We start from the raw sequence: 266695 nt of genomic DNA, 5'->3' as shown, positions 1-266695 counted from the left end.
GGTTTATTGAACACGATTCATTTCACTGATTCGACTCGAAGCTAGGTTTTCTACAGCAGCAAGCACTCGGGATTAACTACTGCGTTGTTGTTTTTTGGGATAGGTACTGTTTATCTATATATTTTTGATAAGTTACACTAGTTAAGAAAATTAGGGGTTTTTGCAATGCCACCATCTCAGCATTTTTGCAAACGTTGATCGAATCATCTAGATCGAGTCCTTCAAAATAATCATCTCAACGATTCATTTGAATATAACTAGATCCGTCTTTACTCTTCCTCTCTTCTGGGCACATGCTTCATTTCTGCAGTAGGTTTTATTTTAGGATATCTGTGATGTATAGCCTGGTGTGAATATTCTGGGATTTTTTTGTACAATTGTACTGCACCAATCTTTCTGTCTTATGTTGGCTATTATAAATACATTTATTCATATACTTCACTAAAACATGCAGAAATATATTTATTTTCTTATAAAAAGTATAGACCGGCTCATGTCTGTATTTATAATCCATTATTAATTATGGTTTCTTTCTGCTGGTTTCTTGCTGCTTATTAACTAGTTTAAAAATTGACCCAGTCTAAAAAAAACTATTTAAAAAATATTTAAAACTATTTATTTTTAACTATAAAAACATATTGTTTATTAAGGAGTCAATTTTTTATCAAGCAAATATTTTACTGGATCATCTGAAAATAGAAACTAAAACAAAGCAGACTAGACATGATCGCTTCTTACTCAATAATCTACCAATCCAGAATATACTCACATTATAGGATTAATCAGTACTAGTATAACTTCTGATCCATTTAATTAACTGAATATGCTAAAGATTTAAAACAAACTAATATGCCAAAATTGATAACCTGACCCACAAAAACATAGATCAACAAATGATCATACCTGACCAAAGACAAAAACCCTGTAAGGTTTGTAATCTTAACGAATCAATCCTGTTACAGACAATAAACAGAGCAGAGCATTATTATAAAAGCAAGCAGAGCACTTTAGACATCAGCATATTCTTCTCCATCAGATGAAGAGCACACAGCATTATACGCATGACATCACACATTTATAATTTATAAAGAATGACTTTCAGGAAAAACCGGAATGGATTTCCTGTTGGTCGGGTCTTTTATTGTCTCATGACTACAGGTGCATCCACATGGATTCTGTTTGTTTAATAACATGAACATGTGCTGTTGGTTCTGGACACTCCACAGAAATAATCTCACTTTAATATTTCAATTATTTATCCTCAGATATCTTCTTAAAGGGGACATATCATCAAAATCTGATTAGAAAAAGATCAACCCAGTAACTTAGTTTTGGTAAACCATTCTCTGCAAGCATGTGAAAAATAGCTCATTGAAATTTGGCTTCTTTTGTGATGTCATAAGGGGACCTTATTATAATAATCCCACCCCTTAATCTGCACTATCCAAGTGTCAATTTTAACATGTTATAATAAATGATCTGTGAGGTATTTTGAGCAAAAACTTCACATAAGTACTCTGGGGACACCTTATTTTGCATCTTAAAAAACTCTTTTGAAATGTCCTATTTAAGCCAGTTGAGCTTTTGCAGCCCTGATATTGTATCTCAGTGGGTTTTATGACCATTGTTCACTCTTTCTTTGACCTTTAAATTTAAGATGACTGTTTTCGTCTTTAAGACTTTTATGTAAATGTCCTCTCTGCACATGAAATGTTTAGTAGAGACATCTCAAGAGAAAACCTCATTAATGTGTAATTGTGTAGTTCAAATGTGATGTCAAAACAGATGTGAAAGTTTAGAGTTTGGTCTTTTGAACCGGTGAAGAAGTTTTGATTGTTGATTCAAAGTAACAACAGAGACGTAAATTCTGTATAAATTCATGTTTGGAGCTCTGAGAGTTTCTCTGTAATGGGATTCCCCTCAGCTCAGTCTGTGGGAACGTTCATCTCTGGGGTCCTACTGGACGGAGAGTCTCTCTCTTTCTTTCTTTCTCTTTCTCTCTCACATCTGTTCTCTCTCAGTTCAGTAGGTTTGCTGTCCCTGCCGAGGGGAACAGCGGCCCCGCTGCTCTCTGGAATGTGCCGGACCCCGCCGACTCCCCGCATCAACAATCTGTGACACTGAAAGAGAAAGCAAAGATTTAAAGAAATAACACCTCAACAGTTTTCTCAAAGTCACCCTCAAACATGTTGATAACACAAACGTGCATTTTTTTATCTTCTGTGGAGGAGTTTTTTTGAAGTTTTGGTGCACAAAGCAGAAGTTTAGAAAGAAAACAGAGAAAAATGTTCTCAAAGCATCAGACTATATCAAAGTATTCATTTAAAGACCTGGTAAAATTCTTTTGTGTTTTCAAAGTCACACAGATTTAAAGAAAGTTTGTAAATAATGAAAGAAATCATTCAAAGTCAGACAAAGAGTTGAGCATTATAGTGATGATGAGGTTTGAACGCAGCTGTATAAGATCATCTTGCAGTTGAAGGCCGGTCAGTTAAGAGTCACAGTCAGGACGGCGGAAATCTCTAAAGGTTATGACAAACACCAGATGTGCTGTCCTGACAAACACTACACTATAATCATTCATTCATATGAGAAACTATACAGCATGAAGTCATTTCACATCCCAATGATGCTCAAATGTGACATCTGTTTGTATTTCACAACAATTCATTTTTTATAATATGATAGCCAAAGCTAAACCACCCGTGAGGTACTAGTACTCTTTTATCACCGCATAAAGTTATTAAAGACCAGGTTCAGTATTCTTGTCCAAGAAAAGTTTGTATTGTTGTACTTAACTTCCAAGCTTGGTTCAGTTTATGTCTTAAAGAATCGTTTTTAAAAATCCAATGGAAAAAAAGAGCTTTTGAAGAAATGGGTGGACACCGTTCCATAATATTTATGTGCACACAATGCACACGCCTCTCATACTGACACAACAACATCAATAGAAAGAAAACCGCCAGAGAAAGATGTGGTGTGTGAATGTCTAGATAACACTGTGTGTTTCCTCTGAGGTCCTGTAGAGTAAACAAGGTGTGTCAACATGAACACATGGAGCTTTCCAGCTAAAGATCAGAAGTATGTAGATGTATTACATAATCTTTTTACAAAGGGTTTAAAAAGTGAAACATGTGGCTGGTCTGATCATATATCCGTCAGAATAAATGAGATTGTCTGGTTGGTCAAGGGAGCTTAAAGCTGGAACTGCAAAGGCAAAATAATAATAATAAAAGACATTACATGGAGCATATATTATATATATATTTAAAACAGCTGATTTTCATTTGAAACCACTGTTGACTTCAAGCCCTACAGTTATTGATATATACGGTTTAGCAATAATAAATTGCCCCAGTCTTCCCCTCTCAGTCATTATATACCCCATTAGTCATATGAAGTTATTTTTCTACCTGTTCTTCCATAGTGTGTCTCGTCTCCATATAAGCGATGGGTTCATTAAGGAATCTGACGTTTGTCCTGATGAATTTGGCGTTCAGAGGATGTGGGCTGTTGTGGCTTTTTAACAGCTCATACTCTTCTGGATCTCTTGTAGGATATTTGTAGTTATGATAGACATCAGCTGGATCCAGATGATCTGGCAAAGTTTCATCAAATATTCTGAAGGTGTTGGAGCTGGAAAAGAAAACATTAGGAAATTGATCTTTCAAGGTTAAAATGTGAATCTCTAGAAGAAGAAACAGAATAACAGTAATAGACGTTACTCACTGGAAGGATCCTAAAACCTTCTTCTTTCGAGGAAAACATATTTCTGCTCGCTGGTACATTTGCTTTTCCATTAAATAAAAGCAAAAGTTTCTCTACACTCAGTGTGAGCTGTAGTTTCTAACAGTTGCCTGGCAACATGACAACAGGTCATGTGACATCACTACATGTGACATCACATTCAACTTTGCAAAATAAAAATAATCAAAAAAATCAACATGCCAAGTTTGCATTTTAAAACTACCATATGAATGTTTATGAATATTGGATAATCATTTTTTGTGTAATGGACTCATCATAAAGTCATCATCTGTTTAGTTTCAAGTTTGTTTTACATTACAAGTATACTGGTCATTAAATTAAATTAAATTAAATAAATGAAAAAATCACGAGCAACATCGTTTGCAAGAGATATTATCTAATGCTTAAATGTGACGATTAAATGTTTAGCAGGTCAATTTTAAATCTAATAAAGACCTTGACAAACATGTTTAAAGAGAAGAACCCCGATCCAATTATTTTAACCCTTAAGTCTATTAAGTCACTGAGGAACCTAAAAACACTCAGAATCAAACCCATTTTAACTACAATAACATCATCAATTCAGCTATACTCTTAAAATTAAAGCTTTAAGGAAACTTAAAAGTGTTTTAGCTGATTCTTAGATTCATGAACTTTGCAAATCAGGCAGGCAGATAAAAACTGAACTCACTAAGAATTTGGTTACTTAAATGACACCTACACAACTTCACACAGATGTCCTATCTATAGATCTTTACATGGACTATAAACATGACCCACAAACATCTGATAACCAAGAAAATAATGATTGTGAAGCGTTTTGCTTAAAGGTGCCAAAGAATGCATTGTAATAATCTGTTCAATTCTTCTCTGATATCTACACAGAAGCTTTGTCACTTTATTAAGTGCAAAAATCATCCAGAAACAGTTTTATGTCCATTTACAACCCTATAGGATTTGTCTTTAGAATGAATGTTTTATTACTACCTTTTTTGAAAGAGTCATGAATAATAATGTTGAGCTCTGTTCTGATTGGCTGTTTCTCAGAGCAGCTCCTTCAGTAGCTCTGTGTGTGTGTGTGTGTGTGTGTGTGTGTGTGTGTGTGTGTGTGTGTGCGTAAACAGATCTTATAATGTTTGAGTCTGTATCAGATTTTGAGAAATAATTAATTGTTTGGAGATTGTTAATGGATGTTTCTGAATGGTAAGTTTGTGTTTTTTCAGTATGGACCTGCAAAACGTAACTGTAACATCAATAGTAGAACTTCAGCCTAAACGCTAACATATAGCATTAACTAGCATATGGCGCTAACTCAACAGTCACAACTTTGTTTTTAACATGTAACAACATTGTAATTAATGTAATGTTTGGGGTGTACATCTTTTCCAGCGGTCTTTTACATGCATGAGGTTTACATAAGGAGGACGAAACAATTGTGTTTGAGGCTCATGATATCATAATCAGAACTCTTATTTTTGTTCTTGTGCTATTTTTCTTTAAAATGAAAGACTCACTTTGATATGTGAAATGTGACTGAAGTGTCTAAATAGATTTTAGGGGACGGTTCACTGTAAACTCATCATGGGTATATGAGAGCTGCAGCTTTGACACAATGCATTGAACAAACACACCGAGATCTCAAACAAAGAGTCCATCAGAGGACCGGATCTTAACTCTTCACAGTCTATCAGTGCTGATATTGTCATTTCATACTGATTCTAGATCAACTTTTTTTCACTCTTTTAGAATGCTGAGGCTGGGATTTGAGTATAGCACACTGATTCTAGGTCAGTCTGAAAGTATAGCATCTATTCACAGACACACTAACCCCAAACTAAGCCTCTGATCTAATCTCACAACTGTCAGCTAAGAGGATTCCTGTCTCACTAACCAGAGCACATGCAGATTTACTGAAGTGATGCATTCTGGGAATAAAAGGGACCTAGAGGAGAACGCATTCGTGCCTCTGGGGGAAGACATTCAGTCTGAGACACATTTTAAGGGCAGATTTGACTAGATTATTTTCAATGGATCATTGCAAATGCAGTTTTTATGACCAGAGAAAGTGAAATAAACTCGACAGCATAAAACTGATTCCTGGTACAGACGCCACCTTAAGAGACATCTGTGAGGGTGGATGGGTTTGCCATGGAAACAGAACCATGATGAGGGTAGAGGAGGCCTGGGATTGGTCGATTATCTGTAAAATGAACATCTTCTGAAAGGGATAATGTTACAAAATCACATGATAGCTAAAAATCACATTCAGAGAGACCAACATAATTATATTACTGAATCTCAAATGGATATTTGGAAAAAAATCTGTTGAATATTTTCGTGCATTGATGAGCTTTATTGGACATATATAACAGAATATTTGTTAATTACTGTTATGAACTCTGTCTGTGTACCCTGTCTTGAACTCTTATTTTGAAGTCATGTCTGTGTCGTCCATGTCTGTAGTTCTTTGTAGTTCTTTTGTTCATTGGTCCGTGTGATGATTGTTCCCCAGGTGTGTCTTGTTTTCCCTGATTACTCTGTGTATTTAAGCCTAGTGTTTCCAGTGTCTGAGGTCGATCGTTATTTGATGTTATGGTGTTTTCGTGTTCCGTGTTCTTGGTTCCTTGTTGGACTTCCTGATATGTTTTTGCTTGTTTGTTATTATTTTTAATAAACCACACTGCATTTGGATCCGCTCCTGTCTTACCTGGATTTACACGTAACAGAACGATCGACCATTAAGGATCCAGCAGCAATTCCTCGCTCCCCTGTGTATTTTCCCTCGTGCTTCCAAGGTTTCCCTGTGTTTGGTCCGACCCCGCTCACAAGATGACTTCCGCCGTGTCTGAGCCGGTGCACAAGTCACCAGGTTATCCGGTTCATCCAGTGAAAGCCCGGGTCGGCCGCTTAATCTCCAGTGTGTTGGATTACCCGCTGATCACTGTCCGAGCGACCAGAATCCCTGGACCGCTCGTTCTCTCGAGTGAATCTTCGCCGAGTGAATCCCCGAGTGAATCCCCGAGTGAGTCCTCGAGTTTGTCTTCGAGTGCGTCCTCGAGTGAATCCCCGAGTGAATCCCCGAGTGAGTCTTTCCCGAGTGAATCCCCGAGTGAATCTTTCCCGAGTGAATCTCCGAGTGAATCTTTCCCGAGTGAATCTTCCCTGTGTAAATCTCTGAGTGAATCTTCCCTGTGTAAATCCCTGAGTGAATCCTCCCGGAGCAGATCCCCGAGTGACTCATCGGCCAGCAGGTGTGTTACATCACATGAGACAGCTACAGAGCTCTTGAAACTGTTTGTGCCCATTGATTCACTGAAGGCCTCGGAGCTCCCCGAACTTTTTAATCTGTGTGAATCATCAATGTTAGCACTGGCATTGTGCTATGTTTTTTCAGTGTGTGGCTCACCAGTTCAATGGCAGATCAACCAGACTCATGAACACGAGTCCTCTGAGCCGAGTGAATCTCCCGAGTCCTCTGAGCCGAGTGAATCTCCCGAGTCCTCTGAGCCGAGTGAATCTCCCGAGTCCTCTGAGCCGAGTGAACCTCCCGAGTCCTCTGAGCCGAGTGAATCTCCCGAGTCCTCTGAGCCGAGTGAATCTCCCGAGTCCTCTGAGCCGAGTGAATCTCCCGAGTCCTCTGAGCCGAGTGAATCTCCCGAGTCCCCCGATTCCCATGAATCTTCTGAGTTCCCCGAGTCTTCTGATTCTCCTGAGCCGAGTGAGTCTTCAGTGTCTTCTGATTCCCCTGAGTCTAGTGAGTCTTCTGATTCCCCTGAGTCTAGTGAGTCTTCTGATTCCCCTGAGCCGAGTGAGTCTTCTGATTCCCCTGAGCCGAGTGAGTCTTCTGATTCCCCTGAGCCGAGTGAGTCTTCTGATTCCCCTGAGCCGAGTGAGTCTTCTGATTCCCCTGAGCCGAGTGAGTCTTCTGATTCCCCTGAGCCGAGTGAGTCTTCTGATTCCCCTGAGCCGAGTGAGTCTTCTGATTCCCCTGAGCCGAGTGAGTCTTCTGATTCCCCTGAGCCGAGTGAGTCATCTGATTCTTCTGAGCCGAGTGAGTCATCTGATTCTTCTGAGCCGAGTGAGTCATCTGAGTCATCTGAGCCGAGTGAGTCATCTGAGTCATCTGAGCCGAGTGAGTCATCTGAGTCATCTGAGCCGAGTGAGTCATCTGAGCCGAGTGAGTCATCTGAGCCGAGTGAGTCATCTGAGCCGAGTGAGTCATCTGAGCCGAGTGAGTCATCTGAGCCCCATTGGTCAGCTAGTGTGGTCACCGCGATGCCCCAGAGACTCTTTGTTGTCACCAAGACTATGGCCAGTGCTGAACTCTCTGCATGTCCTAAGAAGACTGTTCCCAAGCTCTTTGCCCTCACTGTCTGGTCTGAGATGTCTATATTTGAACTTACTGCCCTGTCTAATCAGGCCCAGAGGGCCTCTCTCTGTTCTCTTCTACCCAGGTTCATAATACCACCAGCACCACCCTGGTATCCAGTCCCTCTCTGGTCTCCGGCTCCGCCCTGGCGTCCCGCCCTGCCGGCTCCGCCCTGGCTTCCCGCCCTGCCGGCTCCGCCCTGGGTTCCCGCCCTGCCGGCTCCGCCCTGGGTTCCCGCCCTGCCGGCTCCGCCCTGGGTTCCCGCTCTGCCGGCTCCGCCCTGGTTGCCAGTTCTGCCGGCTCCTCCTTGGTCCCTGTCTCCGCCTGCGGCTCCTCCTTGGTCCCTGTCTACGCCTGCGGCTCCTCCTTGGTCCCTGTCTCCGCCTGCGGCTCCTCCTTGGTCCCTGTCTCCGCCTGCGGCTCCTCCTTGGTCCCTGTCTCCGCCTGCGGCTCCTCCTTGGTCCCTGTCTCCGCCTGCGGCTCCTCCTTGGTCCCTGTCTCCGCCTGCGGCTCCTCCTTGGTCCCTGTCTCCGCCCGCGGCTCCTCCTTGGTCCCTGTCTCCGCCCGCGGCTCCTCCTTGGTCCCTGTCTCCGCCCGCGGCTCCTCCTTGGTCCCTGTCTCCGCCCGCGGCTCCGCCCTGGCTCCAGCCTCCGCCCGCGGCTCCGCCCTGGCTCCAGCCTCCGCCCGCGGCTCCGCCCTGGCTCCAGCCTCCGCCCGCGGCTCCGCCCTGGCTCCAGCCTCCGCCCGCGGCTCCGCCCTGGCTCCAGCCTCCGCCCGCGGCTCCGCCCTGGCTCCAGCCTCCGCCCGCGGCTCCGCCCTGGCTCCAGCCTCCGCCCGCGGCTCCGCCCTGGCTCCAGCCTCCGCCCGCGGCTCCGCCCTGGCTCCAGCCTCCGCCCGCGGCTCCGCCCTGGCTCCAGCCTCCGCCCGCGGCTCCGCCTTGGTCCCTGTCTTTGCCTACGGCTCCGCCCTGGCCCTTGGACTTTCATGGCCTTGGCCCACCATCCCTCCCCCGGGTCCACCTCCATGCCACCGCCCTCCTAGACTGTTGTACTTTGGGGTTTTCTGGGGGGCGTCTGGAAGCCGCCCTTTGAGGGGGGGCTATGTTATGAACTCTGTCTGTGTACCCTGTCTTGTACTCTTATTTTGAAGTCATGTCTGTGTCATCCATGTCTGTAGTTCTTTGTAGTTCTTTTGTTCATTGGTCCGTGTGATGATTGTTCTCCAGGTGTGTCTTGTTTTCCCTGATTACTCTGTGTATTTAAGCCTAGTGTTTCCAGTGTCTGAGGTCGATCGTTATTTGATGTTATGGTGTTTTCGTGTTCCGTGTTCTTGGTTCCTTGTTGGACTTCCTGATATGTTTTTGCTTGTTTGTTATTATTTTTAATAAACCTCACTGCTTTTGGATCCGCATCCTGTCTTACCTGGATTTACACGTAACAGATACATTATGGGGCGGTTTCCCGGACCAGGATTAGCTTAATCCAGGACTACGCCTTAACTTAATTAGGAAATATAACTGAACAAACATGCCTTACTAAAAGCGTTACCTGTGTGCATTTTGAGGTAAAACAAAGAGCACTGATGTATTTTAAGATATGTTAGTGAAAGATGTTTTCAGTTTGGAGAGCTCTTAAAAGTGTTTATGTCTAGGACTAGGCTAATCCCTGTCCGGGAAACCGCCCCTATATGTATATTTCAGGATGAGTTTGAGCAAATGACTCAAATGAAAGAATACTGGCAACTCTTCCATATTTGTGTTTTGTTTGGAGTAAATAATTACATTAATATTTAGAAAAATATACTAATATACATACAGGATAAATTATAGTCAGGTTTAATTCAAGTGGTCTGTTAAACACTGACTTTGTTTGTCGCTCCAGACTCGAACTGAAGTGTTCAGTCTTAACTCAACAAACTGGGTGGGTTTTAGTAGCGAGTGCCAAATCCATGAATCTCCAGTTTGGAGATGTCTCTCTCATTGGAGAACTCGGCACGGTGGATTCGAGAACTCGGACTGCCCACTTTACTGAGCCAATACTTCCTGTAGATGAGAAAGACAAAACAGACCAAAGAATAAGTTCATTTGATAATGAGTCACGGTTTGACATTTATTCATTTGTCAAATTATTAGACGCTCTTAAAGAAACAGTACACCCAAAAATGATCTATCACAGTCTAAACCATATGACTTTCTGTGTTGTGTGGAGCAGAATTTAAATACAATTAATTATAAAGTGGCAAGTGCAAAAAGCACAAATATCATAAACACTTTACATGCTCTATCCTCTAATGTTAACTAACGGAACAACCCAAATTAAAATAGTTTCCTCCACAGCACCAACTTTGACATCTACATTTAAAAGAGAAATGTTCAGTTTTGTGCAAACGATTGCTTACAGAAACGACATCACTTCTGTTTCTAAGTAGAAGAGGACAAATACTCCTTCATTTTCATTCTTTTTCAAAAACAAGGGCGTGGCAAACATGGACACGCGCACACACACACACATGAATGCACGCACACAAACACACACATGCGCACACACGCATGCATGCACGCAGACACACACACACACACACACACACATACACATACACTTTCTCTCTCTCTCTCTCTCTCTGAGTGAACTTGGACAGACAAAATCTCTCCTGTAATATTCCTGAGAGAGCTCTAAATGCATTACTCTTCCCTATGGAGCGCCACGTTGATCTCATATTGGATAAGAGAGTGGAGTCAGAGCATCTGCATGACTGACCAATATTCAGCTCTGTAATGGGGCTTCCTGGAAGAGGAGGAGTTTGTCAAAGACAACACACAAAATCTCTTCAGCAACAGTAAATAAACAGCCCCTATATGATAAAGCAGTCAGTTCAGATTGTGTTTTGAGCTGCTGGACTGACAGCTTACAGATGAGTTTAGGTTATCTGGGGTTATCAGGAACCAAAGCCAGAAATCACTGCAGAAAATAAAGCGGTTTGTTTTGGAGCTGTGTTGTAGGAGTTATTTCACTCATTAAATGGGTGCGGTTCACAGAAATCCAACACTGCAACAGAATAAAGAGCACAGACTGTATCGCATTAGTTTTTAGATGCAATAAAATACACATTCCACTTTTATTAGACAAATATTACACTACCGGGTTACTTCTCACCTTTCTATCCAACAATTCTTTTGCAGCAGACTTTTCCTAAATAAAAACCGAAACCTAACCAAAAGTGACACCATTTGGACCCTTTTACCAATAAATAATTTTACACAAATTGTTGTGTTGACAGCGTCTGGTTAAGCTCGACCTGTTAACCCCACTAACACCGTTATAAAAAGAAATAATCAAACCTATACAAATCTGTAAATATAAAGTCATCAAGCTAACATTTCCTCCCAAACTAAAGAAGTGAGACAGAATATAAAACACAGAGGTCTTTCTGTTATTCCCAAAATCCTCTCTCATACTGTCCAGCTCTTCTCATACACACTCCAGGCTTTGTAGTTTTCATTGTTTGTATTATTAAGGAAAGGAGTTTCTCTCTTTAACCCCCGGTGAGGAAGTCAGATAACATTCACACATTGTGATAGGAAGGAATGTCATTTCCATAATAAACCAGAATAACAATCCACTAGACGCTCTCGCCTGATCCGGGTTAACACCAAGAACATCATGTTATTAGATTTATACTAAAACTCCAGGATCAGTAGTTTATACATGGATAAATGACGATGCATTTTTGTCTGTGATTGATCAGGTTTTCATTTTAATCTCATGTATAAAGTCATAAGGAAGCTGTGTTAGTGTAATGAGCACTGTTCTGGTTGTGATGCTCTTGTGTTGAAAGGGTGGAGCAGTGAGGAGAGGCGAGAGGATGTCTGGGGACGCTCCTTTGTGATCTACAGTCTCAGCAACATCACTAACACAGCCCAACCCAAAACACAAACACACACACACATGAAAGTGACACTCTTAACTACACAAACAAACCAACAAGTGCATGCATACAATGAAAATGACAGAATTAAACTGTTATTAAAACAAACTGGTGACACAAAGGAAGATAACAATGAGGAAAATAAGGAATGTGGAAAGACACTGAAGAGGGCGGAGCCTGTAGGGTTGCCATCCGCCTGTTTAAATATTTAATGAGCAAACACTTTTCTGTTCATTCTCATCTTCTGCTCACCAGCTGGAATGTGAGAGAGGAGTTTATCTGTACACACACACACACACACACACACACACACACACACACACACACACACACACACACACACACACACACACACACACACACACAACAACGAGAGTTTCTAGGTTGTATATCTAAAGTAAATAGGACATGAGTCTCACTGGAGAGAAAAGCTAAAAATGTCTTAAAGGGCATCTGTCACCGACTCTGCAGTGTGCAGATATTCAACTTCAAATGAAAGGGATTAGTTGTCACAGAGGAAAGCAGTAACAGTAACTATATGTTTAGGTTCATTTACAAGTGCACAATTTCTTTTAAAGGGACATTTCACAAAACATTTTAAAGATGTCAAATAAATCTTTGGTGTCCTCAGAGTACACATGTGAAGTTTTAGCAAAAAAAAAAAAACCATATAGATAATTTAGCATGTATACATTTCCACTTTGTAGGTGTGAGCAGAAATGTGCTGTTTTTTTTGACATTGACATTTGACAAATACAAATGAGTTGATCTCTACAATAAAAGTGTTGTGGTTGGATAGTGCAGATTAAGGGGCGGTATTATTATAATAAGATCCCCTTTTGACATCACAAACTGTTTTTTCCTTAACAATAAATGTCTACAAAGAGAGTTTATGTTTAGAAGTATACACTTTCATATTAACCCCGGGGAAAATTCAATGTGAGAAACTTTGCTTCGTACAAATACATTTCAGAGTGTAAAAAAAATCCGTAGAAATTGCAGCTGGGTTGTCGGTAATTTACCGTAAATTTAAATTGATGTTATTTACTGGCAACATTTTGTTCAAAGTTAAATGAACATTTAACATTTACAAGTCTTTGTCTTTACAGAGTAAAACTAAAAAAAACCAGCATCAAGCAAAACATTCTGGGAAACAAAATCTGAAGCAAAAAAAAAAAAAACAGAAAAAGGTTGATGATGATTTCTTGTTCACAGAATGCTTTGCATTAGGCTATAGTTTTATTCTGTAAAGACAAAGACTTGTTAATATTTAAAATTTGTTTAACTTTGAACAAACTCTTGCCAGTAAATAACATAAATTTAAATCTACGGTAAATTACCGGTAACCAGCCGCAATAACATTTCTACGGGATCTTTTTACAGTGTAGGGTTTGTGATTTTAAAGCAGTTTTTGTCTGTATGAATAAGAAATTAAACAAATGCATGTCAGCTAATACTACTTCTCCTCTCTAAAACAAACACACACACACACACACACACACACACACACACACACACTCGCGCACACACAAACATACACACACACGCACGCACACACACACACACACACACACACACAAACACACACACACGCACACACACACACGCACACACACACACACACACACGCACACACACGCGCACACAAACACACACACACACACACGCACGCACGCACGCACGCACGCACGCACGCACACACACACACACACACACACACACAAACACGCACGCACGCACGCACACACACACACACACACACACACACACACACACACACACACACACACACACACAAGCGCACACAAACACACAGCTGTGATTACATAAGTTGTACGAAGTAGAAATAACTTCATGTGAAACATTCCTGCTGTGTTTACTTTAGCTGTGATGTATTGTGAGTTTGAGGAAATGTCCCTGAGGGTAACTCATATCTACTGTCTACAGTTTTATTCAAGTACACACACATGATCTTTATGCAACCAAATACATTTCAAGCAGGACTTTGCTACATTGTTATTTATTTCAACGACTAGCAACCACAAAACATCTACATTTAGTTATTTTGCATTTGCATTAAAAATGCTAAACTCATCTTGTAAACTGGATGAAATAATAAGTCAGAATAGAGTTTATGTGTAAGATCATTTTTTGGTTTATTCATTATGCTAGAAATGGGAGGTGTGCTCTACTGTACTGTATACACATACTCTACATTCTACACATCTACTGTAAATACTGCAGACTAACATTAGGACAGACAGCCGGGCTGGATGCTCTCATTCTCTGTGTGAAGGTGTGCCTCATATATATGACTGTGATGTCATCAACCCAACGCCCCTGTGCAGTATCCCACCCTGAGTGACATCATGACATCATCAATCCAGGACCCGCCCAGCCTGAGGGACTGCAGACTTGTGAACACCCACAGACACACACACGCACGCACGCACGCACACACACACACACACACACACACACACACACACACACACACACACACACACACACACACACACACACACACACACAGGTTTTCTCTCCAACTACTGCACACAAAAGCACTCCAGCTCACTCCCAGGCACCACAACAAAAGCTTTTAACGCACAAAAGGCTTTTGAGTGCTGAATCAGCACTGCTTGTGCACAATCTGTTCTGTTGTCTACATTCATCACAGCGCAGGTGAATGTGGGCTTTGCTCTTGAACAGATGTGTGAGTTTACATTTACACGCTCTTGAACACTGTGACAATCAGATCATTCTAGACTCTTCCATGACATAAAGACTGAAGCTCGGGCGCCATCTGCTGGTTAAAAGAGGAACTGCACAAGTTAATGTTATTGAAGCTTGTTCATATCAAAAGTTATGGGAATTAAAAACTCTCTATCAATCACTTAGGAGTGGTTTCCTGTACAGAGATTATCTTAAAACAGGACTAGACCTTAAAATATAACTAATTTGAACAAACATGCATACAAACATTACTTGTGTGCATTTTGAGGCAAAACAAAGAGCACTGATGTATTAAGATATTTAAGTTGTTTTCAGTTTGGACAGCTCCTACATTATTTTAGTCTAGGACTAGTCTAATCCCTGTCTGGGAAACCGCCACCTAGAGCTGTTAAAGGATAAATCATGATTAATCGCATACAAAATAAAAGGTTGCATAATATGTGTAATTATTTTGTATATATAAATACACACTTGCATGTATGTATTAAAGGAACATATATATATATATATATATATATATATATATATATATATATATATATATATATATTAAAATTCTTAAATCTATAGATGTATGTGTGTATTTGAATATTTAATAATGAATATTTAATAATTAAACACAACACACACAAATATATCATGCAAACACAAACTTTTATTTTTGGATCACGATTAATCTTAATCTTTTGACATCCCTAGTTATGGAAAGCATGCACTTTCTAAATAAAAACACACTTACATTTCTTTGACTTTCTCAGGGGGACCCTGAACCTGTCCGATCACAGTACCCTGTCTCGTGTTCTTCACCCAGCCGGTCACTCCTAACTTCCTGCCCTCTTCTTCTGTATACTGAAGTCAAACACATTAAACATTTATTAGCTTGTAGATTTTTTTTAATCTACTTCTTTCCCTACTAAGCAAAATGAAATGCTCCCTTACTTAAGTTGCTTCGCATAAAAACATTTGTTAAATGAATAAATGTAAATGGTGATAGCACAGTAAAGGGTCAGATGATGTCATGGTATTGGTGATGATTATCCACCATAAAGAGTACTTATTTATGGTTTTATTATCTTGGCAGGTTAAAAACCAACTGTCAAGTTCAACCACTTTCTGAGTGTGCTTTACCCAGAAGTTTCTTACCATTCTGAAACAAACACCTGAAACAAAGGAAAGATATTTTAGCGCAAATTTACATTTTATTGATTTGTTTAGAAAAACTACTAACTACATTTCTACTTGTTATTCACATTTATCATGCATGGCATTAAGAACAATCAAAAACCTACATTGCTTAGTGCAAAGAAGTTTACGATTAAAAATAAACATTAGGATCATGTGCGGCTATTTTTGGAGGAGGGGAGTGAAAAAGGTCTGCAAAGCGTTTGCAAACCTTGTCCATACCCACCCTGAACATTCCCGAATATCTCAAAATCTACAGAAACGTATTTTTCCCCGGTCTTTGAAGACATGACAAACACTATGACAGCAGTGAGAAACGAGAGAGAGATCCAGCAGATGTTTAAGTGACCGACAGTCATAAATAAACGCGAATAATGTCGCCTCTGATGAAAAAATAACACCACTCATCAAAACAGTTCATAAAGTGACGTACTCTGGTCACGTGACATCTGTTATTTTTCTCAGCGTACGTTAAAGTTGACCAATCAATGACAGCGAAAAGATTTAATCTTTTTTTTATTTATATTGCTTTGGCTGTGTTTATATTATTAAGACAAATGTAGACATTAATGAATAATGGATACACACGACAACACGTTAAGTGTTTAAATGCTTTTAATAAACCAAAAACACGTATTTAGATTTGCAGTGCGCCGCCTAGAGGAGAAGCGGGATTGTGGTGGATTAAATCTCGCGAGAGTTTATAAAGCATGACGCGCAGGCGCAGCAGCAGAATTCATGAAATTATGATCAAATGAGATTTATTAAACATATTTCAGTAATAGATTTGTTAAAATCTCTTTGAATTTTACAAATTATAAAGCTATGATTAAACAACAATAGTAAAAATCATTTGTCAATAAGATATTTTAATATTAAGCAATAATATGACATCAAAGTACTTTAAAACAAACTATTTAATCTCTCTTCAGAATAATTTAAACCAAACAAGATTACAGAAATAAGCAAAAATAATGAGCTTCTGAAATGTGCCAACACACACAATCTCTCTTCTCACATCCTGATGAGATTTTAATATGATTCACATCTTTATCTTACTTGGCACAGTTTTCTCTTATAATCTGGTATGTTTATGATTGGACATAACAGATTAGATTAGACAAAAACATTCACATTTTATTAAAGATATTTTTCTTTGCATACAACAAGGGTTTAAATATATTTTGACAGACTAATCCTTTCAGTAAACCAATGACATTTGTATCTGACAGACTTTAGACTCAACACATGCCAGGTTATGTGTTTTTAACAGGTTTTAACATGTCATATATTCACAACAGGAAAACGGATTACTTTTTGCATGCTTTAAAAATCACAAATCAAAGGTCAAGGTTAATGCCAATAGGATACTTTTTTTTATTTAGGCCTATATTTAATCTAAAATTCATTTAAAAACAAAACAAAATGACAAGACTGCTTTTGATTAAATATGAGAGGAACATTTTGCCTAAAATTCTCTTACAAGCTCAGACTGTTATACTGTAGTTACTTACAAGGCACCGTGAGGAACGGACCTATGATGAAATATCAAGAACTTTGTTTGTGAAGGTTTTTAACTGAATCACCAAATGTCCTTTACATTATGTATTTGGGTGATTCTCACGAAACCATTGAAACACCACGGCACTAATGATTTTAGCTTTAAAATGTGTAATATAGTAACATTAAAAAGCATCAGAATTAACACAATACTGTGTTCTACCTTGCACAATGTGTGATTTCAACATAAGAATTTATAATTGTAAATTTTATCTCATTTTCTGCTGAAATTCTCATTACCGCAATGTGTCCGGCTGTGTTTGAACATGCGTTATGTTGTAATGTAATCAAATTAACACAAAAATATTAAGAAAAAAAATGAAAGGATGTTTTGCTAGACTACTGTAGATGACAGAAAAAATATTTACTGAATATTCATGTATAATAATAATGAACAAAATTTAGGAAAATTATGTGTCCATGCCTGATGTTCTCATCCTCCGCAACACTTTTTGAGAACAGTTTAAGCACACATACAGAATTTTAATAAAGTTTGATTTTGAGTGACCAAGCACATGGACCAGTTACTTCAAGATGGCTACCAGGTAAGATCATTTTTTTACAGTTAATTTTAAATATTGTCTTGTCAGAATGCTTACACGACAATTTGATTATCATTACCGCAACAGATGCTTATTAAATGTTAATTTAATTAATAGAAGCATAATACTTTGATTTTAAATGCATGTGCAGAATCTCCAAATTATGTTCTTTCAGGTTAGTCATGCAATTTTGAAAATATGTCAGTGTTGATGTTTTCTGACTGTTGCGTTAATGAGATTTTTTAGGACTAATTTTTTAAATTATGTTACAAAAAGTGTTAAATGATAAGTAAAAGTTTTTAAATTAATGTTCCCATTTACTCCAGACTCTGTTTTTCAATGTCTGGTGGGGAAAAAGTAAATTTAAGCAATTTTTACATTTTCATGCTTGACATTTTTAAAACCAAGTTTTCGTGAGAATCACCCATTTCTCCACATAATATCTGATTCTGATATCAAACTGCAATGTTAAAAGACTTTACAACACGCTCTCTTTTACTTTGGATTTTCAACACAGCTGTGCAGATTTACAGGCCAGTGATTAAGCAGCAACACACACACACACACACACACACACACACACACACACACACGCACGCACGCGCGCGCGCACACACACAATTTTGTTGATTTGTTCTGAGGCAGTAATGCCCACCATAGAGACCCATAATCCACAGATCAGAATGATAACAGTACAAGTATAAAACAAACACACATACACACACATACAAACACACACATACAAAAGTTTAAATGCGTTTATGGAATAAAGTGGAATCATCAGTCACATAGTTCACACATTTGTCCTCAGATAAATAAAAAAAATGAGCTGCTGGTAATGATTATAATCACTTCAGATTAACCAGTTAATAATTTTAATCTGACTGATTCTGGTCTTCAATGATCTGTTACTGTTTGTGTTTCTCTCAAACTGTTTTGGTTAAAACTCTCTGTGATTTAAAGGCTTTGTAAAATCCACCGCAAACATGCCCCAGTTTTTTTTGTAAGTCTGACGTTTCATTAGGGCTGTTGGATTTGTCCGGTTTATAAAGTGATATAGAGCACACGTGTGCTAATAACTTATATCATCTTCTAATGCTTGTATGTATAATATCCTTTCATTAAATTCATAATACTTTGCTGCAGCATATCAAAAATCCAAATAGCAGCATATTTTTTTATTTATCATTCATAAAACCTGTTATCCTTTATAGTGTATACACATCTTTATATGGTTTTATTCGTAAGCAATCTGTTAGCATTAAACTAATCCAGAGATCAGACGCCTGTTCCTCAAGAGCCAGATAAATAAACTCAGACAACTGAACATATTTAGTGGACAGAAAAACCAAATGTTTTAGTTTGCTAAGTTATTAAGGACTGAATGCATATAAACAACTTTAGCAGTACAATATATACCCAAGTTAGTTAAAAATGAACCCTGAAGCATTCAACAGTAACAACAGTAAAACAGTAATAATCCTTTTAAATCACAGTTAACAAACTATTTTAGATTTTAAGGGCTGGGAACTTTGTTTAATGAAAAACTTTTTAAGTAAGGACAATGAAGAATCTTTTTTAAAAACATGTTTAGGTTAATTTTATTCATTTAAGATATGCAATAATAAATGATCTCCTATGAAATAGTAATGATAATTTACAGTGTTCACATTTCTCCTTTATTTAACAAAATTTTAGTGTTGTCACAGAAAGCAAACATATAAAATGTGCAGTATATGAAACAGGGTTCAAACATGTTGTGAAGTACACATCAAACAGATATCAAGTTTATTACTGTATCTTGTTTAGGACTGTTCCTAATTTATAATGCAATACAGACAGACAGACAGATGTGAAGAAAAATATGTGAATGTTATGTTATAAATGACAACAACACCAGCAAACACACACAGTTCATCTGTTTATCCTCATTTACAAAGAAACTCACACTGATCTTTAAACAGTTCTCAGATTGAAGCTGTAACATCTCTAAGATAAAAACAAATGAGAAGAAGAAAGGGAAAAACTTAAACAGAGATCATTTTTCTTGAAGTGGGAAATATTTATACCTTTAATTGGATATGTGATCATTATTTCAGCAACTCATACTCTGATGTCACATGTTAAAAATGCACATGTTTACACACACACACACACACACACACACACACACACACGCACGCACGCACGCACGCACGCACGCACGCACGCACGCACACACAAACACACACACATACGCACGTATGCACACACACACACACACACACACACACACACACACACACACACACACACACACACACACACACACACACACACACACACACACACACACATTTTAACAGTTAGCAGGTTGTATTGTACGCAGTCTTTGAGTATTTTATTTTTGAAGGACCATTAATGTGAAGCTCCTACTGGGAAATGTTGGTATCAGAACAAATGAGCATCTGAAATCCAGGACAGGTCCACAGAGGGGGTTTATATCGCCTGAAGATCTTCTGGTACCTTCACTGTGATGTACTGTGAACTTTCACTGAACTCTGTGTGTGTCCTTCTCATGTACATGTGTGTGTTTGTGTCTGATTTGGCATTAAATCATTTGGCAAATGGTTTCAAACAAAGCCTGAGGATGGGCTTGCATGGACATAAACATCTACATGTAGGCCTGTATATGTGTGTGTGTGTGTGTGTGGGGGGGGTGTTTATGGTCATTATAAACTGCAAGTTTAACCATGGCTGACCTTGATCCTCTGTTTAACCCCCCAAAAAAACAAATAATTAATATCATTTTGTGTTTTTCCATGTGCAGTACTGAGTAGGAAAGACATTACAGGTAAGATTATAAAGAAATGGGCGTGGTTTATATTTAGCCACCAAGATGTTTCTGTTACAAATGTTTTCCTATAATTAATCTGATCTATCTAAAGGTTATAAACAATAGAAAAACAATAAACCATGAATCACTTAACCAATCCACAGAAACACTATAACTATAGTAAGTTATGAAATAAAGTTTGATTTATAGAAGATCAAATTCGTTCAGATTTGACAGAAGTTTGAAAAATGAAGGTTAATGTAAGAATTCGGTTATATTAAAGTTTAAGTTAGTGACCTGACAGCGTCTGTGGTCGCGCACTCCTCCTTTACCATAAATAAAAAATATTTTATTTTTATTTTATTTATTTTTTGCAGAATAAAGGTCAAAATTTTACCTCTTTGATTTGAAAGATTAATTCGGTTTTAAAACGACCGAGACAGCTAATGTAAAATCGACTTTTTCAAGACGTAGGCTATTTAATTTAATATAATATTAATTATTGAAAAAACAATATTAGATCAAAACTAATATGAATAAATGTAGGACAATTTTAATTAATATTGATATAAGTATTTCACCGACCAGACACAGATATGATATATAGCACACTATAATAAATAATAATAGATTAATTGTATAAACTGTTTCACATTGCTTTTTTATTACCCTATATATAAATGAACACATTCAATATCCTAGACATATGTCTTTTGTTTGTTATTATATATAACAAATATTATTTATCTTATCAAACTTTTCATTGTTGATTTTAATTATTTTTTTAGTTTATTTGGTATTAACTTTATTGATATTTACACTGTTTTATTCTACCCAGCACGTAAGCATGACGTTCAAAACAATTAACCACAAACAAATTAAAACTATGCCCCCCAAACCAACGTAATACTTAATATCAACTAACATGACTGCAAAAACGTGAGTGAACAAACTGGAAAATTGTTTTAATTTAAAAATGAGATTACAGCAGAATCCTCCTGACACAATCTGTAAATAAGTTCCGATTAACTAAACAATAAAAACAACAAGTGCTTATATGTTACAATCTGACAATTTTATAATGTTTATAATTACAGTTTTTTCGATTGCTAAACGACAGTGGGCACAACTGGAGTCACATGTGCAAAACTCTAACTACAGTCTGCACAGCAGCAGTTCATGTGGACCAAACTCTAGTTCGTTTTTCATTGCTTGAACACAGTTTTCAAAACTTTACACACTTATCCCATGACTTTAACACAACCTGCACAACACTGTGGATTTACAGCACTTTGTTCAAATGCTAACACACTGCTGTCAAAACTGTGAACCACACATTCAAAATATAATTGATTTCAGCCTTGTGCCTTTCAAACACTGATGATTGCAATTTCATATAAATATAAATTCCAATTTCATATATATATTTAATATATATAAAATATTAGCTTTCATGTACTTTTAGTTTCTACCCTTTTTTCTCATTACTGTAATTTCGTAACTTACTCCAGACTACTGAAGCAAACTGCTAATTTTCATTTACCTTGTAGCTCCAGTTGTGCTCACTGTCGTTTAGCAATCGAAAAAAACTGTAAATATAGCCTATAATCGTTCTTCCTTTGCGCAAATCAATTTCCTGCAAATACATACATGTACACGTTCACTGCAGAACTCTTTAGTTCTGTAAATATTTGCAGTAAATGTCAACATTGAATAAATGTCAACAATATAAGAAACTGAACGTCATTTCCAAAGTAAAAAATCATTAGGCAACGCTGGTTTAGAGGTCAGTAAAAAAATACAGATAAAACCAGCAGAAGTTCTGAACGGGGATCAGTTATGTTTTGACCCCTGAGGGGCCACTTGAAGAGCCCTTAACTCAGCCATGCACTGCAGAATCTCCATATAGGAACATGCTAGACATATATTGAACATTCAGCATTTTATTTTGTATTATTTACGTCTTTTCTTATTGCACATCTCAAATGTTGTCAGAAACTTTTAGAAGTTTAATGATTGTCCATTCATGATAAAATTATTAAATCAAGTCAAAATCTTAATTCTATCGCTTTTTAAAATGAGTTTATCATTAATGATCGGTATACGCTCATTTTTAGTGTATCAAGATCATCTGTGTAAATAACTCGTCCCTCCCATTCAGTTTACGCGATCTGTGACGCACAAGAGACGCATTAGTGGACTACTGTAAGCGACTCCCCACTGTCCGCGCATTATTATGGACCGAGTGGCGCTTTGATGGATTGATCACAGCAAAACAGCGGGCTCGTCTGAGACTGTACAGTTTCCAGCAAATCAAGAGCTCCTCCTACAATGAGTTAGTAAGACTGAGTCGTGCTTAATCACTAATTTCTGAAGACCACCTCTGCGCGTCATGCACGCAATGTCTCCATCGTTGCGCGTTTGACCTAAGCTGTTTTAAAGCAAGAAACTGGTCTTTTTGTTTGTTTTTGCCCGGCATGGGAGATCACAGTGAGCCGACCATGGTGCAGAAGTCGACATCGTTTAGCATCAAAAGTCTCCTGCTCCCATCCAAGTTTGACAGCCCGAACGCGGATGAGGGCACAGAGAGGCGCAGCAGCCCGTCTGCGGTACAGGATCTAGACAAGCCTACGGAACCAGCTCAAATGGACCTTGCACTTCTCGAAAAGGACCAGAGAGACACAGACACCCCGGAGCAGCCCTCTAAAAAGGGGAAAAACGGGAAATTTGACAAGCCGCCGTTCAGCTACAATGCGCTCATCATGATGGCCATTAGACAAAGTGCAGAAAAGAGACTGACTTTAAACGGCATCTACGAGTTCATCATGAAAAATTTCCCGTATTATCGAGAACACAAGCAGGGCTGGCAGAACTCCATTCGGCACAATCTGAGTCTCAATAAATGCTTCGTCAAAGTGCCACGACATTACGATGACCCGGGGAAAGGAAACTATTGGATGCTGGATCCATCCAGTGATGATGTTTTCATCGGTGGCACCACAGGCAAATTGCGGCGCCGTTCGGCGACATCCAGGGGCAAGTTGGTGATGAAAAGAGGGCTACGTTTTGCGCCCCTCGGTCTCGGGTTGGGTGAACGCCCGAGTAACCCGTTATACTGGCAGCTATCTCCGTTCTTACCATTGCATCATTCGCACTATAACGGATCCACGCACGGATTTCTAAACCAAGGACACGCTTACGGATCTTTACTTCCCGGCGTCGAGCCTCTTAGTAACGGGGAAATGTCTCGCCCTATTCTGGGAGCCTCTACCGGGAGTCTCAACCTGCCAAACGGATACGGTGTTTCACCGCCGTCAGTGGCTGCTGGATTATTATCAGGGCACAATGGGTACTTTGTACCGGGAGCGCAGCAGCAGCAGACTTTGCCGAGCGCACCGGGTTACGGCATCTCCAGCTCTCCGTCCTCTTTGCTGTCCGATTCCCTAAGAACTAGTTTACCGTCCTTCACATCATCTGTTTCGGGTGGACTTTTGTCTCAACATAAACGGGTTGCGCCCAATACTTTCCTCAGCTGAGCGTTACGCGTTCTCTCCAAAATATCCAAAAATTATAAGCATTCAAAACCTCGCTACGAAACATGCAAGCTTTCCCTTTCCTGAGGACTATTAGTCTGTCTGTATTTTTCTTTGTCTATTTAAGATCTCACATCATTTTTAATGGTAGTATGGTGTTATGCCAAAGGCATTAACTGTATGTGTTTGTTTTTCTTTTTATAAGTATTATTTATAGCTCGACGATTTATTTGTTATTGATGTTTTTGTATTTATTAAAAAATGTCGAATATGTTTTTAATCCCTTGGTACTGTGGGATACAGTTTTTATTAGATGGATGGCACATATTATTCGTTTAGTATAATTTTATTTAAGATATACTGTTCCAAAACTGTGAATGCGCCTTAATATATGAAATCAGGGTTTGACATGGAGAGTGTTTGGATTGACTCAGGTGTGCGTTCTGACAATGATAATTTATTATAGTCGTAATAAAAATAATAGAATCCTGAAATATGGTCAAAATAATCCTTTATGCAATGTTTATATATTTCTATATCTGTGAACGAGGACCTTGCCTTCAGAGTTATGTAATGAACCACTATAGCTACTGAATTAAGCTTTTTCATTAAAAGCACTGTTTTAAATTAATTTAGAGTTGGTCTATGTGCTGTCATTTACAAATCTGTGTTTTGGCCACTTCTGATGTGTACACTTTCTATTTACTCAGATTACAGTATTTTATTACAGAATGTTTGTGAGGATTTTTAAATTGAACACTGGGTGTATATTCGGTATTGCCTGTTTATAAAATACCACACGACCCCCCCTCACATCTCTAATTGTCATAGTCATTTATTGTGTGTCATTTGTACTAGTTTTGTTTATTTCTTGTATAAATTGCCTGAACTTGGGTTCAGAACGAAAAAATAAAGTATTGAAATATTTCTGTATGAAAGCAAAAAACGTGATTTGTAGCCACAAATACAGCAATGAATTTAAGAGAAGACAACAACTATATTCATGGAGATCTGTCGTGTAAATGCCCGAATCATTTTTCCTGAGCAACACAATAATAACACAAACCGACAACAACACGAACTGATCGCTTAATCTTTGATTAATAGACAACAAATGACAAATCATTTTCATAACTACACATAAGCACAAATTTCACATATACATATATTAGCTATGTTAAGCATTATATAACTTTATACTTTTTGTATTAATGAAAGTAGGCCTGTTTCACATATAACAGAATACATTAACCTAAATAATAACATAAAGATTTAAATGTCTGGATATAATTGAGATTTAATCAATTAAACCAAAGCACAGCGTCACGAGGATTTTTGTATTATAATAAATGAATAATGTAGGCCAACTTACTGTATAGATGCTGCTGAAACATCACATGCACGTTCCGCTGAAAAAACCTCAAGAATCCAACAGACGTGAGAACTTAAGACACCTGCAAAGAACCATGGACCCAAATATTAATGAGCTCTAGGACAGGGGGACAATCTGAGGGAGGGGACTTACTGACCAAACTTACTGAAGAAGAAATTAATGCTTTGTTATTTATATATTCAACACATTGCATTGCGGACTATGTTGTCTATTGTGGAAAAAACATATTTTCACGATCAAATTATTTAGGCTATTTAAATAACTTCATTTCAACTTATTTTGGCACCAAATAACTCTAAGTTTTGATGAAGTAATTTTCCATATAAGTTTCCATATAATACAATAATAATATACTATTTATGCTAATGTTAGCCTGTATAAATAAGTTGCTGCGTCCGTGAATAATTTATTATGAGATTCTTTAAACGAAATCTACGAGTTTAAATTTTAAATTCAATAGGCCTTCTGCCTTTAAACACAAAGGAAATAAATAAAAATAACGTTTTATAATAATTTACATTTAGCCTACCCCGTTTTTAATAAAAAAAGAAGCCTTTAACGTACTTTTACAAAAAGCAAATTGAATTAATAATTAGGCTAATACATTACATTAATCAGTAATATAATAAGCTATAGTATTTTTGTCTTTAATTTTCTTTTTCCTTCGATATCTCATATTTAAGCCTCGAATATTTGTGTCAAAATTCGAGGTTTGTGCTGCTGAGTTATTTGTGTTATAATTCAGATGTGCAGAAACACGTCAGAACAGGTTTGTAATGTTATATGGCACAATGTAGGAATGTAGTAACTCCTTCAACATTTGCTTTATCATGAAAATATTAAAATGAATGGGAAGAATTATTAAAGTCTTTGTTTAAGTAGTCTGTAACAATATCCTCTCAATTTGTTAACAAGGTGGTCAGTAACTTGAATAATCTGCTCTTTTGTTAACATCTCTCTAGCTGTTCTTAGAGGAAAACTCATCTCCACTCCACAGAGGTCAATATAAGACAATGAAAGGCTTGAATGCTTATTCTTTTCAGGTCACTGATAACAAAACAGTTCCTAATTTGCAATGACCGTTCGTTCCTCTGAGAAGCAGAGAAGTTTCACGAGGACAAATACACCTGCTGAGTGAATTCAGACTTTAACTGTCTGAGATCTGATTAAAGACCATCACGAGGATTTTAATTAACACTAAAACATCAGTGTATTCAGAAAACCTTGCTTTCTAGCAAGCCTGAGGTCATGACACAAATTATAAGTAGAAAATCCAAACCGATTAGACACAGAACAGAAAAGCTTACAGGGAAATGAACGCATTGCTGAAAAAATTGCAAAGCTTAATAGAGTCCATTTAGAAACAATGCAGTGATGTTTGATGACAGCTACACAGGTGAATAATGTGCTTATACAAGGTCAGATCTGTACAATTCCCAGCAGCCCTGAAGGCTAGAGATCAACACAGATGATATTCATAAAACAGACAAGAATTGTCTAAACATATCACATCAATATCAGTCAACACTCATCAGAAATCTTCTGTTTCTTTACTGACATAAAAATAGAAAGTAAAAAAAGATGATCTGAGATAATTCAAATAAAATACATACTGTAAGAGGTCATAGGTTATACTGAAAGACAAAAATATTAATATTGCATATCATGTTTATGTAAAATGTTTACGTGTCATACTAAAAATAACAAGGTGATGTAAAACTTCAAGCCTTAAAATTCTCCTGAGCTGAAAAACTGAAGAGATAATCATTCAAAATCAATAAACAGAAATTTCACAATATAAACAATTTGTCAACATGATTCAAGACAACAGGAGCAAATGCTTTCTACACACTATACTGTATGTGGGGTCTTAGATTTATACTGAACAGCATTTACTACAAGCCTGTTTTACAGCAGGCGCCATTTTGTGTGGCGTTCACACACATGACATCAGAAAGACACAATCCTCTGGTGAAGATGCTTTAGGAGTTAGATCTCTGTTGTTTTAACTTCAAAGCATTTCACGCTCTGTTACTCATGAGGTATAAATAGCCCAGAGTCAAGGATACTCCTTTACCAAACCTCATGACCCTTTAATCTACTGAACTACCTCAAAGCACCATCAATTCTTTCTCACATTTTTCACACTTTTTCCTCTTTTCTCTTTATTAGGATTTTTTTCCAGGCTATCACACAAATGAAAACATCATCAGATACTCATGCTGTGTTTCTGGGTCAAACACACTGAGGTGTGTGATGGGGTTACACAAATTTGATATTTCATAAGATTATTCCATTCTTACATGAATTTAATTTTAATTTAATTTAATACTTCTATTTCTATCTAGCCCAACATGGTCTTTCAGTAATATGCAAAAATATAATCGAATTAAACTTACCAATTTAACAATTATTTAAGTGTTGAGCATCATTTGAAAAATTTATATTAAAATAAATCAGTATAACAAAATAACAATAATTGCAAATTATTAACTAAAATTAAAAAGACAATGAAAGCTGAGTAAGCTAATTTACAGTTTATAGTCATATATAAAAATTATATTTGTATGCTTTCATGTTGGTTTGAAATTGAACCACTAAACCACTAAAACTAATAAAACTGGACCCTACTGACACTTTACAAAAAAAACAGAAATCAATAGGAAAGACTTTATATATTTTTATGTCTGCCATATAAGTGAAAGTGTGTGTTCAGTAATGGTCTCTAGAGGTCATGACGTGTTTGATGAGTTGTGAATGAATCAGGGTAATGATTAGGGCTGTCTGATCTTTAAAGAGTCTGACTGTGAGGGTGGATGGGCTTCTGTGTTCGTAATGGAGGTGAATGGGTTAAACAAACACTAAAAACGGCGCAGGTTAGTGCAGGATGCTGGAGAAACCCGAGGAACGATTGTGTCAGCTTGGCAGATTTCTTTGGAGTCTTAAATCTGTGCAGTGCTAACAGTGAGTAAATGTGTGACACATCACTGTGATCAAAAGAGTTTATCCTAAACTACAAGCTATGAACACAAGAGTCTGACCTCAGTAATGAGTCGAAAACCTTCTGCTGCCATTACATTAACATCTAACAACACAGTCCATGGGGCCGGTTGCATAAACATAGCCGTGACATTAAGAAGGCGTCTTAAGAATGATTCTGACTAACTAGCAATTAGTTAGGGCTAATCAGTCTTATTATTTGGATTTAAATTAGACCAATCTACCTTTGTATGTAACATACTTAAAACAGTTATGATCAGTCTTGAAGAAAAAAATTCATGACTAACTTTTAAGACTAGTCTTAAAGTTTTATGCAACCAGCCACAGCACATATCAACAAAACTTCATTCATTCTCATTAGTCACAGATCACAGTAAACATATTTACACCAGTTAAACCCTTAAAGCACATTAAAGCATAACCTGTAGTAGCCTATATTATACCATATAGAAGACCTCGAAATGAAATGTTTACATGTTTTGTGTGAAGGGGGGTTTCTCTCTCTTATTCAGCAGAATTTGCCCCTTCACCTTCAGTCATTAACATATATTTAATCTGACAGCCGTGGTCTGAACAGAGCTGATCTTGTTCAGTTAGTGCACCACCTCCCTCCCCCCCCCCCAAAAAAAAAAAATTCCCACAATAACTAAAGTCTTAAACATTAATGTCAGATTGCCATGAGCAGATTAATATTTAATATGACTTAATGTGCAGATTTAAAGTGGAACTAAATATAGAGAAAATAATGTTTGTGGTGCAAGAGCCCAAGTGTATACTGGATATACATTTGATTTAAGAAACACAGTTTTATGGTCTTATGTTGAACTACTAGATGTTTGGGTAAAGTAAACATGTGATACTAACAGCATTATAGAATGAAAAGTAAATTTTTTTCAACATTAAATAAACAATAAAACAGTAATGTGCATTGGGACATGTGGTGAGGATTTTATCCTTCAGAAATTGAATAAAGCATAAAAACTATCCCAGAATAAAGTCAGATTATTGAAAAAGAGGCATTTTTGATTTTAATGAGCAGAAAGTAAATATATGCTTTGTTTACAACACTCTGTGTATTATGTATTTTTCTGAGCATGAACCAAGTGAGTTTTACCTCCATGTGTGGCAAAAAAATTGTTGCATTGTAGTCAAAACTTCTCATTAACGCAAATCTAACAACAACAAACAATCACCCAAGACTAAAATAACTAAGTACTCAAAACTAATAATTCAAATCATTAACAGCATTCTGAGTTTCTTTCCATCACACTATTACATTAGCAGTCTGTCTGTGATTGATGACAGATATTCTCCCTCTAGAGGTCAGTGTGTGAAACTACAACCTACTCTCTCCACAACTGACTTGGGTCATGTCAAGTCAAAAGGGGACTAAGCAACCAGACACAATACTATCACTGCAGTGACTAAATGTAAAAATCTCTTAAAATACCACAATCACACAGTGATCATCACATCACATGTCTAACTGTTGTCCACTGACCTCCAGACTTAAACTAAAATAACAACCACATGCAAAGCATTCTGGGAACCAAATGCGAAGGAAAAAAACTGAAAAAGGTTGCTGAGGATTTCTGATTCCCAGAATGCTTTGCACGAGGCTGTTATTTTATACTTTTATTCTGTAAAGACTTCATGTTAATAACATCAATTTAAATCTACAGTAAGTTACTGGCAAACAGCTGCATAACTACAGCAAAATTTTACAGTGGTGTTACAGAGTATTTCTGTGCCGAATGCACTTCGGCAGGGTTCGTACAAGTTTCTGAAACTTTTTTTCTATTACTGGTCAAGCTGACGTTTCAGGGGGTTTATATACGTATCACATCTTTATATGGGCACTTCCCCCGGAAAACCCCGCCCACCCGTCAATCAGCAGGAGACGCTAGAACTTGCAAACATCATATCACGCAACACAGCTTTGTTTCTTTTACAAAACTCAACAATGGCACAAAAGAAGAAGTGTGTTTTTGGATGTAAGGAGAAGAAATCCAGACTTATGGAAACAATGGATATAGTTTATTATCCGCGGTAGCAGCGGAGTTTTGCGTGTGTGTTTGATGCGCTGGATTTTCCAAACCGGGTCATGAGTTGCATGCGGTAAGTAAGACTTCTGTCTTATGTTGGAAATAGGCGCGTGCATTATATAAATGACACGAACATGTAGTGAATCATAAGTTAAACAGTGTTGTATAGTGTTGCATGACTCGCTCCTCCCGCAGTAGTAACTCCTCCTTCTTCATTTTTTCGTACGTTATCGGAAAGATTCGGTAAAGCTAATCTTTCTTTTATAAATCTGATTAAACTAAAGACTCTTCTGAGATATAAAGGATGTAATACTATTCCATTCAATTCAATTTTATTTATATAGCGCTTTTCACAATAGTTAATTGTTTCAAAGCAGCTTTACATTAATACTACTCTATAGGTACTCCAGATTAACATCAGAAATGCAGAAACAGCTTGTGTTATGTGAGCTTTAAGAAAACGCTGTTGAGTGGATGGATGTCAGGATTGCACAGGCTTTAGGTCACAGTCTGATGTGCTGTTTGTTTCTATCAAGTAAAGCTGCTGTCTAAACAGTCCTGCTTGTTTTTGGCGTGTAGCCCTGTGTTTGTTTGTACTGTATGTGTTTGGGTTCAGCTCAAGGGCTCAAACGCGTGTGGCCACACAAAGCCAGATTGAGTGCCATTAGGTGGCATAAACTCTGATGTAATCGGCCTGTTATCTAAAGTGAAAACATCGATGGATCGGAGGAATGCTGCTGGGTTTGGGCTTTGTGAGGACAATTGAATGAACAACAGGGAGATTAAGGTTTTAGAATAAAGAGTGAAATTAATATTGTTTTTTTTTCATATAATTATTTATCAACATAGTCTGACACATGACCTCATTTTGTATGAGACTAAATTAAAGACTTAAACTCAGACCTAGTCATTAAAGTGAACCTCCAGATCAGAATGTTGGTGAATAAGCTAAACTTTGACATGAAGTGACCCCGGGCTGAATGGGAATGAAGGGGTTAAATTGAGCTGAGAACATCCTGACCTACATCCATTCACCTCCTTTGTTGGTGTTAATCTTACCCGTTCTCAGTATGAGACTGAAGTCTGAAGTTATCAAACCATTAACCAATGCGTCCATTTAGAAATGATTCAGGATTTCCACGCACACTCATTTGTCATTTTGGGAATACGACTTTAACATGTAAGAAAAGTCCAGCCGGAACAGCAGTTGATGGATTATGTTGTAATGTTGGGACAACAGCCGTGGGTGCACAACACAAAAGGAGAATATGTCTAACCCCGTATTAACTCGATGAGAAACGACAATCGACTGTAATTGGCTGCTGATAGAGTTGGCTTTTAATGTTGTATTTTAAGAGAATGACGTGATGTCAGGTGTGTGCTTTCATTTAACAGATGAATAAAAGTTTATTCTCAATGCTGATGGTAAACATACAGGTTTTAAGTAATATACATGTTATCTAATATAATCTCTATAATAAATAGAAAATCTTATTCCCTGTGTCATTTCACTTTATTTATTATGACTCAACTTGTAAACTTAAATGTTCTGATTTCTTTGTATGAATTCAATATTTGGCTTGATGGATGCATCTGGTGGAAATTTTGTGTGAATAGCCCACTTAGAAATCCCCTTACTGATAAAAAATGCTGAGGTGTCAAATACTTATCTTCCCCGCTGTATACTGTCAATATAATCAAATTTAAATGTGTGTTTTTATGCCAAAATACTTTCTACTCTCCTAACTTTATTTGTAAAAAACAACTACAGTATATGAAAGACATTTATATGCTTTTTTCTTCATAAAAAAAGAAACGTTAACACTGTTGCCCTTAGGGTTGCAAAGGGGCTGAACGTTTCTGGTAATTTTTTAAATATTTCAAATATCCTTCAGAAATGCTTTTTTTAAAAGTAAATTTAAGTTCGCCGTTAAACGCAATTCTACAATTTTGTCAAATTCCCAGATTATTCCCATAAATTCCCATACATTTCAGTTAATTCCAATGGAAAGTTTCCAGCCATGAAAATTCACAATATTTTGCTAGTTCTCCTATCAAGCCAGCGTTATGAGTCTGTTTGAACGACCAACAGTAGATGTGAAAAGTTTGTTTAAAAACTACTTCAAATATCATTCACAATAAGACCAGGAATATATAAACAGGTCAGTTTTGATGTTGATGTGAATTCATGAGCCATTAGTTTACAATAATCCCATCAGCTCAGTTGAGAATTATGATGAGAATTGTTTTTTGGCTTTCACGTAAAGCAGAGAGTGACAGGTGCTGAAATCAAAGCTATTTCACAGACACAGAGATCTCTTCACCGTGTGGATAACTGGACTTTCTCATGCCAGACTGACCCACGGCTCTTTCTGGATAAACACGTCTAACCTCCTCAGCATCAATGTGCACCGCATCCTTTTATAGGCCGAGTCAGACGCTCAACTAGAGAGAAGAAAACTCATCTGCCAACAGACATTTGCCTTGGAGACGACTGCGTTTCGCTTTTTTGTCTTTGCCTCGGACCGCTTGACTCCTAACTAATCCGCCCCGCTGTCGTAGGCTGTGTCGCTTGACAATGTCGGTACACAGTGTACAATTGTTTTATAGCCTGCCTACTAGACTTATTTTGCTTATGTAATATTTACAACAGCGAGAGAGCCACCCACAGTAAAGTCAAACTCTCTCCCTCACCGAATGTCAAAGCTCTCGGTGGTGCCTGCTGGGTAATTTTACTCATGAGCTCCAGCCAAGCAAGAAACATCCACAAACACTCGCTCGTGTACCAAAACACAGGCCGTCAGATGCCCTTAAAAACACAGTTCACTGCTTTGTGCTGTGACAATGTAGCTGCGCTTTTATTCAACACTAATAACGCAGTCTGACACGAGTACAAAACAATAAATCTGATAAGATAATTGGATCAGAGAGTAAATGTTTTCTAGTTGTTAAGAACATTTTTAAAAATGTATAGGTAAAATATTTACATTGTAAACTAACCTATAAAACCAAATCCAGAGTTTAATATTTTTGTAAACAGGACTTCAGGTGGACATAAAAATTACTTAAAGCAAAGTCTGGCAACTTCTGTGTGCAACATCAGACAGTAAATCAGTCAGTACATCTCCCATCTGAGGCTGAAACAAACATGAAAGATTTATATAAAAAACAGAGACATAAATAATCAACACCTTGCATGTATAAACTCCACCATCTCGCCAAACCAGCAGACATTTACAAACTTCCAGTGTTAATGTAGGTCAAGTGGTCTTGTTAAGGGCTGATCCACTGGTTCTCCTGAGATCTTCAGACACAAACACACTTTATTCAGCTGTCAACACAAACACAAAAAAAACCTCAAGTTTCTCCTGCAGAAAGACCGACGGCAGTTTGACTGGTGTACGACAGGAGCCATCTACCAAATACATTTCACTGCACGTGTCTCACATGTTCACAACTGAAAACCCCAAAAGAGTTCATTAGGAACATAAACGCTAATGGAGAACCAATGTCTCTGTCAGGGCTTTGATTTAAAGAAATAGTGCACTTAACTTTATTTTCTCACCCACCTTTTTACAATTATTTACATTACGCTGTTATTTGCTGTTGTCAAGCACAACAGTAAATGAGAATTAAAACTGAATATGAATATACAAAGATATATGAATATGACAAAACAGAATATTTAAAAAGTAGTCCAAGCCACTTGAACACTGTTTAAGTCTTTTAAACAGACCAAAATAATTCACTAATAATCTTCCATTTCACATCCACATTTAAACAATTGTGTCACTCCATCACCATCACAATAAATATTGTATTGTGTTTAACTGTGTGGTTTCTTGTTGTACACTAAATGTGCTTCACAATGTCAATGCAGAATCGTTTCATCCAAATGGTTCTCTAAAGACCCTTTAACATCCTTCCTAAGATTATAAAAAGCTAAGAGAAAATGGTTCTTCTATGGCATCGCTGTAAAAAACCTTATATTGTGTTTACCTGTACTTTGTTTAACAGTATTGATTTTCAGGTTTGTAGTGATCAAATGTGAAACTCAATAATCTCTCTGAATTCAGGACATGAAGAGTGGAGTCATGCAGGTGATGAATGATGAAGATTATCAGTGGAAACTGACATGGTCTTTATGAAGCTGTTAGTGTCACTGTATGTAAAGGTTCATCAAAAATTCCTACTTTGGTGATCAACAATAAACATATGCAGGTTCAGAACGACATGAGGGTAAATGAATCATGAAAGCGGTTTGATTTTGGGCTGAATTATTCCTTCAAACAGAAGCTCCAGCGCTTGGTTTCCTTTAACACCCTGAGGGCTTTTAGTGCCCTAAAAGCTTTTAGGTTCAGTTCAAGACTTCATAAAGAAGGTGTAACTCAAGCTTATTACAAACAGTGAGTGTATGTAAAGAGATGTCATGGTACTGTAGAGATGATAAAGGCCCGATGACAACTGCCAGTATCTGAGAGGCATTAAACGCTGGGATGAGGATTAGTATTGAATTTGGAGAATATCAAGTTTAAACCATCGGACCGCTCCCCTTCCATGAGTGTCACGCTCGACTGCATGAAGTCTGAGACTCCAGATGTGAACGCTTTCATAATGACACTTCAGCTTTTCTGAACTGTCGCTCTGATGTCATGAAAATGTAATTGCATAATAAGTCAATCTAGTTGTGGCAGACACATCTTCTTTTCTTCTATGACAAACCGAGGAACAAAAAGCTCTTGGTTTATCTTGGCAAAGTTTCTTTTTATTGTAAGTATAATGGGAAATCCAACAAAACGAGGAGGAGTTTAGTAAACTGTACTTTATGTGTACAATGATAACCTCTATAACTTCTCCATGCATTTAATATCACAATTGTGCTTTATGTGCTGCTGTGTCAAAAAGATGTGTAAACAACTGCATAGCAGGACAAATACATTTAAAAACACATCTCTCATAAATGACATTATTCTATTCATGTTGGTCTTTTACAAAGAAATACTTCAAGTATAAAGTATGGATACGTTTTACAAATATTTTATTGTGAATCAAAGAGCCACACAAATCAAAAATCAAAACTGACCTGTACTGCAGTGTGTCAGGTAGCTGTCCATCAATGTAAACAATGTGCAAATAGTTGAACCAAAAAGTGCACCATTAATAAGGTTATTGGCTTCTAAAGTAGGGAGTCGACTCTGAATCGCTGAAACGAGTCGTCATATGGATTGAATCTCCTGCCTGACTTTATCCACATAATACCAACACTTTGCATAATAATCTCCGCCTACAGCCTGGCATGCGGGACAAATGAAAACTACGACCTGCCCACAGCTAGTTAGTGTGTAAACATCATATCAAGCTATGTTTTCAGTTTGTGTTGTTTTCACTACCAAAGGATGAAGATATATGAAGAATCAGTGGTTAAAATTACTAGACGTTTGGCAATGAAAGATGGTTCAGTACCATGGGGTTTAGGCAGACTGAGTCGTTGAACGTCTTCACACAAATTGTTTGGGGATCTCTGAGAAATGGGGTAATTTTAATTTTAGATTTTGAGAAAATTACAGTGTTTTTTGACCTTGCATTCATTTAAACCTGTTGTCCGGGACTTATAAACAGTGATAGGACGCTAAAAATTGGCATCTTACTGGCTCTTTAAATAAAAAAACAATAAAAATCAATTGTTTTACTCTAGAGGAGCTGGAAAATAAGCCTATTTTTTTTTCAAAAGTCCCTTTAAGCAATTGTGATACCTCGCAACTGATCACACAGACGTACAAAAATAGACATTCTGACATTGAAGACAAAAAGACAATAACTGGCTTGTTTTTCAGAAATATATCAAATATTAGTTTTATGTTAAAGTTTGTTTTACACTTTCAAACAATCAGCACAATACAGTCAGGGAGCGCAATAAAACTTATCTGCACTGTAAAAAAATTCCGCAGAAATTACAATGTTATTGCAGCTGGGTTGCCGGTAATTTACCGTAGATTTACATTTATGTTATGTACTTGCAAGAATTTGTTCAAAATTTTAAATATTAACAAGTCTTTATCTTTACAGAATAAAACTATACAATAAAAGCCTCGTGCAAAGCATTCTGGGAACCAGAAGTCATCATCAACCTTTTTTTGTTTTTTGCTTCAGATTTTGTTTCCCAGAATGTTTGCTTGATGGTGTTTTTTTAGTTTTACTCTATAAAGACAAAGACTTGTAAATGTTTAATGTTCATTTAACTATTAACAAAATGTTGTCAGTTAAAAACATAAATTTAAATCTACGATAAATTACCGGCAACCCAGCTGCAATTTCTACTGAATTTTTTTACAGTGTGGCAAAAAATACTGTGCATTAAAATGTTTAATAAATATTTTTAAGTAGACTACACATGATTTCTGACTTGTTTTCAAAGATGTGAAAGATCAGATTCTGTCTATAGAAAGTAAATGTTGAAGTACTCGGCTCATAAATGTACGCTGGAGTTTTTGAGACACGTCAGCTCCATCATTCCTCCTCTGTACTCAGGTTCTCTCATCTTGGCATTGTATTGCCAACAAAGCTCATGGATGATAAATTGTTAAAGATTTCCTCTTGCCACAGGGAGATTCAGTCCGAAGCGGAGCTGTCAAACATTGTGGAGGGCAGACGGCCGTGAGGAGCGAGCGCTGTCTGCTTCTGCTCTTATCTGAAGGGCATCACGCGTGCTGGTCAAATGAGGGCACACACACACACACACACACACACACACACACACACACACACACACACACACACACACACACACACACACACACACACACACACACACACACACACACACACACACACACACACACACACACACACACAGCTGTATGTAGATGATGATGAGGTTACAGAGTACCACACGAGGATAATAATGTCCACTGTCCTTATAACCAGTTGAGATTTCTTTAATGTTTTTCCTCACTTTAGATAAAAGTTTCTTCTAAATGTGATTCTCTGATATTTATCTCACATGTGGATAGCACGCAGGTAATGTGAAAGACTATAGATGCATCTATTTGCATGTAATAGTGATTTAGTTCTGCAGTGCAGATGTGTTTGTATTATTGGCTGTAAATACTGGACATGTTTTTGTTGTGGCAGATTAAAGCAGATCTTTATCTGATCATAAAGCTCAACAGGATCTTATTCTCATCTGTGTTGTCAATGAGAAGTGTAGACATTTTGTTTCTGATGCAGAACTGCCTGTATGACATGTTTTAATCATAATTTGAGTTATTATATTGAAATATTTTACTCTTTTGGTTTTACTCCAGATTTATATGTGCGATGTCCTAACACATACAGCCTGTTACATAATAAAAGTTGAGACATTTGGATGAATGTTTTATATTGTGAACGGCGTAATGGTCCTGCAGTTGTTTAATTCATGACCTGGTCACATGCTATCATTTCATTAATGTTTGTTTGAGTTGTGTAAATGAATTTGTTAAAAGTGTCAGTGTTAGATGTTGGTGTTATATAAAGACTTGATGAAGTCAGTGACCTGAAGGACAAACACTTGCTCGTTTTCGTCTGGAGTTATCTGTGGCAACAATTACAAGTCTGAAGAGAATGAAAGGCTTTTGAGTTCCAGAAAAGAAATCTCCTTCAGTGAATCTGGAAAAGACTAGAAAAGAAGAGGATTATTCTGCACTAACCGTGTCTCTGTGTTAAAATAAAGATGAACACATCTCACAAGAGGATTTGTTATGTAAACTCTCTGTGCTTCGCTCCAGGGTTACGACATAGACAACGCCGCTGTCTCTTTCCTCATTCGTTGGTAATGGCAGTGAGGCAGATGGTGTGAGTCCATGTGACGACTCGTTCCCCTCCTCTGCTCGGTGTTCAGCCCACAGTCGTGTTTTTTAGGGGTGACTGCGTCTGGTTTCGGTTTTTTCCCTGCGCTGTCTTTTTTAGTGTACCAGGGGGGTTTGTTGGGTTTTAAAGCTGGCCTGAATCCTTGAGTTCAGCTGGATCTGAGCAGGAGTTAACACTAAAGATGTCTTTATCTGAGTTTGCTGGTATTAACAAATTGAATTAATAACTTTAATATTTCTCTGTACTTCCTAAACTCCAGAAAGGACCACGGCTGCAGCACATCATAACTTTACCTACTCTTAGTACTGCAGTTGAAGTTATTTTGATAACACTTGGTGTCTGTTATGCTTTTTATTTATAATAGTACATGATTTAAATAAACTGTTTTGGGTAGGACTGTATTGGTGTCTTAAAATATATTTTAAATGTTATATTGTTACTAAACTTTTCCATACATTTCTGTCCATTACATTGCATAATATACATGTACACTCACCTAAAGGATTATGAGGAACACCTGTTCAATTTCTCATTAATGCAATTATCTAATCAACCAATCACATGGCAGTTGCTTCAATGCATTTAGGGGTGTGGTCCTGGTCAAGACAACCTCCTGAACTCCAAACTGAATCTCAGAATGGGAAAGAAAGGGGATTTAAGCAGTTTTGAGCGTGGCATGGTTGTTGGTGCCAGACGGGCCGGTCTGAGTATTTCACAATCTGCCCAGTTGCTGGGATTTTCATGCACAACAATTTCTAGGGTTTACAAAGAATGGTGTGAAAAGGGAAAAACATCCAGTATGTGTCAGTCCTGTGGGTGAAATTGCCTTGTTGATGCTAGAGGTCAGAGGAGAATGGACCGACTGATTCAAGCTGATAGAAGAGCAACTTTGACTGAAATAACCACTCATTACAACCGAGGTATGCAGCAAAGCATTTGTGAAGCCACAACACACACAAACTTGAGGTGGATGAGCTACAACAGCAGAAGATTCCACCGGGTACAACTCATCTCCACTACAAATAGGAAAAAGAGGCTACAATTTGCACGAGCTCACCAAAATTGGACAGTTGAAGACTGGAAAAATGTTGCCTGGTCTGATGAGTCTCGATTTCTATTGAGACATTCAGATGGTAGAGTCAGAATTTCACTGTACTAGTTCACTGTACTAAAATGGCCCCCACAGTCACCAGATCTCAATAGAGCATCTTTGGGATGTGGTGGAACGGGAGCTTCGGGCCCTGGATGTGCATCCCACAAATCCCATCAACTGCAAGATGCTATCCTATCAATTTATTTATTTTATTTTTTTGGTATAAAAAGGTTTGTGTTTAGGGTAAGGTTTTGGGGTTAGGGTGGTACTGACAGTCTGTCCAGACAGGCCTGGTGAAAGGTAACATGTGTTCTTTGTTCCCAAACAGAGACGTATTGTCATGACACCAGATACATGCATTAATCTCTCATCTGTGTGGTGTGTGATTGTTTGAATAAAGGGACTTTGAAGATTGTTGAGCTCAACTAAGATTGGCTTTGACTGTCAGGTCAAACTCATGACATGAGATCACTGTTAATGGAACAAGCAGGTTTGACCTCTCACTTCACACTAGACACCACACAAGTTATGAAAGAGCAGCAGGAACATTTGTGTTATCCCCTCAGTACAGTCACAAATACAGACAGACCCCACGGACCTGAACCCACACACGCGCACACACACACACACACACACACACACACACACACACACGCATACACACACACACACACACACACACACACACACACACACGCGCACGCACACACACACACACAAAGGGGGGGGGGGCACAAAAACCTGAGGCCACTGCGAGCTGCAGCAGCCGCTTGTTTGTTTTCTACAATTTTAAATGTGCTTTGATGCTTGAATGACAAATCACTGTTACATACACTCCACTTAACACACAGAGAGAGAGAGACAGAGAGAGAGAGAGAGAGAGAGAGAGAAAGAGAGAGAGAGAGAGAGAAAGAGAGAGAGAGAGAGTTACATAACCCATATTTACTTTCCTAAGTTGACATCTGAATGTTTTTTAAAACATAAATGTTTTAAGCATTTTTTTACTTTACCGTTACAGCTAAAATTAAGTAATTTATGGAAATATTACAATAAATTGTACCTATAAACACAGATTTTAAAGTGATAGTTCACCCAAAAAATTAAAATTCTGTCATCATTTTCTAATCTTCATGTTGTTGTAAACCTGTAAGTAGGCCTGTCACAATGATTAAATAATCGTCTCATCGTGATTGTTTGACCTCATTGTGATGATTTCAGATCACCGCAATGATTGCACATCTCTCTAAAAAACACAAGGGGGAGCTGCAGCGCCTGTATAAACGAGACTGTATAAAATTCCGCTCCTTAACTGACAGTGCAATGCGAAACATTGCAAAGCCATTAAATACATGTGTACTAATTGTTCTAATATGACCTTAGTAGGATTGGCTTAGTTGGATTTAATGCCTCTTCTGGTATAGTCAGTTTATTTTGATTGCGTTTTTATTTTCAGTTATTTTTCAGACACATTATTGTGTTTATTTCTTATAAAGAATGTTCAGTTTTGAAATATATATTTGTGTGAAAAACAAGGAAAAACATTTATGAGAATTAAATCTAAAAAATAATAATAAATAAAACAATTAATTATCATAATTTATTAAACAATTAACCGTCAGCCAAATTTCTTAATCGTGACCTGTAAGAATTTCTTTATTCTGATGAATACAAAAGAAGATATTTTGATAAATGATGGTAAGCACACAGTTGATTGTAACAATTGACTTCCATAGTAGGAAAAACAAATATAATTAAATATCATTTATTAAAATATGTTCATCATCATTTATCAAAATACTTCGATAATATTTGTTTTCCTACCATGAAGGTCAATCAAGCTGTGTCCTTACCATCATTTATCATAATATCTTCTTTTGTGTTCATCAGAAAAAAGAAATTCATACAGGTTTACAACAACATGAGGATGAGAAAATAATGACAGAATTTTCATTTTAAAGTGAACTATCCCTTTAAACCAGTGTTTTTAAACCAACTTTTTTTTAGCCCAAGGACCACTTTATCTTCCAATTTTTTTCTGAGGACCACCTAACAGAATCCCACTCAACACACCCCCAAAAAACAACAAAAAAGGAATTAGGATAAGCTAAATTTAAGTTTAATATGCAACTGTTTCAAGTCAAAAACTAATTTTTTAAACAGAAATGCAATGCTATGGTCAGAAATTAATAGATTAATTTGATTTCATTTGAAAAAGTTAATGTGAAATGAGTTGCAGCTTAATATGAACAACAAACTGCACATATGAAAAAACTGCAATTAAACATACTATAACAGCCTAGATCCCACTTAATGTCATTCCAAAGAGCCATTAGTTTAAAACTGATGTGGTGGGTATATAAACTCTATGGCAACAATAAAGTGCTGAAAAAAAAAGTTCCCCTTAATGTCCAAAATCACTGAAATTACAGAGATTTTACACATGAAACAAAAAGTAGTTCATTACAAAAGTAACAGATCTGTGGATTTTGGCTGCTTTCAGTTGACGCTTGATTTTTTCTTTTGACAGCTCTTTGGTTTAGCCACCGATTCATTTTTACGTTATTAAAACAGAATGGCAAGAACTGATATCACAGTTTCACAAGTTTCCGCAGACCACACTTAAAGAATTACTGCTTTAAACACACAGTGCAGTTAATGTTGTGTTCTTCTTCCACCAGATGGCATTTATTCCTGGGGCTGATATAAAAGAATCAATAACTAATTCATTATTAGTTGATGAGTTTCTCTGTGTAAGTATAAAGCATATATATACACTGTAAGAATGAATGAACAGCTTTACTAAGACCACACAGGAGTCCTGCCAAAACCGATCTGTGTTTGTATTTGAGCTGTGACCTCTTTCTCAGAGCGAGAGACTCTGTTATTTGGCCGTGGGTTTTGTTTTGATCTCTCTCAGCTTGTATGTACTGACAGATCTCAGAGGATTATGAGCTCTGTGTACTGCTGTAGCCCTGCATTACAGCTCCTAACCTTTACATCGCTTGATATCAAACAAACACGGGCCTGAGCTTTCCTAGAAAGGTCTTTAGATCTGCTGGTCATCTCAGCTCAATGTGTGTGTATATGTGCGTGGAGTCATTGTGTTTTTGTGTGAAATATTGCAAACAAACGGTTTCCTCCATCTGGGATTTTGACTGGTAATCTGTTGGTTAAAGCTTTAAGTGTCCTGTCACAACTGATTTAGTTGATGGTAAACTTTGTTTGCACACAGATGTGCCAGCACCCTCACAGCCAAAGACAGGAGCTTAATCCACTCCCGCCCCTCTGTCACGTCTCTATTGATTTATCAGTAACTCTTTATTGTCTACACTTACAGTACAAAGATGCTGATAGTTTAATGTTTGTTTCATAACAGTTTTCAGTTGACTGCTGTGATTGTCCTCTTATAATCCTGCTTCTCCAGAGCTGTCAACCTTCTTCAGATCTAAAGCCAATGAAAGCCAAAACATTAATGCAGAAATAAAATATATATTCATGTTTTACATGCTCTCTTAAAACATGAATGTTAACCGCACATGTTTTAGGAACACAACTGTGTGTGTGTGCGCGTGTGTGTCTGTGTGTGTGTGTGTCGGCATATAAATGTGTTTATGTTCATCTGAATTAGTGCCTGTTTGCACGCTTGACCTGAGCAGCAGATAACACATCGAATCAGCAACACACGGCATGTGTGGAAACAACAGCTTTAGCCCTGCAGCCATAAACACAGAGATAGACTGAGAGAAAGACAGACGGACAAATGAATAGACAAAAGGGTTAGACAGAGAGACAGACAGAGAGGTTGACAATGAGACAGCAGGAATGTAAAGTGATTGTATTATAGATAAAAGAAATCAATTATGATTACAATAATATGTAAAACTATGCAAACTCTCACAATTGTGTGTCTCTCTATATTTCTGTGTGTGTTTATATGAGCTCATCCTCATTCATGAGTAAATATATTTGAATAAATGTTTATTTAAAGTCCTTCAAATCAAAATATCACATCACTGATTCATCCATTATGTGTACTTATGCTGTCCATTTGGGCTCATTTCAGAGATTTTAACATTTATAAGTTGATGTGTCCTTTGTTCATTTGTTTTTGGATTTTTCACTAAGAACATAACCGTAATTATGTGTTATTTACATAATATTTTTTAGTTTGGGATGTTACGACCATTTACCATGCAGCTGCTTCACAGAAAGTTATTCAAAATTGTCAAAACTTCAATGTAAAACTGCAATTGCAATAGAAAGATGATTAATCGTCATTTATGATTTTTGTCATAATCTTATACTGTCTGTAATCTCTCCTGGAGCATAAACTGCAGCTCTAACGACCTCTAGTGGTGACCAGTGACACTGCAATGATGGGTGCTGGCATTAACTAGCAAAGCTAATAAAAGCTTACAGAAAAATAAAAATGTATTGAGGTATATGCTTAATTATATATGTTTACAAGAATTCCTCACTGTAAGACTATAAGGATGTTGTCATTGAATTGTCATAATTCTGATCACTTTAAAAAAGTGCAATTACTATAGCAGACAATAAACACACAGTAGGCAGTTCATTACAATGTTTATAAATGATTGATCAGTAAGTGTGTGGATCAAACACATGACCTTTTGTGCTGCTAATGCTACAGGAACACTAAAAGTAACAAAACATATCTAACTTGCAGTAGAAGTAAGTCCATATGTCCATAACTTAAAAAGTTACACTGCAAGGTTTATTATTTAGGGATAGAGGTTTGTTTAAATCACAGCCAGTGATAGTGTCTGTTATAAACCTGATTTTACTACAAACCTCTTGTTTTCTCATAAACTCTGCTCTGTCCTGTGGATGTTTTCACAAAAACAGTGAGAGGCAAAAACACACAAATTAATCTTGTCACAACATGATGGATATCAATAATAGATGACAGGTCATGTAGGGTGCTAATGGTGTGTGTGTGTGTGTGTCTGTGTGTGTGTGTGTCTGTGTGTGTGTCTGTGTGTGTGTGTGTGTGTGTGTGTGTGCCTGGTAATTATCACGTTGTGGGAACCAATTGTCCCCACAAAGATAGGAATACCTGTATTTTGTGACCTTGTGGGGACATTTTGATGTCCCCATGAGGAAACAAGCTTATCAATCAAACAGGATGATGTTTCTTGAAAATGTGAAGTAGTAGAAGGGTTTCTGTGATGGTTGGGGTTAGGGAATGGGGTAGGTAAGGGGAATATAATATACAGTTTGTACGGTATAAAATCCATTACGTCTATGGAATGTCGCCACAAAACATGGAAACCAGAATGTGTGTGTGTGTGTGTGTGTGTGTGTGTGTGTATGCGCCCCTACAGACAAGCAGCTTATTTAAAACAACTCTTAAAAAACAACAGACACAAACATGTGCATGCTACCAATGATGTTCTAGTTAGTGGGATTTGCTAATGAAAGCATCACTCTTAATCATGCTCAAACAGTATAAAACTAGCTCAAATCATATAATTTAGGAATGTATAATTCGTTTATAATAATTAGGAAGAGCTGTACTGTTACTGTTCAAAGCAATGAAATATATATCATGTCCTCCTAGCGAATTTAAGACTGAAGGAAGAACTTAAGCAACACCAACAACAACCTAACAAAAACATGCAAACATATTAACATATTAACAATGCGTGAGCAAAAGGGCAGCAAGAGATAGCAGAATAGGTGAAAATAATGCTAAAGTGCATGTTGCAATACTGAATGATTGGAATTACCTAAATTTATGTGTAGTCAAAGTTTTAGGTTGATGCAGATGGCAGAGAGACTGGCGAGACAAAAAGAGGATTGCTTACTTTTCTCAGAAACAATGTAAAACAGGTATGTTGCTTAATGCTTGTATAACTTTATGTGTTATCAAATATTTATGATTTAAATTAATTTTACAAACATGCATTAATTATTATTTAGCAAGTTGCATTTTTCCTCAATGACTTTTAATTTAAAATATACTACAGTACTGAATGATTACCGTATTTATTCTGACAAAAGTGAGACACAAAGCTCATCTATCTGCATGCACACTTACTGTATATTCAGATAATATCACTGAGGGTTTAATGCATCATTCTTCTATTCTTTTGTAGATTACATTTTCTTCTTTGGCTTAATTCACAAACTAAACATTAAACAGCAGGTGAAAGTTCAGCTCTTATAGGCTTTTGTCTAATGTATCGCTCTTAATCCACCTTTAAAGTGGTGGTTCTGCTCATTCAATCCCATGAGCCTCTGCTTAAAACCCACAAATGTCAAAGCAGGAAACTCTGGAAACGTCTGTCTGTTCAACCCAACACATCTCTCACACCTAAAGGTGAACGGGTTACAGCGTGTTTACCCTACACTTAAAGTCTTATTCATCTGCTACCTAAATATACCAAACTAACTGAAGTCTTAATGAGCTTAAAAATCACCCCCCCCCTCCATACCCACATACCCCCGACTTCACCCCAAGTTCATCCAGCGTTCACACAGAATCTCTCACTTCATCAAATATTCATTTATTAAACCACTTTGACTGTGTTGAGGAGTAGACTGTATTAATATTACAGATTATATCTTGAAATGACAGAATGTGGAAAAATGTCTAAATATAAAAACTTATAATGATATTTTCTTATCAATGTGTCTGTTAGTTCTTAAGCACCAGTAAATAACTGTCTATAAGATCTTTGTGAAACTTTTGTGTGATATTTAATTTTTTTTATATAAAATATCAATAATATGAAAAAAATGTTTAGCACATGAGATGTACAGTACAATCACTCGCACAATGATTGAATGAAAAACAAAGAACTTAACCCCAATGAAGGCAGAGATGATCACCATTAAATACACATCACAAATCTGAATGTATAAACTCACACCTGCTCCATCAACTAAAGCTGTGTTTGTGCTTCATATTCACTCACTCACATTCAATTACAAGGCAACCTTTCAAAAGACCATTCAAGCAGAAAGAGAGAGAGAGAGAGAGAGAGAGAAAGAGAGAGAGAGAGAGAGAGAGAGAGAGAGTCTGTGGTTGGTGTTTCTAGTTAGGGTCAAGTTTTGCACCTTCTGTAAGTTTAATAAGTCTTTTCTACAATCACTAACCCTACACAACCATAAACAACAGTTAAACACCATTAACAAATGTAAACTGACAGTAGGTTTGCTGGAGTGTGTGTTCATGTTTTATTAATGAACTAATGCAATTACACACTAATGCACCAACAGAATTCACCAGGGTGGGCTCACATAAACACACACATGCACGCACACACACATACACATGCACATTACACATATGCACACACATATACACACATAAACACGTGACAGATAGAGATAGTGTGTGTGTGTGTGTGTGTGTGTGTGTGTATCAGGCGTTTGACCTGCTTTCACATGGCTGAACACAGCTGTACAAACTCTACAGACAACAGCAGACTGAGGAGCACACAACACACACACACACACACACACACACACACACACACACACACACACACACAAAACACACACATTTTGGATGTTTTATTCATCCGCAGACATCAGAACAGACGGAGCGGAAACAGCGACTGTGTTTGTTTCTAAATAGAGCGTGTTTATCAAGAGGGTCCTAAGTAAACAAACAGCATGAGAAGAAGAGAAGAGAAAGAGAGAGAGAAAGAGAGAGAAAGACCGAGAGAGAGTCTGACCATCTCAGCTTCTGGGCAATTTGACATATAAAAATTAAAGTCACACAGGAGGTATTATAGCATAAGAAGATCACTGTTTAAATTCAACCCTTCAGTCAAACTGTGGCTGAAGATCTTTGACAGCATCATCAAACCAATTCTTTTGTATAGATGTGAAATCTGGGGGCCCAAATTTAAATTAAAATATGAGTTCTGGGACAAAAACCCTGTTGAAATTTTCCACCTTGAGCTCCAAGTCTCAGCTGCTGGGCAGAACCGGGAAGATTTCCTCTCTTAAGTGAATTCCAGAAGAGAGCCGTAAAGTTCTGGTTCTATCTGTCAGACACGTCGCCTGAAAACTACCATCACAGTGCTTTTAAATACTTTTGAACAGAGTCTTATTTCAACCATTTTGTTGCGGTGATTGGGGACAGGTGGGAATAGAAACGCTTACCTCCAAAGTAGGGAATGAGAGTTTGAGAAACACTGCGATCAAACCCAGGACCTTTTCTGCTTTTAACACAACAAAAATTACATTGAGAACTATCTAGAACTTTGGTGTCTTTGCAAATCTTAGCACAGTATGAATCATGCGTTTATGACTCCAGTGAAGTTCAGTACTTTCAGTGTGAGATGAGATTTCATATGAATTATGGGTAAGATGCTGTGTTTTTAATCATTTAACATAGTCTCAACATAAAAAGTTAAAAGATGCACTGTGTCAACATATCACTCACCCCCCCCCCCCCCAAAAAAAAAACCCCACACTAAGTGACTCTCAAGACGGGCCAACCAGACGTTACATAACACCTGTCTGAGCCAGAGATCACAGATGAACCCCTCCCTCTCCTCCAAACATCACTCATTGGTGCATGTTGTAGAAATGATGGAGGGTCACACACAGGGGAGTCTTTTCTTCTCAGTTATCCGCTGTGACCAGGATCATAATCATAATTTGGACCGCGCAACGACAGACATGAAGCTCTCTCTCATATAGGCCACACACTCCTGAAACACTGTGTACCGCCATCAGCTTACATCACATCCAGCACTCAACTAACACTGAATAAAATAATACAAAAGAGGAAATCATAATGACTGTCACAAAGATGTTTAATTTGTTGTGAGAATATTCCTCTCTGATCTCATAAAAATTCATACACGTTTTATGAGTTGGCTAATTTGTATGAATTTGTACAATGTGAATCGTATAAGAACATATAATTATCATTAAAAATAAAATTATGAAACCCCGCCCCTAACTCCAAAGTCACAGGGCTGAAAGCAAATTGTACAAAAACGTATGAATGTGATCATAAAATATATAAAAATTCCCACAACATAAGGTACCAGTATTCACTGCATTTACACTATAAACTATAACATTTTAGGTATGTTTGATTTCTCTTTGAAAGTTTAGAAGAGATCTTGGTTTAAAAACAGATTTCTGCAGTCACGCAAAGCTAAAAACAGAGAGCAGACAGAAATAACCTCCTGACATTCACCTCAGGAAAATGGGATGATATGACCTTTAAAATTCACCTGGAGCACAAACACACGAGAACAAGGTGACGGTACATGTGTACAAACAGAAGCTCTCGGTCTATCAACATAAAGACTTCAGACATTTATGACCTACATGAGCAATCAGACAAGACGCTTCAGTTCCTCTCAACAGATCAGCACCAACACCAACACAATACCAAAACCATTCACATCTTTAATATCAAACATCTACCATTCTTGTGTTATTCAGGCTCATTGAAAAGAACTGGGGATCACAAAAATTTGAATTTAATGTCTCTCAGACAGAAGGTCTATTTATTATTATTATTATGCAATAATCCTGTCTGACCTCATTCAGTGATGTTTAATCTGAATTTAAATGTGAAATCATCAGAACACTGTAAACACACAAAACAAATTAAAAATAAACACACATACTGTATATGCAGGAGAAGATTCGAATGTCGAGGTAATGGTCAGAAAGTGTGTCACTGGGACAGCACCTTACACTTAAAGAGTTTGCATCATGGGTACTGTTGGAAACCTTTTTTAGTAAAGACTAGGACATCAATTAAAATGAAGAGACAAGTTAAATAAAACAAAATTCGTTTTAAAGAAGCAAACAAAACTTGAACGTAAAAATTATGTCTGACCAACTCAATTTCTCCCAATCCATTACAAGTTAATGCCATATATATGCAATTTAAAAATACAGTCTGTCTTTCGTAAAAATGAAACAAAACATAAACAACATTACAACTATATTCAAACACAACAATACTCAAACTATAAAACAGACATTCTCTATTAGGATACATGTTAGAAAACAATTTTACATAGAGTTTATAATAGTTGATTGCACTAAGTTCACTATTTAGGGCAAAACCTCCATTTAACTGAATAAAATCACTTTCACTTCAAAAATAATGCGCTTTCACGTTAAAACCAGCTGTTTGCGTGTGTTTTTATAAAACACTGTCGACCTTCATTTACAGCACAACCCCGAGATCTCAAACTAAAACAGAGTCTGCAGCGTTTACAAACCATTCTGTTTATTAGGGTTAAAAACGGTGGAGTAGTCTAAATGAAAGACGTAAGCGTAGGAAAAGTAATGCATTTTAAAACCTAAACGCATTTATGTAAACATGGCCTGACTTACAGTAGCCCTATTGAATGTATGTACACATTTTAAGGGGGCAGTGCCCTAAATGGAAAATAAAACACTTAACTTTAAACAAAGCATTGAAAGGAACTAACACCACCACTCCAAATCCTTCAGTGTCATCAACATTACAGCCTCACACAGAGACCATTTCATTATCATAAAAATAGGTTCACACCTTACACTGTAAAATGTTGCTTGATCTTAAAAAGTCAACTACAATCGGTAACACCTAAAAAGTGAAAACTAACGTCACATCTTAGACAGGAACTTGCAGGAATCCACCTTTTCTTATCAGTTAGTTGGCTATTTTACTTGGTTTAGTCCTAGGTTGAATTGACTTGCAGAACCAAGTTGTTTTAACTTCATGCTGCATATTTTAGTCACCACTAAACACAGAGTTCAGGATGAGATGTAGATGCGTGAGAGACAGTGATGGTATATGTGATGGTATAACCCAGCCAAATCTTAATCCTCTGGATCAGAGAAATATTAACTACTTATAATCTAAGAATTACTGATGACTTTTCCTCTTTTACTGGGACACAAGACAGTGTTTTAACATCACACACTTTACCTGACGGGTGCAAATCCAAAAATTTTTAAAGAAAGTCACCACATCAACGAAATTCAAACCAGATTAAACTCAAGTCTGCCACCATCATTTAACTCCAGATTGAATTGAAATACACCAGTAAACTTCATTATGGTATTTTCTCTCAATAATCTGGGTATACTATGGTAAAGGCCACGCTGGTCTGGTTCTGTAGCAGATGGACAGTTGGTTTTTAGCTTAAAGCTGCTTATCTGGAATGATGGTCCTGTAGACACTCACTGTTTCTATCAACAGATGGAAAATACCCTGATAATTCCCAAAGAAGGGATTAAACTCAATGCATGCCTACATGAAGCCATCACACACTGATGTATAGATGTGCAATGCTAAAGTTGGAGCAACCTTTTAAAGGAGACATATTATTAAAATCAGACTTTTTCCATGTTTACGTGCTATAGCAGGGGTGGGCATCGAGGGCCACAGTCCTGCAGAGTTTAGCTTCAACCTTAATCGAACAGACCTGAATGTCATTTCCAAACAGTCCTGAAGACTTCAATTAGAATTTTCAGCTGTGTTTGATTAGGGTTGGAGCTAAACTCTGCAGGGACACTGGCCCTCAGGACCAGGAGTTGCCCACCCCTGTGCTATAGTAACCTAGAAAATGTGATAAAGATCAACTCAGTAACTTAGTTTTGATAAACCATTCTCTGCAATGTGAAAAAAATAGCTCATTGAAATGTGGCTCCCCTTGTGATGTCAGAAGGGGATCTTATAATAATAATACGCCCCTTAATCTGCACTATCCAACCACAGCACTGCCATTTAATGCAGAGATCAGCTCGTTTGCATTTTAAAGGACACACCCCAAAACGGCACATTTTTGCTCAAACCTACAAAGTGGCAATTTTAACATCTTATAATAAATTATCTGTGGGGTATTTTGAGCTTCAACTTCATATACGGACTCTGAGGATTTGACATCTTAAAATCTTGTGAAATGTCCCCTTTAATAAAAACAAAGTTTAAGTTGGGCTGATATAGAGCTCCTCATCTATAGTCAAGCAAACCCTGTGACCGCTGTTTAAAATATAATCAATTATATTATTTAATAATTCATTTTCACGGTTTCTGTGATTTCATTTTCATGGCCGTGTTGAAACAATGTAACATTGTAAAAAAATCCCTATACAGTAAATGAATTTGATTTGAAAAATAGGACATTTGAGAAAAGTTTGGCTAACCTGCTTATTGAGCAAAAATATTATAATTGATTTATTTATGTTATATGGAGTACATACAGTAACAGCTCCACACAACCAGATATATCATTCTAATAGTAGATCTTTATTGGCAATCATGACATGGGTTACTTGATTAAATCAGTTATTGTTAGTAATAATGTGGGCTGTAACTGAATGAAGACATTTAATGCTCTTTGTGTATCTCTTTAGAATGATACTACAGTATAAGAATACAAACTACTGCAGGAATCCCAACACCTCCCCCCCCAAAAAACTACATATTGACTTTCTTACACTACACTGACATCTAGTGGACACTGCATGCACGAACAAAATCCAGATTTTCAACTGGTTTGCTTAAATGCCATGTCACTTCTTAATCCACTTTCAGTACTTTCAAGACTATGAACAGTTTCTTGCATACAGCATCACACAATCATCACCACATTTATGACAACTTTATACAAATATTCAGTTATTATTATTATCATTAAATATATTGAGCTATTAGTGCAGGCTATAAAGATTGTTATGATAGGCAGGTGACAATAAATCTGAAATGCAATTGTCCAGTAAATCCATTAAATTTTTAATTCTAGTTTTATTTCATTCAATAACAATTCTTCATCCTGTTTTAGCAACACAAATTTTTGGTTTAATGCAATCATATCTAAGGATCACCACATACCACAGACAAGCCTGTCTGACCTGAACTTACACTAAAACTGCTTAGATCACGGTTACACAGCAAACAACCCACTAACAATCATGATCAATCACAAAGCTCAAGTACTTCAATCTTATATAACTTCATTATTAAGCAGGAAGGGTGGGACAAAGATAACAAACTAAAGCTGTCATGTGATCAGTTAGCTAACATGGGTGTCAACATTACAAAACATGACCAAATTTATCAAATCTATCGCTAAAACCTGTTTGTGCTGACGCATTCTCACTAAAAGATGTCATAATATTTAGGAACTGGCTTTTGATGGATAATGTAAGTAAATGTGAAATTCAGATACAAAAATGATATGATCACATAGGTCAAAATTACTATTTAATAGTCTATAATATTTAGTGTATCTGAAGATTGAATGATGATGAGAATATAAAAATCTTCTGCATTAGTTATGACCAACATATCTTCACCTAAAGGGACACTCCACTTTAATAAAAAGGGGAAAATATGCTCATTTTCAGAGTTTTTTTTAACCTTTTTGGAATCCTTTCAGCCGATCTCCGGGTCTGGCGGTGCCACTTTTGGCGTAGTTTGGCGTGATCCATTGATTCTGATCAGACCATTAGCATTGTGCTAATATAAAATAGTCCCCTGCTATTGAAAGTTACCAAGGGGACTATTTTCGGGCAGTGCGTAATATCACTACGCCTCCTGCAATATGTTACAGCAGCAAAGTCCTTGACTATTACGCCAGAATGAGAGTATAGTTTTTAGACATATCTGCCTAGAAAATCACAACTTTTAATTTAATTCAATGAATTTTAATCAAGTTTTAAATAGGAAAAATGTTGAAACTCTTTGGTTATTTTTAGCGTGATGCTAATGGTCTAATCAGAATCAATGGATTATGCTAAGCTATGCTAAAAGTGTTACACCAGACCAGGAGAGAGATCAGCTGAATGGATTCAAAAACGAGAAAAATCAAATGCTTAACTCTAGGGGAGCTGGAAAATTAGCATATTTTCAAAAAAGTGGAGTGTCCCTTTAACTTTGTACATTCTTAAATTAAACAGATCTTTTCACAAAATAATATAATCTTTAAAAAAAACTCACTTATTAATATGAAGAGTTTGTGTTAAATCTTCAAGTCAAAAATGTATATATTTCACAATCTACTCAAATTTGCATTATCAAAAAATATTTTTTAAGTTTTGATCACTTTACAAAAATCTGAAATATTTGGGTGTATGATGAGAAACTGAGGTGGTCTTAAAATCGACTTAGACCTGTGGCCGGTTGCATAAAACTTAAAGACTAGTCTTAAAAGTTAGTCATGAATTTTTTTCTTCAAGATTGATCATAACTGTTTTAAGTATGTTACATAGAAAGGTAGATTTGTCTAATTTAAATCCAAATAATAAGACTGATTAGCCCTAACTAATTGCTAGTTAGTCAGAATCATTCTTAAGACGCAGTCTTAATGTCACGCCTATGTTTATGCAACCGGCCCCTGGTTTCACAGACAAGGCTTAGTTATAAAGCCAGGAGTAGACTTTAGTTAAATGAAATGTTTAAGGTTAGAAAAAGATGTTAGTGTGTAACTTGAGACAAATCAATAGCACTGGCTTATTTTATGATCTGTCGGTGCAAGTTCATTTTAGTTGAAACAGCTTAAACATGTGTTTTAGTCTAGGACTAACCTTAAGCCTTGTCTGTGGTTCGATTTTTAAGCAGGATATATTTGTTTAGCAAGTTAAACGTAATTTGTGAGAATTGTCCAATAAATTGTTTAAATCTCAGCACACATGAAGTAGAGAAAGTTTATAACAATTACAAATGAAAAAAAGTAAAGTTCTTATTAAATGATGAAAAAAGTTTTTACGAGCATCTGATTGATTTCATTCAGTGACATTCGTGGCCATTCAACAGCTCGGCTACATGGACTGCCAACAAACTAAACATGACCTTTAATCCATGCCAAAACTAGCTTTTCAAGAAACCTGGTCTGCATAGTCATGCTGTGAATGTCTTTATCACACACGCACACATACACACACTGTACACACTGTATACACACACACACACACACACACACACACACACACACACACACACACACACACAAAGAATAACAGTCAGGCTGAAGCCAAACCCACCGGGCCTCTAGAAATGCATGATTCTCACGCAAGCTCCTCATATGGGTGGAGTTTCTTTTCACACTTCCTGCTACACAACATAAAAGCTCTCTTTGTGAGTCCATCTGAGCATTTCTACAGTGAGCACCGGGACCTTTAGTCTGCTGCAAATATGAGTCAAACAGAACCTGAAAACTCAATGAAGTCCAGAATGGAGCGGGCAAAACAGATGAAGGATGAAGATAAACTTTACAAGAAAGATGGAATTCTGTACTCCACGATCCTGAGTCCACCAGAAACCCTGGAGAAGTTAAAAGACCTGGAAGCCAGAGAAGATGACATTATTCTGGTGGCATATCCTAAATGTGGTGAGTAAAACCAAAGAGGTTATAATGCTTGTTCATTTTTTACAAAACAATCACTTTGTTTGTGCAAACTTTGCTGTACTAACCCAACAACAGATCTGAACTGAAGAGATCAGATTACACATTAGCTAACATCTGTATAACATCTACTCACTATCTGCAGTCATAAACTTTACTTCATAACAACACTAACCTACTTTTGAAAACAAAACTAATTTTACTACAAAATAACCTCACATAACCTGATGGCCTACATTGAATCACACAGATCTTCTCTTAAACAATAATCACTGATTGTCACCGTATACAATAATGGAGAGGAAAAATGAAGCAATTCTGTAAATCACAGCTGCTACACAAACATTACACACATCTCTCATGAACACACAAACTGTAAGAATCTGTGTGTATAAAGACTCAATTACACTGAATGTGATACGATTGTTTGCATAGATGGCACTCAGTGTGCTAAATGCAATCATTTATACAATAATGCTGATAACTTCATTTCAATAAGAATGATTTTACACAGAAACTCACACATGACTCCCAAAAATAAAGGGATTTGCATGCAATGCCAGAGAGGAACCATTTTAGTTCCCCAAAAAAACTTTTTTTTTTTTTAAGTTCTTATAGGTAAATTTCTTTATCTTTAACATGTGTCACCTTATGTGCAACACATCAGTGGATCTAAAGGATCTTTATGGAAACAAGGGAACTTTTTATTTTAAAGAGTATACATGACTGAAACTAAATGTTTATTTTGCTTGCGTCAAGAATAACATCGTTCATAAGTTTGTACGGTCTGGCAGTGTTTTTATGACTTAAAGGTGCAGTGTGTAATTTTTAGAAGACAGAATTGCAATATAATATACAAAACTATATTATCAAAGGTGTATTAAGACCTTTCATAATGAACCGTTATGTTTTTATAACCTTAGAATGAGATGTTTTTATCTACATACAAAGAGGGTCCCCTTACATGGAAGTCGCCATTTTGGGCCGCCATGTTTCTACAGAAGCCCTTGATGGACATTTTTTTACGTTTGTCCGGTGGTGGCTACAGTAGCTTCTCTATCTGTTCCAAAAGCGAGGGGTGAGCAGTGGACTGAGCCGTTGGTTGCAATTCACAACCTCACCACTAGATGCCGCTAAAATTTACACACTGCACCTTTAAAGGTTGCTGTATCTTGCAGTACAGTATTTTACACTGACATTTTTACGTCTTGTCTATTTGTCACGCTGTTCCTGTATATTTTGTCTCTGGACAGGATTCAACTGGATGGTGGGAGTCTTGCGCAAAATCGTGAATGCCTCCACTGGTAAAAATGAGGCACCGCCCGACAGACCACCACTGGTCGAGTTTCTACCTCCAGATGTTCAACAGGTCAGTAATCACTAGATTAGTTTCACTAAAACTCACACCTTGAACAAAAGAATGACAAAGAATCAGAAACATCGGAGCTTGTGTGGTTTCAATAGATTCACTGTTTGTCTTGCAGAAACTATCAGAAATGCCTCCACGAAGACTTCTGGGAACTCATCTGCATCCAGACGACATCCCTGCCTCTTTCTTTACCAAAAAACCAAAGGTCAGTAACAATAACTGCACTTTGTAGCACAATACAAAGGTTACCCAAACATTAGATAGCAAATCTAATACAATAGCTGCATATATCAGCAATGACAGAGCCACGTACACCCATGACAAACACTGAATTATATGAGCTGATTTATTACTCTTATACAAGTCATTCAAAGGTTATGCATCAATTACATTTTTTATATTTGCATATAATTACTAATTACAAGAGGATGGGTCAAACCCTGTATAAACTACAGCAAAACACATTGCTGATAAACTCTATGAAACATTCAGAAAAAATGTTTTAAACTTTAAAACAGACACAGTTGGAAACTTTTTTTTAGCAAAGGTCGGGAGACTTTTCAGGAGGATTTTATTGAGCAGTAGTTTTTTTATTGCAGATAGTTATGCTCAAATCAGAGCATAATGTACCATTACAGTCATCAAGTCTGACAGGTTAAAGTCTACATGCATTACATTTAAAGCCATTTGGAGGAGGCAGCAGTCCCTTCAGATGAAAACAATGCCTTCAGATTACAATATAAAAATGAAAGAAAAGGCAGCTGTAAACGCTTCCCAGATCACTATTCAATTTCAACAAAACACAATTATGGCGATCAGTGTTTGCATTTAATCAGCTCATTGCATTTTAAACGACACACCCATTTTGCTCACACCTACAAAGCGGCAATTTTAACATCTTATAATAAATGATCTGTGGGGTATTTGAGCTAAAACTTACACATACACACTCTGGGGACACCAAATATTTATTTGACATCTTAAAAAAGTCTTGTAAAATGTCACCTTTAAAATGACCATAAATGTTTAGAAAGCAAAGATATATATATATATATACACAAAACCTCAAATATTGTTGTTCCTATGATACAGAAGTTATTATTCCTAAACTCACTATTAACGAAAATGTTACTTTTTTTAGGCTAAGCAAGCATTAGCCATGGATTTACAGTACAAGCATAGCAGAATCTTTGAAGAATCAATTGCCAATGAATTCATTATAAAATGCAAATTATTTTCTTTTTTTGCACAAACCTAATTGAATAAACATCAATCAGTCTGACATTTATTAAACATCATGCATTTTATCTACATGTTATGTTTCCAGATTCTGGTGGTGTTCAGAAACCCAAAAGACACGCTGGTCTCCTTCTTTCATTTCATGAACAAAAACCCGATGCTGCCCAGCGCTGAACCATGGGATAAGTTTTTCTCAGAGTTCATGTCTGGTGAAGGTCAGTGAAACTTTGACAAAGTCAATTATAATTTAGACATTAATCACAGAGACTCACATGTTTCTGTTCTCTAGTTCCATGGGGATCGTATTTTGATCACGCTCTTGCCTGGGAAAAACGAATAGACGATCCAAACGTGATGATTGTGACGTACGAGGAACTCAAACAGGTGGGTCAGACTTTTGAAAATCATGAGACCAAAATCTCTAAATGTAACTTTCTTCATGTCATTGCATTTGACGATTCAACATGCAGAATTTACCCACGGAAGTGAAGAAGATCTCCGAGTTCTTCAGTTTTCCACTGACCCAGGAACAGGTCAACAGTATCGCTGAGCAAAGCACCTTCAATGCAATGCTGGAAAACTCAAACAAGTCTCACAGCAACATGGGCTCCATCTTCTTCAGAAAGGGTGAGGTGCCATCAGATATAATAAACAAACACAAAGACAGGAGACTGTAGTGCTCAGATGTTCATTTTTCTCAGTTCAAGAGATGCAACTGAATACTTTTGAGTTTGTTGACGTATACAGTAAACGTTTGCTCATTGTTGTCTGCAGTTAAAGGGATTTATCCTGATTTTCCCGCTGTGTGTTTATTCAGGTGAGGTTGGTGACTGGAAGAATCATTTCTCCGAGGCTCAGAGTAAAGAGATGGATGAGGTCTTCCGATCTAAACTAGCTGGAACTAAACTAGGAGCTCAAATGAAGTACGACCTCTACTGCCAATAAATGTGAAGATGCAACGCGTCCTTTACAAATAATGACAAAGTCTTCTCATAAACAGTATCACAGGGATTATTACAGTATACTGTCACTTATACAGGCAGCTGATCATTCATGTATTTCATCATTTTGCTGTTGTGTTTACAATTTCTTTTTTAACTCACTTTGCCATTAAACCTCACAATATGAATGTGTTAATATTTACTAAAAAATAAGAATAATACTTAATTCTTCTGAAAAAATAATCTAACACTAGTTGGTGCACAAGTTCATAAAACAACTGCATTTCTCTTTATAATGAATATATATTTGCTTTCTCTGCCATTTTATTTTAGAAAATGTAATGCTTCTCAGTTAATGGATCACAGGTCTATTCTGATAAGGTCATGGACCGCTGGGGAAAACAATACTAACTAAATAATATGAAGATCTCAGATGCAAAAGCTGCTAAACACCACCTCTGTCAAAAATGAGATGATGATATTAACTGATGCTTTTAGCACACATTATACTTTCATTAAATACTTTCACTTCAAATCCACTTATCGTGGCCTCAGGTCATTCAGAAATAATCCATGAAGATTCTGAAATTAAACTTAATTTACTCAGAGGGTTTTGTATCTGAACTCTTCATATAATTGTGAATTTAGTTAAAAAATAGCCTAAATAACCTTTAAACGTACTGTAGGAAAATCTCTTCCCATATCATTTATTGCATACCGAGTTCATTTATCTGCCACATTACAAACTAATAACATATATTTTATGCAGTAAACAAAGACATCTTCTGTAAATAAATGAAGTAACTCATTTGAGTATCTCAATGCATTCATGACACAATATAGTTTAGTCTATGTGCTATAATGAGTATAGTGTACAGTAGTCATGTTGTTTGACATCGCTGTGGTCCATCTCAGCTCTGAAATCTAATGAAGTTTAATTACAGCACAGCGTTGAACCCGAGAACAGGAGATGAACTTTACATGAACGCCATCCTGGAACAACCAAACATCCAAAGAGCTTTTCATGACGAAAACAAAACAATCAGTTAGGAAATACAAAAAAATGCTAAGATCCGACAGACATCAATCTTTAAACTTTAATCCAATTTCACAACTATAGAATAATGAACAGAATGCCATGTAGAAAACACCGGTTATAATGCACTCATCTCACATATCATACGGTTGAACTACAGTTGATCTGAAAATGTTTTTACTTTTATAGGTGAAATAGCCAACAGTGTGAGAGATACAAGATGTGTTTTATAGCTACTGAGAGATAACAAATGAATCAATGATTCAGACAGATTCATATTCACTAACTTCATACTGATGCAAACAGCACTGATTCAATCTGTACACATGACATGAGAGTTATTCCAGTAATAAGACATCCAGTCATCTCCAATCAAAACCACTGAAAGAAAACAGTCCTTCCAGTTTTTAGAAATAAAAGATGCTGTACGTCATTCATTATACACTGTAGGGAAATGCACCATGGGGTTAGGGCAACTTGGTTGAGCAAGTCAATTCAACCTACTATTTTACACTTAAAATTCTGCTGGGTTATTTTATAATATAAAATGTAGGATTTTTGTCAATTAAACATACATTTTTATGTTACTTTACCTTAAAAAATGAAGTTAAACAATTTCAACTTGTTTTATAAGTTATGTCAACTCATCACAGGTCAAAACCTAAAATAGTAAGTTAAATTGACTTGCAAAACTAAGTTGTTTTAACTTCATGCTGCATTTTGTTTACAGTGTGTGTAAATATTGGACTTATGAAGAGGGTTATAAATAAAGCTATCCTTGGTTGTTTTAACTCATGGTTGGGTTAACAACAACAACCCATCATAGGTTAATTTAACCCAACATATATAACTCAATATTTACCCAACCAGTAGAATTTAGAGTCAACTTGTAGTTAGTTGACATAACTTATAAAAAGAAGTTGAAATTGTTTAACATAACTGATCTCATTATTTCAAAAAGAACACATGAAGAAACCACGATGACTATCTACGGAACTTACAGATGTTTAAATGGAGCAGAACAGATGTGTAATCTTTCTCAACAACACCCACCGAAATATTCTGAAATGTAAATATTAGGGGGAAAATGTATGAAGGACGTATGAATAAAATAAAAGTTGAATTGAAATACCAACATACATTATGGTAAGAGAGCATTGACATTGCAAGTCATTAATTGGACTAAATAGTTCCTGCGTCATTCATTCTGTGAGCCACAGTGCTTCCCGATCCACAATTTAAAACTCCTGACATGGACGAGAGACCTCCTGAATCACTGCATGACAAACACATTTCTCTGATGCTGATTCATAATAAACATCACTGATGTCAAACCATAAGACAGGTCCTGTTACAAATAAACATAAGAAATTATTGGTAATAAGATTTCAATTTTAGGAGAACCCCATATGTGGGAAAACGAATTAGCACTGAAATAGCTCGTCAGGCCTCGTCTGTGTCTCGTATATCAAACTCTTATCATTTATTGGGCAGGGATTAGGAGCCCTACAGAGAAATGTGTTGTACTGTAGAGGAGCCATCCTGAAAATAAGCAGCGACACAGATTCATATGTCATCTGAACTGACCTTTTCACAACCGATCCACCAATCCAGTCACTGAGATGAGAGTTTACTGTAACATTTATCACACAGTTCAGATGGGATAAAAACAGCCTCAAGCTCAAGATTTCCTCATGTATGTTTTATTTTAATTTCATGCTAATATTTAAAGGCTGCAGTGGTAATGTGAGTCATCAGCTCTTTAATGTATGAATGCCATGCTAGTCAACTAGCGGCCCGCGGGTAAAACGCGGCCCTCCAATCATCTTTGTTTGATTTAAAATCAGCGTGGTTACTTTAACCTCACCACTTTTGAGCTTTGGATGCATAAAAAATGTGCAACTACACCACATGTGACACACTGACCAGAAGTGATGTATTTCACTGTGTTCCAATCAAAACACTGTGTGCAAGGTGAAAATTATGAATCCTTTTGTGTTTAACTTAAGCAGTAACTCTTTAATCCTTTAGAAACTATTGATTACTGATAAGTAAATTATGAAGTATAAATATATTCGTAGATTAAAGGCTCTTAAATGAGCTTCTCTCTCATGTTGGCACAGATTTACAATTAAACCGAAATTTCATTACGACTGCCACTAAGGGGCGAACTCTGACAGTCATGTCCGAATGTAGTGTACAATGGAAATATATTAAAAAATTAAAAAAGAAAACAGTGCAATTTTAATCATTAGAAGAAGACTGACTGTATGTTGTGAATACTTGAAATAAAACAATTTATAAAAGTTAAACAGTTATAAACAAATAAAGTTTTGGAGTGTTGCATTACAGTTAGTGCTATATAAAAATTCACTGTTTTTATGCAATGTTCATAGTTGAACTATTAACATTTGGCTCATGCAATGTTAAACTACTATATATATAAACCTTTAGCTGTTACTCGTGGGTTCTTCTTTACTTCATTGAGTATTCTGCATGGTGTCTTAGGAGTCATCTTGACTGTGCGCCCACTTCTAGGAAGGGTAGCTATTTAACTGTCTCCATTTATAGACAATTTGTCTAAGATGGAGGTCTAAACATTTTGAGATTGTTTTGTATCCCTTTTCAGCCCTATGGAGTGCAACATCTCTTGATCAGATATCTTTATAAGAGCATGGTTCAGAAGAGCTGATGCTTCTTCAGGACAGCAATCTTAAAATGTGTGAGTGTCTTAATATCAATCAAAGCTGCACTAAACCACACATTTAAACTCATTTTATTAATTGGACACCAGTTTGCCAGCTTCTGACAAAAAAAAGCTTTCAATAAAGTAATTAGTCCATGGGCTCACCTACATTTTCCTCCAGCACTGTGAATGTTTAATGGGTGTTTCCAAAAAAGACACAAGAAACTGGAATTATTTATGTCTTGTGAGCTTGCACATTGTTTTTGTTTATTGTTGTGACCAAGATGAGGATCAGATAACATTTTATGGCAAACCACTGTAGAAAACCAGTTCATTCCTAGAGGTTCACATACTTTTTCTTGCCACTGTATAGACCGTTTCAGCAGTAACAACATAAACAAGCGGCTGCACGTAACTTCCGGTAAACTCCGATAATAATAAATAACAACAAAGTCCTTTAAACGTAGTTTATTTATATAACAAGCAAAAAAACAACACATAGATTACCTAGGAAACCAAAACATTTGTTATTTTCGACGAGGCATTTGTTCAAAAGATCAGTTTAGCAACTAGTCAGACCCAAAAAAACGAAACCGGAAGTAAGGTTCGGATCCAGACGTGTATCACGTGCGTCCGATGAAACCGTCTATATAATATACACTCACCTAAAAGATTATTAGGAACACCTGTTCAATTTCTCATTAAAGCAATTATCTAATCATCCAATCACATGGCAGTTACTTCAATGCATTTAGGGGTGTGGTCCTGGTCAAGACAATCTCCTGAACTCCAATTGAATGTCAGAATGGGAAAGAAAGGTGATTTAAGCAATTTTGAGCGTGGCATGGTTGTTGGTGCCAGACGGGCCGGTCTGAGTATTTCACATACTCATTCATTCATTTTTCTGAGTATCTGCTCAGTTACTGGGATTTTTACGCACAACCATTTCTAGGGTTTACAAAGAATGGTGTTAAACGGGAAAAACATCCAGTATGCGACAGTCCTGTGGGTGAAAATGCCTTGTTGATGCTAGAGGTCAGAGGAGAATGGGCCGACTGATTCAAGCTGATAGAAGAGCAACTTTAACTGAAATAACCACTCGTTACAACCGAGGTATGAAGCAAAGCATTTGTGAAGCCACAACACGCACAACCATGAGGTGGATGGGCTACAACAGCAGAAGACCCCACCGGGTACCACTCATCTCCACTACAAATAGAAAAAAAGAGGATACAATTTGCACAAGCTCACCAAAATTGGACAGTTAATGACTGGAAAAATGTTGCCTGGTCTGATGAGTCTCGATTTCTGTTGAGACATTCAGATGGTAGAGTCAGAATTTGGCGTAAACAGATTGAGAACATGGATCCATCATGTCTTGTTACCACTGTGCAGGCTGGTGGTGGTGGTGTAATGCATTGTTTCTGACCTTGTCCATCCCTTTATGACCACCATGTACCCATCCTCTGATGGCTACTTCCAGCAGGATAATGCACCATGTCACAAAATTCAAATAATTTCAAATTGGTTTCATGAACACAATAACAAAAGGTAAAAGTAGGGGTAGAAGTTTGGCCCACATCATATTTACAATTTTAAAATCTGGCCATCGAAGAAGAGTAGTTGAAGACCTCTGGATTAAAATTCAGCAAATTGTATGATGGTGACATAGCGTCAAAGATCTGCAGACATTACAGAGAAGAAACTTTAAATAATTTTAAATAGCTAAAAATCCTCTTAGACTTCATGATGTATTTTTGATAAAAACAGGTTAAACTAAGCTTGGGTCATTAAAGGAGCTTCTTAATAAGTGGCTAATTTCCATCTCTGGTTTCTTTATGATTATAATGCAGAGATCTGTTCTGACTGTCCTTCAGATACACCCGCAGGAAATGAGACCCTCAGGAGTCCAATTACACAACATACAGACCTCCATTACACAACACATGTCACATGATGACAACCAGCTGAACACCTGAAATCAATATACACTTGACTGATGATTTCAGAATTAAACTTTGCCCATCGCTGGACATGAACATAACAACATTTTACAGACTTGCATTTTGTGATCAGCATCATGTAATCTAGAGACCTGAGATTGTCTCTTCTTATACTTTGGTCAGTATCTGATACCCATAATACCCACATAATCAATCATAAAGTAACACAAAACAACATTCAGGATACACTCTTAAAAAAGGAAAAAAAAACACTCATAAAGGTTCTTCACAATGGTGCCAGAAGAACCATTTTTGGTTCCTCAAAGAAGCATCAAAGGACCATTTTATAATCTAAAGAACCTTTTTAAGTACAAATAACTTTTTTTTGAAGCAAAGCTTCCTCAGGTGTTAAAGGTTATGGCACCATTCAGCCTGAAATGGTTCTCCTATGACATCACAATTACTTTTTAGAAACCACATAGCAATGACACACCTCTTAGATTTTCTTTTCAAAAGCTAAACATATATTCATTTTGTATGTATGGGTTATGTTTATGTATTTATTGATTATGCTTTAGCTGTATATTTTTATATTGTAGTTGAACTGAATGAACTTTAGTAACGCTGTACGCTGAATACAGTGTGTGTGCAGAAATATTCTGCAGTAATATTAGATTAGCAGACCTGCAGAATTCTGTAATATGATTGACTGATGCTTCTATAATGACCCGCTGACATCACGTCATACATCTCAATCTAATGAAGATCCTAAATTACACTCAGAGACCTCAGCTCTCAAATATAAGCATTTACCGGATTCAACGTTTCAAACATCATCACCTACACTTTCACGTGAAGAGTAACAAGTTATACTCAAGTTAAAGTTACTGTGTGAAAACTTTGATCCAAAAATATCAGAAACAAATACACCTGAAAGGAAACAAGTGTTTTATATAGCAACGGTTTTGAAAAAGAATTTATGTGATTGATTTGTAAATGTAGATGGACAAGAATATTTCTAAAATGCATAAGAACAATCTATAGCATCATACTAAAGTACAAGAAAGTACCGTACATTTACAGTAATCCTTTCAGATTTTACAAACAATGTACCAACACAGCTGTATATCGGAAATGACTATAACATCATCTTACTGGTCAAGGGTAGATATAAAACAATAAAATCCATTAATAACATAACACTAAACTAAGATACACAGTCAAATGTTTGTTATTTTTTATACGCGTCTTATCCTAATGAGCAATTTGAACTTGTTTTTCTAAGTTAAAGTGTAGTTTACATCTAAAATTTTTGAAATGACAATTGAATTAAACTTAAAAATGTAAGACAGCTAATAATGATTTCCATCCATGTAAAGTGGATTTCAGTTTAACCAGCAGATGACCAAGCGCATATCCTGCTGGGATCATCATGACGCAGGTCAGACCACACAAGAATTCAGTCCATCTGAATAATCAGGTGTATAAAAGTCCGAGGTTAGAGAAGAGAGATTGAGACGTCCCACCGACTGAAGCGAGAGGATCTGAACGACAGTATTTCTACAGGTGTCAGTATCCTCAGCTCTCTACAGTGAGTATTTTATTCAATAAATCATATTATTTAATATATATATGTGCACTATATGTGCAGTGCTTTTATGTTTTCCTGAATGCATGTTATATGTTTGTATATCTAAAAGACTAAAATGTGTGTAGTATAATCTGCCCAGCCCAGTCTCACGAAGTTTCGTTGTATGGTCACGTGTTTTTTTGATTCTTTTTTCGTGCTATTGTCGCGAGGTTTCGTGTTTTTTCGTGGTCGTGTAGCGAGTTCCTGTTTTCGTGTGATTGTCACGTGTTGGTTGCTCGACTGTTTTGTTGCTTCGGTTTAGGGTTAGATTTACATAAAATGACATCCCTAACCAAACCCAACTCTAACCCTAACGCCAGGCGACATATAAAAAAATAAATCAGGAAAAATAGTATAGATCAATATATTAAGTGACATTCTAATGCAAGCACCAAATCTAACCCTAAACCGAAGCGACAATGGTTTAAAAATAGGACAAAACAGTCGAGTAACCAATACGTGATAATCACACGAAAACAGGAACTCGCCAAACGACAACGAAAAAACACGAAATTTCGTGATAATAGCACGAAAAAAGAATCAAAAAAATACGTGACTATATCACGAAACTTTGTGAGACTGGGTAGCAGCCGCCTGTGTTATTTGCTAACTGCCCAGAAGGAAAGAAGAAACATTCTGATAGTGATAAGAGCTGATAGCAAAGAAACTTCATCTAGAAATTGTTTGTTTGTTTTTATTGATTTACACATCCGCAGAAAGCCATGAGTTCACCGAGCAGCTGTCAAATACTTCTCCTGGTTGCGATCTGCAGTGTTTTCTGCAGCAGGACTTTTGCATTGCCTGCAATTTCGGCATATTCTGACATCAGGTAAGACTAACACATAACATACAGTTCTTATCTACCATCATTTTACTCAATGAACTGCCTCGTTTTTATTATTCACAAAAGTTTTTATTTGCATTAATACTGTAGTTTAGTTTAAAATCACATTTACCCTTAAAAACACAAGAATTCAAATGAATTCAGAGCATTTAGTGCCGGTTTCTATATAAGTGCCTTTATTTATAATTAATTATAAGTAACATATTGCAATTTATATATAAATATATTATTTACTATACCTTATTGTATTTAACTATAAATAAATAATGTCAACTTTTCACATATTGTTTAAAAAAATCACTGATCAGGTCTGATAAAAGTCCTGGTTAACTTGAGTTTAAGTATGGTAAAAATTGATGACGAGTGGTGAGTTTTTAGAAAATAATGCCCACCCAAGGTGGTAATGTGGCACAAAGCAAAGCCATTACACCTCGTGTGTACATTATTGTCAAATAATTTAAAGAACCGGAGTCAATTATTCCTCTTATACCACGCTTACCACAAACATTGATCTGGTGATTATTTTAAGACATTTGACAGGTCAGGTATGCGCTTATCGAAAAATAACACATACCTGTGGTACATTTCTCAACCAATCAGAATAATGTATTTAACAGCCCGTGGTATAATTAATTATAGTAAACATAATGCAATTTATATAGCATATACTGTTAAATATAATTTTATGTAGTTTATATGTATACCTATATTATTTACTATACTTTATTGTATTTAACTATATAAGTACTGTAAACTTTTCATAATATGCTTGATAAAATCACTGATCAGTCCTGGTTAACTTGAGTTTATAGTTTTTAATAATATTTTACATGATTCATTTGATCTAGATCAGAAACTCTGGATGAAGATGGGCAAGATGATTGGACAAGCGATCCATCACTACAGGATTTAGAGACGTATAAACTCTTATATGAAATCGCAAACACAGTTGAGAGGTACAAAGAAGCATCAAATGTGTTTTTACTACATTATACCCTACCAACAAAAATGATAAATCTACTCAGAACAAAAGCAAATCATTTGATTATCTGCAAGCTTTTTTGTTTAATCAACTTGGATAAAGTCATTTTAACTTACTATTCTTTATCTTGACTAGAGATGAGTTGTTATAACTTATAATAGGTCAACTTGATTTAATAAGTTGTAGCAACTCATCTCTCAACTCATCTAAATTTTCTTGTAAATCGGAGTTCATTGAACAAAACATTTAAGGCAGCAAAGAATTTGTATGTTTTAAATAAAAATATTTGAAAGTGCAAAATTTATTCTCAAGGTAAATTTTTTTCCAGACCATCGAGACACGCTGACGGGTTGTTCACGAGCGGATACAGCAAACTCCTCGGCCAACTCTCCGCTAAAGAATATCTGGAGTCTCTGCTGGCAAAGAGAGTCAGGTAACGTACATGGTCAGATCTGGATTAAACTAAAACATGTCCATCTCTTCTTATTTATAGAAATTATATTTAGCAGAAATAATTTTTGCATTATTTTCATGCCAATTAAACTCATTAATGCTAAAACAAATAACTGTGTGTACTAAACCGTCTATGTGCTGAATATCATTAGTGGATATAATATTTTGATTTAATAAAGTTTTTCATTATGAGATGGCAGAAGCTTATTAAAGTGTGATGATGTCATTTCCTGTCTGTACGCCACAGTGATGAACTGGGTGTGGAGCAGATGCCAGTCAAACGTCATTCAGACGCCGTCTTCACAGACAACTACAGTCGATACCGTAAACAGATGGCAGCCAAGAAATACCTCAACTCAGTGTTAGCAGGGAAAAGAAGGCAAGCGATAATATGACTGTTGTTCATACGCTGTGTTACCTGTGCTATTATTGCTTCAATCATCTGACTTACAGTTAACAACACATTAACCCTTTCTGATGATGCTAGCAACTGCACAACAGATCACAGAAACTTACAGAGTACTTATACATTAAATACCTTGGCAACTACATAGCAACATGATAAAAATCATTGAATACACCTCATCACCATGGCAACAACATCCGCCAAGCATCACTCACATCTGTAATGATGTGATTGAATATAATCCTTTAGTAATGATCTGATCTCTCCTGTAGGTGATGTGTACTCAGACTCTTAACCATGTAAGTGCACTTAACTTTCATGTGCACTTGAACCAAGTTATCATGACAATGTTTTAGTGGCTCTTCTGTTACCTGATGTTGTTGTTTTATTTTTACATCTGTAGGTGAAGGACCGCACTGTTTGAAGCCTCTAGCTGATATTATATACTCCAGCTTACAAACCTCACACATTATACAGATATAAAACACTCAACATAATGTTCATGAAACACTCGGATAAATATAATTCTTACATTTCTTCTTTTTGTTGTTGTTGATGGGTTATGCTGTCCTGTCTAAAATTATTGATAACTGAAATCTAACAATAAAAATAATTTGTAAAAACAATTTTGTGTGTAGCCATGTTTCTTTCTGATGGGTGATTTAACCCTGTAGAAACCAGGAACATCTTCACAATATAATGAGATGAGTGACAGGCCTATATAATCATACCCCCACCCCACCAGAACAATAATAAATGAACTGTACTTAAAAAAAGAAGTTGTTTCAAAGAAAAAATACTTTAAAATTAAATATTTACGTTGAAATAACTCACTTTTTTAGGTGTTACCAATTGAAATATTTTTGAAGTTGATCCAGAAGGCTTGTTTAGAATTTGTTTTGTGTATAATGTGTTTATGTGAAACTTTTTAAGGCCATCTTGGCCAGGATGAAGAGATTTCGTTAATCTCAATGGGACCTTCCTTATTTATTTATAAAATAAATAAAAATCCAACCTAACAGTGTATGCTTTAAAAAAACATTTAGGTTTTAATTGTAATAGTTTAAGAATTAATCATGAAACTGACAGCGGCGATCTGAATCAAATCTAATCTCTATTGAGTCACTACACATGACATAAAAATGCAATATTATTATATTCTGAGCTGTCATGATTGTTACTCTTATTATTAAGAAGTCAGAATTTAGATCAGATACTACTTTTTCGACATGTCCCCGCAACCTGTGTAAGGTGCAGCCTTTTGCCCCCCCCAAACCCTCAAAAGAAGATTCACTTCATATAACAATATTGAATGATACAAACATATCAAATGATACAATGTAGTGCTGTCAGTTAATAGCCTTAATTTTTTTGAGGTTTAATTACACAGAAGAATTCATGATAAATGTATGTATTTTATCAAATCTCACAGAGTTTTATTCAATCATAGTTGCAGTAGCAGCCACCTGCCAGCAGAGAGCAAACAATATCACCAAACATGTAACAGTCCAATACTGATAGTTATATACTGTTAACTAGACAATAACTAAACCTCACACAACCCGAGATGATGCCACACAGAGAAATCTGACAGATAAGACTTCTCTTCTAATCTTATAAATAAAGTGAGATGAGATATAACAGTAAGTCATGATTTTCCCGAATGCCACAGTCTCATGAGTCTTGGCTAAATAAGTTCTTGTCATTACTGTGATGATGTTTATTGTTAATCTGTATATGAAAGCGTTTCACAGATGGGTGTATTCTGTACAGATGGGTGAGGTTATCAAAACAGCTTTCACATTCTGCCAAATGTGAGTCCAAAAGTCCATCATAGAGATTTAGGCCATTTTGACTTTGGTCAGTAAGCCACCAACTAAAAACCAGCAGGAACATCACACATCTTACCTTGCAACCATCAAGAACACACTAGCAACAACCACATAAACATAGCTGTACAACTAAAACTACTCAACTACACACAATGAGATGATTTTCTAAAAACAATACAATAAAACAAATCTTAATAAAGCAATTCTATTTACAAACAATCCTGTGCAGGTGAAGTAATGATATCTGAATGACACAAACATCATATCTCCAGGTTGTGTGTATGTGACAGTATAAAGCTCTGCGCATGTTGACCTTTGACCCTGCAGTGGTCAGTGTACATTCACTCCTACAGGATCCCACAGATAAGAGTCCTCAACTAGTACTGCAGGTCTTTGAACTTCAGCTGTTGAGTTAGAGAACACATCAGTCACAGGTAAGACTATACCACTGCTTTCTGTTCCTGTAGTACATTGATCACAAATGTATCCACTATTATGTAGTTTATGTTTTAAAAGACTTTTTTGGCACAGGCTGACTTTTTGAAATATTGGTTTATTACGGAAAGAAAAAGCAGGTTTTTTGTAATATACATTTATTCTTTATAACTTATTCATATTTTAATATTATTTTAATGTTTATGCAAATGTGATCAAAATGGTTGCATTTTAATGTCTGTTTAACCATTAGGCTCAAAATGCAGTTTTTTCTCACCTAAGAAAGAAAGTCAGTCACATTAAAGTGTTACGTTTGTTAGCGTGCTGTTAAACACACAATAATCTAATGGAGTTTTGGAGAGCAGATATTGAACGACAGATAACAAAAAAGGAGTCAAACTTATAATCAGTTGTTTTTTAAAGCATATTCCAGATGTGGATCATATATAGTAGGGTTAGAGTAAATCTGGTGTGTAATGATGTTAGTCATAAATGATGAATCAATAGTAAGAATGGATGATAATCCGTCATTAGGATCTGTTAATGATTATCTATCTAAACTATCAGTCAAACAAACAGCATTGCATTGCATCACATCATACATATTGATTTATTCATTAGCCTTTTTTAGTTAAACATTTCCTTTCTCTAATGCCAGCTTTCTGACGTTTATGTTTTCATTTATATTAATATTTGCTTCTTTGAGATTTCCTGGCAAGCCTTTCTTAAGCTTAAAACATTTGACATTTTGTTCAAATAAATGATTTTGTTGTAATTTTGTTTAAAAATAGATCTTGACTGGTATTTCTGCATCACAAAGACAGATTGGTTTTATTGCAAGAGCTAGAAAAATGTGACATCAGGGTGACAAAAGCAGACACGTAGGAGCAGAAAGCATTACGTAAGAGTGAACGCGCTGCTCGAGCTTCATGTTCACTGAGATCAGACGTCTCAGTTAGTACAACGTGAAAACTTTTTCAATCGGTTTAAACCTTTACAACTAACACTCAGAGGAAACACATATTTGACACTTTGTGAAATCTGCTTGTGCTGAAGGTAAGATCACTGACTTTCCCTGTTTGAACGAACAGTCGAGCGTGTTTCAGATATATTGTGATACTGGTTATCATCAAAAAAGTGCTGATGGTTTATTGCAGAAATATTTATAACATATATAATTTGAAACGTTAATTTTTGCTTTTTGCATTGTGACATTACTTCAAATGTCATTTTAGCACACTATCGCAATCATAAGCTTCATTTTCTTTGATTTTTGAGTGAAATATTCTTTAAATCAGATCTGTCATGAGGGAAGGTCAAGGATGCTGTTTTTTCCTGCTAGTTTCCATGTTTGATGAAATAAAGTTTTTAAAAGGCACTCTCTCATATATCAGTGCAGTCTGTGTCAATAAGAGTTAAATCTATTGTGAGAAAATGATGAGCATCAGCTCTTTCTCAACACATTTGCCTAAACAAACATTCTGGAAAATACACCGAAAATGCATCTGGGAGTTTGATTTTTAGTTCATTCACACTGCCAATGATTTTCTGGAATCTGAGAGTGCATTCACACACATACCGTAAGTAAGCAATAAGGTACGAGAGGCTGTGCTGTATCGTGAATAAGTAACGGCTGAAGGGCGTTGTTAGGCACGACGTGAAGCGGAGTGCCTGCAACCCCTTCAGCCGTTACTTATTCACGATACAGCACTTGCCTCGAGTACCTTATTGCTTTTATAAAACGGTTACCACACAATATTAAAGTAAAAAAAAATTAGTGCAACTTTCATGAAGTTAAATCTATAAAAGCATTCCTTCCGCTAGAAAAAATAGTCCCTGACTGCGAACAACAACAACATGAAAGCTCAAATAAAAACAACAAACTGTTCTCAGACTTTAGCCGTTTCTCAATACCAAGTACGCCAAGTTCGGACTTGTGTCCTTCCTAGTTCGGACTTGCAAGTTCAGACTCGGAAGAACGAACTTCTGACGCGAAATGCATTCTGGGAAACTTCGCTGTCATAAGTCCACACAAGTCTCCTCTGATGCATCCTCGATAAAATGGGCGGATCAAGAACACATTCGGGGATTTTATGTGAACTTGGGCTTGATGCGAACTTTGAATTGGAACAGTACTTGGGCCGCGACTGATAATGTTTCACAAGTCCACAAGAACGCAAGTACAGACAAGAACGCATATTGAGAAACTGCTTTTGTCTCATTATATGTTTATGTGTTGCTAAGGGTGTTGCTAAGGGCGTTGCTAAGGGCGCAGTGATATTAAATAGAACCGTTGGGTGAAGCGGTCATAGCAGTGTTTTATCGCGAATAAAGCACACCTATTGACCAATCAGAATCAAGGATTGGAACTAACCGTTTTATAAAAAACCCGTAAATACACCTGACATATTTAAAGGGACAGTAAGTAGGGTTTTAAGTGTTTTATTAATCAAAATCAATGTCTTTATTCATAAATATGTCCTTGTTGGTGTCAAATGACGTCTTTCAGTGATCTGACTTTTCTTTGTAAGCTTAGAATTTCTCCGCTTTACTTACATTGAACGGGTAAGTCCAAGGAGGCTTCCATGTCGTTCCGCTATATTGATAAACTATAATAGCAGAGAGGGACCTACCAACGCGTTTCCACAACATGTTTTCATTCAGAACACGTCAACCAGCTGAAACGGACAAGGAGATCAGTGATTACATAACAGCTACAGTAGTTGCAACACGCATTTGGAAAAGCGAGGCGCAAGAGAGCACTGTTCATTTGAATGCAAAATACAATTTCACCACTAGATGGGGTAAATCCTACTTATTGTCCCTTTAAAGTCCTGCACTTGCTAGTTTTTTCCAGAGTGTCTGAAGTTTGCTTATTTTATGATAAGACTTAAAGGGAGCGTGTGATGCTCTGTTCTTTCATGTTGGTGAATGATCTCAGCTTCAGTGCTGATATTGATGAGCTCCCTAATCTCTGCTTCGGTCCAGTTTGCCGACATTTCTCATCGTGAATGTTAATGTGCATTTAAAACCCCCATTTTAAAAAGCTGAACCATAACTTCATTGTGTCGATGACATGTGCGTCCTTACTATGACACGCCCCTTACGCCATTGTTTCTGCCTCTTGTTTAAACAGAGGGCTTTCCAGGAATGTTATAGATCCTCTTTATGGGAGTGATCCCAGAACATTTACAGGACGTGTTTGCGTTCACACAGAAGCCCGTCTGCCCATTTAACGTGGTATTTTCTGGGACCAAAGTGCTGTGTGAATGAGGTTTAATGTGTTTTTAAATGTTATTTTGAGGTGTTGACACACCGTTCTTCTGGTTTTAACAATGAAGCCCCTGATAGCATCTCCTCCAGCGTTTTGACAGCTGACTGTGAAATAACAGAGAGATGAACTGACTCAGCATCACACCTCATATTTTCTCCACATCTTAAATGTTTCCTGAACTTCATTTCACTCATCACTCGACTATTTTTATACTTTAGCTGTGAATGGTGCAGAATGAGCAGGAATGTTAAGACTCTTCCTGAAGTTTTCCAGAGGAAATGACCTCTTTCATACCTCACTTATCAGACATCTTAGTTATGTGTGACCCAAATTATTCATACTTTATTGTTTAACCTGAAAATCATTAAAGTCTTGACATTCAAAATGTGATTTATTTCTTAAAAACATTTTTAAGGTTAATATATAAAGTAATGACATCAGTGGCATTATGACAAGACTGTTCGACTTGCATATCTAGTACTGTATATCACAACATCCTATCTTTACTAGTGTAGACTTTGCACACTTCTTCTGGGTACTGAAACATCCCGCTTCATTAGATCGCTGATATTCTCCCTTCATTTGCATCAAAATAGGGTGATTATTAACAGACTGAACCTGCTGAGACACAATAAATTGGCGTGCGGATGTTGAAACTGGCCCTAAAGTGCAATAAAGAAAATGCATTACAAAAAATACTGCTTAGTTTTTTTAGATTGAGCAACAAAAATATTGCATATTAAATAATGGTCTTAAAACACGTTTGACTTGATATATCACATGCTATCACGACTATTCACATCTTTTAAAATAGACTTTCTGTAGCAAGGTTTCACAACAGATTTCCCAGAAGGTTTAAACAATGCATAGTTGATTATGTCGGACTTCCTTCATTAAATCACGGTGAGGAATGAATCTCATAATTTAGGGTGGTGTCCAGCCCTCGAATGGATGTTTAGATCTGTTTTCTCTATTTAACTCTCTTTCCCTCTCCTCAATCAAAAAACAAGAGGATCTGCAAATAACATTCATGAAAAACTTTAAAGGAAGTTCAGTCAGTCATGTGAAGAAGAATTCATGCATCATTAAGGAAATAACAATCAATTTAATAATAGTATCATTCAGAAACAACTATTAATATAGAAATTGTATCATTTGCATGTGTTTCTATACCTTGCAAGTGTTAATATCCAAGCCATTTAAAACAATTTAAGCGTGAGAAGATGTTAAAGTGAGCTGTTTTCTGTGCGCACACACATACTCAAATAGACGCACACTCATAGCACCCACATGGAGACACAAGTTTCAAAAAGAACGCAAACACAGCATCTCTATGCCCTCGACAGGACACACAAACAAAATCATCTCTCTAAGCGAATTCACGCGTTTTAGACCATAAAACATTTTTTGTTACATACAGCAAACATCTCCTCACTATCTGCTTGCTGCCTGTCCGCTGATCAAACTGTAAAAAAGGCAATCTCTGTAGACAGCACAGGCTCCACAAACTGCAATAAAAACAAAGTGGCCAAACCTACAAACAGAAACCATAACAAAGTGTTCCAGCCAATAGACCTTTCTCACAACTTCCGTATTTATGACCGGAAATACGCAATCGTCGCGGAAATCTACTTCCTTCGCAGTCAAGGCAATGTAAAAAGCTGTATCTGTTCCATTAATTCCCTGTTGATGGTGAAGTTAGACAGAAGTGGATTCAGGCTATCCAGCGAGATTAAGGACCTAACTTCACCATAAGAAAGGGGAGCACTTATGCATGCAGCAGACAGTTCACTAAAGACGACTATATTTTAGGGCTCACTGGTCGCCGCTTGCAACCAAATGCTGTCTCTACCCTTTTTTCTTGGAACGAGTTCACCCCGACACACAAACATACAATCACAGACATTACCAGACAAAAATCTTAACTAATAATGATAGCTTCCGGCTAACGTTATTGTTGCTACACACAAGACGTTCACTTGGACGATCATAGGCAGTAATTGAAGGTAATTGGTACCATAATGCTTCATTCAAAGCAGACTATAATGTTTTAGTAAGGTAGTCTATATCATCTACTATACATACATTATGTGTAAGTGGACACGCTAATAATGTGTCATTAGTAACAGTTAGACTTGCTCTCTACTTACCTAGAAATGTATGGACAAATTCTTCATGGAAAAAGTTTCCCTCCATTAGTCGTGTCACATCGGCAAATGTAATATTTGGCAAATCCGTTAACGAAGTTGTGTAGACTCTTTGATCCATTTTAAACTTGCCCAGGTTTATGTTTTTCTAGCGTGTTTACGCTTGACAGGAACTCCGCTTTCACGACGATTACGTATTTCCGGTTACTGTGAGAAAGGTCTATAAACGACAAGAAGGGTTTGGGGGTGGGGGTTGGGCGCGTTCATGAAAGTACGGAGGGGAGGGGGAGGGGGAGGGGGAGGGGGAAGGGGGAGGGGAGTGGGAGGGGGAGGAGTTATCTACACTCCGTTTGTTTCAAAACAGTTCAAACATCAACAAAAAGTGACGTCACACAGATTCACTTAGAGCGCCTTTAATACCACAGTCTTTGTCACAGTATTCCCATTAAATCAGTCGGTTATGTCTTAAAGTGAACGCAAACAGTTCAGAAAGAAATCAGGTGTGTGTCAGTATATGGATCCGTGCTTATTCAGTCTTAAAGTGGCACAATACCTGAAGAAATCCGCTTATGTTTGTGTCATTATGTTAATTAAACAACAAAATGACAATCATCTCATCTCATATTAATGGTTTCATCGGACACATGTGCGCTGACGCGCTACACGTCTGGATCTGAACTTTACTTCCGGTTACTTCTCTTGAACAAATACCTCGTCGAAATAGCAAATGTTTTGGTTTCCTAGGTAATCTATGTGTTGTTTTTTGCTTGTTATATAAATAAACTACGTTTAAAGAACTTTGTTGTTATTTATTCTTAGCGGAGTTTACCGGAAGTTACGTGTGGACCACGACAGCCGCTTGTTTATGTTGTTACTGCTGAAACGGTCTATTGAGAGTGAGGAGCTGTCGTCATGGTACAGAGCCCCTCCCCCTTTCCACCATGTTGGCAGGATTCCGGCAGCAGAACATGATTGTTTACGTGTGTTCTTAGCTCCGTAGTAGAGTAGTTTTTCGCAATTCTACACTGTTTTACCATGCCCCGCAGTTACTGCTGCGTTAAAAACTGCTCCAGTACCTCACATGATACATATGGAAAACATACGAACAATGGAATACAGTTTTTTAGGTTACCGAAATGAAGACACCATTATGCATAACAAAGACATCTCAAGCAATGGCATATTTGCATTAAAAATTTCATAATTGAACGAACGACACTTGCAATTGTCATAAACATGCATAAAACATCCTTTATATTCATGGCATGTGTCATGTCATAAATAATTATGAAGGTTTTATGTCAGTCTTATGCACACCCCTTCAAGTAAAGTGTTACCCACACTGTTAATGGCTTTAATCTTTAATCATTTACATCTTGCAATCACACATTTAACGACCATAGGCACTTTGCAGCCCCCAACACAAAAACCTGGTAAAGTTACAACAGTGGCATTGGGCTAAAATCAAATTACAACTAAATACCTAAACATTCTACATCAAAACATGTTGGAAACGTTTGTGTACATTGAACATCTCGTTACAATCTCGTGTTTAGAAACCGTCGCAGTTAATTACTTTGTCATTTTGGTCAAGAAGTGTCGGCTAAATGCAATGTAATTACAATACACAAACGCGTGTGAAGAAACTTAAGTTACCTCTGCCAGTACAACGCTGTTTGTGAGCTTGTTCCTGTAAGGTCCCTTTCTTTCGCCTTATCTTTTTGCATTGCTTTATTCCTTTTTCTTTATCGTATTTGTAGATCGTCTCTGTCCTGCCGAAATAATACATTAAAGGAATAGTCTACTCATTTTCAATATTAAAATATTTTATTACCTTAACTAAGAACTGTTGAATCATCCCTCTGTCATCTGTGTGTGTGCACGTAAGCGCTGGAGCGCGCTGCGACGCTACGATAGCATTTAGCTTAGCCCCATTCATTCAATGGTACCATTTAGAGATAAAGTTAGAAGTGACCAAACACATCAACGTTTTTCCTATTTAAGACGAGTAGTTATACGAGCGAGTTTGGTGGTACAAAATAAAATGTAGCGCTTTTCTAAGCGGATTTAAAAGAGTAACTATATTTTATGGCGTAATAGCACTTTTGGGAGTACTTTGACTCGCCTGAAAAGTCCGCTCCCCTTCTCACTCTCATAATGGGAGAGGGAGGGTGTTACTGCGCCGAGTCGAAGTACTCACAAAAGTGCTATTACACCATAAAATAGAGCTCCTCTAAGCTTAAATCCGCTTAGAAAAGCGCTACGTTTTATTTTGTACCACCAAACTTGCTCGTATAACTACTCATCTTAAACAGGAAAAACGTTGATGTGTTTGGCCACTTCCAACTTCATCTCCAAATGGCACCATTGAATGAACGGGGCCAAGCCAAACGCCATCGCAGCGCCGCAGCGCGCCCCAGCGCCCACGCGCACACACACAGACGACAGAGGGACGACCCAACAGCTCCCAGCCAAGGTAACAACACATTTCAACATTGAAAATGAGTAGACTATTCCTTTAAGAGCTTTGGAAGTCGCGCCTCTGTGAAGTTGCCTCTGGCAACCGACAGCGTCTCCTACCATCATGGCCGACCGGCCCAAACTCCGCCCAAATCGGCACGTGACTCCTCACTCTCAATAGCTTTAAAAAGATGAATTATATTTAATTTATAGAATGAAGAAGACAGTGTTATGATTTATTTGATTCTACTTCTATTTTGCTGATCCAAAAATGATTTGATCATGACTCAAAATACTTCATATAACATTTCACTACTATATTGTAAAATTATGTCTTACATGAGTTATATAATACAAACACCAACTATCAGCATCATCATAGTAACACATGTGTGGTAAATCAGTGTCAATTAAGGGATTAAATGTAAGAGAAAAGCGCAGTGATGTGGGTCAACAAGTATATAACAAGTTCAGTCGGTCACTGGCATGCTGCTTTAGTTTCTGTAATGATGGTAGAATCAGGGCTGAATAATTAAAGATGATCACCCTAATGAAAATTAACTATGGGTTTTACTACAGCAAAAACATGGTTCCTACAGTTACAAAATAACCATGATTTGCTACTGTACACAAACATACTATGGTTAAACCATGGTTACTGAGTTAAAATCATAGTGAAGTGAAGCATTTGCCAATGTAGGTCTTGCTCAAGGGCATCAGTCACAACTGGATACAAACTCAACTCTCTAACCACTAGGCTACGACTGCCATGGTTTTGCTAGCCAAAAAAAGAACATGGTAACTACAAAAACCAAGGTTAGTTTTCGTAAGGACAGAAAGCCTGAAGTCAGTGTCAGAGAGTTTGGAGGCACTGGTGGATGACTTACTGCTGGGTCTTATTTTAATGTCAGATATTACAACACAAAACAATACTAACACTATTCATCTGCTCATCCAGTATTCCTATATGAGAAATTCATTTGATTTGTCTTTAAATGTGGGACTCAATCCCGAGGGTTTAAACTTAACCACTCCTGCAGTAAATGGACAAAATAAAGGACATTGAAATAGGAGGAGGAGTTTGGCTGAAGGAGGGCGTTAGAGGGGCGGGTTTAGGTTTAAAGTTTATGGGATGATTGACAGGTCTGAATGACGAGTCTTCTCCCAAACTTACATGTAACTTATAACTTTATTGTAAAATCATGTTTCATTTTCGTAAGGATAGAAAATATATATTGTGGTTTGTATTGTTATAGGCACACGTGTGCCACCAGAGAGCAGCAGTTGACCCAAAGAAGTCATGAAGTCTTCAATTGAACTGTTTAAAATAAAATGTAAAGCCCTTTCAATGTAACCTTAAATCATCTTTAACCAAACGTTTAGCAGCTCCTTATGTCTTTATGAGTTTTGTATGGGTTTTTAAATTGTGAACTAAAAATCGCGTTAAAACGTGCTAAACAAATAAATAAATTGAAGTTCTTCATGAGCTCAGCTGAACTTTCATCCGAAGTAAGTTAATAAAACATTATAATATTTAAACGCCATTCAGACTGTGCATGAAAGCTTCTGAACATAATAAGAGATTACGATGAATCAGATTATTACTCACCTGTGTTTATAAATATCGTTGCATCTTCCACAAGAATCCTCAGATTGCCGACTGATGTCATTTTTTCATTGCGTGTGGCGAAACCATAGACAGCAAAAGGCGAAACGCTTAATATAAATGACGTCATCTAATCGTTTACGGCAGGTGGGATTCTGGGATTTGTAGGCCCCCATAAACGGTGCATTTGTAGTACGTTTACTATCTTTCTTTGAAACTTATTAAAGTCATTTTAATGCATTTGGTTGTTTGTCTGTTTTAAAACATCATGTACTGTAAAAAAACATTATATGAATAAAAATGACTTGACTGAGTCTCAAGATACATAAATGATCTCCGCCAGTTTTGTGAAAGTGAAAAAGTTCCTTCAGGTTTATAATAACTACAGACTAATGGTATCTGTAATTATGAATTTGTATTTAAATACAATGAGGTGTATTTCTGTTAAGTGAGTCAGTGAGAAATACTTGATCCATAAATTATTGGATGTGTGGCTGCCCTACTGAAAAATCCATCCAGCAAAGACAAGCATAAGCTGGTAGCTGGTTTAGCTGGTTTAAGGTGGCAGTAGCTGGTCTAAGCTGGTCCTTCCAGCCTGGCAAAGCTGGTCAAGTGGGTGAGCAGGTCTTCCAGCCTGACATGCTAAGTCCAACTAGACCAGCTTAAAAGGTGACCAAAACACAGCTAGACCAGCTTATAAAGTGACCAAAACATAGCTAGACTGGCTTAATAATTGACCAAAACACAGACCAGCTTGCTACACCAGCAATACCAGCTAAAACCAAGCTGGGAGACCAGCTAAAACCAGCTCACCAGCTTATATTGGTCTTAGCTGGATTTTTCAGTAGGGTGGTCAATCTGAAATCATCTCTTCATCTGGCTGCAAAACAATGCCATGTCTTGTTTTAAATATTTGCGAGACTATACAGCTGTGTATCATAGATACTAAATGACCACTAAAGATAGTTTATAAAGACCTTTACTGAACTCAAAAGCATTATTTATTTCATGACCTCTGTCTGTGAAACGGCCCACTTCCTATATTTGTGAAATGTCTCATGATAGTTTTGTGTGCTTCAGCATTTTCAAGACTCGCAGGTTTCGTTGGTGGTTTCACCAGTGAGATGGGTAATAGACTAACTCTTTTGTTTCATAATTTTTCATGTGTGCTGTCAAGTTTTAAACATATTGATTCTATAGTTCATAATCAATATTCAGCTGAATATAATCATCTACACAACTATTCTCAAGAGAGGTTTCAATGTTTTTTGCTGTTAACTTGCATGTTTGTTAAGGGGCGTATAAGATGTGGTTATGCAGACGCTGAGATAAGCCACACTTACCAACAGAAAAACAAACCTCATTGCATAGGCATGAGGGGGCGGGGCTTAATAGATTTGGAGGGGCCGGAGGGCTTTAAAAAGCAGATCTGGTACTTAAGTTGATTTCACTTGTGCTCTGTGTTCATGTTGTAACTCTCTGTACTGTAAGTATTTTACTACACTTTTTGTGATACCCTTTAACTAAAGTGAGCAGATTATATCATTAATTTACAAAGATAAATGCCTGTTGGCGAGTAATGTTTGAGTTTTTTGTTACTGGAGGATTGTTTTTCTATGCTTTAACGATAATGTGTTTTATTCATTATTTGTTTCTTATTTTAATTATGCCTTTCATCATTTTATTAACAGTGCACTGTTATATTTTCAGATATTTTACATTATAACCAGTATTATAGTTATAATTTTTGGGGCAGTTTTTGTGTGTGAAATTTGTTCACTTTTTAAAAACTATATAGGCTAGCCTGATCTTAATGTGCATCTTTCTTCTGTTTTTCTTCCAGGGCCATTAAAAGTTAAAAAATTTACTTTCTCAGCTCTTTGACAGAAATGGACCCTCAGGTGCCCAAAGACAAGTGAGTATAACATTAGTTCTTGAGTTTTAAAGATTATCTGTGTCACAACTCGACTCCACCAGCTGGACCGACTCAGATAGACAGCAGATAACAGCAACATGTTTTTCTTTTTATGTGCCTTTTCTCTTTCGTATTTATTGTTATTCATTTTCTTATCACTGTAAAAAATTTGCTGTAATTATGCAGCTGGTTGCCAGCAATTTACTGTAGAAGATAAAGACTGAAAATGTTTATTGAACTTTGACGGTTGCCAGTAAATAACATCAATGTAAAATTTACAGTAAATTACTGGCAGCTAGTTGCCAGTAATACCCATTAATACTGTAATTTTGACAGAAATTGTTTACAGTGTACCTTTGATCTTTTATATTATAATTTGATTGTGGCATCTCTTCTTTCGACAGATATAAAGGCGTATGGTTGATTTTCTTCATGTTAGGTTTAGGCACTTTGCTGCCATGGAATTTCTTCATGACTGCCACGATGGTAAAAACTTTGCAGCTCATGTTTTATTTGAAGCAATTATATCGTAGTTTGTTTGGTCCATTATGTACAAAATGATGATGGTTACGTCACATAATGTTCAAATGACAAATCCACATCTGTCCTCTCTTTTTCTATCTTGTAGTACTTCACTAGTCGTCTCGCAGATCCACAACCACTGAATGCAGAAAACTTTTCAGTCAATCAAACAGGAGGAGAAACACGAAGTGTTTTACAAGCCAAGTTTAATAATGTCATGACTTTATGTGCTATGTTGCCCCTGCTGGCGTTCTCCTGCCTAAACTCAGTTCTTCATCAGAGGTGAGATCTCCACCATTAACTAAACCTCATGATGAACAAATACAGTCACATGAAATACAAACACTAAATTCAACTATTTATATATGTGTCATTTTTTAAATAAAAGAAATTATAGGCGAGCTGAATGAGAAGAGCAAACGTGAAGCCACATTAAAATGAGTGTTATTAGTTAATGAACTGGATGATTGGAGCAATGCTAGAGAGATATAACTACTGTTCCTGTCGTTCCTGCAGAATTCCTCAGAAGTTGAGAATCGCGGGAAGTTTGACGGCGATCCTTGTGCTGTTTTTATTGACTGCAATTCTGGTGAAAGTGGAAATTGAACCGTTTCCCTTCTTCAGCATCACCATGATCAAAATTGTCTGCATTAACTGTAAGGATAAGTACACATCTGTTTCTTTAAAACTAACATGTATACTGTATGAACAACAACAGATTTACTATTAACTCACTTACACTCAAAGAGACAAACACAACCGTTAGGTTAAACTAGAAAATGTCTATATTTGACCCAACTGGATTGCAATAACCCAACACCAGTTCATTCATAACCCAGTGGTTGGGTTTGTCCCTTTTAAAAATAATCCAGCACATTTTAACACATTCCTGGTTAAAATGGATTATTTTTAAGAAATGTTTTTTTTTTTGAAGATTTATTGAATTTTCTGTCCCTTGGAGTAAAATGATGAAACTGAAATAGATTGTGAATGCTTTAAGATCATTGGCCGGTTGCATAAACATAGCCGTGACGTTAGTATTAGTTAGAGATAACTAGTCTCACTATTTGGATTTAAATTAGACCTATCTTCTTTTTTATGTAAATAATTAAGATCAGTGGCTGGTTGCATAAAACTTTAAGAATAGTCTTAAAAGTTATTTAATTTTTTTTCTTGAAGACTGATCATAACTGTTTTAAGTATGTTGCATAGAGATTGGTCTAATTTAAATCCAAATAATAAGACTAATTAGCCCTAACTAATTGCTAGTTAGTCAGAATCATTCCTAAGACGCAGTCTTAACGTCATGGCTATGTAACCGGCCACAGTTTTGAAGAAAATATACATGACTAACTTACAGACTAGTCTTAGAAATGTATGCAACCGGCCCCAGGATGTGATCAGGTGTAAGATGTTACAGTATTAACGTCATCACATGTAATCTGTGGTCTGTGTCATAATGTTTTTGTCAGCGTTTGGAGCCATCTTACAGGGAAGTCTGTTTGGTATGGCCGGTCTCTTACCAGCTTCTTACACAACACCCATCATGAGCGGTCAAGGGCTTGCAGGAACATTCGCTGCCTTCGCAATGATCTGTGCAATCGCCAGTAAGTATAAGTAATGATGTATTATTGACAACATATTAGAGAACTTAACCTGGAGGACTGACATTGAAAAGAACATTTTCATGAAATCTCTTTCTCAATCTGTCTCTCTTTCTCTCAGGTGGTTCAGCTCTGAAGGACAGTGCATTTGGATATTTTATCACAGCATGTGTTGTAATAGGCATTGCAATCGCATCCTATGTGGCCCTTCCTAAATTGGTAAGATTTAAATGTCTCAATTTCCAAGTGATAAATTAAATGAGGAAATGTGACCCTGTAATGCAGACTGAAGTCTCATAATTTAATGATGAGATCTTACTCAGTCAATATAAAAGATGATATTTTTACAGAAAGAAACTCATTATTTAGGATGAGTTATGTAGAAAACACAAAATAATGACTGTAGTTGGGTTTAAAACATTGTCCTGTCCATCCTGCAGGCTTTCTTTCAATACTATCAGAGTAACCAACACAAACCTGCTGAAGATGAGGAGAATAAGATGGGCTTAATGAAGACAGGTGACATCACATAACTTACATCAGAATGATGTGTGTGTGTGTGTGTGTGTGTATGATGATGTCAGGAACTCAATATGTGTGTATTATTAATTGTGTAGATGAGAACAAACCAGAAGACAAGACTACAGAAGAGACGAAACAAACTCCTTCAGTCCTGAACATCTTTAAAAAGGTAAATAAACACATATGACAAACTGCATACGGTGTTTTACCTTGTGTGCATGTAATACACAATCTCAGATTTAAAGATGTAGTTGTGTTTGATTTTTCTCCTCAGATCTGGGTTATGGCTCTTTCTGTGTGTTTTGCTTTCACAATCACTATTGGCACATTTCCTGCAGTAACTGTGGATGTTCAATCTTTTGCTGGTGATGGTGGAGCTTGGGGTGAGATCTGTGTGTGTGTGTGTGTGTGTACCTGGTACATGTTGTGTTGACCAATTGTCCCCACAAAGATAGGAATACCAGTAAATTTGTGACCTTGTGGGGACATTTTGAGAATGATGTTTTTTGAAAATGTGAAGCAGGAAGTTTTCTGTGATGTTTGAGGTTTCTCACACATACAGAACTTACAAATACAGAACTGTAACTGTTGAAAATGCTGCCCATAAAAAGAGGAAAAAAGAATTACAAAGCTATTAAAATTCTGATATTAAATGTCATATTTATACTGTACATATAGATTTGTGCATATAAAAGCTTAATAATGTCAATTTTCTTTTTTAGGAAAGTATTTTATTCCTGTGTCCTGTTTTCTCTTCTTCAATGTGTTTGACTGGGCGGGTCGCAGCCTTACAGCTGTCTGTATGTGGGTAAGTTTTTCACATGCATGTCAGGTCTACAAATGTTTTGTCGGATACATCTTCACATCTTACATGGATATAAAAATACCTGGATGTCAAAGGACAGTCATAGATGGACAGAAGTAACTTATTTCAGCCATAAAATTAATTGCATTGTAACTTTGCTCAAATTCATTCAATTCAATCCCAGATTCGAGTCTATCGTTGGATTTGATTTTTAATAACATGTTCCTGTTGTCTATCTCTCTATCTCTATAGCCTGGGAAAGACAGTAAGTTACTGCCGGGTCTTTTATTGGCTCGTGTGATATTTGTACCTCTCTTCATGCTGTGTAATGTTCAGCCCCGACATAATCTACCCGTATACTTCACACATGACGGCTGGTTTATCGCGTTCATGATACTCTTCGCTTTTTCCAACGGATATCTGGCCAGTCTCTGCATGTGCTTCGGACCCAAGTGAGTAAAGAATCTACCAACATATATATCTATAACTTTTTACATTTGGTCCCCCCAAATGGTATTTCCACTAGCTGCCCAGATCTTTAACATGCATGATTTACTGAAACTTCCAAGTCAATGATCTGATGGGCTGAACCATCAACCTTTAAGATGTGTCATAATCTTAAGAAGCTTTAGGATCCTTCATTTTCTCATCTGTGTTTTTAGGAAAGTGGATCCGAGTGAAGCGGAGACCGCCGGAGCTATCATGGCTTTCTTTCTGTCCCTCGGCCTCGCTCTCGGAGCGTGTCTCTCCTTCTTGTTCAGAGGAATCATTTAAAGTCACAGTGGAAATCTTTGGAGATCTTAAGTGAGCATTTCTACATGAACAGAGATTTAAGACATTGCAGCTGTTTCATTCATCTGAAAATGTGCTGAAGATCCAGAAGAGATTAAACTCAAAACTCAGGCAGATGGGCTGTTTGATTTATAATGAAGATTACTGAAGATCTCACTGGACGAGACCTGATCTGTTGATGCGGGATATTTTAAATCTGCTTTCACCCCAAAATAAACTCTCATGTTAATTTAGACGTGATGAACTCTTTTCCTGGATAAGCTCAGGTATCTACACTGAAAATACCTTGATTCCACATGATTCAATTAAGTTTTCTTAAATTTTTTTTATTTATTTATTCTTCACGCCATTCCAGCATCTTTAGCTATATTCGTGGCAAGAACTGGTTAATCTATACAGAAGTTGATCCATACACAGGTTAGAGGAGGGGCAATTTGGTATCTCCAATTTAGTTAACTTGCCAGTTTTTGGCCTGTGGGGGGAAGCTGGAGGAAACCCACGCTGACACAGAGAAAACATGCAAACCCCAAACAGAAAGGACACCTGACTTAGCCAGGGCTCGATCCAGGGAAAAATGATTTAAAAACAAAAAGAAAACTTGTTGGATCTACGTAATTCAATTATGTACACCAGTTCAACATGATTGAATCAAGTTTATGTTAATTTCATTTTAAGAAAACTTAATTCAATCACGTGGAACCGGTTTCTACAAGTTTTTTTCAGTGTACCAAAGTCCAGATCACCTGTTGTTGTTCTTTAAAGAGTTTAACAGACTGTGACGTGTATACTGTACTGTATAGAAAACAGTCACGTGAAAATTATTTAAAATGTTTCATACATAACTTTATAAATGGAAAAGTATGAACGAGTGAGCATTTTTGGGTGAAATATTCATTGAATGCCTTTATTTTTTGTATTAGTATATTAAAATTATTTTAAGATATTTTAGCATAAAATATAAGCATTATTTTACATTTATTTTTATCAAAATATATTTAAGATGCAAGTTGCAGTTATATGTTTGTCTAATAATGTTTTATTATAAACTTGTTTATTGTTTATATAAAGAAATAGATTGTACTAGTTGAGTCTTTTATTATAAGATAGACATTTGTGTATTTTAAACAGTTTATATTTTTAGAAAATTTAAATAATGTTATAAGTTTAGATAAATTAACAGAAAGTTTCGAGGTATCATGCACACAAGTACAAAACTCTACCTCATTCAGGTCACTGCCGTATGTTTTTCTCTTGACTGTTTTACAACACTACACATCTATCTCAACCAACAAATGAGACAAATATAATATCACCTATATGAATAAAAACTGTTGATTTCTGCACGGATCTTGTTTTGTTATTTCTAATATCCTGAGCTTCAAATATCATAACATCATTCAATGTAAAACAGTTATTAGAGATGTAACATGTATCAGAAAGTTTACACACAACCACCATCAAGTGATATGATGAATAATCTTATACAGACCCCAATAAAGCCCTTCTTAAGCAGGAAGAGATCATCTGATGGTCTGTGTGTACAGTAATATCTATTAGAGATGAAGTAATCATCTAAAGATGACACGATCTCTTCACACTGAAACTGTGTGTGTTCGTGGTTCATATAACAAGAGGAAGTGTCCAACTTTAAAGAGATGAATTCATCGGCCTATTCATTGAAATCTAAAAGCTTTAAGAATATTTTCAGAGATATTTTAGAGTTAGACAAAGAAATTGGGATCATATCTTGTATTACACTATAAAACGAATAATTTTTTTTAAGTTGATCCAACATATCACCATCTACAGTTTAAGGCCAGTAAGCAAACACAGAATGTTATTGTTTGTTTATCAGCTATGAGACACATCATCATTCAAAAACTTCTAACAAAGGAAAAAATAAACTTGCTGATGTTTGTGGAATGTTTCTGTCTGTCACGTCAAGAGTTTGAGGTTTTCATGAACACAGGGAAGTAACACTGTGATGTAAAATAATATAAATATCGCCCCCTTCAGGCCGAGCCGAGCACCAAACAGAGTAAAGCACACAGACATATGCACAGAATGAATATCAGTTTTTATTGATCAAAGAACTAAAAGTGTGACAAACGCTTCCCCAAAGGGACGTCCTCTGGACAAAGTGTCATGAACACCACACGAGTCCTAGAACATGAATCCAATCTCTGTCATAAAGCCGTAATGTTTAGAGATTAGAGGAAATTAAAATGTGTCCTGTTGAAGTTCATCCATTCAAACATACTGTTGTGTACATCTGCATTACAAGAGTGCTGGCAAAGATCGCTCATTCATTCTCATTTTTTTTTTTTGCGAAACACCATCATCCGTTCATGTCATCTCTGTACAAAATCTACTAATGTCAGTGACTTTTCATTCTTAAAAGAAATGTACTGTTAGCTTAAAGTTAGTTATAAAACAAACAAACAAACAAACAAAACAAAAATCTATTAAAATCCATTAAACAAGAGAATTATCACAGCTAGCTTTGACACATCTTTAATACATGACTTGTATCAAATACTGAATCAAATATCTTCACCCATCTGCTCTTTACTTCACTGCCAAAACCTGAAGAGACCTTCACTGCATTAACTCAATAAGAAGCAGGTGAGGTGAACCCCCAAAAACGGGATGAAATATTTTACACAAACTCATCTTTGAAGATTTCCACGACACAAATTTGTTTCAGTATCTCCAGCATGTAGCTACAAAATAGTGACGGATTTGTCAATGCGCCTCTAACAAATAACACAGCTACAGCTTTCATAGGTTACCTTTGTGTCTTCATCAACCAGAATTCTGGAATTTTAAAGGAAAACAGGTGAAAAGGACAGATAATGAAAACATACAGATGTAAACAGATTTGTTCTTTTGGAAAATAAAGAACACCTGAGGCTGCTCCATTTCATTTCTCAAGTTACTGCGCAATTATAGTACCATATAGTGTTATTTGCTCAATTCACTTTTTAATATATTGCGTGTTCCTGAAGAGAACCTCAAACATCTTCATCACCAGATTTCACAACGAGACACTGAAGTCTTCAGATCAGAACATTAAGCTAAACCCTTATATATAAAGACCTTCACTTTCAGTGCAAACCATACTGTACTTACAGACAGCACAGATCTGGAAATCATGTTGTGCCTTCACATCTGATCTAGCATCAGTTTTGAACACTAGCTTATCTTTTTATCTATTAAAATAGCAAGGGAGGGACTTTCCAAAAAACTGACCCTCACAAACTTTCAGTGTGAAATGACATTTTGTGCCAATAAACAAACCAACATCTCCTGCATCTACATTTACTTTGTGCAGTTAAAGCAACAGAAGTGCAGAAACCTCATCATCTCAATTTTAATTCATTCACAAACCTATCAAAGACATGTCTGTACGTCTGAATATCAACATATCTCCATCATATAAATAAAAGTGAAAAATGAAAATCAACTTCCTTACTTAAAATTAAAACTGATCACATCCAGCACAAACTAAAGTAAACGCGTCATTCATTGGTGTTAAATATTATCAGTCAATGACACTTCATGTGACCGCTACATCTGTCTCTGTATCACACTAAACATCTACATCACCATCAAGTTTTAAGATGGTTGGGGTGTCAAAGTTTAGTCGTTTTCAAACACTTTTCCCTTAAAGGGATCGTTTACATAAAAATGAAAACAGTTTCATCATTTACTCACTCTCATGTATACATTTCTTTGTTCTGATGAACACGAAAGAAAATATTTTGAGGAATGTTCATAACAAAACCATTCATGCACTGCAAACATTTTCTTACTTAGTATTTTTGTTTTGTTTTCAGTACAAACATCTAAAATGCTTTAAATCAAGATGCATTTTCTTGATGAACAAAATAAGTCTAGTCTATAGACAAAAAACATCAAATTTAAGTACATTTGTGCTTAAAACAAGCAAAAAAAAGTCAAATTGTTTAAGAAAAAACTTTCTTTTTACCCAATCAGCAGAAATTTTGTTGCTTGTTTAAAGTACAAATTCACTTAAATATGTTATCTTTGTCTAAAAACCAGACTTATTTTCATTTTGCTCATCAAGAAAATGCATCTTAATTTAAGAATTTTCAGTGTGCACAGCAAAAAATTATTATCAAGAAAAACAGTTCTTTTTCAGCAAAAATATTTACAAATTCTTAGATTAAGATGCATTTCTTGATGAGCAAAACAACCCAAGAAAACAAGTTCAATTTTAGACCAAAAATGTCAAATTCAAGTGATTTTGTGCACAAAAACATGGAAAAATTAAAAAAATCTGCCAATGGGGTAAGCACATTTTTCTTGAATTTAGTGTTTAAGAAAAATGTTCAAGATTTTTTTGCTTGTTTTTATGCACAAAATCACTTAAATTTGATATTTTTTGTCCAAAAACCAGACTTATTTTCTTGGGTTGTTCTCAACCAGAATTTGTAGATATTTTTACTGAAAATAAGACAAAAAATACTAAAAATGTTTTTTCTTGAAAATAATTTCTTCAGTGTGAGCCCCACTGACTGCCATTGTGTTCTTTTTATCCCAATTGTGGAAGTGAATGGGGCTCATGAATGGTTTGGTTACAAACATTCCTCAAAATATTTCTTTGTGTTCATCAGATCAAAGCAATCTATACATAAACATAACACAAGAGTGGGGAAATGATGACAGAATTTTCATTTTTGGAAGAACTATCCCTTTAAAACACCTCATAAAACCAGCCAGGACAATCCGTGCAATCTAATCCAATCTTTTATCCATCACAAAGTTAAAGATGATGTATTTGTGCAGATATCATTGGGGCTTTTGGTGGATTGAAGTGAAAGCTCCCAATGAACCATTTCACCTCATTCAGTCAACTAGAAATGACCTCCAATGCTCTTAAACAAGGATAAACGTTGCACAGTCTGGATGAGGAGATTCAGATGAACTCCATCACTGAAGTGCACCTGCTGGATCTCTTCCAGAAGATCAAGTTTTTACGTTCAGAACGGATTCTGTTGTGCTACAACAATGAAAACATTAGATTTCATTGCAAGACAAAATTAAAGCCAAAAAACCACCAGGAACAAAAATGCAAGAATATGAGTCACTCACAACAACAACAACAACAAAGATGTCAGCGTTACATCTCGTGAGAGTCACACATTTCACCTTCATCACGTCTGAAAATACTGTACATCACTTCAGACTGGAGTCGACTCAAAGACATGGGCCGGTCCGTCTCTATGAGAATGTTGTTCCCATGACGACCGCAGTACGGATGTGGGAGAGAGAAAGTTAGTACGTCAGTAGTGTTAGTGTTCAGGCAGAATACTGTACAGTGAACCAATAAAGGGTTGAGATTTCAATTCTGCTGAATACTGAAACCTTCAGGAGGTTAAATGGGCCTGCATGTCTTCTTAGGATCTCCACTATTGCACATTTCCTTTGGAATGCTAGATGAACGTCAATCCATCAGTTTCAGCAAAAAACAACAAATAAGCAAAAACGCAAAGCCAAATTCTGCAGTGCTGTTGACATTATAGCTGTTAAGGCGAACCATGAGATACTTTTGGACAGAAGGGAGTGCGGTGGAGAGAGCGTGGAGAGTCTTCATCTGTTTCTGTCTTCTCTCGAGGCTGATGGCTATTATTCATTTGAAATCCATTAACATTAAATCCACGTCTTTATTTTGTCTGACTCAAGTTTTTCATTTTTCAAACACAAAGCACGTGTCTTTATGTCAAATCTTTATGTGCTGCTGTATGCTCACATGATGGCTCTGTTAATGCATACGGTGTAGCCGTGAAGAAAGCGCTGGACTTAATAAGCATGTTAGCATTGATGTGTGTACGTGTGCTTTTGTACAGTGTGTTTGTGGGTTTCTAAGGTGCGACTTCAGTTCACAGCATTAATAGGGACAGACAGACAGACGTGTGCAGATGAAAGTTTTGTGTTTGGTTGATTTAGTCCGGCTCCACCCCTCTCTCTCCTGTCACGGCTGTGGTTAGTGATGGACTTCATTGGCGATGAGACTGTCTTCTCCAGACTGGAAGTCTGCTTCATTCAGGCTGTTTCCACCATTGATCATCTCCTCGTCCTGTGAAGACCCCTGACCGTCCTCCTCTCCGCTGCCTGTTCCCGTTTCATCAGAGTTTGGGTCCTGTAAGACTTGGGCGATGTACATCTGCTGCTGTGAATGACACGAGAAAGAAATCTTAGTGAGACCATAAATCAAGAACACAAATGACCTTAAGTTTGCTAATAGGTAGTTTCACCCCAAACTTTCAAACATTTTTACTTTATGAAACACCTTATATTTATTATGTCCAGACTTAATGTTTTTTTTTTAATGAAAAAAGTATTCATTAATGTAGCACAAATTATAAAATGCCTTTTACTCAAATTCTTTATATTTGGATGAAATATGGGAGACTTTTATTTTGAAAGCCATATAGACACTAATATTCACTTAAAGCTCAGTGATATGTGAGTGATATAGTGTCTACATGAGAATATATCATCATGTTTTAAGCTGGTAGACACAGATCAGATGATCGTACACTTAAGATAAACTATGAGTGATGTTTGTGAGACCTTGACTAACATTAGACTAAAAATGAAGATCTGGGGAAAATAAAAATGTTACAAACAGTCAACAGTGCCATCTCAGAGCCTTGAGGACAATTACCTGAGATTTGATGGAGGGTGAAGACCTGGCAGGACGGCCGTTCTCCACTCCGTCAACTTCTGTGTCTTTAGTGTCGATCTGAAGAGAGAGAGAGAGAGCGAGAGACATAGAGAGTGAGAGAAAGAGTTTGTGATGAAGATCTCAGATGTCAGACACAACCGATCTCTGTGAGCTACATGTTCTGCAGCTCGTACCTTCAGCACCGCGACTCGTACCTTGTAGTTGTGTGCGCTGAGGTATTTGAAGTGTCCGAAACAGACGTGTGACAGACACACCACGATGGTAATGACAAGAACCACAAGAGTGAACATGGACGTCGGGGTCCTAAACCCTGCAGAGAAAAGACAAAGAGCTTTAAAACAGAATCAGGTTTTAAAGAACAGATCTGTTTTCTGTTAAATCTGTAAAAAAAAAACTGCACAGTAACAATAGGTCATTACTTTAAAAAGAAACTAAATTCTGTTGTGTTAAATACACATTTTCTCTTTATTGTACAAATGTACTTCCACTGACATCATCAAGAAGATTATCTATCATGTAACTGCTTGTAAAACAGATTTTTATTATTTTTATTAAAAAATATATTGTGAATACTGGATGACTTAACCAGCCCTCTGTTTAAAAGGATTTAACTTCTACCTTTCATTTCTTTTATAGCTCTGGAAACTTGAAGAAAAAAGTTGTGTGATGGTATTAGATAGCTCTTCTCATGTGACCAGATCGTGTTATTAAAACTTTCTTTGAAATCATTTTGTGTTACCATCATGTCTTTCATGAGGTAAAATATGATTGAATCTGTGATTTCTCTCTGATGTTTAAACATATATGTACATATAAACATCACATGTATGTAGCCTGTCATGTGTGGTTTGTAATGTCAAAATATGTGTTCACATGATGCAACAAACACATATTTTGAAAAAACGAGCAACACACATGACACTCTGAACACATATTTTGAAATTGCGCCCCTCGAATGAGCAGTCACAAGCCGCCACTGGATGTGACTCTTAATCAATGCTAAAATGACATTTTGTGCAGTCCTTCACCAAAGCATAATCTAAATTAACCTAATAATGCACACTTTGTGTTAGGGTTAGTCTAGAAGCTTTGCGTTGTAAGGTGGTGCCAAACCCTGACAAAAGGTATTTCTAAAGGCAGCAGCAAATGGCTGAATCCACAGGAAACCGCTTCCTAATTCCTGTTGAATTATCATCTGAAACCTTTCTCAAAGAATTCACATCTACCCTCCAAGACAGTTACACCATGGGAGGAGACAGAAGAGTCACACACCCTACCACACTTTCTCGTCCCCCTCTCCTCATGTTCTAAAAGCAAACTGTATATGGAATGATACATTCTACATGCACAAAGAATCTGAAACTGTTCTTGTTGTTATATGAAGTGTTTTAATGCAAGTGGTACATTTGTGTTTATTAATATGACAACAGGATTCAATGTTAATCTTTGACAATAAATAAGTATATTTAACCTAATGTTGGGAGACAACTCCCACCTTAGACATGTTGACCAATCACCCACTGTATGTATATTAGGTAACACCCCTGAGTTTTACAACAACCAATCTGTACCAAATTTCTATATGCTTTGTTCTCTGGATATTTAAAGAGATGTGTAGAAGACTCAGGGGGGACTTTCAATATCTAGAAATGCACCCCCATGATGCTATATCTTTGATATAGCATCATGTATTTCATTTTACTTTGAGGAATCTGTAACCAGATTTCCATCTTACCAGGTATGCAATGGTTCTTCGTTTGTTTCATATTTGAATTGGAATGTAAATTGGCTTCTGAATTATGTTTTACCTACCTGGTTAATAAATTGTTATGTTTGCATTAATTCTAATTTGCTCTGCATTATTGACTCTTCTAAGTTACTATAAAGTATTACGATATCCTTTGTTACCACAAATCCTTGATCAGGGTTAATTCATGTTAATTAGATTCTGCCTCTTAACTATGTTGGTGGGCAGTCGCATGGACTACCAGAGTGATAGTCCTGTTATCCATTTTATAATTAAGTTGTTATATAGTTCTATGATTTAACTATATGCTTCTAGAAGGAGCTAGATTGAACCTCTGATTATGGTGTAAGCGACTGTGGGGGCTATATGGATACTATTTAATGAGAGCACGTAAACATGAAGCGGTATCATTAAATTGCTTTAGCCATAACCTCTAGTCAGATTTGTCAGATTAATTATTTAACCTTAACTAAGTTGTTTTGTAATAATCCCATTTGGTAATTATAAATACCTCTTCATAATTAAGTTGTTATATAGTTCTATGATTTAACAATATGCGTCTAGAAGGAGCTGGACTGAAACTCTGATTATGGTTTTTATGTTTTATATTTAATTGGTGATTTTTGAGAGCTATATGGGGACCTTTTAACAAGAGATTGACTTTGTTAAATTGCTTTAGCTACAACCTCTAGTACGGTCGAGTTTGTGTTCAGTACCCACACAACGTCCGGTGTGGACTGATATGACATTGGTAATCGAATGAATGAGTTCAATGTAAACATGAGTGAATAGAATGATCAAACGTTTATCCAAATTCCACAATTATATCAATTTGATTCATATTACAATACGATTTATATCTTTGGAGTCAGATGTAAAGTTGCGTAACATTAAAACGTCATTGGTAAGTGCCGGAAAAGACAGAACGCGTTATAATCCTCGTCCATGCCATTTGGATTCTGTCGTTGGGCCAAACGGATGGATGGGGGTCATATTTGTTCCCCTTACAGCGTTTACCCTACAAAAAACCTCACACACCTATGCGGACAGTGGAGAAGAACAGCAGCCAGAAGAGACACAGGATGGGTGCGGCCACCACTTGATTGACAGCTCCTGAGTGAATCTTCTTGTCCAGTTTAGAGGGCAGGTAAGCGTAGTACATGTTGTACCTGTCCACCAGGTGTTTTAAGAGCATATACATCAGTCCTGCACAAACACACACAGACACACATTTACACAAACACTTTTTTCCAAAATGACTTATAGTGCATGTACTCAGTATGTTTGTTTCCTGGGAATCGAACCCACAACCGTTTGCGCTGCTAACACAATACTCATCAGACACGCCACAAAGTCAACTAAACAAATCAAACATTTCAAACCCATAACGCTTAATAAAGAACATTATAACATTTATCTTGTGCTAAATGATTTATTATTTACAAGCTGATAGTTCACAGATTTATGAGTGTGTCTCTTTAGTGTTTCTATGATTACCGTGTCTACATTTACAGCAGCGTGGGCCCTGGAGAGAGTAAAAATATCCTGAATCCTCCGCATAACAGAACCTCCGTGCACCGATGAGTCACACAGAGAGTGTGTGTGTGTGCACGCAAACACACACACTCGCAGAGACACACACACAGAGACACACACGCAGAGACACACACACACACACGCACGCATGCAAACACACACACACACACTCACAGAGACACACACGCAGAGACACACACACACACGCACGCATGCAAACACACACACACACACTCACAGAGACACACACGCAGAGACACACACGCAGAGACACGCACACACACACACACGCCCCCGCACGCACACACTATGCATAAGCAGGTTGCTCTCTGTGGTGCTTTTCCATTGTTAGAAACTGCATTGCATCATGAGAACAGCAGATGGCGATCTGGATACACACCATTACATCCTGTGCTGTATTCATCATTTTATCATTCATATTATTTCTCTCTTACATAATGCTGTTCACTTCTCTCTCTCAAGATTCAAAAAAAAGTTTATTAGCATGTTAAAAAAATCTTAAAAGTTTTATATTTCTCTCTCTCTTCCTCGTTCCATTTGCATTATTCTGATTGGCAGTCACCATGTTTGTTCATGAATGGGCTGATGTGGAAGTGGGCGGGGTCTGACTCACCAAATGGGACGATGATTGGGCAGGTGATGCTGTAGGTCATAACGACAGTAAAAACGCACATCATCCAGGCATAAGCCGCTCCGAACTGAAACTCATAAGCTTGATGCTGCAGACAAACACAAACACCAACATTAAACCAACACATCACAGGCAGACCGAACATCACAACATAAATGTCTTCACTGCATATTACAGTAATGAGATTCAGCATTGAGTATGAGAAGTACAGACAAAGTCAAAAGGGAAAAAATCAAGCCAGAAGATTTAAAGAAATTGTGGGAATTGTGCTTAAATGTTATGCAAATAATGTTAAAATGCAAAACCTCTGAAATAGGCTGAAACAAGTACAATGCAATTGTGTGAGGATTTGGATTAATGATGCAAACACTTTATCTAAGTGTGTGTGTCTCTTTGTACCCGTTTGACATTGCGTCGTTCTGCAGCCGAGCGAGCCAGACACAATCGGATCATGTACATGAGAAGACCGGGAATTCTTAACAGGTCCATGGCATTCCCGATGAATGCAGAGGCGATGACATAGTTCACAAAAAACGCTCCGTTATCAGGAAGGAAGACGCATCTACAATTACATAAAATTTATCTTAGAAATCTTATTTAAAACATGCAATATAATTATGCAAGATATTGTTCACTTACTCAAATCTGATTGTGGCATTGGCCAGGAACTTCTTGTCAAACAGCCATCGGAAGAAAACATCCAAACTAAACAGAAGCATTTTTAGACACAAATACCAAATCTGATCTATCATCAACAAACAACATCTGAGAAATCTGAATAGAAAAAAGATTCAAAAATGACGTGATCTCCTGATCATCTGTGAGGAACACAAACAACATCACAGTCGAGCTGTGAAGTGAAGGACACAATACCTGCTGAGACCCAGAGATGGCAGCAGAAGAACCATGAAGATCAGAAACGTGTAGCACTTATGCATCGTGGTCCTGTTCTCCCCAGACCTGAAGAGAGAGACAACACAAACATATGACTCTTAGCCTACACTTATGTTTAAAACATGATAAACAAATAAAGAAACAAACAAACAGAAGCTCAGTCTCAGTCCAGATGAATTATGTGCATCTTTTAGTATAGATATTAAATATGAGACACAAACAGGACAGATCACCTTCACTACAGTAAAGATCAGTACCTGGTCCAGTGGGCTTCAAAGAAGCCAGAATAGTAGACGATGGTGGGCAACAAGGCGGAGAAAGCCCACAGCAACAGGGTGGGAAAAAACTGAGTGACTATAGGATTCTGATCAAAGAGAGAGAGAGAGAGAGAGAGAGAGAGAGATGAGATTCGTCACAAATATCACTGACCAGCACTCATTGATAATGCAAACGTGTGGATCAGTGTCAGAACTCAGACTTACATTCAGATACTCGACAGGTTTGGTGACGTTGAACTTGTCCATGGTGGAGATGATGATGGCAGGTGTGGTGAGGAAGAAGAGCAGGATGAAGAGGATGCAGTTGATGATGAAGCAGCGTAGCCACCAGGAAACTCCTCCCAAAGACAAATGCTCCCTACACACGACCCAAAAACAGATTAAAAAAGGTTTGATTCAGGCACTGAATAAACACACATACAAACTCAGCAGAAAGAGTCAAATCTCTTCACTTAATAAGATATCGACTGCTCATGACCAATTCCTGTAGATAATGAAGTAAGCAAAAAACAGCTGACAGAGAGAGAAAGAGAGAGAGACAGCCAGAGAGAGTGGGATGGAAAAAGGAAGAGTAAAGAAATGGTGCTTTTCTATTGTATAGTATCCCACGGGTTGGGTCAGGTCAACTCACTTTTGGAGGTTTTTCCACTGGGTACAGAACGTAGTACACAATACCACCTATCACCTCAGTTGAGGTTTCAAGCGAGCTGAGCTGATACTAAACCGCAGGAATGCTCAGATCAATCAGCCCATAATGTTTGCTATGCTTTTTAAGCACCAACTTATATTGCTGTTCTTCAAACCTTTTCAGGTATTCTCATGATAATAAAGAATATGTATAATGATTATGTTTGACGAGTGTTCCTTTTTTAAATGCATGTTTTTGAATTGGCCTCAATTCATTAAAACGGAAGGTAGCAACGTTGCATCATCCATCTTTTTTTAACAGTCTATGTGACAAACACAATGTGCAAACTATCTATTTGTGGTAGTCATTTTTTTTATTTTGTGACGGACTGACAAATGTTTTTTTTATTCCAACGATGCTCCCGTTGTTGTAAAAGGTCACAGCAGTAGGCAGCACAAATGTAACGACACGCCTATAATCCCTCCCACTATGAAGTGGTACTAAACTCAATGGAAGCTAACCGTGCCAAGCAAGTGAAGTGAGCTGACAAGACCTGACCTGACCCATGGGGTACTATGCAATGGAAAAGCGCCAGAAATAAGAGACAGAGAGAGAAGTAGAGTAAAAATAAACCGTGAGCTAGAGAGAATGATGTGATGTTGTTAACCTTACATTAAAAATCATTTGATAAAATAACAGTAGGACGGTCAGGATGAGGGCATTGAAATTTGAGATACAGCACTGCATTGTGCACGTGTTTAATAGATATACTGGTAAATGTAGAATGTCATTCAGATACTGATGTGCATACAAACAGACAGACAGACTGGCAGACAGACGGACAGACAGACGGACAGACAGACAGGCAGACAGACAGACGCACGGACAGGCAAACAGACAGACAGACGGACATACAGACAGACAGACGAATGGACAGGCAAACAGACAGATGAGCAGACAGACAAGCAAACAGACAGACAGACAGGCAGACAGCGAGGCAGACAGACAGACATAGAGGCAAGCAGACAGGCAGGCAAACAGACAGACGGGCAGGCAGACAGACAGATGGGTAAACAGACAGACAGGCAAACAGACAGATGGGCAGACAGACACGCGGACAGACAGGCAGGCAAACAGACAGACAGACAGACAGGCAGGCAGGCAAACAGACAGACATGCAGACAGACAGACAGACAAACAGGCAGGCAAACCGACAGACAGACAGGCAGACAGACAGACAGGCAGGCAAACAGACAGACAGACGGACAGACAGGCAGGCAAACAGACAGACGGGCAGGCAGACAGGCAAACAGACAAACAGAGAGAAAGACGTGAAGACGGACAGGCAAACAGACAGACGGACGGACAAACAGAGAGACAGGCAGACAGATGGACGGATAAACAGAGAGACAGACAGACGGACAGACAGAGAGACAGACAGACGGACAGACAGAGAGACAGACGGACAGTTCCTCACCAGCGGACGTTCTGAGGGTCCGGAGCATAACTAACACTCCAGTTATATACATGAAGATTTTCACTGAACTGAGATGAGCGTAGCTCCTGTCGACACTTACAGCCCTGACACTGACACGCATTAAAGTCCTTCAGTATTCTACACACAGAGAGAGAGAGAGAGACAGAGGGATTAATGGAGAGAGAAAGAGAGATTAATCAAGAATAAAACACCTGTTAACAAATCATGTGTCAATAGATCTGTTTTCAAGCAGAATTAATGTCCCACAATGCACCTGTCCCATCATAACTCACATTGCAGTCATGGCCTCATTCTGAAAGGTGACAAATGCCATTCCCAGAGGTTTAGTGTTCACCTTCTCCTTTTCCTTTCGGTATTCTTCCTTCAGCTTGGCCTCCAGTTTAGTGTAATAACTCACAGCCTCCTCCTACAAAACCACACAGACTCACATGAGGAATACAGCACATCCAGACCGGAGCAGAAACCATTACAGTCTCCCCGGAGAGGTTTTAAATCCTCTCAATCATTCTCACACAACACAAATGATTTCATTCAAAGAGCAAAATAACCAAACACTTACTGTGAGTAAATCAAACAAACAAAGAAATCAATCTCTTACCTTCTGAAAAGACCAGCTAACACCAGCCTAAGCTGTTTCACAGTCTGGTTTTAGATGGGTTTGGGCCATTTTTCAAGCTCGTCTTAGCTGGTCAGGCTGGGAGACCAGCTGACCTACCAGTTTGACCAGGCTGGGAGACCAGCCAACCAGCTAAGCCAAGCCTCCAGTCTGATCAAGCTGGTGGGTCAGGTGGTCTTCCAGCCTAACCAGCAAAAAATGATCCAAAACCCCTCTAAAAACCATCCTGCTACACCAGCTTAATTTAGGCTGGAAGACCAGCTCAGGCTAGTTTTAGTTGTTTTTTTCGGTAGGGTTATCAACGTATAAATTAATTTGGTCAATTTGCCAATTAAGTTCAAAGTGTTTGCGATATATTCTAGCCATTTTCACTGAACATGCCCTTTCTTCTCTCCAGATTAATGACGCTTGTGACTCGTGTTGACAGCACAGAGGCATTATGGGTAATATAGTGCTAAATGTCTTCATACCTCTTCACAGCCTGTAATGGCACAGCAGCACAGATGACCGCAGGGTTTTGGGTTGATCATGGTGGGAATGTGTTCCTTTGCCATCAGATCTGTAAAGAACTTCTTACTGCGCTCAGTTTTCTTCCTGTGCGTCACAAACAAGATCAATACAGAGATCAGAAACTTTAACCGTTTAAGAAATCAATAATAAGCCTCAGGTGTCAGATCAATGCACAAAGGAAACTTGTCATGTCCTTGATTAAAGCAAGATTAAAACTCTGCTTGATTTGAAGTGAAACATGAAATTGTACCTCTCAGCGTTCAGCGCCATCAGTTTGGCCACATTGTAACAAATCCGAGCCTCCAGAACAACACAGTTCTCATAAGCCTGTCTGTGAACACATAAAGTCATCATCATCTCAAGCATAATATAACACAAGATGATGATCATACAAATGACATACAGAAATAATGAAGCAAATACTCAAGTGTTTTAAGTAGCATTAAAGGATTAAATGAAGTATCTAGACTCTGCTGCTTATCTGAGATGCAGAAATCAAATGACAATCTTAAAATATCTAAACATTAGAGATTTGATTCATTACAATGATATGTTAGTAGCCTGTGGTGTTAATCAGAGAGGTTATACACATCACTCTATTCATAGATCCTCACCAGCGCTGCACACAAACCCAGCTGATCCACTGCATGACTTGAATTTAAAACACAATTACAGCAAACGTTTCCATGAGTTTACTGGTGTCTCTGAAATCAATTCATCCTTAATGTTAAAGGTCATTTATTGTGCCCCAGTTTACAAGATGTAAAATATGTCTTTGATGTCCACAGAGTGTGTATGTGAAGTTTTAGCTCAATATACACAATGAACAATCTATTATAGCATCTTTAAATTGACACTTTTTAGGTGTGAACAAAGAAGTGCAGTTTTTATGTGTTTCTTTAAATGCAAATGATCTGTTTCTCCCAGCTTGAGATGGGTATAAACCATAGACTATAAAAACCCATAGGCTTGTGAACAGCCAGTAGTTGCCGGTGCTTGTGGTTGCCATCTTGGCCGCGCGTCACCGCGTATTACTCACAAATAACCGAAAATGGGTAAAGAGGCGGGATGTGGGTGAAGCTGAGGTGTCTGGTTGCTGAAACCACACCCGCCTAGCTTGACTCTAGTGACAGCAGTGGCAATTCACCTGTCACTCAAGTGGCCACACCCTTAATTATGCAAAACTTTAAGCTTAATATAATTTAAACGGATGAGTAACAAAAAAATGCAGCCCCTCACAGTTGTCATGAAGGGCAATTGCGTGACGCATCAATCGTTTAAATTCACCATGCGCTCAGTCGAGTCTACACAGGCCGGGTAAAGTCAACACATTTCACTCAGAACTGCCAGAAGACGTGCGGGTTTAAAATTAGACATACAGGATGAGAGATAAAGAGACCTGGAGAACTTTTAGTCTACATTAACACAAAAAACATTATGGATGAGAATAAAGGTTTTAGACATCAGTGCCCAGTTAAGGAAAACTGGATAAAATATGAGAAACACCATACTACTCATCTCATTACAATATGCTATCTGGATATAACTTATATTGTATATGTATGTATCTTATGCCTAGAATTAGTTAAAAGGGTTGTATGATTCTTTAGTACATAACTTTCTATTCTGAAAGTTCAATGTGCATTATGCATTATGTGCATAATAACATCTGCAGCAACAGCATAGAAGTCTATTTACCGTATTTTCAGTAATGCAGTTATTTTGGGAAAATCTGAGTAATTGCATTGCAGGCTGATTCAAGATGTGCCCTAAATTTTCTGCTGGGGCTACAAAAATTTTCAGTCAGGGGCTACAGTGCTCCTAATAATAAAAATGTTAGTCTGGCATGAATGACTAGACTTTTAATTATATATAGTATAAGGTTGGCCCTCGGTTGGAGCCAGCTGCAAATGGGCGGGACTTTAGCCTCAAGTGGGCTGCACAAATCTCCAAAAGATTAAGTTATTCGTTTAGTAATTAGTTTATTTAATGTTAGGTGGCGGTAATGCAAAAGTTGTTGTGATCCTTGCGGCTGAGCATAAATACTCAGGACTGTTCAAATCTTACAGAAACAAATATTATACCCTAACCCCAAACCCCAAAGTTTGAGAACTTGACATAAAATACACTATCTTCATGTAAACGGACTCGAAAAACACCAAGTACTTAGTGAGAGACTGATCCTCGGTGCTAAAAAACCTTATTGTTTCGAGTCTGACGATATCACGCAGGCATGGTTTGTTGCTTGTTTATGAATTAGCATACTGTGAGCATTGCGGTATAAAACTAAATACATGTAGCTCAGGTCTTATTCTGCCTTCACGTGCTTTATAGTTTTAATGTTTTAATCAGTCACAGTTATTTTCAGCATTTGACAAGAAACTGAACTTTCACAAACAGACAAACAGATTAAACAACGTTTTATGCTTATATTGTATATGATGGAAGCGAATACAGTCGCGTTGTGCTGTCAATCATTCTGTCTCTTGCACCAAAGTTAATCCTCATCTTCTTTATAATCTTCAGAGAAACAGATAAAACGACACGTTATAATGCTTATATTATATATGATGGAAGTGAATACAGTCTCTTTACTTAGTAAACCCTCATCTTTTTTCATAACCTTCAGATCAACAGAAAGAACAATGAGCTTTTATCTGTCTATAACTCGCACTACACAGACCAGGAAAAGCACGAATACAACGTGAATGAAACAAATCAAAGTTATGTGTAAAAAAAAAATGAACACGCACTGCAAACGCTCTCCTGATTCGCAGCTCAGATGTCTCTCTGAACTCTTTTTACAGTAAAACTCATAACAATGACGGACTAAATAGGGCAGAACATAACCACTGACAGGCAGGACTTTCCCTCCGATGAACACATTTATGCGGAGAATCGAAATCCATGCGTTTCTCCGCACAATTATGCGAATTATTAAGAAAGGAGTGAGTGGATTTTTACAATTATAGGCTGGTTGTTTACACACACTGCGGACACATATTCATGTTCTGACACATTAAAAATTTAATTTTTACAATAGGTCCCCCTTAAAATAAAAGTATGCAGGACACACACATCTATGAAAATCACTGATGTATAAACCACAGGCGTAAGATTTGAATTATTAATCAAACAGCAGCTATTCTCCTGACCCATTTTAACATCTACAGCTGCAATCAAGAACAACCCGCAACACTTTTCATTCAAAGAACAAAATGTTACGAAAATATTTCAACACAAGCATCAGAAAACTATTAAAGACATTTTATTAATACACATCTGAGTGATTCTGAGAATGTAAAGTTGAAAAATACAAATATATTCAGGGGGTTGAATAATCTTGATTGCAACTGTTTAGTATAAGTGCAGATTTATGATGAAGCATAATGAGGAAGAGTAGACATCTTACTCAAAGTGCTGCTTGATGTGACTCTCTTCTGCATATTTAGAGATGCCGTTGATGAATAAAGTGCGTTTTACCTGGAGACACACACACACAATAAAAGGTGGTATTTCTGGTATTAATACAAGCACAGAGACTGGGGAATGTACAGTAAGCAGTGTGATGAAAGTTGAATAGTGGCTGCAGAAATGTAGGTCAGAGTTATAGACAGACCTCATGAATATTTCATAAACACCTGAGATGAGCGCCGCTCTATACGACCCAAGAAACCTCAAGAGGACAATTTACATTATACATGTTTCTCTGTGATTAAAGGGATAGTTCACCACAACATTCTTCATCATTTACAATCTAAGAGACTTTTTTCTCTAGATGAAGCCAAAAATACATTTTCAGAAAAATGTTCAGTATATCATAGATTCAAACAGGTGATCTAAACTCATTTTGATGCTTTAGCAGTCTCTATAGTAAAAGTGTGGTACCAGATCATCTTCTTTATAGTGCATCTTGGACGTGTGGCGTCTCATGCTGTAGACGGTGAGCAGCAGGTACATGAAGGCAAAAGACGTGTGCAACCACAAGAGATTATCCCTAAAACATACAGACACACATTCATTTAACACACAATCCATAAGCACTTGAATGCACTTTTCTGCCTACGGGTGGCTTTAAATAAACTGAAATTAACACTCACCCAGAATTCAAGTTGGCGATTGTTGTGCGTCCAAAGCTGTATGCATTATTATCTGATAACAAAAAGACATATTTACTTTACTTTAAATCATGCTCAAGACCCTGAAACACAAACCAAACACACAAATGACACGATATAGAGATAATAAATGAAGGCTGTCTAATCCAAGCTTGATTAAATGTCATCATTATATCATTAACACTTCTAAGCACACAACTGGACTTCATGCATTGTTATGTTGTATTAACATGCTCTTTCTTCTTATATAACGCTCATTCAAAGCTTTTTTATCTTCTCTTCTCTTTTACCCCTTTCCAGTTTTTTTCATCTGCCCTTCATTCGCTCCCTTTAACAGGCGTTCATTCAATTACTCGTCCAGCAGATAGAAGTTAAATTTCATTATGAGAGCAGTGCTGTAGATTAACCCTCTGTGATAATAATCTATACGGTCACACTATAGCGACCAGCACTGACTCCTACAGTACATTAATGTTATAGTTCAGATTCTAATAATGGACGAGAGAGAGAGAGAGAGAGAGAGAGAGAGAGAGAGAGAGAGAGAGAGAGAGAGAGAGAGAGAGAGAGAGACAGACAGACAGACAGGAACAGAGAGCGACAGATAGCCAATGAAGAACTGTAACTGGAGAATAAGTCAATTCTGTTTGATTTCATCGTGAGCATTTGATCCAAGCACTAATAAAATCAGTTTCTAGTGATCAATACCATTTTGCCAACCTCCATCTCTGATCTACAACCAGGACCCGAAATTAACAATCTCTAAAAATAAAAAATAAAAACTTTTATGGTAACTTGAAGGGGACATTTCACAAAACTTTTTTTAAGATGTAAAATAAATCTTTGGTGTCCCCCGAGTACATTTGAGATGTTTTTGCTTAAAATACCCCACAGATAATTTATTATAACATGTTAAAATTGCCACTTTGTAGGTGTGAGCAAAAATGTGCCGTTTTGGGGTGTGTCCTTAAAAATGCAAATGAGCTGATGAAATGCAAACACTGATCACCATAATGATGGTTTGTTGAAACTACAACTCAATTATGCAGTCAATTATTCTTTCTCTGGACTAAATGTCAGTGCCGTGGTTGGATAGTCCAGATTAAGGGGTGGTATTATTATAATAAGATCCCCTTCTGACATCACAAGGGGAGACACATTTCAATTAGCTATTTTTTCAGATGCTTGCAGAGAATGGTTCCCCAAAACTAAGTTACTGGGTTGAACTTTTTCACATTTTCAAGGTTGATAGAAGCACTGGGGACCCAATTATAGCACTTAAACATGAAAAAAAGTCTGATTTTCATGATATGTCCCCTTTAATATAAAATTGCAACACAAAACATTTGACATTATACACATGAGTGATTGAGATCAGATTCAAATAACTTTAAAGAAAACATCTGTCATGACACCGCACACTTCATAGGATTAACTTCATATTAAAAGCAGGCTAAAAACTTTAAAAGCCAATATTTATTTATGAAATAATGAATAAGTACAGTTTTATGGTCCAGGACTCACCGAGCAGGTTGCCTGAGAAGTTAACTGGCAGGACGATGCCGACGGACAAAACTCCAACCACCACCAACAGACCGATGATGTGACGCTGGAAGGACAGATAGTGAACTGCATCTTCTCCACATTTCTCACGGATCTCCTCATCTCTGTGAAATGTTATCATCAATTACAAAAGACTTCATGATGTAAACAGATGATATATCTGTATAAAAGCCCATTACTGAGTATAGATACAGTAATACAGTATGACAGAATACATAAAATGATCTGTAAATTCTGCTGTACTAAGAATAATTTAAACAACTAAACCAGCACTTACTTTATTCTGAATATGGCTGTCAACCAGGAGCAAAAACCCTGCAAGGAAAACAAACTCAAGTGTGAATGTGAGATACACACACAGTGCAGTAAGTACAACAATATCTAGACAATTACTGAACACAGAAATCGTTTTTTTAAGGTTTAATGTCTTCTCAATCCTTCAAATATCTGTCAAACTAGACTGACATCTGACAGCTCTCTCAAATGGACAGACTGAATGTAGACAAAAATCATAGCTTAAGAAAAACTGATATTGAATAAACAAAAACTGATCTGTGTCTAGTTTCTTATTTGGTGGATAAGGACTCCACAAAACTATGAGCTTCTACATCATCACAGAAAACAAATGACGTTTGTATTACGTGTCTTTGTGTTTGGAAAGTTTAGATCAGATATCACACAGAGAATCTCACATTTCTCTATCAATCACTTAAAGTAATCCTGAGGGTTTGTTGAGTCAGTTTCTCCTCAAGGTTTCTGGGATGTTCAAGGACGTATCAGGAATGAGGACGGTAAGTGCTGTTTCATCACGAACACGATTTAAAACCAAATGATGAAGGAAGTGTTTGCCCTTTATAACGGCCATATCTTTCTGAGCGGATATAAAGTTGACATGTGGTCAGTGTTCCATGGAAAAATCAATGGAGTCCACAGGGAATGAGATCCATGAGTGCTCTTCTGGAAATAAGTGTTACAGACACACAGGCCAGTCTGGGAAAACGTCTGACTATCACTATAAAGTCTGGTACATGGTAGTTTATTGGGATTGTATGATTTAGTCATTTTAATTGCTCGAGTACTCAGGGTGGGGCTAGATGAAACGGGACAAGTCTTCATTATTTGTAGCATCAAGCTGAAACAGCAACCCTCACATATACTTGTGACTCACACAGGGGGTGGAGCCAGAGGACAAGTGGAAAGAATGATTGACAAGTGCCTTACGTTGTCTCGCTGTTCGAAATCCACCGAGCTCGACACGGAGGTCAGCCGTTCATAACGGTCCGGGGTTTCAGAATGCAGAGCGGAGGCCACGCTGTACACAAACACAGAGACACAAACAGAACAAAAAAAAGACAAAGAATGAGAAAAATGACAGAAATTCTGCTTGTGGAGTCATTGGGCGGCTCTACGGTTGATGAATCAGACCGGCTGAAGATTCAGGGCAGTGAACATCAGTTTCTCTACTCAAGCAAATGTAGGTCAGTCTCATCTGAGAGCTGAAGGCTTATGAAGTATTAATGTGTTAAATCCAGCTGTAACACACACACACATTATCTTCAGTACACCACAGGATACAAAACAAAGACAAAAAAAATATAATAATGTAACTGTCTGTGGTGCTTCAGTATCTCGGCGCAGTTTCAGATTGGACACTTGATGGAAAGCAGTATGGAGGAGTTGGGATTTGGTCACATGTGGTTTCATTAACACAACTCATCTGCTGTAGTTCTGGATGATTGACAGACTCATTTAGATTAACTGAAGTGAATGGAACCCATGAGGACAAAACTTTTCTGAAACTGAGCTTGTGCTTTAAAAGCAACAAGAGATTCAAAAGGTAACCAGTCCAGAATTCAAAGGAATAATAATGAGTAAAACCTTTATAAGAAATGGCCAATACTTTTATATAAGACAACAGGGTTTGTGTGTGGCCTATTATTTTACTCATCATAACAAAGCAAAAACCAAATCCAATGCTTGTCTATAAAGCTACACTGTAAAACATTTGCTGTAGTTATGCAGGTAACTTACTGTAGATTTAAATTGATTTTATTTACTGGCAACAGTTTGTTGAAGGATAAATGAACATTAAACATTAACAAGTCTTTATATTTACTTAAAAACTATAAAAAAGTGGAGAACCAGGGGGAAAGTAACAAAGTGATTTCAAACTATGACAGCATCTTTAGAACACAACCCTTGACAAATATCGCATTATTTCATCATCGTTTCTCGCGTGTAGGTCCAGAAAGCTGTTTTTGTCCATGATAAGTAAATTCCTAAAGCGGTCATTTTGTTCTTATGTGTTTCTGGTTTCATGTGTTACAGTACTGATCAATCTACAGGTTATTTAGTGCCCTAACACAGTGGTTCCCAAACTTTTTCAGCATGTGGCCCCCCTTGTGTACGGTACATTCCTTCGCGGCCCTCCAAAGAAAATTTGTGACAAAAAACTGTTCTAAAACTCAACATTTTAATAAAAAAACATTAAATTATACAAAAAAGTAGTGCTTTTGGTTAGTAGCCTTATTTTTTTTAGGTTTAATTACACAGAATTCATGATAAATTAATGTATTTCATAAAATGTCATAAAACTGGGCCCCCCCCGGCACCATCTCGCGGCCCCCAGTTTGAAAAGCACTGCCCTAAAACATCCTGAAGTTAGACTTTTTAGAGTTTTTCAAAATAAAAGTAAATTGGGTTTAAATGTCAGGAGTTCCTGTTGGGACGAACACTTGTTGAATACTCTTGCATTATGTTGAACATTGAATATTATTATAATTTGATTTAACTTTCATATTGTTCAAACTGTTGAAAAACGTTTTATTCTCAACCATGCTAGTTTGTCCTGTCGGGTTGCTTTTGAAACATTTGATGAAACTGAAATTTTAAATGAAAATGTAATTTCATTCTTTTTATGCAAAGATAAACGACAAAATCTGTTTGTAGTTACATATTAACAAGGTCATAGTCATGTATATTTAATACAAACAAGTGTAACACAAAAATCTATCTTGTTTTGTTGTGTTACTTTTTACTTTCATCCAAGCTGACAGGGTCAAAAGTAACAATGAGCTACTAATGTTCAAAGTGAAATTATACTAAAAAAATGTATCTTTGTCCAAAGCATTATCTTTTAAAATTAAGTTTTTCTGAAAAATGTTACTTTTGCCCGTAGTTTCTGGCAACCAGCTGGCAGACTGTATTTTTTACAGAAATGTTTAACAGTGTAATGTTTACCATGTAAAAGAAAAGTTCACCCGCATGTTATTGTAAACCTGTGTGCCTTTCTGTCCTGGAAGGGTTTGTTTTGTTTTATGCGATTGCACAAAAGTAATTTGGAAATTCAGGACAACATTAGGCAGATGAGGGATTGACCTACAGTAACTGTGTGTGATGTCACATCTATCTATATTCAACACTGATAACACCAACAGTAAGAATAACAACTAATCCACTGTTGAGATGAATCACAAAACTCAAGGGGTTTTTGCTGGGTTTTTTACTCTTTGGGTCACAACAGATCAGGGACACACACACGGCTCCGTACAGCTCTGTTACCTTTGTACCGGCTGATAGTCTTTCCTTGTGCTGAAGTCACAACAAATGTCACAAAAACACACATAAACAAAAGCCAGTTATTCACACGCACCACGTGTCGAAAAGCACGTTTAGCAGAAAACACACAAACACACCCGGTCAGAGGAAGATTAATGTTGTTTAAAACGTTCAGCACAGCAATCCATCTCATGAACACACAAAACTCTGAAGTCAAGATAAACGTGGCACTCGTGAAGTGTTAAAGGTTAAACTCAGATCGTGACACACACACAAACAAAAAAGAGCAGACGGGTTTATCAGGAGAAGATATGTGCAGTTAGTTCATAAGTGATGATAAGATATCAGAAGAACATACTACTCGCGCTCCTCCAGCCCAGTGAATCTTCTCTTCTGTCTTGGGAAAGGAAAAGATGAGGAAAAATATGAACTTGAAGTTAAATTAATTTATATCAAATCAATAAATATCTCCTGTCTGCAAATATCAGAGGTTGAGCTGTTGACAGAAAAATGTTACAATAACTTCAAACCTGTCAGAAACACAATTAAATCCAGGAAATAATTACAGCGTTTTCTTTTCTTTACCGACAGTATTGTCATGACAACAATATTTTACTTTCCGAATCTCATTATTGTAATGCAAAAAAAAGATAAATATTGTAATTACTGTTCTTTATCTTTATAATATGGGCAACTATACCTTTAATCCTAAATGATACATTTTAACATGTAATATAGATGTCTACTGTGGCAGTATAATAAAATATAGTTATATAAGTGTGTTTTATATATTATTTATAATGGCACTTTTATATCTCAGTTCAGAAAAGGCAATGCTAGCGACTCAGTCTATTTCAGGCATGAATTGTGATGGATTTAACAGCATATAATATGAAGTGGTGAGAATACTTCTGGGTTCATTCCACATTAGAAAAAAACAAAAACAGAGGAAGATAAAAAATAGAAATAATCAGTGGACACAGACTGCAGAATAACAGAGCAAATATAGTCAGCAGCTAATAAAACAGACTATCTATAAAAACAGATGTATGATCCATCTGACTTAATAGACTTCCTTTCCTGCCACAACAGTGTCAAGCTGTGACATCTCCAGACTGCAGAAGAGAAAAACTGAAGAAGAACCTGAAGGGATGTTATTTTATTTATAGAGCTCTAAATGAGCGCACATCATCTACAGACATATCTATCTATCTATCTATCTATCTATCTATCTATCTATCTATCTATCTAGACCACAAAACCAGTCATAAGGGCCAATTTTTATGAGATTTATACATCATCTGAAGGTTGAATAAACTGATGTATGATTTGTTATTTGGCTGAAATGCAACTATTTAAAAATATATGATATCTGAGGGTGCAAAAATAACCAAAATACTGAGAAAATCGCCTTAGCAACACTACTAATGATAAATAAATGTTTTATATATTTACGGTAAGGAATTTACAAAATATCTTCAAATATCATCTTTATTTAATATCCTAATGATTTTTGCATATAAAAATCTATAATTTTGATCCACACAATGTATTTTTGGCTATTGCTACAAATATGCCTGTGCGACTGTGACTGGTTGTGTGGTCCAGGGTCACATATGATGTATAAAAACATTCTGATTCATCAACTTCGGCAATGAATTTATTCAGCATGGTCCATCTGGAATAACAACCTCCATCAATGTTCAGACTTAATAAGACATGGACAACATTTCATAAGATTCTGCTCATGAGAGCAACAGATCAGTAGTCTTTTATGAACGTTTGTCTTTAGTTTAACAAAAACATAAACATCTAACATCATCTATGAGACTTTCAGTCTTTATTTATACCCTCATTTCTTTAGTTTCTTTTCCATAGAAATACACACACACACACACGCACGACAGCTGTCAATCAAACATGTGTGACATGTGTCTACATTTACCTGTCAGCATCAGTCACCAGTGCTAAACGACCGTAATCCCACGCCACTTTCCTCAAGATTGAGAAGACAAACAGAAGAACCTGAGAGACAGAGACATTTTTCATAAATAAATTAATCATTGAAAGTAAACATACTGTGATATATCTACAGTGATATAAAATGATTCGAGGCAAAACAAGGAAGAAAAACAGCTAAAATAGTCAAAGAGAAACAGCTGGATGCTTTGATTCTTGTTTATTTTGCCCTGAGCTGAAGAGAGTCAGCGGGTGTTCGACTCGAGATCTGTGGCCTGTACAAGCCCTACTTTACATGATCCTGCTGAATTCAGCACAAATATATGGGTCAGGAGGACGATCAAGGGCAGGACACGCAGTAAGTATTACGACACAGACGGACGCTCTTTTCTGCATGTACGTGTATACAACACAAACACTGTAAGAGATCAATCCACAGGTGACAGGGTTTACAAGAAAAACTGGCTCTCCAATAAATCTTACTCATTTAATTACACTCTATGACTAGTTATACGGTCATTCTGACTGAATTAACATGCAAAGGTGTGTTTCTCTGTAATACTCCTTTCACAGTACGGATGCATAACGATTAATCGTGATTAATCTATAGCAGAATCAAATATACAAATGTATACACACAAGTAAACATTTCTTAAATATATACATGCATGTGTGTGCATTTATCTAAACAAAGTTATTATACACAGTTCATAAACATATATTATGTAAACTTTTTTTATTCTACTCTAGATTAATCACGATTAATCGTTATGCATCCCTAATTTACAGCACTTTGGTTCAAGAAAATTACTGGCTTCTGTGTGAACACAAACACGTCCTGTAAATGTTCTGAGATAGCTCCCATAAAGAGGACCTACAGTAGTAACATTGCCGTAACATTCACGGAAATGTGCCTGTATGGATCAAGTAGTGACAGTGACAATGGCTGTTTCTCAATATGCATTCTTCAGCGATCTTGCGTCCTTGTGTTCTCGTTCTACGTCATTATTAACTGTCGAAGTTCAATTCCAATTCTCAAGAACACAAGTAAAGAGGACGCATGACAATACCCGGATGTGTTCTTCTTGATATCGAAGATGCATCGAGTGCAGACTTGCACGCTGACATCTGGGGAGGTCAAATGACCAACAGGAAAATGGCACACATCTCGATTCTCACAAGTCCGTTCATTGCGTTCTTGCAATTGAGAAATAGCCAATGCCATTTCCTGGAGCTGCACTGTGACTTATTATATATGTTATATATAACAAGTAATGTTATTTCGTCTTAATGACGCATTTTTGAATGATGCGGCTTATACTCCTGTGTGGCTTATAGTCCGGAAAGTATGGTCATATAATGTAAATAACAAATATTTATGAGAGTTATGCTGTTATTAAAAAATGCACATCAACTTATAAATGTTAAAATCTCTGATTCACTTCTGTATTTAGTGCCCAAACATACTGGAGAAATAAGCACAAATGGACAGCTGTAATTAAGGCGATTATGTAATTGTTTTACCTGTAATTGTATCCAGATCAATTTTTCCATTAATTGTGCAGCCCTAATCAGAAGTGTCTGGTAATATTAGCCCTAGATGTGAATATCATGTTACCTTCATAAAAAATGTCACATTTCTCCTGAAAACCAGAGGCATTTTGCAGCTAATATTCAAATCTTTCTTCAAGCAGAGCTCAAAGGCTTTAACATGTAAAAAACATTTCATCGTGCGACTTACCAGGAAGCACATGAAGTCGAGGGCGAGGACCGTGGGAACTCCACCGAAAGGCAGACCCTGTAGTACGGTACTGCGGATCCGTGCCGAGAAGCAGAAGTCTATGGAACTGTTACCGTAACAGCTGCCCGGACCCAAACAGGCCAGGTTCGCAAAAATCCCCATCGTCGATTTCAGAAACTCACAGCGATCACTGCAACATCCTGATGAAGAACATGAGAACAGACATTTACTGAAATCTTGTTTAACTGCAGAAGTAAGAGCAGAAATGGCACCAAAGCAAAGATTATTTATACTTTAACATGAGCACGTGTGTTCACACCAGATTCCGTCGTGTGATATGAATCAAGCTTTTTTATGTTTGCATCACAGTAAAAAACAATGGCAGAAGTTGTCGTATCACTACTACTAGGAAGTAGGGTTGGGTATCATAAAAAAATTTCAGATCCGCCTAACAATTCCCAGTTCTGATTCCGATTCCATTAAAATAAAAGAAATATGAAAAATAATGCACAAACCAAATAGCAATTTTTCTGAAAAATGAACATGTCTGCTTTCTCTGGGAGAAGGCGAGAACAAATAATTTTTTTTAACACGTGTTACACTTTGCTTCATTGTTATACATTTGAAAATGAATCCACACTTTTGACTTTCTTTTAGACATGTTTAAAACCAAGTATATAAAGCGTACCTCAGCAGTGTGGGTGTTTTCTTTGGAATGCTGCGTTAATTTGGTAGCTTGACTGTAAACAGTGGCTCAACGAAATTAATATTCATAAGGTAAGACATGGTTATTTAAAGTGACCCCGCCCATACAACGCATCAGAACTGCTTTTAGAACCGAAACTTAAGAATTCTGAGCGGTTCTGGTTCCCTAAAAAAAAACAGAACCGGTTCTGAATAAGAACTGGTTCTCGATTCCCACTAGGAAGATTGGTTTTGCATCTTTTTACCTACACATGCCACAGCACTTGCCCCAAAAGATCCGTAACAATGTTGTCCCTCATCTAATGCATTACTGTATATAAAACATAAGCAGTGACCTCATTTTACTTAAAGATTTGAAAGAAAACCAAAAGAAAAAGAGTTTGTTGCAAACACTTCTCAAAATGCAATCGTCTCTAGGGCTGTCAAAATGTTTAAATAACCATCTCATCGCAATTGTTTGACCTCATCGTGGTGATTTCAGATCACCGCAATGATTGCACATCTTTTTTAAAAACACTAGGGGGAGCTGCAGCGCCTGTATAAACGAGACCGTATCAGATGGCGCTCCTTAACTGACAGTGTAATGCCATACATTGCAAAGCCATTCAGTACAGTGGAGAAAACAACATTTATAGAAATGCTGCAAAACTTTGATAAGCCGTATGAACTGCCAGGTAAAACATACATTTCCAAAACAGCAATTCCAAATTTAGGGAAGTGAACGATGCTATTTTTAAGGATCTGTAAGGAATAGATTTTTTTGTAGCCACTACAGACATGTGGTCCATTACTAATATGACCTTAGTAGGATTGGCTACTATTTAAGTCCTGTTCTGGTCAGTTTATTTTTATTGCATATTTATTTTTAGTTATTTTTCAGACACTTCATTGTGTTTATTTCTTATGAAGAATTTTCAGTTTTTGAAAGATATATTCAATAAATAATTACTTTTAAATTTGTGTTATGTGTATTAATTACTGCCAGGTAAACCTTGGAAAATATTTAAAGGAACAGTATGCAGGATTGTGGCCAAAACTGATATTGCAATCACAAAACTTGTGGAAAAACTGGTACTGCAATCACACAACTGGTGACCAATACACAAAATGACAACATAAACATCATTTGAGGGCTGCAACTCCACTTTTTTAAATGACAATATCCTGGCCGGACCACTGTTGTCAGTGATATAAGTATTTGAAATGAAAATGATTTTTTAATGTCTAGTGACATATCAGGGCCATTTTATGATTAATTGATATACATTTCTTACATACTGTTCCTTTAATTTAAATAATCACAACAATGTGTGAAAATTATTTAATGGACAAATAAAGAAATGTATGAGAATTAAGTGTCAAAGTCTTAAAACAGGCAATTCATTGTCATAATCGTCACAATTTATTAGTCAATTAACCATCAGCCAAATTCATAATCGTGACAGCCCTAATCGTCTCTCAACACTGCTGGGACAACAAGCAAGCAGAGATAAACCCAGTCATTATTCTAGACTCTCTCCTCGCCCTCATACCAAATCTGAGGTTATATAATACAGATCATTCTGACGTAAATGAAACCCCACGGACGTTTGAGGAGCGTCCAACTCCTCAACCTCAGTTAGAAGGAAATTGGCAGCCTAAGTCCGGCGTTCACCTGCTCGAAACTTCTGCCAGTCATTTCCTCTGAAGCCTGGCATCATCAAAACATTGGCAGAACCCAGTGAACGTCTATATAACCCGAAACCACTGAAAGCAGCACGAAAAACTCAATTCAATTAAGCACTAGGAAGAGTTGATTTTGTTTTCGTCTTAATAAACTCTACTGCTGACAGTGTGGGATGTGTTGTTTATTTTAACCACAGGAAGACGGCCATGTAGTCGCTAATGATGCTGGGGGAAAGCAAAAACCGGAACCCATCAAATTAAACATTTTATTGAGCCACCCAAACCCCTAAACTGGTTTTATCATCAGGACGCCCACTGACTGTCTGATGTACGTTTGTGACATCAATGGTATTCAACAGTAAGGAGGCACAGGTGTAGAGATATCCTTGAACAAACCTGTATAATCCACTTATGAGTTATAATTATATAACTGATGTCAGATTTAATTGCCCCTGAATGACACATCGGGTAAACTTCAATCTCTGCACTCCTATTGGTTGTCGCTATGGCAACAGTCGCTAGTCAAATCCCTGTCTGTATAAACTCGCCTTCAATGTGTAGTTCTGGGGCAGAAGCAGTAAAATAAACCAGTTCAGCACAAGATTATCTATCATTCACAAAAATTAAAGTTAAATACATTCCCAGATGAACAGATTTGGCTTCAGTGCTGTGGCCCTTATGTATGACCACTGTGAGACAGATTGTGCTACATTACAGTGTCTATGCCAATAACAGCAGAGGACGACTGGACCCATCATCCTCCAGGATCCGGTCTAAAGAAACCATCCAACCCCTGTCACAGCACGCCACCGGCTGATAGTCTCTCTCTGCCAGCTGAGACACGAGTCTGACTCTGCAGGGAGATTCTCACTTAACAGTGTGAAGAGCGAGAGAGAGAGAGAGAGAGAGAGAGAGAGAGAGAGAGAGAGAGAGAGAGAGAGAGAGAACGAGAGAGAACGAGAGAGAGAGCGAGAGAGAGCGAGCAAGAGAGTTAGAGAGAGAATTAAAGGTGAGGTCGGGCTGCAGTGATACTGCAGTAGATTGTTCTGCTACAAAGACCCACAGTCACTTTGGCTCTGTTATGAACCCTTTTTAAGTTGCCTACCTAGAAAGCATTTTAAGGCATCATATATATCAAAATAATTTTAAAAGCTGTGCAGCATAAATGTCAAAAGCAGCTAAATGATGCAATAAATGAAAGGTAATCAAACTTTCTCTCTTTAAAGGGGACATTCCAGAAGACGTTTTTAAGATATTAAATACATCTTTGATGTCCCTTGAGTACATACGTGAAGTTCCAGCTCAAAATATGATATAGGTAATTTATTGTGGCATGTTAAAATAGGCACTTTATGGGGCTGAGCAAAAATGCACCGTTTTTGTGTGTATCCCTTTAAATCCAAACGAGCTGCTCAGGTGGGCGGAGTCTCAAGCGCTGGCGCTGTACACAGAGGGGAGATTCTCTCACGAAAGAAGTTAGTGAGCGATGTTAAGCATTATATATTTGAACATGTTTAAAAAGTCAATTATCTGTTTTATGCATACTAAATACATGTTTATCAGCAGATGGGAAACATTGTAGAATAAAAATAAAGACTTTTAGCTCTCATGCTGCTCTTAAACAGGCACAATGATTTTCAGCATGTTACAATAAATTACACTTCCACAAACACTCAGAAGTTTACTTTTTGACCAAACCACACGAGCACATTTAAATGATCTGTAATAAAACAACACGTTTAATGCTTAAACTTTAGAGAAACAGATCAAATGACATGTTTAAGTTTACTGTGTACACATATTGAACACATTCGCGTTTCTGTCAGTCTCTCATCTATTTTGTAACTCATTCATTTGAAACTTCAGAGAAACATTAAACAACATATTTACTTATTGTGTATGATAGTGAATACGCGTTGTTCACTCACTCTGTCTCGTGCAGTGCATTAATCCTCGTGTTCATTCATATAAACTTCAGAGAAACATATTAAACAACATAACTTACTTGAAAGCGAACCGTCGCGTTGCTCTCTCTCTCGTTCGTTCGCTCACTCGCTCTCTCTCTCTGTTGCACTAAGGTAACGTTAATCCTTTAGAACGTTAATTCAATCTTTAGAAATATTAAAACTACAAGTTATAAGATTGTAGGCTCCTGTTTGTGTTTGATGGAATACAAACGCGTCGTGCTGTCAGTCATTCTTTCTCTCTCTGTCTATCGCACTCGTGAGGCCGTTCATGGTTGGATAGCGCAGTTGCAGGGGCGGTATCATTATAATGAGATCCCTTAGCCACGTCATTCGGGGAGCGAAATCCGCATGACCTATTTATTCACATGCTTGCAGAGAGAGCCTTACCAAAACAAAGTTACAGGGTTGCTATTTTTCATGTTTTCTGGGTTGGTAGAAGCACTGGGGACCCGATTATAGCACTTAAACATGGAAAAAGTCTGATTTTCATGGAATGTCCCCTTTAATAGTGAAGCGTAACAGCTGAATGTTGCAGGTGTTCATCAGGGCAAGGTGTTCATGTAAACAAAGATGGTTTATCCAGAATGAATGTTGATAGGAGAAATAAAATGAATGAATGCATGTGTACTAACATCAAATCTATGCATCAGGCCCTGTAGCAGATCTACATTCAGTATAAACTACTAAAAGATTTGTGTCACATAAATCCTACAGCACAATTACACAAAGCTGTCTTACACAACTTATTTCAACAAAACTGTAAAGCAACATCGCTTGTATCCTTGGTGAAAAAGGCAATTCCAGAATGCACTGGAGCTAAGTGGGAAACAATATTCAAGCTAAGCGAATCGTTAACATGAAGTAATACACACTTACACACCAAAGGAAATGTAAAATTGTAAATTGGACAATAGGTGCTCTTTAAGCAAAAAGTTACATATATGCATAGGGCTGTTTGTTTGACCTCATCGCAATGATTTCAGATCACCGCAATGATTGCACATCTCTCTAAAAAACACAAGGGGGAGCTGCAGCACCTGTATAAATGAGACATTATCAGATTACTTTTAAATATGTGTTATGTGTATTAATATTTACTGCTAGGTAAACGTTGCAAAATATTTAATTTATATGATTACAACAAGGTGTGAAAATTATTTAATAAACAAACAAATCAATAATCGTCATAATTGCCACAATTTATTACACAATTAACCATCAGCCAAATTTCATAACCGTGACAGCCCTATATGTACGTTTTCAAACAAGACCATCAATCCATTAAACAATGAGGTTTTATTGTTGTTATAGTGAAAGTAAATAGTAACAAGACATCTTGACCACAGACTCTAACCTTGATAGGTTATCCGTTTCATTTCTGTATTTCTCCACAAGGAACAGAGACACAAAACAGCATTCAGAATGAGTCAGTAAATTTTACTTATCGCTTGTTCTCTGCACATAAACACATGAGAGTTTTGAACACACGCTGGCCAATAATATCCTTATAAAAACACAAATCACTGCAGCGTTTCTCACTTGACATGAACCAAAATCATTTAGCAGATGCTTTACTTCAATGCTTGACAGACAGACAACAGCACAGAAGATCATTTGACGTGTGATCTCCACAGAATCAGTGTAGGGTCATTCATTATCATTTTTAGGGGCGGCAGTGGCTCAGTGGTTCATGTAGGTTGTCTACAAATCGGAAGGTTGGTGGTTCAATCCCCGGCTCCACCTGATCAAGTGTCGAGGTGTCCTTGAGCAAGACATCTAACCCCAGTTGCTCCCGACGAGCTGGATGGTGCCTTGCATGGCTGACACCGCCGTCGGTGTATGAATGAGTGAGTGAATGGGTGAATGTGAGGCAAAAGCGCTTTGGATGGCCATTGGTCTAGGAAAGCGCTATATAAATGCAGTCCATTACTGCATGTGCTGCTAATATCTTTGGTTTATTTGATGTTTCTTCAATTACCAAACAGTCCTGTACATAAACCACAATCCTGCAGATACCCAAAGCCTTGTTAACATGAGTTAACAGTAAGCATTAGATGTAAGAACACAGAAAATATCTGCTGTGACAAGATCAAAAACACCACAAACCCAGCTTTACTTAAAGACATAATTCACAATGATTAAAGGATAAACATTACATTTGTCTTTTAATCTATCTTAATGTTGTGATTCATATGAGAGCTGCTGGTTCAGTTCAAAGCTCATTTTTTAAATGTATAAAAAGAAAAGAGCTGTAAAATACTACCAGCAGCAGGACTTATCATGTAGTTTATTATTCATACTCAGTTTATTTATTTCCATTCAAGCTTTTGACCTACTTACATTAAAAAGCTAAATAATGTTTCTTCTAATTCAAGTCATCGAGAGAGCAAGTGCTGTGCTTCATTAAATCAGCACAATCTCAATGTTACTTTATGTAGAGCTATGTAAAAACATCAATACAGCTAACTATAACGGTATTATCTTCATGAGTGTTTAGTGTCACAATATGCACTTAATAATACATTTCAGGGTGTTGAATGTTCAGTGCAATGGAAATACCTTTGCTAATAAAGTAGAATGGAAGTTTTTAGGGGTGTGACAAATCACAAAACTCACGGTTCGGACAACATTATGATTTTTAAGGCATGGATCTGATCATTTTTCGGATCAGCAAAAAAAGGGGTGGGAAAAATCTAAGAAGAACAAATAAAGAAATTACAAACATTTATAAAAAAAAGACTACAGTATGATACAGAGTAGCACAACTCTCTCTAACGGTACATTCACACGGGGCGTTAGCGTTAATGCTTGACGGAAGGCTTGTCTGAAGCGTGGCCAACAGCCAATCACAGTGGCCTCAACACATGCTCCGGTATTCCGTAAACGTAATTGGCTGGCTCTGCCTAGGTTATTTGCATAATTTAATCTGATTGGCTGATGCACGCATTGCCGCTTGAAAAGTTGAGAAATGTTCAACTTCTTCCGCGAGCAGTGGCACTGACGTGGCGCTGACAGATCCACAATTCAGTTTGGCAACGCATGACGTCACCCATTAAAAGTGAATGAGAAGCGTTAACACTTATGCCCCGTGTGAGTTTACACATTAAGAGTTCTGATCTGTGAAGGGATAGGGATGATCATGGCTGACTGGAGCTGGACCAGACACAATCAACGGCATGTGCACCTGTGCGTACAGAAAACTGCTCACTTTAACGCCTTTTTGTGGTTAAATTGTTTAAAATCACTTGAATGTTAACATTTCCAAGCCTTTGAAACACGTGCAAATGATAAACTTTTCCTAATGAAATTTGTGTATTAATCCGCAAATCGCATGCGGCCCGAACCGTGGGTCGTGATCGGGTGTGTCTCGTACATTTTGAAAAGTGAAGCTGCTGTCTCTTTGTTCGCCTCACGTAAAAGAGAAAGAACTTGGTGTATGTTTTAAAGGTCGCACTCTGCATCTCTATCAAAAGTCCTTCACAAAAATGGAATTATCTCAGCTTTTTGTTCAAAATTTTTTGTTTTTGAAGAAACCTAACCATATTTGAGAGGTGATAAAAAGAGAACTAATGAAGGTAGGATGAAACGTTTTTTTTTTTTTAACGCAAAGGGGCTTGTCTTTCATTTGATATATTGTATGTTTATATATTTTAAAGGGACACCATGAAACTTTTTGGCCACTAGGGGGTGCTAGACATGTATTTTTCACGCCTAGCGCCCCTAGAGCCCACAAGCGCCGCAGCACTGTCGCAAAGGAAAGGAACTGGCCAACCTAGGGCTGTCGCGGTAACCGCATTACCGCATGACCGCGCTACTGACAAGCCCAACCGCATGGAAAAAAAGCAACCGCAACAACCGCGCCTTTCACGTTAAATTCAAGAAACTATATGCCGCCTTGTTTTTCACGTCATACAGTACATGTATAATAAAGGCCAAATAGATTGTCAAGAGTTAAGAGAGTAGGCCAATTTGTTTTTCGTAAATTTCAATTAAAAATGTAATACTTCATATTTCGTTCAATCATAGTGCATGTGTGAAAAAGTAAAACTGAGATGACAGAATAACTGTGGCATCGTCCCCTCTAGATGCAGTTTTAAAGATTAAAAGTACTTTAATATAACTGATCAACCCAAATAACGCCAAAATATAACTGGTTGCTTACCAGCATTAAAACCTCATAAAAAAGACCTTTATAGGTTTTTTCTTTGTGCATCTGCAGTGTCCGCTCCGTGGAGCCAATATAACGCCGTGGTTGCTTTTCTGAACTGACTGACTGCACACTTGACTTTCACATTTAAATATCCAGAATGTGCTAACAGAGGTTTTTTCATCAACAGTATCTGCGTGAAACATTATAATATAAACATTGATGATCATCTGTCGACTCGACTGTTTCATCCCATCCTCTATACACGGAGAGTCTGCTTTATTAACGGCTTTTCCTTCGCTCCGCGTGAGCTAAACGTTTCCGCTTTTTGCTTTTTTGGTCGAATATAATTCTACATATTTTCGACAAAGGAAGACACATGATATAATGTAAGTTATTATAGATAGCAGCATTTAAGCTTGTTCTGAAATGATGACAAATCTGTGTGACTAAATATGACCTCTCCAGCTTAATTTAGCCAAAATAATGATACATTCGTTTTCATACTTTATACACGTTATAATATAATTTATCTACTAATATATTATTAAAAATGCCCTAAACATTGATGATCATCTGCCGACTCGACTGTTTCATCACATCCTCTTTTCACGGAGAGTCTGCTTTATTAACGGCTTTTCCTTCGCTCCGCGTGAGCTAAACGTTTCCGCTTTTTGCTTTTTTACTCGCATATAATTCTACATATTTTCGACAAAGGAAGACACAGGATATAATGTAAGTTATTATAGATAGCATTTAAGCTTGTTCTGAAATGATGACAAATCTGTGTGACTAAATATGACCTCTCCAGCTTAATTTAGCCAAAATAATGATACATTCGTTTTCATACTTTATACACGTTATAATATAATTTATCTACTAATATATTATTAAAATGCCCTAAATTATTATGCATTGCCTTCTGTATTGCATTCGTTTTGTACATTTTACAGGTGCACAAATACTGGCTAATTTTAATTTCTTTAAGACACTGCTGTGTTCTGTATTGACTGATGCTCTGTTAATTTGCGCTTAACAAGCCTAAATGATGTTCTTTATTTTTGTTTTCTCAAAAATACATTTAGCTTGTGTTAATCATTTTTTTATAAGGGGAAATACATGTAGCCTACCCTTCATCTATTAGTTGACCTCATTGTTCTGGATTTAAAAAATAATTTTATTTTAGTAAATGAAGGCGGTAAAACCGCATACCGCGCTGGTGAGCCACGCAAAATCACCGCAAGGGAAATTCCTTCACCGCGACAGCCCTAGGCCAACCTTAAAACTAAACTAAAAACTAAACATTTAAAACGCTAAACGATCAACATTTTGAGACAACAGGGAGAAACGCAGTCATGTTACAACTTTCTGATGAGGAACTCGTCGTGGCAGAAGCCATTTCTCAATCTGAAGGTTGCAGCCTCCGGATGTCGTATTTCTAAGCTGTATACGTCATCAAGACTGTCTTATTTCACAATATTAACAATTACAAAGTTGACAATTATACTTAGTTAATCATAAATTGTTGCAGTATGCTTATGACTTGCGAATGTAATGCTCAGTTTACCTTAATAACCCAGGCTTGATGACGTGTGCAGCCTGCACATTTGACCTCCGGAGGCTGCAGCCTTCCAATTCAGAAACGACCAGACGTATTTCCTTGCCTTTTTCCAAACAAATATTGTTGCATCGTCTCTCTCTCCCTCGCCACCAGGATTTTCCGCAATGGCGCTAGTTATTCCTCTTTTTTGTGTGAAAATCGCTCCAAATCCAAGTAAACCGATGCGTTTAGGTCTGCCGCTTTGTAATACGTCACGCGAGTGACAGCGGAACGCAGCAAATGAGGAAGAGAGAAGAGAGAAACGCTCGGATCTGATTGGTGAATGAATAGGGTTTGGTTTTACACTGTGAGCAAGTTTGAGTGCTATAGCATCCTGGATTGTAATGTAAATATCATAGACACAGTAAAAGAAAGGTAAATACGTGAACACAGCATCTGAATACAGGGAACTATATGCAATATAATCGCCGTAATTTATAAAGAACATCGCATTTATGTATGAATCAACAGTTTATATAAAAAATTGCCTTAAAGTAGGCTTGGGCGGTAATACGGTAATATGGTATACCGCGGGATCTAAAAATAGCAAAGGTATCAGTTTCTATACCGCCATACCGGCATTTAAAAAAAAACAATGAACTTATATAGCAGACAAGGATTAAATATTAAATTAGGGATGGCGAAAACTAAAAATTTTCTTCACCGACCACCGAGCCATTAACTGATTAGTTTAAAACAAGTTACGCTGTTTGAAATAACAGCCATTTCGAGCTGCGCCTGCAATTTCGCAACTCTGTCGCATCTCTCTGCTGCTCTGCCTCCGGCTCATCCGAAACATCAGTCGCCGCGGAGCTTGTATGCTGCTTGTATGTAATCGGAGGACAAATGACTCCTTAGTTTCAAAATGGTTTTGGTAAGGTGATCGCGTGGAAAATAAAGGCGTTTGTCTTATTAGAAGCTAATTTGAAACATCGCCGCGGCTTATTTAAGAAAATGACAGACGCCGCTTAAGTTTGAGGTAGTGCTAAAAATAATAAAGAAAGATGATGATCATCATCACCTTATCAGTTAGCACTGAAATGTAGATGTAATGTATTTCCAAATCTAAACCCAACTTGTGCGGAATGTTGCCTATAATAGACTGCAACACGATAAAACAGGCACCTTCAGAATGCATAAAAGACGCACAGCCAAGGCAGGTCTAACTCACGCTGTGCCTTCTAATAACGACTAGAACAACTCTTTTGTATAATTATTATTACTTTTTCATTTTTCAAAAAGACAAGTGTCAACTTCTGTTAAGTGCAACATGGACGATGCAATGCTTTGCTGATGCGAGCCGCGAGAAAGCCCTTGTCTGTTTTAGAAAGAATGCAGCAAAGATATTTAATGCTAATGTATGAGTTTCATTCATTTATGAAGAGGTCCGTGCGTTCTAGTTAACAATGCAATGCAAGCGAACGCGCCGTGTCGGCGCCTCCATGTCACGGTTATTATATTGTCTATATTTGCTTTTAATTTATTAAATACGCGCAATTGGTTGATAAAACATTTATGAAAATTAAGACACAATTTATACAAAACGAAATTCACTTTAAAGAAAGGCTTTCTACAAAGCAAAACCTAATTAAGTGGTAAAAATGTCTAATGATTTACAAAAACAAAACTTAATCTGCACTTTACTGTTAAAAGACGTGAATGTTAATAATTTGGAATACAACCAGGAAAGACTTTCGTTTTAATTATTTAATTGCTGGATTTTACAAAAAATATTTTTATTTTATATGCTGGAATATGCAGAAATATAAGTTAACAGAAGGAGGACTTTCTTTATTTCATTAAAATATGGCAGAATGTGCAGAAAATAGGTTTAAATGTTCAGCAATTTTCTTCAAGTCTGAGACTGTTGCTTTGATTAAATTTTAGCTTGATGCAATGTGAGTGCACGAAACCAAACGCCGTGACCTCCCGCCAGAACCCAAATGCCGTGACCTTGCGCCAAATGTTTTTATTGGTTTATAAGTACAAACAAGCGAGTTACGAAATATTGAGTGTGAGGGATTTGTTCACTTCACACAAAAATATCCTGGAAATTGGAATGAGATGGCTAACTGTAGTCGCGTTTAGTCCACTGTCTATAATAGCCTAATTTAGAGATTATTTTTTTTAACCGACAACTGGTTAATTCTGTTTGACCTTTTGTATTTATCTTTTTTATAAACTGCTAGTTGTTGCTAATAAAAGTTGTTAATATTGTTGTGCATGTTATTTTGTTATTTCAGTATTAGTGTTTGGTATTCAGTTTCTGAAGGGTTTAGCCAACATTATAGTGACGCTGTCTGATTACGTCACAATTTTATAATTATTCACGGTAATACCGTATACCGGGGTAAAATAGGGAGGCGGTTTGATGGTATCAAAATTTGGATACCGCCCAAGCCTACCTTAAAGGGGAATCGAACCCGGGTCGCCCGTGTCATAGGTCCGTGACACTAAAGACTGTGCCACAGAGTCACATAATAGAAGTTGCTCTCTACACTCCTTAAGTAGCCTCCAGCAAAATTCACCTTAAAAACAAATTGTGTGGAGGAAGTGACGTATGCCGTAAAGCAGTCAAATTTTGTAGTTTTTTTTGGTGCTCTGGTTACTACCAGAAACCCTAAGTTTTAAAATACGAGTAAAAGTGATACAGACCCCGTCAGGCTATGGTAGACATGTCATTCAACCTATTTAAAGTCGATGTACTATCACAAGGGTCTTGAAAATTTATTATGAAGGTTGAAAAATTACATGGTGTCACTTTAAGAAGAAAATTTTCTGGAAGGCATTAAACTTGAAAATCATGAAAAATGCTGACGCTGGCTGGCAACTTTTTTTTTAAAACGCTGGCAGGGAAAGAGTTAAGGTAGTTGTTATTACACTGATATATGTTCAATTGTTCATTTTTGTGATGAGTTTCATTTTAGCTAGTACTTTGATGCTATAAAAACGGGGCGTGTTGTTATGGTTGGTATGGTTTAATTGGGCGAGCAAGCTTTGGGCGGAAGTTTGATACCGCAGCTCCGTCTTTGGCTCCATGTACGCTTCCCTCTGCGCATGCCCTGGCTCCAAACTGATGTTTTACGTAACATGGCAGCGCTCATGGACGGACATTTTTGGCTTCAATTCATTACAATGGAATATATTTTTTTGTATATGGTCACGGATCAACTGGTATCCTTCAAAGCACTAGAAATTTTCATTTTATTAATGCAAACAAGTTTCATTTCATTCACATACCAGAATCCCCCAGGTGCGACAGCAAGTTTTCACCTCTCTATTTTTTAATGTAAAACGTTTTACAAATTTTTGCAACATGTATTGTGTCACATCATATTGTGGAATACTGTATCATGACCCATGCATTGTGATATATGTATCGTATTGTAAGGCCCCTGCCAAAACACAGCCCTATCTGTATTATAACTAAGTATTGTTTTTAAGAAAAATGTTTTCTTCAAAATCTGTGGTATGTTAATGTTTTTTTATTTCATTGATGGCTTTTAATAAAATATCTTTTTATAGCTCAACATATAATTACATTAACTGTCACACTACAAGAGGAATGTGGAAAATAACACTGTTAACACTCACATGCTTCCTATAAGATCTTCAGAGTCCTGCACACGGGCGGGTGAACTGGTGAAATAATATAAATGTAGGCAGGAATCAATATACACTGTAAAAAATTTCTGTAAATTTACATGGAAATTCAACAGCAAAATGCTGTTTTCATGTAATAACAGTAAGCTGCTGTTTTTTACAGTGCATTGTGGGTAGACTTGCTCACTTCAGGTCGGTTGTCGAGCAACAACAGAATGTCACTGTTATTTAACGGTATTATAGCATATTTTTCGTTGTGCACGCCATTTTGGATTGTCTGCATGAGGTAGGTCTGCAACTTTATCGGTGCTTGTGCTATTTTAAAATTACATATTACTTTTAAATATTGCATTTTATTCGGTAAAGCTTTTAAAAAATAAATCAGATTCCATTTCCTATTTTAATCAGGCAAAGCAGGTATTCTACCATCACATCAGTTACACTCACATCAGATTACAGGTAAGAATTCACCAAAGTTTTATCCAACCTGTTTATTTTACTAAAATCTGTGTAAAAGATAAATGAGGAACGATCAAATCAATTATGGGTTTTGTGTCTTTACATTTTTAATGTGTGCATTCTGTCTATGCAAGTGAAAGATACAATTGTGTTATCTGCAAATTCGCCTGTTTTTTGTATTATCTTAAAATCCTTTTAAAATCCTTTGTTACCAAGTATATCTACAAATAACACTAAAAAGATCTGGTATTTGTAAATTCATTACATGCTTGCTAGCTGGTTGAAACATCCTGTTGTATGTGGCACGCTTTTTTGGTGGTAAGACACATTAAGTTTATAAAATGGACATATCCTGGCTTCATTGTATACAGTAAGTTAAGGTAGGTGGGGTATATGAATTCGTAGTCTGATTACACAAAAATTAAACAAAGGCACCCTAATACATAAGACTTGAGCAGTCAAAATGGTTCTTGGTGAAAAAACAAATGTAACTCATTTCATTCACTGTGCATCTAGAAGTCTTTGTTGCAAACATGATTTCAAACTTGTTAAGTCATCATGCATCAAGTACAAGAAAGTGCAGTCAAACTTGAATTTATGATTATGGTTAGAAACTGATGTACATTAAAAAGTGTTACAGTTTTGTATGTTGCAAAACCATTTGAATCGCTTCAAAAGATTACTACTTGACTCATCTGAATTACTTTTATCCTCCATGTAGGTATATTTTGGTGCTATTTTGGTCCCTATTCCCTTTTCGTGCATTGTATAGACCAACAAATATTACAGATTAAGGTGAGTAAAAGGTGAGAGAGTATAACCATTGTATAACCATTCATGTTGTGAGTAAAATGTCTTTGTTGCCTAAATATGAAGTCTTTTTGCAGATGTTAATCATCATAAATTAATATCTTTGCTGATAGATGTCTGCCACTCCTGCTGACTTTGAGAAGACTAGTAACTTGTAACACCTCGTTTGATCCTGTTTGGTAAATATATAAAATTTGACATTTTTTACTAAACAAGGCCCACACTCCAGGCTGACACAACCTTTTACTATCTTTCTTTCTTTCTTTCTTATTCTTTATGCCATTCCAGCATCTTTGGCTATATTCATGGTGAGAACTGGTTAAGCCATACACAAGTTTTTATTAACACAAGTCAATCCAGACACTGGTTGGGGTAGAGACAATTTGGCATCTATGGGTACCCAGAGTAAACCCACGCTGACACACGGAGAACATGCAAACTCCACAAAAAAAGGCCACTTTGTGGTTTTCAGTTTACCTTTAGAAACATTAGTGGCCCACAATTACTATACATTTAATTGTACCATGACAATGGCCTCTGAAAATAACATACTGTTAGGTTGAAGGACATGGCACTTTGTGTCTTTGCCAGTGCTTGTATATTCTTCTCACTGCCTTTTCAACACTTAGCTCTCCAGATATTAAGGATTATAGATTAATCTATACATTCATTTGGTCCAGGTGATTCTCAGGGACAATGGATTAAACAATGGATGATCAGCCTGAAAGCCAAAAGGGTGTTCAGCCAACGTGTCTCACTGGACTTGCTGCATTGTTTTCTTTGTATTACATCTTCAACTTGCAAAAAGTGAAAGCAGCATCCACACTGGAAGTCCTTCAAAGGTAACAAGTTATTTTTTAAAAAATTTAAAAGGAATGGTTCCACATAATATAATGATTTCATTAACTTAACTTAATTTTAACTTGTGACTGTCTTTAAAGGCGGAATTTGTAACTTTTGAGGAGGCAATTTTGGTAAGGCTTCACAATAAGGTCTCATTTGTTAAACGGGATAGTTCACCCAAAAATGAAAATTCTTTCCTCATTTACCCTCATGTGGTTCTAAGCATGTGAGTTTATTTATTTTGTTGAACACAAACTGAGATATTTTGATAAATGATGGTAACCACACTGATGACAGTACCCAAGTCAACGGTAAGTGCAAACCTTGTGCTTACCATCATTTATGAAAATATCGTCTTTGGTATTTAACAGAATAAAGAAACTCATACAGGCTTAGAACAAAATGAGAGTAAATTATAATATAATTTTCATTTTTGGTTAAACTATCACTTTAACATTAGTCAATGTATTAGCTAACATGAACTAACAATAAGCAGTACACAGAAGTATTTAGTATTTTTTGTTAATAATAGTTTATAAAAAGTAATTTGTTGTGTTCGTTAGTTCACAGTTCATTAATGTGAACAATTCCAACTTTTAATAATGTCTTAGTAAGTGTTAAATTAACTCAAAAGGGCTGTGTAAGAATTGTTTATGTTAATTCATGTTCACTAAAATAGTTAACTTATGTTAACTAATGACACATTTTTGTAAAGTTTTACTGGAAGTTTGATAATCTAAGTCAGAGTTTTAAATCATTGTTCACTGAAAATATTCTCTTTTTATTTCCAGACGCTTCATTAAAATCAAACCGGGAAACAAAGGTGCAAAGGGAAAGTGACCTCTAAAACAGGAAAACTGCAAAAGAAGACCATCAACAGTCAGTCTCAAAATATCAAATCTTTTAAAAAATACTTTTGGACTTTGAGTGGTACTTTATTTAAAATGTAGCTGACACTTCCCACCAATACAGTTTTTTTTTAATATGGTGGGGTGCAGTGATGGCAGGTGACTTCTCAGAGGAGGCACGAATGCAAAGCTAGCCAAAACATTGTCATGTGTGTGGCTCGTCACTTTAAAATGTGTGTTTGGCGCGTCATGTGAACCTGTGCATCGCGTGTCATGTCAAGGTGCGTGCCTGCTCCAGACACTTTGAAGTGGATTATGATAAAAGAGATGCTCGATTTTTCCATACTAGCTTAATCTCATGTGTAATCAGAGATTTGTGTTAAATGAGTGTCTTGCGGGTATCATGTGAATGTCTCTTTTATTCTTTATCATATTCAAAGCGTTTGCGGGATGCACTTGTTTTGACATGATGTGCGATTCATATTGATTAACATTACGCCCTTAACACATATTTTGCATCCTATCCACCACTTGTTGTTGTTGTTTTTTTTTATACTGGTTTTTATATTATAGACCATGTTTTCATATTTAAAATTGGGCTGGTGTCTGTTAAAGAATAAGCAAATTAATGTTTTATTGAATCCTTTTAAAAATGTGGTGTTTTTACAGTTGTGAAACTTTTGTGCTTTTTTTGAAATCTAAATTTTAAACTACATTTGTATTTTAAGTAAAGATAAGGCATCTCAATATTGTTCTTTGTTTGTTTGATTTTTTTTTTGTTGTATTTTATTATGTTATTGGTGCGTTTTTGTTGCACCACAGTTTATGCACTGAATATTAAAATATATCTGCTTGTATTTCTGCCTGTTTTATGGCATAACAAACATAGCATAACAGTCAATCTGGTGTTGAATAGAATAAAGAATAAAAAATTCATAACCTGGCCTTTTTTGTTCTATGTTATCCACTTTGACAAATATAAAATGCAGGGTATAATAGGATTTAAATAAAAAAATAATGGAGTTGTGACTAATATGTACTGTAAATTAACTGGTATATGATGCTTAATAACAGTTTTATGCTGTAGATAACAAAAACAGTATCATGCTATTAAATAACAGCTGTATTCTGTAGGTGACACAAACAGTACCATGCTGTTAAAATAACAGTTGACTGCTGTAGGTAACAAAACAGTATCATGCTGTTTTTTCTAATAACAGTATCCCGCTGTAAATTAACAGTGCAATGCTGGCAACCACAGCTTCCAGCATAATACCGTTTTTTTACAGGGAAATTTTTTACAGTGTAGGCACGGGCGGACTGCAGGGGCAGTTTGGGTCGCGGTCTTTATGTAAAATTGATTGCACTTACGGGTACTGGATTAAATTAATGCAGCTGTTGGATAACTGCTTCCACTGTGTGTCTGCGACGTTATTGCTTGCGCAACTGGCAACAGAAGGACTGGCGTAAGACTGACCATCCGGTTAACGGTCCAGTCGATCAATTCCAGTCTCTGGCTGGTCGATCGGTGCATCTCTAATAACTAAACCGACAACTAAAGAACAAACCACTGAAAGCCATAATGAAAACGCTCAACTTGCTTTATAAACAAATAAATGCTATTATGTCTCTGTTATTTAATCAAATGCACTATATGATACTCTCATGTTCATACCTAATCCAATGAAACCTACTGAATATCAATGTGCTGTATCACTTCTACAGCTCCAATCCAATCCTACAACATTAACATGAACAATAGAGACTGAATGTGCAAAAAAAAAATCATACTACATAATAATAAAATATGCATAGCAAACATGAACAGTTGCATTTACCACAATTAAACCTTGAACCAATATTTCCATAAATCCACATAAAGTTAATTGAATGAGTTCAGTAATGTCCAGCAGCACGAGTTACATCATCATCATCACACACATCATTTAAACATTTCATCATCTAATGTCTTCTGTACTGTTGTCCATCTCATTTAAATGCAGTCAGAACCCTGCCAAGACTATTTAATAGCATCTGTTTTATTAGATGATCAATATCCTGAACTCATCTGGTGATAAATCAGACTCATGTGGACAGACATCAAGTTAAAGATCACAACTGATGACATCTCATGAACTCAGCAGCACAGTCACGATATTCCTCTGAGCAAGATGTTTAGACTGAGAGGAAATCCCAGAAGATTACAGACCCAGATATGCTAAAGTCATGAACTCTGTGCTTTCTTCAGAACCACTGAATGAGTTTTTAATGCTGGTTTTAGCAGAATGTAACACACAATCAAACACAGTTTTTATCTTATAGTTTTGTTCACATTACTAATTGGCGTTTAAGAAAATATCAATACATGTGAGTAGTATTGTGACAATACTGTATAGATTTAATTTTTTATGCAATACCAATATTTTTTTTTTTTTAAATAAAAAAATGATAAAAGACTAATGGTAGTTGTTTCATGTGGAGTTTACATCCCATAAACAATGACAGGAAGTACTAACACAGGGATGGGTCACCATTTTTTGTTGTTTGCAGATGGTTGTTTGTTCTGAATGATTGGTTTTCTAAAATTATATCCTATTATATTCCTAAAAAATTAAATATCGCAATATATCAGTATTGAAATGTATCACAACATATTGCATTACAAACCCTGATACGTATTGTATAGTGAGTAGGGTTGCAAAATTCTGGGAATTTTCAAGGGTGGAAACGTTCCATGGGAATTAACAACAATATATGGGAATTAATGGGAACAAACTGGGAATTTAAAAAAAGAAATGGCAGAGTTGCCTATATAAAGGAACTCACGTAAATGTAGTTTAAAAAATCATGCAGCATTATTTTGTTTAAAACAAGATTTAATTCAGTTTCAGAATTTCTACCCTGCACATTATTCAGTCCGGAAATTTCCCAGAAACTTTCCACCCCTTTGCAAGTTTCCACCCCTAGTAATCGCTAACCTCTGATATGCCCTTTAAATGCCAAACTAGTAACAAGAGCATAAACAAACATCTCATCATTCAATATGACTCTAGTGGTTGCTCAGTGTATCAAACATTTTGATTTCTTTTTATTAGTTGAATTATTATTTTCTCATTTGGTCTTCAGTCCTGTCAGTAAAAATCCACCAGCAGCAGTTGTTCAGCAGTGTCATAAACACGCAGACAGCGTGACTCAGCAGTGATAGATCAGCCGTCTGCGCAGCTGCGTCTGACAGCAACACGGGCCGCACTGCTGGGTGTCATGTGGCCGAACCTCCGGGGAGTTTGTTATCTCACCCGAACAGACCCTCAAAGACACATGAGATGGGGTCGAACTAGATTCTAAAAGACGATACTGAACTGACAGAATTTCTGTTTATCTATAAAGCACTGGGATACAGCAGATGACAGCAGATTTGAAGTACAAAGTCAAATGAAAACATTTACTATGTTTCATTCATGTGGGGGTGATAGTTTGGAGTAGGGTGGCACACACTGTTAATACAAACCTTTCTGTTCCTAACAATGTTGTTCATACAGGTTTACATGTTAAATCAATACACCCTTATTTATGGGTCGACAAGATGGCAAGCTATCATTGCCTCTATCTGTTGCTCTCATGTGTGCACGGCACGCAGACATGTACAGTAGTGACATTGCATATACATGCATTTTGAAAGACTTACTAGTATAGTAAGTGATCAAGAAGGGTGATGACATTGACCTACAGGTCAAACATCAGTACCTGCTAATTAGATGGAAATTTGGCTACAACCCTCAATAACCAGAACCTGCTCTTTATATCTAACATTTGGACAAGCCTCTCTTTTAAATGATCCTATCCACTTTAAAAGACACAGACAGAAGAGCTTAATTCTTACATGATATGAGTTTGGCTGAAACTTTAAATCTGAAGTCAAACAGAGTATAAGATCCTGACAGTACCGGGTCAGCCGTCATTATAAAGTGTTTGCATGTTTCCTCATTGGCCAGCGCAGACTGAAGCTCCTGCAGAAGAGCACTAAATGAAACCCAAACTTTTCTTCTGCCCAGCAGGCAAACACAGTCGAGCATTAAATTACACCTTAATGTTCAGGATAAAAAACAGAGTCTTCAAAGGTGACTTCAAAGAGACAAGGCTAAAGGCCATTCAACATCAAACTGGTTGCAGAATTTAATGCAAAACTATTTCAAATGAATACACCTCAAATCTTTTTAAAGGAGAAGTGTGTCAGTTCTGCAGCCCTACCAACTTTAAAGGGGGCTATGGCATGAAAATCTGACTTTTTCCATGTTTAAGTGCTATAATTGGGTCTCCAGTGCTTCTATCAACATAGAAAATGTGAAAAAGATCAACCCAGTAACTTAGTTTTGGTAAACCATTCTCTACAAGCACATGAAAAATTAGGTTGTTAAAATGTGACTCTCCTTATGATGTCAGAAGGAGCTCTTATTATAATAATACCTCCCCTTAATCTGCACTATCCAATCACAGCACTGCCATTTAGTGCAGAGAAAAGCACAATTGAGTTTTAATTGCAACAAACCACTATTATGGTGATCAGTGTTTGCATTTCAACAGCTCATTTGCATTTTAAAGGACACACCCAAAACGGCACATTTTTGCACACACCTACAAATTTTAACATGCTATAATAAATTATTTATATGGTATTTTGAGCTAAAACTTCATATATGTGCTCTGAGGACACCAAAGATTTATTTGACACCTTAAAAAAGTCTTGTGCCATGGCCCCTTTAAACAGGCTTTCAAAGACAATCTCAATATTAAAACATAAATATTGGATGCATGAATCATATGATGTCACAACGGTCATTCTTCTCACAACTAAAAAGTTGAAAACAATTGAAAATTGACAGTAGAGATAACATTACAGCTTCTTGTTTAATTTATAAACTGCATAAACTTTTCAAAGATCACATCAGCTTTTGGAGAAATCAAGCTTACATCATCAAAGCTGAGCTCTCTGAAATCACATAATCAGAAACTTCTGAACAAGACAGAACTGAGACACGCGGTACTCTACTGTATTTTATTATACCTCTCTGCTCGGTTACAGCAAGCAGTTATTACACTTAATTACACTTAATCTCAGGCATAGTTTACTTTCCAACTAAAGCACTTATAATGATTGAATCTTTATTTCTATTCTTTATTTAAAAACAAAATCAGAAAGTTATTGCTCAAAACTGACAGTGTGGCCAACACAGACGTTTTACAATTACTTATCTGAACAGCCGAGGTCTTTTTATAACTAACCCACAGAATCCCGGTTAAACCTACAGACTTATTGTTTCAAACAATGACAGTCACCACACACACACACACACACACACACACACACACACACACACACACACACACACACACACACACACACACACACACAAACGCAAATAATAAAAATATGGGAAAACTAGAAACTCCTGAATGAGGTCACCGGTTCACAGGTGCTCCTGTTGAAATCATATTCAAATGTATGTTAATAAAGAGAACCACACACTGGGAGGCAAATATGACAAACTGTCTGTGTGTTTCCAGCTCACAACACCACTAATGACAGAGAATAAATCAAGCCTTATAAAACTGATTCATACAGGACTTCTTACAAAACAAATAGATAGCATTCAAGAAACATCGTGAAACTGTATTTAAACGTCATATCATAACAAAATTAATTTAATGGAACTTAACTTTCAGTGGATTAGAGCCAAATCATTCAAAAATTAACATATTTAAGATGTTATAATGACTGTGGATTGCTTCGCGCATTATGAAGAATAACAGAAGTCTGTCAGAATTAATCCGTCTTATGCAGACAGACTGGCTGTGAATTTGACCATACATATAACATAAAACCCGAGAAACTGAGCGAATGGACTAAAGACATCACTCACAGATAGAGAAAGATACAGACAGACAGACATTGAAAAAGAGAAACGCGTTAAAACAAAAGAGAAATTGTCCTCGGAATGAGCGCATGTGTTACACAATATACTGTAGCTCTGGGATTATTGTTACATTTGTCAATTCTGACCAATAACAAAAGAGAGAAAAAATCAACTGTCGCGTAAAACAGAGTTTAAAAGTAGCGCAAGAATGAATGATTGACAGGCCCGCCCGATGATATAATGTAACACATATTCAAGTGCCGCCGCCGATGACTCAATGTAGCGGATTCACAGAAATTCTGCGCCAAATCAACAAACGCATTTGCAAATACACGCGAAACTCATAATAATATAATGATTTTCTTTTTACCTGTCAATACAACTGGATTTTCTGTCACTGGCGTTTTCCTCAGCTCCAATGACAATATCCTAAATAGGATAAATCCTTTTCCAAATCCAGCCGGGCAGAGATGAGCTCTACAACGCCATTCAATAAAAATAATATCCTCATCAGAATTAAAACACGCGCATTTCTTCTCGACTGGGTCAGATCAGATGATTTGACACGCGTGGGAATAATGCTTATTTATTTAATAAGAGAGACAGTGCACAGACGAGGACGGCCGAGGATATAAACACCGGCTATTGGAGGCTTAATATATTCAATCAAGACTTTCTATGACGCTTTCCAAAATGGCGGCCTCCATGAACACTTTTCAAGATAAAAGTCCAGGCTGAACATTTTAAAACCCAAGACAGAAAATACACGCATTATTATAATAATCTCAATTCAAAGCTTGGTCAAAAACACGGTTTTGGTAGTTTAAGGAATAAACAGTTCGGCTGATATAGTTTCAAACCAAATCCTTTTGTTTGCATCCACTATTGATTTGTTATTGCATATTCGGGCTAACTTCGCCATCTGCAGATCAATAGTGGAAATATAGCTTGAAAATATAATTGAAGAAAATATATTTGTTGTTCTTTATATGAGCGTTATTTTATTTTTTCTTTGCACCATTTCTTGTAAAAAAAGAAAGTGATTATTTAAGTTTTATCTTCATATGTTTAAAGTATAGATCATATGTTTATGAAGATAGTGTGTGCTCATGAAGGGCACTGCATGCTGCAGTGTATATTATATATACACATTTAACCCTGGAGAACCCACGGGTAAAATTTGGCCAATGTTAATTGCTGCTAAGAGAAGGGTTCTTGGGTTCTCCAGGGTTTAAAGAATTTGCCAATGCATTTAGGTAAATGTAATTAGCTTTTTTATTAACAGGAGCACTAAAGCAGAGTGCATATCTGTTTTATTTCTTCACAATGTTGAGATATTGCAGGTTTAATTGTTACATGTACAGTGTTGCACCTCTAGTCAGTGTAAAGGGTTTCACTTTAGCAGTCAGTCAGAGTTTACATAAGTTTAATTTATTAAAATCAAACACTATATCAGGCCTACAATTATCTGCATGGGTGAAAAATAATACAGGGCAATTTACTTAAATTGAGTTAAGCATTGTCTTAATCGTTTCACAATGAACTGTACATGAACTGAATAATTGGTTTTACAATGGAGGCAACAAAAGCAAATGCATTGCCTATATAAAAAAGCTTAGAGGATTCTTAGTATAATAGAGAACATTTGATTAAACAGCACCTAAAGCTTTTAAATATGGGTCTTTTTAGGGCCTGTAACTTCCACATGTTTGATATTTAAATAGGGGAACATTCAGAAGGTCAATTAATAAAGTAAACTGGTGGTTGTGTAAAACCCAAGACACCTGCAGTTATTAAGCCTAAATAACATTTATTTTTTAAAGTAAACAGATAGAAAACATGTAACTATTGTAAATGTGAATTTTTTGTGTGTTTCTTCCTACACAGACTTGAGATGCAAACAGTTCTGGTCATGGAGAGGTGGCTTAGAGAAACTCCAGGAAGACTTTAATCCTGAACAACATCTCTCTTATCTTCGGCATAACAATATATATAGCGATAATCACATTCATAGTTTTTAGTGTGTGTGATATAACAGATTTTGTGTTTTACATGACATCACTTTAAAGACACTCATTTGAGTGAATAATATATATATTATTTCATTATTCATTTTAATACAAAGTTACATATCTTAGCTAAAGGTTGTAATAAAGACCCCGGCTAAAGGTGCATGCGCATCTTCTGCACAATAATCTGACTCATTGCTCTCTCTGCTTGCCTCTACGGTGTTCTGATGCAGAGATACAGGTCTTGCTAAACTGTTGCTAGGGTATTCTCATTGGTTGCTAGGGAGTGGCTAGGCAGCTGTCAATGATGATACTAAACTGAATGAATTATATAATTATATTACTTACTGTAGAATTTAATGTATTATTGAACATTAAACATTAACAAGTCTTTATCTTTACAGAATAAAACTAAAATAACAGTCTCATGCAAAGCATTGAATCAAGCTGTAAAATAAGTCATGAATTGTCTGTAAAGTATATTCCATAGTGCTGAAGTGCATGGTAAAGTAACTGCTGTATAAAAACATTTGCCACCTTTGGTTAATAACATCTTTAAACATTAAAACAACACAGTCTGATTTTTGCAAACCTGCTGTGACATAATGTCTATTGTGAGAGATGTTGTTATACTTCTTCTTCTTCCTTTATTTCTTAATGCCATGTGAGAGATGTTATACATAAAGAACTGTGTTGTACAGTTAGGAAGTTAAATGTGCATGTTTAGTACAATTCCCTTTTATACCCTGCTTGTATTGTGATTCGATACAGATACAGTTATTTAACACGTTAATTGGTGCTGTCCCGTGAGTGGGACACCTACGTTTATTTCAATATTTTCTATGTAAATGTTAATCTATCACGACAAACTATATATTGTTGGAAAGGTCTAAGAATGTAGTTTTCATATTTCAAAGCCTTTTAGCAGTAATAATAATGCAGTAACTGTAATTTATTCATTTGAGACACAAGTATGCAGCAAACCTCAAAGCAAACCAGCATAAACCTCAGTTTTTTGACAATTTTATGTATTAAAAATTATAATATATTGCATTTTTATTTATTACAAATAAATGTAAACTGCTTAAAAAATATATATATTTTCACCTCTAGACACTTCCCTAAAAAACGTTGAAGTGTCTTCTTTAAAACCAAAAATTACCAAAATTAAAACCAAAATTAGGCTTCTAGACCAAAAAAAAAAAAAAATGCCAGAGTTATATTAATTTAAAGGTGTATATCACCTTTTCACCAACCCCCCACTCAAAAAGGGCTGCGCCAGTTAAAGGGTTAAAATATTAAGAGAGATTGTTGAAATAGCACAAATACAACTAATATCAGTCTGAAGAGTAATGGTGTTGTTTATCAGTAGAGGTCAGCACTGAGCTATTAGACTTTAATAACAGCATACTGGACATCAGCCGCCACTGCAAGACTTTCAGCAGTTTTATATTTACTGAAATGAAGATGAGAGTATTGAACTTTATCCTTATCTTCAGACTCTTCTCTCTTCTTCAGTTCTGAGGTCTCGGCCGGTCCATGGACATTTGAATACAAAACATCATTCTGAACAGAAGTAACACATTTGACAAAACATTACATATAACTTAGAACATTAAAGTTTTGTTCATGTTACTTTGGCAGATATAGCAGTTATTACTGAACATATATCGGGGGAAATATTTATTAAATACTTTGCAAACAAGCAAAAGTGTCCTGTTAGTGATGTGATTGTAGAAAACACAATGGGGTCACGTGATCTAAAGATATATCACCCCGCATAAAGTGACCCATCTGTGTAAAATCAGGCTTGTGTGTGTGGACATTATTTACAACATGACTAAATATACTGTTCACACTGCACCTTTAAACAAGGTCATTTTTATATTTGACCTGTGTGTTTCTCGTTTCCTTCAGGACGTCTGAAGTTTTTTCTTCTGTGTAAAAAGGGCAAAAACATGACATCATACATATTGAAGTAAAACAAGAAGAGTATGATCTTGGTTACTACTGTATATATATATATTATGAGGAGAAAGTCCATGACGAGGGGTGAGAACAAGAAGAATAAGACATTTTGGCTCAAATGGAGATATATATCAATTGGAAGCTCACAAGGAGCTCTTTGCTTCCAAAATGACACAAGTGAAATCTTAATCAATTTGGATTTATAAAAAATTTGTACAGAAAGTAACTAAGATCAAACCATGGTAATGTCACTTCTGGTTCTCAACATATGATACATTTATTGCATAGCCAAAGAGTATCCAAGTACTGGGACATATTCATTATTTCTTATGTAATGTTTACTTCATTTTATTCAGTAAATCACTATTTTATTGATTAATTCAGTGTAGCATCTCTAAACTCCTCCCTATCATAATAATTAATATCAACCAGTTAATTTGGACATCCATCCGAGTACTTTAAGGATACAATGATTTGAGATAAACTAATATTAAGTGCAAATATTATTTAATGCAGATGAAGACTCACATCCTCCATCCAGCTGCAGAGATGAACATCAGAGTCAGAAGAATGAGTAAAGATAAGAGAGAGATGATGAATCCAGCTCTGTCAAACATCACATCTGACTTCATCCCTGAAATAATCAGAGACTTTAAAACTCAAACCTCTCTGTTGTTTATTAAATAGGATTCATCTCTATATTGTGCTGTAATGCAGGGGTTAAAAAAGACAAAAATTAAATCAAATTCAGACCTGTCAGTCGTATAACTGTGCTGTTCTGAGTGCCGATTGTGTTTGTAGCTTCACAATAAAAGAATCCAGTGTTTCCAGTCTTCACAGTCAAACTTTGACCTCGTCCCAGTATCTGACCAGTATCAGAGCTTTTAAACCAGTTATATTTGGGTTCTGGATGAGCATCACTGCTGCAGGTCAGATTCACGTCACCCGTCTCCAAATATCTGACTGATGCTGTTGTGTTTCTTGGAGCATCTGCAGCATTCACAAGAGTCATTAAAGTAACACTATGTAGTTTTTCGACCTTTAAATAATGTCTCTAAAATTATTTCAGTGATAGAACAACTCTTAACTGGACGAATTCTACTGATCCTGCAACCTGAGTAGCCTCCTAGCTGCTACAAGCACACTCTGAAAGTCGATTGGTCGGGTAGAGCACACAGCCCCTCCCCTCCCCGTGCCTGCAGAAGAGTGTCTGATACCAGGCACTGTTGCACTTTTCAACCACATGGGGGAGCCAGAAGTCAATCTTACATGAAAAATACATAGTGTTGCTTTAAACCATACAGTTTGACAAGTTTATATTTCTTATTAATAAATCACAGGTTTACTCACAGATGTCTTTCTCAGCAGATGGGAATGATTTATAATCTGTAAGAGCACAGGAATATCTGCCTGTATCTTCAGGACCAACATTTAGTTTATTGTTGGAGTGTTGAAGATTTAAAAGCTGTTTGTTCTTGTTGAAGTTGAGTTTGTTTGAAGGACAGCTGCTGGTCAGGTTAATGTGATCTCCTGACCTTCAGTAATCCTCTCACTACTCACTTTCACATGAAGATCTACAATTGCAAATGTATAAGCACAAGTATATCTACCTCACCTTATACACTCACATAAAGAAACGAGAAATGTGATGTTACACAGACAAATATATAAAAAACATAAAACATAAAAAATAATTCATTTACCTGTAACAGTTAAAGTAAATTTGCACAAAGTTTTACAATAACCATCATCATCATCATTCAAAGTGTAATAGGCTAATATTTTCCACAATCTGTCTTTTTTAGATCTTTGATTGTAAGGTAACAGTTCTGTTGAAAATCATCTACAGAATATCTATTACGAATATTTTGAGCTTTTTTGTGGTTGACCATTTATATTTCTGTTTTGGCGACGGCAAGACAGAACTGTTGTTGATCCAATAGGAGCACAGATTACATCAGCAGAATAAACAGATAAACCTGAAATGTTAAAATACAACAGTACATCATTCCTAACTATTACTGATCAATTTCCAAAACAGTCACATTTATGAAGCAGATTTGTACCACGTAAGGTCATTTAAAAACAAATAAAAATACTTTAAATACTGACTTTAAAAACTGTTTTTGAATGACTAATATAAGCAAAACACAAGAGATAAGCCACTGTGAGTAAAGGTTTGATTTTAACAGGGTACATGTCTCCTTCAGTTGATGAGAAATAATTCCTTCTTATGAAAATAAATAAACACTCAGGAAAAATAATGAAAAGAAAAGCTGATAAACTCAGTGCTGTTTTATAACGTTAACTAGTTCTCAGAAACACACAAATTAAAATGAGGAACATTCCATCTGTAAGGCTGTTTATAACACACAAAGGCGTCACAATCACATGCCAAAAATATCTGCAATGACAAGTGAGATGATTTTAGGTTTCCATTATCGAGTTATTATTCATTTGGCTTTTTTAATAAGAGAAAATTCATATGACATAACCAAAAATATCTGGGCATATTTTTCCAGAACAAGAATTTTTTATATTTGATTACATTTTGTGTCACTTTTCGAAATGCAAAACTTAATATTTCATTAAGAATATTGTTTAGATGACCTACTCAAACTGCTTACAACTTGAATTACAGATTGATGCCACAAAGTCCATTGAGAAAACATCACATCACATCACATTAGCAGCAGCTTTTATCTAATTTCACAGCGCCACTTGCAGGTGATGAGAGGAACTGACTGTGTGTATTCTATACAGAATATTTATCTATACACAATTCATAAATATACTCTTTATTTTTAAAACATCCAGCAAGTGATGTGAGGATTTAGACACAAAAACACTTCAAATGTTCATTTCAATGCCTGTTTTTTTTTGCAGTCCAGTTTGTTTGAATCCTTAGGTTTGTTTGTGTGCATGTGTAAAAAAAGTTTAATAGTGAAAATGGAAGTTGAGCCAATCAGATGTGTTTTTACACTGGGGTGTTAAATGCTGAATAGATGCTTTCTCACATTCAAAGTCAAGGTGACCGATTACCTCCGGCTACACTTTATTACTCTCATAAAATCTTACAGCCTCGCTGCTGCTCCTTTGTCAAAATTCCAGAGGTCATTCAATCACAGGAACAAGAATGCAAAATTCCTGCTTTTCTCCTGCTTTCTAAATCATCTTCAAACAGAGATTTATAACAAATTCAAGGTTTATTTACTAGAATAACCACCAGACAGAAGTGAAACAGACACATAGAAAAGTGATTTGATAACAAAAATAAAATCTTTTGAATCGTGTGTGTTTTGTAATAAAAGTGGCACATTTTACGCAGTGACTTCTGTGATTCCTGAAGAGACAATGTTATCTTCACATATTAAAGCACAATAATGCTTCAAAACAACACAAAATATATTTTGTGTATATATTAGAGTATTTGATATAAAAAGCAAATGTGTAGATTACTTTATCACTAGTGAAAAAAGATTTTCTGTACTGATTGTTAGTCAAAACTTTCTTAAGTAAATTGTTGCATTTAATGCAATTACATTTGAACAAATTTATGAGTGATTAATCCATTTAGTTTGTGTTTCATGAATGAAGAATAAACATTCCTTGTGCTTATGGGCTGGTACCGGTTCAAACAATAACTGATGTGATAACCTGACATTAGAAATGTTATACAGACTGATGCATTAAAACTTATATCCTCCATATTCCAGGTTGATTAGAGTTACATTAATGATTTCATCTCATGGCACCTTGGAAGACCTGAGAGACATTGAGAAGGTGTTGAAGACGTCTGCAGGTGGCTAATGACACCAACAACATGTGCTTTGATTGTATTTGGCAACAAAAATGACGGAGAGGAGAAACTGGTCTCCTTGTGGTCCATTAGATCGGCTCAGTCCAGTCAGCTTGATGTGGGAATCAAGCGTTTGTGTGACTTAGAGAAGCACACATCTCTCCTTCAGACTCTTCTTCTTTTTGCCACTTTTCTTTCCGTTCTTCTCTTTGTTCTCAGACATCTTTTTTGCACGCACCTCCCTCATCAGATCAAAAAACACCTGAAATTAAAACAACAAGCTTTATTTATACTCACCACAAGACCTTAAATTCATGACATATTCATATTCACTGAGTATCAGATGTTCTCAGATATGAGCAATATGTTTTTTTAAACAACTGGTAAGTTTAATGATTCAGACAAAAATGAAAATTGTTCAAAACCCACATGAGTTTTCTTCCTCTATGGGACACAACAGTTCATTTTTGTTTAACAATCTACTGTATAGACATCACCACAGGGGAACCAAGAAAGCGGTCCACATAACTGAAAGTCATAAGGATGACATTAATAGTTTTGCTCTGTACATTTTGGAGTTTAAAAGTCCCTGCATGATCACTTAAAGAAAATCATTTTTTTAAATAAAGAGATTTATAAAAAATAAAGTCTTTATAGAGATTACATTTTTCTTTAAAGGTTTAAAAAAGCTCAAATCATACTGACACAGAAGTAAAACATGCATTTTAAAACAATCATGTATTATTTAATTATATATATGTAACAGGGTTTAAATAAAATGTACACAACCTTGTCCACATTTGCTCGAGTTTTTGCCGATGTTTCCACATACTGTACAGACCACTCATCTGCTTTAGCTCGAGCCTCGTCTGCAGAAACCTGACGTCTGTCCTCCAAATCAGATTTATTTCCCACCACTAACAGAGGGACTATATCCTCTTCTGCTTTCACCCTTAAGATCTGCTCTCTGTAGACACAACAACACATTTACAGCACATACAGTAAGCTTTTAATGTAACACAGCTACAAATGATAAAATAGTACTGCAAGTCCTAACCAGCTGCGACTGCATCAAGACAGAGAAAAAAATACAGACTAACAAGCTTCACAAATCTATGCATTAAACAATAAATATGTTCGCAGTATTTTGGTCATTTTTGGTTTCTTTGTGAAGTATTTTTATTCAGTGAGGAAGCTTATGTGTCACAAATAGGGTCGCAAAGGGGCAGAGGATTCTGGTAAATTTCCGGAAACTTTTCATGAAAACTCTGGGGGATTTTGAAATATTCCAAATTGGAAACTTAACAGATATGATATGGAAATTTAGGGAAATTTATATAAACTATATCATATACAAACATAAATAAACAATTTGTTTGGTCATAAGCAGACATACTTGATTTTAATATGAATGTTTTTGAAGGATTTCTTGATCAAATAAATGCAGTCTTGATGAGCATAAAAGACTTCTATCAAAAACATTAAAAATAGTAATGTGTCCAAACGTTTGGGTGGTAGAGTAAGGGGCCAGTCACACCAAAAGCGTTTATGGCAGTTGCAGGCGCCTTTTTTGAATGATATTCTATGGGCAGGGCGCGTTTGTGCGCTGTTTATGCGCGCCGAGCGCCTTGCGGTTTTTTGCCGCCTGCCGCGCACGTGTTTTTGAAGGAACGCTGAGAGCGGAGAAGCGCCCGACGTCATTCGCGTCTTTCATTGTCCAATCGAATGAGGGGAGAGGCGGGCCTTACGTTGTGGTGAGGGAAGTTTACAGTTGCTTTGAAGAACCGGACACCACTCGCTCACTCTCTCCTGCGTGTTTGTGCACTTCTCACCCTCAAACAAGGTCAGAGCAAGCGCCCTCTTTTTAAAGTTTCTGCTAATATGACAGTTAACAGCAAAAGAGCGCTCACGCTTCAATATTTGATTGACAAGACAGCTGACTCGGTGGTTGCTTAGCAATATGAAAAGCCGCGCCGCACTGCTCTTTTTAAAAAAAGGCAATGCGTCGCGCCTTGCATTTGCAAGCGTTTAAAGCGCTTTTGGTGTGACTGCGCCCTAATTCTGTATGATAACAGAAAAATAACTAGCAAAATGTAGAAGAAAGAGCATCACGGCATGAGCTAGCCACATGGTTTTCAATGAAATAGGGCTGGTTTACATGAACATATCCGATTTACTGGATTGAAGAAATTATCTGTGCATGTTATGAATGATGAATGTAAGTAAATGCAGGGGGTGTGGCCTCACTTCAGTAAACAGTGTGCATGTGACTGAAGAATGTGCAGGGGAGAAATTGCATTAAATCTTGTTGTGTTAAACAAAATTATGCTGCTAGATTTTTTTTAGCTAAGTTCCCTGTTATAGGCAACTCTGCAGTTTTTTCAAATTCCCATTAATTCCTCTTAATTCCCATATATTCCTGTTAATTCCTATGGAAAGTAACCAGCCTTGAAAATTGCTGGAATTTCGCAACCCTAGTCACAAAGCAACTGGTTACTATAGGACTACTGTTGCTAATCATGAATGTGATCTTGTTTGTCAGATGAGAAAAGAAAGAAAGCTTTCTGGTGTGAGCAGGATGTCATAGTGATGATAACATGATTTGAATCTTCCTGAGAATGTTGTGCAGTAACTGAGAGACTCTTATCTCATGTCTAGAATGACCCAGAAGTGATTTTATAAACACCTGAATTCTGAGGTAGCGCTGAAGGACTCGTGCTCTGTGATGGAGAAAACCAGAAGAAAACCTTCTCCACTGCGGAAGTAGTTATCTCTGATGGCAGCGTAGTCCTCCTGACCCGCCGTATCCAAAATATCAATCTGTACTTCTTCTCCATCCAGGACCACCTTCTTTCTATAACTATCAGCCTTGGTGGGTTCATAGTCTTCCACAAACTTCAAATGAAGGAAATCATATATTTTTTGTCTGGACACTTACTAGTCACAATTCAATGTCTGAATGTCATTGCATTAGATAACAAAACAAGTGGTGTGTGTAACACATAATCAGATTGTGTTGATCTAACCTCATCATACATGAACTGCAGTGTAAGGGCAGATTTTCCAACACCTCCACTGCCCACCATGATGACCTTGTGAAGCACCAGGGAACTTTGATTCTTACTCTTATTCGCTGCCATGACTTTAGTGTTTCCAGACAAGAGACGACTGCAAGTGCGCAAAGAAAAAACACAACACAGCGTCATAATGTTCAGTAACCGTAAAAATACTTTCTACGAAAACAATCCTACAGTAAGAACCTATAAATTAATATCAGGATTTTCATTTCAATGTGATTCAGATGAATTTCAATGTTTAACAGACCACAGGCACCATATTGGAGACTACTGGTGTAGAAACTACATGTAACTACGTAAACTAATTAAATATTGAATATGTACAAGGAAGTATGTGCAACATTGTGCAATAATGAGGTAGTAAACAGTGCAGATACGCAAGATTAGAGACTGGAGCATATTGTACATTACAATATAATACAGATTATAATAATATGTCATATATCATTTAACATATAACATGAAAAACACAATTTATCGAAAACACAAAATTATCAGTTGTGTACCCTGTTCAGGTATACCTGTATACTATAATGCATTTACTGTATTGTGATACTTTCTGCTAATATTAAAAATAATATTGTCTAGCTACTAATGCATCAAATCATACAGTAGTAATAACATACACCATTACAATATTTTATACATTAAGTATGTTGATGTAACGTTACTATGTGAATATGGTATTTACTGATAGTTCCACCTGACAATATTACTGTAAGTTACCGTGGTACTATCGAAGTTTTTTATTGAAATTAAAGTTAAAACGTAGCGTGAGTGTTAACTTTCGGCAAAGCTACAAAAAACAAAAATATATACTTTCAATTACTTTAAATCGGCTGTTTAAAGTGATTTTTACTTCTGCGTTTTAAATCGGGACACAACCCCTTCCTCGTTGTTATAAACGTGAGCCCGCCTTCTCTGGCTCTTAATTGGTCAGTCATCCCATATAATGGGCGGGCCCTGGACTACTCTCCCTCTCATTGGATCCATGAACAATCGATCACAAAGTTGTTCCACAAAAAAGAGGGACGCTTCATCCGAGGAAATTCTTTAGAACTTTTAAACCGTCGTGTGCGCAAACACTTCAAGACATTTATAAGAATAAAGACTACTATGAATTACTTACCGTATGTTTAGTCTGTGAAGAGCCGTTAACTTAATTCGCGTGTATAATCCGTTAAAACATAATTCTTTCACACTGGATCCACTCCTTTACTCACACAGATGTCCGGTTGTCCCACCCACCGGATATATTCATCGATGACAAGGAAAATGTCAAGGATGTGACGTCATGACCCCCCATATATGGATATACCGATGGTCTTGGATATATACATTTTTCTCTTTTATACCAGCAAATAGCTTGTCCCAGAATTTATGCCATAATGCAACAGGAGCACGTAGTACTTACTTGTACAAAAACGATAAAAAGCTTTAGAGAATATTTGTTTTTTTAATATAAAACAGACAAACTTTTCTGTTTGCTGCTTGTTTTTCTTTACAAACCCTGTTCATTTACAATTACATTTTAAAATATTGAAACTGGTTATTTTGAAGAGATTATCTTATTTATTCAGTCAAATCTATCTAATGTAGTGCATTAGGGCATTAGGGAAAGGTAACTTCTGATGTAATTGAAGTAAATGCTGTGTATGGACTGTAGATCAATGATATATAATACAATAGTGTTTTTTACATAAACATTTAAGTCTAAGGTTAAAATCTATGTTTTTTTTTTTATTAATCCTTCTCACTTTAAATACTGAAGATATATAAAATTAATGGTAACACTCAATTCTCACTATTAACTGGTTGGTTATTAGCATTAATATTACTGAGATATTAGCTGTTTATTAATACTTATAAAGCACATATAAATTGATACTGCAAAACCTTATTCTACATCCTTAATCCTACCTTAACTTAACAAATACTTTACTAACTATTAATAAGCAGTAATTAGAAGTATATTGAGGCAAAAATAGTTAATAGTTAGTTAATAGTGAGATTTGGACCTTAAAAACTGTGAGCAGAAAAATTGATGTACTTTATATAATTTATTTGAGCTGTCTTAGGCCTATCTGTGTATCATTTACTAAATGTGATTTTAAAAGTAATTAGTAATAAGTAATTAAATACTTTTTGGAGAGAGTAATTTATCTAATTACATGATTGAAGATGTAATTAGTAACTAGTAATTTATTACTTCTTAGCAGAAACTTACCCAACACTGATGAGCACACACGGTAAAACTTTCTACACCGCAAGAAACTGTTGAAATAAAAAAAGCATTTAATAACCTTTTAATGACTTATATTGTTGAAGAGTTTTTGATTTTCCTTGTACCCACGCTTTCAATGCCACAAATTTAGAGCGCAGTATTTTTATTTCTATAATAGAGTATAAAAATAAACATTTATTTATATGCCACATTATTGTGTTATTTTCTGTATTGTGGTGGTATATTTGCATTTTCATTTTCTCATGTTATGCTATGTACATTTCAAATATATTTTATTGCTATTATAAACAATGTCTCAAAAATGCAAGCAATGCCTGTCTGTCTGTGTTATATTCGTTTTGCCGAGTGGGGGCGCTGTTTTACAACATTAAAGGGATAGTTCACCCAAAAATGAAATTTCTGTCATCGTTTACTCACCCTCAAATTGTTTCATACATGTATTAATTTTGTTTTGATGAACATGAAGGAAGATATTTTGAGGACACCGATCTTGAGCCCCATTCACTTCCATGGTATTGTTTTTTTTCTGCTATGGAAGTCAATGAGGCTCATGATTGTTTACAAACATTCCTCAATATATCTTCCTTCGTGTTCATCAGAACAAAGACATTTATACAGGTTTGTAACATGAGAGGGCGTAAGTGATGACAAAAGTTTGATTTTTGGGTGAACTATCCCTCTTAACTCTTTCAAACAGTTCTCACACTTGGTGAAGTATTCTGGAGAACCAACTTATGTATAGTATGACAAACATTAAAAGAGTCATAGCTGTTGTGTTTTTGTGTGATAACTTTAAATTACATTATTTTGCTCCTGCTTAACCAGTTTAAAAGTCCATTCATTCAATTACTCAAACCAGTTAAACCATGGCTCACTTGTTTTCCATGACTGAAAGAAAATGACTTGTTTTAATTAACAAGGGATTTTTAATATTTTCTAGATCTTCGTTGTTTTATTCTCGTTATAATAGAAATATCTCAACAAAAAAAAAAAACTTAAATAAACAAGTATGTTCATTTTAAGCTGAAATAAGAAGCTGTAGCTATTTACAAACCAATTCAACATATTAGTTAAGGGCCAGTAGTCCACTGCGCATTTTCTCTGTAGATCATGCTGAGTTTCTCTGCCTTTATAATCCTCTGGAGTTGCTGGACCCACGTGGTTCTCTTCTCCTGTATAAAAACTTTTCAGAGTCTCTGAGAGGCACAATGTCTGTTTGCAAGAGAAAAAGCCAAAGTGCCCGAAGACCATCTCGCGCTTCAACAGCTATGAAGAAGAAACACATGGAAAACCTATTCTGGAAGTCAAAATTTCCAACGAAAGAGGACGAGACCTTCAATTAAACCGCTGAAATAAAGACAAGGGCGCGTGACAATTTGGAAACATTGTGGGAAAATTAGACTGCTTTTCTGCTTTGTACTCAATCGTTTGCCTTTATCATGGATAATTTTAACTAAGTAGTGTGAAGAAACAAGGACACAGCAGAGCAGGTTTTCTTTTGTTTAGTCTGTGGGGGTTTTAGATGCGTAATATTGGGATTTTCAGTCATGTCATGACGCACTGGGTTTACGCGCAAAAGTGCCACTCGCGGCGGTAAAGGTGGACAGATCCGACATCCTCCGTTTGGTTTTCTTATTCATCTTTATAAATGAATAAACTTTGTGACATTTGGATGATAGAGCAGAAAACGCTCACTTTGTTATTCATCAAAACTATACTGAACGCATCACGGAGTGGCCAAAGAGACATTTAACACCAGGAACCTTTTCCAGGCATTTCAAGGATTTATTGCTTTTGCGTTTAATTGGTCAAATGTGGACCGAACCTATAGCGCAATAAGAGTGGATATTACAGCTCGACCAATCATTTAACACTTTTTAAGTAGCCTAAACGCGGATACTTCTCGCATTCATCTCCAGTCGAGCGCGCGCATTCACGGAAAATGAAAAGGTTGTCGTTTCAAGTGCTTTATTTCGTGTGCTTCATCCTCGTGATCCGTGGCACACCGGCACCGGACACCGAAACCCAGAGCATCAGTCCGAGCTGCGCGTCATGCGGGCTCAGTCAGACGGATGCATCCCCACGCGTGGACGGGGATTTCTTGGAGGCGGTAAAAAGACACATTTTGAGCCGGTTACAGATGAGGGACCGACCCAACATCACACACCCCATTCCGAAGGCGGCGATGGTGACCGCCCTGAAAAAGCTTCACGCCGGGAAAGTGCACGAGGACGGGAGAGTGGAGATCCCGAACCTGGACGGACACGGAGCGTCCTCGAACGAAGTGGAGGAGGAAACGTCAGAGATCATCAGTTTCGCAGAGACAGGTGTGTATCAGATCTCTGTCCAATCCCAATTTTACTGAATTCAACTGAGTTATGCTCAAATAAAGACACACTGTGTCAAAGCGCAGACTTTAATGAGAATTATGTTTTGTAGGGGAGACCAAGGCTGCTTTTGGTTAAACATGCATTGTATAACATTACGTTCATTATATATTTTGCCTTTGTAAAAATATTTTATTCACTAATATTGAAAATTCAATTTAGGGGAATACTACGAATTGTTTTGAAACCAACTGCAGATAAAGAAAACTGCATTTGAACTTCAAACCTTAGTTACTCAGATTGAGTCCATGTGACAACTTGCCCCTGCTGGTTCATCAATGCATTATCATCACTATGTTCAAAGATAATATGTAGAAGGTTCGTCATCTGATGCTGCTAAATGTACAGATCTGTAAGGTCTTTGATGGTTCATTATAGACTCTTCAGATCAGTGTCCTCGTTGCAGCAGTTTAAAAAACTTCAGTACATACAGTAATTGAAACCTGCTAAAGAATCAAATTAAAGCCAAAAACAACTTACTAGTCAACAGATGAAAGCGTATCGCTTTTCAGTTCTGTGCCGTCCGTTCACTGCACAGTTTAAGGGTGTCTGCACTTTCTGCAATCATTTGAGGCCATACGCTGATGAGATGAATCAGTTTTGTTGGATAAAGGATGATGGAGAAACACTAACATGTGTTTAATTTCATTGATTTTCAAAAGCTGTCTTTATTCTGGTATGAAACAGCTACATAAAATCTGATGAGAAAAGTCAAGAGTCCACAGCATTGTAGCTTTTAGCAAACGTGTGTATTGAGGGTGCATAGCAGTCACAAAGAAAAGGAAATTCGCCAGCACCCTTGTGAAAATCAAGGCACTCGACATCTTGTAGACTTTACAGATGTGGACGAGTGAAGACTGCAGGAATCATTTTAAACACGGTCATTTAAACTGAGTACACATCGTGAAGCCAGCAGGTTTCCCTGCCTTTGACCCTTTGTGCTGTGTTTTTCTGTGGCCCTTTGGGTCTCAAAAGAAAGATCTGGGTTGGTGGCTGCCAAGATGAGATTGGCACCCAGACAAGGCCCAGGAACAATTTACCAAAATGCCGCAATGATGGAGACTTGAAATGACCAACGGTGCCACACGTTTAGCTGCCAGATTGTTCAAACACTGCCGGGTGGAAGTATTGGGCTGCCCTGTGCCATTTCTGACTGTGCCAGTTCAACAGTTGATGTATTTTGTTAGGGTCGTCTTAAAGGAATAGTTCACTCAAAAATAAAAATTCTGTCATCATTTTCTCATCATCATGTTGTTGTATGATTTTTTTTTTTGATGAACACAGAAGAAGATATTTTTTATAAATGCACAGCTGATTGTAACCATTAACTCCCATAGTAGGAAAACACATATTATGGAAGTATTGTAATAAATGATGAAGAAGATATTTTGATAAATGATTGTAAGCTAAGCACACAGTTGACGTTACCCATTGAATTCCATCATATTTGTTTTTCCTACTAAGTCAATGGTTACAATCAAGTGTGCTAAATTAAATCATGTAATAATTTGATGAAATATGATGAAAACAAGCTTTATTTTATAACATGTGCCGTTGAATAATTCACAATAAGACCAGATACATTTATGCAACTAATAGATTTGAATAGATTCAGCTCTCCCTGAATTGTGGCTTTATAAAATGTGTATTCATAAGATGCTGGTTCTGAGGTTGGACTTTTAGCGAGAGAGCGCTTTAATAAAGACATGGAGTCTGAAACGTGGACTTTCGCCGCTCTGAGCCGTGAACCCGCTGGCACACGGCAGATTCTGGCCTGACTCTGTGTCTCATTAGAATGCAGGGTGACCTCAGGACATGGAGTGCTGGATGACTTCCAGAATCTTCTTGAGGATCTAGTTTGCTTTAAGAATGGTTCTGCCCTGTGCTGGCAGAGGCCAATTGAGTCCCTTTAGGTTTCGCTGACATCTTAATGGTGTGTGGAGACTCAGGTGAGGACGAGAGCCAAGAGGGATAATTTGCTCGCTCTGTCTATTAGAACCCAATGATGAATGTGCTGGGCGCTTCGCAAAAGTCTGAACCCAAGTGGGATTCTGTCCAACCTGTAATGAAGCGCTTCTTGTTTTGATGCTTGATTTGTGTTTGTGGTACTGTTATTAACCGCAAACATTACCGTATTCAACTTTACATTTACTCAATCCTAATGATCTGTTACTATTATAGCTCAAATCATGTGATTTTCTAAACAGTGATGTACACCAAGGCATTCACGCCAGCGGACGGCATATGTTATCAATGGAAGCACCACGCTTTTCAAAAATGCCAGCAGCTGGTGTTTTTTTCCCACGCTGAGCCATACCTGTCAACATTGGGATTTAAAAATAAGGGAAATTTCCCAACCCCAACATTATCCAAGAGAATGAAGGGGTGATATGTTCTTTTATTTAGTTTCTCCTGAATCGGCAAAGGACTCGCAGAAGATGCAACTGAGGAGTATATTTGATTTTGCATGTTAGTAAAGCACAAACAGAAGTGTTTCCCAACACATAAAGTTACAAAGAATGCGATGCACATCCAAATGTCAGCCCAGTCTCACGAAATTTCGTTATATAGTCACGTATTTTTTTGATTATTTTTTCGTGCTATTATCACGAAATTTCGTGTTTTTTCGTGATCGTATAACGAATTCCTGTTTTCGTGCGATTATCACGTATTGGTTACTCGACTGTTTTGTCCTATTTTCTTACCATTGTCGCTTCGGTTTAGGGTTAGATTTACATAAAATTACATCCCTAACCAAACCCAACTCTAACCCTAACGCCAGGCGCAACCCAATATCACGCAAATACGTGACCATTTCACGCATGGACCAACGCGAAAATGACACGCCCTGCCGCGTCTGAACGTGAGCATGTCACGTTTCCTTTTTGTGTCACTTTCACGTTTTGGTTACTCAACTTTGTTGTCCTAATTTCTTACCATTGTCGCTTCGGTTTAGGGTTAGATTTACATACCGTAAAATGACATCCTTACCTAAACAAACTCTAACCCCAACGTCGGGGACAATTGGTTAAAGTTTAGAAAATATAAAAGAATAAGTCTTGTATCTTTTTTTTTTTATAAACCAATACTTAAAGTGACAAATACTTAAAGTGACATATAACAAAAGCACCAAATCTAACCCTAAACCGGAGCGAAAATGGTTTGAAAATAGGACAAAAAAGTTGAGCAACCAAAACGTGAAAGCGACACAAAAAGGAAACGTGACATGCTCACGTTCAAACGCGGGCAAAACGTGTCATTTTCACGTTGGTCCATACGTGAAATAGTCACGTTTTTGCGTGATATAGGGTTGCCAGGCGACATATAAAAAAATAAATCAGAAAAAATAGGATAGATCAATAAATAAAGTGACATTCTAATGCAAGCACCAAATCTAACCCTTAACCGAAGCGACAATGGTTTAAAAATAGGACAAAACAGTTGAGTAACCAATACGTGATAATCACACGAAAACAGGAATTCATTATACGATCACAAAAAACACGAAATTTCGTGATAATAGCACGAAAAAGAATTAAAAAAATACGTGACTATATCACGAAACTTTATGTGACTGGGTAGCAAATGTGCGTGTACGCGGGGATTGGGCGAACGTGTCAGCTGTGCTGCTTGTTGAGTGACGGTGGGCACTGAATTCTGTGTAACTTCCTCTGAATCTTCTTTTTCTTTTTGTTTTCTTGACGGGTGTTGTTTGTGTAAGAAGTTACAGCTAATACTGCCGCCTGCTTTCCCAGCGGAAATACAGGAAAAATACAGGAAAATATTGAAACAGGATGATAGCGGGATAGAATGCTAAAATACAGGAAAATCCAGGGAAAACGGGAGGGTTGACAGGTATGCCCTGAGCATCCACGCATATCTTTTTCCCGTGCTCACTGCTGAGCATCCAAAAAATGTTTAACTTCGAGTGAAACGCTCAGCTGGAGCTGTGGAGGAGGCGTGGGACAAATATTACAACAACCAATGGCGCATCATTCAACGACAAAGCAAAAGTATCTAAGCAGTCAAAGGGATTCGCTTAAAAACCGCAGGTACAGTCGGCGTCCTGCCGATTTCAGCCGCGTTTAAACGCTTTGGTGTACGCGCCCCCTTAGACCTGAATGCTGGAAAAATGTAAAAATGGGAGAAAAATGTATAGATTACACTATTACGACTTTAGGGTGGGCTCCTATTTACCATTCTGAACACCATAGCAACCACGTCCATACAACATCCTTTGTGAAATCATGTAGCAGGAGTGAATTACATCACACGCAGCATCATCAGATTTCATGAGGATTTAAGGGTCTAGCTGGTGTTTTACTCGGCTTCTTTACCAGTCTCTGATGTTATTGATGTTTTTACATTGTGATTTTCCAGTCTGATATTTTACAGACAGTGAGTACTTGGTGTTTTCAGTCTCAGTACTAAAATAAGAGAACAAAGTGAAGTATAAACCAGCAGCTCTGAGGATGTTGTTTATCTCTCAAGATCTCCAACTGTGTCCTGATGGCAGTGTAGTAAAACCCCTGTGGATGAAGACATGACATGAGATTTACCTCTGCTGTGTTGTTCGGCCCCGAGCAGGTGGGAAAGAGCTCGGCAGGTTGTATTGTAGATTCAGAAAGGCCCAGTCAGACTATTGTCTTGCTTCAGCTTAACTGTGAGACTTTAACTCAAGAGTTTTGTCTTTCAATGTTTGTTTCTCACTGATTTAACTCGCCAGAGAACTGGAATGCATCTGAATGATTTTATGCTACCTGATTTCAGATGTTTTTATATGCAGTTTTGTGTATTCTTTGTATGATTCTTTCATATAATAAAAAGAAAAGGGTTGTATTGTGTCATGTAATCATCCCCAAAATGCCTTTAGAATATTGAAAATATTGTGTTCCAATATTAAAGTCTGTGATTGTGAAGGTTTTTATGAAGTCTAGCTCTAATTCGAGTTATGTGTTAAACTAATAAGATTATCCAGTTAGAGGACTGTAAGTCACCCGTGTGACCAGCGGAGATATTTCACTCTCTCCCACTGCTTCCAAAGCATCACTTAGTTCATACCATTGTAAACGCATAGTTGTAATGTACAGAATGATTAAAATAAAATTTAGATTTATTTTTAAACGTGACTATTTTAAGTCTGTTCTGCAGATGCATCATTCACATTCCTAAAGCGTGAGATATTTTTATCCTCTCGTTCACACATCATGTAAACATCATATTTCTTCTTTATGAGGAGGCCGCCTTTCCGTTTACTGTAACGCTGGCTGCTGTTCTTCTTCAGGTAGAAAGTTGAATATTTAGTTTACGATGAGAAGAAGTATGACCATCAAACCAAACCTCAAATCTGCTGCTTGTTGAGATTTACTGTAGGGGACCTGGGCCTGTTAGCATTCACACTAGAAACCACACAGCGATACGCTAATCCAGTTACGATATATATAAGAAAGAAGAAGCGAGAATAATTTTTTTGAGGAAGTCTCAAAATAGAGTCCAGTATCATGTAAATTTGTTTCTTTGTCTTTCTCCCAGTCGTTTCCGTGCGTTTGACACGTTCTCACTGTACCACTGTTATGGTCATGGCATGCACTTCCTGTGACATCACAGCCTCTCATTGTGCCATCTCTCAGTGAGCTCAGCAGCTTTTACTGGGAGTCTTTGAAGCGTTGTGTTGTGTTCTCATGAGCTCTCCTCATCTCCGTTTGGACTCTTGGCCAACTGGACCTGACCCCAGAGCAGAACTGTCATAGACTACACTGTCGGAGAAATCTCACAGAGTCCTGTGGACTGATTTTAACCATTAAGAGGCGATTAACACAGTTTCTGGTGCCAATATTAATTTTCCCTGTTACTATCAAACTAAAGTGATGATCTTATAAGGTATTGGATATGCATTGTTGTATTGAAGAATTTTTGCCCATAAAAATGTGCCTTTATTTTTGTTATGGAGTCATGTTGACATGAGGTCGACCTCTTAATAGTTTTCACAAATGAAATGCAAAAGAGACTTAAATTGAGAAAAGTTCCTCATGTTCTTTAGATTGATAGTCTTAACCCGTTCCTTTGAGTGGGATACCTGAGTTTACTTCAATATGTTGCATGTAAATTTTTATATATCATGACAAACTATATATCAATGGAAGGTCTACGAATGTAGTTTTCATATAACAAAACATTTTAGCAGTAAAAAAATAATGCGGTGACAGTAATTTATTAATTTGTGACAAGAGTATGCAGCAAACCGTTGACACCTAGTGGCCATTGTTGGTTAACCCTCTAAAAGTGTAATACAAATGTGATAATTGTATATAATATATAATTTATTGCATTATTTTTATTTATTACAATAAATGTGAACTTCATTTTCACCTCTAGAAACTTTAAAGTGTTTTTTTAAAACTAGACCAAGACAAAAAAAGGAGTCATATTTATTTTAAGGTGTACATCACCTTTTCACCCCCCCCCCCAATTTAAAAAGGGCTGCATCAGCTAAGTAGTTGAAATGTTAATGTTTCAATCCTCTGTAGTCATATAATGTTAGTTTTTCAACAGGTTCAGGTTCATTTACTGTAAGCTAATACAAGGAGCTGATTCTTTTCTCCATCTTTCCTTTCTTATCTCTCAGATGAGTTGCTGACCGCCAAAACCAGTCTGTTTTTCATCATCTCCAACGAGGGAAACCAGAACCTGTACGTGACCCAGGCGAACTTGTGGCTGTACTTCCGGCTGCTTCCCAACGTGCTGGAGAAGGGCTCTCGGAGGAAGGTGACGGTGAAGGTGTATTCTCAGGAGCCGGGCCTCGGGAGCAAGTGGAACCTGGTGGAGAAACGCGTGGACCTCAAACGCAGCGGCTGGCACACCTTTCCTTTAACGGAAGCCGTGCAGATGGTTTTCACCAAGGGCGATCGACGACAGAACCTGGACGTGAGGTGCGACGGCTGCGAGAGCTTGGGCGTTCAGCCCGTGTTGGTGAACTCGGCGGACGAGTCCCATCGTCCGTTCCTGGTCGTTCAGGCGCGAGCGGCGGATAACAAACATCGCATTCGTAAACGAGGCCTGGAATGCGACGGCAATAACAGTCTGTGTTGCCGCCAGCAGTTCTACATCGATTTCCGGCTCATCGGGTGGAACGACTGGATCATCGCCCCGTCGGGGTACTTTGGGAACTATTGCGAAGGGAGCTGTCCCGCGTACATGGCCGGTGTGCCGGGCTCCGCCTCGTCTTTCCACACGGCCGTGGTGAACCAGTACCGAATGCGGGGCATGAGCCCGGGGTCCATGAACTCTTGTTGCATCCCGACCAAACTGAGCACCATGTCCATGCTGTACTTTGATGACGAATACAATATTGTGAAACGAGATGTACCCAATATGATTGTAGAGGAGTGTGGATGTGCTTGAGTATGAGGCCTTCCTTTTTATAAACATGGACCTGAATTTCCCAAAAAATACTCAAATATTACGGTAAAAGTCATATTTATAAACAAACTCGTCTGTTCATGCGCACCCCAACTCCTTCACGTGTGCACAACTCTTTGTACATATATTTATGTTCTTTAATATCATCCGATAGAGGCGTTTATCCGTTTGCCGTGGCGTGATCTAGTATGTTTTTATAAATACGGAGATGTTATGGCTGAATCGCACAGAATGAGTCTTTGTCTTCTACTCCGCTGCCTTTGAATTGTTTTCCTATGTAAATGTGAGTGAGGGTTTTACACATGAATCAAGTTAAATTCAGAGCAACGTGAGGAGCGTGAAGAGAGCAGTTACAGTAACAACTGCTTTTTAAAAGAGCTCCATTCCTGTGTCTCGCATGCTTTAAATGCAAGAACGCATTCTGTGTGAATGACCCATAAGCTCCATATCAAAAGGACGAGAAAGACTTTACCATGTTTTAGCTCTTCTGTCTGAAACGGTAGACGGACGAGAGATGAACTTGGACTCTTTCTATATAATCTGAATTAAATCAAAAAGCACTGACCATCTCATCAAAACAACGCCAGCACTTCCAACAACACACACACACAAAATGAGTTCACCTAAAGACATACTTTATTTTATATTCAATCTACAGATCATCATTCTGGTTCCTGTGACCTTCATAAACGTAACTTCATGTACTTGCCATACAGCGTTCAGTCATGTCATGGTGCAGCATAGCACTTGCAAAAAAATAAAGAAATAGTAAATGCACATTTTATAGCACTTGCAGACTAAAATGCCTTTGAAGGCACCTGTCGTCTCGCTCACTATTCTTAAATCAGTGCCACACAAGCTCTATGCAATGTACAGTAGTGACATAAACCTGATGACAACATACTAAACTCTTTCAATACTTGAAATGTAAACTTTCGCTTTCTTCTCCGAGCGGATTGTTCTTACGATGTTTGCACTGAAGTTGCATTATTAATAAAGAAGAAAAGCTGCCATTGGACAAAAATAAAAAGTTATTTTTATAAAAGCAAGTGTATTATACCGAATCATGGAACCAAAGAGGCCAAGATTTTAGCTGTTGTGAGATGGCCAGGCCATCAGATTCTTTTGTAAAATATTTTTTAAATACGCGAGAGGCCTAAACTACGTATCAGGGTACGGTGGAGTCCTTTTCCAACTGCAACAAATGGAATATTTCAACTTAATTTTTTTGTCTCCTGTTTTCTATTTAATATTTCTAGCGTCTATTCCAGACTCATTTAGAAACAAATACATGCCATCTCTGTACAGCTTATGTAAGATAAAGAATGCTTTTAAATATTTTCTTCTTTGTAACTGTTATGAAATAAATTTCTTATTCTGCATTAAGAGCTGTTGTATTGTATTACTGTAAAATAATATGATGTTCAAGTTGAAAAACACATAAACACATAGCAGGGGTGTGCCATTTTGGCAAAAAAAATGATATCTGAATAATACGATTTTGCAGATAATGATAATGATATTTTGGATCCTTTTGAGTCTTATATTGTTCTAGCTCCCTCTTATAACATATTCATATAATTAAGGTTAAGGTTATTAACCAAACAGAAAGGTCTTTATGATTTAAAATGAAGGCATTCAAGTAAACACTGCTTAACAGTAGTCTACTTGAAGCAAAAATAATACTGTTATACAGTCAGTCAGAAAATGCAAACTTTCATCAAACACAGCATAATAAATGATGCACAGCTGTACATAAGGGCTTATTACTTTAACGTCAGCCATTTCACACTGTTGTGTTTATAATAATTCATTGTTCATATTCTTATATGAAAATATTCTTTTGAACTGACGCTATTCATCAGAAAAACACTAAAAAACTTCTCAAGTAGCCTAACTTCCCTTTACCTGCCCGTGCACATAGAAATGGCAAAGAGTGCAATCGGCTAAAGTATAAAAAAATTATATGACGTTTTTTACAAGCCACATACACATGCCGCAATAAAATGTGCTGCTACATCAATTGAATTTGTGGGCACTGAAGGTTGGTGATATAATTGATCGTTTTTCACATCGTTACAACGACAACAACAATATTATCGCTCAGGATATATCATGCACACCTACTGTACAGTAGACCTTAGCAACCTTTAGACAATGCATTAGGAGAATTGATATGTTTGTTTGCTTATCAACACTGTTTTTATGTAAAATGAAAAGACGAATTATTCTGTGAAGGTGTTTACAGTTTGATGTTAAGTGTTAGAAAGAAGAACTGTGATCTCTGATCTGTCAGCACTACAATTACAGCATACGTGCACATTCGTGTGTCTGTCTCAGGACAATGTGTTTGTCAGCAGAAGGGAAATGACATGTTTTGGAAAGACACAGAGGTTCAATCACACACTATTGAGAAAACAAAAACACTAAGCACTGATGAAGAGAGAAAACACTGAAGATATTTATGGTCTGAGGAAACAGATTACGAGTCTCAGTATAGCTCGGTGTATTGTGTTAGTGGCCCAAATGTTCATGGCTCTGAACCCAGACAACAAAAAAGTATACCTCGTAATGCATTGCAAGTCACTTTGTATAAAAGTGTTTGACAAATTTGTAAATGTCAATGTGTACAACTCGCCTGCATGAACAGCGAATTCATGAAAGAATTGAGACTATTCTTGCTGACATATAATGTAGAGCAGTGCTCTCCAACATGGTACGTGTCAACATATAGTTTTATGTCACTTTGACTTAAAAAATTAAGTTAAAACATTTCAACTTTAGTTTTGAATTGACTTGCAAAACCAAGTTGTTTGAACTTCATGCTGCATTTATTTACAGTGTAAAGTTATTCATCCACCAGAACGTTAATCCATCTTCTCTCTGTCAAGGTGCACAATTCAAATTTCAAAAGTAAATTGACTGTAAGACGGAAGTGTCGCATCACTGCTGTAAAGCAATGTGTCGTAAAGCTTCTTGAGATACCATATTTTAATTTAAATTTACGTGAGATTTAACATTTACAGTCTCTGATGAGAACTGGGATCAAGATCGCTGCAAGGGCTGAATTTGGATCTGAACCTTGCAATCATATAATTTTTTTATAGATATACAATGAATCTTTTGTGAATTTATGTTTTGTTTTGGTTTAATTATTATTGCATAAGAAAAAAACGTCTTTTGTGTGTCATGGCAAACAAACTAAACATTACAAAATTATTAAATGACTACAGAAATATATAAGTCTTATAGTGTAGTCTTGTACAGCAATTTCATTTGGTAAACGAGTAAACTTAAAAATAAGTACGAAAATACGACTGAAAACATGTCATTAATATGAGTAAGAAATGCACTAAATTTTATTATTTCAAAATAGTAATACGTACAAATTTGTACGTCTGTAAAGCTGTTAATACATGAATAATGAATGTATTAGTCCCATAAGGAAATGTATGTGTGATACAATCATGATAAAACACATCAACAAGTAAAATAAAATAAAATCATCTAGTAAGTAAAACAATAAAGTTTTGAGTAGTCTATATCAAAAAAGGTCGCCCTCCAGATTGTTTTATCGTTTGTTCGGTAGCCCTTTTGCTCACAAAAAGGTTGGAGACCTCTGATATAGAGATATAAAATGAATTTAGCTCAGTTCAGATCATTTGTTCTTGAAAGAATTGCACGATAGTATATGTTTTTGTGGACTCATATTAAAATCTCTGACCAGCTGATTTTAGGATATCGGCAAACTTGAGCCCAGTTATTGGGGTCTTATCTTTGATCTGAAGAGACCTCAGCATTTGCTCTTCAGTCACTTTTATGGCTGAGCAAGAGAAGAGCAAGGTCTGAGACGTACGGTTTATCTGGACACAGCACTTTCCAAATGTAATAACAGTAAATTATGGAGACAGGGTTACGGCATTCCTAGCAGAACACTTATACAACATGACTGTAATATTTAGACTCCATATTCAACAACATGTTTAAAACTCCAAAGACTGGAATGATAGTTGAGTTTTATTTAACAGGGTTATGGCTTTAGCTGAAAAGTTTATTTCTGGGAGTAATAATCATCTCTCTGCTCAAAAGAAAGTAAAGCAACAGTGAAAGGTTCAAGCAAAACAAACTCAGAACACAATACCAAATATGGTTCGTCTATCTTAATGTGCTGATTTAGATTTGAGATTTAGTCCTGACATGTTAAACCCATCAGATCAGCTCGATGTCGTGAGGAACGCTGATAATAAATGAGTGTCAAACACAAAAATAAATATATAAACATAATCTTCACTCCACATCAATGGATGCAAAATTCATTTTTCCAACAAAATCTGCTGCTGCAAATAAAGTTTTTCTACATCTGTCCAGTTGAGCAGTTTGTTTGTCATCGGATGAGACGAGTCTCTGTAAAACGCTCAAGAATGTTTCATGTTTGTGGAAGGGAATTTCTGGAATGTTCCACTTCAGTAATCAAAATATGTTGATCACAGATATTTGTACCCTGTGCATTCAGGAGACTTTGATCCGATTTTACATTTCCTTTGGTGTGTAAGTGTGTATAAGTTCATGTTAATGATATGCAAAAGGTACGAACCCCAAAGTAAACGATGACGCGAGTTAAGGGGCTCTATTTTAACGATCTAAGTGCATTGTGTAAAGCACACGGTTTAAATGGGTGTGTCCGATGCCACTTTTGCTTATGTAACAACGGGAAAAATGGTTAGTGCGCCGAGCGCACGGTCGAAAAGGGTTGTTCATATTCTTCTAATGAGTAATGGGTGTGTTTTGAGCATAACGTGCAATAAACCAATGAGAGTCTTATCTCTTATCCCCTTTAAAAGTCAGTTGCGCTGGCGCTATATTTAACCTCTATTTAGATGACGGACTTTGTAAACTGAAAAACTAAGCGGAGGAAGAAGACCACCTGTTTAAGAATAATGTTAAAAAGATGTGTTGTTTTCATTTTTATTGAAATTGTAATTTTTTGGATAAAAAATGTTAAAAGCCGTTTTCTTTAAATAACAGGCTTTTAATTGCTGTAAATGTATTGATATCCTACATAATCATTGTAATCTCATAAAATAATTTGCAAATGTGCAAAAAAAGGTTTGTACATTAAAAAAATACAAACAAGAGATAAAGAATTTACAAATGTGCAGAGAGCCAAAGCGTTTCAGCACTCGGACAGCGCCATGGGGCATGGGTTTTTTAAAAAGCATTACTCATGTTTCTCATCTCACCATATCCACAGGTACAGAATCATCATATACAATAAATCCGTAAGGTAGCATTTAAAAAACATTTAAAAACAGATGGATTTGTTTAAAGCAAAGCATTTTTTTTACCAGGCTACAGGTGAAGCAGCTTTTGCTCCTTCTAACGTCTCATAATCGGTCTTCATTTATGTCCAAGAGACTCAATAATAATATTTTACATTTTAATCCTTTAATTGTTCATATTTAAAAGCGTTTTTGTGCTGTTGCGCATTCATGTATGTGATAAGCAAACCCGGTTGTCGTACTGTTTATAGGCGCATATTTCTAACGCACTCTTAAATAACAAAAAGAATATTGCGCCATTGACTTTAGACCAGGTTTTAGTTGGTCAATGGCGTAGTTTATTTTAGTTGCCTCAAAACAGCAACGTGCCAACAATGCTCATGAACACACCTCGTTTTCAGACCAGAACTTGGCCGCAAATGCATTTGCTATTTTAACAACGTTGCGCTAAACGTGAAAATGGTAATTGCATCGGGTTGAAACTAGCAAAAGACACTTGCGTCGCGCATTGCGCTGCATAACATAAATTTTTTTTCTTGGACTACAATAAACACACGGATTGTAGACAACAGTTTACTTCCTGGGCCTGTTGACGTGGACACAACGGTCATTATCATAATCCCTTATACTTTGTCTTACAGCCTGTAAGTTAACTCCTGTCAGCATTGCATCGTGAGCAAATCTTTCAAACATGGTAAGGAGCGTCACATTTCCGACTGACGTCAGAGGTATTCAGACCAATCACAACATACAGAATAGCTGACCAATCGGATGACACTGCGCTTTTCAGAACGATGAGCTTTGTACAAATTTGTGCGTTTAAAGGAAGACAGGGATATCTGGAGCAACAAAAATGTACAGCCAATAATGTTTTTAGCCATAAACCACGCAAACACATTCTATTATACCAAATACACAAAATAACGTGTTTTTAGCAAAGAAATAATTAAATAATAACTAAATTAAAACAAAATATTACGTGATGTATACTTCATTGTTTAATTATAGACAATATCTGTAACAGTAAGTGATCACAGATATTTGTACCCTGTGCATTCAGGAGACTTGATTTAAATCTTGACCAAGAGATACTTCATTTAGTCTTGTATTACAAAGCTGCTCATTGTCAAACTTCAATACATGGGGCATATAGGAATAAAAAATGATCATAAACTTTTTTAATGAGACTCGAGCACCATTTATCAAGGATTGATACTGGACGTGAAGAACACAGCAGAATTTAAGTTGTTCTTTAAAATCTCTCTCTTAAATCTGATTGGTGCATTGAAACTTTTGATGCATGATGTGACATTAAACCTATCAAACATGGAGTGCAGAGTCTACTGACATGATATGTAATATAATGTTATAATGTAAATGACAGGATGTCAGAACAACATGCAATTATAACAGAATTTTTAATTATGGGGGAAAAGTCAATGCACTACTTGAGGTCGCTTACTTGACAGATGCTTTAATCCAAAGTGACATACAGTGCATTCAAGCAATACATTTCATTATTATATCTGTTCCCTGGGAATCAAACCCATGACCTTTGCATCACTAACATAACGCTTTACCACTTGAGCTACAGGAATGCTGCTGTTGTGGGCCATGATATGAGACTTGAAATGATTCTTTGTTCACATGCACATATCTCAAAATGAGTTGAATATAAACTCAAGTGCACCTTTGTCACAGAGTAAATCTCGTCTCAACCGCAGTGGAGGATGAATTGTCATTTTGACAGCCCTCTTAAACAAGTACTGCACTCTCAGGCCCCTGGAGAATCTCGAAGAGCGTTTATCACTTGACATTTAGGCGGTTGAAGCAATTATGACAACCCACGCTATAAACAAATGTTTTCCCACAGAACACAAAAATGTGCTTTTTTCGTCGTACGAACAGAGGATCTACACAAACCTCTGCTTTTAAATAAGTATAGAGAAGAATCATGAGATTTTTCATTCGAGTTTTAAGCATAAGAATACGCCTCTTTGAATTTCGATTCACACGAAAGCAAGATATTGCCTTTCGGGTCGAGTTGAAACTAACATCTCTGCCCACAATTAACAAATATTACACAACAAAGAAGAGCTCTTTGTGTCTTCTGTATTCATTGTGTGTCAATATCAGGTGCATTTCAGCGAGGCCTGCCAGGCCTGGAGCTCGCTGCATTATCTCAAAGGAAAGAATAAAGAGCGAATTCTTTGAGAATGACAGCGGTTTTATGAAGAAACACAAAAGATGGACTTGGCATATCATTCCATTTAATCCCATACAAGAGGGATTCAAATTCTATTCATGTCTTGTCACTTTGGTGTTGGGATAGTATCAAGGCGAACAGGTGGATATCCTATAGAAGAGAAAGCAGGGCCTCTTATTGTCATAACCGCTGGCAGGGCCTCACTGGAGATCCATATGTCAACTCTTCATCTTCCTATAGCTACAGACCAGATGCTTTGACTGATATATTCATGCTTTGTGACCACAAAACCAGTCGTAAGTCGCAGGGGTAGATTTGCAGCAATAGATTGTATACATTGTATGGGTCAAAATTATTCATTTTTTTCTTTATGCCAAAAAGATCATGAAGATAATTTGTGAATTTACTAACATACAAAATGTATTTATAGTTAGTAATATGTGTTGCTAAGGACTTCATTTGGAGAACTTTAAAGGCGATTTTCTCAATATTTAGATTTTTTTTGCACCCTCAGATTTAAGATTTTTCAATATTTGTACCTCAGCCAATTATTGTCCTATCCTAACACTCCATACATCATTAGAAAGCTTATTTATGAAAAAAAATCCTCTTATGATACAGTATTGTACGTATTTAAAGTTTGTAATATCAGAAAGTTAATTACCTGGTTAAAGAAAGGACAATAAAATGTGTGTATATTTTATTTCATAGTGCTACACTCCCATAAATAAAGGTGTCTAAAAGGTTTTCACAGCAATGCCATAAAAATAAAATGAAATCAATATTTTTATGTTACCTTAATTTAACAAATTAAGTTAAACAATTTCAACTTGTTTTTATAGGTTATGTCAATTTATCACAAGTCAAAACTTAAAATGGTGAGTTTAATTCACTTGCATTACCATGTTGCTTTAACTTCATGCTGCACTTATTTTTTTTACAGTAAAGAACCATTTTTGGCTCCTCAAAGGTTTCTAAAATATACTTTCATTTTTTAATTTTTATAATCTAAAGAACCTTTTCTTACAACAAAAAACCTTTTGTGAACAGAAAGATTCTTTAGATGTTAAAGGTTCTTCTATGGCAGAGGTGCCCAAACTAGGGCCCGCGGGTCAAAGTTGGCTCGCAATGACCTTTAATTTGGCCTGTCATGCCACGTGAGATAAGAAAAAAAGATAAATGTCATTGATGCAGATGTTCATATTTCTAATTAAATATTTTTAAAATTGTATTATTTTTATTTTAATATTTTTTATTTGTACATTACAAAAATGTCAATTGAAATTAAATGCAAGGATTAAAGTTAATTATTATTTTTAATGTACATGCATACTTGTGTATTGCATGCATCATGAAACTCAATGTAGGCTGATAATGGAGAGGTCGAGGCAGTGGAACACTGTAAAAAATACTTTGCTGCCTTAAAAATTTTTGTTGAATCACCTCAGATCATTTCAACTTACTATTATTTTTTTTGACTAGAGATGAGTTGTTATAACTACAGGTGAGTTGTTATAACTTATACAATTAAGTTGATTTTTCTCAACTATATTTTATAAGTTGTGACAACTCATCACTGTTAACATGACAAAAAATTTTTTAAGGCAGCAAAGTATTTTTTACAGTACAAAAACAGACAACAAAAGGAAATTTAAAAATGATTTGCTAAATGATTTATTTTTATAACAGTTATCTTTGAAAATAAAACTGCATTAGTTAATACCATAAACAGAGTAATGTTTGCTTATTTGTTTTTTTTCATATTAGAAAATTATAAATGAGGAGAATCATGGCAACTTTCATTTTAAAATAACAAAGCAACATTTACTTTTGGCCCACGGCTCTCAGTCGGGTTTGATTTTTGACCCTTGGTAGGTAAACGTTTGGGCACCCCTGATCTATGGCATCATTAAGGACTTCTTTTATTTGTAAGAGTGAATGAGTAAAGACAATAATAGTTTGAATTCCTGAAAAAAGCGTACAGAACATTGACGTAAGTGTGCGTCAGACTCAGTACCTGTTTGAAAACAAACATCGCTGGTGCAGTCTTTTTCTGAAGTTAACATAAAATGAAGTTAATGTAGTTAATGTTGTTAATGTTTTACTGGTAAAGATAAACCTCAGGAAAGACAGATGTGATATCCTGCATGCAGAGAAAACTTCTCCAGCATCAGGTTTCAGGAACGCTGAACACTTTTATCCTCATGACTGAAGCCTCAGCCGTTCTGTCACAGGCGTCTGGACAGAAACACGACTCAAGAGGCTGATAGAGAGGATGAGTCATCAGACGTCACGTCTTTGGTCCCTGAAAATAACCTGTGGTGACCACAGATGGGGGCATAATATAAACAAGCTGTCTGTATTATACAACAGCGTATCAGCTGAGGAAAGACTCAATGGAACTCAACTGGTAAAGCATTGCGCTAGTTGTGCAAAGGTTGTGGGTTTGATTCTCAGGAAACACGGATAAAAATGAATAGTTTGAATGTACTGTAAGTCACCTTGGATAAATCATTTGCATAAATGTAAATGTAAGCTACAGTATTTGGTTTTTAAAGGGAAAGACATTCGAACAGTGTCCAGCACTTGGATTATCACCACTATTAAAAAAAGTAAAAACAAACTGCTAAGTGAAGCACTACACATTGTCTTTGTGTTTTTTAAACGTATGCATTGATGTTTCCACAATTGATTTCACACTGAAGTACACCAGCATCATCACACGGGTTCATCAGCTCCTTGTGTCATCCAGTAAAAGTCTTTCGCTTTAAAAATGCCCAGCGTGTTATATGGTACTCCAGATGGTTTGGTGCTGTTCCTGAGGGTCCTGAACTGTTTTGGGTTTACATTGCAGCATAAAGCAGTCTGACCCCATCATGCATATTCATACAGAGAGGGGGCTTGTTAAGAGCGCCTCCCTTCATTTGAATATTCATAATCAGCCCAGCGCTGGAGATAGGTGACGTCTGTGTGCGTCTCATGAATATTCATAAGAAACTACCCAAAGGTTTAGGACTGGGAGTTTGTGCAAACAAATTTCACGCTACATCTGCAGGGGCCACACCTCCTCCAGCACAGATAATGAAGAGGATTCAGAGCACATTCTTCAGCAGATGCTCGCCTATTGTGGGGTCCACGGAGAGGATTATGACCAGTCAAAATGAAACACTTATTAGGGATTTATACAACAACAGCAATATCAGAAGTTTCAAATCAAGCACGCCATAATGCTTTTACAAGACGAAGAGCAGGAAAATGTTCGCCTCATTGGTGACGACCCTTTATTTCACTGGCCATTAAACAACAATAAAGAGAGAGACATTTAAATAGATTCGTTCAGACGGATAGTCGCTTTGTCGGTCCACCACCATAAAACTGCATTCAGGTTATTTTAGTTGATTATTGCAGGACAATAAAGATCAATATGTTGCTTGCGATGCATCGTAAAGCAAAGCAAAGACATCGCCGCTCCTACAGTAGATCAAGTGTCAGACGAGGCTGGTCAAAATTAGGGCCTGAAAAATTGGGTCAAAAAACAAAGGATTATTCCAAAATTACTCATCCCCTCGAGCATTTGTGGTATATGCCTCTGATCTCACAAAAAACACATTTGTGCACGCTTAAATAATCATCTTTGGCAAAGATCACAAATGCAACTTTTAATTTAAGGACACCGCAAGAAAACAAACTATAACAGCAAACAGATTTAAGGCGATTATTTTGGATATTCTGAATGTTATTCTTAACTACAGTAGATGAAAGCATTCCCTTTGTAATTAACTTCATTATTTTTGATTAAATATCTTTTCTGTTTGTTTATGTTTATTTTTTTCTCCTGTCATTAATCATACAAAAGTAATTTCTCCTAGACAGAGACTGAATGAAGGGCAAACATTGACACAAGTTGTGTTCTGGTTTGCAATGTCAATATTATAAAATATATTATTTCTTAACACCATTTCAGCATCTATAGCTATATATTCAGTGTGAGAACCAGTTAATCAATACACAGTTATTAACCGGTTAATATATACAGGTTATACACAAGTTGGGGAAGGACAATTTGCCATCCAATTTACCTCTTAGAATATTTAGTGGGAAATAAAATGCATAACTTTACTGCTATTAGCACATTTAGCACCAATACAGCTAAAATAATTGTTTGTAGTTTAATCTTGACATTGACATATCTTGTGTTTGAGACATCGGTGAGATTTTTTGCAAAAAAAAAAATTCTTATGTTTCTTTTTGTTTTCAAGGATATATAATTGATATTTCAGTGAGATCTTTATAGCTTCTCCATTCATCACAATGTAAAGTGGCATTTCTCATGTAGTGGTGCAGATCTCAGAAAGGTTTTCTTGTCGACCTGCCAGACAGCTGGAGTTTCCCTGAACACCTGAAGATTATCACTGCAATCCTGAATGTCGTGACATAAGACACAGATGTGTTGTGACTTCTCCTGGTAGTCCTGACACAGTGAGATGATCCGGCTTTGGGCTTCTCCTTGAACCTTGAAGCTTCAGACACTAACAGATTTGAGACAGTTTTTTGTTTCATTAAACAAAATTAAAAGATGACAGCTGAGATTAAATCTTTGAGATGTTATTGAAAACTTTAGAGACTTATTTGAGATTATTGGGGTCTTTTGTTTTTTACAAGTTTGTATTGGTTCTCCATTTTAATCTTGCTGTTGTCCAAGAGCAACAAATGAGATGAGGGAAACTTTGTTTGCTGGTTTAAGCGCTGGTTTACAGAAGACATCATTCAACGCTCCTGGATGTCAAACTGTTGGCCAGCTACATCTGCTCACGGGTCAGTCTCGCATAACTCCAATCACCAGCCGGACCAAATCTTCCAGACCAAGACCACAACACCTACAAATCCACCTGTGTGCGTGACTTCATCAGTCAAAGAGTAAACAATGTCAAACATCTATCATTTCAGGGTTTATGTGAACGCTCTCAACTTCACGAAGGGATCTCAGTTCTTGACTGGCTAAACGTTTGCTTTTCCAGAAGACACGTTTCAAAGCCGACGCTTGTCAAAGAAAGTGCACGTTCTCATAAAAGATCTGCTGAGGTTCTGGCTTTGATTAGAGACACAATGACAGAGACTGATCACTAAGAAGAACAACATGTTTCATTTTATACATCTATTGGATTCTGAGAAAGAAGGACAAAAACAAGTCTTTAAATGGGACTTGTGGTTTTTTACCCCTCGAAGCTGCTTTCTGCGGTTATTTGTCCAACACAATTTCTCAAACAAAACAAAAAAATAATATACGGTGAACTTCATCCTTCTGACCAACTCTTTCTATGTCCCTCATTTATATTTGCATAACTAATTGTGGTCATAATTAAGTCCTGTTGTCATTTAATCTCATTCATTTGAGAGTTCCTGATCTTTCACTGACCTGTTAATTGCACGTGTGCGCCATCGGCAGAATTAAATGGCTTTAGTGCCGCGTGGCACCGACTCAAAACGTCCGCATCTAATTTCATTAAGAGCTCATTACTGGGCAAACTCGGCTTGTGTTTGTAGTAAATTAGCCGACATTCACATCGCAGATACTGCAACATAAATAAACAAATATTGGCAAGCGAGCCGTGGGAGCTTTAGTCTGGCAACGTGTTTTCAGTTTCAAACCAGATTTGTAGCTGAAACGATATCTACAAGCGCAGCATAAGCACCTTTATATATGATGCTTAAACGTCCTCTGGAAGTAAGTTTACAGCCAACATTGTGAAAGATCTGAATGTGTATGTCAATGTTTAAAGAAGACACAAAGCTTTGGATTGGGCTTTGACGCTTGTTGTTGGACACAATCAAGAGATGAACCGAGGGGCCCTCAGGGGCTTCATGCTGAGCAGAAACAGAGAGCTCCAGTGTCTCTCTCAGCAGCTGTCTTCATCCTCCAGTCCTCAGAACGGCTTAACACTGTCCATCAGTCCCTAATGTCCAGCGCAGCATGCAGGATGCCAACTGACCGACCAGTCCATCCGTCTTCAGCCACGCTGTCTGATAAACAAACGCTCACAATGATCCGGATGGACGACCGCCAAGAGCCGAGCGCAAAAAAAACATCGAATTATTTAGATCAACAGCATCATTACACCAGGAATCTGATAACTGAATTATCAGAGCGTTTATAACCTTTTAATATTCAATGGAGAATTTGAGAAGATTCTTCTAAAGGTTCTTTAGACTTCACTTTAAATTCTGCTGGGTAAACATTGGACAGAGCACACATTGGGATATAAATAAACCTATGGTTGTTGTAACCCAATTATGAATTAAAACAACCCAGCATTGCATTGAAACAACCCAGCATAAACTTGGTTTTGCAAGTCAATTAAACTGTTTTTAATTTGGGCTTGTGAAAAGTTGAGTGTATAGTATCGAGTTGAAAATGTTTAACTTCATTTTTTATTATTAAAGTAACATAAGAAAATGCTGTGTATTTTTTACAGTGTAGGTTTATTTATTAACCCAACATGTTTTCTGCCCAATATTTACCCAGCATTGGGTTAAAAATAACCCAGCAGAATTTATGAGTGATTTAAAAGGTAAGATATAAATATTTCTTTTAAGAAACTTTGACTGAATGCTTTCTTGAGGAACCAATGGTTAATTTAACCCAACACCTGGGTTTGTCCCTTTTCAACCCAACGTTCTGTTTGAAATAACCCAGCATTTTTATAATATGAGGAGATCAGGGCACAACCTAATGCTTTTTGTCTTTGTCTCTATCATTCAAAAAATATTTAAGTTATATGAATAATTTTTTTATACAATCAACACACACATCTCTGCCACAAATGAAGACTGAAAGTTTGTTTGTGTGATCTTCTGTTATCATACAATTACACCGAAAGTGGCACAAGTGCAAACGTTACCCCATAGGTGGGCTTCATTGTAACAAATAGAGGATTTGTTGTAACACCTGCTAGAAAATTGAGTTTCAACACAAATAATTCAATCAAATTCTGTCTATATACTAAAGGTGGATATTGTTTATATAATAGATAGATATCCACACATTCATCCATCCTTCATCTTTCTTCTAAACATCCGTCTATGCAGCAATGCATTTAATTCAATTCAATTTTATTTATTAAATAGATTTTTTTGAAAGACAGTTATTTTCCCTGATATTATATTAACAGTTATGAATAGTATTTACATTGTTTTCATTTCATTATCATTGTATACCTGAGACTTCATTGTAACACTGTGACAACTAACCCCGCTATGTAAAAATAATTTTAATCCCAGCTATCAGTTATTAGGAATTACTTACATGTTTTAAAATGCTGTCATGTTTTAGGTAACAAGACTGATTAAAATAATATAAGGTTGGATTTAGTGACTTACACACCCAACTCAAAAAACGAAGAAAAAAAAAAACATTAGATAAAGAAATGTACTTCCATGCCTCCAAAACACTCTTTGTTTAATATCTTACCCAAAACTGTTTTCAAATTCACAGGAGATCTTCTGATAGTAAGAGAAAAAGCAAAGATTGTTAGGTCTTGTAGAAATATGTGTTACAATGAACCCTGTGTTATTTTGTGCCCTGCTCAGCCCTATACTGTAGTTGATCTTGACAACATACAGCTTGATAAAATATAAATGAATGTGTCCACCGAATGTCGTTAAAGTTATTTTTAAGTGAATTTTGAGTAAATATTGTCTAAAATAAATAAAAATGAAATAAAAATCCCTTAATTCTCAAAAAAGTTTTTATGTTCACTTGAGGTGTTTTGTGACTTATGCATGAAAGAGTAAATGTGAATAATGGGAGACAGAAACGCATTTGCTCAATAAATTCTGATGTAGCGAACATTAAACCCACGTGACTGATCGTCTAACTGTATCAGCTGACGTTGTCTTTATCATATATTGGGCTCAACGTCGTCACAATGCCTTTGCTGTTAGTGCCTGCATCAAAAATACTGCATTCCTTCTTCTGTGCACAGCATTCAGTTTGGCAATTACAAGCTGCACTGCTAGTTAATTTATAACGTGCCAAATCGTAACCAAATGCAGTGCCTTGTTTTATTTACTGTTGGTTACTAGGTTATTACCACCATCATTCATTTAAACAACTTGATAGAAATGCACCTAAATCGCTTTTTTATGTAAATTTTGAAAAGTTTTGCTTCATGTTTGGATAGAAACCCCATTTTTGTATGTACCGTATAATACAATCAGTTTTTGAACTATACAGTATACACTAATCATTGTAAAAATCTTAAGCCAACCACTGCTTGTTTTATTCACATCATTAGATTATATTTAAAGTGCCCTTTTATTTAAGTTTTCGGTTTAAGGCTCAACATGAACCTTAACTCCCAACAAAATATCTTCCATCAGTCTATATACAGGCCAACAGCAAACCATCAATCATTTCACGTAATGTGTCAGACTTCATAAATATGGATATAGTTTCAATTTACCAACAGAGGCAAGTAAATATAAGTGTGAAAAGCACCACCTGAAGAAGTGACGCCTCAAGAGAATCAGCCAATCACCACAGGAGTCAGACAGGAAGTGAGAACCTGCCCTTCCAATCAATGCTGGAGTACAGAAACCAGCTGCCCAAACTCATGTGAAAGAGATTCTGTAGGAGAAAGCAGGTGAGAAACATCCTTAACCTCTCGCAGGATAAAAGAAATTAAACCAAAACATTTTTCCTCATACTAACGTCAGCGATTTATACTCCTGCTCTCAAATTAGAGATGTTTACAGTGAGTTTCAATCAAGACAGGGAGAAAATGAGACGCAGGGCAGGAGAAAGCGAGAGAATTAGCAAAGACAAGCAGAAAGAAAGAAATGAAGTTGGAACGTTGACTAGTGAGTGAATTGGACTGGCAGCGGGCTGGATTCCTGAAACACATCTCTCAGGCCAAAGTTTAGAGGCGTCTGTGAGAGGAATACCAAGCGAGCGAAACCGGGAGTCTTAAACAATGAAGAGAGAAGGCACATCGCACCAGCTCAAACTTTCAAAGAGCTTAAAAAAGTGCCCATCTCATTTGCCCTCTGACGAACATCCCGAGTCCTGCAGAAAGACATATTGTGATGGTAATCGTGCCGATCACATAAACACATGCATATTTCCCCCCAACAAAGATGAATGCCAGCTTTAAATAAAACCAGGAAAATGTGTTTGCTGGAAGTGAAAAGCTCTTGTTTGGAGAGAGAAAAAGGCACGGAGGAGAAGCGCTGAAGGTGATGAATGTTGGGTCTACGAATGTTTAGCCTTAAACCAACATAATGGCATCTCTGAAAGCCAATATGACAAACAAATTAAAGCTTTAACGTTCATTTGAAGGGGTAATCGCGGCGAATTATCTGCACCGCTGGGGCAAACGTTTTGAAATTGCTCACATACTTGTTGTCTGAGACATCTGGTATTTGTTTATAATACTTCAATAAGATCCACTTAGACTGACTTAATTAAACAAATGTAAATTCATTCCTTAATCCACCACATTAAAACATGTAAACGCTGTGAAACCAGGGAAAAAGCACAGCTATTCTACCAAATATGGCTCTTGAAGCTGTTTATTTAATGGTGAACACTTATAGTTGACAAATATACTGAATATTTCATGCCTGTTTATACACACTAACAGTTTGGACAAATCTACTTGTTCATATATTATATTTATTATCAACAACATAATGAAATAACACAAATGGTGGGATTTGAAGTTAAGTAGCCTTTTCTTCACAAAATTAACCATATTTTTGCATAATGGTTACAATTGTCAAAACCATGTCTAAGCATAGCCATTAGATTGTGTTGGGTGAGCATGCTTTGACAAACCATGTTTATGTGACACAATTTAAGATCACAACTCTGTACAAAAACCCACCCTTTTAAAAAAGATATCAATCATCTTGATACAAGCAGTTTGGTTGCAAAAAAGTGCATACATGTTTTATACAAGAAACACAATGAAAGTTGAGAAAATCCCTAAAACTCATTAACATAATTTTTTCATCATCACTGATATCAGTTGCAAAAGCTCAACACACTTAACCAGCATGTGTTAATACCCACGATGTGTTGGTCAGATGGATATTTACTAACATCACAAACAATAAATGTCCAGGTGAGCTGAGATTATTCTGCTGGTGCGGCTGAAATCTGACCGGCCTGTCATCACCATACAGCTCATTTTCCGTTGCAGGCTTCATACATTAACATATTAAACACTAATCCTACAGTCTCTCTCTCTCTCTCTCTCTCTCGCACCCATTCACCCTCGCTCTGTGAAGTCTTACAGGTCTGTTGTGTGAAGGGACTTTGACCTTTAGGGTTTAGCATGACTGATTTTGTTTGTTTTTATAGATTTAACATGAATGTTAAACATATATGCAAGAATTTATATTTGTATGGATAGTGTTCCCATAGCTCTTTTGGTAGATTGCATTAGAAGCGTCAAGGTCACATGGGTTTGATCTCATGCTAAAAACAATGTACAGATTGAAAGCACTGTAAGTCACTTTGTTTAAATGCATAAAAGTGTATTTCTGTTAATATATAAATAAACCAACACATATAAACCAAATTTATTTTAAATTCAATTCAATAAATAAATGAATATGCAAAAACTGCCATTTTCACCACACTGAAAAAAATTATTCATTGAATTTAATCAATTTTTTTAAGGTAAGTGGTTGCAATCAATTTATTTAAGCTACATTTAAACAAAAAAGATTAGTAACGTAAAATAAAATATTAAACTTTTGTTTAAATGTAGCTTAAATAAATTGATTGCAACCACTTACCTTAAAAAAATTGATTAAATTCAATGAATCATTTTTTTCAGTGCAGGGCTGTCATGATTATGAAATTTGTTAATGGTTAATTGCCTAATGAATTATAATTAATTGCCTGTTTTGACTTTTGCAGCACTGAAAAAAATGATTCATTGAATTTAATAAATTTTTTTAAGGTAAGTGGTTGCAATCAATTTATTTAAGCTACATTTAAACAAAAGTTTTATATTTTATGTTACGTTACTAATCTTTTTTGTTTAAGAGAGACGCAAGAGAGAGACGCAAGAGAGTGGCAACGCAAGAGAGTGGCAACACTGTTATCGGAGCTCCGCCGAGTTCATCATCTAAATCTTACTTTCTTACTATCTTGTTCCTATCTATATAATATAACTTACTAGTTCATCTTAGGAATACTTTACCGTGACGATTATTCAACAGTTTCAATAAGGGAAATGATTTATCACTGGTAAACACCCAGTATTAGCATATAGCCCGGTAGCATTAGCAAACGAGGAAACGCTGCTCCGTGCATTGGAGCTCCGTCGAGTTCATAATCTAAATCCTATTTTCTTACTATCTCGTTCCTATCTATATAATATAACGTACTAGTTTATCTTAGGAATACTTTACCGTGACGATTATTGAACAGTATTAATAAGTAAAACGATCTATCACTAGTAAACACCTAGTGTTAGCATATAGCCCACTAGCATAAACAAACGTGCCGGTTGAAGTTAGCACTTGCTCACTGTCTGTTTACTGTAAATCTGCCTTCTTTTTCGATCTAATGGCGGACTCATCCGATGTATGTTTTTCAGACCTTTCCTCACCAGAGCGGGAAGCTGTGGAGGAGTTGTGTCCCGGCATTAGCACCAGGCGGTACAGCGTGCCTCACATCACCCTGGCTCCAGACACCCGGAGACGACCGAGGCACGCAACGAGCGAGCACCCATCTCGATGCAGCTTCACGGACCGCGGTCTGGCGAACGGAGACGCCATCGCCCAGCATGAAAACGGTAAGACTCCGCTTGTCATTGTAACCTGCACTACTTGCCACATGTACAGTTTAGCTTCTTCCGTCAGCATAGAGGGGTTTACATGTGCTAAGTGTATTGAAGTAGTAAGGCTGACGGAGAAGGTTGCAGAACTAGAAGCGCGCATCCGAACGCTAGTTGAGGACAGTAAGACCGCTAATGTTAATGTTACAAACACTGTTTCGGGTGCGCCTAGTGTTAAGCGTAATACACTTGGCTCGGTTCCGACTTCAGAGTCAAGGCGGCTGACTAACTGGGTGACTGTCAGGCGGCATAGTCACATTCGGCATCCAAATCACGTTGCTGTTTTAATATCAAACAGATTTTCTCCACTCAGCAATACACCGGCTGAGAAATCTGTTAAAGGTGCCCTGGTTATTGGAGATTCTATACTCAGGAACGTTGGCATTGAGGCACCAGCCACCATAGTCGAGTGTATACCGGGAGCCAGAGCGTCTGACATTAGATCCAAACTTAAAGTGCTGGCTAATGCTAACCGTAAGTTTTCTAAGATTGTTATTCACGCCGGCACGAATGACACCAGACTCCGCCAGTCGGAGATCACCATAGATACTATTAAAGAGGTGTGTGAAATTGCAAAAACAATGTCAGACAATGTAATTTGCTCTGGTCCCCTCCCCGCCTACCGGGGGGATGAAACTTACAGTAGATTAGTGTCTCCTCATGGCTGGATGTCAAAGTGGTGCCCTCAGCATAACGTAGGGTTTTTAGACAATTGGAAGCATTTCCGGGGAAGACCTGACCTGCTAAAGAGAGATGGCCTCCATCCGTCTCCGGAAGGAAGTGCTATACTCTCTAGAAATCTGACCAATAGTCTTACTTTTGATATTGTCTGACTATCCAGGGCCCAGGTCAGGAAACAAAACCTTGACCAGGGAGATCTTAATAACTTTAGACCAATCTCAAATCTACCTTTTCTTTCTAAAATATTAGAAAAAGTAGTGGCAACCCAGCTACGCACATTCGTAGAAAATAATAATACATATGAAAAGTTCCAATCAGGATTCAGGCCCCACCATAGCACAGAGACAGCGCTGCTTAGAGTTACAAATGACCTCCTATTAACATCCGATCGTGGTGAAATCTCAATCCTTATATTACTAGACCTTAGTGCAGCCTTTGACACAATAGATCACACAATCTTACTCAATAGACTAGAAAACTATGTTGGCATCAGTGGTCAGGCGTTAGCCTGGTTCAGATCGTATCTAACCAATCGATATCACTTTGTTTATGTAAACGAGGAAGAGTCATATCACTCCCCCGTTAAATACGGCATACCTCAGGGATCAGTTCTAGGCCCTATCCTATTCTCGTTATATATGTTACCTCTAGGAGACATTATCAGGAAACATAACATAAGTTTTCACTGCTATGCGGATGATACCCAGCTTTACATCTCATCGCATCCTAGCGAAACCCACCAGTTTTCTAAGCTAACAGACTGCATTAGTGATATTAGGGACTGGATGGCACAAAACTTTCTTATGCTAAACTCCAATAAGACAGAGATACTTATTATTGAACCGAATCGCTACAAACATACTATGTCAGATTACAAGTTGCCCATAGATGGCTGCACGGTGGTGCCATCTTCCACGGTTAAGAATTTAGGCGTAATGTTCGCTAGCAATCTATCTTTTGATAGTCATATCGCCAACATCTGCCGCACAGCATTCTTCCATCTTAGAAATATCTCAAAAATACGCCATATGCTGTCTGCATCAGATGCAGAAAAGCTTATACATGCTTTTATGACCTCTAGAATAGACTATTGTAACTCGTTACTCGGGGGATGCCATGCAAATCAGGTAAACAAGCTACAGCTGGTTCAAAACGCCGCCGCAAGAGTGCTTACTCGATCTAAAAAGTATGACCACATCAGTCCAATTCTGGCATCTTTACACTGGCTACCAGTTAAATATCGTATACAATTTAAAATATTACTAATCACCTACAAAGCCTTAAATGGCCTAGCGCCTTCGTATATTAAAGAACTACTATCAGAATACAATCCATCACGTAAACTGCGCTCACAAAATTCTGGTCACTTAATTATCCCTAGAATATCAAAAGTGTCTAAAGGTGGTAGATCCTTTTCCTACTTAGCCCCTAAGCTCTGGAATGATTTACCAAATAATGTTCGAGTATCAGACACAGTCGATCAATTTAAATCTAAACTTAAGACATTCTTCTTTAACAAAGCATTCACATAATATGTCCAGTAAATGTACTTTTCCAGCAGTAGTTATTTTGTCTAGAACAAAGCACTCACATACCTCATATGGGTAATATACTATTGCCGCAATAGTTAGCCTGTCTGGAACCGAGCCGACTTGAACCACTATAATGTTTGACACTTGCATTGCATGCGAACGGCCCCTACGCTAATAGAATTCTGTTTTTCTCTCCCTGTCTCGTCCTCGACTACGAGGACCATGAGACAAACAGACCCAGTTCCGGTTGCTGTGAAGATCATTGCATCACTGATCCACTGGCTGTCCTTCAACGTGATGACCAGCTGATGCCCGACCAACGACCACCGGCTAAACCAGTTTAATTCGCTTACGCGCCTCCTCGCCCTACCGTTTATATATATATATATATATATTAATTCCTCCCAAGGGTTTTTGTCCTTCTAGGACTTTTTCCCATTGGGTTTTTTTTCCTAGAGGGTTTTTAGTCCCAGGGAGAGTCAGCCAACTTTGGCTTAACTTAGCACTTTACTGTATACGTTACATTACGATTATGCTCGCTTGTACGGTTTAACCGCTTTCTCTACTTCTTATATTATCTATTGATTTTCTGGTAACACTTTAGAATACGGATCCATTATTAATGAATAACTACACAGGAACAAATGAGTAGTTAAACAATATTAATCTAGTAACTACTGTTAACTAACACAAAACTCTGATTAACGAACTGGTAAGTAATAGCACACAGATGAATGTGGTAGTTCACTATTAACTTATCAGTAACTACTATTTTTTTCATACTTCCCCAAGAACCACTGAGAAGTTTCATAATTCATGCAAAGCTAAACGATAACTAATATAGGACAAATTACTAACACTACATTAACACGTTTACTACTGTAAACTAATACACAAGACTGTTTACATTTTCAATAGGTATAGCAGACTTGTTCTCATTGAATCATTGAAAGACTACTGGAATTTATAGATTCATCAACCATCCAAATGCCTATACAGTGATTTTTTTCTTACCTGTCAAAAAATATGTTTTATGTATGGCTCCAAGCTCATATGTGAAAAGTCTGTAAATGGTTAAGATTCTCCCCTTTAAGATTAGCTTTCCATTAACTACTATATGAATAACGGTAACCCGCTAGTAATGACTCAAGTGTTACTACATCATTCTAAAGTAATTACTATTTTTTGGGATCAGTATTCTAAAGTGAAGATCATGGTAACCCACTACTAATGACTCAAGTGTTACTACATAATTCTAAAGTACTTACTAGTGTGTTACCATGATCTTAACTTTAGAACACTAATTCAAATCATACATAAAACAGTGATTATAAAATTATTTTCAAAAAAATATATGTGTCTGGCAGACTGTACAATGCACTACTTAATATTCCCGTAAAAATCACCTTAGGGCAAATAACTAATGCCCAGGGACCACGAGGACAGTAAAGAGCAAGAGTCACAATGTACAATTTATCAAGTGTATCAGTGTATTTAAAATATGAATCATTGAGCATAATAAAGAATTCAAATAAATGAACAAAACAAAGTGTAATCCTGCATAACAACATTAACATTAATAAGGAAATAACAAAGTTAGATAAAAAAATATTAATTGGAGATCTGGTAATGAATAAAAAAAGCAAGATCAGTGATTAATAGCAAAGTCCCAATAGTTTCAGGGAATGTCTACTTGATGTAACCCATCGTGTTGAAATGGAGATGCTCCTCAGTATGGTGGAAATCCTCACGTGTTGAACAGGTGTTCCTCAGACGCATTGCTTTATTAATGAAGGGATTGGAGTTCATTGCGATGATATTCTGTGGTTGCTCGTGACACCCGGGATTTTTATGTATGTCGGTGTGTGATGTGGTTCTAGAATAAAAAAAATAAAGCGCCGTTAACTTACTTTATAATATTGCTCTTTAAAGGTTAACGTTAAACACGTGAGACACGCATCAGATGTATAAATATATAAAAAATTGCAGCTATGTTATCCAATCTGAATACTTACAACAATATACCCAACAATACTTCAGATAATAAGATAAGTAAGGGATAATGTCAGGGCCGGATTACCATATGGGCAAATGGGGCAGTTGCCCCGGGGCCTCCGGCCACCAGGGGGCCCCCGACGACATGTCATGTAACGTGCATTTTTTACTTTTTTTTTTTTTTTTTTTTTGCACAACGACATCAAATACAAAACACATTTTGTACAAAAAACTTATTTTGATGTAATGTGCATTTATGCCACTAAAATAAATTAAAATGTGCAAGTCAACAATCCAATGTTTACACACTCACTGTATTCACCTTATTCCGCCACGCCCCTTTTTAATTCTTCGCTCTTCCGCATTTTGTCAACCGACTTCCGCTGCTAATATGGCACAGTGCATTCGGTGGTTAGTTTGGTGGTTAGAATATTGTTTGTAGTTCACTATAACTTTAGCGAAATGACAAATATCGCTACTGCTGTAAATGTTTTAAATTAGGAGCACGGTTAAAACTTCATACGACGCTCGGATAGTCTTATGTTGTCCCATCAATCGTCTCGTGGTTAGACGATATGAAGCGGCCGCGGCAAGTAACCTGGCATATTTAATTACCTCGTCCTGTCAGGAGTTGATGGAGCAGCATTGAAAATTATTAAAAGTATGTCTACCAACATTTACTCAGTGATTTCGTCTTTTTTAAAGCAAATGTGCACCTTAGCCAGTCCAATAACCATTTCGTTTTTATGTGGTACCATGATAGAATTCATTTGCAAACTTGCCAACACTTATTCCTTCAAATCAGGAAACTTAAATCCTTTTAAGTGGAATCTAAAAAGCTCACATATGGTTTAAGAAATTACTTACAGATAATATCTGATCACACTGTAAAGGTTTATATAACTGCATGACAGGTTACATCTGATCACATAGTAAAGGTTTAATATAAATGCACAACATCTGATCACACTGTAAATGTTTAATATCACTGCATGACATCTGATCACATATGAAGGTTTAATGTAACTTTACAACAGGTAAAGCAAGACCACCCTGCAATAAATTAAGACACAGCTTTATCGGAGTCATCAGGAGCTGATCCCAAGTGTTTATCTGGAAGCTGTTGGTGTATGTACTGGTAAAGTGCTTGGCGACTGTGTAATGGATGCAATATCAACCCTGTGTAAAGCTGACACAAAGATGGTTGTTTCTCAGCAGAGATATGTACATTTGTGCCAGCTCAACACATTAAAGCAGTTTCTCGGACAGGGTTTACAGGACTAGGATTTCATTATATTAGGACATTTTAGTTTTTACAAACAAACCCTACAAAAAAACAAGACTGGTGCACATCTTGTGACAAAACAATGGCACTCATATATGTTGAGGTATGTCAGTAAAAGGTGTTTTTAAATTATTTTAGCTCAAATATGCATTTTAGCCTGGGACCAGGATAAACCCTGTCAGGGAAACCGCACCATTGTTTTCCCATATCAGATGTAGGTTGCTTCAGGTTGAGTTGTGATTTTAAAGTGTAGTTGTGGTCAGAGATGGATGGATGCTCCCATTGTGTTTCTGCATCACAGTTTAGGTGTTGATTGTATCATCCTCACAGTTGTCCACTGCATCACTACACATCAATACATCTGTGAAAACAATATAACCATAAACATTTTTATGTTAGTATTTAAAATAAACTTGCATCATGAGAATTAATATACAAATGGCACCCATACTTAAACAGAACAGTGTGTAAGAGAGAGATGCATTAAAAAGAGACAGTAACATTATACACACAACCTTTAACTTCAGTGTTAAACAATACGTTGTTTAATAGGTCATTATCAATATCTGAATGAGGAATGAACTGAAATTCTAGCATCTGAAATCTCAGTAACTTGTAGGAATCACGTGGGCTACTGTAAGAATGCAATGTACTATAATATCTCGTTGTACTATCGTAAATATAAAAATATAGGTGGACAATTGAAACCATTCAAATAGTTGCATTTTATAAACTAACGTTACTGATCTTAAGTGTATTTGTAGAACGGACTTCACAAATCTAACTTTAGGTGAACGAGCACAAAGTTAGCTAAGATAGCTTACCTGAAACTGGCCACCTTTTCAACACCCGGCGTGGTTTAAAGTTACCGGAACATCGTAGTCGAACCATTACTTGGGATAAGGGTGTTCCTCAGTTGGCTTAAAATTGGTAAGAAAGAAACATAAAGGCGCTAGAGTGAGCTTTTTAAGCTTAACGCGTCGCCTTCAGTCACTGCCTCAGCTGCTCATGTCTATGCGGCCGGAAGAACGTTGACAAAATGAGCGAAATGGCGTCGCCCTTGTTGTCGTGAAAAATAAGGTGAATAAGCGTGACAAATTGACCAATTAAATAGTGTGAATATTTTCTACCAGAAGACATGCCCTTTACGATTGGTACAATGGTATGGGAGGGCGGGTTTAATGTCAATTCTTGACAAAAAAAAAACGTAGCTAGACCGCAAAACCAGAAAATATAATGGATCGACGCATTCCTACCGGAAACATTAAACGAAAGCAAAAAATAGGAGAAAGAAGCGAGAGGAGCAGCTCTTTTACAAAGTGTGCCTTCTAGCGACAGCTTTTTTAAAAAGGAGGTTGCTAGTTGCTCGTTAGAGAAGGCACCTGTTACTAATGTTAGCAATGGGGCTGATTGTGAGACCACCCCGTTTGCGAGCCCGAGCCGCCCGAGAGTCTCTTGCCACCACCTGAAGCAAGCAGTGCTACACGTGACATGGTCCCAGAGGTTAGTGCCAACAGCTCAACATAACCTGTGGAAATATAAATGACCCGTCTTTGTGGGGTATAAAAGACGAGCGACTTCTGACAGTGTGTTTTTTGCACTAAGACCAGGGGCTTCGCTAGACCCCTTTTACTGGGGCAGTTAACTAGTGCAATCCTTTGCAAAGATAATCGCGGCAAAAACGGGTCTATATGCAATGTAGTTACCCAATAAAGCGACGAACCATATCCATGTCCGCGCGCGTCTTTGTGTTCATCAGCGCACAACCGCATTCAAAAGGTGACGCTACGCGAGTGAGTTAGCTTATGAAAACATGACGAGACTAAAGTAAGTTTCTAATAATAATGATAATCATTTTGATTACTCGATCATTATTGGCTTCTGTAGATGTACATCAGAAATGTTTTGTGCAAAGCAGGGAAAGGGAAGAAGAAAGGAGAGATTATGAGTTTAAGGGAGGCAAGACAAACTACATCCTCACCCTGTCAGGTCTCAAAACATTAGAGGAAAAATCTCAGGAAAACCTCTTGTCAAGTCTATAGAATTGCATTGTTGCTGAGAAAATCAACACATGTATGTGTTATACTGTTCTGTATTTTCAAATGAATTTAATATTTAGTTTACTAATATTTAACTCTAGGACACTAACTTACATAACAGGTAGCAGTAACTATGACTGAGATTATTTAGTATAGCAGTCATAAAATGATAAAATTGCTGTCATTGTATAATGTAGAAAATATTTCTCTGCTGTCATTATTTCCAAACATGCTCTGCCATTTATGCCTCCAAACATGTTAATAATGTTAGGTATGATGAAGATTACACTTGTATATCTTTCGCAGTAACTGTTGCACTGTAGAATAGTGGGTTAAGCAAAAGACATTGTATAGAAGTGTTGCACACTTCTTGCACACAGCAGGCTTTCAAAAAAGTCAGCAAAAAATGGGGGGCCTGTGCCCCAGTAGAGCTTTATGTCTAGCAACGCCCCTGCCTAAGACTTTTTTGACTCGTTTTCGCAAATGGCAAGAATAAAAAACGAACTCCGAACAAGTACATTCTAAGGCATAGAATCATACTGTGTATTCCTTTTATATTGTATATTAAAATTAATTTAATACCTAATTACATAATTATTGTGCACTTTTACTTTTCTGGAGTAAAAGTACGAAAGTACTTTTTACTTAAGTAAAAGTAAAAAAACCTAGATGTGTAATGTTCTTAAAGATTAAATATAAACCAAAAACTTGAAATTATGGAATGTAGTGGAGTAAAAATTAAGATAATATGCCTAGGAATGTATGTTTTCAAAGAAAAACACTGATAAAATACGAATACTTAAAGTATTTTTACTTTCTACATAAAAGTAAATTAAGTAGCCTAGTGTCCGCCTCTGGAGTTGATAGGAAGAGGGGTGGGAGGGGGCCATGATGTCTTTGTGCCCAGGGGCCCAGAATTTGTTAATCCGGCCCTGGATAATGTAGAGGCACCCGGTAGTTATTGGGAAATAAGCCCCGACAGTGTGATCAGGACCCGACGCGAAGCGGAGGGTCTTGTATCACACTGAAGGGGCTTATTTCCCAATAACTACCGGCTGCCTCTACATTATCCCGCTTATTACACGGCTACTTGCCACATAAGAAAAAAAACTGGACATGAATATGAATCTGAAACATTTTATTGGCATATTTGTTTTAAATTAACATTTTATCCTTCCGCGAAACTTTGCACAGATGCATAAAATGATCGTAATACCTTATTAAGATTCTTTGCTTCATACTTGTCTCCATTTTTTCTCTTTTAGCCAGTCTTTGAGAAGTTTTAATGCATATTCTGTATTTTTTTGTGTGTTGACTTTTGCAGAGGTGTAAAGAGTAGCTGAAAGCCATACTTGAGTAAAAGTACAAATTCCTTACTGTAAAAATTACTCCACTACAAGTTACAAGTCACCAATTTAAATACGACTTGAGTAAAAGTATTAAAGTAACCCAATTTAAAAGTACTCAAGTATTTTTACTCGTACTGAATGTTGGCTCAAAGATGCACTAGTCCTCAACACAAAGAGACATTGTAGGTCAGTGAAAACTAAGAAAGTTTATTTATGAGGTTTTATTTCCTAATATAGAAAAGAAATCGAACACCTGGCAGAACAAACACAGATTAAACATAGTCATAGTCTTTTGATTAAAATTTAATTTAGTTTTAGTCATATTTTTGTCATCTGAATTGATTTAGTTTTAGTCTAATTTTATTCAACATTACATTTTATTTAAACCCATTTAATTTTAGTCTAGTGTCATTGTGTATTTGAATGTGCCATGCTGAAAAATATATAGCCTAACTTTGTGATATAAATATATGGTAACACTTTACAATAAGGTTCATTAGTTAACATTAGTTAGCTACATTAGTTAACATTAACTAAAAATGAACTGCACTTAGCGTTTATTAATCTTTGTTAATTTTAATTTCAACAATTACTTATACTTCATTAAAATCTTGTTAACATTAGTTAATGCACTCTGAACTAACATGAACAAACAATTAAAGCTTACATTTTTATTAACTATTAACAAAGATGAATAAATAATGTAACAAATGTATTGCTCATGGTTTGTTCAAGTTAGTTAATACATTAACTACTGTTAACTAATGAACCTTATTGTAAAGTGTTACCAAATATTCTTATAGGCCTAAAGATATAAAAAGATATCATTTTAATATTTAAAAAATTCCAGTAAACTAAAATTACACTAACAGAAATATGATCATGCATATTAAAAATAGGAAGTTGTTCATTCCAAAGATTAATTGTAAACACATGTAGTGCGTAACACCACTATCTCACATTAAGTGCACATTTAGTCATGCATCCCTCTTTACAGTAAATACATTACAGCATACTTGGTTAAATTTGAGGACAGTGAAATTGTACACTTGTTATCAATCTTATAATGGACTTAAGTTACTTGAGCAATCAGTACAGGACATCGCTGGTTTATTTTGGCTTATATAGTAAGTTATATCAAGTTATGTAACTTACCAGCTTAGGTTAGCTGATAAAGTAGCATCAGAGTATATAAAACATTGTGCTTGCCTTTGAGTTGCGGGATGACCCAATCGCGCTTCACTTTTGTTTTGATTGTAGCATCACAAGTTTAACAAAGGGTCCCTTGACAGAAGCAAATGTGATATGCATCCATATGTTTGCGCTTTATCTCTTCTCTCAGATAAGACGCTAACTTTTCTCTACAGTTTATGACATACGCAGCACGCAGATGTCCCGCTACGGTGGCTCAACGCAAGCCATTCAGTGTTTGACATCAAAATACCGCGAGACCAGACTTCTCCATATGCATTTGATTCGCTCTCGCAGTACTTTGATTTCATACGATTGCCCTGCGTAGCGCCAATGAAGTCCCTCAGTTGTGTGTGTCCGTTTAACCTCGCGACCACAGATTCTATCCATCATCACTCTCTGACACTTTCGTTTCGTTTTTATTTGACGAATAAACAATGTAGCGAGTAACGTTAAGTGTCATTTCAAATGTAGTGGAGTAAAGAGTACAAATACCCAATCAAAAATGTAATTGAGTAGAGAGTAAAAGTTGCTTATATTTTTGATACTCAGTACAAGTACAAAGTAGCCCAAAAAATACTTAAGTACAGTAACGAAGTACATTTACTCGAGTACTTTACACCTCTGGACTTTTGTCAAGTTCAGTCTCAGTAAGCTGTCTGTGTCTTGTCGTGGTTGTCGAGTGTTTGTCACAAGATGGCGCCATACAGACAGCAATCTTATTAATCTTTATTGGCGCGGAGCGATTTTACTCGTGCAAGTAGTGCCGGCTATGCGTTATTATTTTGGAGCGGTTATTATTTGAAAAGAACGAACCTGCAAATGTCTCAACTGACCAATCAGAATCAAGCATTCCAGAGAGCCGTGTAATAAGACCGAATAATAAGCAAGAGTGACTTACAATCTTTATTGAGGCACATCATTGAGGCTCGTCATATATCCGCGAACTCGGATGCAATCATACACCACCTGTAGTCACTCCAACGCGAAAACTTCTCTTCGCTCATCACTCTGCTGTTATTTATTCACCGGTTATGTCATCAATCTGTGATATTACAAACTTTAGAAAGACAGCACATGTACCTTCCTCAATTGCCACAGCGGATCTCGCGTTATTCTCTCCGAACGCGCGAGTCTCGATACTTCAGCATAACCACGCCTACTAGGCGCAACCAATGCCGAAGCAACAATGGTTTAAAAATAGGAAAAAACAGTTGAGTAACCAATACATGATAATCACTTGAAAACAGGAATTTGTTATACGATCACGAAAAAACACGGAAATTCGTGATAATATCACGAAAAAATAATCAAAAAAATACGTGACTATATCACGAAACTTTGTGAGACTGCGTAGTCTTTTGCACACACTGTATGTATGGCATTTAAGTTAGATGGTTGACGAATCTATAAGTTCCTGAAAACAAGTCTGCTATTACCTATTGATAATGTAAACAGTCTTGTGTATTAGTTTACAGTAGTAAACGTGTTGATGTGGTGTTGGTCATTTGTCCTTTGTTAATTGTCGTTTGGTTTGCGTGAAGTGTGGAACTTCTCAGTGGTTCTTTTGGAGGTGTGGAAAGATAGTGGTTATTGGTTAGTTGGTAGTGGACTACCGCGTTCATCTGTGTACTATTACTTACCATTTTGTTAATCAGAGTTCCTTGTTAGTTAACAGTAGTTACTAGATTGTTAATACTGCATTACTGATTTGTTCCTGTGTAGTTATTCATTAACAATGGATCCGTATTCTAAAGTGTTACCGATTTTCTGTGTTCTCCTCTACACCTTCTCATGTAAAGCTGCTTTGCAACAATTAACACTTGTGAAAAGCGCTATATAAAATAAAATTGAAATTAAATGTAGCTTAAATAAATTGATTGCAACCACTTACCTTAAAAAAATTGATTAAATTCAATGAATCATTTTTTTCAGTGAGGTTGTGATGATTAGTTGTCTATTTTATTGCTTTGACATTTAATTCTCATACATTTTGTTTGTTCATGAAATAATTTTCATACATTGTTGTGATTATTTAAATGCAGTGAATATTAACACACAACACATATTTAAAAGTAATTATTTAATGATAAATAGTTCATACTGCTTATCAAAGTTTCGCAGCATTTCTTAAAATGTTGTTTTTTTCCACAGTTAACGAATGGCATCCAATACAGTCTCGTTTATACAGGCGCTACAGCTCCCCCTTCTGTTTTTTAGAGAGTGGTGCAATCATTGCGGTGATTTGGAATCATCGATTGCGATGAGACGATTATTTAATCATTGTGACAGCCCTAATTTTCACAGTGATTTAATCTGTCAGAAAGTAAAAAAATACAACACAACAGTATTATAACTTCGACTAGTATACTGAGGTAATATGACAGCTTTGGTGTTTTTATGCTCATGAGTGATGTATGTTTTCTTGAAAGCTAATTAATATGAACTTATGATGTGATCCAGATAGAACATCACACAACGGCCTCGATATCTCAATCTTTGTACAACATATAACGAACAAACATCCCTCACAATTCTGATTATAGTGACTCTTGTTGGACACAGCGGGTATGGGAATAACCAGTTTCAAATGGTAGCAGTTATGGTGTGTAAATGTGTTCCTTGCCTTTAAAAGGAGGGGTGCGAGGTTCATTTCCATGAGAAGTGCACCGAAGGAAAAGCCATTTTGCAGCCATTGTTTCAGCGAAGCAGCTGTCATTTGCCCAACATTACGCATTCTTCATTGCGCCATGCTAATTTTTCAGAGGGACAATTTTTCTACAATAAGCACTCCAGCTAGTAACAGAAAGCCTTTTATGGCCTGAACCCCAGGGAGCTCTCCGCTGTGCCAAGTCAAACAATGGCTTAATGCTTCGACCGGGTTCCTCCACCGTCAATAATACAGCACCAAGTTCACGGCACCCAGCGTCCGACCCAGCTCTCCACTCAGCACCTGGTTCCCCTCCCTCCCTGGCAATTAATCAAGATATCAATCAATATTGACACAGTAATGGCGAAATGACATACGGGGCGTGGCGAGGGGGGCGCGCTAACTAACATACTTGCCCGACAACGTCATAAAAACTAAATGTAAAACATGAGAATGTTTCCACAAATTATCAACTTATAAAGCTATAAGCTGATCTCCATGTTTGACAAATACCATCGAAAACACTTTGATTAAGCAGGTTTATGAATGCAAAATATGAAATGAGTTCTGCATATGCAATGTTTAAAACAATCAATCAATGCCCTCAAAAAATAGTTTGTTCATTCAACTTAATTTAATTAAGAAAAACATTTCCACAAAATTTGCTTAGGCTTGTACAACAAGACGTGAATAAGTGCATTTAAACAAATAATCTTTTGTTGCACCAACTTAATACATTTAAAAGTGTTGGTCAATACACTTAGTTTAGTTGAGAAAAACTTTTCACACAATTAGTTCAAGTCTGTTCAACTAGAACAAAACAAGTTAAACAAAAAATGACTTGTTAAACCAACTTAATAAATGTTAATTTCTATCATATACCAATTTTGCACATGTTAGCATGTTAATAATAATAACAACATATGATATGAACATGTGAGAAGACACTGAGAGAACAACCTCATCCACAACTTAACCACAAGTGCCACTCTTCTGGTAATCAAACAATTAAAAAAATCTTAAAAATCAGAAAGATAAATGCTATGAAGTCTTTCTTTTATCTAAAAATGCATAAAATAACACAATTTGAAACATTTCTCTCCAAATGCATTTGCATACAAAGCATGCTGGGAAATACAGATCCACTGCCCAGTTAGTAAAATCAACAAAAATCATTCATGTAGTCCCAACACAAAATGATTAAGTTAATCTGATTCTGTTTCAGTTAAGTAAATTGGACAAGATCTTTTATTAAGCTGACGTCACCAAACCTTTACATTTTTTATTGTGTTACCAACTTTTCACAATGCAATCAATTGAATAAAGTCGAGATCTGGTTTACAAAATGAATTGTGTTTTTATGTTTTAACTCAGATTATGTATGTATTATTGTCTGCGTATGTCAACAATACATGACTTAATTCAAACGCACACACACACTTTTGCACATTATGGCTTGTACATCATTGATGTTTATTGTTCATCACAGTGAATGTCAACATGCAGTGAAGTGGGGGAGTCCTACACACCGATGCTATAACGTCAGAAGAGCCGTTCCATTTCTCTTCAAGGGTTACGCTTGACTTCATTGTAGTCTTTAAATTCTTTACTGCACTGCCTCAGGGTACGACTCGGTTTGTTCAACAAAGTCAAGTTAATTTGGGTTATTAGAGACCGGAGGCACAGTAGCACACCAGATCTTTAAAAGTATGTCCATCCAAAAATACATCTCCTCGTAATTCTCAACATGTTTGATGCAATCAGACTCTCTCATTGTGTGAAGACATTTACTGTCTGATCTTTAGGATTAGAAATGTGGAAAAACACTGACTTTTATCATAGTGTTTTGATATCTTTTGCATTAAAGGGCTTTTGTATAAAGCTGCAGATCAGGTCAGAAGTAAACCCTTGGGGTAAAATCAATAACATCCAATGAGAGAGAATGAAACTTCCAAAGAAACAGGAGGAGCCAAAAACATCCACATTTACTCCACAACAATACAACAACCTTAATGTGTGACACTCGTGAAATCATTTTTGGAGAATACTGCCAATTAACAAATGTATTTTGTTAAAAAAGTTTCAAAATGCATAATATTTTATAAAGTAATAAAGTGTAAAAAGCACTTTTTTCTACTTAAAAGTACCTCAAATGGTACAATGGTGTGAAGAGTAATTTGGAAACCAGATTAAACGAGACCTGCTGTTACTGCCCAAAATACAGCATGTCAAATATGAAGAAAATAACATTTCACAAGCGTGTTATCATGACTGATCACCTGCACTGCTGTGCACATCAGAGTGATGGAGGGGTGCAGGGAGGTCATCTGTGCCTGTGTGTGTTTCGGGAGGCGGTGGGGTGATGACAGAGTACTGTGCCAGGGCCCTGAGGAACCAAAACACACCGCTCCCCATGGTGCCCGTTACGGCTGCTGTTCACCCAAATTTGGAGCGTGGGTCGGGGGTCAGGCGGGCCGAGAGCCTCGCCGCAGGGCACCGTGCGCGTCGAGTCAATCTGCATCAGGCCGAGATGCACTCGCACACATCAGGTGCATTAAGGATTAGCCATGCCTGCCAGCAAAAACCCCTGCCCGGGCAAAGCACAGTCACAGCCAATCTCACACAATACACTAACAGGACCGCACACACACATCTTCAAGACTGATTCACAACCATGCTTAAAACAACATTTCCAAGAGAAGCAATTCAAAGAAGTTTAAAAGCTACAAAATGAATGTGATTAGCCTTTATATTTCATCTTATTGCATCTCATTTATATTTATTTTAGTACTTGATTCTTTTTATGGACTGCAACTGATTTAAAATAAAATAACAGTGGAGCTCAAACTCGCAAACGTTGCCACAGCGCCAGTGGGTGGTTGCAAATACGTTGCTGACTAAACGCAGGCATTTCTGAAGGTTCTGTGGATCTTTAACCATCCTTAATAAATCAAACACACACCGTCACAGTAGGTCGGGTGTTGACAGGAAAATATTTGATCATTGTGATTCACGCAGCAGAACGTCCCGTATCAACACAGGTGAATCTGCCTTCACATAAAACCCTTTAAAACATCAAAAAGAAAGTCTTTGATGATCTTTTCCATTGATTTGGTACACTAGAGTGAGTAAATATAGCTTTGAATAGGATGTCTTTTCTTCCCTTACACAACAAATATATTGTTTACTTGCCATTGTTACTCTGTCGAGGAATCTATCGATTTTACTTTTAATAATATTGTCAACAAGATTCAAACTCAGACAGTAGAGTCAAGTTATCTGTCAATTTAAATTCAGATGTAAACATTAGTTACTGAACAAAATGTGACGTTTCGTGATCATTGGCATTAGCAACTGTCCTGAATGATGCTTTAAAATTAAACACGGTCCCATGCAAAGCATGCTGGCAACTACAAGTTCACTGCCTAGTTAGTTTTGTCTACTAAAATCATTCATGTAGTTTCAATGATTAAGTTAATTTCTTTCTTACAAATTTAAGTAGATTATACATGATAAAAATGACTTAATAATGTGTTCATGTAGAATACTCAAATGACTAATTTTGTGTTATTTTTACTCAAATTTTGGTTAAAAAACAAGAATTATTTTTTTTAAATAGAGTTTACTCATTTTATCTCAATACATTTACTAAGGCACAAATATTTTTTACAGTGTATGACAATATTTCCTTGCAACTAAGACCTCTTAAGAGATTCTGCATGGAAATGTCTCACACATCTTTAAAGCCGTGGCGAGGCTACATAAGGGTCAGGGTGGCACTGCCCACTCAGATTGATGGCTGGCCCACCCAGTCAGAAGAGACACAAAACAAGTTTGTGGAAAAGTAAAGGGAATCACACATAAATTATAATGATCATTCAGAAATAAATAACTATGTTTATTATTTGTATGTGTTTTGAAACATTGCAAATGTTAACATTCAAGCCATTTTTAAACAATATGAGTGCAAGAAGATGTTAAAGTGAGCTGATTTCTGTGCACGCAAACACAGAATCTCTCTTGACAGGACACAAACACAAAATTGTCTCGAAATACCACATTCTTGGCAAGTAAGTCAGTCATGTCAACAGAAGACAAAAGGAAAATCACATCTTTAACTATTAATATATAATATTTATTTATAATATATGATATAACCCTACTATATTGTAAAATGTATGTAATTTGGGAGTAGGCAATGAGGTCCACCCTATTTCACAGAGGTCCACTCAGATTACATTTTCTGCTTCAAAGTTATGTGTTCATGTTCTGTTCTGTTGACTTTCATGTACCTGTACACAGATATCTATATAAGCAGAGCTCGAAAATTTCATATAAATTACTGTGTGATGCTGTGCGTGTGACTAAAATCTTGTTGACTGAATCTCATTATAGTCAAATCTCTCCAAAGATACATAAACTTTACTTTATCAAATAAAATTCAAACCCAATTCATGTACTGCTTTCAAGAAAAAATGTGTGCACCATCTAGTGTACAAACAACACAATGCTAGTGTGTCAATGTCAAATACATACTATTCTGCGGTTATCACACATTTATCATTCAAATAAATAACTGAATTCATTTTTTATTACCTCTGTTGTACCTACTTGTGATTTCTAGAGTAAGAGAGCTTATTTTTCTGTTAACCGTCACTGCAGCGGAAGACATCCTCAACGTCAGAGCGCCGCCTTCAATCCCACAATCCACCTCGACAGCAGAGAGCGCAACGTTTGGCCTTCGTAATGAACTGAAAATGCTTGCGCTGTAAACACGCGATTGCTGCTGGTGTTCACTGGCTGCTCCTTGTAAAAGTTTTGGACACTTGGTAAATACAGACACATAAGTATCTTAAAGAACTCTGTCATACAACAAAGATCATAAAGTTATAACTTTTGACATAATACTACGGAAGTGAACGGGGCTCACAAACTGTTTCATTAGAAACATTCCTCAAAATATCTTTCTTCATGTTCATCAAATCAAAGATATTTAAACAGGTTTGTAACAACATGAGCGGGAGTAAATTACATTTTTTTTACATTTTCATTTTGGTGTGAACTATCCTTTTAATAAATTCATATGATTTATAAACAGCATGTTCACGCAGAGACATCTCAGCAAATGTTTCATTTATTTTCATTATATAGAAACATATGTGCTATAGTGCAAATTGTTTCAAAGAAGCTAATTTTCTAAGTAAGTCATTTTTAGGCAAAATAAAATTCTGCCTCAATAATTTGATCTGTAACCACACAGTAAGCAAACAAAAGCATTTAAAACAATAACATTTTCTTTTCAAGATGTCATGAAGACAGCTCATGAACTCTCCTATTAAGTGTTGTTATTGTTAATCATATTTGTTATGTGATGCTTTAAGATGTGTGACAATCACACTAAAGACAGAGAATCGTCATCAGCCATCACATCACACAGAAAGGCAAACCATGATACGGTATAATACAGGAAATAAAAAAGAAATGGAGTTTGCTGTATTTTTACTGAGAACATATCATGTATACTTCCCGAATACAGAATTATGAAAGATTCATTTTGTTTTTCTGTCTAGGTTTAAATTCACATAAAGCTCAAGCAACAATATCTGAGTGACCATAATAAGATGCCAATTGACAGTCAAAACAAACAAAACTTTTCCCAAACAAATCCAATAAATGAATGCAGACAGAAAGCAACATTTGTAGACAGGCTGAGAAAGTGACGTGGGAGGTGTGAGAAAAACAACAATGGTGATAAAGTCTGTCTGTCAGAATACAGTAAACACAGAGGTTAGACTGAGGAAAATCTCGGATTTAATTTGACATGGCATCAACATTCTCAGATCCAAAACTTCATCCGGAAAGATTGAAGAAATATGGGTTCTACTTGTGGGTTTAAACAAGTTAATGTTAGTTGGAGACTATCTATATAGTTAGTTACTCCTCAAGCACTGGTGTTAATACAGATTGTTTAACATTTTTCCACCATCAGACTGAATTGTAAGAATGGTAAGGAATGGTTACCGTTATTTTCCACTTGATCCTGGTTTGTCACTTCACGATTACAAACCGCTCTCGGCCCAGAATTCCCAGCATGAGAATCGTATTGATAGATTGTGTGTAACGTGGTGATGTCATCGCTCAGGATTGGTCACTCGTTTGTTCCCTGGCTAAGTTTCTCTCTGTAGCTGGTAATGCGCATTGTTTGAGCGAAATAAACACAGATTAGGTCAAAAGTAGTCCTTAAAACAAAAAATAAGTGATCATCCTCCCTAACTCCCTCCCTAAGTAATAAAGTACTACTACTACTACTACTACTACTACTACTACTACTACTACTACTACTACTAACTCCATGTCTGGTCATCTCACATTTTGTTATGGAAAAAAAACATTTCTGTAGTTTTACATAATGATAGCATTTTCTTTTTTGTTATTTCCCAATAGTATCTGGGTGATTCTCACAAAATCCAGACTTAGAAGGTGTCCAGCATCAGATTTTTTTAAAAAGCCCTTGAAGCCAATTTTTTGCACATATAAGATTAAGGTCTGAACTTACTATAACCATTCTTTTAGGATTTAAAAAATATTTCCTATAGAATTATTTACATTTTTTAGATTATCATTATCAAAAATTATCATCACCGCAACATGATATTACATTAAATAAATGCATTGACAATCTCATGTTTTGGTAATGAGAACCAAAAAGTTGTCTAGGTAATATGACAAACATAATATCAACTTTTATCTGGAGAGAAAAATAAGAACTGCTTACCTGGTAGCCATCTTGGGTGTCACAGTCAATTATGTCCCTTCCAACAACTTTTTTTTTTGAAAATGTTAGTTTATTAAGGGCTTAAACAATGATAGAAACTTGTTGCAGAGGATGAGAAAATTGGTCTGGGACACATTTATATTCCTTATTATTGTCTCTACATTTACCAATGATCAATAAATACCACATGTTTCTTCACTGTAAATGTTTATAGTATAACATGCGCTGAAGCTTTTTATTTTTTAGGTTTTTTTATTATAAGTATTTCCATGTCAAAGAACCCAAATCCAGTCATGGATACGTTGCAGTAATGAAATTTTCCCCTTAAATGTGGAAAAAACAAAATTGGTTTGTATGATGTCATTTGAAATCATGTGCAAAATAGTACATGAAGAGATGTTTGTAACTGTATGCTTCTTATTTTGATAGCATTTACTTTTTTATCAAAATGTTTCATGACACCTCATAAGTCTAATTTCGTGAGAATCACCCATCTGTGAGTGGTTGGACCTGGAAGTGATGCATGACTTAAAGGCCCACTGAAGTGCCTTGGAATGTGTAGCATTATTTGATGTGGTGATGTCAGTTTAACTGAAACAGGAAGTCAGAATGGAACTATTGAGAAGACCTTCCCCCTTTTTTAAAATAACCAATAGCATTTCAGTCCTGCAAGTCCACCAAAGACATAAGGTGTGTTCAACTTTATTAGGCGCTGTGCAGACCAATCGGCAGCTGACTTGAAGCATTGCATGCTGGTTAGTAATTTTGTCCCACTTGAGCTGGCGCTGCAGGCACGTGACTGTGATGTATGGTTTTAACGTAACGTGAGAGCGTTTCAAAAGTAGCCGGTTGGCTCAGCCCATGATGACGACACAGCTCTTCGTGATTGGTCGCCTCACTGATGACAACTGATGAACTTTCAGTTCACTAATAAACATTAAAAATTCATGTTTTTCTTACAGGTAAAACACGTTAATATGCATGCATATGTTATATTGTGTTGAGTAATAAAATAAAATTGAAAATAAGAAACTATTTTAATATTCAAATATAATTCAAATATAAGATATAAAATGTTTCTGCGCAGAAACATATAACCCAGAAATATAAACCAGTTTATATTTATTCTTAATCCTAGCATATTTATACTAAAAGGAAAAAAGTTAAATTTTTATTTGATGGGGGCTTTAACAAGCAGATTACTCAAAGGACTCTACTGTCAGCCCCAGTGTGATAAAAGAAACTATAATTGTACCAATTCATACCATCAGATCGGCACAGAATGGAACGGTTACACAACGAGAACGGTTTGGCATGGAGATGGAAAAGCGGCTTTAGTTGTTGTAAAAACCTTCATTCAGTCATTGTGGTTGTTAATTATCTGTAAATGCTACGTGTGCTGCTATATAACGTTCAGAGGCGTACAAACCGCATTTACCATCTGTAAGTGTTCCTCTCTATTTCAGGGTTTCAGTTGTGGCTCTTTATTGTGTGAAAAACCCCAGTCAGATCGCAGCAAAGTCTACAACTGTTGACATCTCACTGCGTCTTAGCTTTCACCTCTTTAACAAAAACATCAATAAAGGAATCAATTAACTGGTAATTTAATTCATCCTCCAGGAATCGCCCATCTCCCATGGGATCCCCACTATTAGTCAATTACGAGCTCATGGGTTGGTAAAGATTCTATATGTGGCCCGATATTTACAAAGGCCGGCATTATTCGCAGGACCGAAGTAGATGGCAACTGACGAGGAGAAGGAGGCCCCGGTTCCTTGAAAGGAAGCTCCCTCTTTGATTGTTATGGGAGAGCTTGGAGAACATTAGCCCTCTTCCAAACAGAACAAAAGTTACGAGTCAGAGAACACCCTTTACTCTTTCTCCCTTTTCAAAATCATGCTTTTCTCTCTGCTACTTACTGATCCACAAACCCTCCCTTAAACAACCACCGTCAGAAAGGATGTTATGTGCCGGTTTGTTTGGAGATCCCAGTGTTCCCAACCTAAATGCTGAAGGCACTGCTCACTGGACACTTAATAAGTTCAATTTAGCTTGTAAGGACTTTCAGAAGATGAACCATCCTGGTTTCCCTTAGTAAAGGTGGACGTAAAGGAGGTCAGAGACAGAAAACCAATGTCCATGCGACAGGTTGAAGCGGGGAAATGCCTCACAGGTCGAAAAAGAGCAAAGCCCAACAGTTAAGAGACGCCGAGTGATAAAACCAACATGTAAGCCAGCTTTCCTGTAATCTAGGTCTTTTAAAGCCATATCCATTTAGCCCTAAAAGTGCTTCGCTCGCATACAAACAGAATGGTTTTCACTTTCCCTGCCGGTGGTATCTGATAACCTCTATCCCCTCAGAGACACCCTCTTAAAGCTCTGAATGGACGTGGCTGCTTGCGTTTGGGCATTGAGAACATTCAGCATTTTGTATTCCCACCTTAATTGTAAGCGTTTCAACAGAATGATGGGAACGTTTCTTTAAGTTAAACTACGTACACAAGGTAACCCTTGTAAAGCTCGCAGGGTTCATGGTCGTTTTAAGAGGGTGTCACTGTACACATAAAGGAACAAGCCATTCGTTAATGGACGTTTTGTCATTATTTACTTCTTATCCTGATGTTTGAAACTTTCAGTTTTGTTCCAGAAAGGTGCTAAAAATAAAATTACAAAAAGCAGACATTAGGAAGATTTCTCAGTTACTTTATATTTCTCCCATGGTCTAGGGTTTAGGGAGGGTAACAGTTTTGGTGAGGAGAGAGAGAGAGAGAGACGTCTGGCTGCCAAGGCACACAATCAGAAAGAAGTCACACATATTACAGAAGTAAAGCATAACTTTATTATTATTTAGGTCAAAGGGCTTGTCTAAGTAAAGGTGGAGAGAAGACAATCTTCCTAACAAACACTTGACTTCCCTTACTCCCTCTCTAAACAATAAACAGGAGAAAACAAGTCTTTTTTTAAGATGCAAAATATATCTTTGGTGTCCCCAGAGTACATATGTAAAGTTTTAGGTTAAAATACCATATCAATAATTTATTATAACATGTTAAAATTGCCACTTTCGGTGTGTTCTTTAAAATGCAAGTGAGCTGATGAAATGCAAACACTGATCACCATAATGGCGGTTTGATGAGAATGGTTCAGAGAATGGTTTACCCATGCGTTTCCATTACCCTTTAAGTTGCACAAATTGACTTGAGAATTTAAAATATGGACAGTGGAAACAAGTCACTTTTGCAAAAACCCCCATATTGCAAAAAAGTTTTTCAGGCAATTCAGAAAAGGTGTATTTCAATGGAACTGCAATGGAAAAGGTTTTTTCCCATTTTCAGGTCACCTGATGCAAGTAAGTCACATAATTATTATTTGATGATGACGCGATATAAAACCTCCCAAAACACCTAAATACGTTTCTGCTTTCAAGTAAGATCTTTCCTTGCCAATAATGTTTGGATAAAACTCTCACGTCTCCTTCAGCTAAAAGTAATGCCTAGTGCGCTGGATGTGATATTATGGTACATTCACACGGGGTGAAAGCGTTAACGCTTGATGGATGGCTTGTCACCAGGGTTGGCAATCACAGTGGCCCAACACATGCTCTGGTCTTGCCTAAACATAATTGGCTGGCTCGCATTAGGTGATTTGCATAAGGTGATCTGATTGGCTGACGCACGCGTCGGTGCTTCAAAAGTTGAGAAATGTTCAACTTCTGCCACAAGCAACGGCAGTGACCCAATGTTGACGGATCCACAATTCAGTTCGGCAACGCATGACATCACACATTAAAAGTAAATGAGCGTTAACACTTTCGCCTCGTGTGAATGTACCGTCAGTAAACCTACCAATATCAGTCGACGTGATGTCTGGAATGACTTATCACGAGAGGAAAAACTACATTTCAGTCGCATATCATCAGTTAATGGAAACGCTGTCATTTCGCAATAGTCCTTTGTAGACATTTAGAAAATAAATGCAACATAAGCAGGTCTATTGGGTCTTCACAGTTTCTAGGCCAAAGAGAAAAACAGCTTAAACACTCACTGCCAATGGATGGGTAATTTGGTTAACTACACACTAGGGTTAAACAATTACAGTAAATAATCCTTTGATTATTTGTGCAGTTTAAAAGGATTTACACATTCATTAACAACAGTTGAATGTCGTAACATCTATTTTCTACAAATAAAACACAACACAACTGAACACTGACCAAAAAGCACAATAAAAGTATTTAATACAACTTGAAAAGGCAAATTTTCTCTTCCATGGAGTAAAGCATTTTTCATTTTGGGTTTACACATTTTTTTGAAAGCTGGAGATAAGACATGCACACAGAAACTTCATCTCCTGGCTTTATTTTACCATTAGTGCATTCCTGCAAAAAATCTCTTCTTGCAGATTGCCCCTTTTGTGTGCTTTATATTGACACACAGGTGCTATACTTGACCTAAGACGTTAATCCTTTGACCTCTGACTCTTCAGATAAAGGCTAAAGGACATATTAAGCCAAGCTGTCACTCAAAATCCTGGACCAAAAGTGGAATGGATTGGATTGAGTCTGCGTGAGAGTCGGGACCAAAAGGTACCAAACAAAATGAGGGGCGTAAGACAGACAGGTGCAGCTGGAGATACAAAGGTAGATTTAATATTCACTTGTGGAGTCAATATTACACCATTTAATAATAGGGCTTTCCCAAAATTTGATAACATTGAAGAAAGTGAGTTGCTTTTAAGGAAATCTACTCTATTTTGAGTAATGTGCAGAAATTAATTTGTTGATTTTAAACAGAGAATTTTTTAGAAGGGTTTTAAGGACGTTTCTGATGTCTTTGCTGATCAGAGATCCTCTTTTCTTATGAGCGATTTGTTTTTTTTTCAAAGGAAGGTCATGTTTGTCGAGTGTTTCGAGTACTCAACACAGAGTTTATGCAGCATTAAGGCCCTTTAAACAGCAGATCTTCTTTAAACTCATCAGATGGTTAAACAAAGCAAACGCTTGCCGCTTCTCAAAGCAGATTACATCAGGTTAGCTGCATTTGACCTCAAATTATCCTTGACATATGTTTGACCTGTTTGGTCAGGCTCCAGAGGTGCTGCTTATTAAAGCATATTGACCAAGAGGTCAGCCAGGGTCAGAACCCTAACCAGGACACTTTTCTCTAACAAATATTCATCTTTGTTTTGTTCGTGCCGAATAATGCCGAGTTTTTTTCGATTAAATCCAATCTACATTTTTTTGACATGATTTTAATTTGATTTAAATCTGGCAATTAAGATTTTGAATGGAAGTTAGTTACTGTCAAAGTGTAACAGTGCAGACATCATCTGATAACACAGCAGAGTTTTCCATTAAAAATGAAACGCCAGCAGTCCGAACTCCAAAACCACATAGGCAATATTATTTTATGCCATTGTAAAAAGTGTTTAAAAAGAAGTCAATCATAGCATACACTATCCAAATTATTGTTGAAATTATTGATTAAAAATGTATTATTTAAATTTTAAACAAATCATAGAAGATAAGGAGAATGTTATGAATAGTTAAAAGAGAAATAATAGTTAAGTTGTTTGATTGTGAGATTATGACATTATAAAAATGCCTGAACATAGATTTAAAGTCTCATTTTTACATTAAGACTACCTTTATATTTCGGAACAATGCCTAATGTCTGCATAGATATTTTTTAAAAAGTGAATACATTTTATATTTATAGCATGTTTATAACCCTCCTTTAGTGCAATTGGATTACAACTTTAGTTTCTTTAACCGGATGTTCTTGGATCTCTATGAATTTTATAATGTGTAATTCCTCAAATTCTTTTCTCCTGTCCCAGTTGAATACGGTGAAGTTTACAAACATAGTTCTGTTTGGTCGAACATTAGGATCAGCCTGACACAGCATCTCCGTTTTGCCCGTCAGACTGCAGGGTTTTGTTTTGTCTTTACCAGACGCATCTGAGGACACAAGGCCATCGGTTGTGTTTTCCCATGGAGTCGTTTAGGGTTTTGTGCTGATGTGTTGTGTCATGACACAGATGTTAGAGATGAAAACAAACTTACTGAAACTTTCTTCAGTTCAGCGTCAGGCCCTGATAGCAAGTGTGGATTTAATGATTAACCAATTAGTATTTAGTGTAAGAACTAGCCTTCAAAATTATAAAGCTCAGAGTTCAATGCCAAGTGATATATTTTCTTTAACAGAATTTAGTTTTCAAGGACTACAAAGAAAGGCTGGTTTGGACTATAGCCAGTGGCGGGGGCATAAATTCAGAATAAGTGCTGCACATGATAAAAGAGACTCTCACGTTCACAAAATACTCGCAAGACCCTTCTTAACACTAAACTCTGATTACACATGAGATTAATAGAGTATCTGGCAAACGCAATGATGATGCACATGGTTCACATGACACGCTGAACATACAGTCTTGTCCAAAATAACAGCAGTACAATGTGACCAACCAGAACAATCAAGGTTTTTAGTATATTTTTTATTGCTACATGGCAAACAAGTTACCAGTAGGTTCAGTAGATTCTCAGAAAACAAACAAGACCCAGCATTCATGATATGCACGCTCTTAAGGCTGTGCAACTGGGCAATTAGTTGAAAGGGGTGTGTTCAAAAAAATAGCAGTGTCTACCTTTGACTGTACAAACTCAAAACTATTTTGTACAAACATTTTTTTTTCTGGGATTTAGCAATCCTGTGAATCACTAAACTAATATTTAGTTGTATGACCACAGTTTTTTAAAACTGCTTGACATCTGTGTGGCATGGAGTCAACCAACTTGTGGCACCTCTCAGCTGTTATTCCACTCCATGATTCTTTAACAACATTCCACAATTCATTCACATTTCTTGGTTTTACAGCATTTTTATATCACCCCACAAGTTTTCAATTGGATTAAGGTCTGGAGATTGGGCTGGCCACTCCATAACATTCATTTTGTTGGTTTGGAACCAAGACTTTGCCCGTTTACTAGTGTGTTTTGGGTCATTGTCTTGTTGAAACAACCATTTCAAGGGCATGTCCTCTTCAGCATAGGGCAACATGACCTCTTCAAGTATTTTAACATATGCAAACTGATCCATGATCCCTGGCATGCGATAAATAGGCCCAACACCATAGTAGGAGAAACATGCCCATATCATGATGCTTGCACCTCCATGCTTCACTGTCTTCACTGTGTACTGTGGCTTGAATTCAGAGTTTGGGGGTCGTCTCACAAACTGCCTGTGGCCCTTGGACCCAAAAAGAACAATTTTACTCTCATCAGTCCACAAAATGTTCCTCTATTTCTCTTTAGGCCAGTTGATGTGTTCTTTGGCAAAATGTTAACCTCTTCTGCACATGCCTTTTTTTTAACAGAGGGACTTTGCGGGGGATTCTTGAAAATAAATTAGCTTCACACAGACGTCTTCTAACCGTCACAGTACTAACAGGTAACTCCAGACTGTCTTTGATCATCCTGAAGGTGATCATTGGCTGAGCCTTTGCCATTCTGGTTATTCTTCTATCCATTTTGATGGTTGTCTTCCGTTTTCTTCCACGTCTCTCTGGTTTTGCTCTCCATTTTAAGGCATTGGAGATCATTTTAGCTGAACAGCCTATCATTTTTTGCACTGCTTTATAGGTTTTCCCCTCTCCAATCAACTTTTTAATCAAAGTACGCTGTTCTTCTGAACAATGTCTTGAACGACCCATTTTCCTCAGTTTTCAAATGCATGTTAAACAAGTGTTGGCTTCATCCTTAAATAGGGGCCACCTGATTCACACCTGTTTCTTCACAAAATTGATGACCTCAGTGATTGAATGCCACACTGCTATTTTTTTGAACACACCCCTTTCAACTAATTCAACTAATTGCCCAATTGCACAGCCTTAAGAGCGTGCATATCATGAATGCTGGGTCTCATTTGTTTTCTGAGAATCTACTGAACCTACTGGTAACTTGTTTGCCACGTACCAAAAAAAATATACTAAAAACCTTGATTATTCTGGTTAGTCACATTGTACTGCTATTATTTTGAACAAGAAATGATGAACCACACACACAAAATAAATACATGTTATGACGAGGAAAAAACTGCACTTAACAGCTTTAACGTTTGTGTTGTATGAAGCCTACATTTATTATTAAGTTAAATATTTAAAAAGCAAGAGGAAAATGTTTATTGGGGACAAATAAAAAAAACACGCACACACACATTGGACATAGATATCATATTTTAGGGCAAAGCGGTATGTAGCACGTAATAAAAGTGTGTTTGTTTGCACAACACGCAGCAGAGTTTAGTTGCTTCATTTGTGTTACTTTTTGTCTTATTGTCTCATAATTAAGCTTAGTGGTACCTCACAATAAGAAGGTCACCGGTTCGAGCCCCGCTATAGTCAGATGGCCTTTATGTGTGGAGGTTGCATGTTTTCCCTGTGTCAGCGTGGGTTTAGAAGAATTAAAGATACTAAATTCAGTCCTTACAGAAAAACGCAGAGTACTTTTGTGATCGTTGCAGGAAAAATCCTTGATGTTGCGTTTTCTTAAAAAATGCAATGGAATAGGCGGGAAATTTATGCAATTTTATGCAATGAAATTTCGGAAACTTGCAAAAATAGTTTGTAGCTTTTGCAGCTTTTTAATGATGTTCACGTCACCATGGCAACTGGGGACATGGCTGCGCTTGTGTGAAGTAAATGCAACATTTTTCAACTTTCTGCTAAGACATATGTGATTTTTACTACAAAAATGCGGGGATTATCATGCAAGCCCGCATATGAAATCTGCAATTTATGCTGCGAAAGTGCGGCATATTTGAGAAATGCAACCCCCGCATAAATATGTGGACTTTGGCTAATTATGCTTTAAATCATGCAATCGCATAATCACTTTTTTCTGGAGGGACTGTAAATTACGCCTCCCCAGCATGTGTATGAATCAACTTGTGTGTGGATCACCAATTCTCACTATAAATATAGCCATAGATGCTCGAATGTTGTGAATAATAAAAATTCAACAAAGAATACTTTCTTTCTTTTTGAAAGTATTTAATTTACTGGATTTTCCAAAGCTACATCATTATTTATTACATAAAGCATACTATTTTTTTAGTTAATCTTTTTTTGTTCATCTCTGAAATATGCAAAAAATATAGGATGTTTTTACAGAAAAAGAAGACGTTTTATTCTTCATAATGTGACCCTGACTGAGTTTTGCCCTACAGCAGAGGGAGAGAGAGAGAGAGAGAGAGAGAGAGAGAGAGAGAGAGAGAGAGAGAGAGAGAAAGAGAGAGATGGTGGGCTATGTCACATTGGGTATCTGTGCCGCCCTCAGGGGTGGAAACGCCTTGGATCTCGATCACTTTTGGACTTGTCAAGCAAACCAAAGATACGAGATCGGACATTGTGGAGCGAAGCGTAGCGGGTGTGGCCATGATAAATGAGACGGTCCAACAGAGGGGAAGTGACATAACAGGTCAAAAGGTCATTGGATGGGACAATGCAAAAGTCTTTTTTCCACACTTCAGTGACCCACGCTTGCCACCCTGCCTGAGGCGCTTCAAACTATGTAAGCTTGGTTTGATCGGTCCAACTTGACCCAAACAGACCTGCACAATTATTACATGGCCGCACATTAACACGCCATCAGAAACGTATAACACGTACTTACGCTTTTACTTTGTTTGACATGTCTTCAGTTGACGAGAAATAAGTCCACTATGCTGGTTTGCACAATGAGAAAGTTTACCTTTGTTCATTTTCCAGAAAATGTGTGTTTAGTGTTGTGTTTAAACCTTAGTGGGTGATTTAGTTTATTTATAGTCATTTGGCAAGTTGATGCTTACTGACCCAGGTCTCTATGATGGTGTGTTTCATAAATTTGTCATATAAGGATTATTTTTTTCTGTTTAATCGTCTGCCGAATGAGAATCTGTCTAATAGTAAAAGTAATATCTCTCCTTAGGTTAGGTACTGAACTTTAATAATAGTAAGTCATTGTTTAAACCCAGAGGAAAATGTTTATTTCTCTTTCATAGCTCAAGAGATTAGACTCAGTTGTGTTGCATTTAAATATAATTTTTATTTTAGTTGTTTCTCCTAAAATTGCTCAAACAGTCCTTCCAGAAAAAAAAAATTTTCATTGTTGCGGGCAAAAATCCTTGATCTTGCAGCACGTTTTCTTAAAAAATGCGATTGAATATGGGGGATATTTATGCAATTTTATGCAATGAAAGTGCGAGAACTTGCCAAAATTGCAGGAACTTGCAAAAACTGCGTGAACTTGCAAAAACTGTTTGCAGCTTTTGCAGTTTTTCATTGATTTACACCTGGTGTAATTACGCCACTTCCTTATATTCCCATGACAACAGGGGACATGGCTGCGCATGTGTGAAGTAAATGCAACATTTTTCAATTTTCTGCTAAGATCCAAAAATAGATTTTGCTACAAAAATTCAGGGATTATGAAATCATGCAAGTCCCACATATTTTGCAAGCAGAAATCTGTAATTTATGTGGCAAAAGTGCGGCGTATTTAAAAAAAAGTGTCCCCCGCATAAATATGCAGACTTTGGCTGATTATGCATTGAATCGTGCGATCGCATAATCACATTTTTCTCAGTTTTAGTGCAGATTGTGATGAGCTCCCTGATCTCTGCTTCAGTCCAGTTTGCAGATATTTTTTATTGTTTATGTTGTCGTGCGTTACTACTCAACGCAGATGATCTAACTTCTTGTGTCGTTGACACGCGTGTCCTCACTACGGCACGCATCTTACAGTATTGTTTCTGCCTCTTTGTTCACACAGAATGCTTTCCGTGAATAATACGGCAATGTTACTATGTCTTTGTGTTTACACAGAAGCCTCTCTTCCAATTTTACGGAAATTTTCTGGGACTAAAGTGCTCTGGGTACACATGACATTGTTCAGATCTCTTCAGAAACTCCAACAGAGAAACATCTGAGAAGCTAAAAACATAAGCAGAGTATTATTTGCCCTCTAATTGAATTCGAATCGAAAATATTACAGTAAAGGATAAAAGCAGTGTATTTTAGCAAAGCCTCAACGTTTACATATCGTAATAGAAAACATCACCTAATATATATTAACCCATCACACGTGACCAAAGACACCCAGCATATCAAAACAGCTTTGTCCCTTCATTCACGGAGGGAAGCGAAGGTCAAAGGGCACTCTAGAGATGTAGTTTAAGCACGGTCACTAATGATGTACCTCTTCCATTAAAACCCATTCACCTACTAACTGCATTAAAATGAGCTCGTCCTCATACAACCTCCCCTTTGGGCATCTCCATACGCAGCATAGCGCAGGGCCGGCGGTGTGGGAGAATCCTTCGCGTGGAGATGCATCTATTGTCGTGCGGGCGAACGGCTCCCCCATTAGCACGCCAGTAACCACAATGTGTCTTTAGGAGGGTCGAGTCCCGAGTCCTGGTTGAAATATCACAATAACAGCGTGGCCATGCGTTTCCCACGACCCTTCCACACACTGTGGTTCATTATGAGCTGCTTCACCATCTCTCCTCTTGCCTTTACCGCGGTAAAGCTCCTCCGTTAGCCAATGAAAGGGTTTACAAATCAGGGTCTCTTTTGAGCGAGAGAGAGAGAGTCCGTGGCCTTTTGGATCTGACCTCAACGCAGTGAATTACCACTAGAACAATGAGACGTATATGCATGTAAGTGAAATTAGCTTTAAAAATATTCATGCCTCTTACGACCTGCTTCATGAGGTTTTGTAAAGTGTGAAAATAATTACAAACAGATTTGTTCAGTCCATGTGAAAAATACTCTTCAGTTAGCCTGTTTTAATAATTTAGCTTCGCTTAAATCAATTCTACCTTTTTGGCCAAAGATGGTTTAAAATGCCTTCACACTGACGTCATGTTTACTTTATTTATATCACGCTATACTTGTTGCTTTTTGATGTGTCATTAAAAATGTCATTGCTCGAGAAAAAGTATTTAGTATTTAGGTTTTATTTGCTATTTTCAGCTGAAAAGTTTCAGTTGCTGAACATATGGTGCATTCCTATATTGATCCATAGTCCTCTTTTAATTAGACCTCATTCTTTCAGTGAAAAATAATATGAGAAAAAATATAGTTTCAATGGCTTCCTCACAATATATGTTCCTTTATACGTATTTACAAACTCTAAATATTTGTGGACATCAAGAAGAATAAAGCTATGAAATGAAAACCTGAGCACAGAACTAGAGATGATTAGTTTATGATCTCAATGCGTTATAACAGTTTAACACTTATTTATTTCTCTTACTTTTGAACAGTGGTGACTTCTCTGCCGAGGGGCATGAATTAAAAATATGTGTTCAGAGTGTCATGTATGTGGCTCATCATGTCAAAAAATGTGTTGATTGCATCATGTAAACCAAGTGCTTCATGCTTCTTGTCAAAATAAGTTTATGTTAAAAGAGAGGTTGACAAAATAATCGCAAGACACTAAACCCTTGAGACGCGTGTGCAGCAGACACTTGTTTTGACAAGACGCATGATGCACCTAGGTTCACATGACGCACCTAACACATATATTTTTTTATATATTTATGCATTTGGAAGACGCTTTTTTCCAAAGCAAATTACAAGCTAAAATGTTTTTATTATCAGTATTTGTGTTCAAACCCATGACCTTTTGCACTGCAAACGCAATGCTGTACCACTGAGCTACTGTATGTAAATGCATGTTGTGATGAGCTTCGCATCGTGCGCCCTCAAAAAAGAAGTCACCAACAATGCTTTTGAAATATTTTGGAGATAGCATCAAGTTTTGCTTGCGTCCACATCTATCTGAAGCTTCTGCTCCGGACCACTGAGCACCTGATTTTGGATGATAAATGTGCCAGTCTTGTATGAAATCACACCGGACTCGTGTCCAAAATGACCAACAGCAGTTTAGTGATTCATAAGAACATTACAGAAACCTAGTGAGGAGGAGAGAGCGAGAACTAAGAGAATTGAAGGTGTCGGTCCACGAGGGGTTATTGTATTTTTGTGCTTGTTGCCCCTGCGTGCCACAGTCCCCCCCGACTGTTGCCCCTTAACCACGGTAACAGATTGGCATGCATAGCTAACAGACCTGATTGTCTGTGGTTCTTTGTATAGACCGCAAGCCCTGCGAGGAACCCTGATTACAGAGTTTGGCATGCTACACGATCCATTTTTTGGAGCGGGCCTCTTGTACATCAGCGACAAGCATAATGTGAAATGAATTCTCCGCACTGACCGGGTAAATTCATTTTAAACACTTTACCCCCGCAAAACAATGGCCACCGGCCACGCCTGTTATCTGCCGATTTATCAGACGAAACCCAGCAGAAGCTGGCGCTGACAGACCAGTGGAAGTGTGAAACCGAGAGTCTTGGCACGGCCCGGCGAGACCCCGGGCGCACAGATGCGTTTAAATGTGAATTGTGCAGCCATTCTATTCAGCATCGTCCTCTTGATTCTCATTGTTGGGATAAAACAAAAGGCGGCTCACGGGTATCAGCATCTGTCCTCAATCTTTATCAATTTACGGATGAAATGATTTTCCCATTAGCGGGATTCAAAGGAACTTTCGCATATTCATTTGTCTCTTCTCGGTTTAAGAGCTGCATTGTACGCTAATCTTTCTTTTAAAGCCATGTGAATATGAAATTCTCATGAATATGAAATCAATTAAGCAATAAGACGCTGCAATGTGAATACGATTACAAACGCAGCACAGTAACGAAGAAATTGAATGCTTTGCTTTCATTGAACTCATTGCATTATAAAAGTATTACATTTTCCTTAAAGCATCACTAAAATAATCAAATAATGGATTTAATGAAACAAATTAAACAGATATGGTTTCTGGGAATTTAATTGTGACAAAAAGTGACAAAACAAAAGGTAGTTGTAGTTTGGATTTCATTGCAATTTATGCATTTAAAGAAATCATTCAAATACTTTTTTCCTATAACATTCTATCAGTTAATTATATTTATCATAATGAGGATCACATAGTTTCCCAAAAATGTTTGTCTTCAGTCAACTAATATAAATGAACGTATGAGATCAACCTTCAACATGTTCAGTTCTCTGTAGTACTTGACCCTTTAGCTGTTGTGTTGTATGAGTAATATTCCTGTAAATCCTGTACAGTTAATGACTTTTTACAATGTGCGTTGTTGCAAAGACATTTTTAATTAAATTACTTTTAAAAAGGTAATATCCTATAGGGTGTACAAAAAGCGCAAAGCTAATAAAAGTTTGCAAAAATACATGAATGTCCACCTGCATCGAGTGAAACATGAGTAAATCTGATGCCATCTGAGGACACTGACCGGACAAAACCCCTGTGAACACACAAATTCAACCAACCACAATACAACATAATGAGAATCATTCACGTTTCTTAAAACCAATGTGATGGTACCCAGCACTGCCAATGCATTCCCAGGACACAAACACACGGCAGAAATCAGCATTCATCAGATGAATAAGTGGCCATAAGAAAGGAAATTGAGTGCAATGCGTGTCCAGAAAGTCTTCCAAGCGGAGCACAACAGCCAGGCTGTGAATGTGTGTGTGTGTAAATGTGTGTGTGGTCTTTAGGTCATCTTAACGTGCTGCTGCAGTCCTGAGCACAGTTATCCAACAAACACATGCCATCTCTTTAGCTCCCCGCTGTCTTCAGATCAGTCCCAGTGCAGTCACAGACTCATTCATGCGGCAACCAGCCCTAAAACACATCCCTGAGACCCTGAGACTGGCATTCAACACCACCTGATTATAACGTATACATGAAGCACTATGTCAGGACAACTGTTGTTTAGTGACTTATTGATGGGGTACAGTTTGTAAAAAACAACTCTTAACACATGCATGTGTCTTGGTGAAACTGTTTTGCCACCCAAAAAATACATTTAAGCAATCTACTTAGTTTTGACATTCTTATCAGCTGATTTTAAAGTGTACAGTTAAAAGAAAAAGTATGTGAACTCTTTGGGCTTACTTGGATTTCTTCATAAATTGGTCATAAAATGTGTTCTTCATCTAAGTCACAACAATAGAGAAACACAGTCTGCTTAAACTAATACCGCACAAACATTATACGTTTTCATGTTTTTATTGAAAACAACATGTAAACATTCATAGTGCAGGGTGGAAAAGCATGTGAACCTTTGGGTTCAATAACTGGTTGATCCTCCTTTGGCAGCAATAACCTCGACCAAACATTTCCTATAGTTGCAGATCAGAAATGCACAACGGTCAGGAGAAATTTTGGACCATTCCTCTTTACAAAAGTGTTTCAGTTCAGCAATATTCTTGGGATGTCTGGTGTGAATCGCTCTCTTGAGGTCATGCCACAGCATCTCAATCGGGTTGAGGTCAGGATTCTGACTGGGCCACTCCAGAAGGCGTATTTTCTTCTGTTGAAGCCATTCTGTTGTTGATTTACTTCTATGCTTTGGGTTGTTGTCCTGTTGCATCGTCCATCCTCTGTTAAGCTTCAGTTGGCGGACAGATGGTCTTAAGTTTTCCTGCAAAATGTCTTGACCAACTTTGGAATTCATTTTTCCATTGATGACAGTAATCCGTCCAGGGCCTGAGGCAGCAAAGCAGCCCCAAACCATGATGCCCTCTCCACCATATTTCACAGTTTGGATGAGGTTTTGATGTTGGTGCTGTGCCTTTTGTTCTCCACACATAGCGTTGTGTGTTCTTTCCAAACAACTCAATTTTGGTTTCATCTGTCCACAGAATGTTTTGCCAGTAGTGATGTGGAACATCCAGGTGCTGTTTTGCAAACTTCAAATGTGCTGCAATGTTTTTTTTTGGACAGGAGTGGCTTCCTCCGTGGTGTCCTCCCATGAAGTCCATTCATGTTTAATGTTTTCCTTATTGTAGATTTGTCAACAAAAATGTAAGCAAGTCTTTAGCTGACACTCTAGGATTCTTCTTCACCTCATTGAGCATTCTGCGCTGTGCTCTTGCAGTCATCTTTACAGGACGACCACGCCTAGGGAGTGTAGCAACAGTGCTGAACTTTCTCCATTTGTAGACAATCTGTCTTACTGTGGACACATGAACATCAAGGCTTTTAGATATACTTTTGTAGCCCTTTCCAGCTTTATGTAAGTCAACAATTCTTGATTGTAGGTCTTTTAAGAGCTCTTTTGTGCAAGTCATGGTTCACATCAGACAATGCTTCTTCCGAACAGCAAACTCAAAACTGGTGTGTGTTTTTATTAGACAGGGCAGCTTTAATCAACACATCCAATCTCATCACATTGATTGGACCCCAGGTTTGGATGTTCCTGTGTTTGGTTACCTGTTACTCCTCGTGTTATTATTTCCCTGGATCCACCCTACCAGACTTTGTTTGTTTTTTGTTCATGTAGTGAGTGTCTGGTAGCCACTCCTAGAGGGAGGGGTTATGTCACGGCTAGTCCGTATCATGTTTTGTGTGTGTCTCCGCTTACGTCATCTGGACTATTCACAGACTGATTGCTCATCTCACCTGTTCCTTGTTTAGTCTTTGTGTATTTATACTGCTGTCTGTTTCACACTTGTCGCCGGTAGATTGTCATTGCAACCATGTCTGCTCCCTGTGTCACGTTTTGGATTTTCCTGTGTTTGGTTACCTGTTACTCCTCGTGTTATTATTTCCAGTTTTTTCATTAAATGTTATTTATTTTCTGAACTCTGCATTTGTGTCCTCACTTCACCTCCGTGTCATGACAGCACTATGAATGTTTACATGTTGTGTTAAATAAAAACATGAAAACGTATAATGCTTGTGCGGTATTAGTTTAAGCAGACTGTGTTTCTCTATTGTTGTGACTTAGATGAAGAGCAGAACACATTTTATGACCAATTTATGAAGAAATCCAAGTAAGCCCAAAGGGTTCACATACTTTTTCTTTCAACTGTATGTATGCATCTTTAGCAGTGTCTGTATGTTGTTTTGCATTCATATCTGAATATGTCCTGATATGAAAACCTGCACTACATAATACATATTCCTGCTCTAGGTAAAAAATACGTCTTGTAAATGCAAGTTGATTGTACTGAAAATGTTTTTACAGTGTAATGTATTTAGTTAGTTTATCTTCCACTGGATATTGTTAGATAAATGATTAGTTGTCAGTGTTTTGTTATACACTACTAAACAGTCCTCATATCGTGAAACATGTTGCCTAAGTCACAGCAAGACGGCACGGCGTGTCTTCCACAGCCAGGCGAGGTGTTTACTGTCCGATGCCATCTGTGGCTTTCTCTATCGCACAGACACAGAAAATGTCAATTTCACATCAGACTCACTTTGCTTTCTTTTGATTTTTAACAGAAACAGTGCATGTGTCAGTGTGGATGTATTTTGGTGTTTTCTCAGAAGTAGCATTGTTCTACTTCTGCAGAACCTCACCGGTGTGAGGAATTAGACATCAGGAGCACCTGTGACATCTAGAAAAACCTCCGGATCAAAGCTACTGTATGAGAACTACATGCAGGTCAGTAACGCAGATATGGACTACACTTTTTTGTGATATTTGATCAAATGATTGCGAAATGAAGTTGTTCTCATTAACCAATGTTATCTTACTAAAACATCTAAGAGTAATTCTTTCCTCTTTCCAAAAATCATTGCAACAAATGTTTGTTTAAGTATATCACACTAGCTATAGTTTTAATTGATAAAGGCGCACGTGTGCTGTCCAAGCATTAATGAAAAGAAAGCCCTTTATACTTGAGAGGGTTTTCTGGGAGATTACAGTAGGTGTGTTTAAGTTCATGCAGACCGATCAGCGAGGTTTGCCGCTTGCACTCGAGGGAGGAGTGAAAGACGGAGCTGTCAGGTCGAACACCTGCTGCTTGCTGTTGTGACGTGTGCGCCATATTTCCTTTTTTTAAATCAAAATGAAGTGAGTTAGATGGTGATATGTCAAAAAAATTATTTAATAAAAGTTGCAACCAGAAACCCTTTATATTAAATATTTTTGTTGCTGTTTACTGTATGCCCGCAAATAACGGGAAACATAGATTATTAAAATACCAATAGAGTTTCGTCTGAGCCAGTCGGCTGCTCTTGAAATGATCTCGCTGTACTTTGATAACAAACGTCACAGTCAAATGTTTTCAGCGCCAGCTCAAATCAGACAAAATATCTAACCAGCATGCACCGCTTCAAGCAAGCCACCGATCGGTCTGTACAGCACTGCATGAAGTCGAACACACCTTATAGTATGTAAAGATTGATCATGTGACTTTTGTGCACGTCGGGTGACCGGTAAATGCAAACAAATCTGTTTTCATTGCATTTTTGCCCTTTATCCAAATTGCCTGATAAGCCCTCATGCGAGTGTTAAACTATTATTGTGACATACAGTATTGTTCAAAATAATAGCAGTACAATGTGACTAACCAGAATAATCAAGGTTTTTAGTATATTTTTTATTGCTACGTGGCAAACAAGTTACCAGTAGGTTCAGTAGATTCTCAGAAAACAAACAAGACCCAGCATTCATGATATGCACGCTCTTAAGGCTGTGCAATTGGGCAATTAGTTGAAAGGGATGTGTTCAAAAAATAGCAGTGTCTACCTTTGACTGTACAAATTCAAAACTATTTTGTACAAACATTTTTTTTTCTTCTGGGATTTAGCAATCCTGTGAATCATTAAACTAATATTTAGTTGTATGACCACAGTTTTTTAAAACTGCTTGACATCTGTGTGGCATGGAGTCAACCAACTTGTGGCACCTCTCAGCTGTTATTCCACTCCATGATCCTTTAACAACATTCCACAATTCATTCACATTTCTTGGTTTTGCTTCAGAAACAGCATTTTTGATATCACCCCACAAGTTCTCAATTGGATTAAGGTCTGGAGATTGGGCTGGCCACTCCATAACATGAATTTTGTTGGTTTGGAACCAAGACTTTGCCCGTTTACTAGTGTGTTTTGGGTCATTGTCTTGTTGAAACAACCATTTCAAGGGCATGTCCTCTTCAGCATAGGGCAACATGACCTCTTCAAGTATTTTAACATATGCAAACTGATCCATGATCCCTGGTATGCGATAAATAGGCCCAACACCATAGTAGGAGAAACATGCCCATATCATGATGCTTGCACCTCCATGCTTCACTGTCTTCACTGTGTACTGTGGCTTGAATTCAGAGTTTGGGGGTCGTCTCACAAACTGCCTGTGGCCCTTGGACCCAAAAAGAACAATTTTACTCTCATCAGTCCACAAAATGTTCCTCCATTTCTCTTTAGGCCAGTTGATGTGTTCTTTGGCAAATTGTAACCTCTTCTGCACATGCCTTTTTTTAACAGAGGCACTTTGCGGGGGATTCTTGAAAATAGATTAGCTTCACACAGACGTCTTCTAACTGTCACAGTACTTACAGGTAACTCCAGACTGTCTTTGATCATCCTGGAGGTGATCATTGGCTGAGCCTTTGCCATTCTGGTTATTCTTCTATCTAGGGCTGCAGCTATCGATTCTTTTTGTAATCGATTAATCTAGCACTGAATCGATCGATTAATCGAGTAATCGGATAAAATTTTTGTGTGTGTTTTTAAACAACCAAAACAAATAATGCATAACGAAAATGACATGGCTGTAAAATGTTGAAGCATTTGGCTTTTATTTCTAAAACAAAACAGAAATATTGGCATTTGGCTGCAAAAAATTAGCCTATTTATTTCCATTTTTACCCATTTAGTGTTTATAAGTGCCAGTGCCAACAATTAAGCACTTTAATTTATTAATATGCACAACAGGTTTTATGCTGTAATCTAGCCCTTACATCAAAGTAAATATCTGGTTTATGTACATTTCTACACCTGCAGCATTTACCATTACTAACAAATAATATATCATTTCTAGGTTGAGCCTATTTGCTATGGTAACAACCTGTGTGTGTGCGCGCACGTGCACACACACACACACACACACACACACACACACATGCACGCGTGCTGCGCATGAGGAAGAGTGAAACCCCACGTTCAGTTGCTTCATTGCATTTTGTTACGGCAGAAATACATACATTCATTTTCAATAGAACGCTGCATTTGGTTTGCATCACTTGCATTGCGGTGCATTTTAGGTTAAGAATCCGTTCGAAAAATCACAACATCACGTCCCGCTCTATACAGTGAATGCATGCAGCTGAAATTATTGTTGCGTGGCTGCATAAAAGTTTAAGCATATGTGATGCATTGCGCGATCGGTCTGACTCGCGTGAGAGAGAGACAAGGGTGCATGCGTGTATGTGAAGGGGTTCTTTTTTAAGCTTCTCTCTTGCAATTGACCGTGAATACGTTTAGTACTTAAAAACATCAAAGCTAAACATCATATCTAGTCAAACCGCATAACGACATCGCTACAATTACAGTATGGGATTAAAATCAGCGGAAGCTACGTTACCTTGTTTCAGAGACGCTTGGTGACACACCAGTGGATGTGTTTCATTCCTGCAAGCCATCCGTTTTCGGTTCAGATGCTGAATGTAATATAATGATAAGAATAATGATCCCAAACTTTAGACTTTCTCTCTCTCTGCCGTTTATGGACATATTTACTCTCCGCCATCGCGCCAACTAAATTCAAAATGTATCACGCGCTATGATGTACTTCCTGAACATTGAACAACGGTCCGTGTGAATCAGATCTCGGCGCGTGTAGTGTGCGTCATATGAATTTAACGAGGCTTCTAGGCAGAATTTTTGCCTCGAGGAATTTTTTGAATCGAGTTAATCGAGTAACTCGATGAATCGTTGCAGCCCTACTTCTATCCATTTTGATGGTTGTCTTCCGTTTTCTTCCACCTCTCTCTGGTTTTATCTCCATTTTAAGGCATTGGAGATCATTTTAGCTGAACAGCCTATCATTTTTTGCACCTCTTTATAGGTTTTCCCCTTTCCAATCAACTTTTTAATCAAAGTACGCTGTTCTTCTAAACAATGTCTTGAACGACCCATTTTCTCAGCTTTCAAATGCATGTTAAACAAGTGTTGGCTTCATCCTTAAATAGGGGCCACCTGATTCACACCTGTTTCTTCACAAAATTGATGACCTCAGTGATTGAATGCCACACTGCTATTTTTTTAACACACCCCTTTCAACTAATTCAACTAATTGCCCAATTGCACAGCCTTAAGAGCGTGCATATCATGAATGCTGGGTCTCATTTGTTTTCTGAGAATCTACTGAACCTACTGGTAACTTGTTTGCCACTTAGCAATACAAAAATATACTAAAAACCTTGATTATTCTGGTTAGTCACATTGTACTGCTATTATTTTGAACAATACTGTATGGATGAGTTTCCATTGGGTGTCTTTTGAATTTCAATTTGCACAATTTTAAAGGGTGGTGAGAACGCACTTATTATTAATATTAGCATTTTAAGATGCTTTACAATAAGGAAGACATATGGCAAATGAAATCCCAGTTGTTTCTACTGGACAGCATTGAGGTTATATTAAAATTAAGGATAATTTTTATATTAATTTAATGCTTTAATATATGATATGAATCAGACCTAAATAAGAGAAACCTTTGAGCAACTGTCACCACTAGGGGCTGGCTGTGTTTGACTAAGCCACGCCCCTTTTTAACTCCCACCTCGAGGAGGTCCCCAAAGCCGACCCAATGAGCAGACAAACACGGAGACAGGTGAGTAAAATTTAAAACAAGCTTTATTGAATTTTTAAATACTTAAAAGGACTGGGGAAATTGGGGAAGGGAAATTTAAAACTAATGGCTTCTTCTACTCCCTCCAGGGGACTACAGCCACGGGGACAGGGATGGAAACAACAGGGGTGCCAACCACCATCAACGGGGGCAAGGGGGAAACGTCAGGCTCCCGCCTGGACCCTGCTGGCCGTGGCGCCCTCCTTCTTCTCTCCTGGAGGCAGACAATTTCTGGTGTGGCTGGTAGGGATCTTTCCCACTGTTCGTACCCAATGGCTCACTCTCGCCTTCTTCTCTCTCCACAGGCGGCCACTAGGACGACAAAGACACTGTTACTGACTTTGAAAGGGGTCTCACCGGCTCCCTGCTTACAGCTTCCTGGGTAAGTATCACGTTCACCGTCGGTTCCTCTATAATTCACTCTCGTTTTCCTCTCTCTCTCCACAGGTGATCGCTAAGACACAGAGACACTGTTATTGGCCTTTGAATGGTTCTCACCAGCTCCGCTGCTTACAGCTTCTGGGTAAGTATCACGTTCACAGTCGGCTCTTCACTGATTCACTCTCGTTTCCCTCTCTCTCTCCACAGGTGATCGCTAGGACACAGAAACACTGTTATTGGTCTTTGAATGTTTCTCACCAGCTCCGCTGCTTACAGCTCTCTGGGTAAGTATCACGTTCACAGTCGGCTCTTTACTGGCTCTTGCTCTCGTTTTCCTCTCTCTCTCCACAGGTGATCGCTAGGACACAGAAACACTGTTATTGGTCTTTGAATGTTTCTCACCAGCTCCGCTGCTTACAGCTCTCTGGGTAAGTATCACGTTCACAGTCGGCTCTTTACTGGCTCTTGCTCTCGTTTTCCTCTCTCTCTCCACAGGTGATCGCTAGGACACAGAAACACTGTTATTGGTCTTTGAATGTTTCTCACCAGCTCCGCTGCTTACAGCTCTCTGGGTAAGTATCACGTTCACAGTCGGCTCTTTACTGGCTCTTACTCTCGTTTTCCTCTCTCTCTCCACAGGTGATCGCTAGGACACAGAAACACTATTATTGGTCTTTGAATGGTTCTCACCAGCTCCGCTGCTTACAGCTCTCTGGGTAAGTATCACGTTCACAGTCGGCTCTTTACTGACTCTCTCTCTCTCGTTTTCCTCTCTCTCTCCACAGGTGATCGCTCGGACACAGAAACACTGTTATTGGTCTTTGAATGTTTCTCACCAGCTCCGCTGCTTACAGCTCTCTGGGTAAGTATCGCGTTCACAGTCGGCTCTTTACTGTTGGTCAGCAGGGGGGCGAAGGTCACACACCACCTCGCCGGGTCGAACGCTACCCTATTCCCACTGTCCGTAGGCCGATCGAATCCCGGATAGGGGCGCCCTTTCGTAGAGACCACGGGGGCAGCAGACCCGTTCGCCTCCAACTCTGCGACAATACAACACAGGTAAGCTTACACCACAAATGCTTTTAAGATGTTACTCACAGTCGTTTCTTCTGTAGGTCAGCAGGGGGGCGAAGGCCACACACCACCTCGCCGGGTCGAGCGCTGCCCTATCCCCACTGTCCGTAGGCTGATCGAATCCCAGATAGGGGCGCCCTTTCGTAGAGACCACGGGGGTAGGGGACCCGTTCGCCTCCAACTCTGCGACAATGCAAACACAGATAAGCTCACACCACCAATGCTTCTAATATAATACTCACAGTCCTCCACAGCTCTTGGCCTGCGTCTCTTCTTACTCGTAGAACAGCACACCGTGTATAATAGCAATGAGGTCTACGGTCGTTGGCCCCTCCGTCCTCCTTCCAGGGGAGAGAATGGATGGTGCGGGGTTTCTCTGACAAGACACACAGCAACCCACAGCAAATGCACAGCACCACTCTAACGTGAAAAAGCTTATGATATGTAAAATCTCACTCACCACACTGCAAGTGCAACACCACAAGGGAAACGCCCGGTCTCTTCCACTGTGCTTGGGCTAACGTAGAGGCGATGGCAAAACGACCAGACCAAAGTCGCGTCGCGGTGGCTGTATGAAATGTATGCTTCTAGCGGCTCGCCCACCACGCTAATGATAGGGGTAGGGCCGCCTTCCTAATCCTGGAGGATTCCAATGAATCCCACAATGCAAGTTTCTGCTAGTTGTACTACACCACGGGTATACTCACAGCGGATGGCCTTTGTGTACGTTGTGCAATGTGATCAAATCGCTTCTCGCTTTACTCCTTCCAAATTACTAGTTGGACCGGAGTTCCTTCTACACCCGTAGGGTTGTTTCTTAAATCCAGCCGGTCCACCGTAACGGCAACAAGAGAAAAGGGAAGAGAGAGAGATATATCCAGTCACCACGTCTAATAATGAGCACAGCTCCGTTCCTCAGCACACACTTCCACTCCAACTGTCATCTAACTGTGCCTTTTGTACTTCTCCTTACACTCCCGTTATCCAATTACCCGGCGATCTCGTCAACTAGGCACAGCTGTGTTCAATCCGCTGATTACAGCCTTCGCAAAACTGCCGGATGTCCGGTGTTTCCATTTTTCCGGTCGGGGCGGAAACATCCGGGCGGAACCAACTTCTTCAATTTTTGGTTCCGCCCTGAAAAGTCGTCACCTCGTGACATCCTCCCCCGCCAATACATTCCAGTCCCTGGAATGCCTTTGAGTAGTCCACTCACCATAGCGGGAAGGGGGCCGGCCGCGGTTCTCCCGTTGGGAGCGTCTTACAGGGGAGTCAGGTGCAGCGGGCTCGGGCACAACCTCAGGTTGTCTTTGTGCGGCCAGGGGTTCGGCTGGCTCTGGTGCTGGTCCTGGCTGCCTCTGGACGGCTGGGGGTTCAGCTGGCTCAGGTGCAAGTTCTGGCTCTCCTGGGGCGGCTAGGGGTGGTGCCACCACAGGTAAACCTGGTACCACAGCCCATCCTTCCATCCAGGAGGCCGTCGGTGCCGGCTCCGCAACTACCTCCTCCGTGACCTCGGGAAAATTTGGACAAGGGCGGATCATGTTTCGGTGAACAACCCATTCCGGGCCGGCCTTTCCTTCCGGCCGGATGGTATACACCGGCTGGCCCGGCCTCTGCTGCCTACAGACTACATACGGGGTGGCCTCCCAACGGTCGCTCAATTTTCCTTTGCCTTGTCGCCGGTTATCTCGTACCAGGACTCTCTCTCCTGGCAGCAAGGGGGCTTCTCGGGCCGTTCGGTCGTACAACCGCTTGTTCTTTTCTCCGGTGGCCCGTATTTTCTGGGACACCTGTTCATAGGCAAAGTGCAGCCGTTGGTGGTGGCGCCCTACCCATTCAGTCACGCTTCCTTCTTCCTGGCTCGCGGCCGCTCCCAAGACCAGGTCCGTCGGCATCCGCACATGCCTGCCGAACATCAGATAAGTGGGGGCATACCCCGTCGTACTATGGATGCTGTTATTATAAGCTTGTAAGAGGTTCGGTAGAGCACTCACCCAATCACTCTGCTTGCGTTGATCCAAGGTCCCTAAGAGCCCCAGCAGGGTTTGATTAAACCTCTCGCAGCAGCCGTTTCCTTGAGGGTGGTAGGACGTCGTAGGGGTCTTCGTGCACCCATACAGCTGGCATAATTCCCGGATCACCTTTGATTCGAAGTTTGCCCCTTGGTCTGAGTGTAAAAACTCTGGACATCCAAACGTTTGGAAGACGTGCCGCCATAAAGCCGTTGCGGTGGTACTTGCCGTCTGATCGAGGGTGGGAATTGCCCATGCATATTTCGTAAATAGGTCGGTGATTACTAAGATGTTCGGATAACGGTCCTGTGGCCGGCCCAGGGTCAGGAAATCCATCGCCATGATGTGAAGGGGGGCTTTGGCACATATGGGTATCATCGGCGCTCGGGCCTCTCGTCGAGACTTGAATAACGTACACCTGGGGCAAGCTTGGACCAAGCTACGCACTGATGCTTCCAGCCCCGGCCAGTAGAAGAACCTGCGTAGCAGGGATACGGTCCGTTCTTGTCCCTGGTGTCCCAATTGGTCATGGTAGGCAGACACCAGGGCTGCTGTTTGGTCGGCGGGCACCACGATCTGGCGCACCTCCTCGCCCAGCTTCGGATCACTTACTTTTCGGCAAAGCACCCCCTCCTGTATCTCTAGCTTGTCCCACTGTCCCAGCAGTCTCTTTCCCGTCTCTGTCTGGGTCAGCCTCTCGGACGACGTTGGTCGCCGGCCTTGCTCCACCCACATCTTCACCTGCCATAAATCCTGATCCTGGGCCTGTCTTTCCTTCCACCGGCAGGGGTCCCAACCCCAGCTCCCGGGTACCGCCTCCTGCTGGCCTCCTGGTGCTTCCACAACCCCTATCAGGTAGCCTTCCCCCTGGCCTTCCTCTTCTTGGCCATCACGGCCACCGGGGCCGTCCACCTCTGGCAATCGGGACAAGACATCCGCGTTCGTGTGTTCCCGGCCGGGCCGATACTGCAGTTGGTAATCGAAGTTGGCAAGTTGTGCCACCCAGCGCTGCTCCACAGCCCCCAACTTCGCTGTCTGTAAATGAACCAGAGGATTATTGTCTGTAATCACCGTTACCTTAGCACCCCAGAGGTAGTCCTTGAACTTCTCGCTCAGGGCCCACTTCAGGGCCAGCAGTTCCAACTTGAATGAGCTATAGTTCGCGTCGTTCCTCTCTGCTGGGTGGAGGCTTCGGCTTGCGTAGGCGATCACCCGTTCCGTACCCGCTTGTCGTTGGGCCAAGACTGCTCCCAGTCCCAGGTTGCTAGCGTCTGTATACAAAAGAAAGGGCTGGGTAAAGTCTGCATAGGCCAAGATAGGAGCCTGTAACAATTCCTGTTTCAACCTCTGAAATGCCCCTTCACAGGACTCGTCCCAATCAATAGAGGGCGACCCCCGCCCCCGGTTTCGCCCTGTGCCGACCAGTAGCTGGTTAAGGGGTTTGGCAATTTTTGAAAAGTCTTTTATAAACCGTCTGTAGTACCCCACAAACCCTAGAAATGACCGCACTTGCCTCACAGTCTTGGGTGCACTCCAGTCTCTCACCGCGGAGACCTTCCCAGGGTCTACGGCCACCCCAGCAGCGCTGACCACGTGGCCCAGGAACTGGACTTCCCGCCTCAACAGATGGCATTTGTCGGGTTGCAACTTCAGCCCATATTTCTCCATCGCCTGGAAAACCTCTTCGAGGTGTCGGAGGTGGGAATCGAAATCTGGGGAATACACAATTACATCATCCAAATATACCAAGACTGACTCCATTAACTGACCTCCAAGACAGCGCTGCATGAGGCGTTGGAACGTGGCCGGAGCGTTACAGAGCCCGAAAGGCATCCGTTCCCACTCGAATAGTCCGAACGGGGTCGTAAAGGCGGTCTTCTCTCTATCGGCCTCGGCCACTGGCACCTGCCAATATCCACTGGCCAGATCCAAGGTGGAGTACCAAGCGGACCGTGTGAGACCGGCAAGGGAGTCTTCAATCCGGGGTAAGGGAAACGCGTCTTTCTTAGTCACCAGGTTAAGCTTCCGATAGTCCACGCAAAACCTCCAAGCTCCTGACTTTTTCTGCACAAGTACGATGGGGGCTGCCCAGGGGCTACTGCTTTCCCGGACGACTCCTCGCGCCAGCATACCCTGCAGTAGCGAGCGTACCTCTGTATACAAGGTGGGTGGGATCGGCCGGTACCTCTCTCTACTGGGTCCTGCATCTCCAGTCGGTATATGGTGTTCCACCACCTTCGTACACCCATAATCCTCCTCGTGTCTTGCGAATACATGTTGCCATTTCTGAAGGAGGGCTTGGAGTCTTTGTGTCTGCGCCTGTTCCAACTCTTCCCCTTGCAGGGACTCACCTGCCAAGTGCCTCGGCACGTCCCTCCTTCTGTTGTTCGAAGGGGCTTCCATCTGGGTCAGGGCCACCTCGATGACAGTGGGGCACACCTGACGGAACCTAACGTCTCTCTCCTCCCTCACCTGGTGGGGCGCAACCCCCGTTAATCGGGCAAGCCGCTGGTGTCGGTGTAAGTAAAATGGGTAGTGGTGGTCGTTTCGGACCTTCACAGGGACCCTCCCCCGGCGGACCGCCGCTAGGCCTCGGGCTACTTCCACTTGGGGGCAATCGGCGTGAGGTTCGACCAATACACATTCTTCGGGGCCAACTCCTCGGGGGGCTACTCTCACCCACACCATGGCCTCACTCCTAGGGGGAATAGACAGAGCAAATCGACACACCACTCTTCCTACCTCTTCCCGGCCTCTGCGGACCTGGGTCATCTGGACCCGACGACAGTCGGCCACTACTTGCTCCCATAGGGGCCTCTCGACAGGGGGGATCCTAGGGCCGGGCTTAGCCCGAAATAACTTCTCCCAACATTCGGAGAGGACGTTCATCCCTAATAGGGCTCGATGGGCACCCAAACATCTGTCATCAACGATATTCACTCCTTTTTGTGGTACCAACACCCCTTGAACTTCTAACTCCGTCAGCCGATAGCCAATATAAGGGATCTCTAGGCCGTTGGCGCCCCGCAACGTCAGCCAGGGGGCCTCCCCTCCTTGGGCACTCTGCTTCCCAAATACTTCCTGCGAGAGACTTTCCGCAAACAGTGTCACTTGAGAGCCCGTATCTACTAGGCACTGTATTGTCTTGCCACATACCTTCACCTCCGCCACAGGGCTGTGCCCAACCATCTGGTCTCTAGAATCCTCACGTCTTCCAGGGTCTTCTCTGGGGGTCCCGGCCACACGACCCACTGTGGCCGGTCGTCTTAAAAACCCCCCTCCGATGCCCTGCGAGGCCCACACTGGCGACTGTAATGCCCCGGTTCTCCACACCGATTGCAGATTGGCCGCCCTTGGTCATCCCACTCAAAGCGGGGCCGGTTCAAACGGTTCGGGCGTCCCGGTGGCTCTCGGCCCCTCTCAGAGTAGACTCGCTCTCGGGGTGCCGGCCTCGGTTCCTCTCGCGCCCTACTTTGGCGAAGTTCTCCCAAGAGGGTCTTAGATAGCTCCGACATCTGCTCTCGGACATCTTTCAACAATTCCACCCTCAGGGCTTGCTTCCAGTCTGTATGTTCAGGTGGCGCTGCTGTGTTTCCACTTACGGCTGCACACACGGGGGCTTCGGTTACTTCGGCCTCATCACCCTCCAGGGCTAGCGCCTCCTTCTTTAGATCTTCGAAGGTCAGCCCGGGGTCCCTCCGGAACTGGACCCTCAGACTTTGCCTCACGGGGCCTTCTTTCATCCCCAGGAGGAACTGGTCGCGTAACAAAGCTTCTCCATCTCCTAGCCCATGGTCGCGTCGGGCTTGCAGGCGAGTGAACTGCTCCCGCAGCCTGAGGGCGAAAGCTCAAATAGGTTGTCGGGGGCCTTGTTTGCAATTAAAAAATTGTGAGCGGAGGACAGCTACGGGGGTATGGTCACCATATTGTTCAGCAAGGAACTGGAACACAGTCTGGGCGGTGGCTCTGATCGCTTCGGGGGCGGCTTGTACCTCTCGCCGTGCTTCTCCTTCTAGGGAGTTTAACACAAATTGGAGCCGCTGGGCGGCGCTAAGGCCCTGCAGGTCGGACAAGTACTCCAGCTGGGCCTTCCATTCGGTCAGGCGTACCTCCGACTCGGCTCCTCCATATCTCTGGACCCATGGACTGCCCATGATAACGGGTGTGGCACGGGGTGGGGCTGCTGGCCCCGCGTTGTCAGTCATTGGGTGACCTTGGTTACTCAACTCGAGGTGGTACCCTGCCGACTACGCCAAAATCTGTCACCACTAGGGGCTGGCTGTGTTTGACTAAGCCACGCCCCTTTTTAACTCCCACCTCGAGGAGGTCCCCAAAGCCGACCCAATGAGCAGACAAACACGGAGACAGGTGAGTAAAATTTAAAACAAGCTTTATTGAATTTTTAAATACTTAAAAGGACTGGGGAAATTGGGGAAGGGAAATTTAAAACTAATGGCTTCTTCTACTCCCTCCAGGGGACTACAGCCACGGGGACAGGGATGGAAACAACAGGGGTGCCAACCACCATCAACGGGGGCAAGGGGGAAACGTCAGGCTCCCGCCTGGACCCTGCTGGCCGTGGCGCCCTCCTTCTTCTCTCCTGGAGGCAGACAATTTCTGGTGTGGCTGGTAGGGATCTTTCCCACTGTTCGTACCCAATGGCTCACTCTCGCCTTCTTCTCTCTCCACAGGCGGCCACTAGGACGACAAAGACACTGTTACTGACTTTGAAAGGGGTCTCACCGGCTCCCTGCTTACAGCTTCCTGGGTAAGTATCACGTTCACCGTCGGTTCCTCTATAATTCACTCTCGTTTTCCTCTCTCTCTCCACAGGTGATCGCTAAGACACAGAGACACTGTTATTGGCCTTTGAATGGTTCTCACCAGCTCCGCTGCTTACAGCTTCTGGGTAAGTATCACGTTCACAGTCGGCTCTTCACTGATTCACTCTCGTTTCCCTCTCTCTCTCCACAGGTGATCGCTAGGACACAGAAACACTGTTATTGGTCTTTGAATGTTTCTCACCAGCTCCGCTGCTTACAGCTCTCTGGGTAAGTATCACGTTCACAGTCGGCTCTTTACTGGCTCTTGCTCTCGTTTTCCTCTCTCTCTCCACACGTGATCGCTAGGACACAGAAACACTGTTATTGGTCTTTGAATGTTTCTCACCAGCTCCGCTGCTTACAGCTCTCTGGGTAAGTATCACGTTCACAGTCGGCTCTTTACTGGCTCTTGCTCTCGTTTTCCTCTAACTCTCCACAGGTGATAGCTAGGACACAGAAACACTGTTATTGGTCTTTGAATGTTTCTCACCAGCTCCGCTGCTTACAGCTCTCTGGGTAAGTATCACGTTCACAGTCGGCTCTTTACTGGCTCTCTCTCTCTCGTTTTCCTCTCTCTCTCCACAGGTGATCGCTCGGACACAGAAACACTGTTATTGGTCTTTGAATGTTTCTCACCAGCTCCGCTGCTTACAGCTCTCTGGGTAAGTATCGCGTTCACAGTCGGCTCTTTACTGTTGGTCAGCAGGGGGGCGAAGGTCACACACCACCTCGCCGGGTCGAACGCTACCCTATTCCCACTGTCCGTAGGCCGATCGAATCCCGGATAGGGGCGCCCTTTCGTAGAGACCACGGGGGCAGCAGACCCGTTCGCCTCCAACTCTGCGACAATACAACACAGGTAAGCTTACACCACAAATGCTTTTAAGATGTTACTCACAGTCGTTTCTTCTGTAGGTCAGCAGGGGGGCGAAGGCCACACACCACCTCGCCGGGTCGAGCGCTGCCCTATCCCCACTGTCCGTAGGCTGATCGAATCCCAGATAGGGGCGCCCTTTCGTAGAGACCACGGGGGTAGGGGACCCGTTCGCCTCCAACTCTGCGACAATGCAAACACAGATAAGCTCACACCACCAATGCTTCTAATATAATACTCACAGTCCTCCACAGCTCTTGGCCTGCGTCTCTTCTTACTCGTAGAACAGCACACCGTGTATAATAGCAATGAGGTCTACGGTCGTTGGCCCCTCCGTCCTCCTTCCAGGGGAGAGAATGGATGGTGCGGGGTTTCTCTGACAAGACACACAGCAACCCACAGCAAATGCACAGCACCACTCTAACGTGAAAAAGCTTATGATATGTAAAATCTCACTCACCACACTGCAAGTGCAACACCACAAGGGAAACGCCCGGTCTCTTCCACTGTGCTTGGGGCTAACGTAGAGGCGATGACAAAACGACCAGACCAAAGTCGCGTCGCGGTGGCTGTATGAAATGTATGCTCCTAGCGGCTCGCCCACCACGCTAATGATAGGGGTAGGGCCGCCTTCCTAATCCTGGAGGATTCCAATGAATCCCACAATGCAAGTTTCTGCTAGTTGTACTACACCACGGGTATACTCACAGCGGATAGCCTTTGTGTACGTTGTGCAATGTGATCAAATCGCTTCTCGCTTTACTCCTTCCAAATTACTAGTTGGACCGGAGTTCCTTCTACACCCGTAGGGTTGTTTCTTAAATCCAGCCGGTCCACCGTAACGGCAACAAGAGAAAAGGGAAGAGAGAGAGATATATCCAGTCACCACGTCTAATAATGAGCACAGCTCCGTTCCTCAGCACACACTTCCACTCCAACTGTCATCTAACTGTGCCTTTTGTACTTCTCCTTACACTCCCGTTATCCAATTACCCGGCGATCTCGTCAACTAGGCACAGCTGTGTTCAATCCGCTGATTACAGCCTTCGCAAAACTGCCGGATGTCCGGTGTTTCCATTTTTCCGGTCGGGGCGGAAACATCCGGGCGGAACCAACTTCTTCAATTTTTGGTTCCGCCCTGAAAAGTCGTCACCTCGTGACACAACAACATCTTCCTGTTTCTTTTATTAAAAGAATTAAACTGGTGTCTCACAGTGCAATTGAAACAAATGTCTGTGTTTTACAAAGTCTGTTATTCTAAGTACATATGATTTTGTTTTACTGAGTGCTGAATCATGAAATATTTGCTTTGTTTCCCTAAAGCTCATATGAATTAAACAGCCGATCGGTTTTATTAGAAGCTTAATGACTGACAGGGAAAACATCAGGGTAAGTGTAGTTTGATATTAAAAACCACATTTATTTATCTGTGGATATGAATAAAAACTGAATCATATCATCATGTTAAATATTGAATGTGCTATGTGTTTATATTCATTGAGGTTATGTGTAAGCATTTTAAATTTATTATATACATAAATAACCAATCACAGCTACACTACACCACCTGTTTGTCTGCTTATTAAATTGTCAATTTTCTGCCAACATTATATTGACATAAAACATGTTGAGCCTGTGCAGTTCATGGTAATAATAATACACTTCATTGTTGGATTTTTTTAAACTTCATTTGTGAATAATAAGTGTTAGGGTGCCGGTTTTTGCCTGATTTAAAATCTGGGTCCTGATTTTGAATGCTTCGCATGATGGCAATATAAACAATATGACATCATACCAAATTTTCATGGGTACTTTAAACCCCCCGAGTGAGTATTAAGGAATGCAGGCCAGACTTCCTTTAGTAATGAGTATGTAATTAGTGAAGAAGGGAACTTTTGGAGTGGACATTATTAGTGCAGCATCGCAGAACAAACACCCATCCCAGCCAATCGGCACAGAGAACGGCAAACAATGTCCGAACGTTTATTATTGTTTTTCTGAGGCTAATCTTGTATTCATCATGTATGCATCAGCTGACCTAGAAACAACACAATAGAAACTTTTGCGTCTTCATGCTTCTGGTTTAAGACAAAGGTGGCATTGAAGAGTTGAGTTTAGCTCGAGGGCCACAACAGATGCCTTGACCCAATACAACCTGTTGAAGAACTCAATCACATCCCATTACGCCTGTCAGCACGGCCGAGCAATTCGGCTGGGAAGGCCGTCATCAAGTGTGCCATTATAACGTCTGTGAAAAAGCCCATTTTAAATGTGATTAAACTACATTGAATGTGAAAACCACTCTGTCAACAAACCACACTTTATTACCTGAAACTCAAATAAACTTGAGCTAAATCAACACGCTAGTTTCTCTAGAAAATTGTTGCTGTCGCTGGTTTTAATTCAGGGCAGTAGATTCGTCTACAGATGCAGCGTAATGTGGGTATAAAATGTGCCCATCTCCTAAATGGGAGGACATTTCAAAGGTATCTGTGGGGAAATTGCACAGAGCCCAGTGGGAATTTCTACAGACTTAGACGAGATCTAAGATTATCATAATGGGAGACAAAGAGAAAATCAGTCTGATGTTGGAATCGGTCCCAGCTCAATATTTTCACCCTTGACTAATGAAACAATAGCTGTCAGATGTCATGTCCTGTACTCTTCTTTTCAGACGTCAAGGGAACACACAAGGATCCCAAAAGAAAGTTTCAAGCTGTTGCCGTCTTGATCTTGTACATCGCATTTACATTGCATGTTTGAAGTGACTCGATTACGAATATTTTCCCCTCATGTGGCACAGATCGGATATGACCCATGGACTTGTAGGCAGGAAAAAAGCACATAGACTCTGATATTCTCCAATCGGTTTTAGGCCTCATTCATATCAGTGTTGTTTTTGGTATCCTTTTAGTTTTCGTTTTAGTCTTAGTCTTTTGGACGAAAATGCTTTTAGTTTTAGTCACATTTTAGTCACTTGTAAAATTTATAGTTTTAGTCAAGTTTTAGTCGACGAAAACGCAAAAAGGTTTTAGTCAAGTTTTAGTCGACGAAAACGCAAAAAGGTTTTAGTCAAGTTTAAGTCAATTTTAGTAAAAAAAAGTATTTTTTTTAACCAATGAATTTAGGTTAAAAAGTGTGGTGTGTTTAATACAATTAAAATGTGCATTAAGGTTGTCCCTGAGGGCTTGCCGTTGCTTTAGTCGGTGTGCTTTCTGCGCATGTCATAACAAAAAGTTATGAAGAAAAAAGTTTAGCCTAATATACCATCATGTTGAGTTTGTGTGCTACGCTGAGACCTCGCTTATAAAGTTGAGAAACGCGTGCCTTGCCTTATTTAAATACACCACACAAAGTATTGGAAAAGGGCTTAGGTTTGACAAGTAGATACATGTAAAACCTTAAGCTTACCATGAAATGTGTCGAGTAAAATTGAATGTATATGATATGTTAACAGCGTGACTTGTTAGTTACCTTTAAAAAATATTAGCGTGATGAGCCTTCAGGTGCCGCTTGAGATTGGTGGTATTCTTCCCACCTAGTTTGTGGCCACATTTACCGTCGTCTCCCAATATGCATTCCGTTTTTCTGTCTGATGGATTATACTGAAAGTATGTCCATAAATCATCTCGTCGTTTCCGTTTATTGGCGTCACCACTACGGTCCTTCAAACGCGCCACAGCCGCAGGTGTGTTGTTGTTGTTGTTTGAAATCTGGTGTGCGTGCGCGGCATGGCGGCAGCCGGGTGGTGGGCGTGAGCGTTAGTGAGACTGTGTTTACCCAAAACAAGGATAGAAAGCGGCAGCATTGATGATACTTTGAGCTAAAAACAGACAGATTTCACGCAAAATAGGCAGAAATGACATGCATTATGAACGTCACACTTATAATCATTTTCGTTCCGTCTCGTTTCGTCAACAAAAACTCGAAAGTGTCTCGTCATATTTTCGTCAACTTAGAGACATTTTTAGCTAGTCATCGTCGCGTTAGCGTCATAAAAAATATGTGCGTCAACAAAATCATTTCGTTATCGTCATCGTTGACGAAAACAACACTGATTCATATGTGGAAATAAATTGAATATGAATCGGCTACATGCATCGTAAGTGGACAAATTGGATATTTCCATTTCAAGACGTGTCGTGCATCATTGAAAATGCGACGCTGGCAAATGACGTCAACTCACCACCACACGTGATCATATATGATTCTTCTTAGCAGCGCAATGGAGGATAACAGCTCCATTTAGTGGAGTAATGTTGAAGTTTTATGTCTTGTTACAGAAATAAAGCTCTATAATCTTTTACAATCATTTCGGCTATGTCAACATTTTACTTCCTCTGTAGTTTAAGCTGTTCCGGGTCGGTATGTCGACCTTGAATTGTTTCGGCAAGTGTTTAGTGTAAATGCAGATATCGAATACGAGTCGCTTTTAAATGTAAGCAGGTCGTCAAAAAAAGTCAGATACAGGTAACAAATCGGAAGTGGGCATCAAGATTTGCTGTGTAAATTCAGTCTTGGATGCTGCTGAACCAATAAGAGGACAGCCCAACAGTGATGTAACTTCTCTATATAATATATATATATCATCACAATCACTTTTCACTTTTGTTTACTGATCTTCTGGTTTTGAGAACAAATGTGTGTCACTTTTTTATATTAGCAGGACCATAAACTGCCTTTGATTTAAATGTATTTAAGCAGATAAAGTGTTAGAAAGGTAGCAATAAATATTTGCGCATGAATTCTTTTCAGACAGATGGAGAACCGGCACAAGTGTTTGTAGAAAAGCAATGTAAGTTGCCTTTAAAACACAGAGCCGTGCCTCGCACGTAATGAGTCAAGCAGGCTTGGTTTTGACGAATGACCTGCGAAACGACCGCTGTCAGTTTGTATGAGGGACACGATGGTTTCAGATATCTGCAAACAACGAGTCCAAGCCTCAGATTGATGGCATCTGTACGTGAGACCGAGCGCTTAAAGGGGGGAAACGTGAGCGACTCCAGACTCAAACTCAAGTGCAAGTTTGAGGCACCACCAGGACGTCTTTGAGCTCATAAAATAATGCAAAGAGACCTCAAGGTGGATATTTAAACTTTACGTGACCATTATGAAAATCACAATTATCAATATGAAACTCTTAGGGGTGGTTTACTGGACAGGGTTCATCCTAGTCCCAGAATAAAATGCATGTTTGAACTGCCTTCATTTAAAAACTTCTTGCATTGATGAATCTTAACATATATCAGTACTGTTATTTTGTCTCAAGATTCACACCTGTAATATTTTGCGTGGAAAAACTACATAAACGTCCTAATATAACTAAGGCCTAGTACTATATTAATCTTAACCCTGTCCGGGAAACTGCCCCCATAATGTTTTGAGATTTGCATGACTCCCAGATGAGATCCAAAAGTTAACAATGCGATGCATAGGATACAAATTAGCATTTGCATCACAACGCACTGTTTCTAACATATTTTGCATAAGTAAAAAACAGATTTATTTATATATAATTATTAGTAGATGCGGAATACTTTTATTATTTATCTGTACCATAATAAATTGCATAGCATCATATTTTATCTGCATTAAATGACGGTGTGTTGAATTGAAGCAAAATCAGACCGCACTGCTTTGTAATGGGGTAAATAGCTATATGATAGGAAGGAAATTTCTCCTCTGTTTCCCAAATTCCCAAAGTGTGTTCTCAACAGAAGTTCTCAACAATGTCTCAAACTTCAGATCTGTAGGTCTTCATATGAACTCAAACATTTCTCATGATGTTCTCCCAAGACCAGATGTGACCCTGGACCACAAAACCAGTCATAAGGGACAATTCTTTAAAATTGAGATGTGTGTATCATGTAAATATACAACTATTAAAATATCTGCTCTCAAATGCTGGAGGCGTGTCCGCTGTCTACGCTGAAATCACGCCCACTCGTGGAAAACCTGTCGTCTCTCTCAACTTTCAAATAAATGTACAACCTGAATGGATGCTTGCCATTGTTTTAGTGGCGAGCCATGCGCGGTGGCTTCAGTGTGTCATCGAGACACAGTTTTAGCTCCCCTTAGAAATCCTGAACTCAGAAATGGTGACAATTCAGTATTACATAGTTATATAGCTATTTTTAGATTGGCTATACATGGATTTTTGTTGGCATAAAAAACTGTAATTTTACATACAATGTATTGTTGGCTATTGCTACAAATGTACCCGTGCAATCTGGTTTTATGGTCCAGAGTCACAAATGATGATTTATGTTATCCAAATTTTATAGCTCTGTATGGTACAATATATTAACAATTTCATTTGTGTTTTTTCATTTTAGGAATTTACAAGAAACATCTGAGAGTGTTCTGATACTGAAATGAAAGATAATTGAGAGCTTGATTAAGTTCCTCAGGCAATGAAAGAGTGACATCTGAGCAATGACATTTTCATCTGCACAGCTTTGAAGTAAAACCATAAATCCAGCCTGGACGAGAAATGTGTTTTTAGGGTTGTGTCTCATGAACACATGTCTCATCTCAGAGGAAACCAGGGGATTTGAAGAACCATCTGTTTGCCAAAGCTTTTGGGAGGCACTAATATGGATTTAGGATATTGCTCTCTGCAGGTGGGAAGAGAATATCAGCGACTCTCTTGAGAGGTAAAAACTCACAGACGTGATCATGTAACTATATGATCTGTGCTGGATCATGCTGAAAAATACAATCTAACATACTGTAGAACCAATACAGAATTGATTGAAAAAATCCAATTCATATCTTTAATCTTTGTAAGATATGCAAGCAAGAGTTTGAGACGCTTGGCAAGTAAATGTTTTGGAAGTGGGTGCGGCACTAAATCACATTCAATAATCCACAGTAGGTTTGGATCAGTCTGAGATAACCGGCGCTGTAAGATGATGTAAACATGTTAAAGTGAACAGATTGCCCACACACTGCTTGTTGACCCGTCAAATCATTCAAAAATGTGCCGCAGGATTGAACCGCTAAATCTGAATTAAAGGCTTTTAGCTGGATCTCAGTCAAATCAGGAGGGGCGTGAGCAGGTTCTTAACCTCTGTGACCCCTGCACTCATCCACCGTACCCCTCATCACAGTCTCACTGTTTACATAACCTTCATTTGTTTACAGTACACACTTTTAAACACTTTAGCAGTATTATGCTAATGAATGTGAGAAGCCTGTGATGAGCAACACTTTCATATTCACCATCTGCATTTTAATGTGTTTACTGCACATACATATCACATACATACATAAACCAGCATTAACACGTGAACCTACAAGAGCAACATTAATTAAACACATAAATAGAGATCAAATTTTAGCAACATTTTTAGATGAATGTCTTTTTTCTAATTGACTTCAACTGCTGGATGTAATTAAAGTTGAATTTTGCATTCAGTATTTATGTCTTTAAAACAACCTGGATAGTGCAGAATGCTCATCAGAGAAAGCCTGAGGTGGCACTGAAATGAGGAAGATTAATGTATAGCAGTTATCCTCCAACAGTAGGCTAAACCAGAGTAAATAAACCCTTCTTATCTGATTAATTGTTAAGTTTAAGCCATTACAGTCTTATCTTTATGTAGTCATTTGTCCATTCTTGCATGTAAGTCAGATGAAGGGCAGTACATTGTCATTGGCTGTGTTTTGGTCTTTAATCAGTAGGAACATTTTCAGATAATATTGTTATATATAAAATAATTGAAAAAAAATATTCATCTCTATTACAACATCAATAACAGGAAGAAGTGCAAAGAAATAACTTAAGACTCAATTGCCTACATTTTTGCTTAACCTGAAATGAATTGCTCCAGGTACACATTGCTCTCTTTTAATGGAATATCCACAAGTGACGTTTGTTTTTTGTCCATTTTGATGCATTATTTTTTAAAAGTTACGAAGCAAACACACAAATAAAAACCTGCCCGTCTTTGTTAGGTAGATTTGTGCAGTTTGGTACTTATTTACAGTTATATGCATGAAAACGTGTACCATGCCTAGCGACTTACACTGTCCTTGCTGTTAAATTTTAAAGTCGCCATGAAGCGGATATAGCGATTGCCTTATTTTCCACGTGGTGACGTATATCCGAGTGAAACCGGCTTCTGAAATGAAATAAGTCAGGACTGGATTTGAATTTGTCCATTGAGATCTGATTGGATTATTTGAAGTTGGATCGTGTTGCTAATTGCAGTGATCATTTCCCAGACCCCGCCCACCTGCCGTACCATATGACCAGAAGTAAAGTAAGAATAGGTGTTTGACTTCATGTGGCACTGCGCAGACCGATCGGCGGCTGACTTGAAGCAGTACATGTCGGTTAGTAATTTTGTCTGACTTCAGTTGGCGCTGCAGGCACGTGACTGTGTCACATGGCTTTAAAGAACCGCGAGAGCGATTCGAGATCAGCCGCCTTAGCACATTTCCCGAAGAGGAGCTGCACGGGCTGTAATGACGACACAGCTGTTTCACGATTGGTCGGGTTCACCACATGACAACAATCACGTGTGTTTCGTGTTTATTTTCACACCCTCAGTTCCACAAATGCTCACAAATCTGTATTTTTATAACAGTTAAAGCTCTTTTCATGTAGTTGCGATGTTATATTGTGTCATGTTCATCAAAATAAAATGGATTAAAAACGTAGACCTCACTACATTAGTATTTAAATAATAATATGCTTATGTTGAACTCTTTATTCTTGTAAAAACACTGCTGTAAGCTTCTTCAGTTCCACTCATGCTTATACACGGACATTCAAAACAGTATAATTCACTTTTTATGTTGTTTACATCTAACAAATCATGTTTACTGGGATAAAGCAAGTAAACGCCACGTGATCAGCCATGCCTGACGTAAATGCAGCAAACTACGGGAACCACAGCGCGTCCGACTTCACGTCTCCGTGTTCAGCTCCTCCCCGCCTACACGCGGCTAATCTCGCCGATCGGTTACATCCAGCCGCAGCCGATGTCGAACACACCTATTAATTTGAGGAGGGGAGGAGATTTGCATTTTTTATTAAAGATTATGAGGGCACATGAATTAAAAAAAAATAATGAAGCTCACAGATGAGTCAATTGTAAAAAGAAATACCACAATATTCCATTTTCATGGCGACATTAACAAAGGACATTCGACTAAAACATACAACTGTATTTGGATTATTCATTACTGTCACTTTAGTAAGTCTCCACTATGCTTCTTGTAAACAACTCATTTTTGACACACCTCGGACGAAAACAATCAATCCTGACATTAGACATTTATCCACCACAGTCACACAAGCATGAACTGAAGAGTATACACCAATAACATTCAGCATTGTTTGCTTTAAATGAATCTGCATTAAAACAGAGAAAAAACATGAGCCATAGTGGACACTTTAACCGAAAATTTAAACAGCGGTATGTAATTCAAGCGAAATTTAGATTTATACATTCTTTAAAGGGGACATATTTTTTCTATGTTTAAGTGCTATAATCCAGTGCTTCTATTAACCTAGAAAAATATGAAAAAGATCAACTCAGTAACTTAGTTTTGGTAAACCATTCTCTGCAAGCATGCGAAAAAATGTTATTAAAATTTGTCTCCCCTTGTGATGTCAGAAGGGGATCTTCTTATAATAATACCGCCCCTTAATCTGCACTATCCAACCACAACACTGTCATTTAGTGCAGAGATCAACTCATTTGCATTTTAAAGGGCACACCCATAAATGACACATTTTTGCTCATACCTACAAAGTGTCAATTTTGTAAGGAATTATTGACGACAGGCCATTGAATTATAAGAAAATAATGCACACCAAGGTGGTAATGCGACACGACGTGAAGTGGAGTCCCATTACACCGCAGGTGTGCATTATTTTCGAATAATTCAAAGGACCGGAGTCAATTATTACGGATATACCACGGTTACCAAAAACATTGGTAGACATTTCACAAGTTAGGTGTGCAGTTTACAGAAAAATAATCAACACCCATGGAACATTTCCAAGCCAATCAGAATAAAGCATTCAACAGGCCCGTGGTATAAAAGATGTTATAATAAATTATCTGTGGGGTATTTTTGAGCTAAAACTTCACATATGTACTCTGGGGACACCAAAGATTTGTCTAGATCTTAAAAAAGTCTTGTGAAATGTCCCCTTTAAAAAAGTTTGTGTATTGATGATGTTTGTAAATGTAATGTTTGCATGGTTGTAAAGCTTCAGTCCTGATACTTAAAGAAAACCTAGTGACAGACTGGGTGTTGGTATATACAAAGAATTATTTTAAGTTATACCACATTGAGAATCCTGCATTACAGAATCCTGAAATACTATGTGAATGTTTCCGGTGTTAATGATTATTCTGCAAATACAAAATTGTAACATTTTGCCTATAGAGCTTCTTTAAATCTGTGTTGAGGTTTCTTTGAGTTATGCATGAGCTTTTGAAACACAGCAGACAAACTCATTTCATGAGAGGTCAGCTGAGGTCAAAGATAACAGGAAGTTCAGACCTCCCATATTTGAACTCTTTCTAGTGACCGACAAACCCAATAAATCACCACTGATGTGAGCACTTTGGGGTCACACCTGTAATTTAGAATCCACACCCTTTCATATATCACACACATTGTAAGCTAATCTCCTCCTCCTACTGAGTTTCTTTAAGCCTTAGATGCGTCTCACTACAAAACCTCTAATCTCACTCGCAATTCGTCAATTCTCAGAGGATGAAATGAGTGTTTATTATATAATGCATTGTGACATATATACTTCAGACTTTTGTTGATCTCACTTAAATTTAATTGAAAATAGGTTTCAAAGTGCAAGTGTTTGAAAACAACACCTTGTCGTCTCTGTGTAAACTACATACATGCGAATCTGTGAAAATGGTGACATCATCTGCATGTCTTTATTCAGTCTATGGGCATGCTCAAGTTCTTGAAAACAACAATGGCGGCCTATGGGATTGTGTTTTATTAATGCTTCTCCAACCAAATTTACACAATTTTGCCGCTTTATAGTCCATATGCTTTTTCCGTCCTGATTGTTTGTTTAGCTCTGTAGATGAATTATTATGTGCGCAGGCATCGAGTGTTTCTTTATAACATAACATCTTCATCTACTGGCCTGGATCGCATTATACAGCGTTTTTAGTTGTTTTTGTGAATCTGTGTAAATGATGATCTTTTTGAGCGCATTGTCGTGTGTACGTGAAATTTCATAATACGCAAAGGAAAAACTTTTCTTGTTGTGTGAACACAGCCTAAATTCTTTTTTATTGGAGTTTTTTTGGCAAATCTAAGTTTGGTTTGTGACATTAAGATCTTGTGAAACTTTGATGTTGATTTCTGCTTCTGAGCCTCAAACTTAAAAAGTTTTAATTTGCTCTTTTTATCTCATTGTTGTCTTGCAGAAGCTCAACAGGAATGCTCACTAGGTTTAAGAACACAGCCCGTCTTTCATTTCAATGTGGTTTGTCAGTTAAAACCAATGTTAGTTATTGCTCAGTCTTGTCAATTTCTGCGGTTAAGAGGCAAAACTTTGAGCCCAGCTGAGCTTGCGCTGGATTAAATACAACAAAGCTTTGGGTTTAAGCGCACAGATCTGTGGTTTCCCACTGCCTGAACTCTGCTTCTGTTACTGCACAACCCCACAGGTATGAGCAGAGGTCATGGGTCGCAGCACCGGACCCTTTCTTTCACACATCAAGATTACTTGTGTAAGCGAGCGGTCTAAAATATCTACCGGAGGCTTTGTGTTGGCCAGAGAAAAGAAAATGTACCGCTGCCGTATCTTTCTCATCTGTAAACGTCGATTGTCCCCACCGTGTAGAGAGCCACGATGTCATTTTATCCTGCTGGAGATCTTAAAGCACAAAGGTTTGTTGTGGCCCCGACCGGACCGTTTTCATGTCCGACGTCATTACATCATGCGAAGGACACGGGTACGCGCGAACCCTCTCGCATGTGCTGCGATACGCAGCGCGCCAACATGCGAGCGTCGATTGGGGCGTTGTGTTACCTTCGTGGCTTTTCTTTGATGTCAGATTGCTTTCACAGGCCAGAGAACAGCTAACAATAACAGCACACCAGACACCTTTTCTACGGCGAACAGTTCAACTGTGAGGTGCTTTGTCTATTGTGTGCGACTCGGAGGCACACAATCGAACACTTTGTGTTTGAATGATTGATACAGAGAAATTTAATCACATTCACTGCCTGGTGCTTTTAACTGTATCTGTGGCTGTATTGAGAGCGAGAAGGCCCGGTAAACAATGACCGGCCCTGTGGTTGTGGGCAGCGGGGAGCTGGGTTTCCAATGCTGAGGTCAGGACATCAGATCCCTGCTTTTGCCTTGTAGTTCGCTCCAGGACAAGATTTTTCCTCCTGAGAGGACATCGGTTTAGCAAATTGCTGGGGTATTACGACCCGCTTTGGCCTGCTTGGGATGTTGGGTAATGATCCTGTTTATTCAGCCTGGTTTCACAGAACTTTCAAAAACAAAAAACTGTTTAAATATATGCTGAAACATACAATGTAGACATATTTGCAACATTTAATTGTAGCATTATTACATTTTTACAGCTACAAAATGTTAAACATTTACAAATCTTAAATACTGTACCATAAAGATTGCTGTATAATTTCCCTTGTATCGTTGTTTAAAAGATATTTTAAACCGCTAATACAGTCCTAAACCTACCCAAAACAGTTTATTAAAACTATGTACTGTCAGGAATAAAAAGCATAACAGACAGAAGTGTAATCACAATAACTTATTGCAAAATTTCATAAGCAGTACCAAAAGTTGTTAAAATGACGATGTGCTGCAGCCGTGGTCCTCTCCGGAGTTTATGAAGTACAGAGAAATATTAAAGTTATTAATACCCCGAGAACATTAATCCGGCTTCTCTCCGTCAAGACAAATTTCAAAAATACATTGCCTGAAATACGGAAATGTCTCAAATCTGGGACGTAATAAAACTTAAAAAAAACGTACGCTCATTATAAAAAAAACAATAATGATACTCCACCACTAACTCCGCCTCTAAGGGCGAGAGCAAATAATAATAAAACGTACGAATGTGGTCATACGAATTAATACGAATTAGCCACCTCGTAAAATACATATGAATTGCCATGAGATTGTGTTGGCTAATTCTTATGTGCTAATGTAACAAAAACAAAAAAAAAATCTTTTAAAAAAGTGCTCCATGTGAATTTTCCTTTATTTCATGTCATAGATTCCCAACCTCAATTCCTTCATTACAAAGGTCATTGAAGTATCTCACACTGTTAATGCTGGTGTACTTCAGACCTCTATTGATGCTACAATCCTCTGTTAATGGCAGTGAATCCTTTACATTCTCTTACTTGCTTGTTAACTTTACTGCACGCTGCACTTTCAAAGAGTTGTAAAAGCCGGTTAGTCACCCATGTGCCATACCCACTTCTACGGTTACCTGTAATCCCTTCCCAAAAACACAAGACATATAGAAGCTTAGAAAGTCAATCGGCTTTCAGCCTTTCATATTGAGATATTTGATATGTAGGGAGTTTTTGAGGATAGCACAATGTTTATTTTCGCAGAGTCGCCTTTGGGCTTGTGGGAGTTTGGAGAGCCGTGTCGGATGATAAAGCTTTAACTCTTCTCTCTCTATGTTGACTTCTTCAGGATGTTTGAGGTCCTGCATACAGAACGTTTATGACCCAGAGAGGTCTGGGTTACGGGAGAAACCACTCCAACATATACACAAATATAACCATCATGTCAACAACAGATAAAGATGAGCAATGAGCTGTTGTAGTCTTGTATACTGTATGTAAGAATTCTTGATTGAGAATCAAAATACAGTTTGAGAAGAGATCTCAACAATTTCTCAATGTCCAAGCTTTGATTTGCTTTGAAAATAACATTTGCAACCATAAACCTCAATACAGTTTTAAACAACTTGTATCAAAATCTCCCTGTCTGAACTCTATACTCTTAGGGGGTGGGTACACCAAAGCGCTGAAATGCGGCTGAAACGGCAGGCGTACGCCGACTGTTGGCGCTGGCTAGCGATTTTTTCAGTTAAGCGCTTTGGTTACTTTGATACTTCTGTTTTGTTTATCAGTCGTTGTACGATGCACTGTTTGGTTGTTGTGGTATTTGTCCCACCCTTCCTTTACTGTGATTGGATGTCTGAGTGAAAAGTAACATTAACTTCCTCCTTCTCTCCACTGACTGACCGCAAAGTTATTAAGCTTCTATCTACCCACCCCACAACTTGCACCCCCTTGACCCTATCCCCTTCTATTTATTACAGGCCATTTCAGATACCCTCACCCCAGCACTTGCACATATCATCAACACCGCCCTCCTCACTGGCACATTACCATCCCCTTTCAAGCAGGCCCTGGTCACACCACTGCTTAAAAAAGCCACATTGAACCCCTCTCTTACTGACAGTTGCAGACCCGTCTCACTACTGCCGTTCATTGCGAAAACACTTGAGAGAGCTGTTTTTAACCAGGTATCCTCGTTTCTATCTCAGAATGACCTACTTGATGATAAGCAGTCAAGCTTTAAATGCAACCACTTCACAGAAACTGCGCTGTTAGCGTTTACGGAAGCATTACGGCTAGATAAAGCAGAATCCAAATCCTCGGTTTTGATTTTACTTGACCTATCAAGAGCTTTTAACAGAGTCAATCATTAAATCCCACTTGCCACCCTATCATCGCTAGGGATCACGGGTACTCCCCTCCAATGGTTTAAATCTTATCTCTCCGAGAGATCCTTCAGGGTGTCGTGGAAGGGTGTGCAGTCCACAGCTCACCAAATGCTCACTGGGGTTCCTCAGGGATCAGTGCTTGGTCCACTCCTTTTTTCCATCTACACAACATCCGTAGGACCTATCATACAGGCACGTGGCTTCTCCTACCACTGCTATGCTGATGACACATAGATTTTCTTCTCATTTCACACTGATGATCCCACCATTGCAGCACGTATTACAGCCTGCTTTGAAAACATCTCGGTTTGGATGAAGAAACACCACCTCCAGCTGAACCTTGCTAAGACAGTGCTGCTGGTTTTTCCGGCACAACCCACGCTACAGCACAGCCTATCCATTCAACTTAGTAACTCTTAGTGGGTTGCTTAGTGGCAACATTCTACTACTCACTTAGAGAACTTTTCTTGGGACCGCACCAGCATACTTTTCAGACCTTCATACATTCCTACACCTCATCCAGAACCTTACGTTCGGCAAATGAGCGGTGCCTCATTTTCCTTCACTTCTCCCTTCTGGTGGAATAACTTTCCTATTGTAATTCGGTCCGCCACATCTCTTGTAACATTACTTTTTCAAATAAAGTCCGCTAAGCGAGGCCATAACAAGGCTAATAAAACCCCAAACCGAGCTATTAGTTCCCAAACACAGAGTTTAGAGTAAAAGATAAGTCTCGCATAATGTTTTCACATCCTCAGAAACCTCAGGAGGAGGGCATCGAGTAAGGGAGTACTATGAAACCTAAACAGGCATCAGTTAGATGGCTGACGCAGTCTCATTCCTCTTACTCCCTTACTTAACTGTTGATGGTGCTCGGTGAGTATTGATTTGTAGTGTTAAGCCCACTGGTCAGGGGTGGGATTCTGGTTCTTGTAAGGGATTTAATGCGCTCACCTAAAAAAATTTCAACTCTGGGCACTCAGTGCAGAACGTTTATAAAGCACTGGCGTTCAGCATGGAAAATAAACGGTAGCTGCTGCCATTTTTGAAAAGCGTGGCCTTCCGTTGGAAACAATTGAAAACATCGCTAGCTGCCAGTATAAATGCCTTGGTGTACACGCCCACTTAATGTATTTTAATATTTGTGTCTATATGAATAAGCGATCATTAGTCTGATCGACTCCGTCAGGTTAACAGATCTTCATTCAGAGGCTAATCAGATTTCTGAGCTCATCTAAAGCCATTTGTGATCTGACTGTGAGGATCAGACATGCCAGCTGTCATTAATGTGGCCATAAAACACAAAAAAAACATAATTGATTCATCGATGTCAAATTTTTATTCACATGGGTATTTGTGACAATCATATACACATTGATTGAGATTTCTGTCAGATTGTGTCAAGACAATTAGACTACATGTCAAAATAATCATTTTGCAAAATAATTAATATTGTTTAAATTGCACTTGCTACATAGTGACCTGATTTAATGTTTGCTGATTAAAATAAAAAATAATGATACTGTATGACATGAAGGAGACTAATGAGAATTGAAGCTGTAATTCTCTGTTGTGTCCGTTAGCCGTTTTCATTATCAGATAGAAATGAGGTTAAACCCATATTAGAGAGCGGTGAGTAATGATATTATGTTTTAGTGAAGAGGATCGGCTCAAGACTCGTTCATGTTACATTATTGATGCTACGTTTGCATTTAGGCATCAGACACTTTTATCCAAAGTGACTTACTAAAGTGAGGAAAACCAGCTTGTTCTCACGGGAATTTGTATGTAGGCTATTTTATGTGTTGGCTAATCCATATGATTTCATAAGAAGTGAATCGTACAAAAATATACAATTATCATAAAAAACAGTGAAACCCCGCCCCAAACCCCAAAGTCACTGGGCAAAGGCAAATCATACAAAAACATACAAGTGTGTTCATACGGATTAATATGTATTGACCATCTCATCATATACATACGAATTGCCATGAGATTATGTTGATAAAATCACAGCGCGATTCATCTAAGGGAAGCAATAATAACAGAAGTGCTATTCAAAGTTACTTTCAGCTTAAAAAGTTTCAACATTTCTTAGAGACACTACCTGTTTATGGAGAAAGAAAGATTAAAAGTTTTTTATATGTGTAGATGTAATTTTAAAAACTACAGCCAAGTTTGTGAAGTCAAGCCTTTGAAGGTTTCAGCTTGAGAAACTTCTGTCATTGAATGATCTCTTGTTACCTGCAACTTTTATTTACTTTATTCATGAGTGATGTGTGTAATGATGGTGTGCTTCATTAAAAATCATAAATGTACAATTTTACCTGCATGCCAAATGGGCAAAAGTTCAAAGAAGGGTTAGTTTCACCGCACACCAGTGAATTCCTGCAGAAATCCCTTCATGTAATGAAAAGCAACATCACAGTGAACTTGTACCCTTGTTGAAAGAATGAAGGGAGCTCCGATAACTTTCACAGCTTTAGTCAATTTCCTGCAAACACTTATATGTGGGCATAAGGGAGGTGAACGCTTGCTCACACACTCGCTGAATGACAGACGGTGATTTATGGGATCAACCAGATTCAATTTGTCTTGAAGCTGTTGGTCTGCAGTGATCAGAACCGGACCGCAGCTGGACCCAACTGAATCTGTCTTGACCTTTAAGACCCAATCAAGTGATTCCCAGAGATCGGCTTAATGTTGGTGGTGGTTGAGAAGAATCTCCCTTTCATATGTAAAGCGCTTTGAGTGCTGCGCTATAAAAATGTGACAAATTATTATTATTATTATTTATAGATGTGTGTGTTCATAAATTCACTCGGACTTCAGTCGGAATGCTTGAATAAATTTAAATGAGCGGTTTATTGCTATTGACTTATAAACACAGTTAAAGAGTTGTAATCCTCATGCTAACAAATGCAAAGTTTTTTTGAACATGGGTACCCGTTACGTTAGCCTGGGTTTCCCCATGCTGCCTTGTGCACAAATTTATTCACGCTGCAAGTCTAGCATGGAAACTATGGACCAATTTTTGAAAAAAATGAAATAGGGAACCAATCACAGAACGGGGAGGTGCAGCAAGATGATGATGACGTCTATGCAACACACCAAAGCAGTTTTGTTTATCCAACATGGCAGCAGACGCGAAGTTACTTTATGATGCAGCCTTAGATATACGTCATCTGCTATAACTGAAACGACTTGCTATGAGCTACGTACAGACGCATTTGATAGACATTCGTAGTGCCCAATTAATTCTGGGCATTCGTAAACCACGCCTCAAATACGAGAAAATGAGCATGTGGTTTCCAGACCACGTCTCATCTCTATGAGAGTGGTCTGGTGTTAGCAAGGCTATCGTTACATATCAGTGACCCCTTATTCCTTTTATGGGCACTTCCCCCAAAAAAGCACACCCACATGTCAATCAGAGTGAGAGTGAGGACGCTCATTAGCATGTTCCTTCCAGTTGAAGTCACAGACATCACTGCACACAACAGCTTTGTTTTATATCAAGACTCAACAATGGCATGATATAAGTAGTGTTTTTAGATGTAAGGAGAAGAAAGTCTTCTTCAGCTTTTTTCAAGTAAGCCAGCCTTATGGAAATAATGGATATAGTTTGTTTATCCGGAGTAGCAGAGGAGTTTTGCGTGTGTGTTTCTGGATTTCATTGAAAAATCCGAACAGGGGCATAAGTCACAGGCATTAAGTAAAACTGCATCATGTGTTTTGTTGGCAATTGGTGCATAAGTGCATATAATGTAAATGACATGAAGATGTAGTAAACCATAAGTTATCCAGAGATAGTGGGATAAAGTTTTGTTTGTGTTGCTTGCTCGTGACTCGCTCCTCTCGCTGGAAGCCTCCCAGGATTCGTGTTTTCCTGAATCATTTGCTAGAGCTGATCTGTCTTTTATAAATCTGATCAAACTAAAGACTCTTCTGAGATATGAAGGATGTAATATGACTCTATATGTACTCAAGATTAACATGAGATGAGCAGAAACAGTGTGTTATGGGAGCTTTAAAGTTGGTCTTTTACATTTATTCAGGATTGCCTTCTTTACCATTGAGCAGTTGCCTAAAAACTCTGGAGACTTAAGTGTCCAAATGTCTTAAAGCCTTTAAACAAATATTGAAGCAGGTGAAATCTGCATTCAAAGTTTATGACTGCTGTTTGTTATTGAAGTTTTGTTTAAGTTCACACAGGTGTTTAAGTTCATCAGTTTAACCTCAATAGATCATCACAGATACTATGAACATGTTTGACAGAAAACCAAATGAACAATATTGATTTTTTTTTAAAGAATTTTTGTCAGAGGTTTAATTTGAATTTTGTGTGTCCTCATATTTCTCCATGTCCAAGTGTACCATGTTCTCTAATGAGAAGAAAACAGTGAAGACTGTTCACACCAGCAGATCGTGAAACACGAGTCAAACACAAGTTCAACACATGCAAATGATGTATAGTGAGTCATTTTAACAATTCACTCTTGTGACTCATCAACTCTTTTCAGCTCTTCTGTAGTCGTCCACAACTTACTGTTATTAGTAGTGAACACAAGATATCCTGTAAGAGCATGTATTTAAAATCACAGTCATTGTCTTCACATACTGTAGAAACAGTTTCTAAATGGGACATATTATGAAAATCAGACTTTTTCCATGTTTAAGTGCTATAATTGGGTCTTCAGTGTTTCCTAGAAAATGTGATAAAGATCAACCCAGTAACCTAGTTTTGGGGAACCATTCTCTGCAAGCATGTGAAAAAATAGCTCATTGAAATCTGGCTCTCCTTGTGATGTCAGAAGGGGATCTTGTTATAATAATAACACCCCTTAATCTGCACTATCCAACCACGGCACTGCCATTTAATGCAAAGCTCAGGTCATTTGCATTTTTAAAGTACACAACCAAAAACAGCACATTTTTGATCAAACCTACAAAGTCTAAATTTTAACATCTTATCATAAATTATCTGTATGATATTTTGGGCTAAAACTCTGGAGACACCAAAGATTTATTTGACATCTTAAAGTCTGGTGAACTCACGTCCCCTTTAACAATAAGATATAAAACTTTAGACCTGCATGAGCTCAGAGCATCGAGTGATGACTTCATTATTTTATATTTTTATTCTATGAAAAGAGCTGATTTCATTTGCTCTTAAGCTAAGTTAAGTACAGAGTCTTGGACCTTTATTTTGTATAACAATTTCTTAAATTTCTTGAATGCTTTGAATCATATTCCAGCAAGCAATAGCTGTTATTTCATCGTCTAGGTTAACTATAGACCCGATAAAGTCCGGCCCACTTCTTGCCAAAATAAACCTAAATTTGGTTATATGCGTTTTTTGTCAAAATAACTTGTGAGATGTCATCATGTAAGCAAAGTCAACAGTGAATTCAAGTTGTTTGCTTTCATTTATTGATTTCATTTACTTTGGGCTATGATCAGACGTCTATTAAAGCTTCACTGACAGCCCAGATTTTGCCTTGTTTCAGCCTAGACGTCTGGGTCTTTTAAACCTAAAAATGCACGCTGCGTATGTTTTAATGTTTCGTGTCAAACTAATTCAAGAATGTATTATTTTTAGAGAAATAACCCTGACTCTCATCGGTGTGCTGAGCTCATGAGACCCTCCTGAAATCCCTCATAACACCCCTGAGGGCCTACACACATTCTCCTGTATGACTCTTTATATCTCTTGTTTTGTGGTTTTGTTGTGTTGTGTTTTTTTTTTACATGGAAACATTATAGTCAAATATAGATTATGTTTTTGCTAAAATACTGATATAGTTTTGACAAATGCATGAAACCAGAGCATGAAACAGAGACATGCAAACTCATAATTATTGAAGCTTTTACCAAAACCTAAAGTTTAAAGGGATAGTCACCCAAAAATGAAAATTCTGTCGTAATTTACTCACTCTCATGTTGTGACAAACCTGTATAAATATCTTTGCTCTGATGAACATGAAGGAAGATATTTTAGATATGCAGGATTTATACAGGTTTGTAACAACATGAGATTGAGTAAATGATGACAGAAGTTTAATTTTTGGTTGAACTATCTCTTTAACAGCAGATTTTGCACCTGCTCGACTGTCAGTTTATCACAAAACAGATAAATGAACAATATGATCCAATTTACTGCGTGACAAATTTTAGCTCTTCACATGGTTGCAACACCCTGGCAAACAAAAAATGTGGTATTTCAGAAGTGTAGTAATGACGTGAATTGCATGATTTATGATGAATCAGTGTGGTGTAGGTGATCGCGTTTTCAATTGGCAAAAGACTCATTCAGGCCTTGACAAAAGAGAGTTTTGTTGCAGTTAAATCTCAGGTGCTTTTGTTCCGCTGTCACGACACTTGAGATACAAAAGTCCAGGGATTGCATGTTTATGGGAGGACTGACTGTAATTATGAAGGGCACACAGAGGTAGTGATGGGCCTCAGGACATTACTACAGAAGAAGAAGAAGAAGAGGAGGAGGAGGTGACCTTTAAATCACCACCATAACAGTGCGTAAGATTAAAATAAAATAAAAACTATTTAAAGAACGGGAACAGATTCAACGGCCTCCCTTCATATCTGTAAAACCTTGTTGAGAGACCGGCCGCTGCAGACCTGCAGTCACAATAGACTTTCTGCTCCATTTAAAGCCATTCAAACCCGTGAAGGACGTGCACACAGTTTCGTCTTTCATCGAATAGCAAAGTTCAAGTTTACTGACCTCTGACCTGTGTGTACGTATAATGAAAAATGACCGATAGAGGATTTAAAGATTGACTTTAACCGTGTAAAGTTTCCAGAGTAGATTTAAAATGTTTTATTACTTTATCATCCATATACCAATTCAGTCTTAAACCTTATAAAATATACATTTCTGTGTTTTGCTGAACACAAAGGCAGATATTTTGAACAATGTAACAAAGCAGATCTGGGGCACCATTGACTTCTATAGTAGGAAAAATAATACTATGGAAGTTTGTTTATTAACATTCCTTAAAATTTAATTTGTGTTCCTCATAAAAGAAATACAAACAGGTTTGAACACTAAGGGTGAATAAATGATGTCAGACTTTTCACAGACCCTCCAGAATAATAAATGAATTTTCACCAACTCCTAAACGTTCATAAAACTCATACTGTGTAATAGATGATATAAAGCTGCTTATATTTGTGAAGCTGTCAATCTTTCCTCCACCCCTCCTCAAAACTCCCATCCTACACGGTTCTTCTCATTTGTCTAATAAGCACCATATGGGTGCTGTATCAACCAAAATCGGCGGGAAGAGGGCATCCCTGAACCCAAGTTTCATGAGGCCTGCAGGTGGAGGAGACGCGAGCGTGAGTGGGTTTTGGTGGGTGTGTTTGGGGGGTTTAAAGCAGAAGGTCTCTTGTTAATCAGAATTAAGCAGTAAAGAGCGCTTTAATCCCTCAGCGCCTCTCTAGCAGTCACAGATTCAGCTGCTACGCCCCTTCAGATGAAGAACGCTGATTAGTGACGACGGCTCTACAGTCACAGAATGACCGAGGGGTGCTCATTTAAATAACAACAACGGGATAAGCACCCTTCTGCACTTATCTCATATCTACCATTCCAGAAAGGTTTTGGGGAATATATAATTTATTTATAGGAATACATCATACAAAAATTGAATTGCACATTAAGAGTCCAAGTCGTCTGATGTCGATTGATAGCTCTGTGTGGAAAACAGACTTGCGTTAAACTATTGCAATATAGTGCAGTCATGATTATTGTCATATTTGATAGTGTTTACTGTGCTTTTTGATACTTGACAGCGTAAAAACATTAAACTGATGTAAGATTATTTGTTTGTGCTCCACCAAACACGTATGAAACAACACAAGTGAGATATTTTTTCCATTGATGAAGAATTATTTATGCTTTAACATGAATGCATTAAAATACAGCACTACATTTAGGTAAGTTTGCATTTAAGAGCGATTTTGTGTGCACATGGTGAAAAACACAAGGCACGTGTACAAGCACATGTAATGGACATTAACATAATCTTAGCTTACTCTCACCTTCTTCTGGCTTAATACAGAGCCATAGACAAATCACAGGCTGTTAACAGCTAATTGGTCTTTACAATTAAAACCTTGCCTAGAAAAACATTTAGTATTATCCTTTCAATAACAAGCTCTTTTAAATGCTCTGGGGGTTTAGCAAGTGCATTGTAATTGGATCTGAAAGTTACTTTTCTTCATTTTTTTCTGTAAAACTTTTGTTTAATTTATACATTTGTGGAATCCCACTAATTGTGTTTATTTATGATGTTGTTCTTTCTTGTGTTACAGTGTTTTCTGTAAAGCTGCACATTAGACCTCATCATTCCAACATTTTCTGCAAGCTGTTCTTGGTCAGAATAAACTAAAAACTCAACAAGACTTCATAGTGATAAACAGTTGTCTGGCTACATGAGACTTATTTTACGATAGCTCTTAAATCTCTAGCATGTTTCAGAACTGAACATTACACTTCTTTACACGCAGAAGAAATATGAGGAATCATCACTTGATCTGAAGGTCTCCTGCCAACACCTAAAGATCAACACACATAAATACAGCAAAGATAAGGGCTTGTTTATAATGTTTACACTTCATTATCCAATCTGTTCTTTTTAATGTTATTAAACATGATCCACCAGACTAAGGGCCAGATTTACTAAACGGGGCAAATTTGCATAAGAGCGCAAATTCCAAGTACTGATGGGAGTGTTAATCTGTGTGTTATTTACGAAAAAACTCAAATTAAATAACACACGTGCAACAGCTGATTTCTGTAATGAGCCACGAAATCTACTAAAAGCAGCGCAAATCAGTTCAGGGTCGCAAATAAGCAGAGCTGATGAGGTGCATGTGATCTACTGACACCTGATGAACTTGAGTTCAGCACCACGGACATTACAGCGGAATATTTGGGGTAAAATCCCTGTTAACAAAGCCATAAGACACTGAAAATGAATGTTTACAAGAGGTTTTGCCTTCTAGCAAATAAAAAATAATATGACTTGGCAAACAATATTTTTAAATAATATTACAAATAAACTGCAAAAATGACTTTTTGAATTTTTGTCCTGTTTTAAGTACAAATATCTAAAACATCACACATCATAACTTGTCATAAATATGTCATAAACATGACATAGCAGATCAATTATCAAAATAAAAAAACTTTTTATGGGTTAACCTTAAATGAGGTTGGTTTTGATATTGGCTGTCATGAGGCCATAATTATTTTATCTGAACACTTTTTACCAGTGATACAAATTGAACTTGTCATTAAAATATTAAGTGTTAATACTCTGTCAAAAAGTTTTATGACAGCGTCATGAATATTCTTTATTTCATAATCATCCAATAATAATAATAATACCGTAATATGCTACTAATTAAAATTGATAATATTGTATTGCATTTGGAGACAGATTCACCTAAAGCCATGCAGTGTTTGGTCCATGTCACTGCAAAAATGTTAATTAAATTAAATTAATGTTTTTTTGTTATTTTTTTTCCTTCTATGTCAGAAAAGTCCAGAACCCTCTGTGTGAGGAAGAACAAGTTCTGTTTGTTGTCAGTTTTTTATGTAAAGTATTGTGCACATACATTAAGTTACATATAATATTTTAATGTGTCTGTTTATTAACAATTAGTATTAACACTTAATGACTACATGCTACATGTCTATACTCAGGCTAGATCCTTGAGGTCCTCCAATCGGATGCTTCCCAGTGCTCTATGGTTTAGGCGTAAGAACAGAGTAGACCGAGCATTTTCAGTGGCGGTGTCTAAAATATGATGCCTAAAAGATTTATGACAAGTTATGTTGTCTTGTTAATGTCAAGTTGTCATAAGTTATGATGTTTTGGTTTATGTCAAGTCGTCATACCAAAGACATCTCAAACAATGTCATCTTTGCGTTAAAAATGGCATAATTGAGTGAATGACACTTAATGACTTAATTGTTATAAATGTGCATAAAATCTCCTTCATGTTCATGACACGTGTCATGTCATGATTATAAAGGTGTCATGTCAGTCTTATGAACACCCCTTCAAGTTAAAGGGAAACTTCACCCATTTGCATTAAGCTTTGTACCGTTAGAACCCCAGTCATGTTTTTGAATGGTCGTGCACCATTCCCTCAGTTTCCCCTGAGAGGGGAGAAATACTGATTTCAGTGAGGCACTTCCTTCTTTCAATGATGTAAAAATCGTCATTTTGCGTCATTGAAAGAAGGAAATCCTGTATCTCTATTGAGTGTGAAAGACTACAGACACTCATTCCTCATTTTTCCAAGGTGGGGGCTATGGGTGGGACCCACTCACGCTTCAGACCAATTACAGATAAGTGGGTGGGACTTACGAAAATATACGAACACAGACCGAAAGAAAACGACCAGCCGCCATCTTTATGCTAAGCTAAGCTAAACAGAAGTTGTGGAGCGAGCCAGAATTCATGTTACAATAACAGTGGAAGTTAATCAATATTACATGGAAGAGGGTGATTTTACAAGCGTGATGCTCTAATCCGCTGTTCATTGCACCTTTATGAGCCACAATACTGCAAAGAGCTGAGGCAGATGTAGGAACAGAAGCCCGAGGAGTAGGCCGGAGCCTGGGCGTCGGCTGGGTAGAGGAGCCCGGTGAAGAAGCAGCAACCATCGGCCTCTGCTGCGTAGAGAAGCTTGCCTGTTCTCTCGCTGTGTGGCTTCTTTATAACATTTCTGCATCAGATAAGGATATGGACGTTTGTTTGGTGAAGGTTTCTATGCAAGAGAGGAAGTTTGCGCGCGTTTGGAACGTTTATTTCACGGACATGTTTCGGTTTACGAGCAGACGCGCTGCGGAGTATATAAGCTTGGACGGACTCGCGCCGTTTGCTTTCGGTTTAACATTTCTGGATCAGATAAGGATATGGACGTTTGTTTTGTGAATGTTTCTGGTCGCGTGCTTATTTCAAAGACGTGTTTCGGTTTACGAGCACAAGCTCCAAGAGCTGAGGCAGCGCGTCTGTGGAGATATTGTGCAGGGGACGCGTTTGTGTGGAGGATGCAGGGGTAAACGGACGTCTAACTAAAGTGAGTGTTTATATTTTCGTTGTTATACTAAGGTGGCATTTATGTACACAATAGCATATCTGAGCGGTGTTTTATATGTCTACATTGTGAGAGCAGTGAGGCCAATAATAACACAAATGTAATTACAGTAAACAAGAGACAAAAAGAAAATTGGTAAAACTAAATAAACATTTAAAATGCATACACTTTTTTTAAGTACTTGGAAAGACATTTGTACTGCGGATCTGAAACCGCACATTACTGTTTGAATAAGACTTTGCTACACACCAGGCCAGAGTGTTATTGTGTGTACCACAATGTAACATCACGTTTAAAAGTAAATCATGATTGGTGTCAGTTAGACACAGTGGTGGTGGCTATTTTCTTTGTTTTACTAACGTGGCATTTATGTACATAATAGCATGTCTGAGCCGTGTTCCGAGTAATGGGAGTGGCTTGCAGAGCTGTGCATTGTGGTGCATAGTGGCAGTTGTAGTTTTTCATACAAATGTGCTCTAAAGTCACATTTTGTCTTTTCTCTGTCAAATAGGCACAAAATTCTACATTTATGTTACATTTTGACTACAAATATGACTCACTTTCCATAAAGATTAATGTTCCTATCGGTGAAATGGCCCTTTAAGTGTTGTTTAAGAAAAAATATATCAAATTTAAGTGAATTTGTACTTAAAACAAGACAAAAATACTAATTAAGAAAGTCATTTTTGCAGTGTGACTGTGAGGTTCAGATCTGCTGAAACCGTGTGTGCAAGATGAGGCCATGAGAAGATCTCCTAAAGCTGATAGAAGAGAGAAGATAAGAGAAAGGTGCAGAGATATTGTTCTGGGTGGTTGTCAAGGTGTTGCTATTTAGTTGTTTTTGTATTAAAACAGCCCACCTGCAAGTCATTTTCTGGTCTCTTCTTCAATGTAAATCTATTTTATCATGTCTTGTCTCAGCAAACACAGCTAATAAGCCGCGAGGAGAGGAGACATTGATGTTTATAGAGGAGCTTCAGGAATTCCTCATGTTCTTATCTGCCGATCACATGAGCTCCGCTGGACTCACAGGGCTTTAAAAGGCTTTACGAGGGAAACGATCAGTTACCGCAGTGTCAACATTATGACAGGCGCGTTTGCACATTCAAAATCTAAAACTATGAACTATGATCCTTCTGGAGACTTTTCAAGGGCTTCAACTCTTTTCTGGATGCCCAGACCCATGAATAAAGACCACAGAAATGCAAACAAACAAAGCGCTCAGATGTGTTTGCTTCACAAGCTCTTCTGAAGGGCAGTTCCCATCGGAGAATGCAAACATTAGTGGCAAGTAAAGTGGATGTAATGTCAGGAGCGGGTCAGGAAGATCGGAGCGCCGGGCGTCTGGAATTCATTGAGACTCTGGAATCTCAATAGTGCTATCTCACACTAGAAGCCCTTAAATACATCAGCAATAGCAAATGTCTTCAGCGGGGTCCTGGATATTGTCTCCGCTCTCTATGAACACACACGCAAGCTTTTAAAGGACTGGTTCCTCTTATTTTCGGCTGTACCCGGGGTCAGACCTCTCAGGTTACCCAACGTGACCTGTTGCCCTCTTCTCTCCGTAGCGCACGCACACACACACTTGTACATGGACTTGAGCTCCACGGCGGTAAGATGGATGGGAATGTGATGAGGTTTAATTCGCTGATGTTTGTTCAGATTATGAAGAAGTGGATAATTTTACCTTGACAATTTACTGAAGATTATATTGTTATTGGTTATGTAATGAAATTTCCACATGAAGGTGGAATGATTTTAAACATTTGTGCATGTGTGAATGTGACATCAGAAACATCATTAATGTCTGACTGCAGGCCATGAAACTGATTCTTTATGGTGTATCGAGTTGTGTATTTATGTCTTTATTATGACTCAAATATATAAGTACTGTTCAAGATCAGAGCTGGGTTTAAATATTTCAGGTCATATAGGTGCTTCTATCATCCATTCTGTTATTTTCTCTTTTCATCTTTCTCTGTGGTATCCAGACGTGAGTCGTGTCTCCTGTATACACTACACTATCTGTGATGTGAGGAATGTTTGGTGATGTCAGGAATTCAAAGCGTCTGCTGTTCTCATTTTCCAATTTCAGAAGTCTGCAGACGGCATCGCTTCATTTCCTCAGATAGAGCTGAAGATCCTGCAGACATGTTCTCATGAAGATTCAGACACAAACAGACGATCCATGGTGAGGTCATGGAGGAAATGTTGGACGTCTGGAGAATCTGAAGCTGATCTATGAGTGAGAACAGTCAGATATGAGATCTCTTTTATTTCAGCGTTGTTTCTCTTGGACAGCGATGAGGTTTGATGGAGAGCAAATGAAAACGTCAGCAGCTTAACTCTCATGCATCTCTGATGTTTCTCTTCATTTTACATTCATTTTATATACAGTTAATCTGCCCTTACGAAACTAAAATATGTGTATATATGTGTACATAACAAATGACTCATTAATATCTACTTTTTATTTTCTCAAGCATTTTTTGGAGAAACTCCGTTGACAGAGTTGATACTTTAAAAGAAGGTCACCTGCAGAAAGAACGAGAAACTTTGATTTTTCCCTGTCTGTATATTTAAATCACAGGTGAGATGAGCGATGATCATGTGTGAGATGTGGAGTAAAGGTGAGCAGCTCATCTCTCACTTCTATCCCTCAGGGGAAAACTGTGTTAAATCAGTGTTTACCCATCACAACAGTATCAAAATATACTCAACTGAAAACAAGCTGAAGAAATGGGCGTTTATTTGAACAATCTTAATCCCTCAGAGACTTTTCACCTCGAGATTTAATCCTTCTGACCTGTTTTAATGCAAGTCCACTTGATATTTCCGCTCGATTTTAATCCACTCGGCAGAAATCAAAGTTTCAATGCACTCTCAGAAAACAACTAAAGCTGTCACTGGGACGTATCCTTCAAAAAGATTATTAATATCTACCATTTATAGATACAGATATGTGACCCTGGACCACAAAAGCAGTCATAAAAGTCCATTTTTTGTAACCGAGAGTTATTATACATTAAAGCTGAATAAATAAGTTTTGCATTGATGCATGATTTGTTAGGATTTGGTTGAGATACAACTATTTGAAAATCTAGAATCTGAGAATGCAAAATATTGAGAAAGTCACCTTTACAGTTGTTCAAATGAAGTCATTACTCTGTAAAAAAATTGCTGTAATTATGCAGCTGGTTGCCAGTAACTTACTGTAGAAGATAAAAACTAAAAATGTTTCATGTTCTTTTAACTTTGAACAAACTGTTGCCAGTAAATAACATCAATGTAAAATCTACGGTAAGTTACTGGCAGCTAGTTGCCAGTAATACCAGTAATACTGTAACTTATATAGAAATTGTTTACAGTGTAACAACACATATTACTAATGATAAATACATTTTTATATTTACAGTATAAATGTACAAAATATCTTTATGGAACATGATCTTCACTTAATATCTTAATGATTTTTAGCATAAAATAATCATTTCAATGTATTGTTAACTATTGCTACAAACAATATACCCATTCTTTGATCATTAGTTTCTGATAGTGGACTTTATTAATACACATTCCTGTCTGATGATTTAAAAAAAAAGAATAATAATGATAAAAGAAACCTTATCTTCATGATTTTTTATAGTATGATAATTTGGTCCACATGATAGAAAGTTTGTTTTACTGATGTAACCAAAAACCACATACAGTCACTTCTCATCATCCAGTGTTTATTGGAGGTTTAGTACAGTGAGTTTTTGAAGAAGTGACTACATTATAAAGAGGGTTAGTTTAAAGGGTGTCACTCCCAGGAAACCTTGTTGCTTTATTCGGTCAGATAATCTTCTCCCATACAGTCAGAGCGATTCCCACAGCGGCTCCAGGCCCTCACAGGAGAGCAGGTGTGACGTTTGGATGGAGAGGAGAAGAGGTGACCGTGAGGTTAGAGAGATGAGTCTCGATTAGCAGAGCGGCTTTTTTCAGGCCTGAGGTCTCTAAGGCCCCTCTCACCGAACCAGAGAACAATTGGAGGAGCCGCGTACGGGACGTCCCAGCGCGCTCGCCTTTCTCTTTTCTTCCATCTCACGTTCCACCGTCAACGTTTCACAGCTCACACAAAAGAGACGCTCGGTTATAGCCGCGAGTCAAGCGAACATGACTCTATTACTGAAGAGCGTTTGAAACATCAATGGAGTAAAGTGTGCGTCTTTCAGAAAGAGTTTAATAATACGTGACGTTCGGCCACACCCGGCGAGGCGATTGGCGGTGGAGCTGTTTTGCTCAGATGTTGTTTGTTTGCATGAGAGTCAGTAAGAGAGAGACAGATGGGTAAACGCTGACTGACCGAGTAAGTGCGAGACAGAAATGAAAACACGTTCTGTAGTCGACGCTTTGTTGACTTTCTGTGCCATTGATGCTGGGAGTGGATTTGGTTTGTGCAGTCTGACACAGTGCATGTGAAGTGAGTCGAGAAAAATTCACTTCTGACCAGCAGCAGGTGAAGGGTTAAACACACACACAGAGATTAAAAATAACAAATCAAACGTTCTGAAGCGTTCCTCTGTTCTGCGCAGGACTGCAGCCAGATGCTTTCGTGAAATCTGCGAGCGTGAGTCAGTGTAACACACGTGCATTCGGCCGTGTTCACCCCTCCTCTCCAAACACACAATGGGGGTGGAGGGTCACAAAGGCAGAACCACAGTAAGAGCTGGAGAATAAATCATACAGCGGTCCGGGCCTCTGCGTGGCCCTCAAGTGCAGAAGGTGGAGGGGGGCAGATATGAGAGAGGGGGTCAGAGGTCATGGCCCTTCATGTCAGAAAACACTTCACAAAACTCACACAACATCTACACTGAGAGAAACACAACACAACTGATCCTGAATGAAACTAAAAACTTTACATTGACATTTTGAGAAGTTAAGTCTTTGCATTTATATGGAATAATTATGCCGAATTCAGATACTTGATGTATTTTTCATGTAGTGGTGTAGCATCATTTTATTTTCTTAAGTGCATGTTGTCAGTTCAGACGAAGACTTTATATAGTTTTTATATTGTGGTATTGTATGGTTGTAATATGTTGGGTGGGACGTTGCTGTGATTCATACCTGTCATGGGTAAATGCTTCAGAGCAAGAGGTCACTCCTCAATTTGTTTAGTTGTAGGGGTCTTGAACAGACCAGAGGGCCACAATAATCCCTGTTTGTGTGTGCGCGCGCGTGTGTGTGTTTAACTTCACTACACTTTTTTTCAACAAAATTACTAAAAAATGTCCCTGGAGAAGTTCAACCCCTCCTTTCATCATTAAAAAGTAAATCTTTTGCAAAAAATTGCATTTTTTAAAATGGAGAAGGCGGTTCTTTTCTAAAATTCGAGAAAATCCTGCGCTACACCTTTAACTCACAGTTCTGAAAGTGATTATAAATTATACTTTGTCTTTAGACTTAAGTAAATTTGTTGTTTTACATGTAGCACAGAAATAAAAAATAACATTATTTTTTACACAGGAAAACATTTACATGAAATTAAAACAACTTGTTTTTGCAAGTCAATTCAAGCTCATTTTTAAAGTTTTGGGTGTGAAAAGTTGACATAACTTATAAAATCAAGTTAAAATAGTTTTACTTAATTTTTCAAGTTAAAGTAACATTAAAATATATGTTGATTTAATAAAAATGCTGCATTTTGTACAGTGTAGAAACAAATTGTAACATCATGTCTAAAAGTTTGTTTTATTTGAGACTTTGGATATTCAAGGTCAATCTTTTCTCAAGCTCTTTTTTAAGATCTGTATCTCTAGCACCACCTGGTGTCCATTAACATCAATACACACAAAAACACTTCACTTGAATCCCTTCATTTACACTTTAGTATATCATCTTTATGCATTAAACGCTTGAACGACTTTTATTAAATGTGCAGTTTGTAACTATGACACATTTGATCAGAATACCACAATACGTCAGAATACCAATGACTTACATCTGTAAGTCATTTCATTTATAAATGTCATTTCTTTACTCAGTACTTTAAAAGACTAAATCATAGATTAAACATGCAAAACAATAATGTAATGTTTAGTGTAGCATACTAATGTTTGAAATGGTTATCTTTAACTGTTTGACAGTACTAATAGTAATAGTAGTTTATAGTGCATACCAGGCTGTAAGCAGTATGTTTGTAGTGTTTGAAGTGCCCATTAAAAACAAGGCAGTTTTACACCCCATGACAATCACCTTTATTTGTTGCACAGCACCAGTAAAATGGACAGGAAGATCTTTAGAGGCTCTTTTTGTCCCCCTGGAGCCCTGAATGAGCTGACAAATGCTTAAAAGAAACACAAAGGTGAGATTTCTAAAGTCAAAACAGCAACAGACTGAGGAAAATATTTATTGCTCTGTGGTTTGCTCTTTCTCAGATTTGATGGAGATCTCAGTAATGCTTCAGAATCAACTTTGTTTTAGATGTTTTAAAGTTGCTTATAGGAGAATTATTAAATGCATTATGAACTATGTACACTGAAAAAAACAACTTGTAAAATTTACTTAAAAAAATCCTCGTAACAATTTGCACTAACTTTTTTTAAGTAAAATTTACTGCTTTTTTATAAGTAAAACTTACCTACTAAAGTCAAATAAAATTTACTTAAAATTGCATGATAAAACATATGTTAAATAATTAATTAAATGTTACTTAATTATTTTATTTAGAAGTTAGATTTATTTTAATCGTTTAGGTAAAGTCTATTAGGGTTTTTTTTTTAATTGAGGCATTGCTGTCCTAATAATATTAAATAAATCCTATTTTCTGTTTGTTATTTTCTTTAACATATTCCATTTTAGTGTTATAAATGGCATTATAACACAAAATTCATGACTGACAAGTCAGTCATTGAATAAACTTGATTCGGAACAGAAACGCACACAAACTGTGTTTCTGACATGCATTATCAGCACTGTGGAGAGAATTACAATACAATGTTCTGAACAGGGTTCATGTAAAGAAACACTGATCACCTGAACGGTGACTTCACAAAATTATTATTTACAACAAAACAACATCAATAATATAAGAGCTTAAACAGTTCTTATTCTGTGATAAAGCTTAAAAAATAAAAATATTCAGGCGCAAAGAATTGTGGGTATTCCTTACAACATGTGCAAATAAATGTAAGTAAATTTTACTTAGATTTTTTAGTTTAATGGATTTAATATTTTTAAGTAAAATGAACTAAGATTTTTTACTTGAATCTGCTAAAGTTTTGTTTAAATTTACCTAATTATTTTAGGACTATGTGCAGTGACTATAAAACAGTTAAATAATACAAGAAAATATCTAATAAGACTTACTATTCCCACACAGTTTTTTTACATGAATTAATTGTGTATTTATCATCATTTTACTTAGGAAAATCTAGTTCTCAATAAATGTTAATAGTATTATGTAGAAATTATAAGAGTTAATCTAATAAATATTACTACACCAAAAAGTTCGTTTTTTCAGTGTATATTGTTTAACTGTATTTTATTTGATCTGTTTAAAATAATTAAATGAGATATGTGCTTTTAATAGGAAATCTTTAGATGTTCATGCATACTTTCTATATACTTCATGTATGCAGTTTATGCACTGTACAGTGCATTTACACACATTTTCTGCATGCATATATGATATTGTGTCAGATGTGCAGTATAGATTCACAATGCAATACTTTTATCACAGTAAAGACACAGAATAAAAGATAGCTCAGTATGTGCCCAGGGAACACATGCTGATAAAAGATACCTTGTGTGGCCTGTAATACACTGTGAATTGATTTGGGTTAAAGCATGTGGTACAATGAGACACTAGATTTTGAAATGTTTATTGTTTCATACTGTATACTCTTTTATATATTATTCAAAAACCAGTAGGCAATATTTGAAGTATGCTAGTGATTTCACAAACACTATTGGAGTAAAACACACTGAAGTTGTGTTATCTGCTGAATTCTTGTTGTTGTGTCGCCCCCTGTAGGACTTCATCATCACTACATTTGGACACAGAAAAATACTTAATGTACAAAAATGCCAAACATGTAAGAATGTGAAATGATCAAATTGTAAGTAAATATTTTTTAAACATGCCTTGCCAGAACTGTGATGTTTAAGTTGTAACACTCCACCATCTCAACCTACACTGAAAAAACGAATACGCTGGATTTACTAAAAAATAATAATATGTAGTGCACAATCTTTGCACCCACTTTTTAAAGTAAGTTTTACATGGAATTTTAAGCAGTTTAAGCATTTGCAATTTTTAAAGTAAGCTTTACATGGAATTTTAGGCAGTTTAGGCTAAAAAAAAAATTAAGCAATTGCTTAAAATTCCATGTGAAACTTGCTTAAAAAGAGGGACGCAAAAATGATGCACTATATTTTTTAGTAAATGGAGCTAATTATTTTCAACTCTGTAAAATGATTTTAATTCTCAGCAAATATAGCTTAAAAATACAAGCAGATTTTACTAATAAATTTAAGTAAAACTGATTCCTGTCCTTAGCAAATATAGCTAAAATAAATGTAAAGATTTTGCTCATTAATTTAAGTTTTCCACATTACTTGAATTATGGCTATAATCATTACTAAATATACTGAGCTTTTGGTTTACTTATAAAAATTGTTAACACTATAAGCAATTTTGAGCAAAGTCAAGAGTCACGTGACGCAGATCGGGAGCCTGCGCAGCAGCCATTTTAAGACCTCTTCAGGAATTAAAGGGGCCGTGAATTGGTCGATTTTATTGCTTTATGACGTTGATTGATGTCTACTTATGCATTTCGCGTTGTTTTTACATTCAAAAACATCAAAAGCAATAAGTAATACGCTATTTTGTAACATGGATTAGTGGCTGTCTTGAGAAATGGTTCGTTTGAAGGGGCGGGCCGCATTGAAGACCTGAACGTAAACACCCACTGCTATGATTGGACAGCTTCATTCCCCGTCATTACATGTAGGGAAATGTTTTTAAAACATTAATGTGATAAAAATAGCAGCCGAACACAAATATGTTTGAGACACAAAAGATTCTGGGTGCTAAACATGATACACATAAATGACAATACGTATATTAAAGTAGAAACAAAACTCGACGTGACTAAATTACCGTATAAAACACAGTAAGCGTGCATCCGAATCTAAACTGCGGCTAATAAATCCTTATCAATAACTTTGTATATTTCTATTGTGCTTGTGAGGTTGCTTTTACATTCACGTAATGTTAAATACCACAGTTATATGATAAAAAATAAGCTTTGTTGAGTGTTTGACCTTTCAAACGCAACTTGCCTAAGTTACCGTATACAACACAGTAAACGGGCATCAGAATCTAAACTGCGGTTGATAAATCCTTCCTTATAACTAACTTTGTATATTTCTACCTTTAAATTACAGTCGTATTGTTAAGTGTTGTACCTTTATTAATCGTTTAATGTTTTTAGTAAATTAAAACAGTCAACAAACGTATTTAGACACGGATGTTACAACAGGACACATCAAGCAATCTCTTTTAACAAAGCAATAGTGAAACGCAGTAACTTAAATAAAGTAAAATGTCTTACTGTGAATTATACTGCTGTGTCATTGTTGTCAGATCCAATATAAGTGGTGCTTCTGACTGAGTCTCTCTGCAAATCCAGCATCGACTTCTTTACAAATGAATCCATGTCCACAACGTTAACAAACGCTCCCCACACGAGCTGGAACTTCTTCAAAAGCAAACTTTATCCAAGCATATTGCTAATGTTAAGTTCCAAGCCTCCGAATTGAAGTATTTAGCTTCTGTGTTGTTCCCATGGTTGTTCCCACGCGGTTCTTTCAGAACCGAAAAAGCGTTTCCATGGTATCATAACAGATCACCGCGTCAAAATAAAAGTCTCTCAGAAAAAATGTATTTAAAAAGTCATTTTGGTTAAATTTGTCAATCTTTAAAGACATGTTTACTTACTGAGACACACGTGTCACGCGAAGCTGTGGGCGGGGCTACAAAAGTAGACTTGTCCTTTTGGTTATGGGGAGGTGTTTCAATTCTACTTTGACGTCATAGATTTCCGAATTTTAGACTGGAGTTTTTAGCTGGCTTGGTGCCAAAGACGGTTATATTTCAGTAGCACGGACGTTTTCAGTTCTGAAACTTGCAGGATGTTCATTTAAGTATGATGACCTCTTATATAACAAATTATCAAGTTAAAATTGAGTTTTTGATTCACCGCTCCTTTAAGGTAAGTAAAATTACATTCTACATTTAAATGTAACGTGTCATAAAGTCCGTTCATGGAAGGGAACTTCGTTGCCTTTATAGTTTGTTTCCGACTGACCATTAAACAGTTGCCACTGACCTGAGAGCTGTGACAGACAGCTGAGCTCTCTGATATCGTTCATGTTGTGCGTTCATGTCAAATATGTGAGTAATCACGCATATTGTTACGCCTTTAGCACCTTCTGTCTGCTATTGTGAATGTTTGATGTTATGCCAGTGTTTATATATGCAAATGACGATCGCGACGCGATCGCAGTAATCTGATATGTATATTAGCCATGTTAGCATTGTACACGTGCAACCATGTGCTTCGCACTATATTTAATAACTATTTGAGTTCATGTTATATACTGTTCATTTACTTAACTAAACTAGTAGTTATGTGTAATGTTTACATGGCTGTTTTAATCACATAACTGAAACTTAACTACTGAAGTGAATGTATACAGATTTAATCATTTATTTGTTTATTTTACAGACCACAACGTAATTCATCATTACTCTCCATAATACTACCAATGTATATGGCTATCATTGCTTGGCTGCTTAATTATAATAAATAAGTTAGAAGTTTGAGGAATTACTTCTCCATTGACTGATTCTCTAACAGGAATCTTGTCCTTATTTATCCGCTATGAGAACAGCAAATTAAACTAGATGTGGGAAGGCTTCCGCACATTACGTGAAATAAGTACATATTTCTTTTATAAAATGACGTTTAATGCAGATTTCTTGTGTTTGAAATAGATGGTCACTATTATAA

The 266695-nt window shown here is 37.7% G+C and overlaps 9 protein-coding genes and 4 long non-coding RNA genes across 20 annotated transcripts; 7 read left to right on the top strand and 6 right to left on the bottom strand.

The window, feature by feature from the left end:
- Positions 1-9797: 9797 nt before the first annotated feature.
- Positions 9798-16395, bottom strand: acyp2 (acylphosphatase 2, muscle type). 2 transcript variants are annotated; one of them, XM_055183451.2, is made up of 4 exons: positions 16182-16384; positions 15917-15933; positions 15513-15622; positions 9798-10157 (listed from the first exon to the last, which is right to left on the bottom strand). In XM_055183451.2, the coding sequence occupies exons 1-4, from the start codon at positions 16312-16314 to the stop codon at positions 10043-10045; spliced, it is 375 nt and encodes a 124-aa protein (XP_055039426.2). In that variant the 5' UTR covers positions 16315-16384; the 3' UTR covers positions 9798-10042. The 2 variants fall into 2 exon arrangements, with proteins under 2 accessions (XP_055039426.2, XP_055039428.2); XM_055183453.2 differs by lacking the exon at positions 9798-10157 and adding an exon at positions 13876-14843 and having other exon boundaries at positions 16182-16395.
- Positions 16396-22928: 6533 nt separating this feature from the next.
- Positions 22929-25379, top strand: foxg1b (forkhead box G1b). Its single transcript, XM_055183449.2, has one exon. It carries the CDS (start codon positions 23350-23352, stop codon positions 24406-24408), a length of 1059 nt encoding a protein of 352 aa, XP_055039424.2. The 5' UTR covers positions 22929-23349; the 3' UTR covers positions 24409-25379.
- A 29474-nt stretch (positions 25380-54853) lies between these two features.
- On the top strand, positions 54854-58874 carry sult6b1 (sulfotransferase family, cytosolic, 6b, member 1). Its single transcript, XM_073876413.1, has 7 exons — positions 54854-55122; positions 56391-56506; positions 56622-56711; positions 57834-57960; positions 58035-58129; positions 58216-58377; positions 58568-58874. The coding sequence occupies exons 1-7, from the start codon at positions 54927-54929 to the stop codon at positions 58688-58690; spliced, it is 909 nt and encodes a 302-aa protein (XP_073732514.1). The 5' UTR covers positions 54854-54926; the 3' UTR covers positions 58691-58874.
- Positions 58875-65784: 6910 nt separating this feature from the next.
- On the top strand, positions 65785-69292 carry vipb (vasoactive intestinal peptide b). Of its 2 annotated transcripts, XM_055183457.2 has the most exons (7): positions 65785-65942; positions 66698-66810; positions 67674-67781; positions 68136-68240; positions 68508-68639; positions 68939-68965; positions 69070-69292. In XM_055183457.2, the coding sequence occupies exons 2-6, from the start codon at positions 66704-66706 to the stop codon at positions 68940-68942; spliced, it is 456 nt and encodes a 151-aa protein (XP_055039432.1). In that variant the 5' UTR covers positions 65785-65942; positions 66698-66703; the 3' UTR covers positions 68943-68965; positions 69070-69292. The 2 variants fall into 2 exon arrangements, 1 of the variants encoding a protein (XP_055039432.1); XR_008638553.2 differs by having other exon boundaries at positions 68508-68965.
- A 1568-nt stretch (positions 69293-70860) lies between these two features.
- slc29a1b (solute carrier family 29 member 1b) lies at positions 70861-87898 on the top strand. Of its 2 annotated transcripts, none has more exons than XM_055183459.2 (13): positions 70861-70932; positions 82264-82335; positions 82740-82821; positions 82964-83139; positions 83374-83513; positions 84330-84464; positions 84583-84680; positions 84902-84980; positions 85079-85152; positions 85258-85366; positions 85706-85791; positions 86041-86240; positions 86451-87898. In XM_055183459.2, the coding sequence occupies exons 2-13, from the start codon at positions 82310-82312 to the stop codon at positions 86560-86562; spliced, it is 1317 nt and encodes a 438-aa protein (XP_055039434.1). In that variant the 5' UTR covers positions 70861-70932; positions 82264-82309; the 3' UTR covers positions 86563-87898. The 2 variants fall into 2 exon arrangements, with proteins under 2 accessions (XP_055039434.1, XP_055039433.1); XM_055183458.2 differs by lacking the exon at positions 70861-70932 and adding an exon at positions 81849-81906.
- Positions 87899-88638: 740 nt separating this feature from the next.
- On the bottom strand, positions 88639-137817 carry LOC129427571 (CSC1-like protein 2). 4 transcript variants are annotated; one of them, XM_055184136.2, is made up of 24 exons: positions 137520-137817; positions 114591-114790; positions 112836-112915; positions 111249-111287; positions 108554-108644; positions 107610-107647; positions 107294-107436; positions 105755-105806; positions 105543-105651; positions 105067-105137; positions 101905-101985; positions 101615-101738; positions 100801-100934; positions 100508-100645; positions 98607-98760; positions 98382-98488; positions 98104-98190; positions 97870-97935; positions 97630-97792; positions 97213-97318; positions 96081-96248; positions 93490-93605; positions 93275-93352; positions 88639-92770 (listed from the first exon to the last, which is right to left on the bottom strand). In XM_055184136.2, the coding sequence occupies exons 2-24, from the start codon at positions 114750-114752 to the stop codon at positions 92591-92593; spliced, it is 2487 nt and encodes an 828-aa protein (XP_055040111.1). In that variant the 5' UTR covers positions 114753-114790; positions 137520-137817; the 3' UTR covers positions 88639-92590. The 4 variants fall into 4 exon arrangements, with proteins under 4 accessions (XP_055040111.1, XP_055040109.1, XP_055040110.1 ...); XM_055184134.2 differs by having other exon boundaries at positions 88639-92776; positions 137520-137816; XM_055184135.2 differs by having other exon boundaries at positions 88639-92773; positions 137520-137816.
- On the bottom strand, positions 122571-127446 carry LOC141369527 (uncharacterized). Its single transcript, XR_012373316.1, has 3 exons — positions 127080-127446; positions 124353-125162; positions 122571-122699 (listed from the first exon to the last, which is right to left on the bottom strand). It is a non-coding gene; the product is annotated as an uncharacterized lncRNA (long non-coding RNA).
- LOC141369526 (uncharacterized) lies at positions 128358-131655 on the top strand. The gene is made up of 5 exons (XR_012373315.1): positions 128358-128736; positions 129458-129531; positions 129660-129725; positions 130227-130388; positions 131181-131655. It is a non-coding gene; the product is annotated as an uncharacterized lncRNA (long non-coding RNA).
- A 2779-nt stretch (positions 137818-140596) lies between the features above and the next one.
- On the bottom strand, positions 140597-142694 carry LOC129427063 (vascular cell adhesion protein 1-like). 2 transcript variants are annotated; one of them, XR_012373373.1, is made up of 5 exons: positions 142215-142694; positions 141880-142116; positions 141655-141760; positions 141052-141095; positions 140597-140724 (listed from the first exon to the last, which is right to left on the bottom strand). XR_012373373.1 is itself a non-coding variant. In XM_073876457.1 (4 exons), exons 1-4 carry the CDS (start codon positions 142136-142138, stop codon positions 140720-140722), a joined length of 414 nt encoding a protein of 137 aa, XP_073732558.1. In that variant the 5' UTR covers positions 142139-142694; the 3' UTR covers positions 140597-140719. The 2 variants fall into 2 exon arrangements, 1 of the variants encoding a protein (XP_073732558.1); XM_073876457.1 differs by having other exon boundaries at positions 141880-142694.
- A 1619-nt stretch (positions 142695-144313) lies between these two features.
- ralbb (v-ral simian leukemia viral oncogene homolog Bb (ras related)) lies at positions 144314-223711 on the bottom strand. The gene is made up of 6 exons (XM_073876412.1): positions 223702-223711; positions 149132-149233; positions 147952-148093; positions 147612-147820; positions 145715-145892; positions 144314-145187 (listed from the first exon to the last, which is right to left on the bottom strand). The coding sequence occupies exons 3-6, from the start codon at positions 148063-148065 to the stop codon at positions 145068-145070; spliced, it is 621 nt and encodes a 206-aa protein (XP_073732513.1). The 5' UTR covers positions 148066-148093; positions 149132-149233; positions 223702-223711; the 3' UTR covers positions 144314-145067.
- Positions 151458-161435, top strand: LOC129427931 (inhibin beta B chain). Its single transcript, XM_055184725.2, has 2 exons — positions 151458-152574; positions 159260-161435. Exons 1-2 carry the CDS (start codon positions 152190-152192, stop codon positions 160033-160035), a joined length of 1161 nt encoding a protein of 386 aa, XP_055040700.2. The 5' UTR covers positions 151458-152189; the 3' UTR covers positions 160036-161435.
- Positions 184563-185974, bottom strand: LOC141369525 (uncharacterized). The gene is made up of 2 exons (XR_012373313.1): positions 185708-185974; positions 184563-185244 (listed from the first exon to the last, which is right to left on the bottom strand). It is a non-coding gene; the product is annotated as an uncharacterized lncRNA (long non-coding RNA).
- LOC129427479 (uncharacterized) lies at positions 216151-263806 on the top strand. The gene is made up of 5 exons (XR_012373314.1): positions 216151-216400; positions 236097-236417; positions 257731-257880; positions 261890-261981; positions 263653-263806. It is a non-coding gene; the product is annotated as an uncharacterized lncRNA (long non-coding RNA).
- The last annotated feature ends 2889 nt before the right edge of the window (positions 263807-266695 follow it).

This window comes from Misgurnus anguillicaudatus, chromosome 14 (genome assembly GCF_027580225.2).
Source record: "Misgurnus anguillicaudatus chromosome 14, ASM2758022v2, whole genome shotgun sequence".
Taxonomy (NCBI): Eukaryota; Metazoa; Chordata; class Actinopteri; order Cypriniformes; family Cobitidae; genus Misgurnus; species Misgurnus anguillicaudatus.
This window is presented reverse-complemented; position numbering and strand designations above follow the sequence as displayed.

Coding starts and splice junctions, on each gene's coding strand:
- acyp2 (XM_055183451.2), bottom strand. CDS start 16,314: ATGACTGTCGGTCACTTAAACATCTGCTGGATCTCTCTCTCGTTTCTC. Junction 10,158..15,512: donor CCTGAGAAAGTCAAAGAAAT/GTAAGTGTGTTT, acceptor TCTCATCTACAG/GAAGTATTGGCTCAGTAAAG.
- foxg1b (XM_055183449.2), top strand. CDS start 23,350: ATGGGAGATCACAGTGAGCCGACCATGGTGCAGAAGTCGACATCGTTT.
- sult6b1 (XM_073876413.1), top strand. CDS start 54,927: ATGAGTCAAACAGAACCTGAAAACTCAATGAAGTCCAGAATGGAGCGG. Junction 55,123..56,390: donor GGTGGCATATCCTAAATGTG/GTGAGTAAAACC, acceptor GTCTCTGGACAG/GATTCAACTGGATGGTGGGA. Junction 56,507..56,621: donor TACCTCCAGATGTTCAACAG/GTCAGTAATCAC, acceptor TTTGTCTTGCAG/AAACTATCAGAAATGCCTCC.
- vipb (XM_055183457.2), top strand. CDS start 66,704: ATGAGTTCACCGAGCAGCTGTCAAATACTTCTCCTGGTTGCGATCTGC. Junction 67,782..68,135: donor ATCGCAAACACAGTTGAGAG/GTACAAAGAAGC, acceptor ATTTTTTTCCAG/ACCATCGAGACACGCTGACG. Junction 68,241..68,507: donor CTGCTGGCAAAGAGAGTCAG/GTAACGTACATG, acceptor TGTACGCCACAG/TGATGAACTGGGTGTGGAGC.
- slc29a1b (XM_055183459.2), top strand. CDS start 82,310: ATGGACCCTCAGGTGCCCAAAGACAA. Junction 85,367..85,705: donor TGGTGATGGTGGAGCTTGGG/GTGAGATCTGTG, acceptor TTTCTTTTTTAG/GAAAGTATTTTATTCCTGTG. Junction 85,792..86,040: donor TTACAGCTGTCTGTATGTGG/GTAAGTTTTTCA, acceptor CTATCTCTATAG/CCTGGGAAAGACAGTAAGTT.
- LOC129427571 (XM_055184134.2), bottom strand. CDS start 114,752: ATGGGGATTTTTGCGAACCTGGCCTGTTTGGGTCCGGGCAGCTGTTAC. Junction 97,936..98,103: donor CCATCTCTGGGTCTCAGCAG/GTATTGTGTCCT, acceptor GCTTCTGTTTAG/TTTGGATGTTTTCTTCCGAT. Junction 93,606..96,080: donor CTTCTCCACTGTCCGCATAG/GTGTGTGAGGTT, acceptor TTTTCTCTGCAG/GGTTTAGGACCCCGACGTCC.
- LOC129427063 (XM_073876457.1), bottom strand. CDS start 142,138: ATGACTCTTGTGAATGCTGCAGATGCTCCAAGAAACACAACAGCATCA. Junction 141,761..141,879: donor CACAGTTATACGACTGACAG/GTCTGAATTTGA, acceptor TGATTATTTCAG/GGATGAAGTCAGATGTGATG. Junction 141,096..141,654: donor TCTGCAGCTGGATGGAGGAT/GTGAGTCTTCAT, acceptor CTTTTTACACAG/AAGAAAAAACTTCAGACGTC.
- ralbb (XM_073876412.1), bottom strand. CDS start 148,065: ATGGCAGCGAATAAGAGTAAGAATCAAAGTTCCCTGGTGCTTCACAAG. Junction 145,893..147,611: donor AGCGCTACCTCAGAATTCAG/GTGTTTATAAAA, acceptor TTGTGTCTACAG/AGAGCAGATCTTAAGGGTGA. Junction 145,188..145,714: donor CTCGAGCAAATGTGGACAAG/GTTGTGTACATT, acceptor TTTTAATTTCAG/GTGTTTTTTGATCTGATGAG.
- LOC129427931 (XM_055184725.2), top strand. CDS start 152,190: ATGAAAAGGTTGTCGTTTCAAGTGCTTTATTTCGTGTGCTTCATCCTC. Junction 152,575..159,259: donor CATCAGTTTCGCAGAGACAG/GTGTGTATCAGA, acceptor CTTATCTCTCAG/ATGAGTTGCTGACCGCCAAA.